Source organism: Aphelocoma coerulescens, chromosome 20 (genome assembly GCF_041296385.1).
Source record: "Aphelocoma coerulescens isolate FSJ_1873_10779 chromosome 20, UR_Acoe_1.0, whole genome shotgun sequence".
NCBI lineage: Eukaryota > Metazoa > Chordata > Aves > Passeriformes > Corvidae > Aphelocoma > Aphelocoma coerulescens.
In genome coordinates, this window is record NC_091033.1 from 2,288,289 (window position 1) to 2,519,871 (window position 231,583).

The following is a 231,583-nucleotide window of genomic DNA, read 5'->3' on the forward strand; positions in this document are numbered from 1 at the left end:
TTGGCCTTTGCAGGGTCTAAACCCCAATGTCCAAAGGCCGTTGGCCTTTGCAGGGTCAAACCCCAATGTCCAAAGGCCGTTGGCCTTTGCAGGGTCTAAACCCCAATGTCCAAAGGCCGTTGGCCTTTGCAGGGTCAAATCCCAATCTCCAAAGGTTGTTTGACTTCGCAGGGTCTAAACCCCAATCTCCAAAGGCCGTTGGCCTTTGCAGGGTCAAACCCCAATATCCAAGGGTCGTTGGCCTTTGCAGGGTCAAGAGCACAAGATCAAAGTGCTGTTGGCAGTTGCAAGGTCAAAGCCCCAATGTTCAGGAGCTGTTGACAGTTGCCAGGGCGAAAACCCCAACATTCCATGGGCTGTTGATGGTTGCCAGGCTCCAAACCCCAACATTCCATGGGCTGTTGATGGTTGCCAGGCTCCAAACCCCAACATTCCATGGGCTGTTGATGGTTTCCAGGGTGCAAACCCCAACATTCCAGGGGCTGTTGGAGAGGCCCTCCCCTGGCTCTCCACCCATCCCAGCTCACTGCTGCCCGGCACCTGCACCAGCACCCCCACATCCCCACAGCCCAGCTGGGCAGCTGGGCAGGGACCTGGCTCATAACATGAGTTCAAAGTTGCTGGCCCAGACAGCATCAGTTTTAAGGCTCAGCATTCCTGAGACCTGCATGCTCTTTAGGGATGCGCTTAGTTCCTGAGTCACAGGAATTTGTCTGTCTCCCCTGACAAAGGGGAGGTGTAAGAAAAAGCCTCAAAAGGTTCTTGGTGCTTACAAATATTCATGGAAAGTAAAGCTCTGCATCTAGAACAGCCACATGAGGAGGAAAAATGGTGTTTCAGGGTCTTTTCAAATTCCTACAGAGAAATGCCAGGAGTTGCAGTGTTTAAGGCTCATAAAAGAGATTCAGAATCCCGAGACAGACACGAGTGCATTTTTTTCTCTGCTCTCTGTTTGGCAACATATCACTAGGTCTTCTAGGCAGAAGAAAAGTCTTGCTGCTTATTTCAAAGATTCCTCGTGTCTTGGGGTGACCTTATGATGTGTAGCCCATATCGCTGCCTATGCCCAGAAATTAATTTCTATGCCTCTAAACTGAGCACAACTTTTTCAAAGCAGTTTGCAGCTTGTTCAAGGTCACACACAGATAGCGGGGGTTTTTTTCCAGCTGCGGCAGGGGAGGGAGGAGGCACCTGGCTTGCGGCTTCCCGGTCAGCTTTTGGCCAGTTGTTCAGCTTCTTTTTCTCCGGAGAGAGAGGTGAATTTTTTTTTCCTTCCCTGGAATTTCGGACTTTCTCCCTTTTCCACTGGACTGCTACAATATTAGAACACATCAGGAGGACTTTCCACCGAGCACAGAGGGCCTGGCCTTGGGCCAAGCCCCAGCTCCGAGGAGACCAACAGGAGGACTCTAACACTTTCCCAGTTTTTTCCTCCACAGCGAGAGATTTTATTGTTTAGCATTATTTTCCTTTTCCCGTGTGTTTGTTCAATAAATAGTTTTATCTCCTTCACTTTCCTTCAAGGAAAATTTATTTTTGCCCAAACCTGGTGGGGGAGGGGTGGTTGTGCCTTCTCTCAGAGGATATATTTCTAAATTTGGCCAAACCGGAACACCTCGCTAGGAACAGACCTTCCAGAACCAAATGCTTGGAAAAGCTTTGGTAGATATTTTACTCCTTCATCTTTGAGAACATTCATCTGTGTCCTAGGGAGAATTTTTGTGCCCCAGTTGACAGGAATTGGTTTCTGGCAGGGTACAAATCGTCTGGGGAAGAGAAGAGCGGCACCTGCCTTCTCCAGGGCCTCTCCAGACTCTCTCCAGAGACTGACGGCCCAGGGATGTCACTGCCAAGTTCAGCTTCAGAGACCGATGCAGCTTTGAGTCTCTGCTTCCAGAACAGCAGCTTTGGGCTCCTTGAGCACAGCTGCAAAGGAGCAGGACAGCTCCCAGTGAAGGTCTGAGCTCCTGGCTGGTCCTTGCACAGCTCTCAGTGTAGTTCTGCCAGTGCTGTTGGTCTCAGGCCACCTGTGACTGCAGCAAGGACACCTGAAAGAGGCAGAAAGCCCAGCTCAGACAAGCCCACGTGGGCAGGAGCATCCGCAGCCCCACGGTACCGGCTGTGGGGGCAGACACAGCCTCCAACTCCAGCCCTCACCAACACTCTGCCCTTGGGGAAGGGGAAAGGAACAGGCTCCCACACTGCCCCTGAAAGGAGCTCAGATGATCAACAAGTCCAGTTCATGGCTGGCAAACCCTTCCCTCATACAACCCTCAGCCACCACAGGTCGGGGAGAGAGAGTTCCGACAGGATTTAGGAACCCAGCTCTGATTCCCAAAGCACGCATTCGGGCCACTGACCCCTTTCTCCACGGGCTGTGCCTCAGCACGAGGGCCTCAGCTCCCCTGAGCTCCTGGAGGACTCTCCTACTTGAGCTGCTGGACAGCCAGCCCCGGCAGGAGGGGAATTTGGTGCTTGTGTTATAGCAGGTTGGCTTTCCCGGGCTGGTTACCTATATATCGATAATTAGTTGATGAATTGTTAAATAAAGTGCCTAATTAATGTACTATGAATTTAAATAGTTATAAGCTAATGAGTTAAGTGCGCGTGTGTACAGGAAGCAATGCATGGGTATAACCATTAGAGGCAGGTACAACAGGAACCTGATGGACTTTATAGAAGGATCCTTTTAGAACCATTACCCCATGAGACGATATCAGTACCCAAGACCCTGACTGGAAAAGGAGCTGACCAATGGAATGGATCCAATTAGAAATGATTGGTCAAGGATGCACCATGTTAAAAGGCAATCAGAACACCGGAAAGTGGCCAATCAGTGAGATTGAAAGCGCACCAGTCCTGGAGGTGACAGAGACAATAAAAACTGACCAAGTGCTCTGTACCAGGTTCTCTGGTGGAAACTTGTGGTCCAAAGGAGTACTCGATGTGTCACATTGTTCATTTTTCTGGCTTGTAGTGTAGGGTCTGAGCTTATCTTGGATCCTCGTTCTCAGTTGCTAATTAATAAACAAGTTAGCCTGCCAAAAGGTTTCCCACCTCGTTTATAACACTTGGGGTTTTTTGATGCCTTCTTGAAGCATTTTAGCACCCGAAGCCCCTTTCACACCGCCCCATTTTTTAATTATATGTTAAGTATAGCTTTAACTTCTTTATTCATATTTATTATGCTTCCACTTAATCTCACTTAATCCCGAGGGATTCTTAAAGGGGTTTTGGGGGTTTTCTTGGTTTTGCCACGTTTTTGTGCACAGTCCGCCTTTTCAACCCTCCATTCTTTAAATGTAACAAATATAGCCTTAAATTTTTTATACTTATACAAATTTATTCCATTTTTGTCAGTTTTGTTAAGTTTTGAAAAGGTTTTGAGGCTTTGTTGGGTCATTTCCGGTACCCACCCAGCCAATGACTGAGGGGAGTTGGGCTGAGGCGGGAACAGCTCTCGCCCCGCCCCCTGTCCCGCCCAGCCAATGACTGAGGGGAGTTGGGCTGAGGCGGGAACAGCTCTCGCCCCGCCCCCTGTCCCGCCCAGCCAATGACTGAGGGGAGTTGGGCTGAGGCGGGAACAGCTCTCGCCCCGCCCCCTGTCCCGCCCAGCCAATGACTGAGGGGAGTTGGGCTGAGGCGGGAACAGCTCTCGCCCCGCCCCCTGTCCCGCCCAGCCAATGACTGAGGGCGCTTTTCCCCGCCCGCCGGTTGGGCGGGAGCCGCTCCCCACTTGTCAGTCAATGAGGGGGGTCCGGCTGAGGCTGGAACTTCCCCCTCTCCCCCTCCCCGGCCGATCACTCCCGCCCCTCCCTGCCTCGCTGCCACTGGCCCCTTCTGACTCTGAATTTTCCCCACCTGCCCCAGTCTGGACTGGTTTATACTGCTTTATACTCCCCCCTCCCCAGGCAGAGGAGCTCCTGTGCCCCCCACCCCGCAGTGGGTAAAATTCACCTCACTAGAAGTTCGTGTCCACAAAGGAGACAGAGGAGTCCTGTAAAATTGTCTTGATTTGGAGAAAGGGAGAGAGTCTGTCAGGTGTGTGTCCAACGGGGTCTCTCCCAATTAGTTGGAGCAAGTAGCCTTCTTTTCTCCTCATTTCCTGGCCGCATTTTCTCCTCCTTCCCTTTCCCTGTTGGCTGCGGTACTTGGAAGGTACTTGGGACTTCCCGATCCACCTATCCGTGTCCCCCCTTAGTATGTGCCCCCTGTAAAACACACGATCCATGAGCATTACAATTAGCTAAATCAAATGATCTATTTTAGTAAGCTTTACTAATTGGCACGGACTGCTGCTCAGCCAAAGTCATGCTGAAGTCCTGAACTTTGGGAAGAAGAACAAAGACTTTATAGGATTATGAATATTAATATCTTTGCCTAGGGTGGATTAAAAGCTAATTAGAGCCCCCCAAACTCCCATCTCACCTCCCACAGACTCCCAGAATGTCTCCAGAGCCACCCCAAACCCCCCTGTTAGCCCCTAGAAACGCCCAAGGGACCCCCCCTGTTGGAAAACCAACCAGTTTAAAACCACTTTTTTTATATAACTTTAGCCAGGTTTCTTCACCTTTGCCCCGGGGAAGGGAACTGAAGCTTCTTTCCAGGGCATTGTTTCTCTAGGTGAGGCCTGAGATGGGCTTAGCATTTCAACAGACTGGGAGTAGCCCCAAAGAGATGAAGGCCATCGACGGAACATCAACAGAACATCAGCGGCCATCTATGAACATCTACCCCAGACTCTGCCTCTGGCAGAGTTGGAGACATCTCCTCCAGAAAAGACTGATAAGAAAATCAAGGAATGAAGATCTAATTAACATCAGAAGAGAAGAAATCTGGATTCCATAGGAGAGCAATTGCTAAGAACTACACTCACTTGGGACCAATGAACACTGACCCAATTTGTTTCTATGACTTTTGACTGTATAAAAGATCTGGAAAATCTAGTAGAAGCCATGTGTCATGGAATGATTCTCTCTGCACACCTGGGCTATGTGTGGATGAGATGATTTCTGGGGTACATCCTGGCCAGAACAATATCCTGGCCAGAATAAAGTAATGCCTTGACTCTCTAACATTAAAAATGTTGTGTGAGGGCTTTGTTTTTCCCACAGTTTTGGTGACACCCCCAGGCCACACATCCAAGGACGTGTTCTTCTTCCACCCGGGGGGGGGGGGGGGGGGGGGGGGTGGAGGGGGGGAGGCTCTGTGGGAGTCTTGGTGTTCTGGGGTCCCATCTAGCGTTCGGGGGGTTCCCCTGATTTTGGGGTTTCCTCTGATTTCATGCTCCCCCAGTTACATTCTCCTCCCATGTGGGGGAGCTCGGGGGTCCCAGCTTCTTTGGCAGGGGTGTCACCCTGATATTGGGGTCTTACAGCATGATTTTGGGGTGTCCCCCAATTTTAAAGCCCCCTGATTTTGGGGTCCCCCACAGGACATGTTCTCCTTGCATCTGAGGGGGTGGGCAGGTCTTGGGGATCTCCCATCTTGGGAGGTCTGGGGGATCTGGGGGTCCCATCTACTCTTGTGGGGTGTTACAAACAACTTATTGAGAGTTGGCTTTTGCCATATGTTTATGGGTTATGAATTACATTATGAGTTATAATATTAAATATTATGATATTTTCCTTGGGAAATATTAAGACAATGGTATATGTTAAAATGTTTAATGTTGTTAAAATAGTCTGGTTGTAAAGTTGTTTTTTTATAAGGGCTGCATGAGTTTGTGTGCTGTAATGTCAGTTCTGTAAGTGGGACACGCTGTTGCGAGCCAAACTTCGAAGACACAGCCATAAATGTGTGATAAATACATACTATAATATTGGCTTTCCGCAAATGTTAAAATGGATGCTATATGTATAATGTTAAAGTATTTAAATAACAATGTTAAAGTATTTAATGTTAAAGTATCGTTGTTATAAAGATACAGTTTTGCAACAATAACTAATGCCTTTATTTCTGCCATTAACTAAACTTAGACATAACAGTGAAATAGCTGATACAGTTATGCTTGTGATAATTGAACTGTCTGCTTGGTTGGATAACATCCAATGAACGGATGATGAAGACCCCTGCTACTGACATGCCAGCTATTGGCAACTGCCGTCTGCAGAAACCATCGACCAAAGCCCACCCTGGAGGTGATAATAAAAACTGACTGAAACCACAGCCAGGAAATGCGCGTGCTCTAAAAAGGCAGATCCAAGGAGGAGCCATGCTAAACAGTTCCTGGAACATGTAAACTAGTTTGGGGGGGAAGTTTGAATATGCATGATTGATTATGAATATGCATTAGGCTGATGCAATAGGACAGGTGTGTAAAGGGTGTCTCCGCAATAGCAGGTGCGCTCTTGGCTGAGTGCCAAAGCACCCAGCGCCGTGACTTTTGCTTTATTGTCTTTGTCCCCTATTGTCCTTTATTAAACTTTTAAATCCTAACAGCAGAGTGAACCTCGTTTTTCACAAAAGGAGTGGGATTCCATCCAACGAGGACCCCGACGAGCACAGCAACAGAACTGCGCCGGCTCCTAAAAGAGTGACGTGGGGTGAGACTATGCAAAACTGTACATCAGTGTGCATAAGGCTGATGCAGCCACAGGGGTATAAAAGGTAGCACCACCATTTTGTGATTGAGCCTCTGGCCCCTGGCCATGCTCCCAGCACAATCCCTTTTGCTTTGCTGAATTTTATAGTTCTCAATAAAATTTTTAATAACTCATTTCCATATTGGATCTGGGTTGTTTATAACATGGGGTTTCCCCCTGATTTGGGGGTCCTGTCCCCAGGCTGCACACCCGAGGACGTTTTCTCCTGAGCTGCTCCAGTTCCCGCTGGAGGGGGGAGGGAATCTGTGGGAGTGGTTGGGGTTTAGGGGTGGGGGGGAAGCCCCCCCCTCCCCCCCCACCAGCTACTCCATGGTCTTCCACCCTCCTCCCAAACCCTCCTCGTCTACGGGGGGGCACCAGCCCTCTACTGCCACATATAGGGGGGTGCCTGGGGAGGGTACTGGGAAGGGCTGGGAGGGGATCTAGGGGGAGATATGGGAGGAGTATGTGGGATACAGAGTCCTGGGGAGTCTAGGAGGGAGATATGGTCGGGTAGAGGGTCCGGGGGAGGTCTGGGGGGAGTTTTGTGGGGCCCTGGGATGGCTTGGGGGGTATGGGCCCTACACTGACAGGTTGGGGGGGTATCTGCCAAGTTCTGGGGTGTCTTAAGGGGGCTCTGGAGGGGTCTGGGAGGAAGATATGGGGGGTACAGAGTCCTGGGGGTCTTTGGTGGGGAGATAGGGGGGGCAGCAGCCTTCCACTGACAGGTACGGGGCATCCTGGGGGGGTCCTGGGAGGCTCTTGGGAGGTCCTGAGGGCGCTGGGGAGGAAGATATGGGGGGTACAGAGTCCCGGAGGTCTCTGGGTGGTCCTCAGCAGGGGGACATGAGGTGAGTTACGGGATCCTGCGACAGCTCTCGGGGTCTCTGGGGGCACTTATTGGGCTGCCCCTCACCTGCCCCACCCCTGCCCCACCCCTTGCTCATTCCTGCCGCACCCTTCCCCTCATCCTTCCCACCCTGTCTCACCCCTGCCTGGCCCCTGCCCTGCTCTGCCCCTCACCTGCCCCACCCCTGCCACGCTCTCTCGCCTGTGCAGGTTCAGTGTCCGGGTGAACTGCACCGACCTGTTCCATGTGGATCGGCACCACTGGACCCCCCCTGCAGGGTTCGGGTGTGGGGGGGTTCGGGAACCCCGGGAATGCGCCTTCCCCAGAGCCACCGGCACTGGGGACTCATGGTGGCCTGTGGTGAGATCCCCGGGACACCCCCAAATCCATAAGAACCCCCAGAAACCTGTGGCCTTTGGAGAGCAGCTGAGCTCTCCTTCGGGACTCTTAAGGCTTCTGGGTGCTTTTTCAGGGCTTTTTGGAGGCATTTTAGGACCAAAATTGCCTTTTCATCCTCCACATTCCAGAAATAATGCCATGTCCTGAATTTATTCAAATTCAGTCAATTTAGATCTATTTTAGTTACATTTATTAAAACTTTCCAATGTGGTTGAGGCATTTTGTGTCTTTTTGAGGTGTTTTAATGCCCAAATGATCTTTTAACCCTCCACTTTTGAAATACAACATAAATATCATCCTAAATTACTCATATTTATTCAAATTTACTCCCATTTTCGTCCGTTTTGTTTAAATTCCTGACAAGAATGAGAAGTTGTCTTTACAAACTGTGGGCCTGCTGTAGATAAAGCCACATACTGAGAGGTAAAAGAAGCAATAATGAATCGTGCCGCAACCGGGCCAGGAGACACTTCAGAGACAGAGTCAGAGAAGCGGGTATTTGCTTTATTCGGCGCGCCGGGTGTGTGGGGATCGCTCCTCCAAACACACACACCTGGTGCTCTCTACAACACAGTATTAAGGGTTAAATTATGAATATTCATCACATTCCTTGGGACAGGTGTGGTTACACAAATTATTTCTCGGAAGTCATTAGCATATGGGCCACGCATGCGCTGTGTGTCCTGGTGGTCGCGCTGAGGAAGGCCTCTCCTCTTCCTCGGGGGTCTTTCTGATGGAGGCCAGTAGTCATCCTCGCAGTGAACTTTTTCACTTTTCTCCCTGGGCATGCGTAGTCCTTTGAGGGATGATTCAGCAATCTCTGAGATGATCCTTGTCCCCTCTATCTTGACAAGATTAGGGTGAATTCGGCTTTTCAGGCTTTGTAATGAACATCTTCCGTCTGAACTAACATTGCTGTCTCCCAATAGTTAACTTGTGCTTACATGAGTTAGTTATTGACTGCCCCTTCTTCAATAAGAGGAACCAAAAATTCCATAGGAATTCCACTAATTGACAGGGAGTGTTACTCACTCAAGACTGCCTTAAATCCCTGGACTTAGAGAAAAAGAACAGAAACACAAGGCAAAAGAAAACAGGGGGGCGGGGGGGAGAGGGAAGGGGAGAGTACACATTGGAAGGGGGTATGTTACTAGGCAATTCGGGAAGTCTGTACCTCTCAAGTACCTCAGCCAACGGGGAAAGACAGAGGGAAATGTGGCCGGGAAATTAGGATAAAAAGAAGGCTGGATCCTCCAACAACTTGAGAGACCCCACAGGAAATGACCATGATCGCTCCCTTTATGTGAATAAAGTAACAGGATTTCTCTGTCTCCTTTTTGGACATAAACCTCCGGTGGTTTGGGGTTAGTTTTCCTGACATTCCGAAGGGGTTTGGGGTCTTTTCTGGGTCCTTCTGAAGCGTCCCGTCCTGTCGTGACTCCGCCCAGCCAACCCCTGAGGGGACGTTTTGCTGAGGCGGGGACGGCTGGTGCACACCCACGCCCTCCCCTCGCACAGCCAACCCCTGTGGGGAGTTTTCCCCGAGCGCGGTTTCGGCAGGAGCCGCCCCTCCCTTCTCAAGCAAATCGGTGCGGAGGGGGGACCGTGCGACGGCAGCTGAAGCGCTTGGGAGCCTCCGAAACGGCGGGCGGGCCCCCCCCAGGCCGCCCAATGTTCCTCCCCTCTCCCTCTCTTGCCGCCATTCCCCCCCCGCCCCAGCCCGTCCCTCACGGCCACCGCACTCTGATTGGTCGTCGCCGTGAGGCGCGCTGCGCTCCCATTGGTTCAGCCCTTCCCGAGCCACGCTGATTGGCGTTAGCCGCCCCTGCTGCCGCGCTTCTTCTGTTGCCGCGGGCAGCCGCGCGCTGATTGGCCGGCGGGTGAAGAAAGGGGCGGGGCAGAGCGATCAGGGCAATCCCAAGCACAGGCTCGGGCTGGGCGGAGAATGGATCGAGAGTCGCCCTGTGGAGAAGGACTTGGGGGTGTTGGTGCATAAAAAGCTCAACGTGCCCCAGCCCCTTGCACTGTCACCCAGAAACCCCCAATGTCCTGGACTGACCTCACAGCGTGGGCAGCAGGGGACAGGGGGATTCTGCCCCTCTGCCCTGCTTGGGTGAGATCCCACCTGCAGAGCTGTCTCCAGCCCTGGGGTCCAGCATCAGAAGGATGTGGAGCTGCTGGAGTGAGTTCAGAGAGGCTGCAGAGATGCTCCAAGGGCTGGAGCCCCTCTGCTCCGAGCCGGGCTGGGAGAGCTGCGGGTGTTCAGCCTGGAGAAGAGAAGGCTCCGGGGAGACCTTAGAGCCATTTCCAGTGCCTAAAGGGGCTCCAGGAGAGCGGGGAGTGGGCCTGGAATGCCAGGACAAGGGGAATGGCTTTCCATTCCAGAGGGCAGGGTTAGAAGAAGTTCTTCCTTGGGAGGGTGGGGAGGCCCTGGCACAGGGTGCCCAGAGAAGCTGTGGCTGCCCCATGCCTGGAAGTGTCCAAGGCCAGGTTGGAGGGGCCTTGGAGCAACCTGGTCTGGAGGCAGATGTCCCTGCCCACGGCCAGGGGTGGCATAGGATGAGCTTTGAGGTCCCTCCATCCCAGACCAGTCGGGGATTCTATGCTGAGGAGAAACATCACGCTAGGGATGGCGAATCCAGGGGGTGCCAAGCTGCCACGGCATCATGTCCATTGGGTGGTCCCTGACAAGGCCAAAGGGCAGCTCCTGAGGAGACCAGGTCATCCAGTTGGGCCAAGACTGCAAAAGTGGGATGCCATCACTCGGTGCTGAAGGCTCACTGCCAGGTGCCCTGACCCTTGAGCAGCTGTAGAAAGCGGAGGCTTATGTGCCTTCAAGGCAGGGTAGCCTGAGCACACGGCTTCTGTCTCTCCTGCCTGTGGGTCTCCCCTGTCTGGGCAAGGGATGCAAGCTGAGCTGAGGCTGGACGTGACATCAGTGCGTGACACATCCGTCAGCCTCAGGGACCATAGAAATGGGGGCTGGCTCCAGATGCATCTTCTCCAGAAGATGCATCGCTGCCACTCACTGTGACAGACAACATGGAGAATAGAAATTTTCGGTTGCAAAATAGAGCTTAAAGACTAACTAGCAAATTAGATAAAAGAATGTAAAAGTAGACACACAGGATGCTAAACAGAGCTGAAAGCAGTGGACAAACAGATAATAAGGAACCTAAGTGGGTTTTGTGACAAAGTTATGTAACAAGAAACACCAGTGCATGCCCTAAGAGAAGTTCAAGGCAAGGTCACTTCCAATTTTGGGGGCTCTCAGCGAATACGACCACCAGAGACCCCTTTAGACAACCCTCTAAGACCATAAAAGGACTTCCAGTAAGGGGCAGAGGTGGGTAAATTAGTTCTAGGAAAGTAATGTTTATGTATTAGCCCGGAAGCACCTTGTAATGAATGTGTATGATCCTGACGGAATAAACACCCGGTGTAAAGTTTCATGACACACATCTGCTTAGAGGAGACATCCTCTGCATGTAAATATTAGTCGTTAATCAACAGTAATACCGGCTCCAGGGAGGATCAGTGAGTGGTGTCACCACAGCCTGGCCACTTCCTGCACCTGATCCAGCAGTACTGAGCCCGCTGGCTCGGGCAGTTTTCCATTCACTTGGCCGCTCACTCGGTCCGTACCTCACCAGTCCGGCTGTAAGGAGACTGTGTGGCTGTTGAATGGTTTGCAGTGTCAGCAAAACCCTCCCTGGTCCCCCATTATTCACAGAGTCCATCAGGTCGGCCAGCCATGATTTCCCCCGTGGTAAATCTGTGCTGGCTCTTCCCAGTGCCCTTCCCTCGCAGTTGCTTGAAAGGGTGTCCAGGACCATTTGCTCCATCACCTTCCCAGGGATTCCAAAGGAGCTGATTAGCCTGTAGTTCTTCAGATCCTCTTCTGTGCCCATCTTTAAGACTGGTGTAACACTCTTTGCTGTTCTCAGGAACCTCCTTCAATGGCCAGGCTTTTTTGAAGATGACAGACAGCTCCTGTAGCTTCCTCTGGTCCTCAGACCTGGTGGATGCCTGGCTCAAGAGCTCCCTGACTATTCTCCCCCTCCCCTACTGCTTCCACAGCAATGTCTGTTCACTCCTTCTGGATAACTTGATTCTTCTTCCACAATTTTTTCTTCCACATTCCTCCTTTCTGAGATGAGGTTGATCACAAGTTCCCCGCTCAGTTGATCTCCTGTCAGCCAGGGCTGTGATTCTGCTTTTCACCTTGCTAAGTTACCTTATTCTAAACTAGGACCTCAACCCCTGACCTTCTCATCCTCAGCCAGTTCTTGAGTGTTTCCAGGATCAAGAATTCCTCCCACTGGGAGGGTGGCCGAGCACTGGTGCAGGTGCCCAGGGAGGTGGTGGAGTCTCCATCCCTGGAGAGATTCAAAAGCCGCCTGGACACATCCTGGGCAGCCAGCTCTGGGTGGCCCTGATGGAGCAGGGGGCTGGGCAAGGTGACCTCCAGAGGTGCCTCCAGCCTCCCCCAGCCTGAGATTCTGTGACTCGGAGAAAAAACAGGTTGCAGTTTCCTAAGGACAAATGCAAAAGCTCCACATGTGGCAGGATTCTCCTGCCCTCACCAAAGTGGTTCATGTCACGTGTCTCCCATCTGCAGATTCGTCCCTGGAGTGAGGATGCCCCTCAAGGTCACTCCTTGAGGCTGACAGAAATATTTGCCCACGGTCATTGGTTTGGGTGAGAAGCATCAATCTTTAATTATTAATTGGTTTTGCTGGCTTGAATATAACTGCTTCCATGTTGCTTCAAATATAATGCACTCTACCGGAAGTTATAGTTCTCTGTACTGGGTAGTCAATAACTCTGATAAAGGTCTTTTTGTGTAGTCGTAATAAACACTTTATTTTTCTATAAATATATCCTTCATCCTATGGAACACAGTTGTATAAAGGTTCAATTACACCTATTATCCTACAATCCTACAATTACACCTGCAATCCTTTAAACATAAACTATGGACAAAATCTGAGGCTACGACTGCATGCAGCTGCACCCTGTCTCCTCTCTGACAAGCCTAGGAAGTAAGGAGGTCCTTGTGACTCAACGAGAGCATCTCCTGCCTGCTCCCTGCACAGCTCTCCAGGGGTTCCTGCCGGTCTCGGGCCAGCTGTGACTGCAGCAAGGACGCCTGAAAGAGGCAGAAAGCCCAGCTCAGACAAGCCCACGTGGGCAGGAGCATCCGCAGCCCCACGGTACCGGCTGTGGGGGCAGACACAGCCTCCAACTCCAGCCCTCACCAACACTCTGCCCTTGGGGAAGGGGAAAGGAACAGGCTCCCACACTGCCCCTGAACGGAGCTCAGATGATCAACAAGTCCAGTTCATGGCTGGCAAACCCTTCCCTCATACAACCCTCAGCCACCACAGGTCTGGGAGAGAGAGTTCCGACAGGATTTAGGAACCCAGCTCTGATTCCCAAAGCACGCATTCTGGCCACTGACCCCTTTCTCCACGGGCTGTGCCTCAGCACGGGGGCTGCAGCTCCCCTGAGCTACTGGAGGACTCTTGTCTTTCAGAGGTTGATGCATTTTTCTGGTCAGACTGGGAGACAGGCAATGTAAAGTAGTCTGGGGGGAACACTCTCCAAAAAGTTCTGATTCTCCTCCCTTCATGTTCATCCTGCACCTTGGATGGGAGAAAGGGTCACAGAAACCTGTCAGCAAACATGGGGCAAAAGGACCTCTGGACATCAAGGCAAGGAGATCTCTGCTCACAGACCCTCAATTGCACCAGACAGCACTGGGGGCAAAGAGCTCTCGCTGGGGGCTGTGCAGGAGAGGCCAGTGTGTGTCCGGGGACACGGGGCCAGGGAGGGAGGCAGCGGAGTGAAGGTGCCTTTGTGAAAGCCATGGGCTGCCACAACAGAGAGAACAAACAAAGGGGTGTGCCCACAGCAGGGACAGGGAGAGGCAAGGAAACAAGCAGAGGACTCCAAAGCACTGCCTGGGCACACGAGTCATGATCCAGAGGAGCCTGAGGCTCTGCAGAGGCAGTGAAAGCCCACTTTACCTCAAAAGTTCTCCTGAGCTCACGCTTCTCTGGCTTGTCTTTTGCTGCTGCTGCAACCTGGTCCCGCACACATTCCACACCCCTCCTGGAGTGCTCAGACAGCCGCTTGCCTTCTGCTCCAACAGCCTGCTGGGTGTTCAGAGAGGAGATGATTCCCTTATTTCAAACACCACAAGAGCTGTCCCTCAGAAATCTCCATCTCGGGAAGCATCCTCGAAGCTCCAGCAGTGCAGCTGCTCTTCAGCCCTCGCTACAGAACTCTGCTCACTTCAGTCCATCACTCTGCTCACCTGCTCCATTCCTTTCCACACCAAATCCAACCCACACGTTGCCTGGGCACGGGAGAAGCAATTCCCCATGCCCAGCTTTTGGCCTGGAGCTGATTTGAATAACAGCTCCAGAGCTGCCTCAGTCGTTCCAGGCATGCCAGCAAACAATCTGGCAGCCAATGGTCTCTGGCTGGAGCCAGGCAGACACACAAGGCTGCCTGCTGCAGCCCGGGCTGCTTTGCCCAAGCAGGCCTAGACTGACAGGGATCTAGAATCCCACCTCTTCATGGGAAACTTCATTGGAATCTTTGAGAGACGTTGCAGTGGACTGAAGATCAATGCCAGTGCCTACCTGGGGATGACTCTTTCCCTGCAGAAAGGCTGAGTGTTTCTTCAGAGCCTCTTTGGCAATTTTACACTTGGCCAGTGGAGCACACAGGACTTGAGCGTTTCCTCTGCCTTCCTTCAAAGCAGCAGCCCCATGCTCCAACTCCTCCTGTTTTCTTTCATTTTCAGCGTCCAATTGTTGCGTTGTTTCCTTTCTTGAAATTTCAAGTGTTTTCATTTCATTCTTCTTTTTCAGATCCCTCATCTGCTCCTCGTACAATTCCCGTTCACGCTGCCAAAACAGGGAAGTCACTCATTCCCTCTCTCGGTTTGCTTTTCATACCAGATCGGGACTCCTGCCACAGGCAGGCAAAGGCTGCCCCTCTCTCTCTGCCTCTCGGGATGCCTCAGACCTTTGCTGGGACCGCCCTTGACGCTGAGTCTTTCCCAGCTCACTCAGCCCATCCCAGCTCCCTTTCTGCCCTTCCCCGACCTCTTGCAGCTCCACTTGAGTGTTCCTTTGGGGAGCAGCTGCCAGAACTGCAGCCAGGATTCCAAGTCCACGCTAAGCAGGATTTAGGCAGTGCCATGAGGATGTGCTCTCCAGCAGGGAGAAAGGGAAGAGCAAACACCCCCAACATTTCATTCCCTGCAGCTGGGGTGACAGGAGTGGTTTTTGAGCTCTCCTGTGTAGAGTTTCCATGGCACCATCCCCGAGAGCCCCACTGCCCTCTCTTGGAGCAGCAATGGCCACATCAGTCTGTCATTCTCTGCTGCCACTCAGGACGAGTTCTCCCCTTGCAGGCACACGTCCTTATCTGCATCAGCACTTTGCTTTTCTCTCTTTTCTCCCCACTGGCTGCTCTCTGATGGCCAAGGCCAAACACCTTTCTATTAACAGCAAACTTGGCCTTCTCACCTCTCGTTCCAGGTCCAGGTATTTGAAATCTGGACGTGGGTTTGGACACGAGGAATTGCCCAGACCATGCAATGTCCATAGAGACAGTGTGGACATTGAGAACTAGAGGGCACAAAACTCCAGCATGGAGGAAAACCAGCAGCCTCAGCACTAACTGGCTTTGGCATGACTACGACATCTTTTCCTCCTTATTCAGAAGAATGCAGTTTGAAAAGCTCAGCTGGAAAGAGGTGCTCCTTAGAACTATTAACACAAGGGCCAAACATAGCTAGGAAATGGCCCTTCATGGCATCTGCCGTTCTCACCAGCACATCCTTCCTTTCCTTCTCCAGGCTCTCCAGTTTCCTCTGCAGAGATGCCACCTCCTGACAAAGAGTCACACCCTCTTCCTTCAGGGCAATGGCCTCTTTCTCCAGGGCAGTTTCTCGAGAGGTCTTCTGGTGTTCTGCCCTCCACATCACTGCAGCAGGAAGGAGAAGGAGAATGAGAACAGCAAAGCAAAGGCAAACTGATGTGCATCCTGCAGGGACAACAGCACTGTCTTCTTGGCCTGCCTGTGTTTGCCAGCCCCTAAGGCCGCAAGGGCTTCCAAAGCTGACAGAAATGAAGGAGAAAAAAGCAGGAATCCAAGGGGCAAGGTTCAGAGGAATAGGAAAGTGTCTTTCCTCTTGGGCTTGTGCAGAGTGAGCAGTCCAAGAGAGACAAAGGAGCGGGGATGCCTGTGCAGCCCTGCTCCAGAGAGGCCAATAGCCTGGGGGCTCTGTCAGGGCCTGGAGTTGGGGGGAATCGAGCTGAGGCATCCAGCTACAGCTCCTCAGCACAGACACAGCACCTGAAAGGCACCACCTGTGCACGGGATCAGCCATAGCACAGCCAGATGGCACTGCCAGCCACGGCATCTTTCTCGAGAAAAAGCTTTCACTGGCACTGGATGGAGAAATCTCCTGCTGGTTGTTCTTCCCCTCTGCCATCTCTGGGCACTTTTCCTCTGCATGGGATCAGAGAGCCCTGCTGGCAAGACAGGATGGGGCAGTGGGTGCGAGAGGAGAAGCTCTACCTTGCTCACTTTCCTCCAACTCCTGCTGCAGCTCCTGGTTGCGAGCCTTCAGATGGTCTATCTGAGCCTGCACCTCCCTCAGCTCCAGCTCCAAAGTCTTACACTGCGTGGCCATGGCCTCTGCTCTTTCCTCAGAGCTCTGGAGCCTCACACGCAGCTCAGACCCCTCAGTTTCCAGCTCCTGCTTCTCCTGAGTAGGCTGGGGAGCCGCCTTCTCGATCACTGCTTCCAGCTCGGCCTGCATCTGGAAGATGGATGCACAGAGCCTCAGGGACAGGGCTGCTCCTGAGGCAGCAGAGCAGGCAGTAGAGCAAGCAACAAAGGAGAAATGATTTCAGGCAAAAAAACATGCCCAAAACAGAAGGCACAGAGCCAAGGATTCCAGTGGAAACAAGTGTCCTGAAAATAGGGAAAGGGAGCCAATGGGCATCCTTGAGGCTGCAGCTCTGAACACCGGCTGAACTGGCTGCGCTGGAAGTGCCCTCCCCAGCTTGCCATAGCCACGTCTGTGTGCCCACATTGCTCGGTGCCCAGCACAGGCACCAACTCCATCTGGGACAACACTGCTAACAGAGGGATGGAGAAGCTCCAAAGGAGTCTGCTGCTGCTTCTCCTCCCACATTTCCTGCTGGGACCCGGGAGAGAACGGAGGAAAACATCGGCAGCAGACACCAGATCCAGCCTTGGCCTGTGGGTGCAGCAGCACCCCGGGGCAGAACACGGCAGCAGTGGATGCTGCTGGGAGGAGAAAGCAGTTGGGGCCTCCAAGCCAAAGGTGATGATGTGTGTCCCTGGAGAAGAGGATGCCAGGGCACAGATTACCTGGGCGTTGAGCTTCAGCACTTGTCCTGTGCGGTTTGCACAGAGCTGCTCGGCCTCGCGAAGAGCAGAACGAAATTGAGACACCTGATTGTTCAGTGCCTGGTTCTTTTCTTCCAGTGTTCTGAGGCACAGGTTCTTTTCCTCCAGAGACAGAAGCAGCCTAAAAGGGAAGCATGCAACTCATTACTACACGGTATCACATTTTAGGAACTCTTAGGACTCGCACCACCTCGGGGAAAACTGCTCTGTCTGATGAGGTTTGTCTAAACAACGTGGCTGTTTGTTTGTTCCCCCTGCAGTCACAGCCCAGCATGTGCCCACTCTGCTTTTATTCATGAAAGAATGGGGAGTTCCTGCCTACATGTCCTACCTTCTTCTTGAGATGGGAATGTGAATATAGACCTAACAAAGTCTTGCCATGAAGAGAATAGGGGAGAGGAAGAGTTTTCTTCTGACTACCCAGGCTCCAAGGGGGAAAGGTTTGGTCAACATGGAAGAGACATTTCCTTGCCCCATCTTGTATGTCCAGGTAGGAGGAGCAGCACCCTACAGCCAGAGGATCTCGGGGAAGTTCCCTAAGATTTACCAGCACCCATCCTACTTCCAGCTGGAGAAACAAAGGCCGATAGCAGAAGTGGCAACAGAGCCTTGGAGCACAACCTGATGGAAGATGCAGAAACCTGCAGGCAAGCAAGAGGGCCCTGCCCTTTCTTTGTCTTCTTCTCGAAAGAAGAATCCTGTGGCACTGAAGACCGGCAGGACTTGGTCAGCTGGAGGGGCCCCGCTAACCTTGGTCTTGTCTCTTGCATTCTTTGCACAGTCAGTATTGCCTGTGACTCTGGAGGCTGGCAGGGACCCTGCTTGAGCCCCCCCAGGCACCTGGGGGCATTTTCTGAGGAACGATGCAACAGAGACATTCTTGGTTCTTGGGTGCCTTTGAGGGGAATCTGGCCTAGGTCAGCAATCAGGGCCTTGAGATGGTTCTGCCAAGCAAAGGCATCAGGATGCCAGGCTGCTCCAGATCCCAAAGGCTTCAAGTTACAGGACCCAAGGCGGAGCTGCTGGATGTGTCCAGCTCCTTACACTGCAGCTTGGGCAGTGTTAGCACACCCACCTCACAACAGAACACACCCCTAGAGGGAAAGAGCTACTCCAAAAGCCTTTGTCTTCAGAAAAACTCTAACTGAAGGCTTGAAAGAAAAGAAAATGAAACACAACATCCAGACAACCAGACGCGTCTGCACGGAGAGTTCAGAACTCTGCCACGTAGGAAATGCTGCCAGAGCCCCTGGCAGGTGCAAAGATGGCAAAGAGGGAATCCATTCCCACAAGGCAGAGTCCCACAGGCTTTCATTTACCTGGCTTTTTCCTTCTCTAGGGTGTTCAAGGAAGCCCAAAGTCCCGAATTTTGGCGTGCCACTTCTTCCCATTGACTCCTTTCCATCTCCAAGTTCTTCAGGTGCACTTGCAGCTCCTTGTTCTGATGTTCTGCCTCCTCCAGCATCTTCTGGAGCTGCTCAACCTGCAACAGCTTCTGCCTTGACTGCTTCTGGGCCTCCCTCACATCTTGCCGGGCTCTCTGAACAATCGTTGCCTGGGACTCTCTGGAGGCTGCCAGCTGAGATGTCAACTCTCCCACCTCCAGTCAAACAGAACAAAGCAGTCAGAGGCTACAGCCACAGCCTGTCACTGTCAGCCACAGCAGAGGCTGTGAGAAAAGGCAAAGGCCAACTTTCCATTTCTCCCTGTCCTCAGAGCACCAGATTCACAATGCATACGGACAACTTGTTTCAATCTCTACGTGGCCCACCAAGGGCACCTGAAAAAGCACCTCCCACACCAAGGCCAGCAAGAAGAGGCCAGCAGGAATCCGTGCTGATGGTTGCTGGCCAACAGCCCAGAGGACTAGCCCAGCTGTCCAGGGCAGCAGCTGAGATTCAGCAGAGCACCGAGGGTCCTTCAGAGCAGCTGCCAAGGAGCCCAGAGCACGAGGCAGCCCCAGGGACCACCCCAGCAGCTGCTGCTCTGCCATGGAAAAGCAAGAAGGGCACAGACCCCCTGCTGGATGCTGCGGTGCCACTGCTCTTTCACTCACCTGCTTTTGTAGAGCCTCCCTCTGCTCAAGGAGGAGATTCATTTCCTCTTTGATGCCTCGTAATTCTTCCTTGTGCCTCTTCTGCGCTGCCTGGATTCCCCTCCGAGCTTTCTGCAGCTCAGCTTGCAGCTTTGCCTGGATGGTCTGGCAACAAAATGCAGAGCAACTTCCTGCGACCTGCCCTCAGGCTCAGCTTTTCCCACTTGCTCTCTCAAAATCCCATTCCTTCAGCGACTTCTTTTGGCTTCTCTACCCAGCTCTGCTTCCATTGTAAGCCTTGCTTCCCGGGCCTGAGCTCTGGAGCTTGCCAGGCTCTGTGCTGCCAGGGCCTGAAGCAGCCCTTGCCTCCTGACTCCCAGCACCTGCCTTTTGTGCCCTTGCCACTGCCCTGCACTCTGTTCCCTGCCTGCTCAGACTTACCTGCCCCTTCTCTTGCTGCTCTTTCACCTCCTGCCTGAGCTGCTGCACCTGCTGGCAGGCTTGGCTTAGCTGTCCCCGAGTTTGGAGCAGTGTCTCTGATAAAGAATTCTTCTCCTTCTGCTTTTCCAGCAGGACCTGCACAGAAGGAAAGAGCAGAGGGCTTGACACTTCCCCTGCAAACTCTGTGTGGCAAGAGGCAAAGACTGATGGGCTCACGCGCTCTCAGAGCACTCGGCTGCTGCTCCCCTGGGCCACTGTCTGCCCTGGGGGGGACACAGCTTCCCAGGAAGTGACTTAGAACACAGCCCAGGAGACATCTCTGGGTTGCTGTTCAGAAATACTCCAGGCGAGTCTTTAAAAAGATTTGTCTCTTGTCAGCGTTCCCGCTGCGCCCTCCCTGTGCCCACAAAAGAAAAGTCCTACAAACTCAGTTTGGCTATGGACACCGACCAGTACACACCAAAAGAGGACCCTTAAGAGAACAGTGAAGATCCTCCGAGGTAAGTCTTAGGAAAACAGAGCACAAGAGCAGCACAAAAATCCCAACGGAAAGCTGATGTTTCTGCCGGGCTTCCTGTGAGAGGGCTCATTCCTGGGCCCAAAGATAGCCCTGTTCACCTTTCACCTCCCCAAATTCAATGTAGAAGACATGGAGGGCATGCTCCACACAGCCCCATAGCCTGCCATCTCCCACAGCTCCAGCCTTGCAAAAAATCACACCAATTCTCCTTGCACAATCATTACCTCTCGCTTGGCATTTTCAAATCTAGTTTGTTCCTCTTGTCTTTGAGCCTGCAGGGTGGCAACTTTCTGCCTCATCTCAAACAGCACCTTCTGGTACTCCTGCTCTCTCTCTGCCTTCTCTTTTCCCCATTGCTGCAGCATCTCCTGTATGTCTGCATGGTACCTTTCCCGGTCAATTGCCTGAGGAGGTTTGGAAAAATCTTCAAGTTGAAGTCCCCAGGCAAGCTTCTCGCTGAAAAACGTGAAGCTTCATCCCTCCCACAAACCCCAACCTGAAAAGACAACAGCACTGGCTCTCTGCTCTCCAGAAACCGTGTCCTGTCAGGGAATTTAAAAGGAGGCTCAGCAGGTGCAAGGATCCCAGAAACATGGAATCATTTCTGTTGGGAAAGACCTGCACAAGCATTGAGTCCAACCATTCAGAAAAGGAGGTGTCACCTTCTGGCACCCTGATGCCCCAGTCACAAGGACTGAAGGACCGGGGCCTGTTCCATTTGCTTCCAGCCCAAAGCTAATCCCTCTGTCCACCGTGGGAGCACAGCAAGACAGGAACCGAGTTCCCACGCCTGCAGCCAGCAGCACTGTTGGCATCTGCTCCACGCTGGCATCTGCTCCGTGGCAGGTGGGACTCGGGGAAGATCCTGCCCTGGGCCGCCACGCTTTGGGTGGGCACTGCCCAAGCTGCTCTGGAACTCGCCTTACGCCCTCACGGAAGCCGTGGCTGCATTTACTGGCCCAGCACCATCCTGTGGGTCTTCACGCGCCTCCAAGTCCGAGCCGCCGCCTCTCCTGCCCGGCCCAGCAGCGGGAGGCCTCTGGCAGAGGACTGCTGCCCTTTCACACCCTCAGGCTCTGCTGGTGCTAAACCAGCCCCCAGGGCCGGCTTGGACAATTCAGAAGCGTATTGTCACCTACCAGGTCTTGCAGGAGCTTGTTTATTTCCACCTGCTGAGCAGTTCCCTGAAGCCTGAGCCTTTCGTGACACTGCTGCTCTACCTGCAAGAGCTGTTGTGCTGTGTCTTCCTGCTCCTGCTTCCTGAGAGCTCTCTCTGCTTCCAGCTCACGTTGGAGGCACTTCACTTCTCCTGCAAACACGACCAACAGCAAGATTCAGAGTCTTTACTGCCTTTACTGACTCAGGCCCTTTCAGTGTCAGCGTAGGAGGGCCCTGCCTCCAGCGCCACCGCTCCTCAGAAGCCCTGCAGACAGAGGAGGCTTTACAGCAGCTTCTCTATCTAGGTGGGGCGGCACCACAAACAAAGCACACGAGGTTCTCACCTTGTAGCGCCTCCTTGGCCTGTGTGACTGTGAGCACTTGAGCCTCCAGATGGTTGCTGGTGATCTCCAGCTGGGATATCTGCTGCTGAGCAGCAAACAGGCTGGATTCCAGGCTCTCCTTCGCTGACCTACAGGTTGCAAATACGGAGAGACATGAGCTGCTCGCTCCTGACACTCCCGGGCAGTTATTCCAGGACAACGTGGCTCAAGATGCCCAGGCCTGAGAATGTAAAACGGGTCGCATGGAAACTTGTACAGAGAAGGCCCATTTGTGCCATTTCAGTAGCAAAGCAGGGCCCTCTGAGGGAGTGCCCAGGCCTTCCTTATGGCCTGGCACAGCACAGACAGCCCAGCCCAACGTGACCTCAACAGCCGAACCTTCAGCTGCTCTTCCTGACCTATGACCCTGGCTAGCTGTGCCCACACAGGCTGGGCCGAGGAGCAAAAGCCCAGCCTCTGCTCACAGCCCTTCTCTCATCAGCACTTCCAAGCTGCTCTGCAGGGGGACAGAACAGACTCTCGTCCTGGCTCACTCCTGACTTGTTAACTCTCTTCATCATGGACATAAAGGTACATAATTTTCCAGACACTCTGTATTTAAGAGACTTCAGAACTACTTTGCATGATACAGTAAAATCTCATGGTCATGGCAGCACTTGTAAAAATTCAGAACACCATGTTGTCTGAACAACAACTACCTGAATGCAGAGACTGCAGTTTAAGCTCCTGCACGGTCAAGGAATAGACTTGCCACCTTTCTTTTAGTGTTGCCAGCTAAGCAGGCAGTAGCCCAAGTCTTGTCCTTCTTTGGAGAGTGAGAGGGACCATCCAAAAGGACCTTGGCAGGTTTGACAGGTGGGTGCCCATCAACACAGCAAGAATCCCCAGGGGCTGTCAACAATTCCAAAGAGGTTTCCCTGCTGCTCTCTAAGCAGCTCTAGGTCCTGCCTCACACTTCTCAAGAGTGTGCTTGGAAGCAGAAGGCCCTCAGCATTTTCAGCAGGAGCCTCTGGCTTCCCCCTGAATGGCAGCATGCTACTGCCAACATCCCAAGGTCAGAGCCTGGAGTTCTGAAGATGAAGCTTCAGTTCTGAAGATCAGGATTGTGTCAAGCTACTTAGGAAGGAAAGAGGGATGTTCAATGCCCAGAACAAGGAACTAAACCCAAGAGAAACTTGAGGTTTCACTCAACAGCTGCATGGTTTAAGTACTACTCAATTCAGGGCCGGGTGGCTTGCTTTTGACTTCCCACACGAGTGTGCTTGGCGGCACAAACAGGAGCCCAAGGCTCACAACAGCTTTGCTGGCTTTAGATGTCAGAAAAATAACCTTCACATTGTGGCATATTTCTTTTTCTTGAGACTTCCATTTTCTGTCCATGCAAGGTAAAAGCATCCGGAAAGGGTCTCCTCCCTGCCTTTACCTGGTCTCTGCCAGCTGCTTGGAAAGGTCTTGTTGGTGACACTCCATGGCTGCCAGTCGGCCCTCAAGGGCAGCCTTCTCCCGGCCCAGCAGCTCCTTCTCCCTGCACACCTGGGCCAGTGCGTGCCCTTGGCCAGAGGGCTCCTGGTGCAGCTGCTCCAGAGCCCTGCTCAATGACTCTTGCTCCTGGGAAACCTGGAAGCAGGACAAGGTACAGCTCGAGCCCTTCCTCAGGAGCCCTGTGCAGAGCCAGCCAGTGCCACCTCGCAGGCAGCCAGAGGACAGGGAGCTCCTGTGCTCTGGGCTCAAAGTTTCACAGCATCTGCCCTCTGCAGCTCCGATACCCTGGGCTGCCAAAAGCCTCTGGCACTGTTACCTTGGAAGTGCTGTGTCAGGCCCTGCTGGCTTGCCTGGCACCAGATTGCTCCTTCCCAACAAACATCCCTGCCCCAAATTCTGTGTTGTCACCCAAAAATACTGCATCTTCCACAACTGCCAATACACTTGACTCTAAGCACCAGCAGTGCAGCTGCTGTTCAGCCCTCGCTACAGAGCTCTGCTCACTTCAGTCCATCACTGCTCACCCCCACGTGTTGCCTCCCCTTGCCTGGGCAAGGGAGAAGCAGATCCCCATGCCCGGCTTTTGGCCTGGAGCTGATCTGAACAGCAAGCTCCTGCACAGCCAGCCCAGGGACAGGGAGCAAACTCTCCTTCTCCCAAACTTCAGAGCATTCCACATGGGAGCAGAGCACAATGTGGGCAACGAAGCCCACGGGGAGAATGAGCCTTCAAGCACTGCTGAGGCCATGAAACTCCTCCAACTCTTCTTTCCTGACACCACGGGCTTGTGGCTGCTGGGCTGGCTGGCAGCAGAGAGCCAGCTGCTCCCACCTCCTGCTGGCTCTGAAGCGGGTGCAGCCACAGCAGCTCCAGCACGGTGCCCTCTGTCTGCTCTGGAGCAGAGGAGCTGCCAGCCCTGGGAGCAGCGCTCAGGGCTTGCCTGGCTTGGGGAAAAAAGCTCAGCTCACAGCTGCTACTCTGCTTTCTGAGGGACATGTGCCTTGCCAAGGGTTGTGTTCCTCCCACCAAGGAAGATGATGTTCTCACCTGTCCAGAAGTCGACCTGCTGTGCTGGGCAGACGGGGGAGCATCCACTCTAATGATATCCGAGAGGTAAACTTTCCCAAAGATTCTCTGGACACTCCTCCCTTCAGGTTCCACCTGCAGGTTGGATGGGAGAAAGGGTCACAGAAACCTGTCAGCAAACATGGGGCAAAAGGACCTCTGGACATCAAGGCAAGGAGATCTCTGCTCACAGACCCTCAATTGCACCAGACAGCACTGGGGGCAAAGAGCTCTCGCTGGGGGCTGTGCAGGAGAGGCCAGTGTGTGTCCGGGGACACGGGGCCAGGGAGGGAGGCAGCGGAGTGAAGGTGCCTTTGTGAAAGCCATGGGCTGCCACAACAGAGAGAACAAACAAAGGGGTGTGCCCACAGCAGGGACAGGGAGAGGCAAGGAAACAAGCAGAGGACTCCAAAGCACTGCCTGGGCACACGAGTCATGATCCAGAGGAGCCTGAGGCTCTGCAGAGGCAGTGAAAGCCCACTTTACCTCAAAAGTTCTCCTGAGCTCACGCTTCTCTGGCTTGTCTTTTGCTGCTGCTGCAACCTGGTCCCGCACACATTCCACACCCCTCCTGGAGTGCTCAGACAGCCGCTTTCCCTCTGCTCCAACAGCCTGCTGGGTGTTCAGAGAGGAGATGATTCCCTTATTTCAAACACCACAAGAGCTGTCCCTCAGAAATCTCCATCTCGGGAAGCGTCCTCGAAGCTCCAGCAGTGCAGCTGCTCTTCAGCCCTCGCTACAGAACTCTGCTCACTTCAGTCCATCACTCTGCTCACCTGCTCCATTCCTTTCCACACCAAATCCAACCCACACATGTTGCCTCCCCTTGCCTGGGCACGGGAGAAGCAATTCCCCATGCCCAGCTTTTGGCCTGGAGCTGATTTGAATAACAGCTCCAGAGCTGCCTCAGTCGTTCCAGGCGTGCCAGCAAACAATCTGGCAGCCAATGGTCTCTGGCTGGAGCCAGGCAGACAAACAAGGCTGCCTGCTGCAGCCCGGGCTGCTTTGCCCAAGCAGGCCTAGACTGACAGGGATTTAGAATCCCACCTCTTCATGGGAAACTTCATTGGAATCTTTGAGAGACTTTGCAGTGGACTGAAGATCAGTGCCAGTGCCTACCTGGAGACAAAGCCTTTCCTTCAAGATGTCCAAGTCTTTCTTCAGAGCCCCTTTGGAAATTTCACTCTTGGTCAGTGCAACACTCAGGACTTGAGCGGTCTCTTGCCATTCCTTCAAAGCAGCAGCCCCATGCTCCAACTGTTCCTGCTTGGCTTCCCTCTCCACTTCCAGTTGTTGGGTGTTTTCCTTGACACTTCGCATCTCCGGTGTTTTCATTTCATTCTTCTTTTTCAGATCTCTCATCTGCTCCTCGTACAATTCCCGTTCACGCTGCCAAAACAGGGAGGTCACTCATTCCCTCTCTCGGTTTGCTTTTCATACCAGATCGGGACTCCTGCCACAGGCAGGCAAAGGCTGCCCCTCTCTCTCTGCCTCTCGGGATGCCTCAGACCTTTGCTGGGACCGCCCTTGACGCTGAGTCTTTCCCAGCTCACTCAGCCCATCCCAGCTCCCTTTCTGCCCTTCCCCGACCTCTTGCAGCTCCACTCGAGTGTTCCTTTGGGGAGCAGCTGCCAGAACTGCAGCCAGGATTCCAAGTCCACGCTAAGCAGGATTTAGGCGGTGCCATGAGGATGTGCTCTCCAGCAGGGAGAAAGGGAAGAGCAAACACCCCCAACATTTCATTCCCTGCAGCTGGGGTGACAGGAGTGGTTTTTGAGCTCTCCTGTGTAGAGTTTCCATGGCACCATCCCCGAGAGCCCCACTGCCCTCTCTTGGAGCAGCAATGGCCACATCAGTCTGTCATTCTCTGCTGCCACTCAGGACGAGTTCTCCCCTTGCAGGCACACGTCCTTATCTGCATCAGCACTTTGCTTTTCTCTCTTTTCTCCCCACTGGCTGCTCTCTGATGGCCAAGGCCAAACACCTTTCTATTAACAGCAAACTTGGCCTTTTCACCTCTCGTTCCAGGTCCAGGTATTTGAAATCTGGACGTGGGTTTGGACACGAGGAATTGCCCAGACCATGCAATGTCCATAGAGACAGTGTGGACATTGAGAACTAGAGGGCACAAAACTCCAGCATGGAGGAAAACCAGCAGCCTCAGCACTAACTGGCTTTGGCATGACTACGACATCTTTTCCTCCTTATTCAGAAGAATGCAGTTTGAAAAGCTCAGCTGGAAAGAGGTGCTCCTTAGAACTATTAACACAAGGGCCAAACATAGCTAGGAAATGGCCCTTCATGGCATCTGCCGTTCTCACCAGCACATCCTTCCTTTCCTTCTCCAGGCTCTCCAGTTTCCTCTGCAGAGATGCCACCTCCTGACAAAGAGTCACACCCTCTTCCTTCAGGGCAATGGCCTCTTTCTCCAGGGCAGTTTCTCGAGAGGTCTTCTGGTGTTCTGCCCTCCACATCGCTGCAGCAGGAAGGAGAAGGAGAATGAGAACAGCAAAGCAAAGGCAAACTGATGTGCATCCTGCAGGGACAACAGCACTGTCTTCTTGGCCTGCCTGTGTTTGCCAGCCCCTAAGGCCGCAAGGGCTTCCAAAGCTGACAGAAATGAAGGAGAAAAAAGCAGGAATCCAAGGGGCAAGGTTCAGAGGAATAGGAAAGTGTCTTTCCTCTTGGGCTTGTGCAGAGTGAGCAGTCCAAGAGAGACAAAGGAGCGGGGATGCCTGTGCAGCCCTGCTCCAGAGAGGCCAATAGCCTGGGGGCTCTGTCAGGGCCTGGAGTTGGGGGGAATCGAGCTGAGGCATCCAGCTACAGCTCCTCAGCACAGACACAGCACCTGAAAGGCACCACCTGTGCACGGGATCAGCCATAGCACAGCCAGATGGCACTGCCAGCCACGGCATCTTTCTCGAGAAAAAGCTTTCACTGGCACTGGATGGAGAAATCTCCTGCTGGTTGTTCTTCCCCTCTGCCATCTCTGGGCACTGCCCTTTTCCTCTGTGTGGCATCAGAGATCCCTGCTGGGACAGGATGGGGCAGCGGGTGGGAGAGGTGAAGCTGTACCTGCTTGAATTTCTTCCAACTGTTTCAGCAGCTCCTGATTGCTGGCTCTGAGATTGTCCCTCTCAGCCTGCCCCATGCCCAGCTCCAGCTCCAAGGCCTGTATCTTCTTCCTTGCATCATTCTGGAAGAGGCAAGAGGAACAGAATCACCTGTCAGTGCCACTGCTGGCAGGAGACAAAGGGCTACAAACACTAAAGCAGAAATAGCCCAGGTGGGAGAGGGCAGCTGGACCGTACTGGTAGATGTGATCGTGATCCTCCTTCCTCCCCATGCTAGTGAGACAACCCCCCTACAAGAACTTCCACCCATCCTGGCCTTGGCACTCTGCTTGTCCAGCAGCCCAGCAGCAGGACAGGATTTCTGGGTGCATATTACCAGATCTTTCTGGGAATGCTCCAGGTGCTGCTGCAGGTCTTGCAGAGCTGCTGACACTCTGTCCACTGTGAGCTCTGCGGGGACATCCCCATCCTGAGAAGCACTTAGGCCCAAGACATGACCCTTTTCTGAAAAGAGAAGACATTCTGTTTCAAGATTTAATCCAACAGTCTCCAACAAACAAGGCCTCTTTCTACCTAGGAGGAGGTGCCTTTGTCATTGTCCTAGAGCTCGCCTTGCAGCAGGATGTGTGTCACAGGCTGACGTTATTTTGATGACCACTAATGTCAGCACTGCCCCAAAGACAACTGCATGGGCCCTGTGGCTTGACAGGACTTGGGCCCTTCTCCCTTCTGACTCTAATCACTTCTCTACAAACAAACATGGACTTGTGTCTCTGCAGGGAGACAAGACTTCCCAAGGCCTGAGTCAGCCTGAACTGACAGGGTGAGTGTGTCATACCAGGATGACCAGGAACCACCCCCTCGCTCCACCTGCTCTCCCAGCCTCCCACACTTGCCTGAGCTCCAGGTGACCAAGTCTCTGCTATCCCTGATCACGTGGTGGAGAACCAGGAGCAGTTTGTCCAGCTGGGATTGAGTTTCCTGGTGAGCACCACTGGCCTGCTGACACTTCGTGGCCAAGGCCTCTGCTCTGTTCTCAGAGCTCTGGAGCTTCCTACGCAGCTCAGACACCTCAGCCTCCAGCACCTGCACAGAGTCCCTCAAGCTCCGTTCTCCTGCTCGGGACTCCTCCAGCTCCTGCAGCAGCTGCTTCTCTCGAGTTGCCTGGGTAGCCTCCATCTCCAGCACTGCCTTCTGCAGGGCCCGCATCTGGAAGATGGATGCACAGAGCCTCAGGGACAGGGCTGCTCCTGAGGCAGCAGAGCAGGCAGTAGAGCAAGTAACAAAGGAGAAATGACTTCAGGCAAAAAAACATGCCCAAAACAGAAGGCACAGAGCCAAGGATTCCAATGGAAACAAGTGTCCTGAAAATAGGGAAAGGGAGCCAATGGGCATCCTTGAGGCTGCAGCTCTGAACACCGGCTGAACTGGCTGCGCTGGAAGTGCCCTCCCCAGCCTGCCATAGCCACGTCTGTGTGCCCACATTGCTCGGTGCCCAGCACAGGCACCAACTCCATCTGGGACAACACTGCTAACAGAGGGATGGAGAAGCTCCAAAGGAGTCTGCTGCTGCTTCTCCTCCCACATTTCCTGCTGGGACCCGGGAGAGAACGGAGGAAAACATCGGCAGCAGACACCAGATCCAGCCTTGGCCTGTGGGTGCAGCAGCACCCCGGGGCAGAACACGGCAGCAGTGGATGCTGCTGGGAGGGGAAAGCAGTTGGGGCCTCCAAGCCAAAGGTGATGATGTGTGTCCCTGGAGAAGAGGACGCCAGGGCACAGATTACCTGGGCGTTGAGCTTCAGCACTTGTCCTGTGCGGTTTGCACAGAGCTGCTCGGCCTCGCGAAGAGCAGAACGAAATTGAGACACCTGATTGTTCAGTGCCTGGTTCTTTTCTTCCAGTGTTCTGAGGCACAGGTTCTTTTCCTCCAGAGACAGAAGCAGCCTAAAAGGGAAGCATGCAACTCATTACTACACGGTATCACATTTTAGGAACTCTTAGGACTCGCACCACCTCGGGGAAAACTGCTCTGTCTGATGAGGTTTGTCTAAACAACGTGGCTGTTTGTTTGTTCCCCCTGCAGTCACAGCCCAGCATGTGCCCACTCTGCTTTTATTCATGAAAGAATGAGGAGTTCCTGCCTACATGTCCTACCTTCTTCTTGAGATGGGAATGTGAATATAGACCTAACAAAGTCTTGCCATGAAGAGATTAGGGGAGAGGAAGAGTTTTCTTCTGAGTACCCAGGCTCCAAGGGGGAAAGGTTTGGTCAACATGGAAGAGACATTTCCTTGCCCCATCTTGTATGTCCAGGTAGGAGGAGCAGCACCCTACAGCCAGAGGATCTCGGGGAAGTTCCCTAAGATTTACCAGCACCCATCCTACTTCCAGCTGGAGAAACAAAGGCCGATAGCAGAAGTGGCAACAGAGCCTTGGAGCACAACCTGATGGAAGATGCAGAAACCTGCAGGCAAGCAAGAGGGCCCTGCCCTTTCTTTGTCTTCTTCTCGAAAGAAGAATCCTGTGGCACTGAAGACCGGCAGGACTTGGTCAGCTGGAGGGGCCCCGCTAACCTTGGTCTTGTCTCTTGCATTCTTTGCACAGTCAGTATTGCCTGTGACTCTGGAGGCTGGCAGGGACCCTGCTTGAGCCCCCCCAGGCACCTGGGGGCATTTTCTGAGGAACGATGCAACAGAGACATTCTTGGTTCTTGGGTGCCTTTGAGGGGAATCTGGCCTAGGTCAGCAATCAGGGCCTTGAGATGGTTCTGCCAAGCAAAGGCATCAGGATGCCAGGCTGCTCCAGATCCCAAAGGCTTCAAGTTACAGGACCCAAGGCGGAGCTGCTGGATGTGTCCAGCTCCTTACACTGCAGCTTGGGCAGTGTTAGCACACCCACCTAACAACAGAACACACCCCTAGAGGGAAAGAGCTACTCCAAAAGCCTTTGTCTTCAGAAAAACTCTAACTGAAGGCTTGAAAGAAAAGAAAATGAAACACAACATCCAGACAACCAGACGCGTCTGCACGGAGAGTTCAGAACTCTGCCACGTAGGAAATGCTGCCAGAGCCCCTGGCAGGTGCAAAGATGGCAAAGAGGGAATCCATTCCCACAAGGCAGAGTCCCACAGGCTTTCATTTACCTGGCTTTTTCCTTCTCTAGGGTGTTCAAGGAAGCCCAAAGTCCCGAATTTTGGCGTGCCACTTCTTCCCATTGACTCCTTTCCATCTCCAAGTTCTTCAGGTGCACTTGCAGCTCCTTGTTCTGATGTTCTGCCTCCTCCAGCATCTTCTGGAGCTGCTCAACCTGCAACAGCTTCTGCCTTGACTGCTTCTGGGCCTCCCTCACATCTTGCTGGGCTCTCTGAACAATCGTTGCCTGGGACTCTCTGGAGGCTGCCAGCTGAGATGTCAACTCTCCCACCTCCAGTCAAACAGAACAAAGCAGTCAGAGGCTACAGCCACAGCCTGTCACTGTCAGCCACAGCAGAGGCTGTGAGAAAAGGCAAAGGCCAACTTTCCATTTCTCCCTGTCCTCAGAGCACCAGATTCACAATGCATACGGACAACTTGTTTCAATCTCTACGTGGCCCACCAAGGGCACCTGAAAAAGCACCTCCCACACCATGGCCAGCAAGAAGAGGCCAGCAGGAATCCGTGCTGATGGTTGCTGGCCAACAGCCCAGAGGACTAGCCCAGCTGAGCAGCTGGGCAGCAGCTGAGATTCAGCAGAGCACCGAGGGTCCTTCAGAGCAGCTGCCAAGGAGCCCAGAGCACGAGGCAGCCCCAGGGACCACCCCAGCAGCTGCTGCTCTGCCATGGAAAAGCAAGAAGGGCACAGACCCCCTGCTGGATGCTGCGGTGCCACTGCTCTTTCACTCACCTGCTTTTGTAGAGCCTCCCTCTGCTCAAGGAGGAGATTCATTTCCTCTTTGATGCCTCGTAATTCTTCCTTGTGCCTCTTCTGCGCTGCCTGGATTCCCCTCCGAGCTTTCTGCAGCTCAGCTTGCAGCTTTGACTGGATGGTCTGGCAACAAAATGCAGAGCAACTTCCTGCGACCTGCCCTCAGGCTCAGCTTTTCCCACTTGCTCTCTCAAAATCCCATTCCTTCAGCGACTTCTTTTGGCTTCTCTACCCAGCTCTGCTTCCATTGTAAGCCTTGCTTCCCGGGCCTGAGCTCTGGAGCTTGCCAGGCTCTGTGCTGCCAGGGCCTGAAGCAGCCCTTGCCTCCTGACTCCCAGCACCTGCCTTTTGTGCCCTTGCCACTGCCCTGCACTCTGTTCCCTGCCTGCTCAGACTTACCTGCCCCTTCTCTTGCTGCTCTTTCACCTCCTGCCTGAGCTGCTGCACCTGCTGGCAGGCTTGGCTTAGCTGTCCCCGAGTTTGGAGCAGTGTCTCTGATAAAGAATTCTTCTCCTTCTGCTTTTCCAGCAGGACCTGCACAGAAGGAAAGAGCAGAGGGCTTGACACTTCCCCTGCAAACTCTGTGTGGCAAGAGGCAAAGACTGATGGGCTCACGCGCTCTCAGAGCACTCGGCTGCTGCTCCCCTGGGCCACTGTCTGCCCTGGGGGGGACACAGCTTCCCAGGAAGTGACTTAGAACACAGCCCAGGAGACATCTCTGGGTTGCTGTTCAGAAATACTCCAGGCGAGTCTTTAAAAAGATTTGTCTCTTGTCAGCGTTCCCGCTGCGCCCTCCCTGTGCCCACAAAAGAAAAGTCCTACAAACTCAGTTTGGCTATGGACACCGACCAGTACACACCAAAAGAGGACCCTTAAGAGAACAGTGAAGATCCTCCGAGGTAAGTCTTAAGAAAACAGAGCACAAGAGCAGCACAAAAATCCCAACGGAAAGCTGATGTTTCTGCCGGGCTTCCTGTGAGAGGGCTCATTCCTGGGCCCAAAGATAGCCCTGTTCACCTTTCACCTCCCCAAATTCAATGTAGAAGACATGGAGGGCATGCTCCACACAGCCCCATAGCCTGCCATCTCCCACAGCTCCAGCCTTGCAAAAAATCACACCAATTCTCCTTGTAAACTCCCTTACCAACAAAATGTCTATCAGGATCTATTCCAGTGCTGGACATTTTCAGGATGGTTGAGGAAAGCAATTTTGCTTGCTGAAGCAAGTGAAAATTCACAGGGTTTCTCCTTCTCGGACAAAACGCACATCAAAGTGTCCCCTCCTCCAGTGTGCAAAGCAGCTCTCTGCAACGAGGGCATGCCTGGCAGGGAAACGGCTCTTGTGGTGAGCAGTCCTTTAGTGACTGATGGCAGTCTGGCTGATGTGGCCAAAGCAGACTCTCTTTGTGCAGCAGTTCACACCAACAATACCATTTACTTGTCTTACACAAAGAAGGTGTCTCATGGCCCTTGCTGGTATTCAAGCCTGAAGACTACACTGTGGTTTTGAGCTTTTCTCTTCAAAAGCAAAACCTCTGCTGGGTATTTGCCAAACCTACCACATACTCCAGAACTGAGACTGTCTGACAGAGACCATCAGAAACAAACCCTTCTCTCACAGCTCTCCTGTAACACCCAATCCAAACCTCCCCCGGCACACCTGGGGCCGTTTCCTCTTGTCCTGTCCCTTGTTCCCTGGGAGCAAAGACCAACCCTCACCTGGCTGCACCTTCCTGTCACAGAGAGTTGGAGAGAGCGAGAAGGTGCCCCCTGAGCCTCCTTTTCTCCAGGCTCAGCCCCCCCAGCTCCCTCAGCCACTCCTTGTCACACCTGTGCTCCAGACCCTTCCCCAGCTCCGTTCCCTCTTTTAGAGGCTCTGGGGCTGCCCAAAGGAACAAATTTTGCAGAAGCATGTAACCCTTTGCTGATGAACATGCATATGCCTGGCTAATAAATGCGTGTGCCATCTTGAGCCAGGTGTGCACAGCAGTGTCCCTCTCTTCTACTGCCAGAAACAGCATCTGGCCCGATCTGGCTGGCATAACTCCCACTCCCACAGGTGCTGCCTAGGAATAAGGTGTCCAGAGCCACGGTAACATCATGCCCCTCTTGCTCCAGCAGCTCCCTCTGAAGCTGCAATTCCTCCAGTGCCTGCCTGTTGACTTCCAGCTCCCTCTGCAGTGATGGGTCTTCTCCCTCAAGTGCAGCCAAGTCCTCCACTGTACAAGAAGGGGCAAGACAAGTTTTCAACGGAAAACCAGCCTCATTTCCAAAACCAACCTCCATCCTGTGCTGCTGCTCCGCCTTTTCCGCCTGGGCTGACGCTTCCTTCAGCTGCTTGCTGTTCTTCTGGCGCAGACTCAAGGCTCCTGGCTCCGGGATTCCAGTGCATTGCTGCAGCTTTTCCTTGGACTTCTCAAGGTTTTCACAGTCACTGCAGAGACAAGGCTCAGTCAGAAGAAGGAAGAGGCCTGAAGAGCCATCGATCCCATTTTCAGCCCTCCACAATGGAGCTGGGGGCAGTGGGCTAAGGAAGACCTTGCTCTTTCCCTCCCAAGGAAATCCTCCAGAGGCAAAGGGAAAGGAAGGCAGGATTTTGCCTTCCTTCAGTGAGAAGCAGTGGCTGGACAGGGGCTCTCAAAGAACAGAATTCAGGGAAGCAGCACGGTGAGAGGAAGGAGTCTTCTATTCCAACATCGCTGTGCATCTCCCAGGCAGCCTTGGGAGTCACAGTAGAGCATGAAAAGCCCTGACAGGACGATGCTCAAGAGCCACACTGAGGCCTACACATGGTAGGGCAGGTGAGTTCTTTGCCCAGAACACCTCTGAACTCCCAGACCTGGACGCAGATTGCCTCTGGAACGCAGGAGGAGGAGGAAGAAACACTCACCTTCTGATTTCTTCCATCACAGAGTCTATGTGCTCCCGGTGGCTACTGAGCCTCTTGCATCGCTCCTCCATTTTCTCAAAACATCGCTGTAAGTGCCCACAATTCTCTGTGGCTTCCCAAACCAATTCCAAGGGATGCTGTGCAGCAGTGGATGTCGGAGTTGAGAGGCTGTTCCTGGAGGCTGCATGCTGGGAACGGTCAGCGCCGGTGATGGAACTGGCCATGCTGTCACTGCCGTCTAACAGCACCTGAAAGCCCACATCCAGCTGTTAGTCAGGTACTCTGTTCCTATTCCAAAGTACCACTGAGATGCCTCTTCTGATTCCACAAGAACCAGTGTCCATTTGTGGAGGACCAGTTTCAAATCCGAGCCAGCTCAGCACAGTTTACTCACCTCAGGGGCTCTGGAGAAACGTCCCTGGTGAGAAAGGCCTCGAGCTCCCTGGAAGAGCACAGGGAAGAGCACACTCAGACTGCATGGCTGCCCCTGAGGCAGTCGCCTCTAAATGCTTCCCAGCCTGGAATTCCAGCTCAGCTCCTTCCTCCCCTCCTTGGGAATATTTTCAGCCCAGTAGGTTGACAGCAGCACAAACAAACATGCTGGAAGGTGTCTCATCACTTCTTAGAACACCACAAGGGGAATTGCCCAGAGCCCCATCCAACCTGGTCTTGAACACTGCCAGGGATCCAGGGGCAGCCACAGCTTCTCTGGGCAACCTGTGCCAGGGCCTCAGCAGCCTCACAGGGAAGAATTCCCTCCCAATATCCCATTAGACCCTGTCCTTTCCCTGCAGGCCCCTGGCTTAAGTCTCTCTCCAGCTCTCTTCCAGCCCCTTCATGCATTGGAAGGTCACCCTGGAACCTTCTCCAGGCTGGACAACCCCAACTCTTGCATCCTTTTCCCTTGGCACAGGTGCTCCAGCCCTTGGAGCATCTTCCTATCATCCTCGTGGCCTCCTCTGCACCACTGGGGATCATCTTGGAGATGTCTGGGAGAAACCCATTCTTGTCTCTGGGAAGCGCTCAGGCTGCGCTGTGAATTGGGCTGAGGGGAAGGCAGTGAAAGCTGCTCCCTTGTTTGTGCCCACACCCTCCAGTGGGACAAGGATGGAGGAGGAGATGTGGGTGTGCTCTGGGATGGCCAGGAGCCCCCCCATTCCCTCCCAGGCCTGTCCCCATGGCCAGCACCAAAGCTGCTGCTAGCTCTGGAACAGCCAACTGTTAATCCCTTGCTATTCCCAAAGGGAACTGTTCCCAGTGGCACAGCCCAGGCCCACCCAGGCCCCTGCTGGGCTTGGCACAAAGAGGGCAGCAGCTCTCTCACTCACCCGCCGGGTCTCCATCTGCCCCTTGGCACGAGCAGTGACCAAATGTCAGTGTCCAAAGGCCGTTGGCCTTTGCAGGGTCTAAACCCCAATGTCCAAAGGCCGTTGGCCTTTGCAGGGTCTAAACCCCAATGTCCAAAGGCCGTTGGCCTTTGCAGGGTCAAACCCCAATGTCCAAAGGCCGTTGGCCTTTGCAGGGTCTAAACCCCAATGTCCAAAGGCCGTTGGCCTTTGCAGGGTCAAATCCCAATCTCCAAAGGTTGTTTGACTTCGCAGGGTCTAAACCCCAATCTCCAAAGGCCGTTGGCCTTTGCAGGGTCAAACCCCAATATCCAAGGGTCGTTGGCCTTTGCAGGGTCAAGAGCACAAGATCAAAGTGCTGTTGGCAGTTGCAAGGTCAAAGCCCCAATGTTCAGGAGCTGTTGACAGTTGCCAGGGCGAAAACCCCAACATTCCATGGGCTGTTGATGGTTGCCAGGCTCCAAACCCCAACATTCCATGGGCTGTTGATGGTTGCCAGGCTCCAAACCCCAACATTCCATGGGCTGTTGATGGTTTCCAGGGTGCAAACCCCAACATTCCAGGGGCTGTTGGAGAGGCCCTCCCCTGGCTCTCCACCCATCCCAGCTCACTGCTGCCCGGCACCTGCACCAGCACCCCCACATCCCCACAGCCCAGCTGGGCAGCTGGGCAGGGACCTGGCTCATAACATGAGTTCAAAGTTGCTGGCCCAGACAGCATCAGTTTTAAGGCTCAGCATTCCTGAGACCTGCATGCTCTTTAGGGATGCGCTTAGTTCCTGAGTCACAGGAATTTGTCTGTCTCCCCTGACAAAGGGGAGGTGTAAGAAAAAGCCTCAAAAGGTTCTTGGTGCTTACAAATATTCATGGAAAGTAAAGCTCTGCATCTAGAACAGCCACATGAGGAGGAAAAATGGTGTTTCAGGGTCTTTTCAAATTCCTACAGAGAAATGCCAGGAGTTGCAGTGTTTAAGGCTCATAAAAGAGATTCAGAATCCCGAGACAGACACGAGTGCATTTTTTTCTCTGCTCTCTGTTTGGCAACATATCACTAGGTCTTCTAGGCAGAAGAAAAGTCTTGCTGCTTATTTCAAAGATTCCTCGTGTCTTGGGGTGACCTTATGATGTGTAGCCCATATCGCTGCCTATGCCCAGAAATTAATTTCTATGCCTCTAAACTGAGCACAACTTTTTCAAAGCAGTTTGCAGCTTGTTCAAGGTCACACACAGATAGCGGGGGTTTTTTTCCAGCTGCGGCAGGGGAGGGAGGAGGCACCTGGCTTGCGGCTTCCCGGTCAGCTTTTGGCCAGTTGTTCAGCTTCTTTTTCTCCGGAGAGAGAGGTGAATTTTTTTTTCCTTCCCTGGAATTTCGGACTTTCTCCCTTTTCCACTGGACTGCTACAATATTAGAACACATCAGGAGGACTTTCCACCGAGCACAGAGGGCCTGGCCTTGGGCCAAGCCCCAGCTCCGAGGAGACCAATAGGAGGACTCTAACACTTTCCCAGGTTTTTTCTCCACAGCGAGAGATTTTATTGTTTAGCATTATTTTCCTTTTCCCGTGTGTTTGTTCAATAAATAGTTTTATCTCCTTCACTTTCCTTCAAGGAAAATTTATTTTTTCCCAAACCTGGTGGGGGAGGGGTGGTTGTGCCTTCTCTCAGAGGATATATTTCTAAATTTGGCCAAACCGGAACACCTCGCTAGGAACAGACCTTCCAGAACCAAATGCTTGGAAAAGCTTTGGTAGATATTTTACTCCTTCATCTTTGAGAACATTCATCTGTGTCCTAGGGAGAATTTTTGTGCCCCAGTTGACAGGAATTGGTTTCTGGCAGGGTACAAATCGTCTGGGGAAGAGAAGAGCGGCACCTGCCTTCTCCAGGGCCTCTCCAGACTCTCTCCAGAGACTGACGGCCCAGGGATGTCACTGCCAAGTTCAGCTTCAGAGACCGATGCAGCTTTGAGTCTCTGCTTCCAGAACAGCAGCTTTGGGCTCCTTGAGCACAGCTGCAAAGGAGCAGGACAGCTCCCAGTGAAGGTCTGAGCTCCTGGCTGGTCCTTGCACAGCTCTCAGTGTAGTTCTGCCAGTGCTGTTGGTCTCAGGCCACCTGTGACTGCAGCAAGGACACCTGAAAGAGGCAGAAAGCCCAGCTCAGACAAGCCCACGTGGGCAGGAGCATCCGCAGCCCCACGGTACCGGCTGTGGGGGCAGACACAGCCTCCAACTCCAGCCCTCACCAACACTCTGCCCTTGGGGAAGGGGAAAGGAACAGGCTCCCACACTGCCCCTGAACGGAGCTCAGATGATCAACAAGTCCAGTTCATGGCTGGCAAACCCTTCCCTCATACAACCCTCAGCCACCACAGGTCTGGGAGAGAGAGTTCCGACAGGATTTAGGAACCCAGCTCTGATTCCCAAAGCACGCATTCGGGCCACTGACCCCTTTCTCCACAGGCTGTGCCTCAGCACGAGGGCCTCAGCTCCCCTGAGCTCCTGGAGGACTCTCCTACTTGAGCTGCTGGACAGCCAGCCCCGGCAGGAGGGGAATTTGGTGCTTGTGTTATAGCAGGTTGGCTTTCCCGGGCTGGTTACCTATATATCGATAATTAGTTGATGAATTGTTAAATAAAGTGCCTAATTAATGTACTATGAATTTAAATAGTTATAAGCTAATGAGTTAAGTGCGCGTGTGTACAGGAAGCAATGCATGGGTATAACCATTAGAGGCAGGTACAACAGGAACCTGATGGACTTTATAGAAGGATCCTTTTAGAACCATTACCCCATGAGACGATATCAGTACCCAACACCCTGACTGGAAAAGGAGCTGACCAATGGAATGGATCCAATTAGAAATGATTGGTCAAGGATGCACCATGTTAAAAGGCAATCAGAACACCGGAAAGTGGCCAATCAGTGAGATTGAAAGCGCACCAGTCCTGGAGGTGACAGAGACAATAAAAACTGACCAAGTGCTCTGTACCAGGTTCTCTGGTGGAAACTTGTGGTCCAAAGGAGTACTCGATGTGTCACATTGTTCATTTTTCTGGCTTGTAGTGTAGGGTCTGAGCTTATCTTGGATCCTCGTTCTCAGTTGCTAATTAATAAACAAGTTAGCCTGCCAAAAGGTTTCCCACCTCGTTTATAACACTTGGGGTTTTTTGATGCCTTCTTGAAGCATTTTAGCACCCGAAGCCCCTTTCACACCGCCCCATTTTTTAATTATATGTTAAGTATAGCTTTAACTTCTTTATTCATATTTATTATGCTTCCACTTAATCTCACTTAATCCCGAGGGATTCTTAAAGGGGTTTTGGGGGTTTTCTTGGTTTTGCCACGTTTTTGTGCACAGTCCGCCTTTTCAACCCTCCATTCTTTAAATGTAACAAATATAGCCTTAAATTTTTTATACTTATACAAATTTATTCCATTTTTGTCAGTTTTGTTAAGTTTTGAAAAGGTTTTGAGGCTTTGTTGGGTCATTTCCGGTACCCACCCAGCCAATGACTGAGGGGAGTTGGGCTGAGGCGGGAACAGCTCTCGCCCCGCCCCCTGTCCCGCCCAGCCAATGACTGAGGGGAGTTGGGCTGAGGCGGGAACAGCTCTCGCCCCGCCCCCTGTCCCGCCCAGCCAATGACTGAGGGGAGTTGGGCTGAGGCGGGAACAGCTCTCGCCCCGCCCCCTGTCCCGCCCAGCCAATGACTGAGGGGAGTTGGGCTGAGGCGGGAACAGCTCTCGCCCCGCCCCCTGTCCCGCCCAGCCAATGACTGAGGGCGCTTTTCCCCGCCCGCCGGTTGGGCGGGAGCCGCTCCCCACTTGTCAGTCAATGAGGGGGGTCCGGCTGAGGCTGGAACTTCCCCCTCTCCCCCTCCCCGGCCGATCACTCCCGCCCCTCCCTGCCTCGCTGCCACTGGCCCCTTGTGACTCTGAATTTTCCCCACCTGCCCCAGTCTGGACTGGTTTATACTGCTTTATACTCCCCCCTCCCCAGGCAGAGGAGCTCCTGTGCCCCCCACCCCGCAGTGGGTAAAATTCACCTCACTAGAAGTTCGTGTCCACAAAGGAGACAGAGGAGTCCTGTAAAATTGTCTTGATTTGGAGAAAGGGAGAGAGTCTGTCAGGTGTGTGTCCAACGGGGTCTCTCCCAATTAGTTGGAGCAAGTAGCCTTCTTTTCTCCTCATTTCCTGGCCGCATTTTCTCCTCCTTCCCTTTCCCTGTTGGCTGCGGTACTTGGAAGGTACTTGGGACTTCCCGATCCACCTATCCGTGTCCCCCCTTAGTATGTGCCCCCTGTAAAACACACGATCCATGAGCATTACAATTAGCTAAATCAAATGATCTATTTTAGTAAGCTTTACTAATTGGCACGGACTGCTGCTCAGCCAAAGTCATGCTGAAGTCCTGAACTTTGGGAAGAAGAACAAAGACTTTATAGGATTATGAATATTAATATCTTTGCCTAGGGTGGATTAAAAGCTAATTAGAGCCCCCCAAACTCCCATCTCACCTCCCACAGACTCACAGAATGTCTCCAGAGCCACCCCAAACCCCCCTGTTAGCCCCTAGAAACGCCCAAGGGACCCCCCCTGTTGGAAAACCAACCAGTTTAAAACCACTTTTTTTATATAACTTTAGCCAGGTTTCTTCACCTTTGCCCCGGGGAAGGGAACTGAAGCTTCTTTCCAGGGCATTGTTTCTCTAGGTGAGGCCTGAGATGGGCTTAGCATTTCAACAGACTGGGAGTAGCCCCAAAGAGATGAAGGCCATCGACGGAACATCAACAGAACATCAGCGGCCATCTATGAACATCTACCCCAGACTCTGCCTCTGGCAGAGTTGGAGACATCTCCTCCAGAAAAGACTGATAAGAAAATCAAGGAATGAAGATCTAATTAACATCAGAAGAGAAGAAATCTGGATTCCATAGGAGAGCAATTGCTAAGAACTACACTCACTTGGGACCAATGAACACTGACCCAATTTGTTTCTATGACTTTTGACTGTATAAAAGATCTGGAAAATCTAGTAGAAGCCATGTGTCATGGAATGATTCTCTCTGCACACCTGGGCTATGTGTGGATGAGATGATTTCTGGGGTACATCCTGGCCAGAACAATATCCTGGCCAGAATAAAGTAATGCCTTGACTCTCTAACATTAAAAATGTTGTGTGAGGGCTTTGTTTTTCCCACAGTTTTGGTGACACCCCCAGGCCACACATCCAAGGACGTGTTCTCCTTCCACCCGGGGGGGGGGGGGGGGGGGGGGGGTGGAGGGGGGGAGGCTCTGTGGGAGTCTTGGTGTTCTGGGGTCCCATCTAGCGTTCGGGGGGTTCCCCTGATTTTGGGGTTTCCTCTGATTTCATGCTCCCCCAGTTACATTCTCCTCCCATGTGGGGGAGCTCGGGGGTCCCAGCTTCTTTGGCAGGGGCGTCACCCTGATATTGGGGTCTTACAGCATGATTTTGGGGTGTCCCCCAATTTTAAAGCCCCCTGATTTTGGGGTCCCCCACAGGACATGTTCTCCTTGCATCTGAGGGGGTGGGCAGGTCTTGGGGATCTCCCATCTTGGGAGGTCTGGGGGATCTGGGGGTCCCATCTACTCTTGTGGGGTGTTACAAACAACTTATTGAGAGTTGGCTTTTGCCATATGTTTATGGGTTATGAATTACATTATGAGTTATAATATTAAATATTATGATATTTTCCTTGGGAAATATTAAGACAATGGTATATGTTAAAATGTTTAATGTTGTTAAAATAGTCTGGTTGTAAAGTTGTTTTTTTATAAGGGCTGCATGAGTTTGTGTGCTGTAATGTCAGTTCTGTAAGTGGGACACGCTGTTGCGAGCCAAACTTCGAAGACACAGCCATAAATGTGTGATAAATACATACTATAATATTGGCTTTCCGCAAATGTTAAAATGGATGCTATATGTATAATGTTAAAGTATTTAAATAACAATGTTAAAGTATTTAATGTTAAAGTATCGTTGTTATAAAGATACAGTTTTGCAACAATAACTAATGCCTTTATTTCTGCCATTAACTAAACTTAGACATAACAGTGAAATAGCTGATACAGTTATGCTTGCGATAATTGAACCGTCTGCTTGGTTGGATAACATCCAATGAACGGATGATGAAGACCCCTGCTACTGACATGCCAGCTATTGGCAACTGCCGTCTGCAGAAACCATCGACCAAAGCCCACCCTGGAGGTGATAATAAAAACTGACTGAAACCACAGCCAGGAAATGCGCGTGCTCTAAAAAGGCAGATCCAAGGAGGAGCCATGCTAAACAGTTCCTGGAACATGTAAACTAGTTTGGGGGGGAAGTTTGAATATGCATGATTGATTATGAATATGCATTAGGCTGATGCAATAGGACAGGTGTGTAAAGGGTGTCTCCGCAATAGCAGGTGCGCTCTTGGCTGAGTGCCAAAGCACCCAGCGCCGTGACTTTTGCTTTATTGTCTTTGTCCCCTATTGTCCTTTATTAAACTTTTAAATCCTAACAGCAGAGTGAACCTCGTTTTTCACAAAAGGAGTGGGATTCCATCCAACGAGGACCCCGACGAGCACAGCAACAGAACTGCGCCGGCTCCTAAAAGAGTGACGTGGGGTGAGACTATGCAAAACTGTACATCAGTGTGCATAAGGCTGATGCAGCCACAGGGGTATAAAAGGTAGCACCACCATTTTGTGATTGAGCCTCTGGCCCCTGGCCATGCTCCCAGCACAATCCCTTTTGCTTTGCTGAATTTTATAGTTCTCAATAAAATTTTTAATAACTCATTTCCATATTGGATCTGGGTTGTTTATAACATGGGGTTTCCCCCTGATTTGGGGGTCCTGTCCCCAGGCTGCACACCCGAGGACGTTTTCTCCTGAGCTGCTCCAGTTCCCGCTGGAGGGGGGAGGGAATCTGTGGGAGTGGTTGGGGTTTAGGGGTGGGGGGGAAGCCCCCCCCTCCCCCCCCACCAGCTACTCCATGGTCTTCCACCCTCCTCCCAAACCCTCCTCGTCTACGGGGGGGCACCAGCCCTCTACTGCCACATATAGGGGGGTGCCTGGGGAGGGTACTGGGAAGGGCTGGGAGGGGATCTAGGGGGAGATATGGGAGGAGTATGTGGGATACAGAGTCCTGGGGAGTCTAGGAGGGAGATATGGTCGGGTAGAGGGTCCGGGGGAGGTCTGGGGGGAGTTTTGTGGGGCCCTGGGATGGCTTGGGGGGTATGGGCCCTACACTGACAGGTTGGGGGGGTATCTGCCAAGTTCTGGGGTGTCTTAAGGGGGCTCTGGAGGGGTCTGGGAGGAAGATATGGGGGGTACAGAGTCCTGGGGGTCTTTGGTGGGGAGATAGGGGGGGCAGCAGCCTTCCACTGACAGGTACGGGGCATCCTGGGGGGGTCCTGGGAGGCTCTTGGGAGGAGGTCCTGAGGGCGCTGGGGAGGAAGATATGGGGGGTACAGAGTCCCGGAGGTCTCTGGGTGGTCCTCAGCAGGGGGACATGAGGTGAGTTACGGGATCCTGCGACAGCTCTCGGGGTCTCTGGGGGCACTTATTGGGCTGCCCCTCACCTGCCCCACCCCTGCCCCACCCCTTGCTCATTCCTGCCGCACCCTTCCCCTCATCCTTCCCACCCTGTCTCACCCCTGCCTGGCCCCTGCCCTGCTCTGCCCCTCACCTGCCCCACCCCTGCCACGCTCTCTCGCCTGTGCAGGTTCAGTGTCCGGGTGAACTGCACCGACCTGTTCCATGTGGATCGGCACCACTGGACCCCCCCTGCAGGGTTCGGGTGTGGGGGGGTTCGGGAACCCCGGGAATGCGCCTTCCCCAGAGCCACCGGCACTGGGGACTCATGGTGGCCTGTGGTGAGATCCCCGGGACACCCCCAAATCCATAAGAACCCCCAGAAACCTGTGGCCTTTGGAGAGCAGCTGAGCTCTCCTTCGGGACTCTTAAGGCTTCTGGGTGCTTTTTCAGGGCTTTTTGGAGGCATTTTAGGACCAAAATTGCCTTTTCATCCTCCACATTCCAGAAATAATGCCATGTCCTGAATTTATTCAAATTCAGTCAATTTAGATCTATTTTAGTTACATTTATTAAAACTTTCCAATGTGGTTGAGGCATTTTGTGTCTTTTTGAGGTGTTTTAATGCCCAAATGATCTTTTAACCCTCCACTTTTGAAATACAACATAAATATCATCCTAAATTACTCATATTTATTCAAATTTACTCCCATTTTCGTCCGTTTTGTTTAAATTCCTGACAAGAATGAGAAGTTGTCTTTACAAACTGTGGGCCTGCTGTAGATAAAGCCACATACTGAGAGGTAAAAGAAGCAATAATGAATCGTGCCGCAACCGGGCCAGGAGACACTTCAGAGACAGAGTCAGAGAAGCGGGTATTTGCTTTATTCGGCGCGCCGGGTGTGTGGGGATCGCTCCTCCAAACACACACACCTGGTGCTCTCTACAACACAGTATTAAGGGTTAAATTATGAATATTCATCACATTCCTTGGGACAGGTGTGGTTACACAAATTATTTCTCGGAAGTCATTAGCATATGGGCCACGCATGCGCTGTGTGTCCTGGTGGTCGCGCTGAGGAAGGCCTCTCCTCTTCCTCGGGGGTCTTTCTGATGGAGGCCAGTAGTCATCCTCGCAGTGAACTTTTTCACCTTTCTCCCTGGGCATGCGTAGTCCTTTGAGGGATGATTCAGCAATCTCTGAGATGATCCTTGTCCCCTCTATCTTGACAAGATTAGGGTGAATTCGGCTTCTCAGGCTTTGTAATGAACATCTTCCGTCTGAACTAACATTGCTGTCTCCCAATAGTTAACTTGTGCTTACATGAGTTAGTTATTGACTGCCCCTTCTTCAATAAGAGGAACCAAAAATTCCATAGGAATTCCACTAATTGACAGGGAGTGTTACTCACTCAAGACTGCCTTAAATCCCTGGACTTAGAGAAAAAGAACAGAAACACAAGGCAAAAGAAAACAGGGGGGAGGGGGGGAGAGGGAAGGGGAGAGTACACATTGGAAGGGGGTATGTTACTAGGCAATTCGGGAAGTCTGTACCTCTCAAGTACCTCAGCCAACGGGGAAAGACAGAGGGAAATGTGGCCGGGAAATTAGGATAAAAAGAAGGCTGGATCCTCCAACAACTTGAGAGACCCCACAGGAAATGACCATGATCGCTCCCTTTATGTGAATAAAGTAACAGGATTTCTCTGTCTCCTTTTTGGACATAAACCTCCGGTGGTTTTGGGTTAGTTTTCCTGACATTCCGAAGGGGTTTGGGGTCTTTTCTGGGTCCTTCTGAAGCGTCCCGTCCTGTCGTGACTCCGCCCAGCCAACCCCTGAGGGGACGTTTTGCTGAGGCGGGAACGGCTGGTGCACACCCACGCCCTCCCCTCGCACAGCCAACCCCTGTGGGGAGTTTTCCCCGAGCGCGGTTTCGGCAGGAGCCGCCCCTCCCTTCTCAAGCAAATCGGTGCGGAGGGGGGACCGTGCGACGGCAGCTGAAGCGCTTGGGAGCCTCCGAAACGGCGGGCGGGCCCCCCCCAGGCCGCCCAATGTTCCTCCCCTCTCCCTCTCTTGCCGCCATTCCCCCCCCGCCCCAGCCCGTCCCTCACGGCCACCGCACTCTGATTGGTCGTCGCCGTGAGGCGCGCTGCGCTCCCATTGGTTCAGCCCTTCCCGAGCCACGCTGATTGGCGTTAGCCGCCCCTGCTGCCGCGCTTCTTCTGTTGCCGCGGGCAGCCGCGCGCTGATTGGCCGGCGGGTGAAGAAAGGGGCGGGGCAGAGCGATCAGGGCAATCCCAAGCACAGGCTCGGGCTGGGCGGAGAATGGATCGAGAGTCGCCCTGTGGAGAAGGACTTGGGGGTGTTGGTGCATAAAAAGCTCAACGTGCCCCAGCCCCTTGCACTGTCACCCAGAAACCCCCAATGTCCTGGACTGACCTCACAGCGTGGGCAGCAGGGGACAGGGGGATTCTGCCCCTCTGCCCTGCTTGGGTGAGATCCCACCTGCAGAGCTGCCTCCAGCCCTGGGGTCCAGCATCAGAAGGATGTGGAGCTGCTGGAGTGAGTTCAGAGAGGCTGCAGAGATGCTCCAAGGGCTGGAGCCCCTCTGCTCCGAGCCGGGCTGGGAGAGCTGCGGGTGTTCAGCCTGGAGAAGAGAAGGCTCCGGGGAGACCTTAGAGCCATTTCCAGTGCCTAAAGGGGCTCCAGGAGAGCGGGGAGTGGGCCTGGAATGCCAGGACAAGGGGAATGGCTTTCCATTCCAGAGGGCAGGGTTAGAAGAAGTTCTTCCTTGGGAGGGTGGGGAGGCCCTGGCACAGGGTGCCCAGAGAAGCTGTGGCTGCCCCATGCCTGGAAGTGTCCAAGGCCAGGTTGGAGGGGCCTTGGAGCAACCTGGCCTGGAGGCAGATGTCCCTGCCCACGGCCAGGGGTGGCATAGGATGAGCTTTGAGGTCCCTCCATCCCAGACCAGTCGGGGATTCTATGCTGAGGAGAAACATCACGCTAGGGATGGCGAATCCAGGGGGTGCCAAGCTGCCACGGCATCATGTCCATTGGGTGGTCCCTGACAAGGCCAAAGGGCAGCTCCTGAGGAGACCAGGTCATCCAGTTGGGCCAAGACTGCAAAAGTGGGATGCCATCACTCGGTGCTGAAGGCTCACTGCCAGGTGCCCTGACCCTTGAGCAGCTGTAGAAAGCGGAGGCTTATGTGCCTTCAAGGCAGGGTAGCCTGAGCACACGGCTTCTGTCTCTCCTGCCTGTGGGTCTCCCCTGTCTGGGCAAGGGATGCAAGCTGAGCTGAGGCTGGACGTGACATCAGTGCGTGACACATCCGTCAGCCTCAGGGACCATAGAAATGGGGGCTGGCTCCAGATGCATCTTCTCCAGAAGATGCATCGCTGCCACTCACTGTGACAGACAACATGGAGAATAGAAATTTTCGGTTGCAAAATAGAGCTTAAAGACTAACTAGCAAATTAGATAAAAGAATGTAAAAGTAGACACACAGGATGCTAAACAGAGCTGAAAGCAGTGGACAAACAGATAATAAGGAACCTAAGTGGGTTTTGTGACAAAGTTATGTAACAAGAAACACCAGTGCATGCCCTAAGAGAAGTTCAAGGCAAGGTCACTTCCAATTTTGGGGGCTCTCAGCGAATACGACCACCAGAGACCCCTTTAGACAACCCTCTAAGACCATAAAAGGACTTCCAGTAAGGGGCAGAGGTGGGTAAATTAGTTCTAGGAAAGTAATGTTTATGTATTAGCCCGGAAGCACCTTGTAATGAATGTGTATGATCCTGACGGAATAAACACCCGGTGTAAAGTTTCATGACACACATCTGCTTAGAGGAGACATCCTCTGCATGTAAATATTAGTCGTTAATCAACAGTAATACCGGCTCCAGGGAGGATCAGTGAGTGGTGTCACCACAGCCTGGCCACTTCCTGCACCTGATCCAGCAGTACTGAGCCCGCTGGCTCGGGCAGTTTTCCATTCACTTGGCCGCTCACTCGGTCCGTACCTCACCAGTCCGGCTGTAAGGAGACTGTGTGGCTGTTGAATGGTTTGCAGTGTCAGCAAAACCCTCCCTGGTCCCCCATTATTCACAGAGTCCATCAGGTCGGCCAGCCATGATTTCCCCCGTGGTAAATCTGTGCTGGCTCTTCCCAGTGCCCTTCCCTCGCAGTTGCTTGAAAGGGTGTCCAGGACCATTTGCTCCATCACCTTCCCAGGGATTCCAAAGGAGCTGATTAGCCTGTAGTTCTTCAGATCCTCTTCTGTGCCCATCTTTAAGACTGGTGTAACACTCTTTGCTGTTCTCAGGAACCTCCTTCAATGGCCAGGCTTTTTTGAAGATGACAGACAGCTCCTGTAGCTTCCTCTGGTCCTCAGACCTGGTGGATGCCTGGCTCAAGAGCTCCCTGACTATTCTCCCCCTCCCCTACTGCTTCCACAGCAATGTCTGTTCACTCCTTCTGGATAACTTGATTCTTCTTCCACAATTTTTTCTTCCACATTCCTCCTTTCTGAGATGAGGTTGATCACAAGTTCCCCGCTCAGTTGATCTCCTGTCAGCCAGGGCTGTGATTCTGCTTTTCACCTTGCTAAGTTACCTTATTCTAAACTAGGACCTCAACCCCTGACCTTCTCATCCTCAGCCAGTTCTTGAGTGTTTCCAGGATCAAGAATTCCTCCCACTGGGAGGGTGGCCGAGCACTGCTGCAGGTGCCCAGGGAGGTGGTGGAGTCTCCATCCCTGGAGAGATTCAAAAGCCGCCTGGACACATCCTGGGCAGCCAGCTCTGGGTGGCCCTGATGGAGCAGGGGGCTGGGCAAGGTGACCTCCAGAGGTGCCTCCAGCCTCCCCCAGCCTGAGATTCTGTGACTCGGAGAAAAAACAGGTTGCAGTTTCCTAAGGACAAATGCAAAAGCTCCACATGTGGCAGGATTCTCCTGCCCTCACCAAAGTGGTTCATGTCACGTGTCTCCCATCTGCAGATTCCTCCCTGGAGTGAGGATGCCCCTCAAGGTCACTCCTTGAGGCTGACAGAAATATTTGCCCACGGTCATTGGTTTGGGTGAGAAGCATCAATCTTTAATTATTAATTGGTTTTGCTGGCTTGAATATAACTGCTTCCATGTTGCTTCAAATATAATGCACTCTACCGGAAGTTATAGTTCTCTGTACTGGGTAGTCAATAACTCTGATAAAGGTCTTTTTGTGTAGTCGTAATAAACACTTTATTTTTCTATAAATATATCCTTCATCCTATGGAACACAGTTGTATAAAGGTTCAATTACACCTATTATCCTACAATCCTACAATTACACCTGCAATCCTTTAAACATAAACTATGGACAAAATCTGAGGCTACGACTGCATGCAGCTGCACCCTGTCTCCTCTCTGACAAGCCTAGGAAGTAAGGAGGTCCTTGTGACTCAACGAGAGCATCTCCTGCCTGCTCCCTGCACAGCTCTCCAGGGGTTCCTGCCGGTCTCGGGCCAGCTGTGACTGCAGCAAGGACGCCTGAAAGAGGCAGAAAGCCCAGCTCAGACAAGCCCACGTGGGCAGGAGCATCCGCAGCCCCACGGTACCGGCTGTGGGGGCAGACACAGCCTCCAACTCCAGCCCTCACCAACACTCTGCCCTTGGGGAAGGGGAAAGGAACAGGCTCCCACACTGCCCCTGAACGGAGCTCAGATGATCAACAAGTCCAGTTCATGGCTGGCAAACCCTTCCCTCATACAACCCTCAGCCACCACAGGTCGGGGAGAGAGAGTTCCGACAGGATTTAGGAACCCAGCTCTGATTCCCAAAGCACGCATTCTGGCCACTGACCCCTTTCTCCACAGGCTGTGCCTCAGCACGGGGGCTGCAGCTCCCCTGAGCTACTGGAGGACTCTTGTCTTTCAGAGGTTGATGCATTTTTCTGGTCAGACTGGGAGACAGGCAATGTAAAGTAGTCTGGGGGGAACACTCTCCAAAAAGTTCTGATTCTCCTCCCTTCATGTTCATCCTGCACCTTGGATGGGAGAAAGGGTCACAGAAACCTGTCAGCAAACATGGGGCAAAAGGACCTCTGGACATCAAGGCAAGGAGATCTCTGCTCACAGACCCTCAATTGCACCAGACAGCACTGGGGGCAAAGAGCTCTCGCTGGGGGCTGTGCAGGAGAGGCCAGTGTGTGTCCGGGGACACGGGGCCAGGGAGGGAGGCAGCGGAGTGAAGGTGCCTTTGTGAAAGCCATGGGCTGCCACAACAGAGAGAACAAACAAAGGGGTGTGCCCACAGCAGGGACAGGGAGAGGCAAGGAAACAAGCAGAGGACTCCAAAGCACTGCCTGGGCACACGAGTCATGATCCAGAGGAGCCTGAGGCTCTGCAGAGGCAGTGAAAGCCCACTTTACCTCAAAAGTTCTCCTGAGCTCACGCTTCTCTGGCTTGTCTTTTGCTGCTGCTGCAACCTGGTCCCGCACACATTCCACACCCCTCCTGGAGTGCTCAGACAGCCGCTTGCCCTCTGCTCCAACAGCCTGCTGGGTGTTCAGAGAGGAGATGATTCCCTTATTTCAAACACCACAAGAGCTGTCCCTCAGAAATCTCCATCTCGGGAAGCATCCTCGAAGCTCCAGCAGTGCAGCTGCTCTTCAGCCCTCGCTACAGAACTCTGCTCACTTCAGTCCATCACTCTGCTCACCTGCTCCATTCCTTTCTACACCAAATCCAACCCACACGTTGCCTGGGCACGGGAGAAGCAATTCCCCATGCCCAGCTTTTGGCCTGGAGCTGATTTGAATAACAGCTCCAGAGCTGCCTCAGTCGTTCCAGGCATGCCAGCAAACAATCTGGCAGCCAGTGGTCTCTGGCTGGAGCCAGGCAGACACACAAGGCTGCCTGCTGCAGCCCGGGCTGCTTTGCCCAAGCAGGCCTAGACTGACAGGGATCTAGAATCCCACCTCTTCATGGGAAACTTCATTGGAATCTTTGAGAGACGTTGCAGTGGACTGAAGATCAATGCCAGTGCCTACCTGGGGATGACTCTTTCCCTGCAGAAAGGCTGAGTGTTTCTTCAGAGCCTCTTTGGCAATTTTACACTTGGCCAGTGGAGCACACAGGACTTGAGCGTTTCCTCTGCCTTCCTTCAAAGCAGCAGCCCCATGCTCCAACTCCTCCTGTTTTCTTTCATTTTCAGCGTCCAATTGTTGCGTTGTTTCCTTTCTTGAAATTTCAAGTGTTTTCATTTCATTCTTCTTTTTCAGATCCCTCATCTGCTCCTCGTACAATTCCCGTTCACGCTGCCAAAACAGGGAGGTCACTCATTCCCTCTCTCGGTTTGCTTTTCATACCAGATCGGGACTCCTGCCACAGGCAGGCAAAGGCTGCCCCTCTCTCTCTGCCTCTCGGGATGCCTCAGACCTTTGCTGGGACCGCCCTTGACGCTGAGTCTTTCCCAGCTCACTCAGCCCATCCCAGCTCCCTTTCTGCCCTTCCCCGACCTCTTGCAGCTCCACTCGAGTGTTCCTTTGGGGAGCAGCTGCCAGAACTGCAGCCAGGATTCCAAGTCCACGCTAAGCAGGATTTAGGCAGTGCCATGAGGATGTGCTCTCCAGCAGGGAGAAAGGGAAGAGCAAACACCCCCAACATTTCATTCCCTGCAGCTGGGGTGACAGGAGTGGTTTTTGAGCTCTCCTGTGTAGAGTTTCCATGGCACCATCCCCGAGAGCCCCACTGCCCTCTCTTGGAGCAGCAATGGCCACATCAGTCTGTCATTCTCTGCTGCCACTCAGGACGAGTTCTCCCCTTGCAGGCACACGTCCTTATCTGCATCAGCACTTTGCTTTTCTCTCTTTTCTCCCCACTGGCTGCTCTCTGATGGCCAAGGCCAAACACCTTTCTATTAACAGCAAACTTGGCCTTCTCACCTCTCGTTCCAGGTCCAGGTATTTGAAATCTGGACGTGGGTTTGGACACGAGGAATTGCCCAGACCATGCAATGTCCATAGAGACAGTGTGGACATTGAGAACTAGAGGGCACAAAACTCCAGCATGGAGGAAAACCAGCAGCCTCAGCACTAACTGGCTTTGACATGACTACGACATCTTTTCCTCCTTATTCAGAAGAATGCAGTTTGAAAAGCTCAGCTGGAAAGAGGTGCTCCTTAGAACTATTAACACAAGGGCCAAACATAGCTAGGAAATGGCCCTTCATGGCATCTGCCGTTCTCACCAGCACATCCTTCCTTTCCTTCTCCAGGCTCTCCAGTTTCCTCTGCAGAGATGCCACCTCCTGACAAAGAGTCACACCCTCTTCCTTCAGGGCAATGGCCTCTTTCTCCAGGGCAGTTTCTCGAGAGGTCTTCTGGTGTTCTGCCCTCCACATCACTGCAGCAGGAAGGAGAAGGAGAATGAGAACAGCAAAGCAAAGGCAAACTGATGTGCATCCTGCAGGGACAACAGCACTGTCTTCTTGGCCTGCCTGTGTTTGCCAGCCCCTAAGGCCGCAAGGGCTTCCAAAGCTGACAGAAATGAAGGAGAAAAAAGCAGGAATCCAAGGGGCAAGGTTCAGAGGAATAGGAAAGTGTCTTTCCTCTTGGGCTTGTGCAGAGTGAGCAGTCCAAGAGAGACAAAGGAGCGGGGATGCCTGTGCAGCCCTGCTCCAGAGAGGCCAATAGCCTGGGGGCTCTGTCAGGGCCTGGAGTTGGGGGGAATCGAGCTGAGGCATCCAGCTACAGCTCCTCAGCACAGACACAGCACCTGAAAGGCACCACCTGTGCACGGGATCAGCCATAGCACAGCCAGATGGCACTGCCAGCCACGGCATCTTTCTCGAGAAAAAGCTTTCACTGGCACTGGATGGAGAAATCTCCTGCTGGTTGTTCTTCCCCTCTGCCATCTCTGGGCACTTTTCCTCTGCATGGCATCAGAGAGCCCTGCTGGCAAGACAGGATGGGGCAGTGGGTGCAAGAGGAGAAGCTCTACCTTGCTCACTTTCCTCCAACTCCTGCTGCAGCTCCTGGTTGCGAGCCTTCAGATGGTCTATCTGAGCCTGCACCTCCCTCAGCTCCAGCTCCAAAGTCTTACACTGCGTGGCCACGGCCTCTGCTCTTTCCTCAGAGCTCTGGAGCCTCACACGCAGCTCAGACCCCTCAGTTTCCAGCTCCTGCTTCTCCTGAGTAGGCTGGGGAGCCGCCTTCTCGATCACTGCTTCCAGCTCGGCCTGCATCTGGAAGATGGATGCACAGAGCCTCAGGGACAGGGCTGCTCCTGAGGCAGCAGAGCAGGCAGTAGAGCAAGCAACAAAGGAGAAATGACTTCAGGCAAAAAACCATGCCCAAAACAGAAGGCACAGAGCCAAGGATTCCAGTGGAAACAAGTGTCCTGAAAATAGGGAAAGGGAGCCAATGGGCATCCTTGAGGCTGCAGCTCTGAACACCGGCTGAACTGGCTGCGCTGGAAGTGCCCTCCCCAGCCTGCCATAGCCACGTCTGTGTGCCCACATTGCTCGGTGCCCAGCACAGGCACCAACTCCATCTGGGACAACACTGCTAACAGAGGGATGGAGAAGCTCCAAAGGAGTCTGCTGCTGCTTCTCCTCCCACATTTCCTGCTGGGACCTGGGAGAGAACGGAGGAAAACATCGGCAGCAGACACCAGATCCAGCCTTGGCCTGTGGGTGCAGCAGCACCCCGGGGCAGAACACGGCAGCAGTGGATGCTGCTGGGAGGGGAAAGCAGTTGGGGCCTCCAAGCCAAAGGTGATGATGTGTGTCCCTGGAGAAGAGGACGCCAGGGCACAGATTACCTGGGCGTTGAGCTTCAGCACTTGTCCTGTGCGGTTTGCACAGAGCTGCTCGGCCTCGCGAAGAGCAGAACGAAATTGAGACACCTGATTGTTCAGTGCCTGGTTCTTTTCTTCCAGTGTTCTGAGGCACAGGTTCTTTTCCTCCAGAGACAGAAGCAGCCTAAAAGGGAAGCATGCAACTCATTACTACACGGTATCACATTTTAGGAACTCTTAGGACTCGCACCACCTTGGGGAAAACTGCTCTGTCTGATGAGGTTTGTCTAAACAACGTGGCTGTTTGTTTGTTCCCCCTGCAGTCACAGCCCAGCATGTGCCCACTCTGCTTTTATTCATGAAAGAATGGGGAGTTCCTGCCTACATGTCCTACCTTCTTCTTGAGATGGGAATGTGAATATAGACCTAACAAAGTCTTGCCATGAAGAGATTAGGGGAGAGGAAGAGTTTTCTTCTGACTACCCAGGCTCCAAGGGGGAAAGGTTTGGTCAACATGGAAGAGACATTTCCTTGCCCCATCTTGTATGTCCAGGTAGGAGGAGCAGCACCCTACAGCCAGAGGATCTCGGGGAAGTTCCCTAAGATTTACCAGCACCCATCCTACTTCCAGCTGGAGAAACAAAGGCCGATAGCAGAAGTGGCAACAGAGCCTTGGAGCACAACCTGATGGAAGATGCAGAAACCTGCAGGCAAGCAAGAGGGCCCTGCCTTTTCTTTGTCTTCTTCTCGAAAGAAGAATCCTGTGGCACTGAAGACCGGCAGGACTTGGTCAGCTGGAGGGGCCCCGCTAACCTTGGTCTTGTCTCTTGCATTCTTTGCACAGTCAGTATTGCCTGTGACTCTGGAGGCTGGCAGGGACCCTGCTTGAGCCCCCCCAGGCACCTGGGGGCATTTTCTGAGGAACGATGCAACAGAGACATTCTTGGTTCTTGGGTGCCTTTGAGGGGAATCTGGCCTAGGTCAGCAATCAGGGCCCTGAGATGGTTCTGCCAAGCAAAGGCATCAGGATGCCAGGCTGCTCCAGATCCCAAAGGCTTCAAGTTACAGGACCCAAGGCGGAGCTGCTGGATGTGTCCAGCTCCTTACACTGCAGCTTGGGCAGTGTTAGCACACCCACCTCACAACAGAACACACCCCTAGAGGGAAAGAGCTACTCCAAAAGCCTTTGTCTTCAGAAAAACTCTAACTGAAGGCTTGAAAGAAAAGAAAATGAAACACAACATCCAGACAACCAGACGCGTCTGCACGGAGAGTTCAGAACTCTGCCACGTAGGAAATGCTGCCAGAGCCCCTGGCAGGTGCAAAGATGGCAAAGAGGGAATCCATTCCCACAAGGCAGAGTCCCACAGGCTTTCATTTACCTGGCTTTTTCCTTCTCTAGGGTGTTCAAGGAAGCCCAAAGTCCCGAATTTTGGCGTGCCACTTCTTCCCATTGACTCCTTTCCATCTCCAAGTTCTTCAGGTGCACTTGCAGCTCCTTGTTCTGATGTTCTGCCTCCTCCAGCGTCTTCTGGAGCTGCTCAACCTGCAACAGCTTCTGCCTTGACTGCTTCTGGGCCTCCCTCACATCTTGCCGGGCTCTCTGAACAATCGTTGCCTGGGACTCTCTGGAGGCTGCCAGCTGAGATGTCAACTCTCCCACCTCCAGTCAAACAGAACAAAGCAGTCAGAGGCTACAGCCACAGCCTGTCACTGTCAGCCACAGCAGAGGCTGTGAGAAAAGGCAAAGACCAACTTTCCATTTCTCCCTGTCCTCAGAGCACCAGATTCACAATGCATATGGACAACTTGTTTCAATCTCTACGTGGCCCACCAAGGGCACCTGAAAAAGCACCTCCCACACCATGGCCAGCAAGAAGAGGCCAGCAGGAATCCGTGCTGATGGTTGCTGGCCAACAGCCCAGAGGACTAGCCCAGCTGTCCAGGGCAGCAGCTGAGATTCAGCAGAGCACCGAGGGTCCTTCAGAGCAGCTGCCAAGGAGCCCAGAGCACGAGGCAGCCCCAGGGACCACCCCAGCAGCTGCTGCTCTGCCATGGAAAAGCAAGAAGGGCACAGACCCCCTGCTGGATGCTGCGGTGCCACTGCTCTTTCACTCACCTGCTTTTGTAGAGCCTCCCTCTGCTCAAGGAGGAGATTCATTTCCTCTTTGATGCCTCGTAGTTCTTCCTCGTGCCTCTTCTGCACTGCCTGGATCTCCCCCCGAGCTTCCTGCAGCTCAGCTTGCAGCTTTGCCTGGATGGTCTGGCAACAAAATGCAGAGCAACTTCCTGCGACCTGCCCTCAGGCTCAGCTTTTCCCACTTGCTCTCTCAAAATCCCATTCCTTCAGCGACTTCTTTTGGCTTCTCTACCCAGCTCTGCTTCCATTGTAAGCCTTGCTTCCCGGGCCTGAGCTCTGGAGCTTGCCAGGCTCTGTGCTGCCAGGGCCTGAAGCAGCCCTTGCCTCCTGACTCCCAGCACCTGCCTTTTGTGCCCTTGCCACTGCCCTGCACTCTGTTCCCTGCCTGCTCAGACTTACCTGCCCCTTCTCTTGCTGCTCTTTCACCTCCTGCCTGAGCTGCTGCACCTGCTGGCAGGCTTGGCTTAGCTGTCCCCGAGTTTGGAGCAGTGTCTCTGATAAAGAATTCTTCTCCTTCTGCTTTTCCAGCAGGACCTGCACAGAAGGAAAGAGCAGAGGGCTTGACACTTCCCCTGCAAACTCTGTGTGGCAAGAGGCAAAGACTGATGGGCTCACGCGCTCTCAGAGCACTCGGCTGCTGCTCCCCTGGGCAACTGTCTGCCCTGGGGGGGACACAGCTTCCCAGGAAGTGACTTAGAACACAGCCCAGGAGACATCTCTGGGTTGCTGTTCAGAAATACTCCAGGCGAGTCTTTAAAAAGATTTGTCTCTTGTCAGCGTTCCCGCTGCGCCCTCCCTGTGCCCACAAAAGAAAAGTCCTACAAACTCAGTTTGGCTATGGACACCGACCAGTACACACCAAAAGAGGACCCTTAAGAGAACAGTGAAGATCCTCCGAGGTAAGTCTTAGGAAAACAGAGCACAAGAGCAGCACAAAAATCCCAACGGAAAGCTGATGTTTCTGCCGGGCTTCCTGTGAGAGGGCTCATTCCTGGGCCCAAAGATAGCCCTGTTCACCTTTCACCTCCCCAAATTCAATGTAGAAGACATGGAGGGCATGCTCCACACAGCCCCATAGCCTGCCGTCTCCCACAGCTCCAGCCTTGCAAAAAAATCACACCAATTCTCCTTGCACAATCATTACCTCTCGCTTGGCATTTTCAAATCTAGTTTGTTCCTCTTGTCTTTGAGCCTGCAGGGTGGCAACTTTCTTCCTCATCTCAAACAGCACCTTCTGGTGCTCCTGCTCTCTCTCTGCCTTCTCTTTTCCCCATTGCTGCAGCGTCTCCTGTATGTCTGCATAGTGCCTTTCCTGCTCACTTGCCTGAGGAGGTTTGGAAAAATCTTCAAGTTGAAGTCCCCAGGCAAGCTTCTCGCTGAAAAACGTGAAGCTTCATCCCTCCCACAAACCCCAACCTGAAAAGACAACAGCACTGGCTCTCTGCTCTCCAGAAACCGTGTCCTGTCAGGGAATTTAAAAGGAGGCTCAGCAGGTGCAAGGATCCCAGAACCATGGAATCATTTCTGTTGGGAAAGACCTGCACAAGCATTGAGTCCAACCATTCAGAAAAGGAGGTGTCACCTTCTGGCACCCTGGTGCCCCAGTCACAAGGACTGAAGGACCGGGGCCTGTTCCATTTGCTTCCAGCCCAAAGCTAATCCCTCTGTCCACCGTGGGAGCACAGCAAGACAGGAACCGAGTTCCCACGCCTGCAGCCAGCAGCACTGTTGGCATCTGCTCCACGCTGGCATCTGCTCCGTGGCAGGTGGGACTCGGGGAAGATCCTGCCCTGGGCCGCCACGCTTTGGGTGGGCACTGCCCAAGCTGCTCTGGAACTCGCCTTACGCCCTCACGGAAGCCGTGGCTGCATTTACTGGCCCAGCACCATCCTGTGGGTCTTCACGCGCCTCCAAGTCCGAGCCGCCGCCTCTCCTGCCCGGCCCAGCAGCGGGAGGCCTCTGGCAGAGGACTGCTGCCCTTTCACACCCTCAGGCTCTGCTGGTGCTAAACCAGCCCCCAGGGCCGGCTTGGACAATTCAGAAGCGTATTGTCACCTACCAGGTCTTGCAGGAGCTTGTTTATTTCCACCTGCTGAGCAGTTCCCTGAAGCCTGAGGCTTTTGTGACACTGCTGCTCTGCCTGCAAGAGCTGTTGTGCTGTGTCTTCCTGCTCCTGCTTCCTGAGAGCTCTCTCTGCTTCCAGCTCACGTTGGAGGCACTTCACTTCTCCTGCAAACACGACCAACAGCAAGATTCAGAGTCTTTACTGCCTTTACTGACTCAGGCCCTTTCAGTGTCAGCGTAGGAGGGCCCTGCCTCCAGCGCCACCGCTCCTCAGAAGCCCTGCAGACAGAGGAGGCTTTACAGCAGCTTCTCTATCTAGGTGGGGCGGCACCACAAACAAAGCACACGAGGTTCTCACCTTGTAGCGCCTCCTTGGCCTGTGTGACTGTGAGCACTTGAGCCTCCAGATGGTTGCTGGTGATCTCCAGCTGGGATATCTGCTGCTGAGCAGCAAACAGGCTGGATTCCAGGCTCTCCTTCGCTGACCTACAGGTTGCAAATACGGAGAGACATGAGCTGCTCGCTCCTGACACTCCCGGGCAGTTATTCCAGGACAACGTGGCTCAAGATGCCCAGGCCTGAGAATGCAAAACGGGTCGCATGGAAACTTGTACAGAGAAGGCCCATTTGTGCCATTTCAGTAGCAAAGCAGGGCCCTCTGAGGGAGTGCCCAGGCCTTCCTTATGGCCTGGCACAGCACAGACAGCCCAGCCCAACGTGACCTCAACAGCCGAACCTTCAGCTGCTCTTCCTGACCTATGACCCTGGCTAGCTGTGCCCACACAGGCTGGGCCGAGGAGCAAAAGCCCAGCCTCTGCTCACAGCCCTTCTCTCATCAGCACTTCCAAGCTGCTCTGCAGGGGGACAGAACAGACTCTCGTCCTGGCTCACTCCTGACTTGTTAACTCTCTTCATCATGGACATAAAGGTACATAATTTTCCAGACACTCTGTATTTAAGAGACTTCAGAACTACTTTGCATGATACAGTAAAATCTCATGGTCATGGCAGCACTTGTAAAAATTCAGAACACCATGTTGTCTGAACAACAACTACCTGAATGCAGAGACTGCAGTTTAAGCTCCTGCACGGTCAAGGAATAGACTTGCCACCTTTCTTTTAGTGTTGCCAGCTAAGCAGGCAGTAGCCCAAGTCTTGTCCTTCTTTGGAGAGTGAGAGGGACCATCCAAAAGGACCTTGGCAGGTTTGACAGGTGGGTGCCCATCAACACAGCAAGAATCCCCAGGGGCTGTCAACAATTCCAAAGAGGTTTCCCTGCTGCTCTCTAAGCAGCTCTAGGTCCTGCCTCACACTTCTCAAGAGTGTGCTTGGAAGCAGAAGGCCCTCAGCATTTTCAGCAGGAGCCTCTGGCTTCCCCCTGAATGGCAGCATGCTACTGCCAACATCCCAAGGTCAGAGCCTGGAGTTCTGAAGATGAAGCTTCAGTTCTGAAGATCAGGATTGTGTCAAGCTACTTAGGAAGGAAAGAGGGATGTTCAATGCCCAGAACAAGGAACTAAACCCAAGAGAAACTTGAGGTTTCACTCAACAGCTGCATGGTTTAAGTACTACTCAATTCAGGGCCGGGTGGCTTGCTTTTGACTTCCCACACGAGTGTGCTTGGCGGCACAAACAGGAGCCCAAGGCTCACAACAGCTTTGCTGGCTTTAGATGTCAGAAAAATAACCTTCACATTGTGGCATATTTCTTTTTCTTGAGACTTCCATTTTCTGTCCATGCAAGGTAAAAGCATCCGGAAAGGGTCTCCTCCCTGCCTTTACCTGGTCTCTGCCAGCTGCTTGGAAAGGTCTTGTTGGTGACGCTCCATGGCTGCCAGTCGGCCCTCAAGGGCAGCCTTCTCCCGGCCCAGCAGCTCCTTCTCTCTGCACACCTGGGCCAGTGCGTGCCCTTGGCCAGAGGGCTCCTGGTGCAGCTGCTCCAGAGCCCTGCTCAATGACTCTTGCTCCTGGGAAACCTGGAAGCAGGACAAGGTACAGCTCGAGCCCTTCCTCAGGAGCCCTGTGCAGAGCCAGCCAGTGCCACCTCGCAGGCAGCCAGAGGACAGGGAGCTCCTGTGCTCTGGGCTCAAAGTTTCACAGCATCTGCCCTCTGCAGCTCCGATACCCTGGGCTGCCAAAAGCCTCTGGCACTGTTACCTTGGAAGTGCTGTGTCAGGCCCTGCTGGCTTGCCTGGCACCAGATTGCTCCTTCCCAACAAACATCCCTGCCCCAAATTCTGTGTTGTCACCCAAAAATACTGCATCTTCCACAACTGCCAATACACTTGACTCTAAGCACCAGCAGTGCAGCTGCTGTTCAGCCCTCGCTACAGAGCTCTGCTCACTTCAGTCCATCACTGCTCACCCCCACGTGTTGCCTCCCCTTGCCTGGGCAAGGGAGAAGCAGATCCCCATGCCCGGCTTTTGGCCTGGAGCTGATCTGAACAGCAAGCTCCTGCACAGCCAGCCCAGGGACAGGGAGCAAACTCTCCTTCTCCCAAACTTCAGAGCATTCCACATGGGAGCAGAGCACAATGTGGGCAACGAAGCCCACGGGGAGAATGAGCCTTCAAGCACTGCTGAGGCCATGAAACTCCTCCAACTCTTCTTTCCTGACACCACGGGCTTGTGGCTGCTGGGCTGGCTGGCAGCAGAGAGCCAGCTGCTCCCACCTCCTGCTGGCTCTGAAGCGGGTGCAGCCACAGCAGCTCCAGCACGGTGCCCTCTGTCTGCTCTGGAGCAGAGGAGCTGCCAGCCCTGGGAGCAGCGCTCAGGGCTTGCCTGGCTTGGGGAAAAAAGCTCAGCTCACAGCTGCTACTCTGCTTTCTGAGGGACATGTGCCTTGCCAAGGGCTGTGTTCCTCCCACCAAGGAAGATGATGTTCTCACCTGTCCAGAAGTCGACCTGCTGTGCTGGGCAGACGGGGGAGCATCCACTCTAATGGTATCCGAGAGGTAAACTTTCCCAAAGATTCTCTGGACACTCCTCCCTTCAGGTTCCACCTGCAGGTTGGATGGGAGAAAGGGTCACAGAAACCTGTCAGCAACCATGGGGCAAAAGGACCTCTGGACATCAAGGCAAGGAGATCTCTGCTCACAGACCCTCAAATGCACCAGACAGCACTGGGGGCAAAGAGCTCTCGCTGGGGGCTGTGCAGGAGAGGCCAGTGTGTGTCCGGGGACACGGGGCCAGGGAGGGAGGCAGCGGAGTGAAGGTGCCTTTGTGAAAGCCATGGGCTGCCACAACAGAGAGAACAAACAAAGGGGTGTGCCCACAGCAGGGACAGGGAGAGGCAAGGAAACAAGCAGAGGACTCCAAAGCACTGCCTGGGCACACGAGTCATGATCCAGAGGAGCCTGAGGCTCTGCAGAGGCAGTGAAAGCCCACTTTACCTCAAAAGTTCTCCTGAGCTCACGCTTCTCTGGCTTGTCTTTTGCTGCTGCTGCAACCTGGTCCCGCACACATTCCACACCCCTCCTGGAGTGCTCAGACAGCCGCTTGCCCTCTGCTCCAACAGCCTGCTGGGTGTTCAGAGAGGAGATGATTCCCTTATTTCAAACACCACAAGAGCTGTCCCTCAGAAATCTCCATCTCGGGAAGCGTCCTCGAAGCTCCAGCAGTGCAGCTGCTCTTCAGCCCTCGCTACAGAACTCTGCTCACTTCAGTCCATCACTCTGCTCACCTGCTCCATTCCTTTCCACACCAAATCCAACCCACACATGTTGCCTCCCCTTGCCTGGGCACGGGAGAAGCAATTCCCCATGCCCAGCTTTTGGCCTGGAGCTGATTTGAACAGCAGCTCCAGAGCTGCCTCAGTCATTCCAGGCATGCCAGCAAACAATCTGGCAGCCAATGGTCTCTGGCTGGAGCCAGGCAGACAAACAAGGCTGCCTGCTGCAGCCCGGGCTGCTTTGCCCAAGCAGGCCTAGACTGACAGGGATTTAGAATCCCACCTCTTCATGGGAAACTTCATTGGAATCTTTGAGAGACGTTGCAGTGGACTGAAGATCAGTGCCAGTGCCTACCTGGAGACAAAGCCTTTCCTTCAAGATGTCCAAGTCTTTCTTCAGAGCCCCTTTGGAAATTTCACTCTTGGTCAGTGCAACACTCAGGACTTGAGCGGTCTCTTGCCATTCCTTCAAAGCAGCAGCCCCATGCTCCAACTTTTCCTGCTTGGCTTCCCTCTCCATTTCCAGTTGTTGGGTGTTTTCCTTGACACTTCGCATCTCCGGTGTTTTCATTTCATTCTTCTTTTTCAGATCTCTCATCTGCTCCTCGTACAATTCCCGTTCACGCTGCCAAAACAGGGAGGTCACTCATTCCCTCTCTTGGTTTGCTTTTCATACCAGATCGGGACTCCTGCCACAGGCAGGCAAAGGCTGCCCCTCTCTCTCTGCCTCTCGGGATGCCTCAGACCTTTGCTGGGACCGCCCTTGACGCTGAGTCTTTCCCAGCTCACTCAGCCCATCCCAGCTCCCTTTCTGCCCTTCCCCGACCTCTTGCAGCTCCACTCGAGTGTTCCTTTGGGGAACAGCTGCCAGAACTGCAGCCAGGATTCCAAGTCCACGCTAAGCAGGATTTAGGTGGTGCCATGAGGATGTGCTCTCCAGCAGGGAGAAAGGGAAGAGCAAACACCCCCAACATTTCATTCCCTGCAGCTGGGGTGACAGGAGTGGTTTTTGAGCTCTCCTGTGTAGAGTTTCCATGGCACCCTCCCCGAGAGCCCCACTGCCCTCTCTTGGAGCAGCAATGGCCACATCAGTCTGTCATTCTCTGCTGCCACTCAGGACAAGTTCTCCCCTTGCAAGCACACGTCCTTATCTGCATCAGCACTTTGCTTTTCTCTCTTTTCTCCCCACTGGCTCTCTGATGGCCAAGGCCAAACACCTTTCTATTAACAGCAAACTTGGCCTTCTCATCCCTCGTTCCAGGTCCAGGTATTTGAAATCTGAATGTGGGTTTGGACATGAGGAATTGCCCAGACCATGCAATGTCCATAGAGACAGTGTGGACATTGAGAACTAGAGGGCACAAAACTCCAGCATGGAGGAAAACCAGCAGCCTCAGCACTAACTGGCTTTGACATGACTACGACATCTTTTCCTCCTTATTCAGAAGAATGCAGTTTGAAAAACTCAGCTGGAAAGAGGTGCTCCTTAGAACTATTAACACAAGGGCCAAACATAGCTAGGAAATGGCCCTTCATGGCATCTGCCGTTCTCACCAGCACATCCTTCCTTTCCTTCTCCAGGCTCTCCAGTTTCCTCTGCAGAGATGCCACCTCCTGACAAAGAGTCACACCCTCTTCCTTCAGGGCAATGGCCTCTTTCTCCAGGGCAGTTTCTCGAGAGGTCTTCTGGTGTTCTGCCCTCCACATCGCTGCAGCAGGAAGGAGAAGGAGAATGAGAACAGCAAAGCAAAGGCAAACTGATGTGCATCCTGCAGGGACAACAGCACTGTCTTCTTGGCCTGCCTGTGTTTGCCAGCCCCTAAGGCCGCAAGGGCTTCCAAAGCTGACAGAAATGAAGGAGAAAAAAGCAGGAATCCAAGGGGCAAGGTTCAGAGGAATAGGAAAGTGTCTTTCCTCTTGGGCTTGTGCAGAGTGAGCAGTCCAAGAGAGACAAAGGAGCGGGGATGCCTGTGCAGCCCTGCTCCAGAGAGGCCAATAGCCTGGGGGCTCTGTCAGGGCCTGGAGTTGGGGGGAATCGAGCTGAGGCATCCAGCTACAGCTCCTCAGCACAGACACAGCACCTGAAAGGCACCACCTGTGCATGGGATCAGCCATAGCACAGCCAGATGGCACTGCCAGCCACGGCATCTTTCTCGAGAAAAAGCTTTCACTGGCACTGGATGGAGAAATCTCCTGCTGGTTGTTCTTCCCCTCTGCCATCTCTGGGCACTGCCCTTTTCCTCTGTGTGGCATCAGAGATCCCTGCTGGGACAGGATGGGGCAGCGGGTGGGAGAGGTGAAGCTGTACCTGCTTGAATTTCTTCCAACTGTTTCAGCAGCTCCTGATTGCTGGCTCTGAGATTGTCCCTCTCAGCCTGCCCCATGCCCAGCTCCAGCTCCAAGGCCTGTATCTTCTTCCTTGCATCATTCTGGAAGAGGCAAGAGGAACAGAATCACCTGTCAGTTCCACTGCTGGCAGGAGACAAATGGCTACAAACACTAAAGCAGAAATAGCCCAGGTGGGAGAGGGCAGCTGGACCGTACTGGTAGATGTGATCGTGATCCTCCTTCCTCCCCATGCTAGTGAGACAACCCCCCTACAAGAACTTCCACCCATCCTGGCCTTGGCACTCTGCTTGTCCAGCAGCCCAGCAGCAGGACAGGATTTCTGGGTGCATATTACCAGATCTTTCTGGGAATGCTCCAGGTGCTGCTGCAGGTCTTGCAGAGCTGCTGACACTCTGTCCACTGTGAGCTCTGCGGGGACATCCCCATCCTGAGAAGCACTTAGGCCCAAGACATGACCCTTTTCTGAAAAGAGAAGACATTCTGTTTCAAGATTTAATCCAACAGTCTCCAACAAACAAGGCCTCTTTCTACCTAGGAGGAGGTGCCTTTGTCATTGTCCTAGAGCTCGCCTTGCAGCAGGATGTGTGTCACAGGCTGACGTTATTTTGATGACCACTAATGTCAGCACTGCCCCAAAGACAACTGCATGGGCCCTGTGGCTTGACAGGACTTGGGCCCTTCTCCCTTCTGACTCTAATCACTTCTCTACAAACAAACATGGACTTGTGTCTCTGCAGGGAGACAAGACTTCCCAAGGCCTGAGTCAGCCTGAACTGACAGGGTGAGTGTGTCATACCAGGATGACCAGGAACCACCCCCTCGCTCCACCTGCTCTCCCAGCCTCCCACACTTGCCTGAGCTCCAGGTGACCAAGTCTCTGCTATCCCTGATCACGTGGTGGAGAACCAGGAGCAGTTTGTCCAGCTGGGATTGAGTTTCCTGGTGAGCACCACTGGCCTGCTGACACTTTGTGGCCAAGGCCTCTGCTCTGTTCTCAGAGCTCTGGAGCTTCCTACGCAGCTCAGACACCTCAGCCTCCAGCACCTGCACAGAGTCCCTCAAGCTCCGTTCTCCTGCTCGGGACTCCTCCAGCTCCTGCAGCAGCTGCTTCTCTCGAGTTGCCTGGGTAGCCTCCATCTCCAGCACTGCCTTCTGCAGGGCCCGCATCTGGAAGATGGATGCACAGAGCCTCAGGGACAGGGCTGCTCCTGAGGCAGCAGAGCAGGCAGTAGAGCAAGTAACAAAGGAGAAATGACTTCAGGCAAAAAAACATGCCCAAAACAGAAGGCACAGAGCCAAGGATTCCAATGGAAACAAGTGTCCTGAAAATAGGGAAAGGGAGCCAATGGGCATCCTTGAGGCTGCAGCTCTGAACACCGGCTGAACTGGCTGCGCTGGAAGTGCCCTCCCCAGCCTGCCATAGCCACGTCTGTGTGCCCACATTGCTCGGTGCCCAGCACAGGCACCAACTCCATCTGGGACAACACTGCTAACAGAGGGATGGAGAAGCTCCAAAGGAGTCTGCTGCTGCTTCTCCTCCCACATTTCCTGCTGGGACCTGGGAGAGAACGGAGGAAAACATCGGCAGCAGACACCAGATCCAGCCTTGGCCTGTGGGTGCAGCAGCACCCCGGGGCAGAACACGGCAACAGTGGATGCTGCTGGGAGGAGAAAGCAGTTGGGGCCTCCAAGCCAAAGGTGATGATGTGTGTCCCTGGAGAAGAGGACGCCAGGGCACAGATTACCTGGGCGTTGAGCTTCAGCACTTGTCCTGTGCGGTTTGCACAGAGCTGCTCGGCCTCGCGAAGAGCAGAACGAAATTGAGACACCTGATTGTTCAGTGCCTGGTTCTTTTCTTCCAGTGTTCTGAGGCACAGGTTCTTTTCCTCCAGAGACAGAAGCAGCCTAAAAGGGAAGCATGCAACTCATTACTACACGGTATCACATTTTAGGAACTCTTAGGACTCGCACCACCTTGGGGAAAACTGCTCTGTCTGATGAGGTTTGTCTAAACAACGTGGCTGTTTGTTTGTTCCCCCTGCAGTCACAGCCCAGCATGTGCCCACTCTGCTTTTATTCATGAAAGAATGGGGAGTTCCTGCCTACATGTCCTACCTTCTTCTTGAGATGGGAATGTGAATATAGACCTAACAAAGTCTTGCCATGAAGAGATTAGGGGAGAGGAAGAGTTTTCTTCTGACTACCCAGGCTCCAAGGGGGAAAGGTTTGGTCAACATGGAAGAGACATTTCCTTGCCCCATCTTGTATGTCCAGGTAGGAGGAGCAGCACCCTACAGCCAGAGGATCTCGGGGAAGTTCCCTAAGATTTACCAGCACCCATCCTACTTCCAGCTGGAGAAACAAAGGCCGATAGCAGAAGTGGCAACAGAGCCTTGGAGCACAACCTGATGGAAGATGCAGAAACCTGCAGGCAAGCAAGAGGGCCCTGCCCTTTCTTTGTCTTCTTCTCGAAAGAAGAATCCTGTGGCACTGAAGACCGGCAGGACTTGGTCAGCTGGAGGGGCCCCGCTAACCTTGGTCTTGTCTCTTGCATTCTTTGCACAGTCAGTATTGCCTGTGACTCTGGAGGCTGGCAGGGACCCTGCTTGAGCCCCCCCAGGCACCTGGGGGCATTTTCTGAGGAACGATGCAACAGAGACATTCTTGGTTCTTGGGTGCCTTTGAGGGGAATCTGGCCTAGGTCAGCAATCAGGGCCTTGAGATGGTTCTGCCAAGCAAAGGCATCAGGATGCCAGGCTGCTCCAGATCCCAAAGGCTTCAAGTTACAGGACCCAAGGCGGAGCTGCTGGATGTGTCCAGCTCCTTACACTGCAGCTTGGGCAGTGTTAGCACACCCACCTCACAACAGAACACACCCCTAGAGGGAAAGAGCTACTCCAAAAGCCTTTGTCTTCAGAAAAACTCTAACTGAAGGCTTGAAAGAAAAGAAAATGAAACACAACATCCAGACAACCAGACGCGTCTGCACGGAGAGTTCAGAACTCTGCCACGTAGGAAATGCTGCCAGAGCCCCTGGCAGGTGCAAAGATGGCAAAGAGGGAATCCATTCCCACAAGGCAGAGTCCCACAGGCTTTCATTTACCTGGCTTTTTCCTTCTCTAGGGTGTTCAAGGAAGCCCAAAGTCCCGAATTTTGGCGTGCCACTTCTTCCCATTGACTCCTTTCCATCTCCAAGTTCTTCAGGTGCACTTGCAGCTCCTTGTTCTGATGTTCTGCCTCCTCCAGCGTCTTCTGGAGCTGCTCAACCTGCAACAGCTTCTGCCTTGACTGCTTCTGGGCCTCCCTCACATCTTGCCGGGCTCTCTGAACAATCGTTGCCTGGGACTCTCTGGAGGCTGCCAGCTGAGATGTCAACTCTCCCACCTCCAGTCAAACAGAACAAAGCAGTCAGAGGCTACAGCCACAGCCTGTCACTGTCAGCCACAGCAGAGGCTGTGAGAAAAGGCAAAGGCCAACTTTCCATTTCTCCCTGTCCTCAGAGCACCAGATTCACAATGCATACGGACAACTTGTTTCAATCTCTACGTGGCCCACCAAGGGCACCTGAAAAAGCACCTCCCACACCATGGCCAGCAAGAAGAGGCCAGCAGGAATCCGTGCTGATGGTTGCTGGCCAACAGCCCAGAGGACTAGCCCAGCTGTCCAGGGCAGCAGCTGAGATTCAGCAGAGCACCGAGGGTCCTTCAGAGCAGCTGCCAAGGAGCCCAGAGCACGAGGCAGCCCCAGGGACCACCCCAGCAGCTGCTGCTCTGCCATGGAAAAGCAAGAAGGGCACAGACCCCCTGCTGGATGCTGCGGTGCCACTGCTCTTTCACTCACCTGCTTTTGTAGAGCCTCCCTCTGCTCAAGGAGGAGATTCATTTCCTCTTTGATGCCTCGTAGTTCTTCCTCGTGCCTCTTCTGCGCTGCCTGGATCTCCCCCCGAGCTTCCTGCAGCTCAGCTTGCAGCTTTGCCTGGATGGTCTGGCAACAAAATGCAGAGCAACTTCCTGCGACCTGCCCTCAGGCTCAGCTTTTCCCACTTGCTCTCTCAAAATCCCATTCCTTCAGCGACTTCTTTTGGCTTCTCTACCCAGCTCTGCTTCCATTGTAAGCCTTGCTTCCCGGGCCTGAGCTCTGGAGCTTGCCAGGCTCTGTGCTGCCAGGGCCTGAAGCAGCCCTTGCCTCCTGACTCCCAGCACCTGCCTTTTGTGCCCTTGCCACTGCCCTGCACTCTGTTCCCTGCCTGCTCAGACTTACCTGCCCCTTCTCTTGCTGCTCTTTCACCTCCTGCCTGAGCTGCTGCACCTGCTGGCAGGCTTGGCTTAGCTGTCCCCGAGTTTGGAGCAGTGTCTCTGATAAAGAATTCTTCTCCTTCTGCTTTTCCAGCAGGACCTGCACAGAAGGAAAGAGCAGAGGGCTTGACACTTCCCCTGCAAACTCTGTGTGGCAAGAGGCAAAGACTGATGGGCTCACGCGCTCTCAGAGCACTCGGCTGCTGCTCCCCTGGGCCACTGTCTGCCCTGGGGGGGACACAGCTTCCCAGAGAGTGACTAAGAACACAGCCCAGGAGACATCTCTGGGTTGCTGTTCAGAAATACTCCAGGCGAGTCTTTAAAAAGATTTGTCTCTTGTCAGCGTTCCCGCTGCGCCCTCCCTGTGCCCACAAAAGAAAAGTCCTACAAACTCAGTTTGGCTATGGACACCGACCAGTACACACCAAAAGAGGACCCTTAAGAGAACAGTGAAGATCCTCCGAGGTAAGTCTTAGGAAAACAGAGCACAAGAGCAGCACAAAAATCCCAACGGAAAGCTGATGTTTCTGCCGGGCTTCCTGTGAGAGGGCTCATTCCTGGGCCCAAAGATAGCCCTGTTCACCTTTCACCTCCCCAAATTCAATGTAGAAGACATGGAGGGCATGCTCCACACAGCCCCATAGCCTGCCATCTCCCACAGCTCCAGCCTTGCAAAAAATCACACCAATTCTCTTTGTAAACTCCCTTACCAACAAAATGTCTATCAGGATCTATTCCAGTGCTGGACATTTTCAGGATGGTTGAGGAAAGCAATTTTGCTTGCTGAAGCAAGTGAAAATTCACAGGGTTTCTCCTTCTCGGACAAAACCCACATCAAAGTGTCCCCTCCTCCAGTGTGCAAAGCAGCTCTCTGCAACGAGGGCATGCCTGGCAGGGAAACGGCTCTTGTGGTGAGCAGTCCTTTAGTGACTGATGGCAGTCTGGCTGATGTGGCCAAAGCAGACTCTCTTTGTGGAGCAGTTCACACCAACAATACCATTTACTTGTCTTACACAAAGAAGGTGTCTCATGGCCCTTGCTGGTATTCAAGCCTGAAGACTACACTGTGGTTTTGAGCTTTTCTCTTCAAAAGCAAAACCTCTGCTGGGTATTTGCCAAACCTACCACATACTCCAGAACTGAGACTGTCTGACAGAGACCATCAGAAACAAACCCTTCTCTCACAGCTCTCCTGTAACACCCAATCCAAACCTCCCCCGGCACACTTGGGGCCGTTTCCTCTTGTCCTGTCCCTTGTTCCCTGGGAGCAAAGACCAACCCTCACCTGGCTGCACCTTCCTGTCACAGAGAGTTGGAGAGAGCGAGAAGGTGCCCCCTGAGCCTCCTTTTCTCCAGGCTCAGCCCTCCCCAGCTCCCTCAGCCACTCCTTGTCACACCTGTGCTCCAGACCCTTCCCCAGCTCCGTTCCCTCTTTTAGAGGCTCTGGGGCTGCCCAAAGGAACAAATTTTGCAGAAGCATGTAACCCTTTGCTGATGAACATGCATATGCCTGGCTAATAAATGCGTGTGCCATCTTGAGCCAGGTGTGCACAGCAGTGTCCCTCTCTTCTACTGCCAGAAACAGCATCTGGCCTGATCTGGCTGGCACAACTCCCACTCCCACAGGTGCTGCCTAGGAATAAGGTGTCCAGAGCCACGGTAACATCATGCCCCTCTTGCTCCAGCAGCTTCCTCTGAAGCTGCAATTCCTCCAGTGCCTGCCTGTTGACTTCCAGCTCCCTCCGCAGTGATGGGTCTTCTCCCTCAAGTGCAGCCAAGTCCTCCACTGTACAAGAAGGGGCAAGACAAGTTTTCAACGGAAAACCAGCCTCATTTCCAAAACCAACCTCCATCCTGTGCTGCTGCTCCGCCTTTTCCGCCTTGGCTGACGCTTCCTTCAGCTGCTTGCTGTTCTTCTGGTGCAGACTCAAGGCTCCTGGCTCCGGGATTCCAGTGCATTGCTGCAGCTTTTCCTTGGACTTCTCAAGGTTTTCACAGTCACTGCAGAGACAAGGCTCAGTCAGAAGAAGGAAGAGGCCTGAAGAGCCATCGATCCCATTTTCAGCCCTCCACGATGGAGCTGGGGGCAGTGGGCTAAGGAAGACCTTGCTCTTTCCCTCCCAAGGAAATCCTCCAGAGGCAAAGGGAAAGGAAGGCAGGATTTTGCCTTCCTTCAGTGAGAAGCAGTGGCTGGACAGGGGCTCTCAAAGAACAGAATTCAGGGAAGCAGCACGGTGAGAGGAAGGAGTCTTCTATTCCAACATCGCTGTGCATCTCCCAGGCAGCCTTGGGAGTCACAGTAGAGCATGAAAAGCCCTGACAGGACGATGCTCAAGAGCCACACTGAGGCCTACACATGGTAGGGCAGGTGAGTTCTTTGCCCAGAACACCTCTGAACTCCCAGACCTGGACGCAGATTGCCTCTGGAACGCAGGAGGAGGAGGAAGAAACACTCACCTTCTGATTTCTTCAATCAGAGAGTCTATGTGCTCCCGGTGGCTACTGAGCCTCTTGCATCGCTCCGCCATTTTCTCAAAACATCGCTGTAAGCGCCCACAATCCTCTGTGGCTTCCCAAACCAATTCCAAGGGATGCTGTGCAGCAGTGGATGTCAGAGTTGAGAGGCTGTTCCTGGAGGCTGCATGCTGGGAACGGTCAGCGCCGGTGATGGAACTGGCCATGCTGTCACTGCCGTCTAACAGCACCTGAAAGCCCACATCCAGCTGTTAGTCAGGTACTCTGTTCCTATTCCAAAGTACCACTGAGATGCCTCTTCTGATTCCACAAGAACCAGTGTCCATTTGTGGAGGACCAGTTTCAAATCCGAGCCAGCTCAGCACAGTTTACTCACCTCAGGGGCTCTGGAGAAACGTCCCTGGTGAGAAAGGCCTCGAGCTCCCTGGAAGAGCACAGGGAAGAGCACACTCAGACTGCATGGCTGCCCCTGAGGCAGTCGCCTCTAAATGCTTCCCAGCCTGGAATTCCAGCTCAGCTCCTTCCTCCCCTCCTTGGGAATATTTTCAGCCCAGTAGGTTGACAGCAGCACAAACAAACATGCTGGAAGGTGTCTCATCACTTCTTAGAACGCCACAAGGGGAATTACCCAGAGCCCCATCCAACCTGGTCTTGAACACTTCCAGGGATCCAGGGGCAGCCACAGCTTCTCTGGGCAACCTGTGCCAGGGCCTCAGCAGCCTCACAGGGAAGAATTCCCTCCCAATATCCCATTAGACCCTGTCCTTTCCCTGCAGGCCCCTGGCTTAAGTCTCTCTCCAGCTCTCTTCCAGCCCCTTCATGCATTGGAAGGTCACCCTGGAACCTTCTCCAGGCTGGACAACCCCAACTCTTGCATCCTTTTCCCTTGGCACAGGTGCTCCAGCCCTTGGAGCATCTTCCTATCATCCTCGTGGCCTCCTCTGCACCACTGGGGATCATCTTGGAGATGTCTGGGAGAAACCCATTCTTGTCTCTGGGAAGCGCTCAGGCTGCGCTGTGAATTGGGCTGAGGGGAAGGCAGTGAAAGCTGCTCCCTTGTTTGTGCCCACACCCTCCAGTGGGACAAGGACGGAGGAGGAGATGTGGGTGTGCTCTGGGATGGCCAGGAGCCCCCCCATTCCCTCCCAGGCCTGTCCCCATGGCCAGCACCAAAGCTGCTGCTAGCTCTGGAACAGCCAACTGTTAATCCCTTGCTATTCCCAAAGGGAACTGTTCCCAGTGGCACAGCCCAGGCCCACCCAGGCCCCTGCTGGGCTTGGCACAAAGAGGGCAGCAGCTCTCTCACTCACCCGCCGGGTCTCCATCTGCCCCTTGGCACGAGCAGTGACCAAATGTCAGTGTCCAAAGGCCGTTGGCCTTTGCAGGGTCTAAACCCCAATCTCCAAAGGCTTTTGGCCTTTGCAGGGTCAAACCCCAATGTCCAAAGGCCGTTGGCCTTTGCAGGGTCTAAACCCCAATCTCCAAAGGCTTTTGGCCTTTGCAGGGTCTAACCCCAATCTCCAAAGGTTGTTTGACTTCACAGGGTCTAAACCCCAATCTCCAAAGGCCGTTGGCCTTTGCAGGGTCAAACCCCAATATCCAAGGGTCGTTGGCCTTTGCAGGGTCAAGAGCACAAGATCAAAGTGCTGTTGGCAGTTGCAAGGTCAAAGCCCCAATGTTCAGGAGCTGTTGACAGTTGCCAGGGCGAAAACCCCAACATTCCATGGGCTGTTGATGGTTGCCAGGCTCCAAACCCCAACATTCCATGGGCTGTTGATGGTTTCCAGGGTGCAAACCCCAACATTCCAGGGGCTGTTGGAGAGGCCCTCCCCTGGCTCTCCACCCATCCCAGCTCACTGCTGCCCGGCACCTGCACCAGCACCCCCACATCCCCACAGCCCAGCTGGGCAGCTGGGCAGGGACCTGGCTCATAACATGAGTTCAAAGTTGCTGGCCCAGACAGCATCAGTTTTAAGGCTCAGCATTCCTGAGACCTGCATGCTCTTTAGGGATGCGCTTAGTTCCTGAGTCACAGGAATTTGTCTGTCTCCCCTGACAAAGGGGAGGTGTAAGAAAAAGCCTCAAAAGGTTCTTGGTGCTTACAAATATTCATGGAAAGTAAAGCTCTGCATCTAGAACAGCCACATGAGGAGGAAAAATGGTGTTTCAGGGTCTTTTCAAATTCCTACAGAGAAATGCCAGGAGTTGCAGTGTTTAAGGCTCATAAAAGAGATTCAGAATCCCGAGACAGACACGAGTGCATTTTTTTCTCTGCTCTCTGTTTGGCAACATATCACTAGGTCTTCTAGGCAGAAGAAAAGTCTTGCTGCTTATTTCAAAGATTCCTCGTGTCTTGGGGTGACCTTATGATGTGTAGCCCATATCGCTGCCTATGCCCAGAAATTAATTTCTATGCCTCTAAACTGAGCACAACTTTTTCAAAGCAGTTTGCAGCTTGTTCAAGGTCACACACAGATAGCGGGGGTTTTTTTCCAGCTGCGGCAGGGGAGGGAGGAGGCACCTGGCTTGCGGCTTCCCGGTCAGCTTTTGGCCAGTTGTTCAGCTTCTTTTTCTCCGGAGAGAGAGGTGAATTTTTTTTCCTTCCCTGGAATTTCGGACTTTCTCCCTTTTCCACTGGACTGCTACAATATTAGAACACATCAGGAGGACTTTCCACCGAGCGCAGAGGGCCTGGCCTTGGGCCAAGCCCCAGCTCCGAGGAGACCAACAGGAGGACTCTAACACTTTCCCAGTTTTTTCCTCCACAGCGAGAGATTTTATTGTTTAGCATTATTTTCCTTTTCCCGTGTGTTTGTTAAATAAATAGTTTTATCTCCTTCACTTTCCTTCAAGGAAAATTTATTTTTTCCCAAACCGGGTGGGGGAGGGGTGGTTGTGCCTTCTCTCAGAGGATATATTTCTAAATTTGGCCAAACCGGAACACCTCGCTAGGAACAGACCTTCCAGAACCAAATGCTTGGAAAAGCTTTGGTAGATATTTTACTCCTTCATCTTTGAGAACATTCATCTGTGTCCTAGGGAGAATTTTTGTGCCCCAGTTGACAGGAATTGGTTTCTGGCAGGGTACAAATCATCTGGGGAAGAGAAGAGCGGCACCTGCCTTCTCCAGGGCCTCTCCAGACTCTCTCCAGAGACTGACGGCCCAGGGATGTCACTGCCAAGTTCAGCTTCAGAGACCGATGCAGCTTTGAGTCTCTGCTTCCAGAACAGCAGCTTTGGGCTCCTTGAGCACAGCTGCAAAGGAGCAGGACAGCTCCCGGTGAAGGTCTGAGCTCCTGGCTGGTCCTTGCACAGCTCTCAGTGTAGTTCTGCCAGTGCTGTTGGTCTCGGGCCAGCTGTGACTGCAGCAAGGACACCTGAAAGAGGCAGAAAGCCCAGCTCAGACAAGCCCACGTGGGCAGGAGCATCCGCAGCCCCACGGTACCGGCTGTGGGGGCAGACACAGCCTCCAACTCCAGCCCTCACCAACACTCTGCCCTTGGGGAAGGGGAAAGGAACAGGCTCCCACACTGCCCCTGAACGGAGCTCAGATGATCAACAAGTCCAGTTCATGGCTGGCAAACCCTTCCCTCATACAACCCTCAGCCACCACAGGTCTGGGAGAGAGAGTTCCAACAGGATTTAGGAACCCAGCTCTGATTCCCAAAGCACGCATTCTGGCCACTGACCCCTTTCTCCACGGGCTGTGCCTCAGCACGAGGGCCTCAGCTCCCCTGAGCTCCTGGAGGACTCTCCTACTTGAGCTGCTGGACAGCCAGCCCCGGCAGGAGGGGAATTTGGTGCTTGGCGTGTTTTGGTGCTTTCTTGAAGCATTTTAGCACCCAAAGCCCCTTTCACACTGCCCCATGTTTTAATTATATGTTAAGTATGGCTTTAACTTCTTTATATTTATTCGTATTTATTATGCTTTCACTCAATTTTACTTAATCCCAAGGGATTCTTAACGGGGTTTTGGGGTTTTTTTTGTTTGGTTTCTCCACACTTCAGGGCACAATATGCCTTTTCAACTCTCCACTGTTTAAATGTAACTTGAATATAGCCTTAAATCTTTCGTAGTTATTCAAATTTATTCCATTTTCGTCAGTTTTGTTGAAATTTCGAGGAGGCATTGGGCCTTTTTTGAGTCACTTTGTGTACCCGCCCAGCCAATGACTGAGGGGAGTTGGGCTGAGGCGGGAACAGCTCTCGCCCCGCCCCCTGTCCCGCCCAGCCAATGACTGAGGGGAGTTGGGCTGAGGCGGGAACAGCTCTCGCCCCGCCCCCTGTCCCGCCCAGCCAATGACTGAGGGCGCTTTTCCCCGCCCGCCGGTTGGGCGGGAGCCGCTCCCCACTTGTCAGTCAATGAGGGGGGTCCGGCTGAGGCTGGAACTTCCCCCTCTCCCCCTCCCCGGCCGATCACTCCCGCCCCTCCCTGCCTCGCTGCCACTGGCCCCTTGTGACTCTGAATTTTCCCCACCTGCCCCAGTCTGGACTGGTTTATACTGCTTTATACTCCCCCCTCCCCAGGCAGAGGAGCTCCTGTGCCCCCCACCCCGCAGTGGGTAAAATTCACCTCACTAGAAGTTCGTGTCCACAAAGGAGACAGAGGAGTCCTGTAAAATTGTCTTGATTTGGAGAAAGGGAGAGAGTCTGTCAGGTGTGTGTCCAACGGGGTCTCTCCCAATTAGTTGGAGCAAGTAGCCTTCTTTTCTCCTCATTTCCTGGCCGCATTTTCTCCTCCTTCCCTTTCCCTGTTGGCTGCGGTACTTGGAAGGTACTTGGGACTTCCCGATCCACCTATCCGTGTCCCCCCTTAGTATGTGCCCCCTGTAAAACACACGATCCATGAGCATTACAATTAGCTAAATCAAATGATCTATTTTAGTAAGCTTTACTAATTGGCACGGACTGCTGCTCAGCCAAAGTCATGCTGAAGTCCTGAACTTTGGGAAGAAGAACAAAGACTTTATAGGATTATGAATATTAATATCTTTGCCTAGGGTGGATTAAAAGCTAATTAGAGCCCCCCAAACTCCCATCTCACCTCCCACAGACTCCCAGAATGTCTCCAGAGCCACCCCAAACCCCCCTGTTAGCCCCTAGAAACGCCCAAGGGACCCCCCCGTTGGAAAACCAACCAGTTTAAAACCACTTTTTTTATATAACTTTAGCCAGGTTTCTTCACCTTTGCCCCGGGGAAGGGAACTGAAGCTTCTTTCCAGGGCATTGTTTCTCTAGGTGAGGCCTGAGATGGGCTTAGCATTTCAACAGACTGGGAGTAGCCCCAAAGAGATGAAGGCCATCGACGGAACATCAACAGAACATCAGCGGCCATCTATGAACATCTACCCCAGACTCTGCCTCTGGCAGAGTTGGAGACATCTCCTCCAGAAAAGACTGATAAGAAAATCAAGGAATGAAGATCTAATTAACATCAGAAGAGAAGAAATCTGGATTCCATAGGAGAGCAATTGCTAAGAACTACACTCACTTGGGACCAATGAACACTGACCCAATTTGTTTCTATGACTTTTGACTGTATAAAAGATCTGGAAAATCTAGTAGAAGCCATGTGTCATGGAATGATTCTCTCTGCACACCTGGGCTATGTGTGGATGAGATGATTTCTGGGGTACATCCTGGCCAGAACAATATCCTGGCCAGAATAAAGTAATGCCTTGACTCTCTAACATTAAAAATGTTGTGTGAGGGCTTTGTTTTTCCCACAGTTTTGGTGACACCCCCAGGCCACACATCCAAGGACGTGTTCTCCTTCCACCCGGGGGGGGGGGGGGGGGTGGAGGGGGGGAGGCTCTGTGGGAGTCTTGGTGTTCTGGGGTCCCATCTAGCGTTCGGGGGGTTCCCCTGATTTTGGGGTTTCCTCTGATTTCATGCTCCCCCAGTTACATTCTCCTCCCATGTGGGGGAGCTCGGGGGTCCCAGCTTCTTTGGCAGGGGCGTCACCCTGATATTGGGGTCTTACAGCATGATTTTGGGGTGTCCCCCAATTTTAAAGCCCCCTGATTTTGGGGTCCCCCACAGGACATGTTCTCCTTGCATCTGAGGGGGTGGGCAGGTCTTGGGGATCTCCCATCTTGGGAGGTCTGGGGGATCTGGGGGTCCCATCTACTCTTGTGGGGTGTTACAAACAACTTATTGAGAGTTGGCTTTTGCCATATGTTTATGGGTTATGAATTACATTATGAGTTATAATATTAAATATTATGATATTTTCCTTGGGAAATATTAAGACAATGGTATATGTTAAAATGTTTAATGTTGTTAAAATAGTCTGGTTGTAAAGTTGTTTTTTTATAAGGGCTGCATGAGTTTGTGTGCTGTAATGTCAGTTCTGTAAGTGGGACACGCTGTTGCGAGCCAAACTTCGAAGACACAGCCATAAATGTGTGATAAATACATACTATAATATTGGCTTTCCGCAAATGTTAAAATGGATGCTATATGTATAATGTTAAAGTATTTAAATAACAATGTTAAAGTATTTAATGTTAAAGTATCGTTGTTATAAAGATACAGTTTTGCAACAATAACTAATGCCTTTATTTCTGCCATTAACTAAACTTAGACATAACAGTGAAATAGCTGATACAGTTATGCTTGCGATAATTGAACCGTCTGCTTGGTTGGATAACATCCAATGAACGGATGATGAAGACCCCTGCTACTGACATGCCAGCTATTGGCAACTGCCGTCTGCAGAAACCATCGACCAAAGCCCACCCTGGAGGTGATAATAAAAACTGACTGAAACCACAGCCAGGAAATGCGCGTGCTCTAAAAAGGCAGATCCAAGGAGGAGCCATGCTAAACAGTTCCTGGAACATGTAAACTAGTTTGGGGGGGAAGTTTGAATATGCATGATTGATTATGAATATGCATTAGGCTGATGCAATAGGACAGGTGTGTAAAGGGTGTCTCCGCAATAGCAGGTGCGCTCTTGGCTGAGTGCCAAAGCACCCAGCGCCGTGACTTTTGCTTTATTGTCTTTGTCCCCTATTGTCCTTTATTAAACTTTTAAATCCTAACAGCAGAGTGAACCTCGTTTTTCACAAAAGGAGTGGGATTCCATCCAACGAGGACCCCGACGAGCACAGCAACAGAACTGCGCCGGCTCCTAAAAGAGTGACGTGGGGTGAGACTATGCAAAACTGTACATCAGTGTGCATAAGGCTGATGCAGCCACAGGGGTATAAAAGGTAGCACCACCATTTTGTGATTGAGCCTCTGGCCCCTGGCCATGCTCCCAGCACAATCCCTTTTGCTTTGCTGAATTTTATAGTTCTCAATAAAATTTTTAATAACTCATTTCCATATTGGATCTGGGTTGTTTATAACATGGGGTTTCCCCCTGATTTGGGGGTCCTGTCCCCAGGCTGCACACCCGAGGACGTTTTCTCCTGAGCTGCTCCAGTTCCCGCTGGAGGGGGGAGGGAATCTGTGGGAGTGGTTGGGGTTTAGGGGTGGGGGGGAAGCCCCCCCCTCCCCCCCCACCAGCTACTCCATGGTCTTCCACCCTCCTCCCAAACCCTCCTCGTCTACGGGGGGGCACCAGCCCTCTACTGCCACATATAGGGGGGTGCCTGGGGAGGGTACTGGGAAGGGCTGGGAGGGGATCTAGGGGGAGATATGGGAGGAGTATGTGGGATACAGAGTCCTGGGGAGTCTAGGAGGGAGATATGGTCGGGTAGAGGGTCCGGGGGAGGTCTGGGGGGAGTTTTGTGGGGCCCTGGGATGGCTTGGGGGGTATGGGCCCTACACTGACAGGTTGGGGGGGTATCTGCCAAGTTCTGGGGTGTCTTAAGGGGGCTCTGGAGGGGTCTGGGAGGAAGATATGGGGGGTACAGAGTCCTGGGGGTCTTTGGTGGGGAGATAGGGGGGGCAGCAGCCTTCCACTGACAGGTACGGGGCATCCTGGGGGGGTCCTGGGAGGCTCTTGGGAGGAGGTCCTGAGGGCGCTGGGGAGGAAGATATGGGGGGTACAGAGTCCCGGAGGTCTCTGGGTGGTCCTCAGCAGGGGGACATGAGGTGAGTTACGGGATCCTGCGACAGCTCTCGGGGTCTCTGGGGGCACTTATTGGGCTGCCCCTCACCTGCCCCACCCCTGCCCCACCCCTTGCTCATTCCTGCCGCACCCTTCCCCTCATCCTTCCCACCCTGTCTCACCCCTGCCTGGCCCCTGCCCTGCTCTGCCCCTCACCTGCCCCACCCCTGCCACGCTCTCTCGCCTGTGCAGGTTCAGTGTCCGGGTGAACTGCACCGACCTGTTCCATGTGGATCGGCACCACTGGACCCCCCCTGCAGGGTTCGGGTGTGGGGGGGTTCGGGAACCCCGGGAATGCGCCTTCCCCAGAGCCACCGGCACTGGGGACTCATGGTGGCCTGTGGTGAGATCCCCGGGACACCCCCAAATCCATAAGAACCCCCAGAAACCTGTGGCCTTTGGAGAGCAGCTGAGCTCTCCTTCGGGACTCTTAAGGCTTCTGGGTGCTTTTTCAGGGCTTTTTGGAGGCATTTTAGGACCAAAATTGCCTTTTCATCCTCCACATTCCAGAAATAATGCCATGTCCTGAATTTATTCAAATTCAGTCAATTTAGATCTATTTTAGTTACATTTATTAAAACTTTCCAATGTGGTTGAGGCATTTTGTGTCTTTTTGAGGTGTTTTAATGCCCAAATGATCTTTTAACCCTCCACTTTTGAAATACAACATAAATATCATCCTAAATTACTCATATTTATTCAAATTTACTCCCATTTTCGTCCGTTTTGTTTAAATTCCTGACAAGAATGAGAAGTTGTCTTTACAAACTGTGGGCCTGCTGTAGATAAAGCCACATACTGAGAGGTAAAAGAAGCAATAATGAATCGTGCCGCAACCGGGCCAGGAGACACTTCAGAGACAGAGTCAGAGAAGCGGGTATTTGCTTTATTCGGCGCGCCGGGTGTGTGGGGATCGCTCCTCCAAACACACACACCTGGTGCTCTCTACAACACAGTATTAAGGGTTAAATTATGAATATTCATCACATTCCTTGGGACAGGTGTGGTTACACAAATTATTTCTCGGAAGTCATTAGCATATGGGCCACGCATGCGCTGTGTGTCCTGGTGGTCGCGCTGAGGAAGGCCTCTCCTCTTCCTCGGGGGTCTTTCTGATGGAGGCCAGTAGTCATCCTCGCAGTGAACTTTTTCACCTTTCTCCCTGGGCATGCGTAGTCCTTTGAGGGATGATTCAGCAATCTCTGAGATGATCCTTGTCCCCTCCATCTTGACAAGATTAGGGTGAATTCGGCTTCTCAGGCTTTGTAATGAACATCTTCCGTCTGAACTAACATTGCTGTCTCCCAATAGTTAACTTGTGCTTACATGAGTTAGTTATTGACTGCCCCTTCTTCAATAAGAGGAACCAAAAATTCCATAGGAATTCCACTAATTGACAGGGAGTGTTACTCACTCAAGACTGCCTTAAATCCCTGGACTTAGAGAAAAAGAACAGAAACACAAGGCAAAAGAAAACAGGGGGGCGGGGGGGAGAGGGAAGGGGAGAGTACACATTGGAAGGGGGTATGTTACTAGGCAATTCGGGAAGTCTGTACCTCTCAAGTACCTCAGCCAACGGGGAAAGACAGAGGGAAATGTGGCCGGGAAATTAGGATAAAAAGAAGGCTGGATCCTCCAACAACTTGAGAGACCCCACAGGAAATGACCATGATCGCTCCCTTTATGTGAATAAAGTAACAGGATTTCTCTGTCTCCTTTTTGGACATAAACCTCCGGTGGTTTTGGGTTAGTTTTCCTGACATTCCGAAGGGGTTTGGGGTCTTTTCTGGGTCCTTCTGAAGCGTCCCGTCCTGTCGTGACTCCGCCCAGCCAACCCCTGAGGGGACGTTTTGCTGAGGCGGGGACGGCTGGTGCACACCCACGCCCTCCCCTCGCACAGCCAACCCCTGTGGGGAGTTTTCCCCCAGCGCGGTTTCGGCAGGAGCCGCCCCTCCCTTCTCAAGCAAATCGGTGCGGAGGGGGGACCGTGCGACGGCAGCTGAAGCGCTTGGGAGCCTCCGAAACGGCGGGCGGGCCCCCCCCAGGCCGCCCAATGTTCCTCCCCTCTCCCTCTCTTGCCGCCATTCCCCCCCCGCCCCAGCCCGTCCCTCACGGCCACCGCACTCTGATTGGTCGTCGCCGTGAGGCGCGCTGCGCTCCCATTGGTTCAGCCCTTCCCGAGCCACGCTGATTGGCGTTAGCCGCCCCTGCTGCCGCGCTTCTTCTGTTGCCGCGGGCAGCCGCGCGCTGATTGGCCGGCGGGTGAAGAAAGGGGCGGGGCAGAGCGATCAGGGCAATCCCAAGCACAGGCTCGGGCTGGGCGGAGAATGGATCGAGAGTCGCCCTGTGGAGAAGGACTTGGGGGTGTTGGTGCATAAAAAGCTCAACGTGCCCCAGCCCCTTGCACTGTCACCCAGAAACCCCCAATGTCCTGGACTGACCTCACAGCGTGGGCAGCAGGGGACAGGGGGATTCTGCCCCTCTGCCCTGCTTGGGTGAGATCCCACCTGCAGAGCTGCCTCCAGCCCTGGGGTCCAGCATCAGAAGGATGTGGAGCTGCTGGAGTGAGTTCAGAGAGGCTGCAGAGATGCTCCAAGGGCTGGAGCCCCTCTGCTCTGAGCCGGGCTGGGAGAGCTGCGGGTGTTCAGCCTGGAGAAGAGAAGGCTCCGGGGAGACCTTAGAGCCATTTCCAGTGCCTAAAGGGGCTCCAGGAGAGCGGGGAGTGGGCCTGGAATGCCAGGACAAGGGGAATGGCTTTCCATTCCAGAGGGCAGGGTTAGAAGAAGTTCTTCCTTGGGAGGGTGGGGAGGCCCTGGCACAGGGTGCCCAGAGAAGCTGTGGCTGCCCCATGCCTGGAAGTGTCCAAGGCCAGGTTGGAGGGGCCTTGGAGCAACCTGGTCTGGAGGCAGATGTCCCTGCCCACGGCCAGGGGTGGCATAGGATGAGCTTTGAGGTCCCTCCATCCCAGACCAGTCGGGGATTCTATGCTGAGGAGAAACATCACGCTAGGGATGGCGAATCCAGGGGGTGCCAAGCTGCCACGGCATCATGTCCATTGGGTGGTCCCTGACAAGGCCAAAGGGCAGCTCCTGAGGAGACCAGGTCATCCAGTTGGGCCAAGACTGCAAAAGTGGGATGCCATCACTCGGTGCTGAAGGCTCACTGCCAGGTGCCCTGACCCTTGAGCAGCTGTAGAAAGCGGAGGCTTATGTGCCTTCAAGGCAGGGTAGCCTGAGCACACGGCTTCTGTCTCTCCTGCCTGTGGGTCTCCCCTGTCTGGGCAAGGGATGCAAGCTGAGCTGAGGCTGGACGTGACATCAGTGCGTGACACATCCGTCAGCCTCAGGGACCATAGAAATGGGGGCTGGCTCCAGATGCATCTTCTCCAGAAGATGCATCGCTGCCACTCACTGTGACAGACAACATGGAGAATAGAAATTTTCGGTTGCAAAATAGAGCTTAAAGACTAACTAGCAAATTAGATAAAAGAATGTAAAAGTAGACACACAGGATGCTAAACAGAGCTGAAAGCAGTGGACAAACAGATAATAAGGAACCTAAGTGGGTTTTGTGACAAAGTTATGTAACAAGAAACACCAGTGCATGCCCTAAGAGAAGTTCAAGGCAAGGTCACTTCCAATTTTGGGGGCTCTCAGCGAATACGACCACCAGAGACCCCTTTAGACAACCCTCTAAGACCATAAAAGGACTTCCAGTAAGGGGCAGAGGTGGGTAAATTAGTTCTAGGAAAGTAATGTTTATGTATTAGCCCGGAAGCACCTTGTAATGAATGTGTATGATCCTGACGGAATAAACACCCGGTGTAAAGTTTCATGACACACATCTGCTTAGAGGAGACATCCTCTGCATGTAAATATTAGTTGTTAATCAACAGTAATACCGGCTCCAGGGAGGATCAGTGAGTGGTGTCACCACAGCCTGGCCACTTCCTGCACCTGATCCAGCAGTACTGAGCCCGCTGGCTCGGGCAGTTTTCCATTCACTTGGCCGCTCACTCGGTCCGTACCTCACCAGTCCGGCTGTAAGGAGACTGTGTGGCTGTTGAATGGTTTGCAGTGTCAGCAAAACCCTCCCTGGTCCCCCATTATTCACAGAGTCCATCAGGTCGGCCAGCCATGATTTCCCCCGTGGTAAATCTGTGCTGGCTCTTCCCAGTGCCCTTCCCTCGCAGTTGCTTGAAAGGGTGTCCAGGACCATTTGCTCCATCACCTTCCCAGGGATTCCAAAGGAGCTGATTAGCCTGTAGTTCTTCAGATCCTCTTCTGTGCCCATCTTTAAGACTGGTGTAACACTCTTTGCTGTTCTCAGGAACCTCCTTCAATGGCCAGGCTTTTTTGAAGATGACAGACAGCTCCTGTAGCTTCCTCTGGTCCTCAGACCTGGTGGATGCCTGGCTCAAGAGCTCCCTGACTATTCTCCCCCTCCCCTACTGCTTCCACAGCAATGTCTGTTCACTCCTTCTGGATAACTTGATTCTTCTTCCACAATTTTTTCTTCCACATTCCTCCTTTCTGAGATGAGGTTGATCACAAGTTCCCCGCTCAGTTGATCTCCTGTCAGCCAGGGCTGTGATTCTGCTTTTCACCTTGCTAAGTTACCTTATTCTAAACTAGGACCTCAACCCCTGACCTTCTCATCCTCAGCCAGTTCTTGAGTGTTTCCAGGATCAAGAATTCCTCCCACTGGGAGGGTGGCCGAGCACTGCTGCAGGTGCCCAGGGAGGTGGTGGAGTCTCCATCCCTGGAGAGATTCAAAAGCCGCCTGGACACATCCTGGGCAGCCAGCTCTGGGTGGCCCTGATGGAGCAGGGGGCTGGGCAAGGTGACCTCCAGAGGTGCCTCCAGCCTCCCCCAGCCTGAGATTCTGTGACTCGGAGAAAAAACAGGTTGCAGTTTCCTAAGGACAAATGCAAAAGCTCCACATGTGGCAGGATTCTCCTGCCCTCACCAAAGTGGTTCATGTCACGTGTCTCCCATCTGCAGATTCGTCCCTGGAGTGAGGATGCCCCTCAAGGTCACTCCTTGAGGCTGACAGAAATATTTGCCCACGGTCATTGGTTTGGGTGAGAAGCATCAATCTTTAATTATTAATTGGTTTTGCTGGCTTGAATATAACTGCTTCCATGTTGCTTCAAATATAATGCACTCTACCGGAAGTTATAGTTCTCTGTACTGGGTAGTCAATAACTCTGATAAAGGTCTTTTTGTGTAGTCGTAATAAACACTTTATTTTTCTATAAATATATCCTTCATCCTATGGAACACAGTTGTATAAAGGTTCAATTACACCTATTATCCTACAATCCTACAATTACACCTGCAATCCTTTAAACATAAACTATGGACAAAATCTGAGGCTACGACTGCATGCAGCTGCACCCTGTCTCCTCTCTGACAAGCCTAGGAAGTAAGGAGGTCCTTGTGACTCAACGAGAGCATCTCCTGCCTGCTCCCTGCACAGCTCTCCAGGGGTTCCTGCCGGTCTCGGGCCAGCTGTGACTGCAGCAAGGACGCCTGAAAGAGGCAGAAAGCCCAGCTCAGACAAGCCCACGTGGGCAGGAGCATCCGCAGCCCCACGGTACCGGCTGTGGGGGCAGACACAGCCTCCAACTCCAGCCCTCACCAACACTCTGCCCTTGGGGAAGGGGAAAGGAACAGGCTCCCACACTGCCCCTGAACGGAGCTCAGATGATCAACAAGTCCAGTTCATGGCTGGCAAACCCTTCCCTCATACAACCCTCAGCCACCACAGGTCTGGGAGAGAGAGTTCCGACAGGATTTAGGAACCCAGCTCTGATTCCCAAAGCACGCATTCTGGCCACTGACCCCTTTCTCCACAGGCTGTGCCTCAGCACGGGGGCTGCAGCTCCCCTGAGCTACTGGAGGACTCTTGTCTTTCAGAGGTTGATGCATTTTTCTGGTCAGACTGGGAGACAGGCAATGTAAAGTAGTCTGGGGGGAACACTCTCCAAAAAGTTCTGATTCTCCTCCCTTCATGTTCATCCTGCACCTTGGATGGGAGAAAGGGTCACAGAAACCTGTCAGCAAACATGGGGCAAAAGGACCTCTGGACATCAAGGCAAGGAGATCTCTGCTCACAGACCCTCAATTGCACCAGACAGCACTGGGGGCAAAGAGCTCTCGCTGGGGGCTGTGCAGGAGAGGCCAGTGTGTGTCCGGGGACACGGGGCCAGGGAGGGAGGCAGCGGACTGAAGGTGCCTTTGTGAAAGCCATGGGCTGCCACAACAGAGAGAACAAACAAAGGGGTGTGCCCACAGCAGGGACAGGGAGAGGCAAGGAAACAAGCAGAGGACTCCAAAGCACTGCCTGGGCACACGAGTCATGATCCAGAGGAGCCTGAGGCTCTGCAGAGGCAGTGAAAGCCCACTTTACCTCAAAAGTTCTCCTGAGCTCACGCTTCTCTGGCTTGTCTTTTGCTGCTGCTGCAACCTGGTCCCGCACACATTCCACACCCCTCCTGGAGTGCTCAGACAGCCGCTTGCCTTCTGCTCCAACAGCCTGCTGGGTGTTCAGAGAGGAGATGATTCCCTTATTTCAAACACCACAAGAGCTGTCCCTCAGAAATCTCCATCTCGGGAAGCATCCTCGAAGCTCCAGCAGTGCAGCTGCTCTTCAGCCCTCGCTACAGAACTCTGCTCACTTCAGTCCATCACTCTGCTCACCTGCTCCATTCCTTTCTACACCAAATCCAACCCACACGTTGCCTGGGCACGGGAGAAGCAATTCCCCATGCCCAGCTTTTGGCCTGGAGCTGATTTGAATAACAGCTCCAGAGCTGCCTCAGTCGTTCCAGGCGTGCCAGCAAACAATCTGGCAGCCAATGGTCTCTGGCTGGAGCCAGGCAGACACACAAGGCTGCCTGCTGCAGCCCGGGCTGCTTTGCCCAAGCAGGCCTAGACTGACAGGGATCTAGAATCCCACCTCTTCATGGGAAACTTCATTGGAATCTTTGAGAGACGTTGCAGTGGACTGAAGATCAATGCCAGTGCCTACCTGGGGATGACTCTTTCCCTGCAGAAAGGCTGAGTGTTTCTTCAGAGCCTCTTTGGCAATTTTACACTTGGCCAGTGGAGCACACAGGACTTGAGCGTTTCCTCTGCCTTCCTTCAAAGCAGCAGCCCCATGCTCCAACTCCTCCTGTTTTCTTTCATTTTCAGCGTCCAATTGTTGCGTTGTTTCCTTTCTTGAAATTTCAAGTGTTTTCATTTCATTCTTCTTTTTCAGATCCCTCATCTGCTCCTCGTACAATTCCCGTTCACGCTGCCAAAACAGGGAAGTCACTCATTCCCTCTCTCGGTTTGCTTTTCATACCAGATCGGGACTCCTGCCACAGGCAGGCAAAGGCTGCCCCTCTCTCTCTGCCTCTCGGGATGCCTCAGACCTTTGCTGGGACCGCCCTTGACGCTGAGTCTTTCCCAGCTCACTCAGCCCATCCCAGCTCCCTTTCTGCCCTTCCCCGACCTCTTGCAGCTCCACTTGAGTGTTCCTTTGGGGAGCAGCTGCCAGAACTGCAGCCAGGATTCCAAGTCCACGCTAAGCAGGATTTAGGCAGTGCCATGAGGATGTGCTCTCCAGCAGGGAGAAAGGGAAGAGCAAACACCCCCAACATTTCATTCCCTGCAGCTGGGGTGACAGGAGTGGTTTTTGAGCTCTCCTGTGTAGAGTTTCCATGGCACCATCCCTGAGAGCCCCACTGCCCTCTCTTGGAGCAGCAATGGCCACATCAGTCTGTCATTCTCTGCTGCCACTCAGGACGAGTTCTCCCCTTGCAGGCACACGTCCTTATCTGCATCAGCACTTTGCTTTTCTCTCTTTTCTCCCCACTGGCTGCTCTCTGATGGCCAAGGCCAAACACCTTTCTATTAACAGCAAACTTGGCCTTCTCACCTCTCGTTCCAGGTCCAGGTATTTGAAATCTGGACGTGGGTTTGGACACGAGGAATTGCCCAGACCATGCAATGTCCATAGAGACAGTGTGGACATTGAGAACTAGAGGGCACAAAACTCCAGCATGGAGGAAAACCAGCAGCCTCAGCACTAACTGGCTTTGGCATGACTACGACATCTTTTCCTCCTTATTCAGAAGAATGCAGTTTGAAAAGCTCAGCTGGAAAGAGGTGCTCCTTAGAACTATTAACACAAGGGCCAAACATAGCTAGGAAATGGCCCTTCATGGCATCTGCCGTTCTCACCAGCACATCCTTCCTTTCCTTCTCCAGGCTCTCCAGTTTCCTCTGCAGAGATGCCACCTCCTGACAAAGAGTCACACCCTCTTCCTTCAGGGCAATGGCCTCTTTCTCCAGGGCAGTTTCTCGAGAGGTCTTCTGGTGTTCTGCCCTCCACATCGCTGCAGCAGGAAGGAGAAGGAGAATGAGAACAGCAAAGCAAAGGCAAACTGATGTGCATCCTGCAGGGACAACAGCACTGTCTTCTTGGCCTGCCTGTGTTTGCCAGCCCCTAAGGCCGCAAGGGCTTCCAAAGCTGACAGAAATGAAGGAGAAAAAAGCAGGAATCCAAGGGGCAAGGTTCAGAGGAATAGGAAAGTGTCTTTCCTCTTGGGCTTGTGCAGAGTGAGCAGTCCAAGAGAGACAAAGGAGCGGGGATGCCTGTGCAGCCCTGCTCCAGAGAGGCCAATAGCCTGGGGGCTCTGTCAGGGCCTGGAGTTGGGGGGAATCGAGCTGAGGCATCCAGCTACAGCTCCTCAGCACAGACACAGCACCTGAAAGGCACCACCTGTGCACGGGATCAGCCATAGCACAGCCAGATGGCACTGCCAGCCACGGCATCTTTCTCGAGAAAAAGCTTTCACTGGCACTGGATGGAGAAATCTCCTGCTGGTTGTTCTTCCCCTCTGCCATCTCTGGGCACTTTTCCTCTGCATGGCATCAGAGAGCCCTGCTGGCAAGACAGGATGGGGCAGTGGGTGCGAGAGGAGAAGCTCTACCTTGCTCACTTTCCTCCAACTCCTGCTGCAGCTCCTGGTTGCGAGCCTTCAGATGGTCTATCTGAGCCTGCACCTCCCTCAGCTCCAGCTCCAAAGTCTTACACTGCGTGGCCATGGCCTCTGCTCTTTCCTCAGAGCTCTGGAGCCTCACACGCAGCTCAGACCCCTCAGTTTCCAGCTCCTGCTTCTCCTGAGTAGGCTGGGGAGCCGCCTTCTCGATCACTGCTTCCAGCTCGGCCTGCATCTGGAAGATGGATGCACAGAGCCTCAGGGACAGGGCTGCTCCTGAGGCAGCAGAGCAGGCAGTAGAGCAAGCAACAAAGGAGAAATGATTTCAGGCAAAAAAACATGCCCAAAACAGAAGGCACAGAGCCAAGGATTCCAGTGGAAACAAGTGTCCTGAAAATAGGGAAAGGGAGCCAATGGGCATCCTTGAGGCTGCAGCTCTGAACACCGGCTGAACTGGCTGCGCTGGAAGTGCCCTCCCCAGCCTGCCATAGCCACGTCTGTGTGCCCACATTGCTCGGTGCCCAGCACAGGCACCAACTCCATCTGGGACAACACTGCTAACAGAGGGATGGAGAAGCTCCAAAGGAGTCTGCTGCTGCTTCTCCTCCCACATTTCCTGCTGGGACCCGGGAGAGAACGGAGGAAAACATCGGCAGCAGACACCAGATCCAGCCTTGGCCTGTGGGTGCAGCAGCACCCCGGGGCAGAACACGGCAGCAGTGGATGCTGCTGGGAGGAGAAAGCAGTTGGGGCCTCCAAGCCAAAGGTGATGATGTGTGTCCCTGGAGAAGAGGACGCCAGGGCACAGATTACCTGGGCGTTGAGCTTCAGCACTTGTCCTGTGCGGTTTGCACAGAGCTGCTCGGCCTCGCGAAGAGCAGAACGAAATTGAGACACCTGATTGTTCAGTGCCTGGTTCTTTTCTTCCAGTGTTCTGAGGCACAGGTTCTTTTCCTCCAGAGACAGAAGCAGCCTAAAAGGGAAGCATGCAACTCATTACTACACGGTATCACATTTTAGGAACTCTTAGGACTCGCACCACCTTGGGGAAAACTGCTCTGTCTGATGAGGTTTGTCTAAACAACGTGGCTGTTTGTTTGTTCCCCCTGCAGTCACAGCCCAGCATGTGCCCACTCTGCTTTTATTCATGAAAGAATGGGGAGTTCCTGCCTACATGTCCTACCTTCTTCTTGAGATGGGAATGTGAATATAGACCTAACAAAGTCTTGCCATGAAGAGATTAGGGGAGAGGAAGAGTTTTCTTCTGACTACCTAGGCTCCAAGGGGGAAAGGTTTGGTCAACATGGAAGAGACATTTCCTTGCCCCATCTTGTATGTCCAGGTAGGAGGAGCAGCACCCTACAGCCAGAGGATCTCGGGGAAGTTCCCTAAGATTTACCAGCACCCATCCTACTTCCAGCTGGAGAAACAAAGGCCGATAGCAGAAGTGGCAACAGAGCCTTGGAGCACAACCTGATGGAAGATGCAGAAACCTGCAGGCAAGCAAGAGGGCCCTGCCCTTTCTTTGTCTTCTTCTCGAAAGAAGAATCCTGTGGCACTGAAGACCGGCAGGACTTGGTCAGCTGGAGGGGCCCCGCTAACCTTGGTCTTGTCTCTTGCATTCTTTGCACAGTCAGTATTGCCTGTGACTCTGGAGGCTGGCAGGGACCCTGCTTGAGCCCCCCCAGGCACCTGGGGGCATTTTCTGAGGAACGATGCAACAGAGACATTCTTGGTTCTTGGGTGCCTTTGAGGGGAATCTGGCCTAGGTCAGCAATCAGGGCCTTGAGATGGTTCTGCCAAGCAAAGGCATCAGGATGCCAGGCTGCTCCAGATCCCAAAGGCTTCAAGTTACAGGACCCAAGGCGGAGCTGCTGGATGTGTCCAGCTCCTTACACTGCAGCTTGGGCAGTGTTAGCACACCCACCTCACAACAGAACACACCCCTAGAGGGAAAGAGCTACTCCAAAAGCCTTTGTCTTCAGAAAAACTCTAACTGAAGGCTTGAAAGAAAAGAAAATGAAACACAACATCCAGACAACCAGACGCGTCTGCACGGAGAGTTCAGAACTCTGCCACGTAGGAAATGCTGCCAGAGCCCCTGGCAGGTGCAAAGATGGCAAAGAGGGAATCCATTCCCACAAGGCAGAGTCCCACAGGCTTTCATTTACCTGGCTTTTTCCTTCTCTAGGGTGTTCAAGGAAGCCCAAAGTCCCGAATTTTGGCGTGCCACTTCTTCCCATTGACTCCTTTCCATCTCCAAGTTCTTCAGGTGCACTTGCAGCTCCTTGTTCTGATGTTCTGCCTCCTCCAGCATCTTCTGGAGCTGCTCAACCTGCAACAGCTTCTGCCTTGACTGCTTCTGGGCCTCCCTCACATCTTGCCGGGCTCTCTGAACAATCGTTGCCTGGGACTCTCTGGAGGCTGCCAGCTGAGATGTCAACTCTCCCACCTCCAGTCAAACAGAACAAAGCAGTCAGAGGCTACAGCCACAGCCTGTCACTGTCAGCCACAGCAGAGGCTGTGAGAAAAGGCAAAGGCCAACTTTCCATTTCTCCCTGTCCTCAGAGCACCAGATTCACAATGCATACGGACAACTTGTTTCAATCTCTACGTGGCCCACCAAGGGCACCTGAAAAAGCACCTCCCACACCAAGGCCAGCAAGAAGAGGCCAGCAGGAATCCGTGCTGATGGTTGCTGGCCAACAGCCCAGAGGACTAGCCCAGCTGTCCAGGGCAGCAGCTGAGATTCAGCAGAGCACCGAGGGTCCTTCAGAGCAGCTGCCAAGGAGCCCAGAGCACGAGGCAGCCCCAGGGACCACCCCAGCAGCTGCTGCTCTGCCATGGAAAAGCAAGAAGGGCACAGACCCCCTGCTGGATGCTGCGGTGCCACTGCTCTTTCACTCACCTGCTTTTGTAGAGCCTCCCTCTGCTCAAGGAGGAGATTCATTTCCTCTTTGATGCCTCGTAATTCTTCCTTGTGCCTCTTCTGCGCTGCCTGGATTCCCCTCCGAGCTTTCTGCAGCTCAGCTTGCAGCTTTGCCTGGATGGTCTGGCAACAAAATGCAGAGCAACTTCCTGCGACCTGCCCTCAGGCTCAGCTTTTCCCACTTGCTCTCTCAAAATCCCATTCCTTCAGCGACTTCTTTTGGCTTCTCTACCCAGCTCTGCTTCCATTGTAAGCCTTGCTTCCCGGGCCTGAGCTCTGGAGCTTGCCAGGCTCTGTGCTGCCAGGGCCTGAAGCAGCCCTTGCCTCCTGACTCCCAGCACCTGCCTTTTGTGCCCTTGCCACTGCCCTGCACTCTGTTCCCTGCCTGCTCAGACTTACCTGCCCCTTCTCTTGCTGCTCTTTCACCTCCTGCCTGAGCTGCTGCACCTGCTGGCAGGCTTGGCTTAGCTGTCCCCGAGTTTGGAGCAGTGTCTCTGATAAAGAATTCTTCTCCTTCTGCTTTTCCAGCAGGACCTGCACAGAAGGAAAGAGCAGAGGGCTTGACACTTCCCCTGCAAACTCTGTGTGGCAAGAGGCAAAGACTGATGGGCTCACGCGCTCTCAGAGCACTCGGCTGCTGCTCCCCTGGGCCACTGTCTGCCCTGGGGGGGACACAGCTTCCCAGGAAGTGACTTAGAACACAGCCCAGGAGACATCTCTGGGTTGCTGTTCAGAAATACTCCAGGCGAGTCTTTAAAAAGATTTGTCTCTTGTCAGCGTTCCCGCTGCGCCCTCCCTGTGCCCACAAAAGAAAAGTCCTACAAACTCAGTTTGGCTATGGACACCGACCAGTACACACCAAAAGAGGACCCTTAAGAGAACAGTGAAGATCCTCCGAGGTAAATCTTAGGAAAACAGAGCACAAGAGCAGCACAAAAATCCCAACGGAAAGCTGATGTTTCTGCCGGGCTTCCTGTGAGAGGGCTCATTCCTGGGCCCAAAGATAGCCCTGTTCACCTTTCACCTCCCCAAATTCAATGTAGAAGACATGGAGGGCATGCTCCACACAGCCCCATAGCCTGCCATCTCCCACAGCTCCAGCCTTGCAAAAAATCACACCAATTCTCCTTGCACAATCATTACCTCTCGCTTGGCATTTTCAAATCTAGTTTGTTCCTCTTGTCTTTGAGCCTGCAGGGTGGCAACTTTCTGCCTCATCTCAAACAGCACCTTCTGGTACTCCTGCTCTCTCTCTGCCTTCTCTTTTCCCCATTGCTGCAGCATCTCCTGTATGTCTGCATGGTACCTTTCCCGGTCAATTGCCTGAGGAGGTTTGGAAAAATCTTCAAGTTGAAGTCCCCAGGCAAGCTTCTCGCTGAAAAACGTGAAGCTTCATCCCTCCCACAAACCCCAACCTGAAAAGACAACAGCACTGGCTCTCTGCTCTCCAGAAACCGTGTCCTGTCAGGGAATTTAAAAGGAGGCTCAGCAGGTGCAAGGATCCCAGAAACATGGAATCATTTCTGTTGGGAAAGACCTGCACAAGCATTGAGTCCAACCATTCAGAAAAGGAGGTGTCACCTTCTGGCACCCTGATGCCCCAGTCACAAGGACTGAAGGACCGGGGCCTGTTCCATTTGCTTCCAGCCCAAAGCTAATCCCTCTGTCCACCGTGGGAGCACAGCAAGACAGGAACCGAGTTCCCACGCCTGCAGCCAGCAGCACTGTTGGCATCTGCTCCACGCTGGCATCTGCTCCGTGGCAGGTGGGACTCGGGGAAGATCCTGCCCTGGGCCGCCACGCTTTGGGTGGGCACTGCCCAAGCTGCTCTGGAACTCGCCTTACGCCCTCACGGAAGCCGTGGCTGCATTTACTGGCCCAGCACCATCCTGTGGGTCTTCACGCGCCTCCAAGTCCGAGCCGCCGCCTCTCCTGCCCGGCCCAGCAGCGGGAGGCCTCTGGCAGAGGACTGCTGCCCTTTCACACCCTCAGGCTCTGCTGGTGCTAAACCAGCCCCCAGGGCCGGTTTGGACAATTCAGAAGCGTATTGTCACCTACCAGGTCTTGCAGGAGCTTGTTTATTTCCACCTGCTGAGCAGTTCCCTGAAGCCTGAGGCTTTCGTGACACTGCTGCTCTACCTGCAAGAGCTGTTGTGCTGTGTCTTCCTGCTCCTGCTTCCTGAGAGCTCTCTCTGCTTCCAGCTCACGTTGGAGGCACTTCACTTCTCCTGCAAACACGACCAACAGCAAGATTCAGAGTCTTTACTGCCTTTACTGACTCAGGCCCTTTCAGTGTCAGCGTAGGAGGGCCCTGCCTCCAGCGCCACCGCTCCTCAGAAGCCCTGCAGACAGAGGAGGCTTTACAGCAGCTTCTCTATCTAGGTGGGGCGGCACCACAAACAAAGCACACGAGGTTCTCACCTTGTAGCGCCTCCTTGGCCTGTGTGACTGTGAGCACTTGAGCCTCCAGATGGTTGCTGGTGATCTCCAGCTGGGATATCTGCTGCTGAGCAGCAAACAGGCTGGATTCCAGGCTCTCCTTCGCTGACCTACAGGTTGCAAATACGGAGAGACATGAGCTGCTCGCTCCTGACACTCCCGGGCAGTTATTCCAGGACAACGTGGCTCAAGATGCCCAGGCCTGAGAATGCAAAACGGGTCGCATGGAAACTTGTACAGAGAAGGCCCATTTGTGCCATTTCAGTAGCAAAGCAGGGCCCTCTGAGGGAGTGCCCAGGCCTTCCTTATGGCCTGGCACAGCACAGACAGCCCAGCCCAACGTGACCTCAACAGCCGAACCTTCAGCTGCTCTTCCTGACCTATGACCCTGGCTAGCTGTGCCCACACAGGCTGGGCCGAGGAGCAAAAGCCTAGCCTCTGCTCACAGCCCTTCTCTCATCAGCACTTCCAAGCTGCTCTGCAGGGGGACAGAACAGACTCTCGTCCTGGCTCACTCCTGACTTGTTAACTCTCTTCATCATGGACATAAAGGTACATAATTTTCCAGACACTCTGTATTTAAGAGACTTCAGAACTACTTTGCATGATACAGTAAAATCTCATGGTCATGGCAGCACTTGTAAAAATTCAGAACACCATGTTGTCTGAACAACAACTACCTGAATGCAGAGACTGCAGTTTAAGCTCCTGCACGGTCAAGGAATAGACTTGCCACCTTTCTTTTAGTGTTGCCAGCTAAGCAGGCAGTAGCCCAAGTCTTGTCCTTCTTTGGAGAGTGAGAGGGACCATCCAAAAGGACCTTGGCAGGTTTGACAGGTGGGTGCCCATCAACACAGCAAGAATCCCCAGGGGCTGTCAACAATTCCAAAGAGGTTTCCCTGCTGCTCTCTAAGCAGCTCTAGGTCCTGCCTCACACTTCTCAAGAGTGTGCTTGGAAGCAGAAGGCCCTCAGCATTTTCAGCAGGAGCCTCTGGCTTCCCCCTGAATGGCAGCATGCTACTGCCAACATCCCAAGGTCAGAGCCTGGAGTTCTGAAGATGAAGCTTCAGTTCTGAAGATCAGGATTGTGTCAAGCTACTTAGGAAGGAAAGAGGGATGTTCAATGCCCAGAACAAGGAACTAAACCCAAGAGAAACTTGAGGTTTCACTCAACAGCTGCATGGTTTAAGTACTACTCAATTCAGGGCCGGGTGGCTTGCTTTTGACTTCCCACACGAGTGTGCTTGGCGGCACAAACAGGAGCCCAAGGCTCACAACAGCTTTGCTGGCTTTAGATGTCAGAAAAATAACCTTCACATTGTGGCATATTTCTTTTTCTTGAGACTTCCATTTTCTGTCCATGCAAGGTAAAAGCATCCGGAAAGGGTCTCCTCCCTGCCTTTACCTGGTCTCTGCCAGCTGCTTGGAAAGGTCTTGTTGGTGACGCTCCATGGCTGCCAGTCGGCCCTCAAGGGCAGCCTTCTCCCGGCCCAGCAGCTCCTTCTCTCTGCACACCTGGGCCAGTGCGTGCCCTTGGCCAGAGGGCTCCTGGTGCAGCTGCTCCAGAGCCCTGCTCAATGACTCTTGCTCCTGGGAAACCTGGAAGCAGGACAAGGTACAGCTCGAGCCCTTCCTCAGGAGCCCTGTGCAGAGCCAGCCAGTGCCACCTCGCAGGCAGCCAGAGGACAGGGAGCTCCTGTGCTCTGGGCTCAAAGTTTCACAGCATCTGCCCTCTGCAGCTCCGATACCCTGGGCTGCCAAAAGCCTCTGGCACTGTTACCTTGGAAGTGCTGTGTCAGGCCCTGCTGGCTTGCCTGGCACCAGATTGCTCCTTCCCAACAAACATCCCTGCCCCAAATTCTGTGTTGTCACCCAAAAATACTGCATCTTCCACAACTGCCAATACACTTGACTCTAAGCACCAGCAGTGCAGCTGCTGTTCAGCCCTCGCTACAGAACTCTGCTCACTTCAGTCCATCACTGCTCACCCCCACGTGTTGCCTCCCCTTGCCTGGGCAAGGGAGAAGCAGATCCCCATGCCCGGCTTTTGGCCTGGAGCTGATCTGAACAGCAAGCTCCTGCACAGCCAGCCCAGGGACAGGGAGCAAACTCTCCTTCTCCCAAACTTCAGAGCATTCCACATGGGAGCAGAGCACAATGTGGGCAACGAAGCCCACGGGGAGAATGAGCCTTCAAGCACTGCTGAGGCCGTGAAACTCCTCCAACTCTTCTTTCCTGACACCACGGGCTTGTGGCTGCTGGGCTGGCTGGCAGCAGAGAGCCAGCTGCTCCCACCTCCTGCTGGCTCTGAAGCGGGTGCAGCCACAGCAGCTCCAGCACGGTGCCCTCTGTCTGCTCTGGAGCAGAGGAGCTGCCAGCCCTGGGAGCAGCGCTCAGGGCTTGCCTGGCTTGGGGAAAAAAGCTCAGCTCACAGCTGCTACTCTGCTTTCTGAGGGACATGTGCCTTGCCAAGGGCTGTGTTCCTCCCACCAAGGAAGATGATGTTCTCACCTGTCCAGAAGTCGACCTGCTGTGCTGGGCAGACGGGGGAGCATCCACTCTAATGGTATCCGAGAGGTAAACTTTCCCAAAGATTCTCTGGACACTCCTCCCTTCAGGTTCCACCTGCAGGTTGGATGGGAGAAAGGGTCACAGAAACCTGTCAGCAAACATGGGGCAAAAGGACCTCTGGACATCAAGGCAAGGAGATCTCTGCTCACAGACCCTCAATTGCACCAGACAGCACTGGGGGCAAAGAGCTCTCGCTGGGGGCTGTGCAGGAGAGGCCAGTGTGTGTCCGGGGACACGGGGCCAGGGAGGGAGGCAGCGGAGTGAAGGTGCCTTTGTGAAAGCCATGGGCTGCCACAACAGAGAGAACAAACAAAGGGGTGTGCCCACAGCAGGGACAGGGAGAGGCAAGGAAACAAGCAGAGGACTCCAAAGCACTGCCTGGGCACACGAGTCATGATCCAGAGGAGCCTGAGGCTCTGCAGAGGCAGTGAAAGCCCACTTTACCTCAAAAGTTCTCCTGAGCTCACGCTTCTCTGGCTTGTCTTTTGCTGCTGCTGCAACCTGGTCCCGCACACATTCCACACCCCTCCTGGAGTGCTCAGACAGCCGCTTGCCCTCTGCTCCAACAGCCTGCTGGGTGTTCAGAGAGGAGATGATTCCCTTATTTCAAACACCACAAGAGCTGTCCCTCAGAAATCTCCATCTCGGGAAGCGTCCTCGAAGCTCCAGCAGTGCAGCTGCTCTTCAGCCCTCGCTACAGAACTCTGCTCACTTCAGTCCATCACTCTGCTCACCTGCTCCATTCCTTTCCACACCAAATCCAACCCACACATGTTGCCTCCCCTTGCCTGGGCACGGGAGAAGCAATTCCCCATGCCCAGCTTTTGGCCTGGAGCTGATTTGAATAACAGCTCCAGAGCTGCCTCAGTCGTTCCAGGCATGCCAGCAAACAATCTGGCAGCCAATGGTCTCTGGCTGGAGCCAGGCAGACAAACAAGGCTGCCTGCTGCAGCCCGGGCTGCTTTGCCCAAGCAGGCCTAGACTGACAGGGATTTAGAATCCCACCTCTTCATGGGAAACTTCATTGGAATCTTTGAGAGACGTTGCAGTGGACTGAAGATCAGTGCCAGTGCCTACCTGGAGACAAAGCCTTTCCTTCAAGATGTCCAAGTCTTTCTTCAGAGCCCCTTTGGAAATTTCACTCTTGGTCAGTGCAACACTCAGGACTTGAGCGGTCTCTTGCCATTCCTTCAAAGCAGCAGCCCCATGCTCCAACTGTTCCTGCTTGGCTTCCCTCTCCACTTCCAGTTGTTGGGTGTTTTCCTTGACACTTCGCATCTCCGGTGTTTTCATTTCATTCTTCTTTTTCAGATCTCTCATCTGCTCCTCGTACAATTCCCGTTCACGCTGCCAAAACAGGGAGGTCACTCATTCCCTCTCTCGGTTTGCTTTTCATACCAGATCGGGACTCCTGCCACAGGCAGGCAAAGGCTGCCCCTCTCTCTCTGCCTCTCGGGATGCCTCAGACCTTTGCTGGGACCGCCCTTGACGCTGAGTCTTTCCCAGCTCACTCAGCCCATCCCAGCTCCCTTTCTGCCCTTCCCCGACCTCTTGCAGCTCCACTCGAGTGTTCCTTTGGGGAGCAGCTGCCAGAACTGCAGCCAGGATTCCAAGTCCACGCTAAGCAGGATTTAGGCGGTGCCATGAGGATGTGCTCTCCAGCAGGGAGAAAGGGAAGAGCAAACACCCCCAACATTTCATTCCCTGCAGCTGGGGTGACAGGAGTGGTTTTTGAGCTCTCCTGTGTAGAGTTTCCATGGCACCATCCCCGAGAGCCCCACTGCCCTCTCTTGGAGCAGCAATGGCCACATCAGTCTGTCATTCTCTGCTGCCACTCAGGACGAGTTCTCCCCTTGCAGGCACACGTCCTTATCTGCATCAGCACTTTGCTTTTCTCTCTTTTCTCCCCACTGGCTGCTCTCTGATGGCCAAGGCCAAACACCTTTCTATTAACAGCAAACTTGGCCTTTTCACCTCTCGTTCCAGGTCCAGGTATTTGAAATCTGGACGTGGGTTTGGACACGAGGAATTGCCCAGACCATGCAATGTCCATAGAGACAGTGTGGACATTGAGAACTAGAGGGCACAAAACTCCAGCATGGAGGAAAACCAGCAGCCTCAGCACTAACTGGCTTTGGCATGACTACGACATCTTTTCCTCCTTATTCAGAAGAATGCAGTTTGAAAAGCTCAGCTGGAAAGAGGTGCTCCTTAGAACTATTAACACAAGGGCCAAACATAGCTAGGAAATGGCCCTTCATGGCATCTGCCGTTCTCACCAGCACATCCTTCCTTTCCTTCTCCAGGCTCTCCAGTTTCCTCTGCAGAGATGCCACCTCCTGACAAAGAGTCACACCCTCTTCCTTCAGGGCAATGGCCTCTTTCTCCAGGGCAGTTTCTCGAGAGGTCTTCTGGTGTTCTGCCCTCCACATCGCTGCAGCAGGAAGGAGAAGGAGAATGAGAACAGCAAAGCAAAGGCAAACTGATGTGCATCCTGCAGGGACAACAGCACTGTCTTCTTGGCCTGCCTGTGTTTGCCAGCCCCTAAGGCCGCAAGGGCTTCCAAAGCTGACAGAAATGAAGGAGAAAAAAGCAGGAATCCAAGGGGCAAGGTTCAGAGGAATAGGAAAGTGTCTTTCCTCTTGGGCTTGTGCAGAGTGAGCAGTCCAAGAGAGACAAAGGAGCGGGGATGCCTGTGCAGCCCTGCTCCAGAGAGGCCAATAGCCTGGGGGCTCTGTCAGGGCCTGGAGTTGGGGGGAATCGAGCTGAGGCATCCAGCTACAGCTCCTCAGCACAGACACAGCACCTGAAAGGCACCACCTGTGCACGGGATCAGCCATAGCACAGCCAGATGGCACTGCCAGCCACGGCATCTTTCTCGAGAAAAAGCTTTCACTGGCACTGGATGGAGAAATCTCCTGCTGGTTGTTCTTCCCCTCTGCCATCTCTGGGCACTGCCCTTTTCCTCTGTGTGGCATCAGAGATCCCTGCTGGGACAGGATGGGGCAGCGGGTGGGAGAGGTGAAGCTGTACCTGCTTGAATTTCTTCCAACTGTTTCAGCAGCTCCTGATTGCTGGCTCTGAGATTGTCCCTCTCAGCCTGCCCCATGCCCAGCTCCAGCTCCAAGGCCTGTATCTTCTTCCTTGCATCATTCTGGAAGAGGCAAGAGGAACAGAATCACCTGTCAGTGCCACTGCTGGCAGGAGACAAAGGGCTACAAACACTAAAGCAGAAATAGCCCAGGTGGGAGAGGGCAGCTGGACCGTACTGGTAGATGTGATCGTGATCCTCCTTCCTCCCCATGCTAGTGAGACAACCCCCCTACAAGAACTTCCACCCATCCTGGCCTTGGCACTCTGCTTGTCCAGCAGCCCAGCAGCAGGACAGGATTTCTGGGTGCATATTACCAGATCTTTCTGGGAATGCTCCAGGTGCTGCTGCAGGTCTTGCAGAGCTGCTGACACTCTGTCCACTGTGAGCTCTGCGGGGACATCCCCATCCTGAGAAGCACTTAGGCCCAAGACATGACCCTTTTCTGAAAAGAGAAGACATTCTGTTTCAAGATTTAATCCAACAGTCTCCAACAAACAAGGCCTCTTTCTACCTAGGAGGAGGTGCCTTTGTCATTGTCCTAGAGCTCGCCTTGCAGCAGGATGTGTGTCACAGGCTGACGTTATTTTGATGACCACTAATGTCAGCACTGCCCCAAAGACAACTGCATGGGCCCTGTGGCTTGACAGGACTTGGGCCCTTCTCCCTTCTGACTCTAATCACTTCTCTACAAACAAACATGGACTTGTGTCTCTGCAGGGAGACAAGACTTCCCAAGGCCTGAGTCAGCCTGAACTGACAGGGTGAGTGTGTCATACCAGGATGACCAGGAACCACCCCCTCGCTCCACCTGCTCTCCCAGCCTCCCACACTTGCCTGAGCTCCAGGTGACCAAGTCTCTGCTATCCCTGATCACGTGGTGGAGAACCAGGAGCAGTTTGTCCAGCTGGGATTGAGTTTCCTGGTGAGCACCACTGGCCTGCTGACACTTCGTGGCCAAGGCCTCTGCTCTGTTCTCAGAGCTCTGGAGCTTCCTACGCAGCTCAGACACCTCAGCCTCCAGCACCTGCACAGAGTCCCTCAAGCTCCGTTCTCCTGCTCGGGACTCCTCCAGCTCCTGCAGCAGCTGCTTCTCTCGAGTTGCCTGGGTAGCCTCCATCTCCAGCACTGCCTTCTGCAGGGCCCGCATCTGGAAGATGGATGCACAGAGCCTCAGGGACAGGGCTGCTCCTGAGGCAGCAGAGCAGGCAGTAGAGCAAGTAACAAAGGAGAAATGACTTCAGGCAAAAAAACATGCCCAAAACAGAAGGCACAGAGCCAAGGATTCCAATGGAAACAAGTGTCCTGAAAATAGGGAAAGGGAGCCAATGGGCATCCTTGAGGCTGCAGCTCTGAACACCGGCTGAACTGGCTGCGCTGGAAGTGCCCTCCCCAGCCTGCCATAGCCACGTCTGTGTGCCCACATTGCTCGGTGCCCAGCACAGGCACCAACTCCATCTGGGACAACACTGCTAACAGAGGGATGGAGAAGCTCCAAAGGAGTCTGCTGCTGCTTCTCCTCCCACATTTCCTGCTGGGACCCGGGAGAGAACGGAGGAAAACATCGGCAGCAGACACCAGATCCAGCCTTGGCCTGTGGGTGCAGCAGCACCCCGGGGCAGAACACGGCAACAGTGGATGCTGCTGGGAGGGGAAAGCAGTTGGGGCCTCCAAGCCAAAGGTGATGATGTGTGTCCCTGGAGAAGAGGACGCCAGGGCACAGATTACCTGGGCGTTGAGCTTCAGCACTTGTCCTGTGCGGTTTGCACAGAGCTGCTCGGCCTCGCGAAGAGCAGAACGAAATTGAGACACCTGATTGTTCAGTGCCTGGTTCTTTTCTTCCAGTGTTCTGAGGCACAGGTTCTTTTCCTCCAGAGACAGAAGCAGCCTAAAAGGGAAGCATGCAACTCATTACTACACGGTATCACATTTTAGGAACTCTTAGGACTCGCACCACCTTGGGGAAAACTGCTCTGTCTGATGAGGTTTGTCTAAACAACGTGGCTGTTTGTTTGTTCCCCCTGCAGTCACAGCCCAGCATGTGCCCACTCTGCTTTTATTCATGAAAGAATGAGGAGTTCCTGCCTACATGTCCTACCTTCTTCTTGAGATGGGAATGTGAATATAGACCTAACAAAGTCTTGCCATGAAGAGATTAGGGGAGAGGAAGAGTTTTCTTCTGACTACCCAGGCTCCAAGGGGGAAAGGTTTGGTCAACATGGAAGAGACATTTCCTTGCCCCATCTTGTATGTCCAGGTAGGAGGAGCAGCACCCTACAGCCAGAGGATCTCGGGGAAGTTCCCTAAGATTTACCAGCACCCATCCTACTTCCAGCTGGAGAAACAAAGGCCGATAGCAGAAGTGGCAACAGAGCCTTGGAGCACAACCTGATGGAAGATGCAGAAACCTGCAGGCAAGCAAGAGGGCCCTGCCCTTTCTTTGTCTTCTTCTCGAAAGAAGAATCCTGTGGCACTGAAGACCGGCAGGACTTGGTCAGCTGGAGGGGCCCCGCTAACCTTGGTCTTGTCTCTTGCATTCTTTGCACAGTCAGTATTGCCTGTGACTCTGGAGGCTGGCAGGGACCCTGCTTGAGCCCCCCCAGGCACCTGGGGGCATTTTCTGAGGAACGATGCAACAGAGACATTCTTGGTTCTTGGGTGCCTTTGAGGGGAATCTGGCCTAGGTCAGCAATCAGGGCCTTGAGATGGTTCTGCCAAGCAAAGGCATCAGGATGCCAGGCTGCTCCAGATCCCAAAGGCTTCAAGTTACAGGACCCAAGGCGGAGCTGCTGGATGTGTCCAGCTCCTTACACTGCAGCTTGGGCAGTGTTAGCACACCCACCTCACAACAGAACACACCCCTAGAGGGAAAGAGCTACTCCAAAAGCCTTTGTCTTCAGAAAAACTCTAACTGAAGGCTTGAAAGAAAAGAAAATGAAACACAACATCCAGACAACCAGACGCGTCTGCACGGAGAGTTCAGAACTCTGCCACGTAGGAAATGCTGCCAGAGCCCCTGGCAGGTGCAAAGATGGCAAAGAGGGAATCCATTCCCACAAGGCAGAGTCCCACAGGCTTTCATTTACCTGGCTTTTTCCTTCTCTAGGGTGTTCAAGGAAGCCCAAAGTCCCGAATTTTGGCGTGCCACTTCTTCCCATTGACTCCTTTCCATCTCCAAGTTCTTCAGGTGCACTTGCAGCTCCTTGTTCTGATGTTCTGCCTCCTCCAGCATCTTCTGGAGCTGCTCAACCTGCAACAGCTTCTGCCTTGACTGCTTCTGGGCCTCCCTCACATCTTGCTGGGCTCTCTGAACAATCGTTGCCTGGGACTCTCTGGAGGCTGCCAGCTGAGATGTCAACTCTCCCACCTCCAGTCAAACAGAACAAAGCAGTCAGAGGCTACAGCCACAGCCTGTCACTGTCAGCCACAGCAGAGGCTGTGAGAAAAGGCAAAGGCCAACTTTCCATTTCTCCCTGTCCTCAGAGCACCAGATTCACAATGCATACGGACAACTTGTTTCAATCTCTACGTGGCCCACCAAGGGCACCTGAAAAAGCACCTCCCACACCATGGCCAGCAAGAAGAGGCCAGCAGGAATCCGTGCTGATGGTTGCTGGCCAACAGCCCAGAGGACTAGCCCAGCTGAGCAGCTGGGCAGCAGCTGAGATTCAGCAGAGCACCGAGGGTCCTTCAGAGCAGCTGCCAAGGAGCCCAGAGCACGAGGCAGCCCCAGGGACCACCCCAGCAGCTGCTGCTCTGCCATGGAAAAGCAAGAAGGGCACAGACCCCCTGCTGGATGCTGCGGTGCCACTGCTCTTTCACTCACCTGCTTTTGTAGAGCCTCCCTCTGCTCAAGGAGGAGATTCATTTCCTCTTTGATGCCTCGTAGTTCTTCCTTGTGCCTCTTCTGCGCTGCCTGGATCTCCCCCCGAGCTTCCTGCAGCTCAGCTTGCAGCTTTGCCTGGATGGTCTGGCAACAAAATGCAGAGCAACTTCCTGCGACCTGCCCTCAGGCTCAGCTTTTCCCACTTGCTCTCTCAAAATCCCATTCCTTCAGCGACTTCTTTTGGCTTCTCTACCCAGCTCTGCTTCCATTGTAAGCCTTGCTTCCCGGGCCTGAGCTCTGGAGCTTGCCAGGCTCTGTGCTGCCAGGGCCTGAAGCAGCCCTTGCCTCCTGACTCCCAGCACCTGCCTTTTGTGCCCTTGCCACTGCCCTGCACTCTGTTCCCTGCCTGCTCAGACTTACCTGCCCCTTCTCTTGCTGCTCTTTCACCTCCTGCCTGAGCTGCTGCACCTGCTGGCAGGCTTGGCTTAGCTGTCCCCGAGTTTGGAGCAGTGTCTCTGATAAAGAATTCTTCTCCTTCTGCTTTTCCAGCAGGACCTGCACAGAAGGAAAGAGCAGAGGGCTTGACACTTCCCCTGCAAACTCTGTGTGGCAAGAGGCAAAGACTGATGGGCTCACGCGCTCTCAGAGCACTCGGCTGCTGCTCCCCTGGGCCACTGTCTGCCCTGGGGGGGACACAGCTTCCCAGAGAGTGACTAAGAACACAGCCCAGGAGACATCTCTGGGTTGCTGTTCAGAAATACTCCAGGCGAGTCTTTAAAAAGATTTGTCTCTTGTCAGCGTTCCCGCTGCGCCCTCCCTGTGCCCACAAAAGAAAAGTCCTACAAACTCAGTTTGGCTATGGACACCGACCAGTACACACCAAAAGAGGACCCTTAAGAGAACAGTGAAGATCCTCCGAGGTAAGTCTTAGGAAAACAGAGCACAAGAGCAGCACAAAAATCCCAACGGAAAGCTGATGTTTCTGCCGGGCTTCCTGTGAGAGGGCTCATTCCTGGGCCCAAAGATAGCCCTGTTCACCTTTCACCTCCCCAAATTCAATGTAGAAGACATGGAGGGCATGCTCCACACAGCCCCATAGCCTGCCATCTCCCACAGCTCCAGCCTTGCAAAAAATCACACCAATTCTCTTTGTAAACTCCCTTACCAACAAAATGTCTATCAGGATCTATTCCAGTGCTGGACATTTTCAGGATGGTTGAGGAAAGCAATTTTGCTTGCTGAAGCAAGTGAAAATTCACAGGGTTTCTCCTTCTCGGACAAAACCCACATCAAAGTGTCCCCTCCTCCAGTGTGCAAAGCAGCTCTCTGCAACGAGGGCATGCCTGGCAGGGAAACGGCTCTTGTGGTGAGCAGTCCTTTAGTGACTGATGGCAGTCTGGCTGATGTGGCCAAAGCAGACTCTCTTTGTGCAGCAGTTCACACCGACAATACCATTTACTTGTCTTACACAAAGAAGGTGTCTCATGGCCCTTGCTGGTATTCAAGCCTGAAGACTACACTGTGGTTTTGAGCTTTTCTCTTCAAAAGCAAAACCTCTGCTGGGTATTTGCCAAACCTACCACATACTCCAGAACTGAGACTGTCTGACAGAGACCATCAGAAACAAACCCTTCTCTCACAGCTCTCCTGTAACACCCAATCCAAACCTCCCCCGGCACACTTGGGGCCGTTTCCTCTTGTCCTGTCCCTTGTTCCCTGGGAGCAAAGACCAACCCTCACCTGGCTGCATCTTCCTGTCACAGAGAGTTGGAGAGAGCGAGAAGGTGCCCCCTGAGCCTCCTTTTCTCCAGGCTCAGCCCCCCCAGCTCCCTCAGCCACTCCTTGTCACACCTGTGCTCCAGACCCTTCCCCAGCTCCGTTCCCTCTTTTAGAGGCTCTGGGGCTGCCCAAAGGAACAAATTTTGCAGAAGCATGTAACCCTTTGCTGATGAACATGCATATGCCTGGCTAATAAATGCGTGTGCCATCTTGAGCCAGGTGTGCACAGCAGTGTCCCTCTCTTCTACTGCCAGAAACAGCATCTGGCCCGATCTGGCTGGCATAACTCCCACTCCCACAGGTGCTGCCTAGGAATAAGGTGTCCAGAGCCACGGTAACATCATGCCCCTCTTGCTCCAGCAGCTCCCTCTGAAGCTGCAATTCCTCCAGTGCCTGCCTGTTGACTTCCAGCTCCCTCTGCAGTGATGGGTCTTCTCCCTCAAGTGCAGCCAAGTCCTCCACTGTACAAGAAGGGGCAAGACAAGTTTTCAACGGAAAACCAGCCTCATTTCCAAAACCAACCTCCATCCTGTGCTGCTGCTCCGCCTTTTCCGCCTGGGCTGACGCTTCCTTCAGCTGCTTGCTGTTCTTCTGGCGCAGACTCAAGGCTCCTGGCTCCGGGATTCCAGTGCATTGCTGCAGCTTTTCCTTGGACTTCTCAAGGTTTTCACAGTCACTGCAGAGACAAGGCTCAGTCAGAAGAAGGAAGAGGCCTGAAGAGCCATCGATCCCATTTTCAGCCCTCCACAATGGAGCTGGGGGCAGTGGGCTAAGGAAGACCTTGCTCTTTCCCTCCCAAGGAAATCCTCCAGAGGCAAAGGGAAAGGAAGGCAGGATTTTGCCTTCCTTCAGTGAGAAGCAGTGGCTGGACAGGGGCTCTCAAAGAACAGAATTCAGGGAAGCAGCACGGTGAGAGGAAGGAGTCTTCTATTCCAACATCGCTGTGCATCTCCCAGGCAGCCTTGGGAGTCACAGTAGAGCATGAAAAGCCCTGACAGGACGATGCTCAAGAGCCACACTGAGGCCTACACATGGTAGGGCAGGTGAGTTCTTTGCCCAGAACACCTCTGAACTCCCAGACCTGGACGCAGATTGCCTCTGGAACGCAGGAGGAGGAGGAAGAAACACTCACCTTCTGATTTCTTCCATCACAGAGTCTATGTGCTCCCGGTGGCTACTGAGCCTCTTGCATCGCTCCTCCATTTTCTCAAAACATCGCTGTAAGTGCCCACAATTCTCTGTGGCTTCCCAAACCAATTCCAAGGGATGCTGTGCAGCAGTGGATGTCGGAGTTGAGAGGCTGTTCCTGGAGGCTGCATGCTGGGAACGGTCAGCGCCGGTGATGGAACTGGCCATGCTGTCACTGCCGTCTAACAGCACCTGAAAGCCCACATCCAGCTGTTAGTCAGGTACTCTGTTCCTATTCCAAAGTACCACTGAGATGCCTCTTCTGATTCCACAAGAACCAGTGTCCATTTGTGGAGGACCAGTTTCAAATCCGAGCCAGCTCAGCACAGTTTACTCACCTCAGGGGCTCTGGAGAAACGTCCCTGGTGAGAAAGGCCTCGAGCTCCCTGGAAGAGCACAGGGAAGAGCACACTCAGACTGCATGGCTGCCCCTGAGGCAGTCGCCTCTAAATGCTTCCCAGCCTGGAATTCCAGCTCAGCTCCTTCCTCCCCTCCTTGGGAATATTTTCAGCCCAGTAGGTTGACAGCAGCACAAACAAACATGCTGGAAGGTGTCTCATCACTTCTTAGAACACCACAAGGGGAATTGCCCAGAGCCCCATCCAACCTGGTCTTGAACACTGCCAGGGATCCAGGGGCAGCCACAGCTTCTCTGGGCAACCTGTGCCAGGGCCTCAGCAGCCTCACAGGGAAGAATTCCCTCCCAATATCCCATTAGACCCTGTCCTTTCCCTGCAGGCCCCTGGCTTAAGTCTCTCTCCAGCTCTCTTCCAGCCCCTTCATGCATTGGAAGGTCACCCTGGAACCTTCTCCAGGCTGGACAACCCCAACTCTTGCATCCTTTTCCCTTGGCACAGGTGCTCCAGCCCTTGGAGCATCTTCCTATCATCCTCGTGGCCTCCTCTGCACCACTGGGGATCATCTTGGAGATGTCTGGGAGAAACCCATTCTTGTCTCTGGGAAGCGCTCAGGCTGCGCTGTGAATTGGGCTGAGGGGAAGGCAGTGAAAGCTGCTCCCTTGTTTGTGCCCACACCCTCCAGTGGGACAAGGACGGAGGAGGAGATGTGGGTGTGCTCTGGGATGGCCAGGAGCCCCCCCATTCCCTCCCAGGCCTGTCCCCATGGCCAGCACCAAAGCTGCTGCTAGCTCTGGAACAGCCAACTGTTAATCCCTTGCTATTCCCAAAGGGAACTGTTCCCAGTGGCACAGCCCAGGCCCACCCAGGCCCCTGCTGGGCTTGGCACAAAGAGGGCAGCAGCTCTCTCACTCACCCGCCGGGTCTCCATCTGCCCCTTGGCACGAGCAGTGACCAAATGTCAGTGTCCAAAGGCCGTTGGCCTTTGCAGGGTCAAACCCCAATGTCCAAAGGCCGTTGGCCTTTGCAGGGTCAAACCCCAATGTCCAAAGGCCGTTGGCCTTTGCAGGGTCTAAACCCCAATGTCCAAAGGCCGTTGGCCTTTGCAGGGTCAAATCCCAATCTCCAAAGGTTGTTTGACTTCGCAGGGTCTAAACCCCAATCTCCAAAGGCCGTTGGCCTTTGCAGGGTCAAACCCCAATATCCAAGGGTCGTTGGCCTTTGCAGGGTCAAGAGCACAAGATCAAAGTGCTGTTGGCAGTTGCAAGGTCAAAGCCCCAATGTTCAGGAGCTGTTGACAGTTGCCAGGGCGAAAACCCCAACATTCCATGGGCTGTTGATGGTTGCCAGGCTCCAAACCCCAACATTCCATGGGCTGTTGATGGTTTCCAGGGTGCAAACCCCAACATTCCAGGGGCTGTTGGAGAGGCCCTCCCCTGGCTCTCCACCCATCCCAGCTCACTGCTGCCCGGCACCTGCACCAGCACCCCCACATCCCCACAGCCCAGCTGGGCAGCTGGGCAGGGACCTGGCTCATAACATGAGTTCAAAGTTGCTGGCCCAGACAGCATCAGTTTTAAGGCTCAGCATTCCTGAGACCTGCATGCTCTTTAGGGATGCGCTTAGTTCCTGAGTCACAGGAATTTGTCTGTCTCCCCTGACAAAGGGGAGGTGTAAGAAAAAGCCTCAAAAGGTTCTTGGTGCTTACAAATATTCATGGAAAGTAAAGCTCTGCATCTAGAACAGCCACATGAGGAGGAAAAATGGTGTTTCAGGGTCTTTTCAAATTCCTACAGAGAAATGCCAGGAGTTGCAGTGTTTAAGGCTCATAAAAGAGATTCAGAATCCCGAGACAGACACGAGTGCATTTTTTTCTCTGCTCTCTGTTTGGCAACATATCACTAGGTCTTCTAGGCAGAAGAAAAGTCTTGCTGCTTATTTCAAAGATTCCTCGTGTCTTGGGGTGACCTTATGATGTGTAGCCCATATCGCTGCCTATGCCCAGAAATTAATTTCTATGCCTCTAAACTGAGCACAACTTTTTCAAAGCAGTTTGCAGCTTGTTCAAGGTCACACACAGATAGCGGGGGTTTTTTTCCAGCTGCGGCAGGGGAGGGAGGAGGCACCTGGCTTGCGGCTTCCCGGTCAGCTTTTGGCCAGTTGTTCAGCTTCTTTTTCTCCGGAGAGAGAGGTGAATTTTTTTTTCCTTCCCTGGAATTTCGGACTTTCTCCCTTTTCCACTGGACTGCTACAATATTAGAACACATCAGGAGGACTTTCCACCGAGCACAGAGGGCCTGGCCTTGGGCCAAGCCCCAGCTCCGAGGAGACCAACAGGAGGACTCTAACACTTTCCCAGGTTTTTTCTCCACAGCGAGAGATTTTATTGTTTAGCATTATTTTCCTTTTCCCGTGTGTTTGTTCAATAAATAGTTTTATCTCCTTCACTTTCCTTCAAGGAAAATTTATTTTTTCCCAAACCTGGTGGGGGAGGGGTGGTTGTGCCTTCTCTCAGAGGATATATTTCTAAATTTGGCCAAACCGGAACACCTCGCTAGGAACAGACCTTCCAGAACCAAATGCTTGGAAAAGCTTTGGTAGATATTTTACTCCTTCATCTTTGAGAACATTCATCTGTGTCCTAGGGAGAATTTTTGTGCCCCAGTTGACAGGAATTGGTTTCTGGCAGGGTACAAATCATCTGGGGAAGAGAAGAGCGGCACCTGCCTTCTCCAGGGCCTCTCCAGACTCTCTCCAGAGACTGACGGCCCAGGGATGTCACTGCCAAGTTCAGCTTCAGAGACCGATGCAGCTTTGAGTCTCTGCTTCCAGAACAGCAGCTTTGGGCTCCTTGAGCACAGCTGCAAAGGAGCAGGACAGCTCCCAGTGAAGGTCTGAGCTCCTGGCTGGTCCTTGCACAGCTCTCAGTGTAGTTCTGCCAGTGCTGTTGGTCTCAGGCCACCTGTGACTGCAGCAAGGACACCTGAAAGAGGCAGAAAGCCCAGCTCAGACAAGCCCACGTGGGCAGGAGCATCCGCAGCCCTACGGTACCGGCTGTGGGGGCAGACACAGCCTCCAACTCCAGCCCTCACCAACACTCTGCCCTTGGGGAAGGGGAAAGGAACAGGCTCCCACACTGCCCCTGAAAGGAGCTCAGATGATCAACAAGTCCAGTTCATGGCTGGCAAACCCTTCCCTCATACAACCCTCAGCCACCACAGGTCGGGGAGAGAGAGTTCCGACAGGATTTAGGAACCCAGCTCTGATTCCCAAAGCACGCATTCGGGCCACTGACCCCTTTCTCCACGGGCTGTGCCTCAGCACGAGGGCCTCAGCTCCCCTGAGCTCCTGGAGGACTCTCCTACTTGAGCTGCTGGACAGCCAGCCCCGGCAGGAGGGGAATTTGGTGCTTGTGTTATAGCAGGTTGGCTTTCCCGGGCTGGTTACCTATATATCGATAATTAGTTGATGAATTGTTAAATAAATTATGCCTAATTAATGTACTATGAATTTAAATAGTTATAAGCTAATGAGTTAAGTGCGCGTGTGTACAGGAAGCAATGCATGGGTATAACCATTAGAGGCAGGTACAACAGGAACCTGATGGACTTTATAGAAGGATCCTTTTAGAACCATTACCCCATGAGACGATATCAGTACCCAAGACCCTGACTGGAAAAGGAGCTGACCAATGGAATGGATCCAATTAGAAATGATTGGTCAAGGATGCACCATGTTAAAAGGCAATCAGAACACCGGAAAGTGGCCAATCAGTGAGATTGAAAGCGCACCAGTCCTGGAGGTGACAGAGACAATAAAAACTGACCAAGTGCTCTGTACCAGGTTCTCTGGTGGAAACTTGTGGTCCAAAGGAGTACTCGATGTGTCACATTGTTCATTTTTCTGGCTTGTAGTGTAGGGTCTGAGCTTATCTTGGATCCTCGTTCTCAGTTGCTAATTAATAAACAAGTTAGCCTGCCAAAAGGTTTCCCACCTCGTTTATAACACTTGGGGTTTTTTGATGCCTTCTTGAAGCATTTTAGCACCCGAAGCCCCTTTCACACCGCCCCATTTTTTAATTATATGTTAAGTATAGCTTTAACTTCTTTATTCATATTTATTATGCTTCCACTTAATCTCACTTAATCCCGAGGGATTCTTAAAGGGGTTTTGGGGGTTTTCTTGGTTTTGCCACGTTTTTGTGCACAGTCTGCCTTTTCAACCCTCCATTCTTTAAATGTAACAAATATAGCCTTAAATTTTTTATACTTATACAAATTTATTCCATTTTTGTCAGTTTTGTTAAGTTTTGAAAAGGTTTTGAGGCTTTGTTGGGTCATTTCCGGTACCCACCCAGCCAATGACTGAGGGGAGTTGGGCTGAGGCGGGAACAGCTCTCGCCCCGCCCCCTGTCCCGCCCAGCCAATGACTGAGGGGAGTTGGGCTGAGGCGGGAACAGCTCTCGCCCCGCCCCCTGTCCCGCCCAGCCAATGACTGAGGGGAGTTGGGCTGAGGCGGGAACAGCTCTCGCCCCGCCCCCTGTCCCGCCCAGCCAATGACTGAGGGGAGTTGGGCTGAGGCGGGAACAGCTCTCGCCCCGCCCCCTGTCCCGCCCAGCCAATGACTGAGGGCGCTTTTCCCCGCCCGCCGGTTGGGCGGGAGCCGCTCCCCACTTGTCAGTCAATGAGGGGGGTCCGGCTGAGGCTGGAACTTCCCCCTCTCCCCCTCCCCGGCCGATCACTCCCGCCCCTCCCTGCCTCGCTGCCACTGGCCCCTTGTGACTCTGAATTTTCCCCACCTGCCCCAGTCTGGACTGGTTTATACTGCTTTATACTCCCCCCTCCCCAGGCAGAGGAGCTCCTGTGCCCCCCACCCCGCAGTGGGTAAAATTCACCTCACTAGAAGTTCGTGTCCACAAAGGAGACAGAGGAGTCCTGTAAAATTGTCTTGATTTGGAGAAAGGGAGAGAGTCTGTCAGGTGTGTGTCCAACGGGGTCTCTCCCAATTAGTTGGAGCAAGTAGCCTTCTTTTCTCCTCATTTCCTGGCCGCATTTTCTCCTCCTTCCCTTTCCCTGTTGGCTGCGGTACTTGGAAGGTACTTGGGACTTCCCGATCCACCTATCCGTGTCCCCCCTTAGTATGTGCCCCCTGTAAAACACACGATCCATGAGCATTACAATTAGCTAAATCAAATGATCTATTTTAGTAAGCTTTACTAATTGGCACGGACTGCTGCTCAGCCAAAGTCATGCTGAAGTCCTGAACTTTGGGAAGAAGAACAAAGACTTTATAGGATTATGAATATTAATATCTTTGCCTAGGGTGGATTAAAAGCTAATTAGAGCCCCCCAAACTCCCATCTCACCTCCCACAGACTCCCAGAATGTCTCCAGAGCCACCCCAAACCCCCCTGTTAGCCCCTAGAAACGCCCAAGGGACCCCCCCTGTTGGAAAACCAACCAGTTTAAAACCACTTTTTTTATATAACTTTAGCCAGGTTTCTTCACCTTTGCCCCGGGGAAGGGAACTGAAGCTTCTTTCCAGGGCATTGTTTCTCTAGGTGAGGCCTGAGATGGGCTTAGCATTTCAACAGACTGGGAGTAGCCCCAAAGAGATGAAGGCCATCGACGGAACATCAACAGAACATCAGCGGCCATCTATGAACATCTACCCCAGACTCTGCCTCTGGCAGAGTTGGAGACATCTCCTCCAGAAAAGACTGATAAGAAAATCAAGGAATGAAGATCTAATTAACATCAGAAGAGAAGAAATCTGGATTCCATAGGAGAGCAATTGCTAAGAACTACACTCACTTGGGACCAATGAACACTGACCCAATTTGTTTCTATGACTTTTGACTGTATAAAAGATCTGGAAAATCTAGTAGAAGCCATGTGTCATGGAATGATTCTCTCTGCACACCTGGGCTATGTGTGGATGAGATGATTTCTGGGGTACATCCTGGCCAGAACAATATCCTGGCCAGAATAAAGTAATGCCTTGACTCTCTAACATTAAAAATGTTGTGTGAGGGCTTTGTTTTTCCCACAGTTTTGGTGACACCCCCAGGCCACACATCCAAGGACGTGTTCTCCTTCCACCCGGGGGGGGGGGGGGGGGTGGAGGGGGGGAGGCTCTGTGGGAGTCTTGGTGTTCTGGGGTCCCATCTAGCGTTCGGGGGGTTCCCCTGATTTTGGGGTTTCCTCTGATTTCATGCTCCCCCAGTTACATTCTCCTCCCATGTGGGGGAGCTCGGGGGTCCCAGCTTCTTTGGCAGGGGCGTCACCCTGATATTGGGGTCTTACAGCATGATTTTGGGGTGTCCCCCAATTTTAAAGCCCCCTGATTTTGGGGTCCCCCACAGGACATGTTCTCCTTGCATCTGAGGGGGTGGGCAGGTCTTGGGGATCTCCCATCTTGGGAGGTCTGGGGGATCTGGGGGTCCCATCTACTCTTGTGGGGTGTTACAAACAACTTATTGAGAGTTGGCTTTTGCCATATGTTTATGGGTTATGAATTACATTATGAGTTATAATATTAAATATTATGATATTTTCCTTGGGAAATATTAAGACAATGGTATATGTTAAAATGTTTAATGTTGTTAAAATAGTCTGGTTGTAAAGTTGTTTTTTTATAAGGGCTGCATGAGTTTGTGTGCTGTAATGTCAGTTCTGTAAGTGGGACACGCTGTTGCGAGCCAAACTTCGAAGACACAGCCATAAATGTGTGATAAATACATACTATAATATTGGCTTTCCGCAAATGTTAAAATGGATGCTATATGTATAATGTTAAAGTATTTAAATAACAATGTTAAAGTATTTAATGTTAAAGTATCGTTGTTATAAAGATACAGTTTTGCAACAATAACTAATGCCTTTATTTCTGCCATTAACTAAACTTAGACATAACAGTGAAATAGCTGATACAGTTATGCTTGCGATAATTGAACCGTCTGCTTGGTTGGATAACATCCAATGAACGGATGATGAAGACCCCTGCTACTGACATGCCAGCTATTGGCAACTGCCGTCTGCAGAAACCATCGACCAAAGCCCACCCTGGAGGTGATAATAAAAACTGACTGAAACCACAGCCAGGAAATGCGCGTGCTCTAAAAAGGCAGATCCAAGGAGGAGCCATGCTAAACAGTTCCTGGAACATGTAAACTAGTTTGGGGGGGAAGTTTGAATATGCATGATTGATTATGAATATGCATTAGGCTGATGCAATAGGACAGGTGTGTAAAGGGTGTCTCCGCAATAGCAGGTGCGCTCTTGGCTGAGTGCCAAAGCACCCAGCGCCGTGACTTTTGCTTTATTGTCTTTGTCCCCTATTGTCCTTTATTAAACTTTTAAATCCTAACAGCAGAGTGAACCTCGTTTTTCACAAAAGGAGTGGGATTCCATCCAACGAGGACCCCGACGAGCACAGCAACAGAACTGCGCCGGCTCCTAAAAGAGTGACGTGGGGTGAGACTATGCAAAACTGTACATCAGTGTGCATAAGGCTGATGCAGCCACAGGGGTATAAAAGGTAGCACCACCATTTTGTGATTGAGCCTCTGGCCCCTGGCCATGCTCCCAGCACAATCCCTTTTGCTTTGCTGAATTTTATAGTTCTCAATAAAATTTTTAATAACTCATTTCCATATTGGATCTGGGTTGTTTATAACATGGGGTTTCCCCCTGATTTGGGGGTCCTGTCCCCAGGCTGCACACCCGAGGAAGTTTTCTCCTGAGCTGCTCCAGTTCCCGCTGGAGGGGGGAGGGAATCTGTGGGAGTGGTTGGGGTTTAGGGGTGGGGGGGAAGCCCCCCCCTCCCCCCCCACCAGCTACTCCATGGTCTTCCACCCTCCTCCCAAACCCTCCTCGTCTACGGGGGGGCACCAGCCCTCTACTGCCACATATAGGGGGGTGCCTGGGGAGGGTACTGGGAAGGGCTGGGAGGGGATCTAGGGGGAGATATGGGAGGAGTATGTGGGATACAGAGTCCTGGGGAGTCTAGGAGGGAGATATGGTCGGGTAGAGGGTCCGGGGGAGGTCTGGGGGGAGTTTTGTGGGGCCCTGGGATGGCTTGGGGGGTATGGGCCCTACACTGACAGGTTGGGGGGGTATCTGCCAAGTTCTGGGGTGTCTTAAGGGGGCTCTGGAGGGGTCTGGGAGGAAGATATGGGGGGTACAGAGTCCTGGGGGTCTTTGGTGGGGAGATAGGGGGGGCAGCAGCCTTCCACTGACAGGTACGGGGCATCCTGGGGGGGTCCTGGGAGGCTCTTGGGAGGAGGTCCTGAGGGCGCTGGGGAGGAAGATATGGGGGGTACAGAGTCCCGGAGGTCTCTGGGTGGTCCTCAGCAGGGGGACATGAGGTGAGTTACGGGATCCTGCGACAGCTCTCGGGGTCTCTGGGGGCACTTATTGGGCTGCCCCTCACCTGCCCCACCCCTGCCCCACCCCTTGCTCATTCCTGCCGCACCCTTCCCCTCATCCTTCCCACCCTGTCTCACCCCTGCCTGGCCCCTGCCCTGCTCTGCCCCTCACCTGCCCCACCCCTGCCACGCTCTCTCGCCTGTGCAGGTTCAGTGTCCGGGTGAACTGCACCGACCTGTTCCATGTGGATCGGCACCACTGGACCCCCCCTGCAGGGTTCGGGTGTGGGGGGGTTCGGGAACCCCGGGAATGCGCCTTCCCCAGAGCCACCGGCACTGGGGACTCATGGTGGCCTGTGGTGAGATCCCCGGGACACCCCCAAATCCATAAGAACCCCCAGAAACCTGTGGCCTTTGGAGAGCAGCTGAGCTCTCCTTCGGGACTCTTAAGGCTTCTGGGTGCTTTTTCAGGGCTTTTTGGAGGCATTTTAGGACCAAAATTGCCTTTTCATCCTCCACATTCCAGAAATAATGCCATGTCCTGAATTTATTCAAATTCAGTCAATTTAGATCTATTTTAGTTACATTTATTAAAACTTTCCAATGTGGTTGAGGCATTTTGTGTCTTTTTGAGGTGTTTTAATGCCCAAATGATCTTTTAACCCTCCACTTTTGAAATACAACATAAATATCATCCTAAATTACTCATATTTATTCAAATTTACTCCCATTTTCGTCCGTTTTGTTTAAATTCCTGACAAGAATGAGAAGTTGTCTTTACAAACTGTGGGCCTGCTGTAGATAAAGCCACATACTGAGAGGTAAAAGAAGCAATAATGAATCGTGCCGCAACCGGGCCAGGAGACACTTCAGAGACAGAGTCAGAGAAGCGGGTATTTGCTTTATTCGGCGCACCGGGTGTGTGGGGATCGCTCCTCCAAACACACACACCTGGTGCTCTCTACAACACAGTATTAAGGGTTAAATTATGAATATTCATCACATTCCTTGGGACAGGTGTGGTTACACAAATTATTTCTCGGAAGTCATTAGCATATGGGCCACGCATGCGCTGTGTGTCCTGGTGGTCGCGCTGAGGAAGGCCTCTCCTCTTCCTCGGGGGTCTTTCTGATGGAGGCCAGTAGTCATCCTCGCAGTGAACTTTTTCACCTTTCTCCCTGGGCATGCGTAGTCCTTTGAGGGATGATTCAGCAATCTCTGAGATGATCCTTGTCCCCTCTATCTTGACAAGATTAGGGTGAATTCGGCTTCTCAGGCTTTGTAATGAACATCTTCCGTCTGAACTAACATTGCTGTCTCCCAATAGTTAACTTGTGCTTACATGAGTTAGTTATTGACTGCCCCTTCTTCAATAAGAGGAACCAAAAATTCCATAGGAATTCCACTAATTGACAGGGAGTGTTACTCACTCAAGACTGCCTTAAATCCCTGGACTTAGAGAAAAAGAACAGAAACACAAGGCAAAAGAAAACAGGGGGGCGGGGGGGAGAGGGAAGGGGAGAGTACACATTGGAAGGGGGTATGTTACTAGGCAATTCGGGAAGTCTGTACCTCTCAAGTACCTCAGCCAACGGGGAAAGACAGAGGGAAATGTGGCCGGGAAATTAGGATAAAAAGAAGGCTGGATCCTCCAACAACTTGAGAGACCCCACAGGAAATGACCATGATCGCTCCCTTTATGTGAATAAAGTAACAGGATTTCTCTGTCTCCTTTTTGGACATAAACCTCCGGTGGTTTTGGGTTAGTTTTCCTGACATTCCGAAGGGGTTTGGGGTCTTTTCTGGGTCCTTCTGAAGCGTCCCGTCCTGTCGTGACTCCGCCCAGCCAACCCCTGAGGGGACGTTTTGCTGAGGCGGGGACGGCTGGTGCACACCCACGCCCTCCCCTCGCACAGCCAACCCCTGTGGGGAGTTTTCCCCCAGCGCGGTTTCGGCAGGAGCCGCCCCTCCCTTCTCAAGCAAATCGGTGCGGAGGGGGGACCGTGCGACGGCAGCTGAAGCGCTTGGGAGCCTCCGAAACGGCGGGCGGGCCCCCCCCAGGCCGCCCAATGTTCCTCCCCTCTCCCTCTCTTGCCGCCATTCCCCCCCCGCCCCAGCCCGTCCCTCACGGCCACCGCACTCTGATTGGTCGTCGCCGTGAGGCGCGCTGCGCTCCCATTGGTTCAGCCCTTCCCGAGCCACGCTGATTGGCGTTAGCCGCCCCTGCTGCCGCGCTTCTTCTGTTGCCGCGGGCAGCCGCGCGCTGATTGGCCGGCGGGTGAAGAAAGGGGCGGGGCAGAGCGATCAGGGCAATCCCAAGCACAGGCTCGGGCTGGGCGGAGAATGGATCGAGAGTCGCCCTGTGGAGAAGGACTTGGGGGTGTTGGTGCATAAAAAGCTCAACGTGCCCCAGCCCCTTGCACTGTCACCCAGAAACCCCCAATGTCCTGGACTGACCTCACAGCGTGGGCAGCAGGGGACAGGGGGATTCTGCCCCTCTGCCCTGCTTGGGTGAGATCCCACCTGCAGAGCTGCCTCCAGCCCTGGGGTCCAGCATCAGAAGGATGTGGAGCTGCTGGAGTGAGTTCAGAGAGGCTGCAGAGATGCTCCAAGGGCTGGAGCCCCTCTGCTCCGAGCCGGGCTGGGAGAGCTGCGGGTGTTCAGCCTGGAGAAGAGAAGGCTCCGGGGAGACCTTAGAGCCATTTCCAGTGCCTAAAGGGGCTCCAGGAGAGCGGGGAGTGGGCCTGGAATGCCAGGACAAGGGGAATGGCTTTCCATTCCAGAGGGCAGGGTTAGAAGAAGTTCTTCCTTGGGAGGGTGGGGAGGCCCTGGCACAGGGTGCCCAGAGAAGCTGTGGCTGCCCCATGCCTGGAAGTGTCCAAGGCCAGGTTGGAGGGGCCTTGGAGCAACCTGGTCTGGAGGCAGATGTCCCTGCCCACGGCCAGGGGTGGCATAGGATGAGCTTTGAGGTCCCTCCATCCCAGACCAGTCGGGGATTCTATGCTGAGGAGAAACATCACGCTAGGGATGGCGAATCCAGGGGGTGCCAAGCTGCCACGGCATCATGTCCATTGGGTGGTCCCTGACAAGGCCAAAGGGCAGCTCCTGAGGAGACCAGGTCATCCAGTTGGGCCAAGACTGCAAAAGTGGGATGCCATCACTCGGTGCTGAAGGCTCACTGCCAGGTGCCCTGACCCTTGAGCAGCTGTAGAAAGCGGAGGCTTATGTGCCTTCAAGGCAGGGTAGCCTGAGCACACGGCTTCTGTCTCTCCTGCCTGTGGGTCTCCCCTGTCTGGGCAAGGGATGCAAGCTGAGCTGAGGCTGGACGTGACATCAGTGCGTGACACATCCGTCAGCCTCAGGGACCATAGAAATGGGGGCTGGCTCCAGATGCATCTTCTCCAGAAGATGCATCGCTGCCACTCACTGTGACAGACAACATGGAGAATAGAAATTTTCGGTTGCAAAATAGAGCTTAAAGACTAACTAGCAAATTAGATAAAAGAATGTAAAAGTAGACACACAGGATGCTAAACAGAGCTGAAAGCAGTGGACAAACAGATAATAAGGAACCTAAGTGGGTTTTGTGACAAAGTTATGTAACAAGAAACACCAGTGCATGCCCTAAGAGAAGTTCAAGGCAAGGTCACTTCCAATTTTGGGGGCTCTCAGCGAATACGACCACCAGAGACCCCTTTAGACAACCCTCTAAGACCATAAAAGGACTTCCAGTAAGGGGCAGAGGTGGGTAAATTAGTTCTAGGAAAGTAATGTTTATGTATTAGCCCGGAAGCACCTTGTAATGAATGTGTATGATCCTGACGGAATAAACACCCGGTGTAAAGTTTCATGACACACATCTGCTTAGAGGAGACATCCTCTGCATGTAAATATTAGTCGTTAATCAACAGTAATACCGGCTCCAGGGAGGATCAGTGAGTGGTGTCACCACAGCCTGGCCACTTCCTGCACCTGATCCAGCAGTACTGAGCCCGCTGGCTCGGGCAGTTTTCCATTCACTTGGCCGCTCACTCGGTCCGTACCTCACCAGTCCGGCTGTAAGGAGACTGTGTGGCTGTTGAATGGTTTGCAGTGTCAGCAAAACCCTCCCTGGTCCCCCATTATTCACAGAGTCCATCAGGTCGGCCAGCCATGATTTCCCCCGTGGTAAATCTGTGCTGGCTCTTCCCAGTGCCCTTCCCTCGCAGTTGCTTGAAAGGGTGTCCAGGACCATTTGCTCCATCACCTTCCCAGGGATTCCAAAGGAGCTGATTAGCCTGTAGTTCTTCAGATCCTCTTCTGTGCCCATCTTTAAGACTGGTGTAACACTCTTTGCTGTTCTCAGGAACCTCCTTCAATGGCCAGGCTTTTTTGAAGATGACAGACAGCTCCTGTAGCTTCCTCTGGTCCTCAGACCTGGTGGATGCCTGGCTCAAGAGCTCCCTGACTATTCTCCCCCTCCCCTACTGCTTCCACAGCAATGTCTGTTCACTCCTTCTGGATAACTTGATTCTTCTTCCACAATTTTTTCTTCCACATTCCTCCTTTCTGAGATGAGGTTGATCACAAGTTCCCCGCTCAGTTGATCTCCTGTCAGCCAGGGCTGTGATTCTGCTTTTCACCTTGCTAAGTTACCTTATTCTAAACTAGGACCTCAACCCCTGACCTTCTCATCCTCAGCCAGTTCTTGAGTGTTTCCAGGATCAAGAATTCCTCCCACTGGGAGGGTGGCCGAGCACTGCTGCAGGTGCCCAGGGAGGTGGTGGAGTCTCCATCCCTGGAGAGATTCAAAAGCCGCCTGGACACATCCTGGGCAGCCAGCTCTGGGTGGCCCTGATGGAGCAGGGGGCTGGGCAAGGTGACCTCCAGAGGTGCCTCCAGCCTCCCCCAGCCTGAGATTCTGTGACTCGGAGAAAAAACAGGTTGCAGTTTCCTAAGGACAAATGCAAAAGCTCCACATGTGGCAGGATTCTCCTGCCCTCACCAAAGTGGTTCATGTCACGTGTCTCCCATCTGCAGATTCGTCCCTGGAGTGAGGATGCCCCTCAAGGTCACTCCTTGAGGCTGACAGAAATATTTGCCCACGGTCATTGGTTTGGGTGAGAAGCATCAATCTTTAATTATTAATTGGTTTTGCTGGCTTGAATATAACTGCTTCCATGTTGCTTCAAATATAATGCACTCTACCGGAAGTTATAGTTCTCTGTACTGGGTAGTCAATAACTCTGATAAAGGTCTTTTTGTGTAGTCGTAATAAACACTTTATTTTTCTATAAATATATCCTTCATCCTATGGAACACAGTTGTATAAAGGTTCAATTACACCTATTATCCTACAATCCTACAATTACACCTGCAATCCTTTAAACATAAACTATGGACAAAATCTGAGGCTACGACTGCATGCAGCTGCACCCTGTCTCCTCTCTGACAAGCCTAGGAAGTAAGGAGGTCCTTGTGACTCAACGAGAGCATCTCCTGCCTGCTCCCTGCACAGCTCTCCAGGGGTTCCTGCCGGTCTCGGGCCAGCTGTGACTGCAGCAAGGACGCCTGAAAGAGGCAGAAAGCCCAGCTCAGACAAGCCCACGTGGGCAGGAGCATCCGCAGCCCCACGGTACCGGCTGTGGGGGCAGACACAGCCTCCAACTCCAGCCCTCACCAACACTCTGCCCTTGGGGAAGGGGAAAGGAACAGGCTCCCACACTGCCCCTGAACGGAGCTCAGATGATCAACAAGTCCAGTTCATGGCTGGCAAACCCTTCCCTCATACAACCCTCAGCCACCACAGGTCTGGGAGAGAGAGTTCCGACAGGATTTAGGAACCCAGCTCTGATTCCCAAAGCACGCATTCTGGCCACTGACCCCTTTCTCCACAGGCTGTGCCTCAGCACGGGGGCTGCAGCTCCCCTGAGCTACTGGAGGACTCTTGTCTTTCAGAGGTTGATGCATTTTTCTGGTCAGACTGGGAGACAGGCAATGTAAAGTAGTCTGGGGGGAACACTCTCCAAAAAGTTCTGATTCTCCTCCCTTCATGTTCATCCTGCACCTTGGATGGGAGAAAGGGTCACAGAAACCTGTCAGCAAACATGGGGCAAAAGGACCTCTGGACATCAAGGCAAGGAGATCTCTGCTCACAGACCCTCAATTGCACCAGACAGCACTGGGGGCAAAGAGCTCTCGCTGGGGGCTGTGCAGGAGAGGCCAGTGTGTGTCCGGGGACACGGGGCCAGGGAGGGAGGCAGCGGAGTGAAGGTGCCTTTGTGAAAGCCATGGGCTGCCACAACAGAGAGAACAAACAAAGGGGTGTGCCCACAGCAGGGACAGGGAGAGGCAAGGAAACAAGCAGAGGACTCCAAAGCACTGCCTGGGCACACGAGTCATGATCCAGAGGAGCCTGAGGCTCTGCAGAGGCAGTGAAAGCCCACTTTACCTCAAAAGTTCTCCTGAGCTCACGCTTCTCTGGCTTGTCTTTTGCTGCTGCTGCAACCTGGTCCCGCACACATTCCACACCCCTCCTGGAGTGCTCAGACAGCCGCTTGCCTTCTGCTCCAACAGCCTGCTGGGTGTTCAGAGAGGAGATGATTCCCTTATTTCAAACACCACAAGAGCTGTCCCTCAGAAATCTCCATCTCGGGAAGCATCCTCGAAGCTCCAGCAGTGCAGCTGCTCTTCAGCCCTCGCTACAGAACTCTGCTCACTTCAGTCCATCACTCTGCTCACCTGCTCCATTCCTTTCTACACCAAATCCAACCCACACGTTGCCTGGGCACGGGAGAAGCAATTCCCCATGCCCAGCTTTTGGCCTGGAGCTGATTTGAATAACAGCTCCAGAGCTGCCTCAGTCGTTCCAGGCGTGCCAGCAAACAATCTGGCAGCCAATGGTCTCTGGCTGGAGCCAGGCAGACACACAAGGCTGCCTGCTGCAGCCCGGGCTGCTTTGCCCAAGCAGGCCTAGACTGACAGGGATCTAGAATCCCACCTCTTCATGGGAAACTTCATTGGAATCTTTGAGAGACGTTGCAGTGGACTGAAGATCAATGCCAGTGCCTACCTGGGGATGACTCTTTCCCTGCAGAAAGGCTGAGTGTTTCTTCAGAGCCTCTTTGGCAATTTTACACTTGGCCAGTGGAGCACACAGGACTTGAGCGTTTCCTCTGCCTTCCTTCAAAGCAGCAGCCCCATGCTCCAACTCCTCCTGTTTTCTTTCATTTTCAGCGTCCAATTGTTGCGTTGTTTCCTTTCTTGAAATTTCAAGTGTTTTCATTTCATTCTTCTTTTTCAGATCCCTCATCTGCTCCTCGTACAATTCCCGTTCACGCTGCCAAAACAGGGAAGTCACTCATTCCCTCTCTCGGTTTGCTTTTCATACCAGATCGGGACTCCTGCCACAGGCAGGCAAAGGCTGCCCCTCTCTCTCTGCCTCTCGGGATGCCTCAGACCTTTGCTGGGACCGCCCTTGACGCTGAGTCTTTCCCAGCTCACTCAGCCCATCCCAGCTCCCTTTCTGCCCTTCCCCGACCTCTTGCAGCTCCACTTGAGTGTTCCTTTGGGGAGCAGCTGCCAGAACTGCAGCCAGGATTCCAAGTCCACGCTAAGCAGGATTTAGGCAGTGCCATGAGGATGTGCTCTCCAGCAGGGAGAAAGGGAAGAGCAAACACCCCCAACATTTCATTCCCTGCAGCTGGGGTGACAGGAGTGGTTTTTGAGCTCTCCTGTGTAGAGTTTCCATGGCACCATCCCCGAGAGCCCCACTGCCCTCTCTTGGAGCAGCAATGGCCACATCAGTCTGTCATTCTCTGCTGCCACTCAGGACGAGTTCTCCCCTTGCAGGCACACGTCCTTATCTGCATCAGCACTTTGCTTTTCTCTCTTTTCTCCCCACTGGCTGCTCTCTGATGGCCAAGGCCAAACACCTTTCTATTAACAGCAAACTTGGCCTTCTCACCTCTCGTTCCAGGTCCAGGTATTTGAAATCTGGACGTGGGTTTGGACACGAGGAATTGCCCAGACCATGCAATGTCCATAGAGACAGTGTGGACATTGAGAACTAGAGGGCACAAAACTCCAGCATGGAGGAAAACCAGCAGCCTCAGCACTAACTGGCTTTGGCATGACTACGACATCTTTTCCTCCTTATTCAGAAGAATGCAGTTTGAAAAGCTCAGCTGGAAAGAGGTGCTCCTTAGAACTATTAACACAAGGGCCAAACATAGCTAGGAAATGGCCCTTCATGGCATCTGCCGTTCTCACCAGCACATCCTTCCTTTCCTTCTCCAGGCTCTCCAGTTTCCTCTGCAGAGATGCCACCTCCTGACAAAGAGTCACACCCTCTTCCTTCAGGGCAATGGCCTCTTTCTCCAGGGCAGTTTCTCGAGAGGTCTTCTGGTGTTCTGCCCTCCACATCGCTGCAGCAGGAAGGAGAAGGAGAATGAGAACAGCAAAGCAAAGGCAAACTGATGTGCATCCTGCAGGGACAACAGCACTGTCTTCTTGGCCTGCCTGTGTTTGCCAGCCCCTAAGGCCACAAGGGCTTCCAAAGCTGACAGAAATGAAGGAGAAAAAAGCAGGAATCCAAGGGGCAAGGTTCAGAGGAATAGGAAAGTGTCTTTCCTCTTGGGCTTGTGCAGAGTGAGCAGTCCAAGAGAGACAAAGGAGCGGGGATGCCTGTGCAGCCCTGCTCCAGAGAGGCCAATAGCCTGGGGGCTCTGTCAGGGCCTGGAGTTGGGGGGAATCGAGCTGAGGCATCCAGCTACAGCTCCTCAGCACAGACACAGCACCTGAAAGGCACCACCTGTGCACGGGATCAGCCATAGCACAGCCAGATGGCACTGCCAGCCACGGCATCTTTCTCGAGAAAAAGCTTTCACTGGCACTGGATGGAGAAATCTCCTGCTGGTTGTTCTTCCCCTCTGCCATCTCTGGGCACTTTTCCTCTGCATGGCATCAGAGAGCCCTGCTGGCAAGACAGGATGGGGCAGTGGGTGCGAGAGGAGAAGCTCTACCTTGCTCACTTTCCTCCAACTCCTGCTGCAGCTCCTGGTTGCGAGCCTTCAGATGGTCTATCTGAGCCTGCACCTCCCTCAGCTCCAGCTCCAAAGTCTTACACTGCGTGGCCATGGCCTCTGCTCTTTCCTCAGAGCTCTGGAGCCTCACACGCAGCTCAGACCCCTCAGTTTCCAGCTCCTGCTTCTCCTGAGTAGGCTGGGGAGCCGCCTTCTCGATCACTGCTTCCAGCTCGGCCTGCATCTGGAAGATGGATGCACAGAGCCTCAGGGACAGGGCTGCTCCTGAGGCAGCAGAGCAGGCAGTAGAGCAAGCAACAAAGGAGAAATGATTTCAGGCAAAAAAACATGCCCAAAACAGAAGGCACAGAGCCAAGGATTCCAGTGGAAACAAGTGTCCTGAAAATAGGGAAAGGGAGCCAATGGGCATCCTTGAGGCTGCAGCTCTGAACACCGGCTGAACTGGCTGCGCTGGAAGTGCCCTCCCCAGCCTGCCATAGCCACGTCTGTGTGCCCACATTGCTCGGTGCCCAGCACAGGCACCAACTCCATCTGGGACAACACTGCTAACAGAGGGATGGAGAAGCTCCAAAGGAGTCTGCTGCTGCTTCTCCTCCCACATTTCCTGCTGGGACCCGGGAGAGAACGGAGGAAAACATCGGCAGCAGACACCAGATCCAGCCTTGGCCTGTGGGTGCAGCAGCACCCCGGGGCAGAACACGGCAGCAGTGGATGCTGCTGGGAGGAGAAAGCAGTTGGGGCCTCCAAGCCAAAGGTGATGATGTGTGTCCCTGGAGAAGAGGACGCCAGGGCACAGATTACCTGGGCGTTGAGCTTCAGCACTTGTCCTGTGCGGTTTGCACAGAGCTGCTCGGCCTCGCGAAGAGCAGAACGAAATTGAGACACCTGATTGTTCAGTGCCTGGTTCTTTTCTTCCAGTGTTCTGAGGCACAGGTTCTTTTCCTCCAGAGACAGAAGCAGCCTAAAAGGGAAGCATGCAACTCATTACTACACGGTATCACATTTTAGGAACTCTTAGGACTCGCACCACCTCGGGGAAAACTGCTCTGTCTGATGAGGTTTGTCTAAACAACGTGGCTGTTTGTTTGTTCCCCCTGCAGTCACAGCCCAGCATGTGCCCACTCTGCTTTTATTCATGAAAGAATGGGGAGTTCCTGCCTACATGTCCTACCTTCTTCTTGAGATGGGAATGTGAATATAGACCTAACAAAGTCTTGCCATGAAGAGATTAGGGGAGAGGAAGAGTTTTCTTCTGACTACCCAGGCTCCAAGGGGGAAAGGTTTGGTCAACATGGAAGAGACATTTCCTTGCCCCATCTTGTATGTCCAGGTAGGAGGAGCAGCACCCTACAGCCAGAGGATCTCGGGGAAGTTCCCTAAGATTTACCAGCACCCATCCTACTTCCAGCTGGAGAAACAAAGGCCGATAGCAGAAGTGGCAACAGAGCCTTGGAGCACAACCTGATGGAAGATGCAGAAACCTGCAGGCAAGCAAGAGGGCCCTGCCCTTTCTTTGTCTTCTTCTCGAAAGAAGAATCCTGTGGCACTGAAGACCGGCAGGACTTGGTCAGCTGGAGGGGCCCCGCTAACCTTGGTCTTGTCTCTTGCATTCTTTGCACAGTCAGTATTGCCTGTGACTCTGGAGGCTGGCAGGGACCCTGCTTGAGCCCCCCCAGGCACCTGGGGGCATTTTCTGAGGAACGATGCAACAGAGACATTCTTGGTTCTTGGGTGCCTTTGAGGGGAATCTGGCCTAGGTCAGCAATCAGGGCCTTGAGATGGTTCTGCCAAGCAAAGGCATCAGGATGCCAGGCTGCTCCAGATCCCAAAGGCTTCAAGTTACAGGACCCAAGGCGGAGCTGCTGGATGTGTCCAGCTCCTTACACTGCAGCTTGGGCAGTGTTAGCACACCCACCTCACAACAGAACACACCCCTAGAGGGAAAGAGCTACTCCAAAAGCCTTTGTCTTCAGAAAAACTCTAACTGAAGGCTTGAAAGAAAAGAAAATGAAACACAACATCCAGACAACCAGACGCGTCTGCACGGAGAGTTCAGAACTCTGCCACGTAGGAAATGCTGCCAGAGCCCCTGGCAGGTGCAAAGATGGCAAAGAGGGAATCCATTCCCACAAGGCAGAGTCCCACAGGCTTTCATTTACCTGGCTTTTTCCTTCTCTAGGGTGTTCAAGGAAGCCCAAAGTCCCGAATTTTGGCGTGCCACTTCTTCCCATTGACTCCTTTCCATCTCCAAGTTCTTCAGGTGCACTTGCAGCTCCTTGTTCTGATGTTCTGCCTCCTCCAGCATCTTCTGGAGCTGCTCAACCTGCAACAGCTTCTGCCTTGACTGCTTCTGGGCCTCCCTCACATCTTGCCGGGCTCTCTGAACAATCGTTGCCTGGGACTCTCTGGAGGCTGCCAGCTGAGATGTCAACTCTCCCACCTCCAGTCAAACAGAACAAAGCAGTCAGAGGCTACAGCCACAGCCTGTCACTGTCAGCCACAGCAGAGGCTGTGAGAAAAGGCAAAGGCCAACTTTCCATTTCTCCCTGTCCTCAGAGCACCAGATTCACAATGCATACGGACAACTTGTTTCAATCTCTACGTGGCCCACCAAGGGCACCTGAAAAAGCACCTCCCACACCAAGGCCAGCAAGAAGAGGCCAGCAGGAATCCGTGCTGATGGTTGCTGGCCAACAGCCCAGAGGACTAGCCCAGCTGTCCAGGGCAGCAGCTGAGATTCAGCAGAGCACCGAGGGTCCTTCAGAGCAGCTGCCAAGGAGCCCAGAGCACGAGGCAGCCCCAGGGACCACCCCAGCAGCTGCTGCTCTGCCATGGAAAAGCAAGAAGGGCACAGACCCCCTGCTGGATGCTGCGGTGCCACTGCTCTTTCACTCACCTGCTTTTGTAGAGCCTCCCTCTGCTCAAGGAGGAGATTCATTTCCTCTTTGATGCCTCGTAATTCTTCCTTGTGCCTCTTCTGCGCTGCCTGGATTCCCCTCCGAGCTTTCTGCAGCTCAGCTTGCAGCTTTGCCTGGATGGTCTGGCAACAAAATGCAGAGCAACTTCCTGCGACCTGCCCTCAGGCTCAGCTTTTCCCACTTGCTCTCTCAAAATCCCATTCCTTCAGCGACTTCTTTTGGCTTCTCTACCCAGCTCTGCTTCCATTGTAAGCCTTGCTTCCCGGGCCTGAGCTCTGGAGCTTGCCAGGCTCTGTGCTGCCAGGGCCTGAAGCAGCCCTTGCCTCCTGACTCCCAGCACCTGCCTTTTGTGCCCTTGCCACTGCCCTGCACTCTGTTCCCTGCCTGCTCAGACTTACCTGCCCCTTCTCTTGCTGCTCTTTCACCTCCTGCCTGAGCTGCTGCACCTGCTGGCAGGCTTGGCTTAGCTGTCCCCGAGTTTGGAGCAGTGTCTCTGATAAAGAATTCTTCTCCTTCTGCTTTTCCAGCAGGACCTGCACAGAAGGAAAGAGCAGAGGGCTTGACACTTCCCCTGCAAACTCTGTGTGGCAAGAGGCAAAGACCGATGGGCTCACGCGCTCTCAGAGCACTCGGCTGCTGCTCCCCTGGGCCACTGTCTGCCCTGGGGGGGACACAGCTTCCCAGGAAGTGACTTAGAACACAGCCCAGGAGACATCTCTGGGTTGCTGTTCAGAAATACTCCAGGCGAGTCTTTAAAAAGATTTGTCTCTTGTCAGCGTTCCCGCTGCGCCCTCCCTGTGCCCACAAAAGAAAAGTCCTACAAACTCAGTTTGGCTATGGACACCGACCAGTACACACCAAAAGAGGACCCTTAAGAGAACAGTGAAGATCCTCCGAGGTAAATCTTAGGAAAACAGAGCACAAGAGCAGCACAAAAATCCCAACGGAAAGCTGATGTTTCTGCCGGGCTTCCTGTGAGAGGGCTCATTCCTGGGCCCAAAGATAGCCCTGTTCACCTTTCACCTCCCCAAATTCAATGTAGAAGACATGGAGGGCATGCTCCACACAGCCCCATAGCCTGCCATCTCCCACAGCTCCAGCCTTGCAAAAAATCACACCAATTCTCCTTGCACAATCATTACCTCTCGCTTGGCATTTTCAAATCTAGTTTGTTCCTCTTGTCTTTGAGCCTGCAGGGTGGCAACTTTCTGCCTCATCTCAAACAGCACCTTCTGGTACTCCTGCTCTCTCTCTGCCTTCTCTTTTCCCCATTGCTGCAGCATCTCCTGTATGTCTGCATGGTACCTTTCCCGGTCAATTGCCTGAGGAGGTTTGGAAAAATCTTCAAGTTGAAGTCCCCAGGCAAGCTTCTCGCTGAAAAACGTGAAGCTTCATCCCTCCCACAAACCCCAACCTGAAAAGACAACAGCACTGGCTCTCTGCTCTCCAGAAACCGTGTCCTGTCAGGGAATTTAAAAGGAGGCTCAGCAGGTGCAAGGATCCCAGAAACATGGAATCATTTCTGTTGGGAAAGACCTGCACAAGCATTGAGTCCAACCATTCAGAAAAGGAGGTGTCACCTTCTGGCACCCTGATGCCCCAGTCACAAGGACTGAAGGACCGGGGCCTGTTCCATTTGCTTCCAGCCCAAAGCTAATCCCTCTGTCCACCGTGGGAGCACAGCAAGACAGGAACCGAGTTCCCACGCCTGCAGCCAGCAGCACTGTTGGCATCTGCTCCACGCTGGCATCTGCTCCGTGGCAGGTGGGACTCGGGGAAGATCCTGCCCTGGGCCGCCACGCTTTGGGTGGGCACTGCCCAAGCTGCTCTGGAACTCGCCTTACGCCCTCACGGAAGCCGTGGCTGCATTTACTGGCCCAGCACCATCCTGTGGGTCTTCACGCGCCTCCAAGTCCGAGCCGCCGCCTCTCCTGCCCGGCCCAGCAGCGGGAGGCCTCTGGCAGAGGACTGCTGCCCTTTCACACCCTCAGGCTCTGCTGGTGCTAAACCAGCCCCCAGGGCCGGTTTGGACAATTCAGAAGCGTATTGTCACCTACCAGGTCTTGCAGGAGCTTGTTTATTTCCACCTGCTGAGCAGTTCCCTGAAGCCTGAGGCTTTCGTGACACTGCTGCTCTACCTGCAAGAGCTGTTGTGCTGTGTCTTCCTGCTCCTGCTTCCTGAGAGCTCTCTCTGCTTCCAGCTCACGTTGGAGGCACTTCACTTCTCCTGCAAACACGACCAACAGCAAGATTCAGAGTCTTTACTGCCTTTACTGACTCAGGCCCTTTCAGTGTCAGCGTAGGAGGGCCCTGCCTCCAGCGCCACCGCTCCTCAGAAGCCCTGCAGACAGAGGAGGCTTTACAGCAGCTTCTCTATCTAGGTGGGGCGGCACCACAAACAAAGCACACGAGGTTCTCACCTTGTAGCGCCTCCTTGGCCTGTGTGACTGTGAGCACTTGAGCCTCCAGATGGTTGCTGGTGATCTCCAGCTGGGATATCTGCTGCTGAGCAGCAAACAGGCTGGATTCCAGGCTCTCCTTCGCTGACCTACAGGTTGCAAATACGGAGAGACATGAGCTGCTCGCTCCTGACACTCCCGGGCAGTTATTCCAGGACAACGTGGCTCAAGATGCCCAGGCCTGAGAATGCAAAACGGGTCGCATGGAAACTTGTACAGAGAAGGCCCATTTGTGCCATTTCAGTAGCAAAGCAGGGCCCTCTGAGGGAGTGCCCAGGCCTTCCTTATGGCCTGGCACAGCACAGACAGCCCAGCCCAACGTGACCTCAACAGCCGAACCTTCAGCTGCTCTTCCTGACCTATGACCCTGGCTAGCTGTGCCCACACAGGCTGGGCCGAGGAGCAAAAGCCTAGCCTCTGCTCACAGCCCTTCTCTCATCAGCACTTCCAAGCTGCTCTGCAGGGGGACAGAACAGACTCTCGTCCTGGCTCACTCCTGACTTGTTAACTCTCTTCATCATGGACATAAAGGTACATAATTTTCCAGACACTCTGTATTTAAGAGACTTCAGAACTACTTTGCATGATACAGTAAAATCTCATGGTCATGGCAGCACTTGTAAAAATTCAGAACACCATGTTGTCTGAACAACAACTACCTGAATGCAGAGACTGCAGTTTAAGCTCCTGCACGGTCAAGGAATAGACTTGCCACCTTTCTTTTAGTGTTGCCAGCTAAGCAGGCAGTAGCCCAAGTCTTGTCCTTCTTTGGAGAGTGAGAGGGACCATCCAAAAGGACCTTGGCAGGTTTGACAGGTGGGTGCCCATCAACACAGCAAGAATCCCCAGGGGCTGTCAACAATTCCAAAGAGGTTTCCCTGCTGCTCTCTAAGCAGCTCTAGGTCCTGCCTCACACTTCTCAAGAGTGTGCTTGGAAGCAGAAGGCCCTCAGCATTTTCAGCAGGAGCCTCTGGCTTCCCCCTGAATGGCAGCATGCTACTGCCAACATCCCAAGGTCAGAGCCTGGAGTTCTGAAGATGAAGCTTCAGTTCTGAAGATCAGGATTGTGTCAAGCTACTTAGGAAGGAAAGAGGGATGTTCAATGCCCAGAACAAGGAACTAAACCCAAGAGAAACTTGAGGTTTCACTCAACAGCTGCATGGTTTAAGTACTACTCAATTCAGGGCCGGGTGGCTTGCTTTTGACTTCCCACACGAGTGTGCTTGGCGGCACAAACAGGAGCCCAAGGCTCACAACAGCTTTGCTGGCTTTAGATGTCAGAAAAATAACCTTCACATTGTGGCATATTTCTTTTTCTTGAGACTTCCATTTTCTGTCCATGCAAGGTAAAAGCATCCGGAAAGGGTCTCCTCCCTGCCTTTACCTGGTCTCTGCCAGCTGCTTGGAAAGGTCTTGTTGGTGACGCTCCATGGCTGCCAGTCGGCCCTCAAGGGCAGCCTTCTCCCGGCCCAGCAGCTCCTTCTCTCTGCACACCTGGGCCAGTGCGTGCCCTTGGCCAGAGGGCTCCTGGTGCAGCTGCTCCAGAGCCCTGCTCAATGACTCTTGCTCCTGGGAAACCTGGAAGCAGGACAAGGTACAGCTCGAGCCCTTCCTCAGGAGCCCTGTGCAGAGCCAGCCAGTGCCACCTCGCAGGCAGCCAGAGGACAGGGAGCTCCTGTGCTCTGGGCTCAAAGTTTCACAGCATCTGCCCTCTGCAGCTCCGATACCCTGGGCTGCCAAAAGCCTCTGGCACTGTTACCTTGGAAGTGCTGTGTCAGGCCCTGCTGGCTTGCCTGGCACCAGATTGCTCCTTCCCAACAAACATCCCTGCCCCAAATTCTGTGTTGTCACCCAAAAATACTGCATCTTCCACAACTGCCAATACACTTGACTCTAAGCACCAGCAGTGCAGCTGCTGTTCAGCCCTCGCTACAGAACTCTGCTCACTTCAGTCCATCACTGCTCACCCCCACGTGTTGCCTCCCCTTGCCTGGGCAAGGGAGAAGCAGATCCCCATGCCCGGCTTTTGGCCTGGAGCTGATCTGAACAGCAAGCTCCTGCACAGCCAGCCCAGGGACAGGGAGCAAACTCTCCTTCTCCCAAACTTCAGAGCATTCCACATGGGAGCAGAGCACAATGTGGGCAACGAAGCCCACGGGGAGAATGAGCCTTCAAGCACTGCTGAGGCCGTGAAACTCCTCCAACTCTTCTTTCCTGACACCACGGGCTTGTGGCTGCTGGGCTGGCTGGCAGCAGAGAGCCAGCTGCTCCCACCTCCTGCTGGCTCTGAAGCGGGTGCAGCCACAGCAGCTCCAGCACGGTGCCCTCTGTCTGCTCTGGAGCAGAGGAGCTGCCAGCCCTGGGAGCAGCGCTCAGGGCTTGCCTGGCTTGGGGAAAAAAGCTCAGCTCACAGCTGCTACTCTGCTTTCTGAGGGACATGTGCCTTGCCAAGGGCTGTGTTCCTCCCACCAAGGAAGATGATGTTCTCACCTGTCCAGAAGTCGACCTGCTGTGCTGGGCAGACGGGGGAGCATCCACTCTAATGGTATCCGAGAGGTAAACTTTCCCAAAGATTCTCTGGACACTCCTCCCTTCAGGTTCCACCTGCAGGTTGGATGGGAGAAAGGGTCACAGAAACCTGTCAGCAAACATGGGGCAAAAGGACCTCTGGACATCAAGGCAAGGAGATCTCTGCTCACAGACCCTCAATTGCACCAGACAGCACTGGGGGCAAAGAGCTCTCGCTGGGGGCTGTGCAGGAGAGGCCAGTGTGTGTCCGGGGACACGGGGCCAGGGAGGGAGGCAGCGGAGTGAAGGTGCCTTTGTGAAAGCCATGGGCTGCCACAACAGAGAGAACAAACAAAGGGGTGTGCCCACAGCAGGGACAGGGAGAGGCAAGGAAACAAGCAGAGGACTCCAAAGCACTGCCTGGGCACACGAGTCATGATCCAGAGGAGCCTGAGGCTCTGCAGAGGCAGTGAAAGCCCACTTTACCTCAAAAGTTCTCCTGAGCTCACGCTTCTCTGGCTTGTCTTTTGCTGCTGCTGCAACCTGGTCCCGCACACATTCCACACCCCTCCTGGAGTGCTCAGACAGCCGCTTGCCCTCTGCTCCAACAGCCTGCTGGGTGTTCAGAGAGGAGATGATTCCCTTATTTCAAACACCACAAGAGCTGTCCCTCAGAAATCTCCATCTCGGGAAGCGTCCTCGAAGCTCCAGCAGTGCAGCTGCTCTTCAGCCCTCGCTACAGAACTCTGCTCACTTCAGTCCATCACTCTGCTCACCTGCTCCATTCCTTTCCACACCAAATCCAACCCACACATGTTGCCTCCCCTTGCCTGGGCACGGGAGAAGCAATTCCCCATGCCCAGCTTTTGGCCTGGAGCTGATTTGAATAACAGCTCCAGAGCTGCCTCAGTCGTTCCAGGCATGCCAGCAAACAATCTGGCAGCCAATGGTCTCTGGCTGGAGCCAGGCAGACAAACAAGGCTGCCTGCTGCAGCCCGGGCTGCTTTGCCCAAGCAGGCCTAGACTGACAGGGATTTAGAATCCCACCTCTTCATGGGAAACTTCATTGGAATCTTTGAGAGACGTTGCAGTGGACTGAAGATCAGTGCCAGTGCCTACCTGGAGACAAAGCCTTTCCTTCAAGATGTCCAAGTCTTTCTTCAGAGCCCCTTTGGAAATTTCACTCTTGGTCAGTGCAACACTCAGGACTTGAGCGGTCTCTTGCCATTCCTTCAAAGCAGCAGCCCCATGCTCCAACTGTTCCTGCTTGGCTTCCCTCTCCACTTCCAGTTGTTGGGTGTTTTCCTTGACACTTCGCATCTCCGGTGTTTTCATTTCATTCTTCTTTTTCAGATCTCTCATCTGCTCCTCGTACAATTCCCGTTCACGCTGCCAAAACAGGGAGGTCACTCATTCCCTCTCTCGGTTTGCTTTTCATACCAGATCGGGACTCCTGCCACAGGCAGGCAAAGGCTGCCCCTCTCTCTCTGCCTCTCGGGATGCCTCAGACCTTTGCTGGGACCGCCCTTGACGCTGAGTCTTTCCCAGCTCACTCAGCCCATCCCAGCTCCCTTTCTGCCCTTCCCCGACCTCTTGCAGCTCCACTCGAGTGTTCCTTTGGGGAGCAGCTGCCAGAACTGCAGCCAGGATTCCAAGTCCACGCTAAGCAGGATTTAGGCGGTGCCATGAGGATGTGCTCTCCAGCAGGGAGAAAGGGAAGAGCAAACACCCCCAACATTTCATTCCCTGCAGCTGGGGTGACAGGAGTGGTTTTTGAGCTCTCCTGTGTAGAGTTTCCATGGCACCATCCCCGAGAGCCCCACTGCCCTCTCTTGGAGCAGCAATGGCCACATCAGTCTGTCATTCTCTGCTGCCACTCAGGACGAGTTCTCCCCTTGCAGGCACACGTCCTTATCTGCATCAGCACTTTGCTTTTCTCTCTTTTCTCCCCACTGGCTGCTCTCTGATGGCCAAGGCCAAACACCTTTCTATTAACAGCAAACTTGGCCTTTTCACCTCTCGTTCCAGGTCCAGGTATTTGAAATCTGGACGTGGGTTTGGACACGAGGAATTGCCCAGACCATGCAATGTCCATAGAGACAGTGTGGACATTGAGAACTAGAGGGCACAAAACTCCAGCATGGAGGAAAACCAGCAGCCTCAGCACTAACTGGCTTTGGCATGACTACGACATCTTTTCCTCCTTATTCAGAAGAATGCAGTTTGAAAAGCTCAGCTGGAAAGAGGTGCTCCTTAGAACTATTAACACAAGGGCCAAACATAGCTAGGAAATGGCCCTTCATGGCATCTGCCGTTCTCACCAGCACATCCTTCCTTTCCTTCTCCAGGCTCTCCAGTTTCCTCTGCAGAGATGCCACCTCCTGACAAAGAGTCACACCCTCTTCCTTCAGGGCAATGGCCTCTTTCTCCAGGGCAGTTTCTCGAGAGGTCTTCTGGTGTTCTGCCCTCCACATCGCTGCAGCAGGAAGGAGAAGGAGAATGAGAACAGCAAAGCAAAGGCAAACTGATGTGCATCCTGCAGGGACAACAGCACTGTCTTCTTGGCCTGCCTGTGTTTGCCAGCCCCTAAGGCCGCAAGGGCTTCCAAAGCTGACAGAAATGAAGGAGAAAAAAGCAGGAATCCAAGGGGCAAGGTTCAGAGGAATAGGAAAGTGTCTTTCCTCTTGGGCTTGTGCAGAGTGAGCAGTCCAAGAGAGACAAAGGAGCGGGGATGCCTGTGCAGCCCTGCTCCAGAGAGGCCAATAGCCTGGGGGCTCTGTCAGGGCCTGGAGTTGGGGGGAATCGAGCTGAGGCATCCAGCTACAGCTCCTCAGCACAGACACAGCACCTGAAAGGCACCACCTGTGCACGGGATCAGCCATAGCACAGCCAGATGGCACTGCCAGCCACGGCATCTTTCTCGAGAAAAAGCTTTCACTGGCACTGGATGGAGAAATCTCCTGCTGGTTGTTCTTCCCCTCTGCCATCTCTGGGCACTGCCCTTTTCCTCTGTGTGGCATCAGAGATCCCTGCTGGGACAGGATGGGGCAGCGGGTGGGAGAGGTGAAGCTGTACCTGCTTGAATTTCTTCCAACTGTTTCAGCAGCTCCTGATTGCTGGCTCTGAGATTGTCCCTCTCAGCCTGCCCCATGCCCAGCTCCAGCTCCAAGGCCTGTATCTTCTTCCTTGCATCATTCTGGAAGAGGCAAGAGGAACAGAATCACCTGTCAGTGCCACTGCTGGCAGGAGACAAAGGGCTACAAACACTAAAGCAGAAATAGCCCAGGTGGGAGAGGGCAGCTGGACCGTACTGGTAGATGTGATCGTGATCCTCCTTCCTCCCCATGCTAGTGAGACAACCCCCCTACAAGAACTTCCACCCATCCTGGCCTTGGCACTCTGCTTGTCCAGCAGCCCAGCAGCAGGACAGGATTTCTGGGTGCATATTACCAGATCTTTCTGGGAATGCTCCAGGTGCTGCTGCAGGTCTTGCAGAGCTGCTGACACTCTGTCCACTGTGAGCTCTGCGGGGACATCCCCATCCTGAGAAGCACTTAGGCCCAAGACATGACCCTTTTCTGAAAAGAGAAGACATTCTGTTTCAAGATTTAATCCAACAGTCTCCAACAAACAAGGCCTCTTTCTACCTAGGAGGAGGTGCCTTTGTCATTGTCCTAGAGCTCGCCTTGCAGCAGGATGTGTGTCACAGGCTGACGTTATTTTGATGACCACTAATGTCAGCACTGCCCCAAAGACAACTGCATGGGCCCTGTGGCTTGACAGGACTTGGGCCCTTCTCCCTTCTGACTCTAATCACTTCTCTACAAACAAACATGGACTTGTGTCTCTGCAGGGAGACAAGACTTCCCAAGGCCTGAGTCAGCCTGAACTGACAGGGTGAGTGTGTCATACCAGGATGACCAGGAACCACCCCCTCGCTCCACCTGCTCTCCCAGCCTCCCACACTTGCCTGAGCTCCAGGTGACCAAGTCTCTGCTATCCCTGATCACGTGGTGGAGAACCAGGAGCAGTTTGTCCAGCTGGGATTGAGTTTCCTGGTGAGCACCACTGGCCTGCTGACACTTCGTGGCCAAGGCCTCTGCTCTGTTCTCAGAGCTCTGGAGCTTCCTACGCAGCTCAGACACCTCAGCCTCCAGCACCTGCACAGAGTCCCTCAAGCTCCGTTCTCCTGCTCGGGACTCCTCCAGCTCCTGCAGCAGCTGCTTCTCTCGAGTTGCCTGGGTAGCCTCCATCTCCAGCACTGCCTTCTGCAGGGCCCGCATCTGGAAGATGGATGCACAGAGCCTCAGGGACAGGGCTGCTCCTGAGGCAGCAGAGCAGGCAGTAGAGCAAGTAACAAAGGAGAAATGACTTCAGGCAAAAAAACATGCCCAAAACAGAAGGCACAGAGCCAAGGATTCCAATGGAAACAAGTGTCCTGAAAATAGGGAAAGGGAGCCAATGGGCATCCTTGAGGCTGCAGCTCTGAACACCGGCTGAACTGGCTGCGCTGGAAGTGCCCTCCCCAGCCTGCCATAGCCACGTCTGTGTGCCCACATTGCTCGGTGCCCAGCACAGGCACCAACTCCATCTGGGACAACACTGCTAACAGAGGGATGGAGAAGCTCCAAAGGAGTCTGCTGCTGCTTCTCCTCCCACATTTCCTGCTGGGACCCGGGAGAGAACGGAGGAAAACATCGGCAGCAGACACCAGATCCAGCCTTGGCCTGTGGGTGCAGCAGCACCCCGGGGCAGAACACGGCAACAGTGGATGCTGCTGGGAGGGGAAAGCAGTTGGGGCCTCCAAGCCAAAGGTGATGATGTGTGTCCCTGGAGAAGAGGACGCCAGGGCACAGATTACCTGGGCGTTGAGCTTCAGCACTTGTCCTGTGCGGTTTGCACAGAGCTGCTCGGCCTCGCGAAGAGCAGAACGAAATTGAGACACCTGATTGTTCAGTGCCTGGTTCTTTTCTTCCAGTGTTCTGAGGCACAGGTTCTTTTCCTCCAGAGACAGAAGCAGCCTAAAAGGGAAGCATGCAACTCATTACTACACGGTATCACATTTTAGGAACTCTTAGGACTCGCACCACCTCGGGGAAAACTGCTCTGTCTGATGAGGTTTGTCTAAACAACGTGGCTGTTTGTTTGTTCCCCCTGCAGTCACAGCCCAGCATGTGCCCACTCTGCTTTTATTCATGAAAGAATGAGGAGTTCCTGCCTACATGTCCTACCTTCTTCTTGAGATGGGAATGTGAATATAGACCTAACAAAGTCTTGCCATGAAGAGATTAGGGGAGAGGAAGAGTTTTCTTCTGACTACCCAGGCTCCAAGGGGGAAAGGTTTGGTCAACATGGAAGAGACATTTCCTTGCCCCATCTTGTATGTCCAGGTAGGAGGAGCAGCACCCTACAGCCAGAGGATCTCGGGGAAGTTCCCTAAGATTTACCAGCACCCATCCTACTTCCAGCTGGAGAAACAAAGGCCGATAGCAGAAGTGGCAACAGAGCCTTGGAGCACAACCTGATGGAAGATGCAGAAACCTGCAGGCAAGCAAGAGGGCCCTGCCCTTTCTTTGTCTTCTTCTCGAAAGAAGAATCCTGTGGCACTGAAGACCGGCAGGACTTGGTCAGCTGGAGGGGCCCCGCTAACCTTGGTCTTGTCTCTTGCATTCTTTGCACAGTCAGTATTGCCTGTGACTCTGGAGGCTGGCAGGGACCCTGCTTGAGCCCCCCCAGGCACCTGGGGGCATTTTCTGAGGAACGATGCAACAGAGACATTCTTGGTTCTTGGGTGCCTTTGAGGGGAATCTGGCCTAGGTCAGCAATCAGGGCCTTGAGATGGTTCTGCCAAGCAAAGGCATCAGGATGCCAGGCTGCTCCAGATCCCAAAGGCTTCAAGTTACAGGACCCAAGGCGGAGCTGCTGGATGTGTCCAGCTCCTTACACTGCAGCTTGGGCAGTGTTAGCACACCCACCTCACAACAGAACACACCCCTAGAGGGAAAGAGCTACTCCAAAAGCCTTTGTCTTCAGAAAAACTCTAACTGAAGGCTTGAAAGAAAAGAAAATGAAACACAACATCCAGACAACCAGACGCGTCTGCACGGAGAGTTCAGAACTCTGCCACGTAGGAAATGCTGCCAGAGCCCCTGGCAGGTGCAAAGATGGCAAAGAGGGAATCCATTCCCACAAGGCAGAGTCCCACAGGCTTTCATTTACCTGGCTTTTTCCTTCTCTAGGGTGTTCAAGGAAGCCCAAAGTCCCGAATTTTGGCGTGCCACTTCTTCCCATTGACTCCTTTCCATCTCCAAGTTCTTCAGGTGCACTTGCAGCTCCTTGTTCGGATGTTCTGCCTCCTCCAGCATCTTCTGGAGCTGCTCAACCTGCAACAGCTTCTGCCTTGACTGCTTCTGGGCCTCCCTCACATCTTGCTGGGCTCTCTGAACAATCGTTGCCTGGGACTCTCTGGAGGCTGCCAGCTGAGATGTCAACTCTCCCACCTCCAGTCAAACAGAACAAAGCAGTCAGAGGCTACAGCCACAGCCTGTCACTGTCAGCCACAGCAGAGGCTGTGAGAAAAGGCAAAGGCCAACTTTCCATTTCTCCCTGTCCTCAGAGCACCAGATTCACAATGCATACGGACAACTTGTTTCAATCTCTACGTGGCCCACCAAGGGCACCTGAAAAAGCACCTCCCACACCATGGCCAGCAAGAAGAGGCCAGCAGGAATCCGTGCTGATGGTTGCTGGCCAACAGCCCAGAGGACTAGCCCAGCTGAGCAGCTGGGCAGCAGCTGAGATTCAGCAGAGCACCGAGGGTCCTTCAGAGCAGCTGCCAAGGAGCCCAGAGCACGAGGCAGCCCCAGGGACCACCCCAGCAGCTGCTGCTCTGCCATGGAAAAGCAAGAAGGGCACAGACCCCCTGCTGGATGCTGCGGTGCCACTGCTCTTTCACTCACCTGCTTTTGTAGAGCCTCCCTCTGCTCAAGGAGGAGATTCATTTCCTCTTTGATGCCTCGTAGTTCTTCCTTGTGCCTCTTCTGCGCTGCCTGGATCTCCCCCCGAGCTTCCTGCAGCTCAGCTTGCAGCTTTGCCTGGATGGTCTGGCAACAAAATGCAGAGCAACTTCCTGCGACCTGCCCTCAGGCTCAGCTTTTCCCACTTGCTCTCTCAAAATCCCATTCCTTCAGCGACTTCTTTTGGCTTCTCTACCCAGCTCTGCTTCCATTGTAAGCCTTGCTTCCCGGGCCTGAGCTCTGGAGCTTGCCAGGCTCTGTGCTGCCAGGGCCTGAAGCAGCCCTTGCCTCCTGACTCCCAGCACCTGCCTTTTGTGCCCTTGCCACTGCCCTGCACTCTGTTCCCTGCCTGCTCAGACTTACCTGCCCCTTCTCTTGCTGCTCTTTCACCTCCTGCCTGAGCTGCTGCACCTGCTGGCAGGCTTGGCTTAGCTGTCCCCGAGTTTGGAGCAGTGTCTCTGATAAAGAATTCTTCTCCTTCTGCTTTTCCAGCAGGACCTGCACAGAAGGAAAGAGCAGAGGGCTTGACACTTCCCCTGCAAACTCTGTGTGGCAAGAGGCAAAGACTGATGGGCTCACGCGCTCTCAGAGCACTCGGCTGCTGCTCCCCTGGGCCACTGTCTGCCCTGGGGGGGACACAGCTTCCCAGAGAGTGACTAAGAACACAGCCCAGGAGACATCTCTGGGTTGCTGTTCAGAAATACTCCAGGCGAGTCTTTAAAAAGATTTGTCTCTTGTCAGCGTTCCCGCTGCGCCCTCCCTGTGCCCACAAAAGAAAAGTCCTACAAACTCAGTTTGGCTATGGACACCGACCAGTACACACCAAAAGAGGACCCTTAAGAGAACAGTGAAGATCCTCCGAGGTAAGTCTTAGGAAAACAGAGCACAAGAGCAGCACAAAAATCCCAACGGAAAGCTGATGTTTCTGCCGGGCTTCCTGTGAGAGGGCTCATTCCTGGGCCCAAAGATAGCCCTGTTCACCTTTCACCTCCCCAAATTCAATGTAGAAGACATGGAGGGCATGCTCCACACAGCCCCATAGCCTGCCATCTCCCACAGCTCCAGCCTTGCAAAAAATCACACCAATTCTCCTTGTAAACTCCCTTACCAACAAAATGTCTATCAGGATCTATTCCAGTGCTGGACATTTTCAGGATGGTTGAGGAAAGCAATTTTGCTTGCTGAAGCAAGTGAAAATTCACAGGGTTTCTCCTTCTCGGACAAAACCCACATCAAAGTGTCCCCTCCTCCAGTGTGCAAAGCAGCTCTCTGCAACGAGGGCATGCCTGGCAGGGAAACGGCTCTTGTGGTGAGCAGTCCTTTAGTGACTGATGGCAGTCTGGCTGATGTGGCCAAAGCAGACTCTCTTTGTGCAGCAGTTCACACCAACAATACCATTTACTTGTCTTACACAAAGAAGGTGTCTCATGGCCCTTGCTGGTATTCAAGCCTGAAGACTACACTGTGGTTTTGAGCTTTTCTCTTCAAAAGCAAAACCTCTGCTGGGTATTTGCCAAACCTACCACATACTCCAGAACTGAGACTGTCTGACAGAGACCATCAGAAACAAACCCTTCTCTCACAGCTCTCCTGTAACACCCAATCCAAACCTCCCCCGGCACACTTGGGGCCGTTTCCTCTTGTCCTGTCCCTTGTTCCCTGGGAGCAAAGACCAACCCTCACCTGGCTGCACCTTCCTGTCACAGAGAGTTGGAGAGAGCGAGAAGGTGCCCCCTGAGCCTCCTTTTCTCCAGGCTCAGCCCCCCCAGCTCCCTCAGCCACTCCTTGTCACACCTGTGCTCCAGACCCTTCCCCAGCTCCGTTCCCTCTTTTAGAGGCTCTGGGGCTGCCCAAAGGAACAAATTTTGCAGAAGCATGTAACCCTTTGCTGATGAACATGCATATGCCTGGCTAATAAATGCGTGTGCCATCTTGAGCCAGGTGTGCACAGCAGTGTCCCTCTCTTCTACTGCCAGAAACAGCATCTGGCCCGATCTGGCTGGCATAACTCCCACTCCCACAGGTGCTGCCTAGGAATAAGGTGTCCAGAGCCACGGTAACATCATGCCCCTCTTGCTCCAGCAGCTCCCTCTGAAGCTGCAATTCCTCCAGTGCCTGCCTGTTGACTTCCAGCTCCCTCTGCAGTGATGGGTCTTCTCCCTCAAGTGCAGCCAAGTCCTCCACTGTACAAGAAGGGGCAAGACAAGTTTTCAACGGAAAACCAGCCTCATTTCCAAAACCAACCTCCATCCTGTGCTGCTGCTCCGCCTTTTCCGCCTGGGCTGACGCTTCCTTCAGCTGCTTGCTGTTCTTCTGGCGCAGACTCAAGGCTCCTGGCTCCGGGATTCCAGTGCATTGCTGCAGCTTTTCCTTGGACTTCTCAAGGTTTTCACAGTCACTGCAGAGACAAGGCTCAGTCAGAAGAAGGAAGAGGCCTGAAGAGCCATCGATCCCATTTTCAGCCCTCCACAATGGAGCTGGGGGCAGTGGGCTAAGGAAGACCTTGCTCTTTCCCTCCCAAGGAAATCCTCCAGAGGCAAAGGGAAAGGAAGGCAGGATTTTGCCTTCCTTCAGTGAGAAGCAGTGGCTGGACAGGGGCTCTCAAAGAACAGAATTCAGGGAAGCAGCACGGTGAGAGGAAGGAGTCTTCTATTCCAACATCGCTGTGCATCTCCCAGGCAGCCTTGGGAGTCACAGTAGAGCATGAAAAGCCCTGACAGGACGATGCTCAAGAGCCACACTGAGGCCTACACATGGTAGGGCAGGTGAGTTCTTTGCCCAGAACACCTCTGAACTCCCAGACCTGGACGCAGATTGCCTCTGGAACGCAGGAGGAGGAGGAAGAAACACTCACCTTCTGATTTCTTCCATCACAGAGTCTATGTGCTCCCGGTGGCTACTGAGCCTCTTGCATCGCTCCTCCATTTTCTCAAAACATCGCTGTAAGTGCCCACAATTCTCTGTGGCTTCCCAAACCAATTCCAAGGGATGCTGTGCAGCAGTGGATGTCGGAGTTGAGAGGCTGTTCCTGGAGGCTGCATGCTGGGAACGGTCAGCGCCGGTGATGGAACTGGCCATGCTGTCACTGCCGTCTAACAGCACCTGAAAGCCCACATCCAGCTGTTAGTCAGGTACTCTGTTCCTATTCCAAAGTACCACTGAGATGCCTCTTCTGATTCCACAAGAACCAGTGTCCATTTGTGGAGGACCAGTTTCAAATCCGAGCCAGCTCAGCACAGTTTACTCACCTCAGGGGCTCTGGAGAAACGTCCCTGGTGAGAAAGGCCTCGAGCTCCCTGGAAGAGCACAGGGAAGAGCACACTCAGACTGCATGGCTGCCCCTGAGGCAGTCGCCTCTAAATGCTTCCCAGCCTGGAATTCCAGCTCAGCTCCTTCCTCCCCTCCTTGGGAATATTTTCAGCCCAGTAGGTTGACAGCAGCACAAACAAACATGCTGGAAGGTGTCTCATCACTTCTTAGAACACCACAAGGGGAATTGCCCAGAGCCCCATCCAACCTGGTCTTGAACACTGCCAGGGATCCAGGGGCAGCCACAGCTTCTCTGGGCAACCTGTGCCAGGGCCTCAGCAGCCTCACAGGGAAGAATTCCCTCCCAATATCCCATTAGACCCTGTCCTTTCCCTGCAGGCCCCTGGCTTAAGTCTCTCTCCAGCTCTCTTCCAGCCCCTTCATGCATTGGAAGGTCACCCTGGAACCTTCTCCAGGCTGGACAACCCCAACTCTTGCATCCTTTTCCCTTGGCACAGGTGCTCCAGCCCTTGGAGCATCTTCCTATCATCCTCGTGGCCTCCTCTGCACCACTGGGGATCATCTTGGAGATGTCTGGGAGAAACCCATTCTTGTCTCTGGGAAGCGCTCAGGCTGCGCTGTGAATTGGGCTGAGGGGAAGGCAGTGAAAGCTGCTCCCTTGTTTGTGCCCACACCCTCCAGTGGGACAAGGACGGAGGAGGAGATGTGGGTGTGCTCTGGGATGGCCAGGAGCCCCCCCATTCCCTCCCAGGCCTGTCCCCATGGCCAGCACCAAAGCTGCTGCTAGCTCTGGAACAGCCAACTGTTAATCCCTTGCTATTCCCAAAGGGAACTGTTCCCAGTGGCACAGCCCAGGCCCACCCAGGCCCCTGCTGGGCTTGGCACAAAGAGGGCAGCAGCTCTCTCACTCACCCGCCGGGTCTCCATCTGCCCCTTGGCACGAGCAGTGACCAAATGTCAGTGTCCAAAGGCCGTTGGCCTTTGCAGGGTCTAAACCCCAATGTCCAAAGGCCGTTGGCCTTTGCAGGGTCTAAACCCCAATGTCCAAAGGCCGTTGGCCTTTGCAGGGTCTAAACCCCAATGTCCAAAGGCCGTTGGCCTTTGCAGGGTCAAATCCCAATCTCCAAAGGTTGTTTGACTTCGCAGGGTCTAAACCCCAATCTCCAAAGGCCGTTGGCCTTTGCAGGGTCAAACCCCAATATCCAAGGGTCGTTGGCCTTTGCAGGGTCAAGAGCACAAGATCAAAGTGCTGTTGGCAGTTGCAAGGTCAAAGCCCCAATGTTCAGGAGCTGTTGACAGTTGCCAGGGCGAAAACCCCAACATTCCATGGGCTGTTGATGGTTGCCAGGCTCCAAACCCCAACATTCCATGGGCTGTTGATGGTTTCCAGGGTGCAAACCCCAACATTCCAGGGGCTGTTGGAGAGGCCCTCCCCTGGCTCTCCACCCATCCCAGCTCACTGCTGCCCGGCACCTGCACCAGCACCCCCACATCCCCACAGCCCAGCTGGGCAGCTGGGCAGGGACCTGGCTCATAACATGAGTTCAAAGTTGCTGGCCCAGACAGCATCAGTTTTAAGGCTCAGCATTCCTGAGACCTGCATGCTCTTTAGGGATGCGCTTAGTTCCTGAGTCACAGGAATTTGTCTGTCTCCCCTGACAAAGGGGAGGTGTAAGAAAAAGCCTCAAAAGGTTCTTGGTGCTTACAAATATTCATGGAAAGTAAAGCTCTGCATCTAGAACAGCCACATGAGGAGGAAAAATGGTGTTTCAGGGTCTTTTCAAATTCCTACAGAGAAATGCCAGGAGTTGCAGTGTTTAAGGCTCATAAAAGAGATTCAGAATCCCGAGACAGACACGAGTGCATTTTTTTCTCTGCTCTCTGTTTGGCAACATATCACTAGGTCTTCTAGGCAGAAGAAAAGTCTTGCTGCTTATTTCAAAGATTCCTCGTGTCTTGGGGTGACCTTATGATGTGTAGCCCATATCGCTGCCTATGCCCAGAAATTAATTTCTATGCCTCTAAACTGAGCACAACTTTTTCAAAGCAGTTTGCAGCTTGTTCAAGGTCACACACAGATAGCGGGGGTTTTTTTCCAGCTGCGGCAGGGGAGGGAGGAGGCACCTGGCTTGCGGCTTCCCGGTCAGCTTTTGGCCAGTTGTTCAGCTTCTTTTTCTCCGGAGAGAGAGGTGAATTTTTTTTTCCTTCCCTGGAATTTCGGACTTTCTCCCTTTTCCACTGGACTGCTACAATATTAGAACACATCAGGAGGACTTTCCACCGAGCACAGAGGGCCTGGCCTTGGGCCAAGCCCCAGCTCCGAGGAGACCAACAGGAGGACTCTAACACTTTCCCAGGTTTTTTCTCCACAGCGAGAGATTTTATTGTTTAGCATTATTTTCCTTTTCCCGTGTGTTTGTTCAATAAATAGTTTTATCTCCTTCACTTTCCTTCAAGGAAAATTTATTTTTTCCCAAACCTGGTGGGGGAGGGGTGGTTGTGCCTTCTCTCAGAGGATATATTTCTAAATTTGGCCAAACCGGAACACCTCGCTAGGAACAGACCTTCCAGAACCAAATGCTTGGAAAAGCTTTGGTAGATATTTTACTCCTTCATCTTTGAGAACATTCATCTGTGTCCTAGGGAGAATTTTTGTGCCCCAGTTGACAGGAATTGGTTTCTGGCAGGGTACAAATCATCTGGGGAAGAGAAGAGCGGCACCTGCCTTCTCCAGGGCCTCTCCAGACTCTCTCCAGAGACTGACGGCCCAGGGATGTCACTGCCAAGTTCAGCTTCAGAGACCGATGCAGCTTTGAGTCTCTGCTTCCAGAACAGCAGCTTTGGGCTCCTTGAGCACAGCTGCAAAGGAGCAGGACAGCTCCCAGTGAAGGTCTGAGCTCCTGGCTGGTCCTTGCACAGCTCTCAGTGTAGTTCTGCCAGTGCTGTTGGTCTCAGGCCACCTGTGACTGCAGCAAGGACACCTGAAAGAGGCAGAAAGCCCAGCTCAGACAAGCCCACGTGGGCAGGAGCATCCGCAGCCCTACGGTACCGGCTGTGGGGGCAGACACAGCCTCCAACTCCAGCCCTCACCAACACTCTGCCCTTGGGGAAGGGGAAAGGAACAGGCTCCCACACTGCCCCTGAACGGAGCTCAGATGATCAACAAGTCCAGTTCATGGCTGGCAAACCCTTCCCTCATACAACCCTCAGCCACCACAGGTCGGGGAGAGAGAGTTCCGACAGGATTTAGGAACCCAGCTCTGATTCCCAAAGCACGCATTCGGGCCACTGACCCCTTTCTCCACGGGCTGTGCCTCAGCACGAGGGCCTCAGCTCCCCTGAGCTCCTGGAGGACTCTCCTACTTGAGCTGCTGGACAGCCAGCCCCGGCAGGAGGGGAATTTGGTGCTTGTGTTATAGCAGGTTGGCTTTCCCAGGCTGGTTACCTATATATCGATAATTAGTTGATGAATTGTTAAATAAATTATGCCTAATTAATGTACTATGAATTTAAATAGTTATAAGCTAATGAGTTAAGTGCGCGTGTGTACAGGAAGCAATGCATGGGTATAACCATTAGAGGCAGGTACAACAGGAACCTGATGGACTTTATAGAAGGATCCTTTTAGAACCATTACCCCATGAGACGATATCAGTACCCAAGACCCTGACTGGAAAAGGAGCTGACCAATGGAATGGATCCAATTAGAAATGATTGGTCAAGGATGCACCATGTTAAAAGGCAATCAGAACACCGGAAAGTGGCCAATCAGTGAGATTGAAAGCGCACCAGTCCTGGAGGTGACAGAGACAATAAAAACTGACCAAGTGCTCTGTACCAGGTTCTCTGGTGGAAACTTGTGGTCCAAAGGAGTACTCGATGTGTCACATTGTTCATTTTTCTGGCTTGTAGTGTAGGGTCTGAGCTTATCTTGGATCCTCGTTCTCAGTTGCTAATTAATAAACAAGTTAGCCTGCCAAAAGGTTTCCCACCTCGTTTATAACACTTGGGGTTTTTTGATGCCTTCTTGAAGCATTTTAGCACCCGAAGCCCCTTTCACACCGCCCCATTTTTTAATTATATGTTAAGTATAGCTTTAACTTCTTTATTCATATTTATTATGCTTCCACTTAATCTCACTTAATCCCGAGGGATTCTTAAAGGGGTTTTGGGGGTTTTCTTGGTTTTGCCACGTTTTTGTGCACAGTCCGCCTTTTCAACCCTCCATTCTTTAAATGTAACAAATATAGCCTTAAATTTTTTATACTTATACAAATTTATTCCATTTTTGTCAGTTTTGTTAAGTTTTGAAAAGGTTTTGAGGCTTTGTTGGGTCATTTCCGGTACCCACCCAGCCAATGACTGAGGGGAGTTGGGCTGAGGCGGGAACAGCTCTCGCCCCGCCCCCTGTCCCGCCCAGCCAATGACTGAGGGGAGTTGGGCTGAGGCGGGAACAGCTCTCGCCCCGCCCCCTGTCCCGCCCAGCCAATGACTGAGGGGAGTTGGGCTGAGGCGGGAACAGCTCTCGCCCCGCCCCCTGTCCCGCCCAGCCAATGACTGAGGGCGCTTTTCCCCGCCCGCCGGTTGGGCGGGAGCCGCTCCCCACTTGTCAGTCAATGAGGGGGGTCCGGCTGAGGCTGGAACTTCCCCCTCTCCCCCTCCCCGGCCGATCACTCCCGCCCCTCCCTGCCTCGCTGCCACTGGCCCCTTGTGACTCTGAATTTTCCCCACCTGCCCCAGTCTGGACTGGTTTATACTGCTTTATACTCCCCCCTCCCCAGGCAGAGGAGCTCCTGTGCCCCCCACCCCGCAGTGGGTAAAATTCACCTCACTAGAAGTTCGTGTCCACAAAGGAGACAGAGGAGTCCTGTAAAATTGTCTTGATTTGGAGAAAGGGAGAGAGTCTGTCAGGTGTGTGTCCAACGGGGTCTCTCCCAATTAGTTGGAGCAAGTAGCCTTCTTTTCTCCTCATTTCCTGGCCGCATTTTCTCCTCCTTCCCTTTCCCTGTTGGCTGCGGTACTTGGAAGGTACTTGGGACTTCCCGATCCACCTATCCGTGTCCCCCCTTAGTATGTGCCCCCTGTAAAACACACGATCCATGAGCATTACAATTAGCTAAATCAAATGATCTATTTTAGTAAGCTTTACTAATTGGCACGGACTGCTGCTCAGCCAAAGTCATGCTGAAGTCCTGAACTTTGGGAAGAAGAACAAAGACTTTATAGGATTATGAATATTAATATCTTTGCCTAGGGTGGATTAAAAGCTAATTAGAGCCCCCCAAACTCCCATCTCACCTCCCACAGACTCCCAGAATGTCTCCAGAGCCACCCCAAACCCCCCTGTTAGCCCCTAGAAACGCCCAAGGGACCCCCCCTGTTGGAAAACCAACCAGTTTAAAACCACTTTTTTTATATAACTTTAGCCAGGTTTCTTCACCTTTGCCCCGGGGAAGGGAACTGAAGCTTCTTTCCAGGGCATTGTTTCTCTAGGTGAGGCCTGAGATGGGCTTAGCATTTCAACAGACTGGGAGTAGCCCCAAAGAGATGAAGGCCATCGACGGAACATCAACAGAACATCAGCGGCCATCTATGAACATCTACCCCAGACTCTGCCTCTGGCAGAGTTGGAGACATCTCCTCCAGAAAAGACTGATAAGAAAATCAAGGAATGAAGATCTAATTAACATCAGAAGAGAAGAAATCTGGATTCCATAGGAGAGCAATTGCTAAGAACTACACTCACTTGGGACCAATGAACACTGACCCAATTTGTTTCTATGACTTTTGACTGTATAAAAGATCTGGAAAATCTAGTAGAAGCCATGTGTCATGGAATGATTCTCTCTGCACACCTGGGCTATGTGTGGATGAGATGATTTCTGGGGTACATCCTGGCCAGAACAATATCCTGGCCAGAATAAAGTAATGCCTTGACTCTCTAACATTAAAAATGTTGTGTGAGGGCTTTGTTTTTCCCACAGTTTTGGTGACACCCCCAGGCCACACATCCAAGGACGTGTTCTCCTTCCACCCGGGGGGGGGGGGGGGGGTGGAGGGGGGGAGGCTCTGTGGGAGTCTTGGTGTTCTGGGGTCCCATCTAGCGTTCGGGGGGTTCCCCTGATTTTGGGGTTTCCTCTGATTTCATGCTCCCCCAGTTACATTCTCCTCCCATGTGGGGGAGCTCGGGGGTCCCAGCTTCTTTGGCAGGGGCGTCACCCTGATATTGGGGTCTTACAGCATGATTTTGGGGTGTCCCCCAATTTTAAAGCCCCCTGATTTTGGGGTCCCCCACAGGACATGTTCTCCTTGCATCTGAGGGGGTGGGCAGGTCTTGGGGATCTCCCATCTTGGGAGGTCTGGGGGATCTGGGGGTCCCATCTACTCTTGTGGGGTGTTACAAACAACTTATTGAGAGTTGGCTTTTGCCATATGTTTATGGGTTATGAATTACATTATGAGTTATAATATTAAATATTATGATATTTTCCTTGGGAAATATTAAGACAATGGTATATGTTAAAATGTTTAATGTTGTTAAAATAGTCTGGTTGTAAAGTTGTTTTTTTATAAGGGCTGCATGAGTTTGTGTGCTGTAATGTCAGTTCTGTAAGTGGGACACGCTGTTGCGAGCCAAACTTCGAAGACACAGCCATAAATGTGTGATAAATACATACTATAATATTGGCTTTCCGCAAATGTTAAAATGGATGCTATATGTATAATGTTAAAGTATTTAAATAACAATGTTAAAGTATTTAATGTTAAAGTATCGTTGTTATAAAGATACAGTTTTGCAACAATAACTAATGCCTTTATTTCTGCCATTAACTAAACTTAGACATAACAGTGAAATAGCTGATACAGTTATGCTTGTGATAATTGAACTGTCTGCTTGGTTGGATAACATCCAATGAACGGATGATGAAGACCCCTGCTACTGACATGCCAGCTATTGGCAACTGCCGTCTGCAGAAACCATCGACCAAAGCCCACCCTGGAGGTGATAATAAAAACTGACTGAAACCACAGCCAGGAAATGCGCGTGCTCTAAAAAGGCAGATCCAAGGAGGAGCCATGCTAAACAGTTCCTGGAACATGTAAACTAGTTTGGGGGGGAAGTTTGAATATGCATGATTGATTATGAATATGCATTAGGCTGATGCAATAGGACAGGTGTGTAAAGGGTGTCTCCGCAATAGCAGGTGCGCTCTTGGCTGAGTGCCAAAGCACCCAGCGCCGTGACTTTTGCTTTATTGTCTTTGTCCCCTATTGTCCTTTATTAAACTTTTAAATCCTAACAGCAGAGTGAACCTCGTTTTTCACAAAAGGAGTGGGATTCCATCCAACGAGGACCCCGACGAGCACAGCAACAGAACTGCGCCGGCTCCTAAAAGAGTGACGTGGGGTGAGACTATGCAAAACTGTACATCAGTGTGCATAAGGCTGATGCAGCCACAGGGGTATAAAAGGTAGCACCACCATTTTGTGATTGAGCCTCTGGCCCCTGGCCATGCTCCCAGCACAATCCCTTTTGCTTTGCTGAATTTTATAGTTCTCAATAAAATTTTTAATAACTCATTTCCATATTGGATCTGGGTTGTTTATAACATGGGGTTTCCCCCTGATTTGGGGGTCCTGTCCCCAGGCTGCACACCCGAGGAAGTTTTCTCCTGAGCTGCTCCAGTTCCCGCTGGAGGGGGGAGGGAATCTGTGGGAGTGGTTGGGGTTTAGGGGTGGGGGGGAAGCCCCCCCCTCCCCCCCCACCAGCTACTCCATGGTCTTCCACCCTCCTCCCAAACCCTCCTCGTCTACGGGGGGGCACCAGCCCTCTACTGCCACATATAGGGGGGTGCCTGGGGAGGGTACTGGGAAGGGCTGGGAGGGGATCTAGGGGGAGATATGGGAGGAGTATGTGGGATACAGAGTCCTGGGGAGTCTAGGAGGGAGATATGGTCGGGTAGAGGGTCCGGGGGAGGTCTGGGGGGAGTTTTGTGGGGCCCTGGGATGGCTTGGGGGGTATGGGCCCTACACTGACAGGTTGGGGGGGTATCTGCCAAGTTCTGGGGTGTCTTAAGGGGGCTCTGGAGGGGTCTGGGAGGAAGATATGGGGGGTACAGAGTCCTGGGGGTCTTTGGTGGGGAGATAGGGGGGGCAGCAGCCTTCCACTGACAGGTACGGGGCATCCTGGGGGGGTCCTGGGAGGCTCTTGGGAGGTCCTGAGGGCGCTGGGGAGGAAGATATGGGGGGTACAGAGTCCCGGAGGTCTCTGGGTGGTCCTCAGCAGGGGGACATGAGGTGAGTTACGGGATCCTGCGACAGCTCTCGGGGTCTCTGGGGGCACTTATTGGGCTGCCCCTCACCTGCCCCACCCCTGCCCCACCCCTTGCTCATTCCTGCCGCACCCTTCCCCTCATCCTTCCCACCCTGTCTCACCCCTGCCTGGCCCCTGCCCTGCTCTGCCCCTCACCTGCCCCACCCCTGCCACGCTCTCTCGCCTGTGCAGGTTCAGTGTCCGGGTGAACTGCACCGACCTGTTCCATGTGGATCGGCACCACTGGACCCCCCCTGCAGGGTTCGGGTGTGGGGGGGTTCGGGAACCCCGGGAATGCGCCTTCCCCAGAGCCACCGGCACTGGGGACTCATGGTGGCCTGTGGTGAGATCCCCGGGACACCCCCAAATCCATAAGAACCCCCAGAAACCTGTGGCCTTTGGAGAGCAGCTGAGCTCTCCTTCGGGACTCTTAAGGCTTCTGGGTGCTTTTTCAGGGCTTTTTGGAGGCATTTTAGGACCAAAATTGCCTTTTCATCCTCCACATTCCAGAAATAATGCCATGTCCTGAATTTATTCAAATTCAGTCAATTTAGATCTATTTTAGTTACATTTATTAAAACTTTCCAATGTGGTTGAGGCATTTTGTGTCTTTTTGAGGTGTTTTAATGCCCAAATGATCTTTTAACCCTCCACTTTTGAAATACAACATAAATATCATCCTAAATTACTCATATTTATTCAAATTTACTCCCATTTTCGTCCGTTTTGTTTAAATTCCTGACAAGAATGAGAAGTTGTCTTTACAAACTGTGGGCCTGCTGTAGATAAAGCCACATACTGAGAGGTAAAAGAAGCAATAATGAATCGTGCCGCAACCGGGCCAGGAGACACTTCAGAGACAGAGTCAGAGAAGCGGGTATTTGCTTTATTCGGCGCGCCGGGTGTGTGGGGATCGCTCCTCCAAACACACACACCTGGTGCTCTCTACAACACAGTATTAAGGGTTAAATTATGAATATTCATCACATTCCTTGGGACAGGTGTGGTTACACAAATTATTTCTCGGAAGTCATTAGCATATGGGCCACGCATGCGCTGTGTGTCCTGGTGGTCGCGCTGAGGAAGGCCTCTCCTCTTCCTCGGGGGTCTTTCTGATGGAGGCCAGTAGTCATCCTCGCAGTGAACTTTTTCACCTTTCTCCCTGGGCATGCGTAGTCCTTTGAGGGATGATTCAGCAATCTCTGAGATGATCCTTGTCCCCTCTATCTTGACAAGATTAGGGTGAATTCGGCTTCTCAGGCTTTGTAATGAACATCTTCCGTCTGAACTAACATTGCTGTCTCCCAATAGTTAACTTGTGCTTACATGAGTTAGTTATTGACTGCCCCTTCTTCAATAAGAGGAACCAAAAATTCCATAGGAATTCCACTAATTGACAGGGAGTGTTACTCACTCAAGACTGCCTTAAATCCCTGGACTTAGAGAAAAAGAACAGAAACACAAGGCAAAAGAAAACAGGGGGGAGGGGGGGAGAGGGAAGGGGAGAGTACACATTGGAAGGGGGTATGTTACTAGGCAATTCGGGAAGTCTGTACCTCTCAAGTACCTCAGCCAACGGGGAAAGACAGAGGGAAATGTGGCCGGGAAATTAGGATAAAAAGAAGGCTGGATCCTCCAACAACTTGAGAGACCCCACAGGAAATGACCATGATCGCTCCCTTTATGTGAATAAAGTAACAGGATTTCTCTGTCTCCTTTTTGGACATAAACCTCCGGTGGTTTTGGGTTAGTTTTCCTGACATTCCGAAGGGGTTTGGGGTCTTTTCTGGGTCCTTCTGAAGCGTCCCGTCCTGTCGTGACTCCGCCCAGCCAACCCCTGAGGGGACGTTTTGCTGAGGCGGGGACGGCTGGTGCACACCCACGCCCTCCCCTCGCACAGCCAACCCCTGTGGGGAGTTTTCCCCGAGCGCGGTTTCGGCAGGAGCCGCCCCTCCCTTCTCAAGCAAATCGGTGCGGAGGGGGGACCGTGCGACGGCAGCTGAAGCGCTTGGGAGCCTCCGAAACGGCGGGCGGGCCCCCCCCAGGCCGCCCAATGTTCCTCCCCTCTCCCTCTCTTGCCGCCATTCCCCCCCCGCCCCAGCCCGTCCCTCACGGCCACCGCACTCTGATTGGTCGTCGCCGTGAGGCGCGCTGCGCTCCCATTGGTTCAGCCCTTCCCGAGCCACGCTGATTGGCGTTAGCCGCCCCTGCTGCCGCGCTTCTTCTGTTGCCGCGGGCAGCCGCGCGCTGATTGGCCGGCGGGTGAAGAAAGGGGCGGGGCAGAGCGATCAGGGCAATCCCAAGCACAGGCTCGGGCTGGGCGGAGAATGGATCGAGAGTCGCCCTGTGGAGAAGGACTTGGGGGTGTTGGTGCATAAAAAGCTCAACGTGCCCCAGCCCCTTGCACTGTCACCCAGAAACCCCCAATGTCCTGGACTGACCTCACAGCGTGGGCAGCAGGGGACAGGGGGATTCTGCCCCTCTGCCCTGCTTGGGTGAGATCCCACCTGCAGAGCTGTCTCCAGCCCTGGGGTCCAGCATCAGAAGGATGTGGAGCTGCTGGAGTGAGTTCAGAGAGGCTGCAGAGATGCTCCAAGGGCTGGAGCCCCTCTGCTCCGAGCCGGGCTGGGAGAGCTGCGGGTGTTCAGCCTGGAGAAGAGAAGGCTCCGGGGAGACCTTAGAGCCATTTCCAGTGCCTAAAGGGGCTCCAGGAGAGCGGGGAGTGGGCCTGGAATGCCAGGACAAGGGGAATGGCTTTCCATTCCAGAGGGCAGGGTTAGAAGAAGTTCTTCCTTGGGAGGGTGGGGAGGCCCTGGCACAGGGTGCCCAGAGAAGCTGTGGCTGCCCCATGCCTGGAAGTGTCCAAGGCCAGGTTGGAGGGGCCTTGGAGCAACCTGGTCTGGAGGCAGATGTCCCTGCCCACGGCCAGGGGTGGCATAGGATGAGCTTTGAGGTCCCTCCATCCCAGACCAGTTGGGGATTCTATGCTGAGGAGAAACATCACGCTAGGGATGGCGAATCCAGGGGGTGCCAAGCTGCCACGGCATCATGTCCATTGGGTGGTCCCTGACAAGGCCAAAGGGCAGCTCCTGAGGAGACCAGGTCATCCAGTTGGGCCAAGACTGCAAAAGTGGGATGCCATCACTCGGTGCTGAAGGCTCACTGCCAGGTGCCCTGACCCTTGAGCAGCTGTAGAAAGCGGAGGCTTATGTGCCTTCAAGGCAGGGTAGCCTGAGCACACGGCTTCTGTCTCTCCTGCCTGTGGGTCTCCCCTGTCTGGGCAAGGGATGCAAGCTGAGCTGAGGCTGGACGTGACATCAGTGCGTGACACATCCGTCAGCCTCAGGGACCATAGAAATGGGGGCTGGCTCCAGATGCATCTTCTCCAGAAGATGCATCGCTGCCACTCACTGTGACAGACAACATGGAGAATAGAAATTTTCGGTTGCAAAATAGAGCTTAAAGACTAACTAGCAAATTAGATAAAAGAATGTAAAAGTAGACACACAGGATGCTAAACAGAGCTGAAAGCAGTGGACAAACAGATAATAAGGAACCTAAGTGGGTTTTGTGACAAAGTTATGTAACAAGAAACACCAGTGCATGCCCTAAGAGAAGTTCAAGGCAAGGTCACTTCCAATTTTGGGGGCTCTCAGCGAATACGACCACCAGAGACCCCTTTAGACAACCCTCTAAGACCATAAAAGGACTTCCAGTAAGGGGCAGAGGTGGGTAAATTAGTTCTAGGAAAGTAATGTTTATGTATTAGCCCGGAAGCACCTTGTAATGAATGTGTATGATCCTGACGGAATAAACACCCGGTGTAAAGTTTCATGACACACATCTGCTTAGAGGAGACATCCTCTGCATGTAAATATTAGTTGTTAATCAACAGTAATACCGGCTCCAGGGAGGATCAGTGAGTGGTGTCACCACAGCCTGGCCACTTCCTGCACCTGATCCAGCAGTACTGAGCCCGCTGGCTCGGGCAGTTTTCCATTCACTTGGCCGCTCACTCGGTCCGTACCTCACCAGTCCGGCTGTAAGGAGACTGTGTGGCTGTTGAATGGTTTGCAGTGTCAGCAAAACCCTCCCTGGTCCCCCATTATTCACAGAGTCCATCAGGTCGGCCAGCCATGATTTCCCCCGTGGTAAATCTGTGCTGGCTCTTCCCAGTGCCCTTCCCTCGCAGTTGCTTGAAAGGGTGTCCAGGACCATTTGCTCCATCACCTTCCCAGGGATTCCAAAGGAGCTGATTAGCCTGTAGTTCTTCAGATCCTCTTCTGTGCCCATCTTTAAGACTGGTGTAACACTCTTTGCTGTTCTCAGGAACCTCCTTCAATGGCCAGGCTTTTTTGAAGATGACAGACAGCTCCTGTAGCTTCCTCTGGTCCTCAGACCTGGTGGATGCCTGGCTCAAGAGCTCCCTGACTATTCTCCCCCTCCCCTACTGCTTCCACAGCAATGTCTGTTCACTCCTTCTGGATAACTTGATTCTTCTTCCACAATTTTTTCTTCCACATTCCTCCTTTCTGAGATGAGGTTGATCACAAGTTCCCCGCTCAGTTGATCTCCTGTCAGCCAGGGCTGTGATTCTGCTTTTCACCTTGCTAAGTTACCTTATTCTAAACTAGGACCTCAACCCCTGACCTTCTCATCCTCAGCCAGTTCTTGAGTGTTTCCAGGATCAAGAATTCCTCCCACTGGGAGGGTGGCCGAGCACTGCTGCAGGTGCCCAGGGAGGTGGTGGAGTCTCCATCCCTGGAGAGATTCAAAAGCCGCCTGGACACATCCTGGGCAGCCAGCTCTGGGTGGCCCTGATGGAGCAGGGGGCTGGGCAAGGTGACCTCCAGAGGTGCCTCCAGCCTCCCCCAGCCTGAGATTCTGTGACTCGGAGAAAAAACAGGTTGCAGTTTCCTAAGGACAAATGCAAAAGCTCCACATGTGGCAGGATTCTCCTGCCCTCACCAAAGTGGTTCATGTCACGTGTCTCCCATCTGCAGATTCGTCCCTGGAGTGAGGATGCCCCTCAAGGTCACTCCTTGAGGCTGACAGAAATATTTGCCCACGGTCATTGGTTTGGGTGAGAAGCATCAATCTTTAATTATTAATTGGTTTTGCTGGCTTGAATATAACTGCTTCCATGTTGCTTCAAATATAATGCACTCTACCGGAAGTTATAGTTCTCTGTACTGGGTAGTCAATAACTCTGATAAAGGTCTTTTTGTGTAGTCGTAATAAACACTTTATTTTTCTATAAATATATCCTTCATCCTATGGAACACAGTTGTATAAAGGTTCAATTACACCTATTATCCTACAATCCTACAATTACACCTGCAATCCTTTAAACATAAACTATGGACAAAATCTGAGGCTACGACTGCATGCAGCTGCACCCTGTCTCCTCTCTGACAAGCCTAGGAAGTAAGGAGGTCCTTGTGACTCAACGAGAGCATCTCCTGCCTGCTCCCTGCACAGCTCTCCAGGGGTTCCTGCCGGTCTCGGGCCAGCTGTGACTGCAGCAAGGACACCTGAAAGAGGCAGAAAGCCCAGCTCAGACAAGCCCACGTGGGCAGGAGCATCCGCAGCCCCACGGTACCGGCTGTGGGGGCAGACACAGCCTCCAACTCCAGCCCTCACCAACACTCTGCCCTTGGGGAAGGGGAAAGGAACAGGCTCCCACACTGCCCCTGAACGGAGCTCAGATGATCAACAAGTCCAGTTCATGGCTGGCAAACCCTTCCCTCATACAACCCTCAGCCACCACAGGTCTGGGAGAGAGAGTTCCGACAGGATTTAGGAACCCAGCTCTGATTCCCAAAGCACGCATTCTGGCCACTGACCCCTTTCTCCACAGGCTGTGCCTCAGCACGGGGGCTGCAGCTCCCCTGAGCTACTGGAGGACTCTTGTCTTTCAGAGGTTGATGCATTTTTCTGGTCAGACTGGGAGACAGGCAATGTAAAGTAGTCTGGGGGGAACACTCTCCAAAAAGTTCTGATTCTCCTCCCTTCATGTTCATCCTGCACCTTGGATGGGAGAAAGGGTCACAGAAACCTGTCAGCAACCATGGGGCAAAAGGACCTCTGGACATCAAGGCAAGGAGATCTCTGCTCACAGACCCTCAATTGCACCAGACAGCACTGGGGGCAAAGAGCTCTCGCTGGGGGCTGTGCAGGAGAGGCCAGTGTGTGTCCGGGGACACGGGGCCAGGGAGGGAGGCAGCGGACTGAAGGTGCCTTTGTGAAAGCCATGGGCTGCCACAACAGAGAGAACAAACAAAGGGGTGTGCCCACAGCAGGGACAGGGAGAGGCAAGGAAACAAGCAGAGGACTCTAAAGCACTGCCTGGGCACACGAGTCATGATCCAGAGGAGCCTGAGGCTCTGCAGAGGCAGTGAAAGCCCACTTTACCTCAAAAGTTCTCCTGAGCTCACGCTTCTCTGGCTTGTCTTTTGCTGCTGCTGCAACCTGGTCCCGCACACATTCCACACCCCTCCTGGAGTGCTCAGACAGCCGCTTGCCTTCTGCTCCAACAGCCTGCTGGGTGTTCAGAGAGGAGATGATTCCCTTATTTCAAACACCACAAGAGCTGTCCCTCAGAAATCTCCATCTCGGGAAGCATCCTCGAAGCTCCAGCAGTGCAGCTGCTCTTCAGCCCTCGCTACAGAACTCTGCTCACTTCAGTCCATCACTCTGCTCACCTGCTCCATTCCTTTCTACACCAAATCCAACCCACACGTTGCCTGGGCACGGGAGAAGCAATTCCCCATGCCCAGCTTTTGGCCTGGAGCTGATTTGAATAACAGCTCCAGAGCTGCCTCAGTCGTTCCAGGCGTGCCAGCAAACAATCTGGCAGCCAATGGTCTCTGGCTGGAGCCAGGCAGACACACAAGGCTGCCTGCTGCAGCCCGGGCTGCTTTGCCCAAGCAGGCCTAGACTGACAGGGATCTAGAATCCCACCTCTTCATGGGAAACTTCATTGGAATCTTTGAGAGACGTTGCAGTGGACTGAAGATCAATGCCAGTGCCTACCTGGGGATGACTCTTTCCCTGCAGAAAGGCTAAGTGTTTCTTCAGAGCCTCTTTGGCAATTTTACACTTGGCCAGTGGAGCACACAGGACTTGAGCGTTTCCTCTGCCTTCCTTCAAAGCAGCAGCCCCATGCTCCAACTCCTCCTGTTTTCTTTCATTTTCAGCGTCCAATTGTTGCGTTGTTTCCTTTCTTGAAATTTCAAGTGTTTTCATTTCATTCTTCTTTTTCAGATCCCTCATCTGCTCCTCGTACAATTCCCGTTCACGCTGCCAAAACAGGGAAGTCACTCATTCCCTCTCTCGGTTTGCTTTTCATACCAGATCGGGACTCCTGCCACAGGCAGGCAAAGGCTGCCCCTCTCTCTCTGCCTCTCGGGATGCCTCAGACCTTTGCTGGGACCGCCCTTGACGCTGAGTCTTTCCCAGCTCACTCAGCCCATCCCAGCTCCCTTTCTGCCCTTCCCCGACCTCTTGCAGCTCCACTTGAGTGTTCCTTTGGGGAGCAGCTGCCAGAACTGCAGCCAGGATTCCAAGTCCACGCTAAGCAGGATTTAGGCAGTGCCATGAGGATGTGCTCTCCAGCAGGGAGAAAGGGAAGAGCAAACACCCCCAACATTTCATTCCCTGCAGCTGGGGTGACAGGAGTGGTTTTTGAGCTCTCCTGTGTAGAGTTTCCATGGCACCATCCCTGAGAGCCCCACTGCCCTCTCTTGGAGCAGCAATGGCCACATCAGTCTGTCATTCTCTGCTGCCACTCAGGACGAGTTCTCCCCTTGCAGGCACACGTCCTTATCTGCATCAGCACTTTGCTTTTCTCTCTTTTCTCCCCACTGGCTGCTCTCTGATGGCCAAGGCCAAACACCTTTCTATTAACAGCAAACTTGGCCTTCTCACCTCTCGTTCCAGGTCCAGGTATTTGAAATCTGGACGTGGGTTTGGACACGAGGAATTGCCCAGACCATGCAATGTCCATAGAGACAGTGTGGACATTGAGAACTAGAGGGCACAAAACTCCAGCATGGAGGAAAACCAGCAGCCTCAGCACTAACTGGCTTTGGCATGACTACGACATCTTTTCCTCCTTATTCAGAAGAATGCAGTTTGAAAAGCTCAGCTGGAAAGAGGTGCTCCTTAGAACTATTAACACAAGGGCCAAACATAGCTAGGAAATGGCCCTTCATGGCATCTGCCGTTCTCACCAGCACATCCTTCCTTTCCTTCTCCAGGCTCTCCAGTTTCCTCTGCAGAGATGCCACCTCCTGACAAAGAGTCACACCCTCTTCCTTCAGGGCAATGGCCTCTTTCTCCAGGGCAGTTTCTCGAGAGGTCTTCTGGTGTTCTGCCCTCCACATCACTGCAGCAGGAAGGAGAAGGAGAATGAGAACAGCAAAGCAAAGGCAAACTGATGTGCATCCTGCAGGGACAACAGCACTGTCTTCTTGGCCTGCCTGTGTTTGCCAGCCCCTAAGGCCACAAGGGCTTCCAAAGCTGACAGAAATGAAGGAGAAAAAAGCAGGAATCCAAGGGGCAAGGTTCAGAGGAATAGGAAAGTGTCTTTCCTCTTGGGCTTGTGCAGAGTGAGCAGTCCAAGAGAGACAAAGGAGCGGGGATGCCTGTGCAGCCCTGCTCCAGAGAGGCCAATAGCCTGGGGGCTCTGTCAGGGCCTGGAGTTGGGGGGAATCGAGCTGAGGCATCCAGCTACAGCTCCTCAGCACAGACACAGCACCTGAAAGGCACCACCTGTGCACGGGATCAGCCATAGCACAGCCAGATGGCACTGCCAGCCACGGCATCTTTCTCGAGAAAAAGCTTTCACTGGCACTGGATGGAGAAATCTCCTGCTGGTTGTTCTTCCCCTCTGCCATCTCTGGGCACTTTTCCTCTGCATGGCATCAGAGAGCCCTGCTGGCAAGACAGGATGGGGCAGTGGGTGCGAGAGGAGAAGCTCTACCTTGCTCACTTTCCTCCAACTCCTGCTGCAGCTCCTGGTTGCGAGCCTTCAGATGGTCTATCTGAGCCTGCACCTCCCTCAGCTCCAGCTCCAAAGTCTTACACTGCGTGGCCATGGCCTCTGCTCTTTCCTCAGAGCTCTGGAGCCTCACACGCAGCTCAGACCCCTCAGTTTCCAGCTCCTGCTTCTCCTGAGTAGGCTGGGGAGCCGCCTTCTCGATCACTGCTTCCAGCTCGGCCTGCATCTGGAAGATGGATGCACAGAGCCTCAGGGACAGGGCTGCTCCTGAGGCAGCAGAGCAGGCAGTAGAGCAAGCAACAAAGGAGAAATGATTTCAGGCAAAAAAACATGCCCAAAACAGAAGGCACAGAGCCAAGGATTCCAGTGGAAACAAGTGTCCTGAAAATAGGGAAAGGGAGCCAATGGGCATCCTTGAGGCTGCAGCTCTGAACACCGGCTGAACTGGCTGCGCTGGAAGTGCCCTCCCCAGCCTGCCATAGCCACGTCTGTGTGCCCACATTGCTCGGTGCCCAGCACAGGCACCAACTCCATCTGGGACAACACTGCTAACAGAGGGATGGAGAAGCTCCAAAGGAGTCTGCTGCTGCTTCTCCTCCCACATTTCCTGCTGGGACCCGGGAGAGAACGGAGGAAAACATCGGCAGCAGACACCAGATCCAGCCTTGGCCTGTGGGTGCAGCAGCACCCCGGGGCAGAACACGGCAGCAGTGGATGCTGCTGGGAGGAGAAAGCAGTTGGGGCCTCCAAGCCAAAGGTGATGATGTGTGTCCCTGGAGAAGAGGACGCCAGGGCACAGATTACCTGGGCGTTGAGCTTCAGCACTTGTCCTGTGCGGTTTGCACAGAGCTGCTCGGCCTCGCGAAGAGCAGAACGAAATTGAGACACCTGATTGTTCAGTGCCTGGTTCTTTTCTTCCAGTGTTCTGAGGCACAGGTTCTTTTCCTCCAGAGACAGAAGCAGCCTAAAAGGGAAGCATGCAACTCATTACTACACGGTATCACATTTTAGGAACTCTTAGGACTCGCACCACCTCGGGGAAAACTGCTCTGTCTGATGAGGTTTGTCTAAACAACGTGGCTGTTTGTTTGTTCCCCCTGCAGTCACAGCCCAGCATGTGCCCACTCTGCTTTTATTCATGAAAGAATGGGGAGTTCCTGCCTACATGTCCTACCTTCTTCTTGAGATGGGAATGTGAATATAGACCTAACAAAGTCTTGCCATGAAGAGATTAGGGGAGAGGAAGAGTTTTCTTCTGACTACCCAGGCTCCAAGGGGGAAAGGTTTGGTCAACATGGAAGAGACATTTCCTTGCCCCATCTTGTATGTCCAGGTAGGAGGAGCAGCACCCTACAGCCAGAGGATCTCGGGGAAGTTCCCTAAGATTTACCAGCACCCATCCTACTTCCAGCTGGAGAAACAAAGGCCGATAGCAGAAGTGGCAACAGAGCCTTGGAGCACAACCTGATGGAAGATGCAGAAACCTGCAGGCAAGCAAGAGGGCCCTGCCCTTTCTTTGTCTTCTTCTCGAAAGAAGAATCCTGTGGCACTGAAGACCGGCAGGACTTGGTCAGCTGGAGGGGCCCCGCTAACCTTGGTCTTGTCTCTTGCATTCTTTGCACAGTCAGTATTGCCTGTGACTCTGGAGGCTGGCAGGGACCCTGCTTGAGCCCCCCCAGGCACCTGGGGGCATTTTCTGAGGAACGATGCAACAGAGACATTCTTGGTTCTTGGGTGCCTTTGAGGGGAATCTGGCCTAGGTCAGCAATCAGGGCCTTGAGATGGTTCTGCCAAGCAAAAGCATCAGGATGCCAGGCTGCTCCAGATCCCAAAGGCTTCAAGTTACAGGACCCAAGGCGGAGCTGCTGGATGTGTCCAGCTCCTTACACTGCAGCTTGGGCAGTGTTAGCACACCCACCTCACAACAGAACACACCCCTAGAGGGAAAGAGCTACTCCAAAAGCCTTTGTCTTCAGAAAAACTCTAACTGAAGGCTTGAAAGAAAAGAAAATGAAACACAACATCCAGACAACCAGACGCGTCTGCACGGAGAGTTCAGAACTCTGCCACGTAGGAAATGCTGCCAGAGCCCCTGGCAGGTGCAAAGATGGCAAAGAGGGAATCCATTCCCACAAGGCAGAGTCCCACAGGCTTTCATTTACCTGGCTTTTTCCTTCTCTAGGGTGTTCAAGGAAGCCCAAAGTCCCGAATTTTTGCGTGCCACTTCTTCCCATTGACTCCTTTCCATCTCCAAGTTCTTCAGGTGCACTTGCAGCTCCTTGTTCTGATGTTCTGCCTCCTCCAGCATCTTCTGGAGCTGCTCAACCTGCAACAGCTTCTGCCTTGACTGCTTCTGGGCCTCCCTCACATCTTGCCGGGCTCTCTGAACAATCGTTGCCTGGGACTCTCTGGAGGCTGCCAGCTGAGATGTCAACTCTCCCACCTCCAGTCAAACAGAACAAAGCAGTCAGAGGCTACAGCCACAGCCTGTCACTGTCAGCCACAGCAGAGGCTGTGAGAAAAGGCAAAGGCCAACTTTCCATTTCTCCCTGTCCTCAGAGCACCAGATTCACAATGCATACGGACAACTTGTTTCAATCTCTACGTGGCCCACCAAGGGCACCTGAAAAAGCACCTCCCACACCATGGCCAGCAAGAAGAGGCCAGCAGGAATCCGTGCTGATGGTTGCTGGCCAACAGCCCAGAGGACTAGCCCAGCTGTCCAGGGCAGCAGCTGAGATTCAGCAGAGCACCGAGGGTCCTTCAGAGCAGCTGCCAAGGAGCCCAGAGCACGAGGCAGCCCCAGGGACCACCCCAGCAGCTGCTGCTCTGCCATGGAAAAGCAAGAAGGGCACAGACCCCCTGCTGGATGCTGCGGTGCCACTGCTCTTTCACTCACCTGCTTTTGTAGAGCCTCCCTCTGCTCAAGGAGGAGATTCATTTCCTCTTTGATGCCTCGTAATTCTTCCTTGTGCCTCTTCTGCGCTGCCTGGATTCCCCTCCGAGCTTTCTGCAGCTCAGCTTGCAGCTTTGCCTGGATGGTCTGGCAACAAAATGCAGAGCAACTTCCTGCGACCTGCCCTCAGGCTCAGCTTTTCCCACTTGCTCTCTCAAAATCCCATTCCTTCAGCGACTTCTTTTGGCTTCTCTACCCAGCTCTGCTTCCATTGTAAGCCTTGCTTCCCGGGCCTGAGCTCTGGAGCTTGCCAGGCTCTGTGCTGCCAGGGCCTGAAGCAGCCCTTGCCTCCTGACTCCCAGCACCTGCCTTTTGTGCCCTTGCCACTGCCCTGCACTCTGTTCCCTGCCTGCTCAGACTTACCTGCCCCTTCTCTTGCTGCTCTTTCACCTCCTGCCTGAGCTGCTGCACCTGCTGGCAGGCTTGGCTTAGCTGTCCCCGAGTTTGGAGCAGTGTCTCTGATAAAGAATTCTTCTCCTTCTGCTTTTCCAGCAGGACCTGCACAGAAGGAAAGAGCAGAGGGCTTGACACTTCCCCTGCAAACTCTGTGTGGCAAGAGGCAAAGACTGATGGGCTCACGCGCTCTCAGAGCACTCGGCTGCTGCTCCCCTGGGCCACTGTCTGCCCTGGGGGGGACACAGCTTCCCAGGAAGTGACTTAGAACACAGCCCAGGAGACATCTCTGGGTTGCTGTTCAGAAATACTCCAGGCGAGTCTTTAAAAAGATTTGTCTCTTGTCAGCGTTCCCGCTGCGCCCTCCCTGTGCCCACAAAAGAAAAGTCCTACAAACTCAGTTTGGCTATGGACACCGACCAGTACACACCAAAAGAGGACCCTTAAGAGAACAGTGAAGATCCTCCGAGGTAAGTCTTAGGAAAACAGAGCACAAGAGCAGCACAAAAATCCCAACGGAAAGCTGATGTTTCTGCCGGGCTTCCTGTGAGAGGGCTCATTCCTGGGCCCAAAGATAGCCCTGTTCACCTTTCACCTCCCCAAATTCAATGTAGAAGACATGGAGGGCATGCTCCACACAGCCCCATAGCCTGCCATCTCCCACAGCTCCAGCCTTGCAAAAAATCACACCAATTCTCCTTGCACAATCATTACCTCTCGCTTGGCATTTTCAAATCTAGTTTGTTCCTCTTGTCTTTGAGCCTGCAGGGTGGCAACTTTCTGCCTCATCTCAAACAGCACCTTCTGGTACTCCTGCTCTCTCTCTGCCTTCTCTTTTCCCCATTGCTGCAGCATCTCCTGTATGTCTGCATGGTACCTTTCCCGGTCAATTGCCTGAGGAGGTTTGGAAAAATCTTCAAGTTGAAGTCCCCAGGCAAGCTTCTCGCTGAAAAACGTGAAGCTTCATCCCTCCCACAAACCCCAACCTGAAAAGACAACAGCACTGGCTCTCTGCTCTCCAGAAACCGTGTCCTGTCAGGGAATTTAAAAGGAGGCTCAGCAGGTGCAAGGATCCCAGAAACATGGAATCATTTCTGTTGGGAAAGACCTGCACAAGCATTGAGTCCAACCATTCAGAAAAGGAGGTGTCACCTTCTGGCACCCTGATGCCCCAGTCACAAGGACTGAAGGACCGGGGCCTGTTCCATTTGCTTCCAGCCCAAAGCTAATCCCTCTGTCCACCGTGGGAGCACAGCAAGACAGGAACCGAGTTCCCACGCCTGCAGCCAGCAGCACTGTTGGCATCTGCTCCACGCTGGCATCTGCTCCGTGGCAGGTGGGACTCGGGGAAGATCCTGCCCTGGGCCGCCACGCTTTGGGTGGGCACTGCCCAAGCTGCTCTGGAACTCGCCTTACGCCCTCACGGAAGCCGTGGCTGCATTTACTGGCCCAGCACCATCCTGTGGGTCTTCACGCGCCTCCAAGTCCGAGCCGCCGCCTCTCCTGCCCGGCCCAGCAGCGGGAGGCCTCTGGCAGAGGACTGCTGCCCTTTCACACCCTCAGGCTCTGCTGGTGCTAAACCAGCCCCCAGGGCCGGCTTGGACAATTCAGAAGCGTATTGTCACCTACCAGGTCTTGCAGGAGCTTGTTTATTTCCACCTGCTGAGCAGTTCCCTGAAGCCTGAGGCTTTCGTGACACTGCTGCTCTACCTGCAAGAGCTGTTGTGCTGTGTCTTCCTGCTCCTGCTTCCTGAGAGCTCTCTCTGCTTCCAGCTCACGTTGGAGGCACTTCACTTCTCCTGCAAACACGACCAACAGCAAGATTCAGAGTCTTTACTGCCTTTACTGACTCAGGCCCTTTCAGTGTCAGCGTAGGAGGGCCCTGCCTCCAGCGCCACCGCTCCTCAGAAGCCCTGCAGACAGAGGAGGCTTTACAGCAGCTTCTCTATCTAGGTGGGGCGGCACCACAAACAAAGCACACGAGGTTCTCACCTTGTAGCGCCTCCTTGGCCTGTGTGACTGTGAGCACTTGAGCCTCCAGATGGTTGCTGGTGATCTCCAGCTGGGATATCTGCTGCTGAGCAGCAAACAGGCTGGATTCCAGGCTCTCCTTCGCTGACCTACAGGTTGCAAATACGGAGAGACATGAGCTGCTCGCTCCTGACACTCCCGGGCAGTTATTCCAGGACAACGTGGCTCAAGATGCCCAGGCCTGAGAATGCAAAACGGGTCGCATGGAAACTTGTACAGAGAAGGCCCATTTGTGCCATTTCAGTAGCAAAGCAGGGCCCTCTGAGGGAGTGCCCAGGCCTTCCTTATGGCCTGGCACAGCACAGACAGCCCAGCCCAACGTGACCTCAACAGCCGAACCTTCAGCTGCTCTTCCTGACCTATGACCCTGGCTAGCTGTGCCCACACAGGCTGGGCCGAGGAGCAAAAGCCCAGCCTCTGCTCACAGCCCTTCTCTCATCAGCACTTCCAAGCTGCTCTGCAGGGGGACAGAACAGACTCTCGTCCTGGCTCACTCCTGACTTGTTAACTCTCTTCATCATGGACATAAAGGTACATAATTTTCCAGACACTCTGTATTTAAGAGACTTCAGAACTACTTTGCATGATACAGTAAAATCTCATGGTCATGGCAGCACTTGTAAAAATTCAGAACACCATGTTGTCTGAACAACAACTACCTGAATGCAGAGACTGCAGTTTAAGCTCCTGCACGGTCAAGGAATAGACTTGCCACCTTTCTTTTAGTGTTGCCAGCTAAGCAGGCAGTAGCCCAAGTCTTGTCCTTCTTTGGAGAGTGAGAGGGACCATCCAAAAGGACCTTGGCAGGTTTGACAGGTGGGTGCCCATCAACACAGCAAGAATCCCCAGGGGCTGTCAACAATTCCAAAGAGGTTTCCCTGCTGCTCTCTAAGCAGCTCTAGGTCCTGCCTCACACTTCTCAAGAGTGTGCTTGGAAGCAGAAGGCCCTCAGCATTTTCAGCAGGAGCCTCTGGCTTCCCCCTGAATGGCAGCATGCTACTGCCAACATCCCAAGGTCAGAGCCTGGAGTTCTGAAGATGAAGCTTCAGTTCTGAAGATCAGGATTGTGTCAAGCTACTTAGGAAGGAAAGAGGGATGTTCAATGCCCAGAACAAGGAACTAAACCCAAGAGAAACTTGAGGTTTCACTCAACAGCTGCATGGTTTAAGTACTACTCAATTCAGGGCCGGGTGGCTTGCTTTTGACTTCCCACACGAGTGTGCTTGGCGGCACAAACAGGAGCCCAAGGCTCACAACAGCTTTGCTGGCTTTAGATGTCAGAAAAATAACCTTCACATTGTGGCATATTTCTTTTTCTTGAGACTTCCATTTTCTGTCCATGCAAGGTAAAAGCATCCGGAAAGGGTCTCCTCCCTGCCTTTACCTGGTCTCTGCCAGCTGCTTGGAAAGGTCTTGTTGGTGACGCTCCATGGCTGCCAGTCGGCCCTCAAGGGCAGCCTTCTCCCGGCCCAGCAGCTCCTTCTCTCTGCACACCTGGGCCAGTGCGTGCCCTTGGCCAGAGGGCTCCTGGTGCAGCTGCTCCAGAGCCCTGCTCAATGACTCTTGCTCCTGGGAAACCTGGAAGCAGGACAAGGTACAGCTCGAGCCCTTCCTCAGGAGCCCTGTGCAGAGCCAGCCAGTGCCACCTCGCAGGCAGCCAGAGGACAGGGAGCTCCTGTGCTCTGGGCTCAAAGTTTCACAGCATCTGCCCTCTGCAGCTCCGATACCCTGGGCTGCCAAAAGCCTCTGGCACTGTTACCTTGGAAGTGCTGTGTCAGGCCCTGCTGGCTTGCCTGGCACCAGATTGCTCCTTCCCAACAAACATCCCTGCCCCAAATTCTGTGTTGTCACCCAAAAATACTGCATCTTCCACAACTGCCAATACACTTGACTCTAAGCACCAGCAGTGCAGCTGCTGTTCAGCCCTCGCTACAGAGCTCTGCTCACTTCAGTCCATCACTGCTCACCCCCACGTGTTGCCTCCCCTTGCCTGGGCAAGGGAGAAGCAGATCCCCATGCCCGGCTTTTGGCCTGGAGCTGATCTGAACAGCAAGCTCCTGCACAGCCAGCCCAGGGACAGGGAGCAAACTCTCCTTCTCCCAAACTTCAGAGCATTCCACATGGGAGCAGAGCACAATGTGGGCAACGAAGCCCACGGGGAGAATGAGCCTTCAAGCACTGCTGAGGCCATGAAACTCCTCCAACTCTTCTTTCCTGACACCACGGGCTTGTGGCTGCTGGGCTGGCTGGCAGCAGAGAGCCAGCTGCTCCCACCTCCTGCTGGCTCTGAAGCGGGTGCAGCCACAGCAGCTCCAGCACGGTGCCCTCTGTCTGCTCTGGAGCAGAGGAGCTGCCAGCCCTGGGAGCAGCGCTCAGGGCTTGCCTGGCTTGGGGAAAAAAGCTCAGCTCACAGCTGCTACTCTGCTTTCTGAGGGACATGTGCCTTGCCAAGGGTTGTGTTCCTCCCACCAAGGAAGATGATGTTCTCACCTGTCCAGAAGTCGACCTGCTGTGCTGGGCAGACGGGGGAGCATCCACTCTAATGGTATCCGAGAGGTAAACTTTCCCAAAGATTCTCTGGACACTCCTCCCTTCAGGTTCCACCTGCAGGTTGGATGGGAGAAAGGGTCACAGAAACCTGTCAGCAAACATGGGGCAAAAGGACCTCTGGACATCAAGGCAAGGAGATCTCTGCTCACAGACCCTCAATTGCACCAGACAGCACTGGGGGCAAAGAGCTCTCGCTGGGGGCTGTGCAGGAGAGGCCAGTGTGTGTCCGGGGACACGGGGCCAGGGAGGGAGGCAGCGGAGTGAAGGTGCCTTTGTGAAAGCCATGGGCTGCCACAACAGAGAGAACAAACAAAGGGGTGTGCCCACAGCAGGGACAGGGAGAGGCAAGGAAACAAGCAGAGGACTCCAAAGCACTGCCTGGGCACACGAGTCATGATCCAGAGGAGCCTGAGGCTCTGCAGAGGCAGTGAAAGCCCACTTTACCTCAAAAGTTCTCCTGAGCTCACGCTTCTCTGGCTTGTCTTTTGCTGCTGCTGCAACCTGGTCCCGCACACATTCCACACCCCTCCTGGAGTGCTCAGACAGCCGCTTGCCCTCTGCTCCAACAGCCTGCTGGGTGTTCAGAGAGGAGATGATTCCCTTATTTCAAACACCACAAGAGCTGTCCCTCAGAAATCTCCATCTCGGGAAGCATCCTCGAAGCTCCAGCAGTGCAGCTGCTCTTCAGCCCTCGCTACAGAACTCTGCTCACTTCAGTCCATCACTCTGCTCACCTGCTCCATTCCTTTCCACACCAAATCCAACCCACACATGTTGCCTCCCCTTGCCTGGGCACGGGAGAAGCAATTCCCCATGCCCAGCTTTTGGCCTGGAGCTGATTTGAATAACAGCTCCAGAGCTGCCTCAGTCGTTCCAGGCATGCCAGCAAACAATCTGGCAGCCAATGGTCTCTGGCTGGAGCCAGGCAGACACACAAGGCTGCCTGCTGCAGCCCGGGCTGCTTTGCCCAAGCAGGCCTAGACTGACAGGGATTTAGAATCCCACCTCTTCATGGGAAACTTCATTGGAATCTTTGAGAGACGTTGCAGTGGACTGAAGATCAGTGCCAGTGCCTACCTGGAGACAAAGCCTTTCCTTCAAGATGTCCAAGTCTTTCTTCAGAGCCCCTTTGGAAATTTCACTCTTGGTCAGTGCAACACTCAGGACTTGAGCGGTCTCTTGCCATTCCTTCAAAGCAGCAGCCCCATGCTCCAACTGTTCCTGCTTGGCTTCCCTCTCCACTTCCAGTTGTTGGGTGTTTTCCTTGACACTTCGCATCTCCGGTGTTTTCATTTCATTCTTCTTTTTCAGATCTCTCATCTGCTCCTCGTACAATTCCCGTTCACGCTGCCAAAACAGGGAGGTCACTCATTCCCTCTCTCGGTTTGCTTTTCATACCAGATCGGGACTCCTGCCACAGGCAGGCAAAGGCTGCCCCTCTCTCTCTGCCTCTCGGGATGCCTCAGACCTTTGCTGGGACCGCCCTTGACGCTGAGTCTTTCCCAGCTCACTCAGCCCATCCCAGCTCCCTTTCTGCCCTTCCCCGACCTCTTGCAGCTCCACTCGAGTGTTCCTTTGGGGAGCAGCTGCCAGAACTGCAGCCAGGATTCCAAGTCCACGCTAAGCAGGATTTAGGCGGTGCCATGAGGATGTGCTCTCCAGCAGGGAGAAAGGGAAGAGCAAACACCCCCAACATTTCACTCCCTGCAGCTGGGGTGACAGGAGTGGTTTTTGAGCTCTCCTGTGTAGAGTTTCCATGGCACCATCCCCGAGAGCCCCACTGCCCTCTCTTGGAGCAGCAATGGCCACATCAGTCTGTCATTCTCTGCTGCCACTCAGGACGAGTTCTCCCCTTGCAGGCACACGTCCTTATCTGCATCAGCACTTTGCTTTTCTCTCTTTTCTCCCCACTGGCTGCTCTCTGATGGCCAAGGCCAAACACCTTTCTATTAACAGCAAACTTGGCCTTTTCACCTCTCGTTCCAGGTCCAGGTATTTGAAATCTGGACGTGGGTTTGGACACGAGGAATTGCCCAGACCATGCAATGTCCATAGAGACAGTGTGGACATTGAGAACTAGAGGGCACAAAACTCCAGCATGGAGGAAAACCAGCAGCCTCAGCACTAACTGGCTTTGGCATGACTACGACATCTTTTCCTCCTTATTCAGAAGAATGCAGTTTGAAAAGCTCAGCTGGAAAGAGGTGCTCCTTAGAACTATTAACACAAGGGCCAAACATAGCTAGGAAATGGCCCTTCATGGCATCTGCCGTTCTCACCAGCACATCCTTCCTTTCCTTCTCCAGGCTCTCCAGTTTCCTCTGCAGAGATGCCACCTCCTGACAAAGAGTCACACCCTCTTCCTTCAGGGCAATGGCCTCTTTCTCCAGGGCAGTTTCTCGAGAGGTCTTCTGGTGTTCTGCCCTCCACATCGCTGCAGCAGGAAGGAGAAGGAGAATGAGAACAGCAAAGCAAAGGCAAACTGATGTGCATCCTGCAGGGACAACAGCACTGTCTTCTTGGCCTGCCTGTGTTTGCCAGCCCCTAAGGCCGCAAGGGCTTCCAAAGCTGACAGAAATGAAGGAGAAAAAAGCAGGAATCCAAGGGGCAAGGTTCAGAGGAATAGGAAAGTGTCTTTCCTCTTGGGCTTGTGCAGAGTGAGCAGTCCAAGAGAGACAAAGGAGCGGGGATGCCTGTGCAGCCCTGCTCCAGAGAGGCCAATAGCCTGGGGGCTCTGGCAGGGCCTGGAGTTGGGGGGAATCGAGCTGAGGCATCCAGCTACAGCTCCTCAGCACAGACACAGCACCTGAAAGGCACCACCTGTGCACGGGATCAGCCATAGCACAGCCAGATGGCACTGCCAGCCACGGCATCTTTCTCGAGAAAAAGCTTTCACTGGCACTGGATGGAGAAATCTCCTGCTGGTTGTTCTTCCCCTCTGCCATCTCTGGGCACTGCCCTTTTCCTCTGTGTGGCATCAGAGATCCCTGCTGGGACAGGATGGGGCAGCGGGTGGGAGAGGTGAAGCTGTACCTGCTTGAATTTCTTCCAACTGTTTCAGCAGCTCCTGATTGCTGGCTCTGAGATTGTCCCTCTCAGCCTGCCCCATGCCCAGCTCCAGCTCCAAGGCCTGTATCTTCTTCCTTGCATCATTCTGGAAGAGGCAAGAGGAACAGAATCACCTGTCAGTGCCACTGCTGGCAGGAGACAAAGGGCTACAAACACTAAAGCAGAAATAGCCCAGGTGGGAGAGGGCAGCTGGACCGTACTGGTAGATGTGATCGTGATCCTCCTTCCTCCCCATGCTAGTGAGACAACCCCCCTACAAGAACTTCCACCCATCCTGGCCTTGGCACTCTGCTTGTCCAGCAGCCCAGCAGCAGGACAGGATTTCTGGGTGCATATTACCAGATCTTTCTGGGAATGCTCCAGGTGCTGCTGCAGGTCTTGCAGAGCTGCTGACACTCTGTCCACTGTGAGCTCTGCGGGGACATCCCCATCCTGAGAAGCACTTAGGCCCAAGACATGACCCTTTTCTGAAAAGAGAAGACATTCTGTTTCAAGATTTAATCCAACAGTCTCCAACAAACAAGGCCTCTTTCTACCTAGGAGGAGGTGCCTTTGTCATTGTCCTAGAGCTCGCCTTGCAGCAGGATGTGTGTCACAGGCTGACGTTATTTTGATGACCACTAATGTCAGCACTGCCCCAAAGACAACTGCATGGGCCCTGTGGCTTGACAGGACTTGGGCCCTTCTCCCTTCTGACTCTAATCACTTCTCTACAAACAAACATGGACTTGTGTCTCTGCAGGGAGACAAGACTTCCCAAGGCCTGAGTCAGCCTGAACTGACAGGGTGAGTGTGTCATACCAGGATGACCAGGAACCACCCCCTCGCTCCACCTGCTCTCCCAGCCTCCCACACTTGCCTGAGCTCCAGGTGACCAAGTCTCTGCTATCCCTGATCACGTGGTGGAGAACCAGGAGCAGTTTGTCCAGCTGGGATTGAGTTTCCTGATGAGCACCACTGGCCTGCTGACACTTCGTGGCCAAGGCCTCTGCTCTGTTCTCAGAGCTCTGGAGCTTCCTACGCAGCTCAGACACCTCAGCCTCCAGCACCTGCACAGAGTCCCTCAAGCTCCGTTCTCCTGCTCGGGACTCCTCCAGCTCCTGCAGCAGCTGCTTCTCTCGAGTTGCCTGGGTAGCCTCCATCTCCAGCACTGCCTTCTGCAGGGCCCGCATCTGGAAGATGGATGCACAGAGCCTCAGGGACAGGGCTGCTCCTGAGGCAGCAGAGCAGGCAGTAGAGCAAGTAACAAAGGAGAAATGACTTCAGGCAAAAAAACATGCCCAAAACAGAAGGCACAGAGCCAAGGATTCCAATGGAAACAAGTGTCCTGAAAATAGGGAAAGGGAGCCAATGGGCATCCTTGAGGCTGCAGCTCTGAACACCGGCTGAACTGGCTGCGCTGGAAGTGCCCTCCCCAGCCTGCCATAGCCACGTCTGTGTGCCCACATTGCTCGGTGCCCAGCACAGGCACCAACTCCATCTGGGACAACACTGCTAACAGAGGGATGGAGAAGCTCCAAAGGAGTCTGCTGCTGCTTCTCCTCCCACATTTCCTGCTGGGACCCAGGAGAGAACGGAGGAAAACATCGGCAGCAGACACCAGATCCAGCCTTGGCCTGTGGGTGCAGCAGCACCCCGGGGCAGAACACGGCAACAGTGGATGCTGCTGGGAGGGGAAAGCAGTTGGGGCCTCCAAGCCAAAGGTGATGATGTGTGTCCCTGGAGAAGAGGACGCCAGGGCACAGATTACCTGGGCGTTGAGCTTCAGCACTTGTCCTGTGCGGTTTGCACAGAGCTGCTCGGCCTCGCGAAGAGCAGAACGAAATTGAGACACCTGATTGTTCAGTGCCTGGTTCTTTTCTTCCAGTGTTCTGAGGCACAGGTTCTTTTCCTCCAGAGACAGAAGCAGCCTAAAAGGGAAGCATGCAACTCATTACTACACGGTATCACATTTTAGGAACTCTTAGGACTCGCACCACCTCGGGGAAAACTGCTCTGTCTGATGAGGTTTGTCTAAACAACGTGGCTGTTTGTTTGTTCCCCCTGCAGTCACAGCCCAGCATGTGCCCACTCTGCTTTTATTCATGAAAGAATGAGGAGTTCCTGCCTACATGTCCTACCTTCTTCTTGAGATGGGAATGTGAATATAGACCTAACAAAGTCTTGCCATGAAGAGATTAGGGGAGAGGAAGAGTTTTCTTCTGACTACCCAGGCTCCAAGGGGGAAAGGTTTGGTCAACATGGAAGAGACATTTCCTTGCCCCATCTTGTATGTCCAGGTAGGAGGAGCAGCACCCTACAGCCAGAGGATCTCGGGGAAGTTCCCTAAGATTTACCAGCACCCATCCTACTTCCAGCTGGAGAAACAAAGGCCGATAGCAGAAGTGGCAACAGAGCCTTGGAGCACAACCTGATGGAAGATGCAGAAACCTGCAGGCAAGCAAGAGGGCCCTGCCCTTTCTTTGTCTTCTTCTCGAAAGAAGAATCCTGTGGCACTGAAGACCGGCAGGACTTGGTCAGCTGGAGGGGCCCCGCTAACCTTGGTCTTGTCTCTTGCATTCTTTGCACAGTCAGTATTGCCTGTGACTCTGGAGGCTGGCAGGGACCCTGCTTGAGCCCCCCCAGGCACCTGGGGGCATTTTCTGAGGAACGATGCAACAGAGACATTCTTGGTTCTTGGGTGCCTTTGAGGGGAATCTGGCCTAGGTCAGCAATCAGGGCCTTGAGATGGTTCTGCCAAGCAAAGGCATCAGGATGCCAGGCTGCTCCAGATCCCAAAGGCTTCAAGTTACAGGACCCAAGGCGGAGCTGCTGGATGTGTCCAGCTCCTTACACTGCAGCTTGGGCAGTGTTAGCACACCCACCTCACAACAGAACACACCCCTAGAGGGAAAGAGCTACTCCAAAAGCCTTTGTCTTCAGAAAAACTCTAACTGAAGGCTTGAAAGAAAAGAAAATGAAACACAACATCCAGACAACCAGACGCGTCTGCACGGAGAGTTCAGAACTCTGCCACGTAGGAAATGCTGCCAGAGCCCCTGGCAGGTGCAAAGATGGCAAAGAGGGAATCCATTCCCACAAGGCAGAGTCCCACAGGCTTTCATTTACCTGGCTTTTTCCTTCTCTAGGGTGTTCAAGGAAGCCCAAAGTCCCGAATTTTGGCGTGCCACTTCTTCCCATTGACTCCTTTCCATCTCCAAGTTCTTCAGGTGCACTTGCAGCTCCTTGTTCTGATGTTCTGCCTCCTCCAGCATCTTCTGGAGCTGCTCAACCTGCAACAGCTTCTGCCTTGACTGCTTCTGGGCCTCCCTCACATCTTGCCGGGCTCTCTGAACAATCGTTGCCTGGGACTCTCTGGAGGCTGCCAGCTGAGATGTCAACTCTCCCACCTCCAGTCAAACAGAACAAAGCAGTCAGAGGCTACAGCCACAGCCTGTCACTGTCAGCCACAGCAGAGGCTGTGAGAAAAGGCAAAGGCCAACTTTCCATTTCTCCCTGTCCTCAGAGCACCAGATTCACAATGCATACGGACAACTTGTTTCAATCTCTACGTGGCCCACCAAGGGCACCTGAAAAAGCACCTCCCACACCATGGCCAGCAAGAAGAGGCCAGCAGGAATCCGTGCTGATGGTTGCTGGCCAACAGCCCAGAGGACTAGCCCAGCTGAGCAGCTGGGCAGCAGCTGAGATTCAGCAGAGCACCGAGGGTCCTTCAGAGCAGCTGCCAAGGAGCCCAGAGCACGAGGCAGCCCCAGGGACCACCCCAGCAGCTGCTGCTCTGCCATGGAAAAGCAAGAAGGGCACAGACCCCCTGCTGGATGCTGCGGTGCCACTGCTCTTTCACTCACCTGCTTTTGTAGAGCCTCCCTCTGCTCAAGGAGGAGATTCATTTCCTCTTTGATGCCTCGTAGTTCTTCCTTGTGCCTCTTCTGCGCTGCCTGGATCTCCCCCCGAGCTTCCTGCAGCTCAGCTTGCAGCTTTGCCTGGATGGTCTGGCAACAAAATGCAGAGCAACTTCCTGCGACCTGCCCTCAGGCTCAGCTTTTCCCACTTGCTCTCTCAAAATCCCATTCCTTCAGCGACTTCTTTTGGCTTCTCTACCCAGCTCTGCTTCCATTGTAAGCCTTGCTTCCCGGGCCTGAGCTCTGGAGCTTGCCAGGCTCTGTGCTGCCAGGGCCTGAAGCAGCCCTTGCCTCCTGACTCCCAGCACCTGCCTTTTGTGCCCTTGCCACTGCCCTGCACTCTGTTCCCTGCCTGCTCAGACTTACCTGCCCCTTCTCTTGCTGCTCTTTCACCTCCTGCCTGAGCTGCTGCACCTGCTGGCAGGCTTGGCTTAGCTGTCCCCGAGTTTGGAGCAGTGTCTCTGATAAAGAATTCTTCTCCTTCTGCTTTTCCAGCAGGACCTGCACAGAAGGAAAGAGCAGAGGGCTTGACACTTCCCCTGCAAACTCTGTGTGGCAAGAGGCAAAGACTGATGGGCTCACGCGCTCTCAGAGCACTCGGCTGCTGCTCCCCTGGGCCACTGTCTGCCCTGGGGGGGACACAGCTTCCCAGGAAGTGACTTAGAACACAGCCCAGGAGACATCTCTGGGTTGCTGTTCAGAAATACTCCAGGCGAGTCTTTAAAAAGATTTGTCTCTTGTCAGTGTTCCCGCTGCGCCCTCCCTGTGCCCACAAAAGAAAAGTCCTACAAACTCAGTTTGGCTATGGACACCGACCAGTACACACCAAAAGAGGACCCTTAAGAGAACAGTGAAGATCCTCCGAGGTAAGTCTTAGGAAAACAGAGCACAAGAGCAGCACAAAAATCCCAACGGAAAGCTGATGTTTCTGCCGGGCTTCCTGTGAGAGGGCTCATTCCTGGGCCCAAAGATAGCCCTGTTCACCTTTCACCTCCCCAAATTCAATGTAGAAGACATGGAGGGCATGCTCCACACAGCCCCATAGCCTGCCATCTCCCACAGCTCCAGCCTTGCAAAAAATCACACCAATTCTCCTTGTAAACTCCCTTACCAACAAAATGTCTATCAGGATCTATTCCAGTGCTGGACATTTTCAGGATGGTTGAGGAAAGCAATTTTGCTTGCTGAAGCAAGTGAAAATTCACAGGGTTTCTCCTTCTCGGACAAAACCCACATCAAAGTGTCCCCTCCTCCAGTGTGCAAAGCAGCTCTCTGCAACGAGGACATGCCTGGCAGGGAAACGGCTCTTGTGGTGAGCAGTCCTTTAGTGACTGATGGCAGTCTGGCTGATGTGGCCAAAGCAGACTCTCTTTGTGCAGCAGTTCACACCAACAATACCATTTACTTGTCTTACACAAAGAAGGTGTCTCATGGCCCTTGCTGGTATTCAAGCCTGAAGACTACACTGTGGTTTTGAGCTTTTCTCTTCAAAAGCAAAACCTCTGCTGGGTATTTGCCAAACCTACCACATACTCCAGAACTGAGACTGTCTGACAGAGACCATCAGAAACAAACCCTTCTCTCACAGCTCTCCTGTAACACCCAATCCAAACCTCCCCCGGCACACTTGGGGCCGTTTCCTCTTGTCCTGTCCCTTGTTCCCTGGGAGCAAAGACCAACCCTCACCTGGCTGCACCTTCCTGTCACAGAGAGTTGGAGAGAGCGAGAAGGTGCCCCCTGAGCCTCCTTTTCTCCAGGCTCAGCCCCCCCAGCTCCCTCAGCCACTCCTTGTCACACCTGTGCTCCAGACCCTTCCCCAGCTCCGTTCCCTCTTTTAGAGGCTCTGGGGCTGCCCAAAGGAACAAATTTTGCAGAAGCATGTAACCCTTTGCTGATGAACATGCATATGCCTGGCTAATAAATGCGTGTGCCATCTTGAGCCAGGTGTGCACAGCAGTGTCCCTCTCTTCTACTGCCAGAAACAGCATCTGGCCCGATCTGGCTGGCATAACTCCCACTCCCACAGGTGCTGCCTAGGAATAAGGTGTCCAGAGCCACGGTAACATCATGCCCCTCTTGCTCCAGCAGCTCCCTCTGAAGCTGCAATTCCTCCAGTGCCTGCCTGTTGACTTCCAGCTCCCTCTGCAGTGATGGGTCTTCTCCCTCAAGTGCAGCCAAGTCCTCCACTGTACAAGAAGGGGCAAGACAAGTTTTCAACGGAAAACCAGCCTCATTTCCAAAACCAACCTCCATCCTGTGCTGCTGCTCCGCCTTTTCCGCCTGGGCTGACGCTTCCTTCAGCTGCTTGCTGTTCTTCTGGCGCAGACTCAAGGCTCCTGGCTCCGGGATTCCAGTGCATTGCTGCAGCTTTTCCTTGGACTTCTCAAGGTTTTCACAGTCACTGCAGAGACAAGGCTCAGTCAGAAGAAGGAAGAGGCCTGAAGAGCCATCGATCCCATTTTCAGCCCTCCACAATGGAGCTGGGGGCAGTGGGCTAAGGAAGACCTTGCTCTTTCCCTCCCAAGGAAATCCTCCAGAGGCAAAGGGAAAGGAAGGCAGGATTTTGCCTTCCTTCAGTGAGAAGCAGTGGCTGGACAGGGGCTCTCAAAGAACAGAATTCAGGGAAGCAGCACGGTGAGAGGAAGGAGTCTTCTATTCCAACATCGCTGTGCATCTCCCAGGCAGCCTTGGGAGTCACAGTAGAGCATGAAAAGCCCTGACAGGACGATGCTCAAGAGCCACACTGAGGCCTACACATGGTAGGGCAGGTGAGTTCTTTGCCCAGAACACCTCTGAACTCCCAGACCTGGACGCAGATTGCCTCTGGAACGCAGGAGGAGGAGGAAGAAACACTCACCTTCTGATTTCTTCCATCACAGAGTCTATGTGCTCCCGGTGGCTACTGAGCCTCTTGCATCGCTCCTCCATTTTCTCAAAACATCGCTGTAAGTGCCCACAATTCTCTGTGGCTTCCCAAACCAATTCCAAGGGATGCTGTGCAGCAGTGGATGTCGGAGTTGAGAGGCTGTTCCTGGAGGCTGCATGCTGGGAACGGTCAGCGCCGGTGATGGAACTGGCCATGCTGTCACTGCCGTCTAACAGCACCTGAAAGCCCACATCCAGCTGTTAGTCAGGTACTCTGTTCCTATTCCAAAGTACCACTGAGATGCCTCTTCTGATTCCACAAGAACCAGTGTCCATTTGTGGAGGACCAGTTTCAAATCCGAGCCAGCTCAGCACAGTTTACTCACCTCAGGGGCTCTGGAGAAACGTCCCTGGTGAGAAAGGCCTCGAGCTCCCTGGAAGAGCACAGGGAAGAGCACACTCAGACTGCATGGCTGCCCCTGAGGCAGTCGCCTCTAAATGCTTCCCAGCCTGGAATTCCAGCTCAGCTCCTTCCTCCCCTCCTTGGGAATATTTTCAGCCCAGTAGGTTGACAGCAGCACAAACAAACATGCTGGAAGGTGTCTCATCACTTCTTAGAACACCACAAGGGGAATTGCCCAGAGCCCCATCCAACCTGGTCTTGAACACTGCCAGGGATCCAGGGGCAGCCACAGCTTCTCTGGGCAACCTGTGCCAGGGCCTCAGCAGCCTCACAGGGAAGAATTCCCTCCCAATATCCCATTAGACCCTGTCCTTTCCCTGCAGGCCCCTGGCTTAAGTCTCTCTCCAGCTCTCTTCCAGCCCCTTCATGCATTGGAAGGTCACCCTGGAACCTTCTCCAGGCTGGACAACCCCAACTCTTGCATCCTTTTCCCTTGGCACAGGTGCTCCAGCCCTTGGAGCATCTTCCTATCATCCTCGTGGCCTCCTCTGCACCACTGGGGATCATCTTGGAGATGTCTGGGAGAAACCCATTCTTGTCTCTGGGAAGCGCTCAGGCTGCGCTGTGAATTGGGCTGAGGGGAAGGCAGTGAAAGCTGCTCCCTTGTTTGTGCCCACACCCTCCAGTGGGACAAGGATGGAGGAGGAGATGTGGGTGTGCTCTGGGATGGCCAGGAGCCCCCCCATTCCCTCCCAGGCCTGTCCCCATGGCCAGCACCAAAGCTGCTGCTAGCTCTGGAACAGCCAACTGTTAATCCCTTGCTATTCCCAAAGGGAACTGTTCCCAGTGGCACAGCCCAGGCCCACCCAGGCCCCTGCTGGGCTTGGCACAAAGAGGGCAGCAGCTCTCTCACTCACCCGCCGGGTCTCCATCTGCCCCTTGGCACGAGCAGTGACCAAATGTCAGTGTCCAAAGGCCGTTGGCCTTTGCAGGGTCTAAACCCCAATGTCCAAAGGCCGTTGGCCTTTGCAGGGTCTAAACCCCAATGTCCAAAGGCCGTTGGCCTTTGCAGGGTCAAACCCCAATGTCCAAAGGCCGTTGGCCTTTGCAGGGTCAAATCCCAATCTCCAAAGGTTGTTTGACTTCGCAGGGTCTAAACCCCAATCTCCAAAGGCCGTTGGCCTTTGCAGGGTCAAACCCCAATATCCAAGGGTCGTTGGCCTTTGCAGGGTCAAGAGCACAAGATCAAAGTGCTGTTGGCAGTTGCAAGGTCAAAGCCCCAATGTTCAGGAGCTGTTGACAGTTGCCAGGGCGAAAACCCCAACATTCCATGGGCTGTTGATGGTTGCCAGGCTCCAAACCCCAACATTCCATGGGCTGTTGATGGTTGCCAGGCTCCAAACCCCAACATTCCATGGGCTGTTGATGGTTTCCAGGGTGCAAACCCCAACATTCCAGGGGCTGTTGGAGAGGCCCTCCCCTGGCTCTCCACCCATCCCAGCTCACTGCTGCCCGGCACCTGCACCAGCACCCCCACATCCCCACAGCCCAGCTGGGCAGCTGGGCAGGGACCTGGCTCATAACATGAGTTCAAAGTTGCTGGCCCAGACAGCATCAGTTTTAAGGCTCAGCATTCCTGAGACCTGCATGCTCTTTAGGGATGCGCTTAGTTCCTGAGTCACAGGAATTTGTCTGTCTCCCCTGACAAAGGGGAGGTGTAAGAAAAAGCCTCAAAAGGTTCTTGGTGCTTACAAATATTCATGGAAAGTAAAGCTCTGCATCTAGAACAGCCACATGAGGAGGAAAAATGGTGTTTCAGGGTCTTTTCAAATTCCTACAGAGAAATGCCAGGAGTTGCAGTGTTTAAGGCTCATAAAAGAGATTCAGAATCCCGAGACAGACACGAGTGCATTTTTTTCTCTGCTCTCTGTTTGGCAACATATCACTAGGTCTTCTAGGCAGAAGAAAAGTCTTGCTGCTTATTTCAAAGATTCCTCGTGTCTTGGGGTGACCTTATGATGTGTAGCCCATATCGCTGCCTATGCCCAGAAATTAATTTCTATGCCTCTAAACTGAGCACAACTTTTTCAAAGCAGTTTGCAGCTTGTTCAAGGTCACACACAGATAGCGGGTTTTTTTTCCAGCTGCGGCAGGGGAGGGAGGAGGCACCTGGCTTGCGGCTTCCCGGTCAGCTTTTGGCCAGTTGTTCAGCTTCTTTTTCTCCGGAGAGAGAGGTGAATTTTTTTTTCCTTCCCTGGAATTTCGGACTTTCTCCCTTTTCCACTGGACTGCTACAATATTAGAACACATCAGGAGGACTTTCCACCGAGCACAGAGGGCCTGGCCTTGGGCCAAGCCCCAGCTCCGAGGAGACCAATAGGAGGACTCTAACACTTTCCCAGGTTTTTTCTCCACAGCGAGAGATTTTATTGTTTAGCATTATTTTCCTTTTCCCGTGTGTTTGTTCAATAAATAGTTTTATCTCCTTCACTTTCCTTCAAGGAAAATTTATTTTTGCCCAAACCTGGTGGGGGAGGGGTGGTTGTGCCTTCTCTCAGAGGATATATTTCTAAATTTGGCCAAACCGGAACACCTCGCTAGGAACAGACCTTCCAGAACCAAATGCTTGGAAAAGCTTTGGTAGATATTTTACTCCTTCATCTTTGAGAACATTCATCTGTGTCCTAGGGAGAATTTTTGTGCCCCAGTTGACAGGAATTGGTTTCTGGCAGGGTACAAATCATCTGGGGAAGAGAAGAGCGGCACCTGCCTTCTCCAGGGCCTCTCCAGACTCTCTCCAGAGACTGACGGCCCAGGGATGTCACTGCCAAGTTCAGCTTCAGAGACCGATGCAGCTTTGAGTCTCTGCTTCCAGAACAGCAGCTTTGGGCTCCTTGAGCACAGCTGCAAAGGAGCAGGACAGCTCCCGGTGAAGGTCTGAGCTCCTGGCTGGTCCTTGCACAGCTCTCAGTGTAGTTCTGCCAGTGCTGTTGGTCTCAGGCCACCTGTGACTGCAGCAAGGACACCTGAAAGAGGCAGAAAGCCCAGCTCAGACAAGCCCACGTGGGCAGGAGCATCCGCAGCCCCACGGTACCGGCTGTGGGGGCAGACACAGCCTCCAACTCCAGCCCTCACCAACACTCTGCCCTTGGGGAAGGGGAAAGGAACAGGCTCCCACACTGCCCCTGAACGGAGCTCAGATGATCAACAAGTCCAGTTCATGGCTGGCAAACCCTTCCCTCATACAACCCTCAGCCACCACAGGTCGGGGAGAGAGAGTTCCGACAGGATTTAGGAACCCAGCTCTGATTCCCAAAGCACGCATTCGGGCCACTGACCCCTTTCTCCACAGGCTGTGCCTCAGCACGAGGGCCTCAGCTCCCCTGAGCTCCTGGAGGACTCTCCTACTTGAGCTGCTGGACAGCCAGCCCCGGCAGGAGGGGAATTTGGTGCTTGTGTTATAGCAGGTTGGCTTTCCCGGGCTGGTTACCTATATATCGATAATTAGTTGATGAATTGTTAAATAAAGTGCCTAATTAATGTACTATGAATTTAAATAGTTATAAGCTAATGAGTTAAGTGCGCGTGTGTACAGGAAGCAATGCATGGGTATAACCATTAGAGGCAGGTACAACAGGAACCTGATGGACTTTATAGAAGGATCCTTTTAGAACCATTACCCCATGAGACGATATCAGTACCCAAGACCCTGACTGGAAAAGGAGCTGACCAATGGAATGGATCCAATTAGAAATGATTGGTCAAGGATGCACCATGTTAAAAGGCAATCAGAACACCGGAAAGTGGCCAATCAGTGAGATTGAAAGCGCACCAGTCCTGGAGGTGACAGAGACAATAAAAACTGACCAAGTGCTCTGTACCAGGTTCTCTGGTGGAAACTTGTGGTCCAAAGGAGTACTCGATGTGTCACATTGTTCATTTTTCTGGCTTGTAGTGTAGGGTCTGAGCTTATCTTGGATCCTCGTTCTCAGTTGCTAATTAATAAACAAGTTAGCCTGCCAAAAGGTTTCCCACCTCGTTTATAACACTTGGGGTTTTTTGATGCCTTCTTGAAGCATTTTAGCACCCGAAGCCCCTTTCACACCGCCCCATTTTTTAATTATATGTTAAGTATAGCTTTAACTTCTTTATTCATATTTATTATGCTTCCACTTAATCTCACTTAATCCCGAGGGATTCTTAAAGGGGTTTTGGGGGTTTTCTTGGTTTTGCCACGTTTTTGTGCACAGTCCGCCTTTTCAACCCTCCATTCTTTAAATGTAACAAATATAGCCTTAAATTTTTTATACTTATACAAATTTATTCCATTTTTGTCAGTTTTGTTAAGTTTTGAAAAGGTTTTGAGGCTTTGTTGGGTCATTTCCGGTACCCACCCAGCCAATGACTGAGGGGAGTTGGGCTGAGGCGGGAACAGCTCTCGCCCCGCCCCCTGTCCCGCCCAGCCAATGACTGAGGGGAGTTGGGCTGAGGCGGGAACAGCTCTCGCCCCGCCCCCTGTCCCGCCCAGCCAATGACTGAGGGGAGTTGGGCTGAGGCGGGAACAGCTCTCGCCCCGCCCCCTGTCCCGCCCAGCCAATGACTGAGGGGAGTTGGGCTGAGGCGGGAACAGCTCTCGCCCCGCCCCCTGTCCCGCCCAGCCAATGACTGAGGGCGCTTTTCCCCGCCCGCCGGTTGGGCGGGAGCCGCTCCCCACTTGTCAGTCAATGAGGGGGGTCCGGCTGAGGCTGGAACTTCCCCCTCTCCCCCTCCCCGGCCGATCACTCCCGCCCCTCCCTGCCTCGCTGCCACTGGCCCCTTCTGACTCTGAATTTTCCCCACCTGCCCCAGTCTGGACTGGTTTATACTGCTTTATACTCCCCCCTCCCCAGGCAGAGGAGCTCCTGTGCCCCCCACCCCGCAGTGGGTAAAATTCACCTCACTAGAAGTTCGTGTCCACAAAGGAGACAGAGGAGTCCTGTAAAATTGTCTTGATTTGGAGAAAGGGAGAGAGTCTGTCAGGTGTGTGTCCAACGGGGTCTCTCCCAATTAGTTGGAGCAAGTAGCCTTCTTTTCTCCTCATTTCCTGGCCGCATTTTCTCCTCCTTCCCTTTCCCTGTTGGCTGCGGTACTTGGAAGGTACTTGGGACTTCCCGATCCACCTATCCGTGTCCCCCCTTAGTATGTGCCCCCTGTAAAACACACGATCCATGAGCATTACAATTAGCTAAATCAAATGATCTATTTTAGTAAGCTTTACTAATTGGCACGGACTGCTGCTCAGCCAAAGTCATGCTGAAGTCCTGAACTTTGGGAAGAAGAACAAAGACTTTATAGGATTATGAATATTAATATCTTTGCCTAGGGTGGATTAAAAGCTAATTAGAGCCCCCCAAACTCCCATCTCACCTCCCACAGACTCCCAGAATGTCTCCAGAGCCACCCCAAACCCCCCTGTTAGCCCCTAGAAACGCCCAAGGGACCCCCCCTGTTGGAAAACCAACCAGTTTAAAACCACTTTTTTTATATAACTTTAGCCAGGTTTCTTCACCTTTGCCCCGGGGAAGGGAACTGAAGCTTCTTTCCAGGGCATTGTTTCTCTAGGTGAGGCCTGAGATGGGCTTAGCATTTCAACAGACTGGGAGTAGCCCCAAAGAGATGAAGGCCATCGACGGAACATCAACAGAACATCAGCGGCCATCTATGAACATCTACCCCAGACTCTGCCTCTGGCAGAGTTGGAGACATCTCCTCCAGAAAAGACTGATAAGAAAATCAAGGAATGAAGATCTAATTAACATCAGAAGAGAAGAAATCTGGATTCCATAGGAGAGCAATTGCTAAGAACTACACTCACTTGGGACCAATGAACACTGACCCAATTTGTTTCTATGACTTTTGACTGTATAAAAGATCTGGAAAATCTAGTAGAAGCCATGTGTCATGGAATGATTCTCTCTGCACACCTGGGCTATGTGTGGATGAGATGATTTCTGGGGTACATCCTGGCCAGAACAATATCCTGGCCAGAATAAAGTAATGCCTTGACTCTCTAACATTAAAAATGTTGTGTGAGGGCTTTGTTTTTCCCACAGTTTTGGTGACACCCCCAGGCCACACATCCAAGGACGTGTTCTCCTTCCACCCGGGGGGGGGGGGGGTGGAGGGGGGGAGGCTCTGTGGGAGTCTTGGTGTTCTGGGGTCCCATCTAGCGTTCGGGGGGTTCCCCTGATTTTGGGGTTTCCTCTGATTTCATGCTCCCCCAGTTACATTCTCCTCCCATGTGGGGGAGCTCGGGGGTCCCAGCTTCTTTGGCAGGGGCGTCACCCTGATATTGGGGTCTTACAGCATGATTTTGGGGTGTCCCCCAATTTTAAAGCCCCCTGATTTTGGGGTCCCCCACAGGACATGTTCTCCTTGCATCTGAGGGGGTGGGCAGGTCTTGGGGATCTCCCATCTTGGGAGGTCTGGGGGATCTGGGGGTCCCATCTACTCTTGTGGGGTGTTACAAACAACTTATTGAGAGTTGGCTTTTGCCATATGTTTATGGGTTATGAATTACATTATGAGTTATAATATTAAATATTATGATATTTTCCTTGGGAAATATTAAGACAATGGTATATGTTAAAATGTTTAATGTTGTTAAAATAGTCTGGTTGTAAAGTTGTTTTTTTATAAGGGCTGCATGAGTTTGTGTGCTGTAATGTCAGTTCTGTAAGTGGGACACGCTGTTGCGAGCCAAACTTCGAAGACACAGCCATAAATGTGTGATAAATACATACTATAATATTGGCTTTCCGCAAATGTTAAAATGGATGCTATATGTATAATGTTAAAGTATTTAAATAACAATGTTAAAGTATTTAATGTTAAAGTATCGTTGTTATAAAGATACAGTTTTGCAACAATAACTAATGCCTTTATTTCTGCCATTAACTAAACTTAGACATAACAGTGAAATAGCTGATACAGTTATGCTTGCGATAATTGAACTGTCTGCTTGGTTGGATAACATCCAATGAACGGATGATGAAGACCCCTGCTACTGACATGCCAGCTATTGGCAACTGCCGTCTGCAGAAACCATCGACCAAAGCCCACCCTGGAGGTGATAATAAAAACTGACTGAAACCACAGCCAGGAAATGCGCGTGCTCTAAAAAGGCAGATCCAAGGAGGAGCCATGCTAAACAGTTCCTGGAACATGTAAACTAGTTTGGGGGGGAAGTTTGAATATGCATGATTGATTATGAATATGCATTAGGCTGATGCAATAGGACAGGTGTGTAAAGGGTGTCTCCGCAATAGCAGGTGCGCTCTTGGCTGAGTGCCAAAGCACCCAGCGCCGTGACTTTTGCTTTATTGTCTTTGTCCCCTATTGTCCTTTATTAAACTTTTAAATCCTAACAGCAGAGTGAACCTCGTTTTTCACAAAAGGAGTGGGATTCCATCCAACGAGGACCCCGACGAGCACAGCAACAGAACTGCGCCGGCTCCTAAAAGAGTGACGTGGGGTGAGACTATGCAAAACTGTACATCAGTGTGCATAAGGCTGATGCAGCCACAGGGGTATAAAAGGTAGCACCACCATTTTGTGATTGAGCCTCTGGCCCCTGGCCATGCTCCCAGCACAATCCCTTTTGCTTTGCTGAATTTTATAGTTCTCAATAAAATTTTTAATAACTCATTTCCATATTGGATCTGGGTTGTTTATAACATGGGGTTTCCCCCTGATTTGGGGGTCCTGTCCCCAGGCTGCACACCCGAGGACGTTTTCTCCTGAGCTGCTCCAGTTCCCGCTGGAGGGGGGAGGGAATCTGTGGGAGTGGTTGGGGTTTAGGGGTGGGGGGGAAGCCCCCCCCTCCCCCCCCACCAGCTACTCCATGGTCTTCCACCCTCCTCCCAAACCCTCCTCGTCTACGGGGGGGCACCAGCCCTCTACTGCCACATATAGGGGGGTGCCTGGGGAGGGTACTGGGAAGGGCTGGGAGGGGATCTAGGGGGAGATATGGGAGGAGTATGTGGGATACAGAGTCCTGGGGAGTCTAGGAGGGAGATATGGTCGGGTAGAGGGTCCGGGGGAGGTCTGGGGGGAGTTTTGTGGGGCCCTGGGATGGCTTGGGGGGTATGGGCCCTACACTGACAGGTTGGGGGGGTATCTGCCAAGTTCTGGGGTGTCTTAAGGGGGCTCTGGAGGGGTCTGGGAGGAAGATATGGGGGGTACAGAGTCCTGGGGGTCTTTGGTGGGGAGATAGGGGGGGCAGCAGCCTTCCACTGACAGGTACGGGGCATCCTGGGGGGGTCCTGGGAGGCTCTTGGGAGGTCCTGAGGGCGCTGGGGAGGAAGATATGGGGGGTACAGAGTCCCGGAGGTCTCTGGGTGGTCCTCAGCAGGGGGACATGAGGTGAGTTACGGGATCCTGCGACAGCTCTCGGGGTCTCTGGGGGCACTTATTGGGCTGCCCCTCACCTGCCCCACCCCTGCCCCACCCCTTGCTCATTCCTGCCGCACCCTTCCCCTCATCCTTCCCACCCTGTCTCACCCCTGCCTGGCCCCTGCCCTGCTCTGCCCCTCACCTGCCCCACCCCTGCCACGCTCTCTCGCCTGTGCAGGTTCAGTGTCCGGGTGAACTGCACCGACCTGTTCCATGTGGATCGGCACCACTGGACCCCCCCTGCAGGGTTCGGGTGTGGGGGGGTTCGGGAACCCCGGGAATGCGCCTTCCCCAGAGCCACCGGCACTGGGGACTCATGGTGGCCTGTGGTGAGATCCCCGGGACACCCCCAAATCCATAAGAACCCCCAGAAACCTGTGGCCTTTGGAGAGCAGCTGAGCTCTCCTTCGGGACTCTTAAGGCTTCTGGGTGCTTTTTCAGGGCTTTTTGGAGGCATTTTAGGACCAAAATTGCCTTTTCATCCTCCACATTCCAGAAATAATGCCATGTCCTGAATTTATTCAAATTCAGTCAATTTAGATCTATTTTAGTTACATTTATTAAAACTTTCCAATGTGGTTGAGGCATTTTGTGTCTTTTTGAGGTGTTTTAATGCCCAAATGATCTTTTAACCCTCCACTTTTGAAATACAACATAAATATCATCCTAAATTACTCATATTTATTCAAATTTACTCCCATTTTCATCCGTTTTGTTTAAATTCCTGACAAGAATGAGAAGTTGTCTTTACAAACTGTGGGCCTGCTGTAGATAAAGCCACATACTGAGAGGTAAAAGAAGCAATAATGAATCGTGCCGCAACCGGGCCAGGAGACACTTCAGAGACAGAGTCAGAGAAGCGGGTATTTGCTTTATTCGGCGCGCCGGGTGTGTGGGGATCGCTCCTCCAAACACACACACCTGGTGCTCTCTACAACACAGTATTAAGGGTTAAATTATGAATATTCATCACATTCCTTGGGACAGGTGTGGTTACACAAATTATTTCTCGGAAGTCATTAGCATATGGGCCACGCATGCGCTGTGTGTCCTGGTGGTCGCGCTGAGGAAGGCCTCTCCTCTTCCTCGGGGGTCTTTCTGATGGAGGCCAGTAGTCATCCTCGCAGTGAACTTTTTCACTTTTCTCCCTGGGCATGCGTAGTCCTTTGAGGGATGATTCAGCAATCTCTGAGATGATCTTTGTCCCCTCTATCTTGACAAGATTAGGGTGAATTCGGCTTCTCAGGCTTTGTAATGAACATCTTCCGTCTGAACTAACATTGCTGTCTCCCAATAGTTAACTTGTGCTTACATGAGTTAGTTATTGACTGCCCCTTCTTCAATAAGAGGAACCAAAAATTCCATAGGAATTCCACTAATTGACAGGGAGTGTTACTCACTCAAGACTGCCTTAAATCCCTGGACTTAGAGAAAAAGAACAGAAACACAAGGCAAAAGAAAACAGGGGGGAGGGGGGGAGAGGGAAGGGGAGAGTACACATTGGAAGGGGGTATGTTACTAGGCAATTCGGGAAGTCTGTACCTCTCAAGTACCTCAGCCAACGGGGAAAGACAGAGGGAAATGTGGCCGGGAAATTAGGATAAAAAGAAGGCTGGATCCTCCAACAACTTGAGAGACCCCACAGGAAATGACCATGATCGCTCCCTTTATGTGAATAAAGTAACAGGATTTCTCTGTCTCCTTTTTGGACATAAACCTCCGGTGGTTTTGGGTTAGTTTTCCTGACATTCCGAAGGGGTTTGGGGTCTTTTCTGGGTCCTTCTGAAGCGTCCCGTCCTGTCGTGACTCCGCCCAGCCAACCCCTGAGGGGACGTTTTGCTGAGGCGGGGACGGCTGGTGCACACCCACGCCCTCCCCTCGCACAGCCAACCCCTGTGGGGAGTTTTCCCCGAGCGCGGTTTCGGCAGGAGCCGCCCCTCCCTTCTCAAGCAAATCGGTGCGGAGGGGGGACCGTGCGACGGCAGCTGAAGCGCTTGGGAGCCTCCGAAACGGCGGGCGGGCCCCCCCCAGGCCGCCCAATGTTCCTCCCCTCTCCCTCTCTTGCCGCCATTCCCCCCCCGCCCCAGCCCGTCCCTCACGGCCACCGCACTCTGATTGGTCGTCGCCGTGAGGCGCGCTGCGCTCCCATTGGTTCAGCCCTTCCCGAGCCACGCTGATTGGCGTTAGCCGCCCCTGCTGCCGCGCTTCTTCTGTTGCCGCGGGCAGCCGCGCGCTGATTGGCCGGCGGGTGAAGAAAGGGGCGGGGCAGAGCGATCAGGGCAATCCCAAGCACAGGCTCGGGCTGGGCGGAGAATGGATCGAGAGTCGCCCTGTGGAGAAGGACTTGGGGGTGTTGGTGCATAAAAAGCTCAACGTGCCCCAGCCCCTTGCACTGTCACCCAGAAACCCCCAATGTCCTGGACTGACCTCACAGCGTGGGCAGCAGGGGACAGGGGGATTCTGCCCCTCTGCCCTGCTTGGGTGAGATCCCACCTGCAGAGCTGCCTCCAGCCCTGGGGTCCAGCATCAGAAGGATGTGGAGCTGCTGGAGTGAGTTCAGAGAGGCTGCAGAGATGCTCCAAGGGCTGGAGCCCCTCTGCTCCGAGCCGGGCTGGGAGAGCTGCGGGTGTTCAGCCTGGAGAAGAGAAGGCTCCGGGGAGACCTTAGAGCCATTTCCAGTGCCTAAAGGGGCTCCAGGAGAGCGGGGAGTGGGCCTGGAATGCCAGGACAAGGGGAATGGCTTTCCATTCCAGAGGGCAGGGTTAGAAGAAGTTCTTCCTTGGGAGGGTGGGGAGGCCCTGGCACAGGGTGCCCAGAGAAGCTGTGGCTGCCCCATGCCTGGAAGTGTCCAAGGCCAGGTTGGAGGGGCCTTGGAGCAACCTGGTCTGGAGGCAGATGTCCCTGCCCACGGCCAGGGGTGGCATAGGATGAGCTTTGAGGTCCCTCCATCCCAGACCAGTCGGGGATTCTATGCTGAGGAGAAACATCACGCTAGGGATGGCGAATCCAGGGGGTGCCAAGCTGCCACGGCATCATGTCCATTGGGTGGTCCCTGACAAGGCCAAAGGGCAGCTCCTGAGGAGACCAGGTCATCCAGTTGGGCCAAGACTGCAAAAGTGGGATGCCATCACTCGGTGCTGAAGGCTCACTGCCAGGTGCCCTGACCCTTGAGCAGCTGTAGAAAGCGGAGGCTTATGTGCCTTCAAGGCAGGGTAGCCTGAGCACACGGCTTCTGTCTCTCCTGCCTGTGGGTCTCCCCTGTCTGGGCAAGGGATGCAAGCTGAGCTGAGGCTGGACGTGACATCAGTGCGTGACACATCCGTCAGCCTCAGGGACCATAGAAATGGGGGCTGGCTCCAGATGCATCTTCTCCAGAAGATGCATCGCTGCCACTCACTGTGACAGACAACATGGAGAATAGAAATTTTCGGTTGCAAAATAGAGCTTAAAGACTAACTAGCAAATTAGATAAAAGAATGTAAAAGTAGACACACAGGATGCTAAACAGAGCTGAAAGCAGTGGACAAACAGATAATAAGGAACCTAAGTGGGTTTTGTGACAAAGTTATGTAACAAGAAACACCAGTGCATGCCCTAAGAGAAGTTCAAGGCAAGGTCACTTCCAATTTTGGGGGCTCTCAGCGAATACGACCACCAGAGACCCCTTTAGACAACCCTCTAAGACCATAAAAGGACTTCCAGTAAGGGGCAGAGGTGGGTAAATTAGTTCTAGGAAAGTAATGTTTATGTATTAGCCCGGAAGCACCTTGTAATGAATGTGTATGATCCTGACGGAATAAACACCCGGTGTAAAGTTTCATGACACACATCTGCTTAGAGGAGACATCCTCTGCATGTAAATATTAGTTGTTAATCAACAGTAATACCGGCTCCAGGGAGGATCAGTGAGTGGTGTCACCACAGCCTGGCCACTTCCTGCACCTGATCCAGCAGTACTGAGCCCGCTGGCTCGGGCAGTTTTCCATTCACTTGGCCGCTCACTCGGTCCGTACCTCACCAGTCCGGCTGTAAGGAGACTGTGTGGCTGTTGAATGGTTTGCAGTGTCAGCAAAACCCTCCCTGGTCCCCCATTATTCACAGAGTCCATCAGGTCGGCCAGCCATGATTTCCCCCGTGGTAAATCTGTGCTGGCTCTTCCCAGTGCCCTTCCCTCGCAGTTGCTTGAAAGGGTGTCCAGGACCATTTGCTCCATCACCTTCCCAGGGATTCCAAAGGAGCTGATTAGCCTGTAGTTCTTCAGATCCTCTTCTGTGCCCATCTTTAAGACTGGTGTAACACTCTTTGCTGTTCTCAGGAACCTCCTTCAATGGCCAGGCTTTTTTGAAGATGACAGACAGCTCCTGTAGCTTCCTCTGGTCCTCAGACCTGGTGGATGCCTGGCTCAAGAGCTCCCTGACTATTCTCCCCCTCCCCTACTGCTTCCACAGCAATGTCTGTTCACTCCTTCTGGATAACTTGATTCTTCTTCCACAATTTTTTCTTCCACATTCCTCCTTTCTGAGATGAGGTTGATCACAAGTTCCCCGCTCAGTTGATCTCCTGTCAGCCAGGGCTGTGATTCTGCTTTTCACCTTGCTAAGTTACCTTATTCTAAACTAGGACCTCAACCCCTGACCTTCTCATCCTCAGCCAGTTCTTGAGTGTTTCCAGGATCAAGAATTCCTCCCACTGGGAGGGTGGCCGAGCACTGCTGCAGGTGCCCAGGGAGGTGGTGGAGTCTCCATCCCTGGAGAGATTCAAAAGCCGCCTGGACACATCCTGGGCAGCCAGCTCTGGGTGGCCCTGATGGAGCAGGGGGCTGGGCAAGGTGACCTCCAGAGGTGCCTCCAGCCTCCCCCAGCCTGAGATTCTGTGACTCGGAGAAAAAACAGGTTGCAGTTTCCTAAGGACAAATGCAAAAGCTCCACATGTGGCAGGATTCTCCTGCCCTCACCAAAGTGGTTCATGTCACGTGTCTCCCATCTGCAGATTCCTCCCTGGAGTGAGGATGCCCCTCAAGGTCACTCCTTGAGGCTGACAGAAATATTTGCCCACGGTCATTGGTTTGGGTGAGAAGCATCAATCTTTAATTATTAATTGGTTTTGCTGGCTTGAATATAACTGCTTCCATGTTGCTTCAAATATAATGCACTCTACCGGAAGTTATAGTTCTCTGTACTGGGTAGTCAATAACTCTGATAAAGGTCTTTTTGTGTAGTCGTAATAAACACTTTATTTTTCTATAAATATATCCTTCATCCTATGGAACACAGTTGTATAAAGGTTCAATTACACCTATTATCCTACAATCCTACAATTACACCTGCAATCCTTTAAACATAAACTATGGACAAAATCTGAGGCTACGACTGCATGCAGCTGCACCCTGTCTCCTCTCTGACAAGCCTAGGAAGTAAGGAGGTCCTTGTGACTCAACGAGAGCATCTCCTGCCTGCTCCCTGCACAGCTCTCCAGGGGTTCCTGCCGGTCTCGGGCCAGCTGTGACTGCAGCAAGGACACCTGAAAGAGGCAGAAAGCCCAGCTCAGACAAGCCCACGTGGGCAGGAGCATCCGCAGCCCCACGGTACCGGCTGTGGGGGCAGACACAGCCTCCAACTCCAGCCCTCACCAACACTCTGCCCTTGGGGAAGGGGAAAGGAACAGGCTCCCACACTGCCCCTGAACGGAGCTCAGATGATCAACAAGTCCAGTTCATGGCTGGCAAACCCTTCCCTCATACAACCCTCAGCCACCACAGGTCTGGGAGAGAGAGTTCCGACAGGATTTAGCAACCCAGCTCTGATTCCCAAAGCACGCATTCTGGCCACTGACCCCTTTCTCCACAGGCTGTGCCTCAGCACGGGGGCTGCAGCTCCCCTGAGCTACTGGAGGACTCTTGTCTTTCAGAGGTTGATGCATTTTTCTGGTCAGACTGGGAGACAGGCAATGTAAAGTAGTCTGGGGGGAACACTCTCCTAAAAGTTCTGATTCTCCTCCCTTCATGTTCATCCTGCACCTTGGATGGGAGAAAGGGTCACAGAAACCTGTCAGCAACCATGGGGCAAAAGGACCTCTGGACATCAAGGCAAGGAGATCTCTGCTCACAGACCCTCAATTGCACCAGACAGCACTGGGGGCAAAGAGCTCTCGCTGGGGGCTGTGCAGGAGAGGCCAGTGTGTGTCCGGGGACACGGGGCCAGGGAGGGAGGCAGCGGAGTGAAGGTGCCTTTGTGAAAGCCATGGGCTGCCACAACAGAGAGAACAAACAAAGGGGTGTGCCCACAGCAGGGACAGGGAGAGGCAAGGAAACAAGCAGAGGACTCCAAAGCACTGCCTGGGCACACGAGTCATGATCCAGAGGAGCCTGAGGCTCTGCAGAGGCAGTGAAAGCCCACTTTACCTCAAAAGTTCTCCTGAGCTCACGCTTCTCTGGCTTGTCTTTTGCTGCTGCTGCAACCTGGTCCCGCACACATTCCACACCCCTCCTGGAGTGCTCAGACAGCCGCTTGCCCTCTGCTCCAACAGCCTGCTGGGTGTTCAGAGAGGAGATGATTCCCTTATTTCAAACACCACAAGAGCTGTCCCTCAGAAATCTCCATCTCGGGAAGCATCCTCAAAGCTCCAGCAGTGCAGCTGCTCTTCAGCCCTCGCTACAGAACTCTGCTCACTTCAGTCCATCACTCTGCTCACCTGCTCCATTCCTTTCCACACCAAATCCAACCCACACATGTTGCCTGCCCTTGCCTGGGCACGGGAGAAGCAATTCCCCATGCCCAGCTTTTGGCCTGGAGCTGATTTGAACAGCAGCTCCAGAGCTGCCTCAGTCGTTCCAGGCGTGCCAGCAAACAATCTGGCAGCCAATGGTCTCTGGCTGGAGCCAGGCAGACACACAAGGCTGCCTGCTGCAGCCCGGGCTGCTTTGCCCAAGCAAAATCTAGATCTAGAATCCCACCTCTTCATGGGAAACTTCATTGGAATCTTTGAGAGACGTTGCAGTGGACTGAAGATCAATGCCAGTGCCTACCTGGGGATGACTCTTTCCCTGCAGAAAGGCTGAGTGTTTCTTCAGAGCCTCTTTGGCAATTTTACACTTGGCCAGTGGAGCACACAGGACTTGAGCGTTTCCTCTGCCTTCCTTCAAAGCAGCAGCCCCATGCTCCAACTCCTCCTGTTTTCTTTCATTTTCAGCGTCCAATTGTTGCGTTTTTTCCTTTCTTGGAATTTCAAGTGTTTTCATTTCATTCTTCTTTTTCAGATCCCTCATCTGCTCCTCGTACAATTCCCGTTCACGCTGCCAAAACAGGGAGGTCACTCATTCCCTCTCTCGGTTTGCTTTTCATACCAGATCGGGACTCCTGCCACAGGCAGGCAAAGGCTGCCCCTCTCTCTCTGCCTCTCGGGATGCCTCAGACCTTTGCTGGGACCGCCCTTGACGCTGAGTCTTTCCCAGCTCACTCAGCCCATCCCAGCTCCCTTTCTGCCCTTCCCCGACCTCTTGCAGCTCCACTCGAGTGTTCCTTTGGGGAGCAGCTGCCAGAACTGCAGCCAGGATTCCAAGTCCACGCTAAGCAGGATTTAGGCAGTGCCATGAGGATGTGCTCTCCAGCAGGGAGAAAGGGAAGAGCAAACACCCCCAACATTTCATTCCCTGCAGCTGGGGTGACAGGAGTGGTTTTTGAGCTCTCCTGTGTAGAGTTTCCATGGCACCATCCCCGAGAGCCCCACTGCCCTCTCTTGGAGCAGCAATGGCCACATCAGTCTGTCATTCTCTGCTGCCACTCAGGACGAGTTCTCCCCTTGCAGGCACACGTCCTTATCTGCATCAGCACTTTGCTTTTCTCTCTTTTCTCCCCACTGGCTGCTCTCTGATGGCCAAGGCCAAACACCTTTCTATTAACAGCAAACTTGGCCTTCTCACCCCTCGTTCCAGGTCCAGGTATTTGAAATCTGAACGTGGGTTTGGACACGAGGAATTGCCCAGACCATGCAATGTCCATAGAGACAGTGTGGACATTGAGAACTAGAGGGCACAAAACTCCAGCATGGAGGAAAACCAGCAGCCTCAGCACTAACTGGCTTTGGCATGACTACGACATCTTTTCCTCCTTATTCAGAAGAATGCAGTTTGAAAAGCTCAGCTGGAAAGAGGTGCTCCTTAGAACTATTAACACAAGGGCCAAACATAGCTAGGAAATGGCCCTTCATGGCATCTGCCGTTCTCACCAGCACATCCTTCCTTTCCTTCTCCAGGCTCTCCAGTTTCCTCTGCAGAGATGCCACCTCCTGACAAAGAGTCACACCCTCTTCCTTCAGGGCAATGGCCTCTTTCTCCAGGGCAGTTTCTCGAGAGGTCTTCTGGTGTTCTGCCCTCCACATCACTGCAGCAGGAAGGAGAAGGAGAATGAGAACAGCAAAGCAAAGGCAAACTGATGTGCATCCTGCAGGGACAACAGCACTGTCTTCTTGGCCTGCCTGTGTTTGCCAGCCCCTAAGGCCACAAGGGCTTCCAAAGCTGACAGAAATGAAGGAGAAAAAAGCAGGAATCCAAGGGGCAAGGTTCAGAGGAATAGGAAAGTGTCTTTCCTCTTGGGCTTGTGCAGAGTGAGCAGTCCAAGAGAGACAAAGGAGCGGGGATGCCTGTGCAGCCCTGCTCCAGAGAGGCCAATAGCCTGGGGGCTCTGGCAGGGCCTGGAGTTGGGGGGAATCGAGCTGAGGCATCCAGCTACAGCTCCTCAGCACAGACACAGCACCTGAAAGGCACCACCTGTGCACGGGATCAGCCATAGCACAGCCAGATGGCACTGCCAGCCACGGCATCTTTCTCGAGAAAAAGCTTTCACTGGCACTGGATGGAGAAATCTCCTGCTGGTTGTTCTTCCCCTCTGCCATCTCTGGGCACTTTTCCTCTGCATGGGATCAGAGAGCCCTGCTGGCAAGACAGGATGGGGCAGTGGGTGCGAGAGGAGAAGCTCTACCTTGCTCACTTTCCTCCAACTCCTGCTGCAGCTCCTGGTTGCGAGCCTTCAGATGGTCTATCTGAGCCTGCACCTCCCTCAGCTCCAGCTCCAAAGTCTTACACTGCGTGGCCATGGCCTCTGCTCTTTCCTCAGAGCTCTGGAGCCTCACACGCAGCTCAGACCCCTCAGTTTCCAGCTCCTGCTTCTCCTGAGTAGGCTGGGGAGCCGCCTTCTCGATCACTGCTTCCAGCTCGGCCTGCATCTGGAAGATGGATGCACAGAGCCTCAGGGACAGGGCTGCTCCTGAGGCAGCAGAGCAGGCAGTAGAGCAAGCAACAAAGGAGAAATGATTTCAGGCAAAAAAACATGCCCAAAACAGAAGGCACAGAGCCAAGGATTCCAGTGGAAACAAGTGTCCTGAAAATAGGGAAAGGGAGCCAATGGGCATCCTTGAGGCTGCAGCTCTGAACACCGGCTGAACTGGCTGCGCTGGAAGTGCCCTCCCCAGCCTGCCATAGCCACGTCTGTGTGCCCACATTGCTCGGTGCCCAGCACAGGCACCAACTCCATCTGGGACAACACTGCTAACAGAGGGATGGAGAAGCTCCAAAGGAGTCTGCTGCTGCTTCTCCTCCCACATTTCCTGCTGGGACCCGGGAGAGAACGGAGGAAAACATCGGCAGCAGACACCAGATCCAGCCTTGGCCTGTGGGTGCAGCAGCACCCCGGGGCAGAACACGGCAGCAGTGGATGCTGCTGGGAGGAGAAAGCAGTTGGGGCCTCCAAGCCAAAGGTGATGATGTGTGTCCCTGGAGAAGAGGACGCCAGGGCACAGATTACCTGGGCGTTGAGCTTCAGCACTTGTCCTGTGCGGTTTGCACAGAGCTGCTCGGCCTCGCGAAGAGCAGAACGAAATTGAGACACCTGATTGTTCAGTGCCTGGTTCTTTTCTTCCAGTGTTCTGAGGCACAGGTTCTTTTCCTCCAGAGACAGAAGCAGCCTAAAAGGGAAGCATGCAACTCATTACTACACGGTATCACATTTTAGGAACTCTTAGGACTCGCACCACCTCGGGGAAAACTGCTCTGTCTGATGAGGTTTGTCTAAAGAACGTGGCTGTTTGTTTGTTCCCCCTCCAGTCACAGCCCAGCATGTGCCCACTCTGCTTTTATTCATGAAAGAATGAGGAGTTCCTGCCTACATGTCCTACCTTCTTCTTGAGATGGGAATGTGAATATAGACCTAACAAAGTCTTGCCATGAAGAGATTAGGGGAGAGGAAGAGTTTTCTTCTGACTACCCAGGCTCCAAGGGGGAAAGGTTTGGTCAACATGGAAGAGACATTTCCTTGCCCCATCTTGTATGTCCAGGTAGGAGGAGCAGCACCCTACAGCCAGAGGATCTCGGGGAAGTTCCCTAAGATTTACCAGCACCCATCCTACTTCCAGCTGGAGAAACAAAGGCCGATAGCAGAAGTGGCAACAGAGCCTTGGAGCACAACCTGATGGAAGATGCAGAAACCTGCAGGCAAGCAAGAGGGACCTGCCCTTTCTTTGTCTTCTTCTCAAAAGAAGAATCCAGTGGCACTGAAGACCGGCAGGACTTGGTCAGCTGGAGGGGCCCCGCTAACCTTGGTCTTGTCTCTTGCATTCTTTGCACAGTCAGTATTGCCTGTGACTCTGGAGGCTGGCAGGGACCCTGCTTGAGCCCCCCCAGGCACCTGGGGGCATTTTCTGAGGAACGATGCAACAGAGACATTCTTGGTTCTTGGGTGCCTTTGAGGGGAATCTGGCCTAGGTCAGCAATCAGGGCCTTGAGATGGTTCTGCCAAGCAAAGGCATCAGGATGCCAGGCTGCTCCAGATCCCAAAGGCTTCAAGTTACAGGACCCAAGGCGGAGCTGCTGGATGTGTCCAGCTCCTTACACTGCAGCTTGGGCAGTGTTACCACACCCACCTCACAACAGAACACACCCCTAGAGGGAAAGAGCTACTCCAAAAGCCTTTGTCTTCAGAAAAACTCTAACTGAAGGCTTGAAAGAAAAGAAAATGAAACACAACATCCAGACAACCAGACGCGTCTGCACGGAGAGTTCAGAACTCTGCCACGTAGGAAATGCTGCCAGAGCCCCTGGCAGGTGCAAAGATGGCAAAGAGGGAATCCATTCCCACAAGGCAGAGTCCCACAGGCTTTCATTTACCTGGCTTTTTCCTTCTCTAGGGTGTTCAAGGAAGCCCAAAGTCCCGAATTTTGGCGTGCCACTTCTTCCCATTGACTCCTTTCCATCTCCAAGTTCTTCAGGTGCACTTGCAGCTCCTTGTTCTGATGTTCTGCCTCCTCCAGCATCTTCTGGAGCTGCTCAACCTGCAACAGCTTCTGCCTTGACTGCTTCTGGGCCTCCCTCACATCTTGCCGGGCTCTCTGAACAATCGTTGCCTGGGACTCTCTGGAGGCTGCCAGCTGAGATGTCAACTCTCCCACCTCCAGTCAAACAGAACAAAGCAGTCAGAGGCTACAGCCACAGCCTGTCACTGTCAGCCACAGCAGAGGCTGTGAGAAAAGGCAAAGGCCAACTTTCCATTTCTCCCTGTCCTCAGAGCACCAGATTCACAATGCATACGGACAACTTGTTTCAATCTCTACGTGGCCCACCAAGGGCACCTGAAAAAGCACCTCCCACACCATGGCCAGCAAGAAGAGGCCAGCAGGAATCCGTGCTGATGGTTGCTGGCCAACAGCCCAGAGGACTAGCCCAGCTGTCCAGGGCAGCAGCTGAGATTCAGCAGAGCACCGAGGGTCCTTCAGAGCAGCTGCCAAGGAGCCCAGAGCACGAGGCAGCCCCAGGGACCACCCCAGCAGCTGCTGCTCTGCCATGGAAAAGCAAGAAGGGCACAGACCCCCTGCTGGATGCTGCGGTGCCACTGCTCTTTCACTCACCTGCTTTTGTAGAGCCTCCCTCTGCTCAAGGAGGAGATTCATTTCCTCTTTGATGCCTCGTAATTCTTCCTTGTGCCTTTTCCGCGCTGCCTGGATTCCCCTCCGAGCTTCCTGCAGCTCAGCTTGCAGCTTTGCCTGGATGGTCTGGCAACAAAATGCAGAGCAACTTCCTGCGACCTGCCCTCAGGCTCAGCTTTTCCCACTTGCTCTCTCAAAATCCCATTCCTTCAGCGACTTCTTTTGGCTTCTCTACCCAGCTCTGCTTCTATTGTAAGCCTTGCTTCCCGGGCCTGAGCTCTGGAGCTTGCCAGGCTCTGTGCTGCCAGGGCCTGAAGCAGCCCTTGCCTCCTGACTCCCAGCACCTGCCTTTTGTGCCCTTGCCACTGCCCTGCACTCTGTTCCCTGCCTGCTCAGACTTACCTGCCCCTTCTCTTGCTGCTCTTTCACCTCCTGCCTGAGCTGCTGCACCTGCTGGCAGGCTTGGCTTAGCTGTCCCCGAGTTTGGAGCAGTGTCTCTGATAAAGAATTCTTCTCCTTCTGCTTTTCCAGCAGGACCTGCACAGAAGGAAAGAGCAGAGGGCTTGACACTTCCCCTGCAAACTCTGTGTGGCAAGAGGCAAAGACTGATGGGCTCACGCGCTCTCAGAGCACTCGGCTGCTGCTCCCCTGGGCCACTGTCTGCCCTGGGGGGGACACAGCTTCCCAGGAAGTGACTTAGAACACAGCCCAGGAGACATCTCTGGGTTGCTGTTCAGAAATACTCCAGGCGAGTCTTTAAAAAGATTTGTCTCTTGTCAGCGTTCCCGCTGCGCCCTCCCTGTGCCCACAAAAGAAAAGTCCTACAAACTCAGTTTGGCTATGGACACCGACCAGTACACACCAAAAGAGGACCCTTAAGAGAACAGTGAAGATCCTCCGAGGTAAGTCTTAGGAAAACAGAGCACAAGAGCAGCACAAAAATCCCAACGGAAAGCTGATGTTTCTGCCGGGCTTCCTGTGAGAGGGCTCATTCCTGGGCCCAAAGATAGCCCTGTTCACCTTTCACCTCCCCAAATTCAATGTAGAAGACATGGAGGGCATGCTCCACACAGCCCCATAGCCTGCCATCTCCCACAGCTCCAGCCTTGCAAAAAATCACACCAATTCTCCTTGCACAATCATTACCTCTCGCTTGGCATTTTCAAATCTAGTTTGTTCCTCTTGTCTTTGAGCCTGCAGGGTGGCAACTTTCTGCCTCATCTCAAACAGCACCTTCTGGTGCTCCTGCTCTCTCTCTGCCTTCTCTTTTCCCCATTGCTGCAGCATCTCCTGTATGTCTGCATGGTACCTTTCCCGCTCAATTGCCTGAGGAGGTTTGGAAAAATCTTCAAGTTGAAGTCCCCAGGCAAGCTTCTCGCTGAAAAACGTGAAGCTTCATCCCTCCCACAAACCCCAACCTGAAAAGACAACAGCACTGGTTCTCTGCTCTCCAGAAACCGTGTCCTGTCAGGGAATTTAAAAGGAGGCTCAGCAGGTGCAAGGATCCCAGAACCATGGAATCATTTCTGTTGGGAAAGACCTGCACAAGCATTGAGTCCAACCATTCAGAAAAGGAGGTGTCACCTTCTGGCACCCTGATGCCCCAGTCACAAGGACTGAAGGACCGGGGCCTGTTCCATTTGCTTCCAGCCCAAAGCTAATCCCTCTGTCCACCGTGGGAGCACAGCAAGACAGGAACCGAGTTCCCATGCCTGCAGCCAGCAGCACTGTTGGCATCTGCTCCACGCTGGCATCTGCTCCGTGGCAGGTGGGACTCGGGGAAGATCCTGCCCTGGGCCGCCACGCTTTGGGTGGGCACTGCCCAAGCTGCTCTGGAACTCGCCTTACGCCCTCACGGAAGCCGTGGCTGCATTTACTGGCCCAGCACCATCCTGTGGGTCTTCACGCGCCTCCAAGTCCGAGCCGCCGCCTCTCCTGCCCGGCCCAGCAGCGGGAGGCCTCTGGCAGAGGACTGCTGCCCTTTCACACCCTCAGGCTCTGCTGGTGCTAAACCAGCCCCCAGGGCCGGCTTGGACAATTCAGAAGCGTATTGTCACCTACCAGGTCTTGCAGGAGCTTGTTTATTTCCACCTGCTGAGCAGTTCCCTGAAGCCTGAGGCTTTCGTGACACTGCTGCTCTGCCTGCAAGAGCTGTTGTGCTGTGTCTTCCTGCTCCTGCTTCCTGAGAGCTCTCTCTGCTTCCAGCTCACGTTGGAGGCACTTCACTTCTTCTGCAAACACGACCAACAGCAAGATTCAGAGTCTTTACTGCCTTTACTGACTCAGGCCCTTTCAGTGTCAGCGTAGGAGGGCCCTGCCTCCAGCGCCACCGCTCCTCAGAAGCCCTGCAGACAGAGGAGGCTTTACAGCAGCTTCTCTATCTAGGTGGGGCGGCACCACAAACAAAGCACACGAGGTTCTCACCTTGTAGCGCCTCCTTGGCCTGTGTGACTGTGAGCACTTGAGCCTCCAGATGGTTGCTGGTGATCTCCAGCTGGGATATCTGCTGCTGAGCAGCAAACAGGCTGGATTCCAGGCTCTCCTTCGCTGACCTACAGGTTGCAAATACGGAGAGACATGAGCTGCTCGCTCCTGACACTCCCGGGCAGTTATTCCAGGACAACGTGGCTCAAGATGCCCAGGCCTGAGAATGCAAAACGGGTCGCATGGAAACTTGTACAGAGAAGGCCCATTTGTGCCATTTCAGTAGCAAAGCAGGGCCCTCTGAGGGAGTGCCCAGGCCTTCCTTATGGCCTGGCACAGCACAGACAGCCCAGCCCAACGTGACCTCAACAGCCGAACCTTCAGCTGCTCTTCCTGACCTATGACCCTGGCTAGCTGTGCCCACACAGGCTGGGCCGAGGAGCAAAAGCCCAGCCTCTGCTCACAGCCCTTCTCTCATCAGCACTTCCAAGCTGCTCTGCAGGGGGACAGAACAGACTCTCGTCCTGGCTCACTCCTGACTTGTTAACTCTCTTCATCATGGACATAAAGGTACATAATTTTCCAGACACTCTGTATTTAAGAGACTTCAGAACTACTTTGCATGATACAGTAAAATCTCATGGTCATGGCAGCACTTGTAAAAATTCAGAACACCATGTTGTCTGAACAACAACTACCTGAATGCAGAGACTGCAGTTTAAGCTCCTGCACGGTCAAGGAATAGACTTGCCACCTTTCTTTTAGTGTTGCCAGCTAAGCAGGCAGTAGCCCAAGTCTTGTCCTTCTTTGGAGAGTGAGAGGGACCATCCAAAAGGACCTTGGCAGGTTTGACAGGTGGGTGCCCATCAACACAGCAAGAATCCCCAGGGGCTGTCAACAATTCCAAAGAGGTTTCCCTGCTGCTCTCTAAGCAGCTCTAGGTCCTGCCTCACACTTCTCAAGAGTGTGCTTGGAAGCAGAAGGCCCTCAGCATTTTCAGCAGGAGCCTCTGGCTTCCCCCTGAATGGCAGCATGCTACTGCCAACATCCCAAGGTCAGAGCCTGGAGTTCTGAAGATGAAGCTTCAGTTCTGAAGATCAGGATTGTGTCAAGCTACTTAGGAAGGAAAGAGGGATGTTCAATGCCCAGAACAAGGAACTAAACCCAAGAGAAACTTGAGGTTTCACTCAACAGCTGCATGGTTTAAGTACTACTCAATTCAGGGCCGGGTGGCTTGCTTTTGACTTCCCACACGAGTGTGCTTGGCGGCACAAACAGGAGCCCAAGGCTCACAACAGCTTTGCTGGCTTTAGATGTCAGAAAAATAACCTTCACATTGTGGCATATTTCTTTTTCTTGAGACTTCCATTTTCTGTCCATGCAAGGTAAAAGCATCCGGAAAGGGTCTCCTCCCTGCCTTTACCTGGTCTCTGCCAGCTGCTTGGAAAGGTCTTGTTGGTGACGCTCCATGGCTGCCAGTCGGCCCTCAAGGGCAGCCTTCTCCCGGCCCAGCAGCTCCTTCTCTCTGCACACCTGGGCCAGTGCGTGCCCTTGGCCAGAGGGCTCCTGGTGCAGCTGCTCCAGAGCCCTGCTCAATGACTCTTGCTCCTGGGAAACCTGGAAGCAGGACAAGGTACAGCTCGAGCCCTTCCTCAGGAGCCCTGTGCAGAGCCAGCCAGTGCCACCTCGCAGGCAGCCAGAGGACAGGGAGCTCCTGTGCTCTGGGCTCAAAGTTTCACAGCATCTGCCCTCTGCAGCTCCGATACCCTGGGCTGCCAAAAGCCTCTGGCACTGTTACCTTGGAAGTGCTGTGTCAGGCCCTGCTGGCTTGCCTGGCACCAGATTGCTCCTTCCCAACAAACATCCCTGCCCCAAATTCTGTGTTGTCACCCAAAAATACTGCATCTTCCACAACTGCCAATACACTTGACTCTAAGCACCAGCAGTGCAGCTGCTGTTCAGCCCTCGCTACAGAACTCTGCTCACTTCAGTCCATCACTGCTCACCCCCACGTGTTGCCTCCCCTTGCCTGGGCAAGGGAGAAGCAGATCCCCATGCCCGGCTTTTGGCCTGGAGCTGATCTGAACAGCAAGCTCCTGCACAGCCAGCCCAGGGACAGGGAGCAAACTCTCCTTCTCCCAAACTTCAGAGCATTCCACATGGGAGCAGAGCACAATGTGGGCAACGAAGCCCACGGGGAGAATGAGCCTTTAAGCACTGCTGAGGCCGTGAAACTCCTCCAACTCTTCTTTCCTGACACCACGGGCTTGTGGCTGCTGGGCTGGCTGGCAGCAGAGAGCCAGCTGCTCCCACCTCCTGCTGGCTCTGCAGCGGGTGCAGCCACAGCAGCTCCAGCACGGTGCCCTCTGTCTGCTCTGGAGCAGAGGAGCTGCCAGCCCTGGGAGCAGCGCTCAGGGCTTGCCTGGCTTGGGGAAAAAAGCTCAGCTCACAGCTGCTACTCTGCTTTCTGAGGGACATGTGCCTTGCCAAGGGTTGTGTTCCTCCCACCAAGGAAGATGATGTTCTCACCCGGCCAGAAGTCGACCTGCTGTGCTGGGCAGATGGGGGAGCATCCACTCTAATGGTATCCGAGAGGTAAACTTTCCCAAAGATTCTCTGGACACTCCTCCCTTCAGGTTCATCCTGCAGGTTGGATGGGAGAAAGGGTCACAGAAACCTGTCAGCAAACATGGGGCAAAAGGACCTCTGGACATCAAGGCAAGGAGATCTCTGCTCACAGACCCTCAATTGCACCAGACAGCACTGGGGGCAAAGAGCTCTCGCTGGGGGCTGTGCAGGAGAGGCCAGTGTGTGTCCGGGGACACGGGGCCAGGGAGGGAGGCAGCGGAGTGAAGGTGCCTTTGTGAAAGCCATGGGCTGCCACAACAGAGAGAACAAACAAAGGGGTGTGCCCACAGCAGGGACAGGGAGAGGCAAGGAAACAAGCAGAGGACTCCAAAGCACTGCCTGGGCACACGAGTCATGATCCAGAGGAGCCTGAGGCTCTGCAGAGGCAGTGAAAGCCCACTTTACCTCAAAAGTTCTCCTGAGCTCACGCTTCTCTGGCTTGTCTTTTGCTGCTGCTGCAACCTGGTCCCGCACACATTCCACACCCCTCCTGGAGTGCTCAGACAGCCGCTTGCCCTCTGCTCCAACAGCCTGCTGGGTGTTCAGAGAGGAGATGATTCCCTTATTTCAAACACCACAAGAGCTGTCCCTCAGAAATCTCCATCTCGGGAAGCATCCTCGAAGCTCCAGCAGTGCAGCTGCTCTTCAGCCCTCGCTACAGAACTCTGCTCACTTCAGTCCATCACTCTGCTCACCTGCTCCATTCCTTTCCACACCAAATCCAACCCACACATGTTGCCTCCCCTTGCCTGGGCACGGGAGAAGCAATTCCCCATGCCCAGCTTTTGGCCTGGAGCTGATTTGAACAGCATCTCCAGAGCTGCCTCAGTCGTTCCAGGCGTGCCAGCAAACAATCTGGCAGCCAATGGTCTCTGGCTGGAGCCAGGCAGACACACAAGGCTGCCTGCTGCAGCCCGGGCTGCTTTGCCCAAGCAGGCCTAGACTGACAGGGATCTAGAATCCCACCTCTTCATGGGAAACTTCATTGGAATCTTTGAGAGACTTTGCAGTGGACTGAAGATCAATGCCAGTGCCTACCTGGAGACAAAGCCTTTCCTTCAAGATGTCCAAGTCTTTCTTCAGAGCCCCTTTGGAAATTTCACTCTTGGTCAGTGCAACACTCAGGACTTGAGCAGTCTCTTGCCATTCCTTCAAAGCAGCAGCCCCATGCTCCAACTGTTCCTGCTTGGCTTCCCTCTCCACTTCCAGTTGTTGGGTGCTTTCCTTGACACTTCTCATCTCCGGTGTTTTCATTTCATTCTTCTTTTTCAGATCTCTCATCTGCTCCTCGTACAATTCCCGTTCACGCTGCCAAAACAGGGAGGTCACTCATTCCCTCTCTCGGTTTGCTTTTCATACCAGATCGGGACTCCTGCCACAGGCAGGCAAAGGCTGCCCCTCTCTCTCTGCCTCTCGGGATGCCTCAGACCTTTGCTGGGACCGCCCTTGACGCTGAGTCTTTCCCAGCTCACTCAGCCCATCCCAGCTCCCTTTCTGCCCTTCCCCGACCTCTTGCAGCTCCACTCGAGTGTTCCTTTGGGGAGCAGCTGCCAGAACTGCAGCCAGGATTCCAAGTCCACGCTAAGCAGGATTTAGGCAGTGCCATGAGGATGTGCTCTCCAGCAGGGAGAAAGGGAAGAGCAAACACCCCCAACATTTCATTCCCTGCAGCTGGGGTGACAGGAGTGGTTTTTGAGCTCTCCTGTGTAGAGTTTCCATGGCACCATCCCCGAGAGCCCCACTGCCCTCTCTTGGAGCAGCAATGGCCACATCAGTCTGTCATTCTCTGCTGCCACTCAGGACGAGTTCTCCCCTTGCAGGCACACGTCCTTATCTGCATCAGCACTTTGCTTTTCTCTCTTTTCTCCCCACTGGCTGCTCTCTGATGGCCAAGGCCAAACACCTTTCTATTAACAGCAAACTTGGCCTTCTCACCCCTCGTTCCAGGTCCAGGTATTTGAAATCTGAACGTGGGTTTGGACACGAGGAATTGCCCAGACCATGCAATGTCCATAGAGACAGTGTGGACATTGAGAACTAGAGGGCACAAAACTCCAGCATGGAGGAAAACCAGCAGCCTCAGCACTAACTGGCTTTGACATGACTACGACATCTTTTCCTCCTTATTCAGAAGAATGCAGTTTGAAAAGCTCAGCTGGAAAGAGGTGCTCCTTAGAACTATTAACACAAGGGCCAAACATAGCTAGGAAATGGCCCTTCATGGCATCTGCCGTTCTCACCAGCACATCCTTCCTTTCCTTCTCCAGGCTCTCCAGTTTCCTCTGCAGAGATGCCACCTCCTGACAAAGAGTCACACCCTCTTCCTTCAGGGCAATGGCCTCTTTCTCCAGGGCAGTTTCTCGAGAGGTCTTCTGGTGTTCTGCCCTCCACATCGCTGCAGCAGGAAGGAGAAGGAGAATGAGAACAGCAAAGCAAAGGCAAACTGATGTGCATCCTGCAGGGACAACAGCACTGTCTTCTTGGCCTGCCTGTGTTTGCCAGCCCCTAAGGCCGCAAGGGCTTCCAAAGCTGACAGAAATGAAGGAGAAAAAAGCAGGAATCCAAGGGGCAAGGTTCAGAGGAATAGGAAAGTGTCTTTCCTCTTGGGCTTGTGCAGAGTGAGCAGTCCAAGAGAGACAAAGGAGCGGGGATGCCTGTGCAGCCCTGCTCCAGAGAGGCCAATAGCCTGGGGGCTCTGGCAGGGCCTGGAGTTGGGGGGAATCGAGCTGAGGCATCCAGCTACAGCTCCTCAGCACAGACACAGCACCTGAAAGGCACCACCTGTGCACGGGATCAGCCATAGCACAGCCAGATGGCACTGCCAGCCACGGCATCTTTCTCAAGAAAAAGCTTTCACTGGCACTGGATGGAGAAATCTCCTGCTGGTTGTTCTTCCCCTCTGCCATCTCTGGGCACTGCCCTTTTCCTCTGTGTGGCATCAGAGATCCCTGCTGGGACAGGATGGGGCAGCGGGTGGGAGAGGTGAAGCTGTACCTGCTTGAATTTCTTCCAACTGTTTCAGCAGCTCCTGATTGCTGGCTCTGAGATTGTCCCTCTCAGCCTGCCCCATGCCCAGCTCCAGCTCCAAGGCCTGTATCTTCTTCCTTGCATCATTCTGGAAGAGGCAAGAGGAACAGAATCACCTGTCAGTGCCACTGCTGGCAGGAGACAAAGGGCTACAAACACTAAAGCAGAAATAGCCCAGGTGGGAGAGGGCAGCTGGACCGTACTGGTAGATGTGATCGTGATCCTCCTTCCTCCCCATGCTAGTGAGACAACCCCCCTACAAGAACTTCCACCCATCCTGGCCTTGGCACTCTGCTTGTCCAGCAGCCCAGCAGCAGGACAGGATTTCTGGGTGCATATTACCAGATCTTTCTGGGAATGCTCCAGGTGCTGCTGCAGGTCTTGCAGAGCTGCTGACACTCTGTCCACTGTGAGCTCTGCGGGGACATCCCCATCCTGAGAAGCACTTAGGCCCAAGACATGACCCTTTTCTGAAAAGAGAAGACATTCTGTTTCAAGATTTAATCCAACAGTCTCCAACAAACAAGGCCTCTTTCTACCTAGGAGGAGGTGCCTTTGTCATTGTCCTAGAGCTCGCCTTGCAGCAGGATGTGTGTCACAGGCTGACGTTATTTTGATGACCACTAATGTCAGCACTGCCCCAAAGACAACTGCATGGGCCCTGTGGCTTGACAGGACTTGGGCCCTTCTCCCTTCTGACTCTAATCACTTCTCTACAAACAAACATGGACTTGTGTCTCTGCAGGGAGACAAGACTTCCCAAGGCCTGAGTCAGCCTGAACTGACAGGGTGAGTGTGTCATACCAGGATGACCAGGAACCACCCCCTCGCTCCACCTGCTCTCCCAGCCTCCCACACTTGCCTGAGCTCCAGGTGACCAAGTCTCTGCTATCCCTGATCACGTGGTGGAGAACCAGGAGCAGTTTGTCCAGCTGGGATTGAGTTTCCTGGTGAGCACCACTGGCCTGCTGACACTTCGTGGCCAAGGCCTCTGCTCTGTTCTCAGAGCTCTGGAGCTTCCTACGCAGCTCAGACACCTCAGCCTCCAGCACCTGCACAGAGTCCCTCAAGCTCCGTTCTCCTGCTCGGGACTCCTCCAGCTCCTGCAGCAGCTGCTTCTCTCGAGTTGCCTGGGTAGCCTCCATCTCCAGCACTGCCTTCTGCAGGGCCCGCATCTGGAAGATGGATGCACAGAGCCTCAGGGACAGGGCTGCTCCTGAGGCAGCAGAGCAGGCAGTAGAGCAAGTAACAAAGGAGAAATGACTTCAGGCAAAAAAACATGCCCAAAACAGAAGGCACAGAGCCAAGGATTCCAATGGAAACAAGTGTCCTGAAAATAGGGAAAGGGAGCCAATGGGCATCCTTGAGGCTGCAGCTCTGAACACCGGCTGAACTGGCTGCGCTGGAAGTGCCCTCCCCAGCCTGCCATAGCCACGTCTGTGTGCCCACATTGCTCGGTGCCCAGCACAGGCACCAACTCCATCTGGGACAACACTGCTAACAGAGGGATGGAGAAGCTCCAAAGGAGTCTGCTGCTGCTTCTCCTCCCACATTTCCTGCTGGGACCCGGGAGAGAACGGAGGAAAACATCGGCAGCAGACACCAGATCCAGCCTTGGCCTGTGGGTGCAGCAGCACCCCGGGGCAGAACACGGCAGCAGTGGATGCTGCTGGGAGGGGAAAGCAGTTGGGGCCTCCAAGCCAAAGGTGATGATGTGTGTCCCTGGAGAAGAGGACGCCAGGGCACAGATTACCTGGGCGTTGAGCTTCAGCACTTGTCCTGTGCGGTTTGCACAGAGCTGCTCGGCCTCGCGAAGAGCAGAACGAAATTGAGACACCTGATTGTTCAGTGCCTGGTTCTTTTCTTCCAGTGTTCTGAGGCACAGGTTCTTTTCCTCCAGAGACAGAAGCAGCCTAAAAGGGAAGCATGCAACTCATTACTACACGGTATCACATTTTAGGAACTCTTAGGACTCGCACCACCTCGGGGAAAACTGCTCTGTCTGATGAGGTTTGTCTAAACAACGTGGCTGTTTGTTTGTTCCCCCTGCAGTCACAGCCCAGCATGTGCCCACTCTGCTTTTATTCATGAAAGAATGAGGAGTTCCTGCCTACATGTCCTACCTTCTTCTTGAGATGGGAATGTGAATATAGACCTAACAAAGTCTTGCCATGAAGAGATTAGGGGAGAGGAAGAGTTTTCTTCTGACTACCCAGGCTCCAAGGGGGAAAGGTTTGGTCAACATGGAAGAGACATTTCCTTGCCCCATCTTGTATGTCCAGGTAGGAGGAGCAGCACCCTACAGCCAGAGGATCTCGGGGAAGTTCCCTAAGATTTACCAGCACCCATCCTACTTCCAGCTGGAGAAACAAAGGCCGATAGCAGAAGTGGCAACAGAGCCTTGGAGCACAACCTGATGGAAGATGCAGAAACCTGCAGGCAAGCAAGAGGGCCCTGCCCTTTCTTTGTCTTCTTCTCGAAAGAAGAATCCTGTGGCACTGAAGACCGGCAGGACTTGGTCAGCTGGAGGGGCCCCGCTAACCTTGGTCTTGTCTCTTGCATTCTTTGCACAGTCAGTATTGCCTGTGACTCTGGAGGCTGGCAGGGACCCTGCTTGAGCCCCCCCAGGCACCTGGGGGCATTTTCTGAGGAACGATGCAACAGAGACATTCTTGGTTCTTGGGTGCCTTTGAGGGGAATCTGGCCTAGGTCAGCAATCAGGGCCTTGAGATGGTTCTGCCAAGCAAAGGCATCAGGATGCCAGGCTGCTCCAGATCCCAAAGGCTTCAAGTTACAGGACCCAAGGCGGAGCTGCTGGATGTGTCCAGCTCCTTACACTGCAGCTTGGGCAGTGTTAGCACACCCACCTCACAACAGAACACACCCCTAGAGGGAAAGAGCTACTCCAAAAGCCTTTGTCTTCAGAAAAACTCTAACTGAAGGCTTGAAAGAAAAGAAAATGAAACAAAACATCCAGACAACCAGACGCGTCTGCACGGAGAGTTCAGAACTCTGCCACGTAGGAAATGCTGCCAGAGCCCCTGGCAGGTGCAAAGATGGCAAAGAGGGAATCCATTCCCACAAGGCAGAGTCCCACAGGCTTTCATTTACCTGGCTTTTTCCTTCTCTAGGGTGTTCAAGGAAGCCCAAAGTCCCGAATTTTGGCGTGCCACTCCTTCCCATTGACTCCTTTCCATCTCCAAGTTCTTCAGGTGCACTTGCAGCTCCTTGTTCTGATGTTCTGCCTCCTCCAGCATCTTCTGGAGCTGCTCAACCTGCAACAGCTTCTGCCTTGACTGCTTCTGGGCCTCCCTCACATCTTGCCGGGCTCTCTGAACAATCGTTGCCTGGGACTCTCTGGAGGCTGCCAGCTGAGATGTCAACTCTCCCACCTCCAGTCAAACAGAACAAAGCAGTCAGAGGCTACAGCCACAGCCTGTCACTGTCAGCCACAGCAGAGGCTGTGAGAAAAGGCAAAGGCCAACTTTCCATTTCTCCCTGTCCTCAGAGCACCAGATTCACAATGCATACGGACAACTTGTTTCAATCTCTACGTGGCCCACCAAGGGCACCTGAAAAAGCACCTCCCACACCAAGGCCAGCAAGAAGAGGCCAGCAGGAATCCGTGCTGATGGTTGCTGGCCAACAGCCCAGAGGACTAGCCCAGCTGTCCAGGGCAGCAGCTGAGATTCAGCAGAGCACCGAGGGTCCTTCAGAGCAGCTGCCAAGGAGCCCAGAGCACGAGGCAGCCCCAGGGACCACCCCAGCAGCTGCTGCTCTGCCATGGAAAAGCAAGAAGGGCACAGACCCCCTGCTGGATGCTGCGGTGCCACTGCTGTTTCACTCACCTGCTTTTGTAGAGCCTCCCTCTGCTCAAGGAGGAGATTCATTTCCTCTTTGATGCCTCGTAGTTCTTCCTTGTGCCTCTTCTGCGCTGCCTGGATCTCCCCCCGAGCTTCCTGCAGCTCAGCTTGCAGCTTTGCCTGGATGGTCTGGCAACAAAATGCAGAGCAACTTCCTGCGACCTGCCCTCAGGCTCAGCTTTTCCCACTTGCTCTCTCAAAATCCCATTCCTTCAGCGACTTCTTTTGGCTTCTCTACCCAGCTCTGCTTCCATTGTAAGCCTTGCTTCCCGGGCCTGAGCTCTGGAGCTTGCCAGGCTCTGTGCTGCCAGGGCCTGAAGCAGCCCTTGCCTCCTGACTCCCAGCACCTGCCTTTTGTGCCCTTGCCACTGCCCTGCACTCTGTTCCCTGCCTGCTCAGACTTACCTGCCCCTTCTCTTGCTGCTCTTTCACCTCCTGCCTGAGCTGCTGCACCTGCTGGCAGGCTTGGCTTAGCTGTCCCCGAGTTTGGAGCAGTGTCTCTGATAAAGAATTCTTCTCCTTCTGCTTTTCCAGCAGGACCTGCACAGAAGGAAAGAGCAGAGGGCTTGACACTTCCCCTGCAAACTCTGTGTGGCAAGAGGCAAAGACTGATGGGCTCACGCGCTCTCAGAGCACTCGGCTGCTGCTCCCCTGGGCCACTGTCTGCCCTGGGGGGGACACAGCTTCCCAGGAAGTGACTAAGAACACAGCCCAGGAGACATCTCTGGGTTGCTGTTCAGAAATACTCCAGGCGAGTCTTTAAAAAGATTTGTCTCTTGTCAGCGTTCCCGCTGCGCCCTCCCTGTGCCCACAAAAGAAAAGTCCTACAAACTCAGTTTGGCTATGGACACCGACCAGTACACACCAAAAGAGGACCCTTAAGAGAACAGTGAAGATCCTCCGAGGTAAGTCTTAGGAAAACAGAGCACAAGAGCAGCACAAAAATCCCAACGGAAAGCTGATGTTTCTGCCGGGCTTCCTGTGAGAGGGCTCATTCCTGGGCCCAAAGACAGCCCTGTTCACCTTTCACCTCCCCAAATTCAATGTAGAAGACATGGAGGGCATGCTCCACACAGCCCCATAGCCTGCCATCTCCCACAGCTCCAGCCTTGCAAAAAATCACACCAATTCTCCTTGTAAACTCCCTTACCAACAAAATGTCTATCAGGATCTATTCCAGTGCTGGACATTTTCAGGATGGTTGAGGAAAGCAATTTTGCTTGCTGAAGCAAGTGAAAATTCACAGGGTTTCTCCTTCTCGGACAAAACCCACATCAAAGTGTCCCCTCCTCCAGTGTGCAAAGCAGCTCTCTGCAACGAGGGCATGCCTGGCAGGGAAACGGCTCTTGTGGTGAGCAGTCCTTTAGTGACTGATGGCAGTCTGGCTGATGTGGCCAAAGCAGACTCTCTTTGTGCAGCAGTTCACACCAACAATACCATTTACTTGTCTTACACAAAGAAGGTGTCTCATGGCCCTTGCTGGTATTCAAGCCTGAAGACTACACTGTGGTTTTGAGCTTTTCTCTTCAAAAGCAAAACCTCTGCTGGGTATTTGCCAAACCTACCACATACTCCAGAACTGAGACTGTCTGACAGAGACCATCAGAAACAAACCCTTCTCTCACAGCTCTCCTGTAACACCCAATCCAAACCTCCCCCGGCACACTTGGGGCCGTTTCCTCTTGTCCTGTCCCTTGTTCCCTGGGAGCAAAGACCAACCCTCACCTGGCTGCACCTTCCTGTCACAGAGAGTTGGAGAGAGCGAGAAGGTGCCCCCTGAGCCTCCTTTTCTCCAGGCTCAGCCCCTCCCCCAGCTCCCTCAGCCACTCCTTGTCACACCTGTGCTCCAGACCCTTCCCCAGCTCCGTTCCCTCTTTTAGAGGCTCTGGGGCTGCCCAAAGGAACAAATTTTGCAGAAGCATGTAACCCTTTGCTGATGAACATGCATATGCCTGGCTAATAAATGCGTGTGCCATCTTGAGCCAGGTGTGCACAGCAGTGTCCCTCTCTTCTACTGCCAGAAACAGCATCTGGCCTGATCTGGCTGGCACAACTCCCACTCCCACAGGTGCTGCCTAGGAATAAGGTGTCCAGAGCCACGGTAACATCATGCCCCTCTTGCTCCAGCAGCTCCCTCTGAAGCTGCAATTCCTCCAGTGCCTGCCTGTTGACTTCCAGCTCCCTCTGCAGTGATGGGTCTTCTCCCTCGAGTGCAGCCAAGTCCTCCACTGTACAAGAAGGGGCAAGACAAGTTTTCAACAGAAAACCAGCCTCATTTCCAAAACCAACCTCCATCCTGTGCTGCTGCTCCGCCTTTTCCGCCTGGGCTGACGCTTCCTTCAGCTGCTTGCTGTTCTTCTGGCGCAGACTCAAGGCTCCTGGCTCCGGGATTCCAGTGCATTGCTGCAGCTTTTCCTTGGACTTCTCAAGGTTTTCACAGTCACTGCAGAGACAAGGCTCAGTCAGAAGAAGGAAGAGGCCTGAAGAGCCATCGATCCCATTTTCAGCCCTCCACAATGGAGCTGGGGGCAGTGGGCTAAGGAAGACCTTGCTCTTTCCCTCCCAAGGAAATCCTCCAGAGGCAAAGGGAAAGGAAGGCAGAATTTTGCCTTCCTTCAGTGAGAAGCAGTGGCTGGACAGGGGCTCTCAAAGAACAGAATTCAGGGAAGCAGCATGGTGAGAGGAAGGAGTCTTCTATTCCAACATCGCTGTGCATCTCCCAGGCAGCCTTGGGAGTCACAGTAGAGCATGAAAAGCCCTGACAGGACGATGCTCAAGAGCCACACTGAGGCCTACACATGGTAGGGCAGGTGAGTTCTTTGCCCAGAACACCTCTGAACTCCCAGACCTGGACGCAGATTGCCTCTGGAACGCAGGAGGAGGAGGAAGAAACACTCACCTTCTGATTTCTTCCATCACAGAGTCTATGTGCTCCCGGTGGCTACTGAGCCTCTTGCATCGCTCCTCCATTTTCTCAAAACATCGCTGTAAGTGCCCACAATTCTCTGTGGCTTCCCAAACCAATTCCAAGGGATGCTGTGCAGCAGTGGATGTCGGAGTTGAGAGGCTGTTCCTGGAGGCTGCATGCTGGGAACGGTCAGCGCCGGTGATGGAACTGGCCATGCTGTCACTGCCGTCTAACAGCACCTGAAAGCCCACATCCAGCTGTTAGTCAGGTACTCTGTTCCTATTCCAAAGTACCACTGAGATGCCTCTTCTGATTCCACAAGAACCAGTATCCATTTGTGGAGGACCAGTTTCAAATCCGAGCCAGCTCAGCACAGTTTACTCACCTCAGGGGCTCTGGAGAAACGTCCCTGGTGAGAAAGGTCTCGAGCTCCCTGGAAGAGCACAGGGAAGAGCACACTCAGACTGCATGGCTGCCCCTGAGGCAGTCGCCTCTAAATGCTTCCCAGCCTGGAATTCCAGCTCAGCTCCTTCCTCCCCTCCTTGGGAATATTTTCAGCCCAGTAGGTTGACAGCAGCACAAACAAACATGCTGGAAGGTGTCTCATCACTTCTTAGAACATCACAAGGGGAGTTGCCCAGAGCCCCATCCAACCTGGTCTTGAATGCTGCCAGGGATCCAGGGGCAGCCACAGCTTCTCTGGGCAACCTGTGCCAGGGCCTCAGCAGCCTCACAGGGAAGAATTCCCTCCCAATATCCCATTAGACCCTGTCCTTTCCCTGCAGGCCCCTGGCTTAAGTCTCTCTCCAGCTCTCTTCCAGCCCCTTCATGCATTGGAAGGTCACCCTGGAACCTTCTCCAGGCTGGACAACCCCAACTCTTGCATCCTTTTCCCTTGGCACAGGTGCTCCAGCCCTTGGAGCATCTTCCTATCATCCTCGTGGCCTCCTCTGCACCACTGGGGATCATCTTGGAGATGTCTGGGAGAAACCCATTCTTGTCTCTGGGAAGCGCTCAGGCTGCGCTGTGAATTGGGCTGAGGGGAAGGCAGTGAAAGCTGCTCCCTTGTTTGTGCCCACACCCTCCAGTGGGACAAGGACGGAGGAGGAGATGTGGGTGTGCTCTGGGATGGCCAGGAGCCCCCCCATTCCCTCCCAGGCCTGTCCCCATGGCCAGCACCAAAGCTGCTGCTAGCTCTGGAACAGCCAACTGTTAATCCCTTGCTATTCCCAAAGGGAACTGTTCCCAGTGGCACAGCCCAGGCCCACCCAGGCCCCTGCTGGGCTTGGCACAAAGAGGGCAGCAGCTCTCTCACTCACCCGCCGGGTCTCCATCTGCCCCTTGGCACGAGCAGTGACCAAATGTCAGTGTCCAAAGGCCGTTGGCCTTTGCAGGGTCTAAACCCCAATGTCCAAAGGCCGTTGGCCTTTGCAGGGTCTAAACCCCAATCTCCAAAGGCTTTTGGCCTTTGCAGGGTCAAACCCCAATCTCCAAAGGTTGTTTGACTTCGCAGGGTCTAAACCCCAATCTCCAAAGGCCGTTGGCCTTTGCAGGGTCAAACCCCAATATCCGAGGGTCGTTGGCCTTTGCAGGGTCAAGAGCACAAGATCAAAGTGCTGTTGGCAGTTGCAAGGTCAAAGCCCCAATGTTCAGGAGCTGTTGACAGTTGCCAGGCTCCAAACCCCAACATTCCATGGGCTGTTGATGGTTGCCAGGCTCCAAACCCCAACATTCCATGGGCTGTTGGAGAGGCCCTCCCCTGGCTCTCCACCCATCCCAGCTCACTGCTGCCCGGTACCTGCACCAGCACCCCCACATCCCCACAGCCCAGCTGGGCAGCTGGGCAGGGACCTGGCTCATAACATGAGTTCAAAGTTGCTGGCCCAGACAGCATCAGTTTTAAGGCTCAGCATTCCTGAGACCCGCATGCTCTTTAGGGATGCGCTTAGTTCCTGAGTCACAGGAATTTGTCTGTCTCCCCTGACAAAGGGGAGGTGTAAGAAAAAGCCTCAAAAGGTTCTTGGTGCTTACAAATATTCATGGAAAGTAAAGCTCTGCATCTAGAACAGCCACATGAGGAGGAAAAATGGTGTTTCAGGGTCTTTTCAAATTCCTACAGAGAAATGCCAGGAGTTGCAGTGTTTAAGGCTCATAAAAGAGATTCAGAATCCCGAGACAGACACGAGTGCATTTTTTTCTCTGCTCTCTGTTTGGCAACATATCACTAGGTCTTCTAGGCAGAAGAAAAGTCTTGCTGCTTATTTCAAAGATTCCTCGTGTCTTGGGGTAACCTTATGATGTGTAGCCCATATCGCTGCCTATGCCCAGAAATTAATTTCTATGCCTCTAAACTGAGCACAACTTTTTCAAAGCAGTTTGCAGCTTGTTCAAGGTCACACACAGATAGCGGGGTTTTTTTCCAGCTGCAGCAGGGGAGGGAGGAGGCACCTGGCTTGCGGCTTCCCGGTCAGCTTTTGGCCAGTTGTTCAGCTTCTTTTTCTCCGGAGAGAGAGGTGAATTTTTTTTTCCTTCCCTGGAATTTCGGACTTTCTCCCTTTTCCACTGGACTGCTACAATATTAGAACACATCAGGAGGACTTTCCACCGAGCGCAGAGGGCCTGGCCTTGGGCCAAGCCCCAGCTCCGAGGAGACCAATAGGAGGACTCTAACACTTTCCCAGGTTTTTCTCCACAGCGAGAGATTTTATTGTTTAGCATTATTTTCCTTTTCCCGTGTGTTTGTTCAATAAATAGTTTTATCTCCTTCACTTTCCTTCAAGGAAAATTTATTTTTTCCCAAACCCGGTGAGGGAGGGGTGGTTGTGCCTTCTCTCAGAGGATATATTTCTAAATTTGGCCAAACCGGAACACCTCGCTAGGAACAGACCTTCCAGAACCAAATGCTTGGAAAAGCTTTGGTAGATATTTTACTCCTTCATCTTTGAGAACATTCATCTGTGTCCTAGGGAGAATTTTTGTGCCCCAGTTGACAGGAATTGGTTTCTGGCAGGGTACAAATCGTCTGGGGAAGAGAAGATCGGCACCTGCCTTCTCCAGGGCCTCTCCAGTCTCTCTCCAGAGACTGACGGCCCAGGGATGTCACTGCCAAGTTCAGCTTCAGAGACCGATGCAGCTTCGAGTCTCTGCTTCCAGAACAGCAGCTTTGGGCTCCTTGAGCACAGCTGCAAAGGAGCAGGACAGCTCCCGGTGAAGGTCTGAGCTCCTGGCTGGTCCTTGCACAGCTCTCAGTGTAGTTCTGCCAGTGCTGTTGGTCTCAGGCCACCTGTGACTGCAGCAAGGACACCTGAAAGAGGCAGAAAGCCCAGCTCAGACAAGCCCACGTGGGCAGGAGCATCCGCAGCCCCACGGTACCGGCTGTGGGGGCAGACACAGCCTCCAACTCCAGCCCTCACCAACACTCTGCCCTTGGGGAAGGGGAAAGGAACAGGCTCCCACACTGCCCCTGAACGGAGCTCAGATGATCATCAAGTCCAGTTCATGGCTGGCAAACCCTTCCCTCATACAACCCTCAGCCACCACAGGTCGGGGAGAGAGAGTTCCGACAGGATTTAGGAACCCAGCTCTGATTCCCAAAGCACGCATTCGGGCCACTGACCCCTTTCTCCACGGGCTGTGCCTCAGCACGAGGGCCTCAGCTCCCCTGAGCTCCTGGAGGACTCTCCTACTTGAGCTGCTGGACAGCCAGCCCCGGCAGGAGGGGAATTTGGTGCTTGTGTTATAGCAGGTTGGCTTTCCCGGGCTGGTTACCTATATATCGATAATTAGTTGATGAATTGTTAAATAAAGTGCCTAATTAATGTACTATGAATTTAAATAGTTATAAGCTAATGAGTTAAGTGCGCGTGTGTACAGGAAGCAATGCATGGGTATAACCATTAGAGGCAGGTACAACAGGAACCTGATGGACTTTATAGAAGGATCCTTTTAGAACCATTACCCCATGAGACGATATCAGTACCCAAGACCCTGACTGGAAGAGGAGCTGACCAATGGAATGGATCCAATTAGAAATGATTGGTCAAGGATGCACCATGTTAAAAGGCAATCAGAACACCGGAAAGTGGCCAATCAGTGAGATTGAAAGCGCACCAGTCCTGGAGGTGACAGAGACAATAAAAACTGACCAAGTGCTCTGTACCAGGTTCTCTGGTGGAAACTTGTGGTCCAAAGGAGTACTCGATGTGTCACATTGTTCATTTTTCTGGCTTGTAGTGTAGGGTCTGAGCTTATCTTGGATCCTCGTTCTCAGTTGCTAATTAATAAACAAGTTAGCCTGCCAAAAGGTTTCCCACCTCGTTTATAACACTTGGGGTTTTTTGATGCCTTCTTGAAGCATTTTAGCACCCGAAGCCCCTTTCACACCGCCCCATTTTTTAATTATATGTTAAGTATAGCTTTAACTTCTTTATTCATATTTATTATGCTTCCACTTAATCTCACTTAATCCCGAGGGATTCTTAAAGGGGTTTTGGGGGTTTTCTTGGTTTTGCCACGTTTTTGTGCACAGTCCGCCTTTTCAACCCTCCATTCTTTAAATGTAACAAATATAGCCTTAAATTTTTTATACTTATACAAATTTATTCCATTTTTGTCAGTTTTGTTAAGTTTTGAAAAGGTTTTGAGGCTTTGTTGGGTCATTTCCGGTACCCACCCAGCCAATGACTGAGGGGAGTTGGGCTGAGGCGGGAACAGCTCTCGCCCCGCCCCCTGTCCCGCCCAGCCAATGACTGAGGGGAGTTGGGCTGAGGCGGGAACAGCTCTCGCCCCGCCCCCTGTCCCGCCCAGCCAATGACTGAGGGGAGTTGGGCTGAGGCGGGAACAGCTCTCGCCCCGCCCCCTGTCCCGCCCAGCCAATGACTGAGGGCGCTTTTCCCCGCCCGCCGGTTGGGCGGGAGCCGCTCCCCACTTGTCAGTCAATGAGGGGGGTCCGGCTGAGGCTGGAACTTCCCCCTCTCCCCCTCCCCGGCCGATCACTCCCGCCCCTCCCTGCCTCGCTGCCACTGGCCCCTTCTGACTCTGAATTTTCCCCACCTGCCCCAGTCTGGACTGGTTTATACTGCTTTATACTCCCCCCTCCCCAGGCAGAGGAGCTCCTGTGCCCCCCACCCCGCAGTGGGTAAAATTCACCTCACTAGAAGTTCGTGTCCACAAAGGAGACAGAGGAGTCCTGTAAAATTGTCTTGATTTGGAGAAAGGGAGAGAGTCTGTCAGGTGTGTGTCCAACGGGGTCTCTCCCAATTAGTTGGAGCAAGTAGCCTTCTTCTCATTTCCCAGCCGCATTTTCCCCTCATTCCCTTTTCTCTGTTGGCTGAGGTACTTGGAAGGTACTTGGGACTTCCTGATCTGCCTATCCATGTGCCCCTATAAAACACATGATCCATGATCATTACAATTAGCTAAATCAATTGATTTATTTTAGTAAGCTTTACTAATTGGCATGGACTGCTGCTCAGCCAAAGTCATGCTAAAGTCCTGAACTTTGGGAAGAAGAACAAAGACTTTATAGGATTATGAATATTAGTGTATTTGCCTAGTGTGGACAAAAAGCTAATTAGAGCCCCCCCAAACTCCCATCTCACCTCCCACAGACTCCCACAATGTCTCCAATGATATACAGAAAAGACTCCACTACTAGGATAAGTACTAAAGTAAGTATGTTTATTCCAGCACTGGGACACATGGGGGATAGCTCCTCCAAAACCATGCGTGCCGACAGCTGCATTCAGCTTGGTATTTATCGGGTTACAAGCTCCATATTCATTGAGTTTCCCAGTACGCCTATACATATTCATCACCTAGCTCCCCCTAGCCTCGCCTCCTATTACAATGAGCCCAAAAGTCATTTACATCGGCGTTGCGCTTGCGCAGTGTCGTCTGGTAGTTGTGGGCAGGAGTCTCTGGGACAAAATAAAGGGTCTTCCTCCTTCTGAACATTTCACCTTGCTTCCCTGAACATGCTCTTTATGTCCCTGGCCCAAGTCCAAACTTCAAGGCTGGTTTAAGTTAGTTTTAGGTTCGAAAACAGGATCTTTGGTCAAGATTCCTTCCCTTTATCAACAGTCTTCTATCTTCTCATCCTGCTTTGGTAGGCACAATAAGTGTTGAGCAACCTGTATCCATTGTTTTTAACAAACAGCTTCTTAGCAAATCATTTAACCTCTGCTTCCCCCTCCTTCCCCTGATTCAGTTCCCCCTTTTCTATAGAGTTAGTAAATTCTTTTACTAATACACAAATTCTTTTTCTAATAATCTTTTACAATAAGCATCCCTTAATGCTCTTCCGTGTGCATTTGACAAAGTATTTAAAACTGATAACTTCTTTAGCACTCTGTATTTCCAAGGAAGCAACATAATAGCCCAAGGCAAGCACTCACCAAAATTAATAAAACAATTATGGGGTGACATAACGTATTCAGAATGCCAGTTGTGGTAGGTGACCACCCAAAAAGCACGTCCCACCAGTGTCCTGGTTTGCAGTGTATTCTATTACCATCCTCATGAGCTGTTGAAATCAGGTGGGGCAGTGTTTCCTTGCCTCCTCCCCCCAGACTCTCTTGCTGTTAATGGCCCATCATTGTCCTGCCGCATGACTCAGAGATAACTCCCTCTGGACTGTCTTCTGTTAATGAGCCTAATCAACACTTGGCCTCATGACTCATTACCCTATTGTGAGATGCTCCACCCAGAGGGAGGATCCAAGCATTCCATCCTGAATATAATCTGAGATTCTGAACACCAGAGACACTCTTTCCACTGAATTTCCAGAGGACAGGAGCTACACAGCCACCACTGGACCTTTTGAGGAAGAGCAGCCCCTTTTTCTACAGGATCACCACTTCAGAGGACTGCAGCCACCATTCTACTGGACTGCTACCACCACCCTGATTACCAGGGTGTCATCAGGTTGTATCCTAACTCTGTCAGTTTAACCCAGTGATTTCTGCCTTTATTTTTTTCCCTCCTTTTATTTCCCTATTAAATTGTTATTCTGACTTGGTGTCTCCCACTGGTTTGTTTTCAAACTAGGACAACCAGTTATGACTTGCATCTTGTTTTACTCCTTTCAAGATTCTGCTTATTTCTTGTGTGTCATGATGGATGGTGACTAAGGTCTTTTCCCCATTCTTTCAGATTTCTTCTAAAATCTCAATTAGGTCCTGATGTTTCACTAATTGCTTTACTAATGTTAGGTCCATCCCAATAGGTGTGGGTAGCAATTTATGGTATATGGTGTAGTTAGACCTTATCAATTGATGAGACACAACCGATGCTAAATATGGTAAGTCACACCCAACAATTTTGGTAAAATTACAAAAATTGGAGTGATTCCTGGCAGCTACATTTATTTCACTGTCATCTATCATCATAAAAGTTCAGATAGTTCTTAAGCATACACAACCTTGGCCAATATATACAAGTACAGTTTTTGGTGAAGTGTCTGGGTGGATCTCAAAGTGACACATGCCTTGTGCTGCATCAAGACATATGTCTCTGGCATCAAGTGTATTACTTTCACAGATAAATCCTTGTTGTTCCCGTGTGATGCAAGATTCTAGATTCACCGCTTGCCATTTTTCTCCTACCATCCGAGCCCATACTCTGTGTTCGGAGGGGTAAAAAACTGTCCCTTTATGGTTTAGTCCCAATGCGACAATAGGATGAATTACATAAACTGTGGCATTCCGTATCGTAAGGACAAAGGCAGTAGCTATGTTAGTCATTGGGTCATAGGTGAAATTTACCAAGGTCCACCAGGATTGAAGCTTTCTTTCTAATTTAGTAGCATTGTTCCAAACAGCCTCTCGGATTTCAATAGGAAATACACCTTCATTACCTTCTCTTATGATTAAGGAAGCTGTGGACTGCATCCATAATTGAGCTTGTATGCAGCTACGGGCTAATGAGACATTGTCCTGAGCTGTGCCAAGTGTGTTTAGTATCATTCGTGGTCCAGGTTGCTGAATTTTGCGAGGTCTGGCAGTATTTTTGAAACTTGCCACTGGCTGTTTCCCAATGCTAATAGGGAAGATTGTAGGGGCTGTTTTAATTTGGTCAGGTCACTGGTTGCTGTGGCCAATTTATTCATCAGTATCTCTGAATCAATCCCATTTATGACTCCCAGTCCTGTTCCTAGCATGCCAGTCAGGTCTCTCCGCATTCTGCCCTTGAGGGGGGTTTGCTTCTGCAGCCAGGCTGTCCACCCTTCAAGGGATGTTTGAATTAAAGGGGAGCAGGCTGGTTGTATTTCAGAAATGTTAATTTGCATTAGTAGTTCTACACGCTTAAGAGACCACTCTGGATTAAACAGCAGTAATTGCTGGCCTGAGTTTCTCACTACATAAGGGCCAATCTCATAAACCTTTGGCTCAGATTTAAGTGATGTGACCTGGGTTTGGATCTGATTGCCGGAGTAGGTCGTAGTAGGCCTAGCCATGGCATTTATCTGGAATTTGAATGAGAGTCCATTACTGTCCTGGGCCCAAAGACAAACTACTTCAACAGTCTGTGCTAATGTAAAATTATACCAACAATCTGCTTCACTTGAATGACTACAGATCTCACGGTGTTTGTCTGTAGGAGTAGTTGAGACACTGATTTGGGTTGCTTTTTTATGAGTAGTTCCGTTAATCATTCAGCATCTTATTTTGATTTCTTCTCTTACAGTTCCCTGAAGTTGCCAAGTTTTTTGTTTTTCCCATTCTTGCTTTATATACACTTGGTTTCTGTGCATGACCACAGTCAGCAGGTTAAAATCCTTTAAATCAGAATATTTCCCCATGAGTGCAGTAAACTGCATAAAGGCTTGGGACCATATGTCTTCTCTCCTATGAATAACTTCTCATCTTAAGGCTATAATTATGACTGAAAAAAACCCAATTTTCTGGGTTATATTTGTGTGCCACCGTAATATTTTCATTTTGTTTGGGTAAACTTCAATTTCAGTTCATCATCCCCAGGGGTCACTTTCCAAGGGGCCTCTGGAGCCTTCTTTACTCGAGCATGGTGAATCCAGGCACTCTGCTCTCTGATCTTAATCTGGTGTAAGTGATGAGAAGCACCTGGAATCGTCCTCCCCCCTGTGGTTCCAGAGTCTTTTCTGTAAGAGACTTAACATATACATAATCTCCAGGCTGAATGTCATGTACAGGATCGTCCAAGCCTCGACTTCGGGTTCCAGCCACATTTTTCAATTTCTCTAAGCTGTTTGTCTTAAGCAATCATATAGGTGGTTAAGGTCTCCTCCCCAATTTACGTAGATATTCCTTTCTGTACCCCATATGGTCTCCCATAAAGTATTTCAAAGGGACTTTGGTTTTTTTTTAATTCTGGGCTTGGTCCGAATTCATAACAATGCAAGTGGAAGAGATTGGGGCCAGGGTAGGTTAGCTTCTTGCCCTAATCTCACAATTTGCTGTTTAATCAAATGGTTTATTTTCTCTACTTGGCCACTCAACTGGGGATGGTATGGAGTGTGGAGTTCCCAATCTATGCCTAAATGTCGGCTGGTTTGTTGTACCACCCTTGAAATAAAATGTGGTCCCCTTTCTGAGGACATTGTGGCTGGAACTCTGAAGCGCGGTATTATTTCTTGTAGTAACGCTTTGGTTACTTCCCGAGCCTTAGCGGTCCTAGTAGGAAAAGCTTCTGGCCATCCTGAAAAAGTGTCTGTCAGCACTAGTAAATATCGATACCCCCCTTTTCTTGGAAGTTCTGTAAAATCAATTTGCCACTGCTGTCCAGGCCCATGGCCCCTTCCAATTTGACCCATTTTTAGTTTGGGGGTATTTTTGGGATTAGTCTGAAGGCAAAGGTTACATTGTTGGGTTACCTGCACAATGGTTTCAAATAAATATCTAGCGATAATTTTCCCAATTAAGCAGTTATTTAAGGCATTTGTTTCCCAATGTGTTTTCTGGTGCTCTTCTTTAACTAGTAACCATAACAAATGGGAGGGAATAACCAATTTTCCTTCTGCAGTGATAACCCATCCTTCTTGGTTAAATGTTCCCCTTTCATCTTTAATCAATTTCTTGTCCCTTTTGCTCTATGTTGGCTTACCCTCTAGGGAAAGTTGTCCATCTGGGATCAAGGCTCCAGTTGTTACCTCACTTTTTGCTGCTTCTTTTGCCTCTCTGTCCACCAGATCATTTCCTTCTTCCAGTTCTGAGCTCACCTTTTGATGTGCCTTGTGTGCATGATTGCTACCTTCTCAGGTAGCTGGACTGCTTCCAACAGCCACATTAGTTCTTGTGCATGTTTGATGTTCTTTCCCTGCGAATTTAACAGTCCTCTCTCTTTCCAAATGGCCCTGTGTGCGTGTACAACTCCAAATGCATACCTTGAGTCTGCATAAATGTTTATTTTCTTTCCTTTTGCCATTTCTAAGGCACGGGTTAGGGCGATTATTTCAGCCTTTTGTGCAGAGGTGTTTGTTGGCAGGGGTCCGGATTCTATCACCTCCCGGCAGGTGGTAACTGCATACCCGGCATGTCGCTTTCCACTGATGATGTAGCTGCTCCCATCAGTAAACCAGGTCTCTGCGTTGTCTAAAGGGGTATCCTTCAGATCCGGGCGGCTGGAGTAGGTAGCTTCGATGGTCTCCAGGCAATCATGGCGTACTGGTTCCCCTTGATTTCCACTGAGAAAGGAAGCTGGGTTGACAATGTTAGTTACCACTATTTCTGCATCATCTTGTTCCACCATAATGGCTTGATATTTCTGGAGCCTTTGTGGGGAGAGCCAGTGCCCACCTTTCACTTCCAGCACCGCAGACACCGTGTGGGATACCAGAACAGTCATTTTCTGACCCAAGGTGAACTTTTGTGCTTCCTGGATGTTTAGCACGACTGCTGCAGCGGCTCTGAGGCACCCAGGCCATCCTTTGGCTGCTGCATCTATCTGCTTAGAGAAATAGGCAACTGCCCATCGGTATGGACCCAGGTCCTGCGCTAGTATTCCCAGGGCGATCCCTTGTTTCTCATGGGAAAATAGAAAGAATGGCTTACTCACGTCTGGGAGTCCTAGAGCTGGAGCTGACATGAAGGCATTCTTTAGCTGGCTGAAGGCCCGCGTGGCCTCCTTTGTCCACTGGAGATCTCTGCTTTCCTTTGTAATGAGTTCATATAGTGTTTTCACGAGCAGCCCGTAATTGTAAATCCACAATCTGCACCACCCCGTCATCCCCAGAAAAGTCCGTAACTCTTTCACTGTCTGGGGTTTGGGGGTTTGGCATATCGCTTCTTTGCGATCTTGCCCCAAAGTTCGTTGCCCAGCACTGACTTCATAGCCCAGATAGATCACTTTCTGTTTCACCACCTGAGCCTTTTTCTTGGATACCCTGTACCCTTGGAGTCCCAGGAAGTTTAAAAGGCTTACTGTCCAGGCTGTGCAAGCTTCTTCTGTTTGGGTAGCTATTAGGAGATCATCCATGTACTGCAATAGCTTCCCTCTCCTGGTGGGGCTTCCCAGGACTCTATGTCTTTTGCGAGCTGTTCTCCAAACAAGGTGGGACTGTTCTTAAATCCCTGAGGCAACACCGTCCATGTGAGCTGGGTTTTGCGCCCACTCTTAGGGCTTTCCCATTCGAATACAAAAATTTTCTGGCTGGCTTCATGGAGAGGGAGGCAAAAGAAGGCATCCTTTAGATCTAAAACAGTAAACCAAGTTAGCTCTGGTGTTAAACATGTTAACAGAGTGTAAGGGTTTGCCACCACAGGATAGAGATCCTCAATTATCTTGTTAACAGCCCGTAAATCCTGTACCACCTGGTAAGATCCATCAGGTTTACAGACAGGCAGGATAGGAGTATTAAAATCAGACTGGCACTCTTTTAACAATCCCAACTGTAAGAATTTTTCAATTATTGGGCCAATTCCTTCTCTGTCTTCCTTTTTGAGGGGCTATTGTTTAATTCTAACTGGTTGTTTTCCCTCTTTGAGTTTGATCTGTATTGGGGTTGCATTTTTGGCTCTCCCAGGTACATCTGTGGCCCAGACTCCTGGGAACACTTGACTCGTTATCTCTTCTCTAATTTCCTCTGCAGAGACTTTAGTTGTTATTATTAGGCTCAGTATTTCCATGTACTGTTGGTCATTTACCTCCAGAATAATTTCCCCATTCCTAAATGTAATGGTTGCTTGTAATTGTTCCAATAGATCTCTTCCTAAAAGTGCTTTTGGAGAATTGGGTAAATATAAAAACTTGTGAATACACCATTGTGTTGCGGGTTCAGTTCGTAAACCAGGCAGAAACACCAATTTAGTGTAGTGGCTTGGTTCAAAATACCCACTACTTATTTTCCTTCTGTCAGATAAGAATTAGGAGAAAGCAAAGCAGGTACAAACTTTACACAGTTGCAATACAAAGAAAGAGTTTTATTACTAATAGTGTTAAAAGTAAAGGGAAATAACAAGAAATTAAAGCAAACCCCCTTCCCCTTTCCAGCACTTCCTTCCTTTTACCCAACTCACACAAAGGGTAACAGAACATGGGATTTTAGTCAGTGTTGCAGTTCTTGATAAGTCTCTTTCTAATGCTTAATCCTTCCTTTACTACTGCTGCCAATTTCTTCATCCCTTGCTTGTAACTTTCTTCTCGATTACTGAATACCCTCCAAGCTGCATCTAATAGAGTTTCCAGGTTCTTCCCTTCCGGCTCCTGAAGTTTTTGCAATTTACACGTGATACCTCCTGTGGATTGCCCTAGAAACAAAGATACCAGCTGTTGTACCCCTACCTCGGTCCCAGGATCCAGTGATGTGTTACGGCGCGTTGCATCCCTCAGACGATCCAGGAATTCGGATGGTGACTTGGAAGGACCCTGTCTTACTGCATACATAGCTGACCAATTTAGGGTTTTGGGAATGGCCCTTTCTACCCCTTTTGTTATCCATTCTTGATAACCTTTTAATTTCTTTAATTCAGCTGTTCTATTTGGACTCCAGTGTGGTTCCTGGAGTGGGAAGTAATCTTTTACATCTAATTGTTGCGTTTTGTAATAGTCCTCTGCCAAGTCTCGAGCTGTTTTCAAAACTAACTGTCCTTCTGTCTCTGTTAGTCCACCCAATAATAACTGTATATCAGCCCCAATCTGGATTATGCTGTTTAATTATAAGTCGCAAGCGCTCAGTGGTACCTGCTGGATCACTTCAGTAATTTTTGGCAACATTATACAATGCATCCAGGTCAGCAGTAGAGAAAGGTACTCTAATCAACATTGTATCCCCATCAGGTGCCACCACCTCTCTCAGGGGTGCCATCAGTACCTGTTTCCTGGTTCGGGACGAGACAGGACTGCCCGGGGGAGAGGGGGTTGGCGCTGGTGTTCCTTCCGAGTCCGCATCCTCTTCCTGTCTCCTAAGGGAAGGCTTAAGCAAATCGGTTAATTCATCATCATCTTGTCCCTGAGCTGCTGCTTGATAGACTTTGTCTGACCTTGTACATCTCTGACCTATACTGCATGACAAACAACACCGCTTAATTCTTCCTCGGCCTTTTTTATTTTCTTTTTCCAGAGCTAACACCATAGGATCACCGGGGGGGTTGATTCCACAGTCTCTCTGCCATTCAGGGTGATTTCGGAGGGAGAAAAATGCATCAGCGTAAGAAACTTCTTCCAATTTACCTTCCCGTCTCAGAAACAGCATTAACTGAAGCAAGGTATTATAATCTAAAGTTCCATTAGGTGGCCACTTTGCTCCATCTTCTAATTTATACAGTGGCCACTATTGGGTGCAATATTTTACAAGAGTTCTTTTATTTTCTGTGCCTCCAGTTCCTACTATCTCTTTCCAATGTGCCAAAACACAGCCAAGCAGGCTCACTCTAGAGATTTCCTTACTCTGTCCGGTTCCCATCCTGTTCAGAGTTCGAGTTCACTCAAATACTGTGCCACCCACTCCGGGTCACCCATCTAGTGTATAAGCCACTCGTTATAAATTCTCTTATGTTTCTTGACAGGCCCGCTTTGCTGCCACTTGAAATCGTCTTCAAAAGCCTTTACTAGTTCTTCCCAATCCTTTTCTAGCACACTGCTATTTTCAGGAACATGATGCTCTTTGCCACACAAAAGTTTTAAAACAAAATGTTCCTTGCTTTCCCAGCACTCCAGGCACGGATCTCTGTCTGCTAAATAAATAGAATAGTCATATCTCCAACTTCCACAAAATCCGCACTGAGCTAAAACCCACAGCCGGTGTGGGGCTGGAGTCTCCTTATACCCACACACACAAAGCAGGGAGTCCCTTCTATCACTTGTGCAGGCAGGACAAATGAACGGAAAGAGTCAGGGGCTATACTCCTACCATATAACTGTTGAGGGATAGAGGGGGGCAACAACCTCCTTCCCTGCTTAGCCACTGTTGTTTCTATCTCCATCTCTTAGTTTTATCTCACTTCTACCCAAATCTTTCTTCGCACTCTCTCACAGTTCCTTCCCAGTTTTCTTCCCGAACCTTCCAAACCTCAGGTACCAAATGCCACTTCCCACACACAAACTTTAAAATCTCAGGCTCAAAATCAACTTCACTGGGGTGCCTCCAATAACACTGAAAGCATAAGCTCTGCTGCCTGGCAGAAGAGCAATACCACCTCTTCTTACAAATATTACACTGTATTAGTACCCACACAGCATGCCATCCTCTTGCTGAATGAAAAGTTCTAATGCATCCACAAAAACAAGTTATTCCATGTATTCTTTCAAAACCTAAATCCTCTGCCACTGGTTGTTCCCAATCTAAAGCTACTAATCTTCTTGCAGAGGTTCTATACATTCCCTCTAAAGGAACTCATTCGCCTCTTCTCTCTATCCAATGTTCTATTGGATTTACAAATTCCGAAGAATCAAGACCAAACCACTGAGGGGGAGGGGTTCTTCTAACCTCTCATCTAGCCACAATTTTAATTCTATTAGGACAAAAATCAATAATCTAGCATGGCTCCAAACAAATGCTTCAATACGACTTCCTCAAACAACACACAACAACATACAAACACAACATAAAAGCAGTCCAACAACAACCAATATCTACACAGACATATAAGCAACACAACAACACTCAAACCAGCTACTAGAAGCCAAAATATTCATAACACTCACTTTTAATAACTTCAGGGTCCCGCTTATTTATTTTCCCCAATACAATCATCAACAAGTTCTGGCAGAAACCCCCCTGGAATCACCCGATCCACTCTCAGGATCACTAGCTCTACCGGTCGGCGATTCCTCTTGCCCGCTCCCATAGCCAGCTGCTCTGCTTGCAAGCTCCAACTTTACCCACACAGGGACTACACTGTGCGCGAGACATCTCTGTGTGTCTTACCAGCAGCCCTGGCCACGCGTACGACTTACAGGCACCATAAATGTAAAACATACCGTTTGTCCGCAGCTTCAGCAGGTCGTTGTCTGTCTGCCGCAGTGAGCGAGCCAAGGGGCGAAGATCCTCCAGGAAAGCCCTGGGGCGCGCCTAGGATGTCCGCTCCTCAGCCAATCCTGCAGCCAGACAGTTTCTCCTGGCTGCTCGCCAAAATGATGAGCGGGAAAGACTCCACTCCTAAATAAGTAGTAAAGTAGGTATGTTTATTCCAGCACTGGGACACATGGGGGATAGCTCCTCCAAAACCATGCGTGCCGACAGCTGCATTCAGCTTGGTATTTATCGGGTTACAAGCTCCATATTCATTGAGTTTCCCAATATGCCTATACATATTCATCACCTAGACTCGCCCAGCCTCACTTCGTATTATAATGAGCCAAAAAATTATTTACATCCGCGTTGAGCTTGCGCAGTGTTGTCTGGTGGTTGTGGGCAGGGGTCTTCAGGATGAAGTAAGAGTCCTCCTCAGATGAAGTAAAGGGTCTTCCTCAGGCTGAACTTTTCACCTTGCTTCCCTGAACATGCTTTTTATGTCCCTGGCCCAAGTCCAAACTTCAAGGCTGGTTTAAGTTAGTTTTAGGTTCGAAAACAGGATCTTTGGTCAAATTCCTTCCCTTTATCAACAGTCTTCTATCTTCTCATCCTGCTTTGGTAGGCACAATAAGTGTTGAGCAAGCTGTATCCATTGTTTTTAACAAACAGCTTCTTAGCAAATCATTTAACCTCTGCTTCCCCCTCCTTCCCCTGATTCACCTACACCCCACTAGAACCCCCCTCAGGACTCGTCCCGACCTCCAATCATGTAGAACAGCCAACCCCAGACCCCCAAACCCCACCATTCTCCCCCCATTCCGAATTTCCCCCAATCCCCCAAACTCCCCAGCCCCCCCGGTCCTGTATTCCCCCCAAATCTCCCTAGGACTCATCCAGGACCCCCAAGCCCCCTCTCCATCTCCAAACAACTAGAGTCACTCATCTACTAGCACAGCAAGGGTTAGGATGGGTGCTCTGGGGAGGTTCTGGGGGAGGTGACACAGGAGTTTAGGGGGCTCTAATTAGCTTTCAGTCCACTCTGGGTGGAGAAGTTAATATTCAAAAACCTAGTCAGTCTTTATTCTTCTTCCCTGAAAAGAAGTCCATGCCAATTAGTAAAGCTTACAAAAATAAATTTATTTATTTAGTTAATTGTAATGATCATGGATCGTGTGTTTTACGAAAGGGGCACATACCCAGGGGGGACACGGATAGGTGGATTGGGAAGTCCCAAGTACCTTCCAAGTACCGCAGCCAACAGGGAAAGGGAAGGAGGAGAAAATGCGGCCAGGAAATGAGGAGAAAAGAAGGCTACTTGCTCCAGCTAATTGAGAGAGACCCCGTTGGACACACACCTGACGGACTTTCTCCCTTTCTCCAAATCAAGGCAATTTTACAGGACTCCTCTGTCTCCTTTGTGGACACGAACTTCTAGTGAGGTGAATTTTACCCACTGCGGGGTGGGGGGCACAGGAGCTCCTCTGCCTGGGGAGGGGGGAGTATAAAGCAGTATAAACCAGTCCAGACTGGGGCAGGTGGGGAAAATTCAGAGTCAGAAGGGGCCAGTGGCAGCGAGGCAGGGAGGGGCGGGAGTGATCGGCCGGGGAGGGGGAGAGGGGGAAGTTCCAGCCTCAGCCGGACCCCCCTCATTGACTGACAAGTGGGGAGCGGCTCCCGCCCAACCGGCGGGCGGGGAAAAGCGCCCTCAGTCATTGGCTGGGCGGGACAGGGGGCGGGGCGAGAGCTGTTCCCGCCTCAGCCCAACTCCCCTCAGTCATTGGCTGGGCGGGACAGGGGGCGGGGCGAGAGCTGTTCCCGCCTCAGCCCAACTCCCCTCAGTCATTGGCTGGGCGGGTACCCAAAATGGCCCAAAAAAGCCTCAAAACCTCCTCGAAATATCAGCAAAACTGACGAAAATGGAGTAAATTTGAATAAGTATAAAAAATTTAAGGCTATATTTGTTACATTTAAGCAATGGAGGGTTGAAGAGGTGGATTGTGCACTAAAACGTGGCAAAACCAAGAAAACCCCCAAAACCCCTTTAAGAATCCCTTGAAATTAAGTAAAATGGAGTAGAAGCATAATAAATATGAATAAATATAAATATATTGACCCCAAAACAAGGTCCCCTTGTGGTATACATCGTGTTTCTCCTTCTTTATCACCCATCAAGTGCAACCTGGTCCCTGAGCAAAGACAACCCCACAGATGGGTTTGTCTTTGCTCAAGGCAGAATTAATCCAAACAGTCTTTCCTAGCATATCTCTCATATGCACTACCAGAACCTTGTCTCCATCTGCTGCTGTACACAGGGGTTTGGATTGGGCAGGGCCAGCTTGTGGGTGGAACTTCTAGTATTAACTAACCGTGTAGCCTTTGCTAAGTGCAGATCCCACTGCTTGAAGGTCCCACACCCCCATTGCCTTCAATGCTGTTTTTAAGAGTCTGTTGCACCACTCAACTTTCCCAGTGGCTGGTGCATGGTTGGCAATGTGGTACACCCATTCAATATCATGTTCTCTAGCCCAGGTGTTTATAAGGCTGTTCTTGAATTGAGTCCCATTGGATTCAATTCTCTCAGGGGTACCATGCCTCCACAGGACTTGCTTTTCCAGGCCCAGGATGGTGTTCCGGGCAGTAGCGTGAGGCACAGGGTAGGTCTCCAGTCATCCTGTGGTGGCTTCTACCACTGTGAGCACATAACGTTTGCCTTGGCAGGTTTGAGGCAGTGTGATGTAATCAATCGACAGGCCTGCCCATACTTGTATTTGGACCACTGTGGTGGTGTGGTGTTTTACTATATGTCTACATGTTTCGTGTGGTTTGACCCTGTTACTCCTTTGCTCCCATTCCCAGTTGGTACACCCCAAACCCTAGCTGCTCCCCCAATGCTCCCTACATGGTTACTCTCCTCCCCTTGTTCTAGTTGGTTCTCCATCAATCACCTAAACCCCTCCCATTATTCCAGACAGTTCGGGGTCCATCACCTAGGCCCTCCCTCCCTGGTTCTTGTCAATCCCTAGAGACCCTGCCCCTTCTGACACCGCCCCTCTGGAAATCCCCTAAACCTCATCGCCCCCATTGGGGCATGTGATCCCTTTCCCTCTGCCCCTTAAGACCATTGGTCTGTGTGTATGTGTGTCCCTGTCCATATCCCTCCCCCAGAGATCCCTATTGGTCCCTGGTCAGGGCACTCCCTTTGTAACACCCTCCTTTATAAATTGTTGTACACGCGGGGGCTTGTTCTCCCTGGAGTCCCTCCTACAAATAAGTTTGGAACTGTATCCAGAGACAAGCCTCCTTGCTACCTTTTATCTTCTCCCTCGTCGGGGCTGCTGACAGCCACAGCACCTGGAGCTTCAGCTCCCCTGGGCAGAGCTGAACTCCAGAGGAGCAGCTTTAAAGCTTCGTGCCTTTGGCTGCTCCCCACTGCTGCCACACAACACAGGTGCTAGCTGGGCTGCAAAGAGTGGTCACTGCGACACTTTGGTGTGATTGGACTGTGAAGGGATAAAAGCCCAGGGGTTCAAGGTCCCTTCCCAGAGGCACCGGCTCGAGCTGTGTTCCTGCACCATGAATAAATTGTTTTGTGGAACGAGACGTGTGAGACTCTGCTATGGGAAGCCTGCTCTGACTGTGTGAGAGTGGGGAGAGTGCAGGGAGTCAATGGGGGCACCCTTTGGCTCACTTGAGCCGCCCACTGTGAAGGGGATTTGGTGCCAGCAGGAACAGTCTGGTGGTGGGAGTGTGACTGCCAGAGTTCCTCCGGGATGCTCAGGGAAGTTTCCTTAACAAGAGAGCTGGAGCAGAGCCCAGGCCGTGCACCTGCTGGGCTCTGCCTGTAAGAAACCAGGCAAGGTGCAGCAGAGTGCCCTGGGCAGGGGAAGGCAGGTAGGCAGAAAAGGAACAAGTGAAACTCACACCCCAAAGAAGGTTTAACCATACTTCGTCTGTAGTTCCATCATTTCAAAAACAGAAACTAGTTCATCCTTGTAGTGCTTTGGGGTCACAGTAAAGATTCTGGAAAGGGTCTAATAGCTCCATGTCAGCTGGCATAGACTGTGATTTTGAGAGCATGGGGACATCCCTGCAAGGAAATGCACTGAAGATTACAGAGCAGAACCTGCAGGTGCTCAGTGAGGGTGGGAAGAAGGAGGTCTCTGCCCAAAGTCCTGGCAGGGGCTGATGGTCAGAGGGGACAGAGGAACACAGCACTGTCTGCCTCTGTCCTCACAGCCCCAGTGGTTACACAGCATGTCCCAAATGGAACGTGGGTTTGTCATTCCCATCCAGGACAGGGCGTGAAAAAAAGAAGAAAACTCAGAACAGAATCCAGAGTGATCTTGCAAGGCTGAAGCAGCAGAGGGAAGATCTTCTGGCTGCTGGTACTTTCCAGTGCTGACCTGACTGAGAAGAGGCTCCAAAGTGCCAAGCTGCTCAGAGGCAGAACTGGCTGCCTGCAGCGAGCAATGCCCTCCCTGCATGCAGACCGAATTGCCGGCGAACGGGAGGGAGCTATGGTTTGGCCTGGCAGGAGGGAAGGGCTCCTGCCTGCGAGAGACGGGGCTGGCTGTGCAGGTGTCGGGGCGAGTCCTGCTGATCCTGATGTGCTGGAAGTGTCCTGGGAAATGGGGTGCATTTGGAAGGAGAGAGACTGGCGAAGTTCGTGGCTGAGCTTGATCCGCCGCCTGCTACCTCTGGTACATAGCAGTTCATCTGGGAAGGCCTTCTACAAGTTCGAGCTAGTAAATTTCTGCACAACATAGCCCTCATTCCCTGAGCAATGTCCCTGCTGACTGCCCCTC

At 52.8% G+C, this 231,583-nt stretch overlaps 2 protein-coding genes and 1 long non-coding RNA gene across 3 annotated transcripts; all 3 read right to left on the bottom strand.

Moving 5' to 3' along the window:
* Window positions 1–13,319: 13,319 nt before the first annotated feature.
* Window positions 13,320–106,040, bottom strand: LOC138120836 (centrosome-associated protein CEP250-like). Its single transcript, XM_069033854.1, has 33 exons — window positions 106,026–106,040; window positions 105,092–105,139; window positions 104,698–104,945; window positions 104,088–104,241; window positions 93,704–93,897; window positions 92,281–92,408; window positions 91,918–92,087; window positions 91,003–91,182; window positions 90,259–90,393; window positions 89,839–89,982; window positions 89,102–89,382; window positions 87,744–87,903; window positions 86,989–87,165; window positions 63,063–63,129; window positions 62,309–62,463; window positions 61,038–61,379; window positions 58,867–59,060; window positions 57,481–57,571; window positions 55,001–55,129; window positions 54,264–54,544; window positions 52,906–53,065; window positions 52,151–52,327; window positions 27,419–27,485; window positions 26,665–26,819; window positions 25,391–25,732; window positions 23,220–23,413; window positions 21,834–21,924; window positions 19,355–19,483; window positions 18,618–18,898; window positions 17,260–17,419; window positions 16,438–16,681; window positions 15,686–15,840; window positions 13,320–13,475 (listed from the first exon to the last, which is right to left on the bottom strand). Exons 1-33 carry the CDS (start codon window positions 106,038–106,040, stop codon window positions 13,320–13,322), a joined length of 5,604 nt encoding a protein of 1,867 aa, XP_068889955.1.
* A 13,321-nt stretch (window positions 106,041–119,361) lies between these two features.
* Window positions 119,362–212,685, bottom strand: LOC138120838 (centrosome-associated protein CEP250-like). The gene is made up of 33 exons (XM_069033856.1): window positions 212,671–212,685; window positions 211,737–211,784; window positions 211,343–211,590; window positions 210,733–210,886; window positions 200,349–200,542; window positions 198,926–199,053; window positions 198,563–198,732; window positions 197,648–197,827; window positions 196,904–197,038; window positions 196,484–196,627; window positions 195,747–196,027; window positions 194,389–194,548; window positions 193,634–193,810; window positions 168,953–169,019; window positions 168,199–168,353; window positions 166,925–167,266; window positions 164,754–164,947; window positions 163,368–163,458; window positions 160,889–161,017; window positions 160,152–160,432; window positions 158,794–158,953; window positions 158,039–158,215; window positions 133,461–133,527; window positions 132,707–132,861; window positions 131,433–131,774; window positions 129,262–129,455; window positions 127,876–127,966; window positions 125,397–125,525; window positions 124,660–124,940; window positions 123,302–123,461; window positions 122,480–122,723; window positions 121,728–121,882; window positions 119,362–119,517 (listed from the first exon to the last, which is right to left on the bottom strand). The coding sequence occupies exons 1-33, from the start codon at window positions 212,683–212,685 to the stop codon at window positions 119,362–119,364; spliced, it is 5,604 nt and encodes a 1,867-aa protein (XP_068889957.1).
* Window positions 212,686–223,725: 11,040 nt separating this feature from the next.
* Window positions 223,726–226,795, bottom strand: LOC138121139 (uncharacterized). The gene is made up of 3 exons (XR_011156097.1): window positions 226,745–226,795; window positions 224,637–224,738; window positions 223,726–224,073 (listed from the first exon to the last, which is right to left on the bottom strand). It is a non-coding gene; the product is annotated as an uncharacterized lncRNA (long non-coding RNA).
* Window positions 226,796–231,583: the final 4,788 nt, after the last annotated feature.

Bases quoted from the DNA above. Each gene is read 5' to 3' on its own strand.
- LOC138120836 (XM_069033854.1), bottom strand. The intron at 54,545-55,000 runs GTGAGTGAAAGA...GTTTGACTGGAG, and splicing joins GGGAGGCTCTACAAAAGCAG to GTGGGAGAGTTGACATCTCA. The intron at 18,899-19,354 runs GTGAGTGAAAGA...GTTTGACTGGAG, and splicing joins GGGAGGCTCTACAAAAGCAG to GTGGGAGAGTTGACATCTCA.
- LOC138120838 (XM_069033856.1), bottom strand. The intron at 200,543-210,732 runs GTTGGTTTTGGA...TCCTGCTTCCAG, and splicing joins AGCAGCAGCACAGGATGGAG to GTTTCCCAGGAGCAAGAGTC. The intron at 124,941-125,396 runs GTGAGTGAAAGA...GTTTGACTGGAG, and splicing joins GGGAGGCTCTACAAAAGCAG to GTGGGAGAGTTGACATCTCA.